We start from the raw sequence: 277,699 nt of genomic DNA, 5'->3' as shown, positions 1-277,699 counted from the left end.
ATTTACATGCGGGGTATCTGGGTCTTCTGATGCTTACCTGCAGTTTACAGGAAAAGGTGAGCTGTAGTTAACAATTATTAGTCAAGTTTTCCAAAATTAGGCCTTTTTTTTTTAACTTGATGATGAGAGATTATTCTCTAGTTTAATGGTTCTTAGTTTATAATATCTTTAAGTTAAAAGGAATAATCATGGGCTGGAGAGATGGCTCAGAGGTTAAGAGCACTGGCTGCTTTTCCGAAGGTTCTGAGTTCAATTCTCAGCAACCATATGGTGCCTCACAACCCTCTGTAATGAGATCTGGTGCCCTCTTCTGGAATGCAGGCATATATCCAGCCAGAACACTGTATACATTTTAAAAAAAAAGGAATAATCATATCATACATATCTAGAAAAATGTTTCTCTGTTAGTGACCAAAGTCAAGTAATTTTCCATAGGTTTACTGAAGTAAATGGACTCTGAATTTTAAAAAAGTGTTGCTACCACTACACCTTAAGAAGGTGTTCAGGGCTGGAGAGCACTCAGTGGAGCACTCAGTGTTAAGAGCACTTGGTACTCTTGCAGAGGTTTAGTGAAATCTAGTTCCAGAGTATCCAGTGCCCTCTTCTGGTCACCAAGGGCATTGCATGCACATTGTGCACAGGTATACATGCAGGTAAGACATTTGTATGCATAAAATAAGTCTCTAAAGGGTACATATTAAGATGCATGCACATTAAAATAAATATTAAATAGTTTTAAAAAGATAAAAAACAAATAATCTTAGTCATGTGTGGTGGTACATACCTGCAACCCAGCATTCAGGGTGAGGCAAGAGAATCTCACATTGTGAGTTTGAGGACAGCCTGCTCTATAAAGCAAGTTGTGGACCAGCCTCTGCCACCTTGTGTTATCTTGTATCTGAACAATCAAAGAAGTAGTCAGATGGCCACTGTGACATTTAAAAGATGAAGATAATTTGAGATAGCCTAAATATCTTGATGTTGGTGTGGTGGTGTATACCTTTAATCCCAGCACTCCCCGGGCAGGCAGAAGCAGGTGACTCTCTCTGAGTTCAAGGCTAGCAGGGTCTGCATAGCAAGTTTGAGGCCAGTCAGCTACATAGTGAGACCCTGTCTCAAAATGAACAAATTACCTAAAATCTGTCATAACTAAAACAGCTATCAATTTGGGAGAAAACATGTAATGACAGGGAAATGTTTATCAGTGAGTGTCCTTTAAAACACAGGGTAGGGCTGGAGATCCATCACAGTGTCTGCATGGTGTATCCACTGCCCTACTGTCTGTCCTCACTGTCACAAAGCAAACAGCAAACTAGCCATGGTGTTAGGACAGGATAGATACTAAGAGTTATAGAAACAATCTGATCCAGTTTAGCAATTCAGCAGGGCAGAGGAGAAGGAATTCATGAAATTGCACTGCCAGAAGTAATCATTAGCAGTTGAAGGCACACATCATATGCTACAGAGACTTCTGGGACTCGATGGCATTATAATGCAGATACTCTGTGGGCTGGCAGGCTAGCTCCCTGGGGAAAGGCACTTGCTATGCAAGCCTAATGAACTGAGTTTAATCCCCAGGACCTCTGTATAGGTGGAAGTAGAGAACCAACTCCACAAACCTGTCCTCTGGCACCCTGCCACACTAATCATAAGAAGTAAGGCTTAAAAAGGGAGAGAAATCAAAACTGAAATTAATAGGGCCAGTGAAATGGGCCAGCAGGAAAAGATGCTTGCTGTCACCAACCTGACGATTGGAGTTCCATCAAAGAGCCCACGAGGTAGATGGAAAGAAATGACTCCTGCAGGCTGGCCTCTGACCTCCACACACACAACATGTTACATGTGTGCACACACACAGCCAGAAATAAATATTTTTTGTCCTAGTAATTATCCAGGCATGGTGGCACATACCTTTAATCTCAGCACTTGGGAGGCAGAGGCTGCCAGATCAAGGCCAGGTCGGTCAGCATAGCAAGTCCTAGAAAAACTAGGGTTCCATTGGTAGACCCTGTATCTAAATGAATGAATGAAGAATACAATCAAATCCTAGTAATTACACATGTAAATACACTTGAGTACCAGGCCTTTACTTACAAGCTGTTAGAACTTAGAATCTAATTGTTTGTGCATAGTTTCAAAGCAAAAATGATATATGAGCCAAATGATGAAGGTCTGAGAATACATAATGAAATTCATCTTATGAAGCTAGTAGAATAAATTCATGAGGCAAGGTGAGTATATTTCATATAAGCAGACCTTGTTTGGGACTATGCCCTGAAGGCAGAGCAGTGGGGGGTCCTGGGGTACATTGAGGCCTTCACTGTTTTTAGGTGCACGTTTTAATCTCTTTGTGTATAGGATATGCATGTGTTTATTGTGTGAGTGGCACACGTCCATGCCATGTGTGCATGTGGAAATGAGGACAGCTTTGGGTATCGGTCCTCGCCTTTCATTTGAGATGGGGTCTCTTAACTGTCACTCTGCACACATCAGGCTCGCCGGCCTGCAGTCTTCCCAGGATTCTCTTACCCCACCTCTCGGCTCACTGCAGGAGCGCCGGGTTTACAGATGTGCACCACCATGCCAGCCTTCCCTGGCTTCTGTGACTCTAACTCAGGTCCTCACACTTGTGCAGCAAGTGTTTTACACACTGAGCCCCCTCCAGAGCCCCTAATTGCATAGACAGTTGGTCATTTCATGATCTAGATCTGACCTTTACCTTTTCTTGACATACAGGCAAGCAGTCCTTATAGCACTGTTGGTAAAGGTTGGCGTTAAATTTCTGAAAAGGATACGTGGGAATGGCAGAGCGCGGAAGCTGTGGCCATGGGCCTGCAGGTAAGTAGTGCGGTCACACTGCCCCTGCGCCCCATTGGGGGAACCATTGAGGATGGGGCTGGGGGAGACATGCCTGCCCTCCAATATTGGCCGTTTTCCTCCTCAGATTTATATAATTGGAAAAATAATAACCCACCCTTTTCTGAAGATCCCACCCGACTAACCGGGCTCCTCGAGTCCATCATGTATTCCCACCAGCCTACATGGGACGATTGCCAGCAACTTCTGGGGGTCCTTTTCACCACAGAAGAAAGGGAATGCATCCTCCTGGAGGCTGGGAAGTTAGTCCCTGGACCAGACGGACGGCCAACCCAGCTCCCCAATCTCATTGATGAGCGTTTCCCCTTGAGACGTCCGACCTGGGACCCGAGCACTCCAGAAGGTAGGGAGCATCTGTCCCTCTATCGCCAGACTCTAATGGCGGGTCTCCGTGCAGCGGCCAGAAGACCCACTAATTTGGCTAAGGAGGTGAGGTTCTTCAAGGGCCTGAAGAAACCCCCTCTGCCTTCCTTGAGAGACTCATGGAGGCATATAGAAGGTATACCCCCTGTGACCCACAGTCAGAGGAATTGAGGGGAGCAGTAAGCATGGCCTTTATAGGACAGTCCGCCACAGATATACGGCGGAAGTTGCAGAGATTAGATGGATTGCAAGGGCTGAGCCTGAGAGATCTGGTTAAAGAGGCAGAGAAGGTCTACTATAAGCGAGAGACTGCGGAAGAAAAAGAGATTCGACTGGAAAAAGAAAAAGAGGAAAAAGTGAAACAACGACAAAAACGCCAGAATCGGGATTTGACACGGATTCTTGCAGCCGCGGTAAGAGACGGGCCAGGGCCACGGGGGCGAGGAGGAGGAGGAGGAGGCCGGGGAGGCCGCTCTCCTCTGGGACCAAACCAATGTGCCTACTGTAAAGAGGAAGGTCACTGGGCCAGAGAATGCCCAAAGAAGTTAAAAGGGCGAGGTCGACAGGTCCTTGCCCTCGAAGACTGAGGGAGTCAGGGTTCGGATTCCCTCCCCGAGATCCGGGTAACATTTGAAGTGGAGGGGACCCCAGTGGACTTTGAGGTGGACACAGGGGCAGTCTACTCAGCCATCCAGCATCCGCTGGGGCCTCTATCTACCCAAAAGTCACTGGTTCAAGGAGCGAATGGAAGCAGAGAGAGACCCTGGACCACCCAGAGAACAGTCAACTTGGGAAAAGGTACTGTACAGCATTCCTTCCTAGTCCTGCCTGACTGTCCGGCGCCGCTTTTGGGCAGAGATCTCCTGACAAAATTGGGAGCACAAATCTCCTATACCGCTCGGGGCCCAGAATTAAAATTTGCACACCCGAAAGTGGGGGACCTCCATCTCCTCACATTAGAACTCCCAGCCGCTGAGGAGTATCGGTTGTATGGAGCAGCAGTTAAAGCCTCTGTAGCTGCTGTCTCCCCGAACAACGAGGAATGGATTCACAGGTTTCCTAATGCGTGGGCAGAGACAGGGGGCCTTGGGCTGGCTAAAGAACAACCTCCGGTGGTAGTCACCCTTAAGCCCACCGCTGTGCCGGTGCGTGTAAGACAATACCGGCTCAGTCGAGAACCCCGGAAGGCACAAAACCCCACATCAGGAGGTTTCTGGAACTGGGCATTCTGAAACCATGCCAGTCAGAGTGGAACACTCCGGTCCTACCGGTAAAGAAGCCAGGAACAAATGACTACAGACCAGTATAGGATCTGAGGGAAGTAAACTCCCGGGTAATAGACATTCACCCTACAGTGCCCAACCCCTACAATCTCCTGAGTACCTTGCCTCCAGAGCGCAATTGGTAGGTACACTGTTCTGGATTTGAAAGATGCCTTCTTCTGCCTACCCCTCCACCCAGATTCCCAAAAGCTCTTTGCTTTTGAATGGTCAGACCCTGAGGAAGGGAGGACAGGGCAGCTAACATGGACTAGACTTCCGCAAGGATTTAAGAACTCCCCAACACCGAGACCTTCGGGGGTATCGAGAGACCACCCCTGATGTCACTCTCCTCCAGTATGTAGATGATTTACTCCTGGCAGCTGAAACTCAGGACGCCTGCAAACTTGGGACTGTAAAACTTCTAGATACCCTGGCTAGGCTGGGGTACAGGGCATCTGCCAAAAAGGCGCAGATCTGTAAAAACAAAGTCACCTTCCTCGGTTACTCCTTGGAAGGAGGGAAGAGGTGGCTCACGGATGCCCGGAAGCAAACCGTGGCCAGCATACCAACTCCAACAGATCACCGGCAGTTACGCAAATTCCTGGGCCCAGCTGGGTTCAGCAGACTCTGGATTCCAGGGTTCGCTGCCATAACAGAGCCTTTCTCTCCCTTATTAAAAGAAAAGACCCCTTTTGTCTGGCAGAAGGAGCACCATCTGGCATTTGAGAAACTGAAAAGGACACTCCTGTCAGCCCCGGCGCTTGCTCTCCAGGATGTAAGTAAACCCTTCACCCTGCACTTACATGAGAAGGGTGGGGTGGCGGTCGGCGTCCTAGTACAAGCCCTTGGTCCATGGAAAAGACCGACTGCCTATCTATCAAAGCGGCTTGATCCTGTAGCCAGGGGATGGCCGACCTGCCTCCGGGCGGTGGCAGCAGCCGCCATGCTGGTGAGGGACGCAGATAAATTAACTCTGGGACAGCATCTGACTATTATAGCTCCCCATGCATTGGAGAGCACTGTCCGCCGGACTGATGGCTCAGCAATGCTCGGGCCACATACTATCAGACAACTCTCCTGGACCGGGACCGCATCACTTTCGGGCCCCCATCCGTCCTTAACCCAGCCACCCTCCTCCCAGTTGCCCAACAAGAAGAGGAGGGAGAGCCAGTGCATGACTGTGGTGCCATCCTGGCGGAGGAAACTGGGGTCCGGACAGATTTAACGGACCAACCACTGGCCAACCCGGACCTGATATGGTATACGGATGGCTGCAGTTTCCTAATGAGGGGCAGCGGAAGGCGGGAGCGGCAGTGGTGGACAAGAATAAGGTCATCTGGTCTAGCAGCCTCCCAGAGGGAACCTCGGCTCAAAAAGCCGAATTGATTGCGCTCACCCAAGCCCTCACCATGGCAGCGGGTAAGCGAGCCACCATCTACACAGATAGCCGGTACGCATTTGCAACCGCGCATGTGCATGGAGCCATATACAGGGAGAGGGGACTATTAACATCGGCAGGAAAGGAAGTTAAAAATAAAAAATCGAGGCGCTACTAGATGCCGTCATGCTGCCTCGTGAGCTGGCCATCGTACATTGCCCAGGACACCAGAAGGGCGACTCCCCAGTTGCGGTTGGGAACCGGAGGGCTGACCAGGAAGCAAGGGAGGCAGCTCTCCGAGGCATCAGGCACCTGACAGTCCACCTGTCACCCTCTAAAAGCCCAGTCTCTGAAGAGCCTCTGGCCCCTGAGACTCTGAAGGACACTCTGGAACGAATCCACAAGCTGACCCATCTGGGTAGCCAGAAGTTAGTCCAACTCACAGCAGAGAATAAAACCCACTCCCCGTCTGAAAGGAGGCGGATGGCAGAGGAAGTGCTGGCAGGCTGCCAAGCCTGCCAGCAGGTTAATGCATACCCTGGTCGGGTGGCTCCTGGAAAGAGACTACGAGGGAGTCGACCGGGCCAACACTGGGAAGTGGACTTTACTGAAATACGGCCAGCTAAATATGGCCTAAGGCATTTACTACGAGATATACTCAAGATTTCCCAGAAACTGCTGTTACCCACCCAAAACCACCCAGACCCTGAGTAACCCCTCTACCCCACCCGTGTGAAACTGCCCTATAAAAAGCCTATAGGAGCTGGAGCTTCGGGGTCTTCAGTCCTCAGCTTGACTGTTGACCCGTGTGCACACCTACAATAAACTGCTTCTGAGTGACTCAATATCGGAGTGCAGCTTCTCTTGTCAGCGCCGACTCTAACACAAATAAGCTATTTTTAAGAATGATTCTTATACTGGGTTCAGAAATTATGCTGAGAAATCCCTCCTTAGGGCTCTAAACTGTAGCAACTGACTGAAATCTAAGTGAAGGTTTCCTATTTTGTGTTTTTCCAGCCAGTTTCTAATTCCATCCTTAAAGACAACCAGGGAGCCTTTTCAGAAAAAAAGCCTGTCTCAAGTTCTGCTCTGGCCCTCACTAAGGCTTTCCTTTAGATGGAACAAAGTCTCAAGAATGCAGCACGTGTTTCTGAACCGTCCCCAGTCCCTACAACTTCCGGAACCCTTCTGAGGATCCACTAAGACCTGCCAAGTTAGCGAAGCCAACAATCCTCCACTACCCTCCTCTGCATCCCTCCCACCACGCCCTCAGTAACCTTGGTTACAGTCACGCCCTCCTCCGTAGCTGCCCAATCATAAAGGTCTGACGTCTGACTTCACAGAAAACAGCTCAAGAAGAGAAAGTGTCAAAATCTTGATTTGGTTCATTTTCTTGGCTGTTCAATGATTTTTCACTGAAGAAAATGGCCTGTGTGTGCTATGGGAAAAACTGGAGGCAATGGATCCAACCCCTGGTCATACTCATTTATATAATTAGCATCCTGATCTTGGTTACCTTGTGTATTTTGAAATATCACAATGTGAAGGTAAGAGGGTCCAGCACCTTTACACTTTCTTAGTCTGTTTGGCAGGATCCCTTTGTCAGCCTTTAATGCTTGGGGGGTCAGAAAAACATTTCATCTCTGAACATTAAACAGACCTGTTTGATTTCACTTTGCCGCTACAAGTGGAGGTGGAACCTGGTGGAGAAAAACAGTAAACGTTGCTGCTTAGAATGCTTCGCCAGTACCCATCAGTTCCCAGAAAACTATTCTTGAAATCACATCTGCTGTGCAGATACTGGGCTTGACCAGATCAGATAAACTACCTTGAAAGCTCCGTTCTGGATTTTATAAGCTTTTAGCCTGCTTCCTGGAACGAAAGGATTCCCGTTAGTTGGACTTTGCTAATTGTTTTTCTGTTTGAAGTTCCATCTTTTGTTTCTTTCTTTAATGAGATAAAGTCTCATGTAGACCAGGCTGTTTTGGAGCTTACTTTGTAGCCTAGGATGGTTCTCCAACCTCCACATTCTCAGGGCTTCTGTTTATTCAACACTGAGGATGGAACCCAGGGCTTTGAGCACTTGAGGCAAGCAAGCATTCTACCAACTGAGCTAAGTTCACAGATGTCATAATTGATTTCTCAGAAGAGCAGAAGGAGCCCCCTGGCAAATAAATTTATATTATCTTAAAGGGAGAACAGTAAGAGACTACCTGAAAAAAAAATATTTTCCTGAAAACCTGGAGCATTCTGAACACACAGGTCTGCTTTCCTCATCCTCACAAGATGCAGTTTCTGCAGGTTCAAAGCCATCCTCCCCGATGGGCTGATATCAGGCTTTTGAACACATTACTTCACAGAATGCAGCTGCTGCATCCAAGTTATGTGAAGACATTGTCACTGATGTCCCAAAAGAGCAGGAACCTCCTGATACAAGCCAACATCAAGACTTGGAAGACACAGTTGCTTCACAGGATACACTTTCTGAGGCCAAGCTATGTGAAGATGTCATGACTGATATCCCAGAAAAGCAGAAGGAGCCCCCAACCTATCAATGGATTCTTAAAGGTTCCACAATCCTCTTTGTGTGTAGGCTCAAGATCTGGACAGTTCAAAATAATTTAGAAATATTTTACCGAGAAAATGCAAAAGAGATGTAAATCTTGGCTTGTGATATTTTGAAGTGGAAAAATTTTTTAAAAATGAATATAATCTGGAGTATATTTTAAAAAATAGACACCCTGAGTAACTTTGATAATGTTAGTTTGAAAACTAGATTTGAGACCAAAGATGTTGGATATTTTTGTGGCTGTTGTAGGATTTCATTGTCTGCACTGAAATGTTGCTTGCGGCCACTGCCCATCATTATTCGTTCTCCTATAATCCCTACATGCGAGAGGCAGAGGAAGGCTCGTTCTTTGACTCTTTCCTGGCCTTGTGGGATGTGTCAGATATCAGAGATGATATTTCTGAACAAATAAGACACATGGGTAAGTAACAGCTATCTAACTTCTGTTGGTGTGAGTGTATATATAGGGGGTTGTCTGCGTGTGCAGGTACGGTCAGAGGTGAACCTCAGGTGTGGTCCCTCAGGAGCTGTTCAGCTTGGGGTTTGGAACAGGGCCTCTCACTGTCCTGGGGCTCACAGATTGATCTGGGATCGTTGTCCAGAGGCCCCAGGATCCAGCTCTGTCGCTAGCACAGGACTGCAAGCTGTCCAGCTTGGGACCTGTGCTGAGGACTGAACTCAGGTCCTCATTCTTGTGTGGCAAGCACTTTGCAGACTGAGGTATCACCTCAACCCAAATACATAAGATTTACTCTAGTAATTTAAGAAATAAGAACATACTTAAAGCAGTACCATGATACAGGCTCTTCAAATCTGGGGAGAAAAAAAGAGGGGAACTATTTTTAGAATGGTAAAAATAACTTTTGGCTAATAAATTTATATTATCTTAAAGGGAGAACAATGCGAGGGTATCAGAAAAAAAAGTTTCCCTGAAGACCCAGAACATAGTGAACACACAAGTCTGCTTTCCTCATTGTCACAAGATGCAGTTTCTGCAGGTTCAAAGCCATGCTCAGCCGTGGGCCAATATCAGGCCTTTGCACGCACGATTACTTCACAGAATGCAGTTCTGTATTCTTACAATTTTTGCTTGGAACTAATATTCAACAAACTCTTAGACGATTTTCCTCTTTTTTTCTCTGTGTAGCTTTGTGCCTTTCCTGGAACTTACTCTATAGAACAGACTGGCCTCGAACTCACAGAGATCCGCCTGCCTCTGCCTCCCGAGTGCTGGGATTAAAGGCGTGGGCCACCACCGTCCCCCAATTTTTTTTTTTTTTCAAAGCTGTATTTTAAGTTTACGATTAGCGACTTTTCAAGGTGAAAATGAAAATTTTTTTCTGGGCAACATTGTCATCTTTAGCTGAAAAACTACCTTTCCCAGAATGCATTTCTCTCATCAGCCCACTGTTGGGAGTCAGAAAAGTAGCTCACATTTCCCATAGTTCTTTTTGGGTCTGGGAAACTTCCTGTTTCCTTTTACTAGGCTTGCTTTCACATTAAAAAGAGTAAACGAGCTTATTCTCACTATGGGAGTTTTCTTGAGTCAAAGGTTTCCTGTTCTCCCTGACGTGGCCCTAATAGGTGTTTCTATTTCATTGGATCTGGTCCCAGATCAGCATTGTTTGCGTGCATCAAGGCATGCACTCCTGATTCTAAAATTTTCTCGGGGCATTGTGCATTTTCCCTAGTCAGTGAAAAGAAACAAAAGCATTTAATAAAACAGAGCTTTCCCGCAGCTCCTTCAGATACTTTCTCCCAGACAGATATCTCCTTCTGCTTGTCACTAAGGGAGGTTTCTGTTCTCCCTAAGCTTGGATTAGGACAGGTGTACTTCCCTACATTTCACCTGACCCAGTTACCCAGCGGGTTCCGTGCACTCTCAGACAGCGGCTTATTCCTGGAGTCAACAACCTCTAGGGCGTCACCCTCTCCTCACCGGGAATCAGAAACCACAAGTTCTCAGTTCTGTCCTGGCTCTGCAGCTGGGCTTCACTGCTTTCCCCAGCAGCCCCTCCCATCAGAGAAGAATGTCCCTCCAGCTCCATGCTGGACAATTGCAGGAACCCTCGCATCCCGCATCCTGGAATGCACCCAAACTCCGAGGTGCTGCCTCGCGGCTTCTCAGTGCAACACTAACAGAGGGTTGCCGCGGAGAGGCTCCGTTTTTACTGCTGCATGCGTCAGAGTCAGCAGTTTCCTGCCCCGCTGACTGACGCTCTGTGGCTAAGGCTCGTACTCCCAAACATTTCCTCTGGGGATTCTGTCTGCTGCTCGCCTGGCTAGAAAAGCCAGAGCTCAGAAGAGAGGTTTTACCCTGCTCTAAAGATTTGTTTTTCCTTAGAGTGAATCACAAGTGGATTCCTGTATACGTCATTAACAGGTGAATCTTATTTTTGTACTTACCGAAAGAGAAACTCAGAGAGTTCTGAAAGGCCTTTTTAGTCTTTTAGCGAGATTTTACCAAGTTTCCCCCCCCAAAAAAAAAAAAAATGCTTTCAGCTTGAGAGAAAGATTAAGTTTTTCCCAAGAGAGGGAAACACCATCGAGTTCATTCCCAAACTTCTAAATTTTGACTTATTACACCTACATTTTGCTTCAGGGAGAATAACTTTCTCCTGCTGCTTGGACTTAGCATTTTAGCTGTCCCCATGGCAAAAGCTTCCATAAGAATCTTTTTCCTACCCGATAAACTCAAAGACGATAGATTTTTCCCAGTTGGTGTTCATAGCCCCAAAGTGAAGACTTAGTTTTTCTGTCTAGTTGCCTAACTTGAGTTTTCTTTGTGCTATTTTCCTATATTTTCCCTACTTCACTACTCTCAACCTTCCTAATTTTTCATAGATAGAAAATGAGAGACAGGCTGGGAGGTGGTGGCGCACGCCTTTAATCCCAGCAGGGCCAGGCGGATCTCTGTGAGTTCGAGGCCAGCCCGGTCTACAAAGCAAGTTCCAGGAAAGCTACACAGAGAAACCCTGTCTCGAAAAACACACACACACACAAAAAAAAAAAAAAAAAGAAAAAAAAAAAAAGAAAAGAAAAGAAAATGCAAGATAGAAATATCGAGAAGATTTTATGCTGTAGCACCTGATATCCTTCCAGAAATTTTTATCAGGAATTTTTCCTTTCCTCTTGAGGATAAAACACCCTGCCCTATTAACTTTTTCTTTTCACTCAAAACAGGAATGAGCCCCGGTCCCACTCTGCCTTTTGCCAAGCACTCTGAATATTATAAAAATATGTTATTATTACCTTTTCTTTTTCTTTGTCCCTGTTCAGGCGCCATCTGTGGAGGGGCTACCCACGACACCCACATTAGAGTGCTCTCGAGTAGGAGCAGCAGGAAATGTTAGAAGGGTAGAGGGGGGAGAAACAGATAATACAGGATAGCCTCCAGAGGGCCTGGGTCCTAATCCATCAGTCTCCACTGTCTCTGCCCTAGGGTACATAAATGAATGCCAAGGAGTGAAGCAAAAGACCTCCCCACAGCACAGCCGAGTGCAGACCATCCCAGACACCTGCACTCAGGCCCGTGGTCCAATCATCCTCTATGCGGACCTGCTGGGTAACACCACGAGGAACCCAAGAACGGGCTCCCACACTGGTCTTTCTGCAGGACAGAGCAATCCTGTCCCTTTCTGGGAGAGCCGCTACAGTGGAGCTTTGCTCAGCCCCCACTGAAGGGGGCTTCCTAGCAGAGGTCTGCTTCTTCTCTAGCCTAAGATGCTGCTTCTTTTGCTTCTCTTTGCAAAAGGGGAAACCCCCGCAGAAATGTAGCAATCTCCTGGCTCTGGAGAAAAGTGTTACTTTTTCAGCTTTCCCCCTTGGTTAGTCCACTGTGAGATGTCTCCGCAAGGTTCTTACTGTGCCAGTGAATGAAGATCTTCACACCCAAACCTCTTTTGAGAAAGAGATTTGGGAAGGAGTCCAGGAAAGTGACTGCCTCTACCAGGGTGGAGATAACGGCCACCAACTGACCAGGCAGGGCGGTTTATATAGGATCTTGGGGGGGGCGTGTCATCCAGGGATTGGTTAGTTTTTTTCTGCCCAGGGATTGGTCAATTTTGTGGGCGTGGATCAGACATGGCCCAGAGCCAAACTGTGTTTCTTTCACTGGCCTTTTTTTTTTTTTTTTTTTCCCCCTCCAAACACTAATTCTAAGGCCAGGGCACTTTTCTTTTCACTGACTCTGATTCTAGGGACCAAGAGTGTTTCTTTGGTACTGGTTTCAGAGTCAGGGCATGTTTCCTTGGTTCTGGGTTTGGGGATAAAGTGTTCATTTCTCTGGCTCAAGTCCCAGACCCAGGCTGTGTTTCTTTCCCTAGTTCTGGGCTCCAGGGCCAGAGTGCTACTTTCCTGCTCTGTGATTGGTTGGTTTCACAGGTAAGTTGGCTAGGGGCAGAGATGGCTCTGATCTGAGCCAAACTGTTTCTTCCACTGGCCTTTCTTAGCCTTTTGACTCTAATTCTAAGGCCAGGGCATATTTCTTTCACTGACTGATTCTAGTGACCAAGAGTGTTTCTTTGGTACTGGTTTCAGAGTCAGGGCATGTTTCCTTGGTTCTGGGTTTGGGGATAAAGTGTTCATTTCTCTGGCTCAGGTCCCAGACCCAGGCTGTGTTTCTTTCCCTGGTTCTGGGCTCCAGGGTCAGGGTGGGTTTCTTTAGCCAGCCCCTTTTCCCTACAGGATTGCCACGAGATTCACATCCTTTTGAGAGCAGACTGTACAACATAGCAGAAAAACAAAAACTCCTTCAGTTTAGTTAACCCCAGATTTATTTTCTACCTTGTTAAGAGTTTATTAGGAACACTGTCTTTAACTGGTGCCACCTTTAATCCCAGCACTGAGGAGGCAGAGGGAAGCAGATCTCTGTGAGTTTGAGGCTAGCCTGGTCTACAGTGCTGTGGATATTGTTCTATATAAATAAAACACTGGTGGCCAGTGACGAGGCAGGAAGTAGGTGGGACAAGGAGAGAGGAGAATTCTGGGAAGCGGAAGGCTGGGGGGAGAGACACTGCAGCTACCGCCAGGAGAAGCAGCATGTAGAGACTCTGGTAAGCCACCAGCCACGTGGCAAGGTATAGATTTATAGAAATGGGTTAATTTAAGATAAAAGAACAGTTAGCAAGAAGCCTGCCATGGCCATACAGTTTATAAGTGATATAAGCGTCTGAGTGATTATTTTATAAGTGGATTGTGGGACTGCGGGGCTTGGGGAACCTGGAGAGAAGACTTCCAGCTACAAATGGCGCCCAACGGCTCGAGCTTCCACCTTAAACCTGAGAATATTTAATAACCAATTCTAAACAGAGCCAAAACCAGGTTCCTGCTTCTTGTCTCATATGAGCAGCTAGACGGCGCAAAACGCGGGTTTGAACACTGGCGGGTTCCTGGCGTGTGCGTCTGACCGGCAGTATGGCGGGAATGAGGCATCTGCCAGCGGCACATTAAGCTGTGTGGTAGATTTAGTCTTTACTATTATTAAAAAAAAAAAAAAAAGAGGTTTCTGGGCTACACGCTGCTTTGATGAAAGCTTAGACCCACTATTTCTGAGACTTGATGACTCCCAGAGCTGGCTGAAAATGTACCACTGCCATGTTGGGCAGCTAAAGTGGGTGGAGCCAGCAGCCACAATGCTATTTCAGTCTTAGAATGGTACAGTTTAAAGCAATAGGCTCAAGGCTCAAGGTAATATAAAAAATAAGCCACGTAACGATGGCTACCACACAGAGAATCTGGATTATGTTGTCTTTGATATTTGTAACTGAAGAAAAACATTTGATTACAAAAGCTGTTGAGTTATGCCAAAATGTATATTTTAAAGGTACCTTGACTTCAAAATTTGGATTTAAGGATATGTTGCTTTGGAAAAGAGGTTCTGCTTTTGTTTCCACAGAAAGCCAGAGGCTATGGATTTGTTCCAGATTAAGATACATCAGGTTTCAACAGCCAAGACCCCCTGAAAAGTCTCCGATGACACCATGGCCCAGATGATCCAGCATCCAGAGCGGTTTCAAGGCAACTGGTTCAAACAATACAGCCTCACGGACTACCCCATAGGTCTAAAATTTTCTTTGCATCCCCATAAGATACAGCGCCCCCCTCCAGCAGGAAGTAGTAAGAGATGCTACGCCCAAATTCCCAAATATACCAAGCTGGCTTTAGAGGTGGAATTGGCTCACTCCCCCTCTAAACCCAGACATATTGCTTTAAAAAAAAAAATGGTTAGGCAATTCTTGTGTCCCAAATCAGAAGAGCCCTCTGGTGTGGGACAGAGAAAACCAATATTTTTATTTAAAACAGATTGATTATAAATGTGATCTCTTTCTAAAAAAGAAAAGGGGATATGATATGGATATATAGGATATGGAGATGATAAGATAAAAGGGTAGATTAATGAACCTACTTTTAAAGAACAACTTGTTTAAAATGTTTTACATTGGTATAGATTTTAGTTTATGTTTAAAATGTTTTACATTGGTATGGATTTTAGTTTATTGATACAAACTTGAAGTTAATATTGTTATACTGTGTATATATATATTTCTATTCTTGTTTGAGGTATTATGTTTATGTAACTCATTTAAAATTGTAATGGATAATTAAAAAATAGATTAATAATTAGTCATCTATGATAATCATATCTGTAGCCATGTTAGTTAAGTTTTCTAGGTATACATAGATATATTTCAGATAGATAGGTAATCTTCAAACACTTCATAGACCTAGAGAATATGGCATTTAAATAACTTAAAATTCTGTTGATGTGAGACACAATTGCTCCTGGCTGCACCAATTGATCCCGAGAGAATGTTGGGCTTCTAAGACATTTCCATTTGGAAGTTTGTCTTTTTGGCACAAAATGGCCTACTGGGCAAAGAACTGCCCTTGCCTTGATGGCTGACAGTACAAATGCAATGCTGTCCTTTCTGGACAAGCGGGACACAAGGAAAGTGACCACTGTACTCTGCCAAGACAGGGTAAGATGGTCTCTCAAAATTCCTGCTTCTGAAAATGGTCTGTCAGATATTCTAGGCCTGTAGCCAATCTGAATGCACCAACAATGCTGAGAAACATTAGGTGACTGTCCAGGCTGCCAGCTGTCTTGGTCTATTTTTGCAAGATTCCCGAAAGTTGCTTGCATCCATCTACCATTTCTCAGGTACCATTATGTTCCTTCTCAGGTCTTTGATGTGGTTGAAAACTAGATAGTTGTAATTTCCTCAGTTATGATAAAAGATAAGTTAGATATAAAACCTTAAACTCACAAATATAAGATAGATAGGACATCTTCTTTAATATTGTAACTATAATTCTTGCTCGATAATTGTTTTGTTATATGTAATTTTACCATGTTAAAGTTAAAACCTTCCTTTTTAAAAAAAAGAAGAAAGGGGAAGTGCTGTGGATATTGTTCTATATAAATAAAACACTGGTGGCCAGTGACGAGGCAGGAAGTAGGTGGGACAAGGAGAGAGGAGAATTCTGGGAAGCGGAAGGCTGGGGGGAGAGACACTGCAGCCACCGCCAGGAGAAGCAGCATGTAGAGACTCTGGTAAGCCACCAGCCACGTGGCAAGGTATAGATTTATAGAAATGGGTTAATTTAAGATAAAAGAACAGTTAGCAAGAAGCCTGCCACGGCCATACAGTTTATAAGTGATATAAGCGTCTGAGTGATTATTTTATAAGTGGATTGTGGGACTGCGGGGCTTGGGGAACCTGGAGAGAAGACTTCCAGCTACATACAGAGAGAGACCAAGACTCAAAATAAACACACACAAAAAAAAACCAAAAAAAACACACAAAAATATTTGATGTCAAAATATGAAACATAAACTACCTGGGAAACTGCTCCCTAAAAAAATCCAAAATATCAATTTATGATTTATCTATTAGATCTTAATGTTATGTAACTCACAAAATAAAAGAAAGCCATGTTTTTTTTTTAAGTTTAACTTTGTATTAGCCTTTGAGCTAGAATTATTTATGAAATTATGCTTTATTTTCTTGCTGCTTAGAAACTGGGTTAGCATATACCTTAATACTTATGGTAAAATTTACATGCGGGGTATCTGGGTCTTCTGATGCTTACCTGCAGTTTACAGGAAAAGGTGAGCTGTAGTTAACAATTATTAGTCAAGTTTTCCAAAATTAGGCCTTTTTTTTTTTAACTTGATGATGAGAGATTATTCTCTAGTTTAATGGTTCTTAGTTTATAATATCTTTAAGTTAAAAGGAATAATCATGGGCTGGAGAGATGGCTCAGAGGTTAAGAGCACTGGCTGCTTTTCCGAAGGTTCTGAGTTCAATTCTCAGCAACCATATGGTGCCTCACAACCCTCTGTAATGAGATCTGGTGCCCTCTTCTGGAATGCAGGCATATATCCAGCCAGAACACTGTATACATTTAAAAAAAAAAAGGAATAATCATATCATACATATCTAGAAAAATGTTTCTCTGTTAGTGACCAAAGTCAAGTAATTTTCCATAGGTTTACTGAAGTAAATGGACTCTGAATTTTAAAAAAGTGTTGCTACCACTACACCTTAAGAACGTGTTCAGGACTGGAGAGCACTCAGTGGAGCACTCAGTGTTAACAGCTCTTGGTACTCTTGCAGAGGTTTAGTGAAATCTAGTTCCAGAGTATCCAGTGCCCTCTTCTGGTCACCAAGGGCATTGCATGCACATTGTGCACAGGTATACATGCAGGTAAGACATTCGTATGCATAAAATAAGTCTCTAAAGGGTACATATTAAGATACTGGTTTACTTGGTCAGTCATAAAGTTGATTTTTGCCATTTTTAAGGATATGTGAGATGGTTGGTGTCTATGATGAAGGGAAATTTGGTTTCTCCAATGCAAGGACTTACTTGGTTATAATAAATAATTTGTCAGAACTGGTAAGTAAATCATCATTCTTCTTAATTGTACTAAATTTGTTTCTGTTGCTAAATATTATCAGACTATTTCTTGAGAAAAAATTATTTTTTAATTTGTACATGGAACTTGAAACAGCTTTAATATATACCTTTACACAATGTAGAAGTACAGTAATATGTTCATGAATGGTTTGGTGACTTACATGCAGAGCTGTTTGCTCTTGTGACCACACAGCCCTGTGGAGATAAGCACGGTGTGCCTTCTAAATAAACAAAACAATGCAATAGACCTATTCATTAAGAGGGAAAAGTCTAATTGGCACGAGAGGAGAGAGTTTAAATAAAAATAGAAGAGTTCACCAGGTGGTGGTGGTGGTGGTGGTGGTGGTGGTGGTGGTGGTGGTGGTGGTGGTGGTGGTGGTGGTGGTGGTGCACTCCTTTAATCCCGGCAGAGGCAGGCAGATCTCTTGAGTTTGAGGCCAGCCTTGTTTAGAGAGCGAGTTCCAAGACAGCCAGGGCTACACAGAAAAACCCTGTCTCAAAAAACCAACCAAACAACAACAACAACAACAAAAAAAAAAAAAAAAAAAAAAAAGCAAGAATTCAAATCTCTGATCTATATTTAGAATTAAAGGAAAATAAAAACTGAATTTTTTTTTTTTAAATGAGTGCTGTTCTAGGAACTGAAAGGCTCTCTTAAGCTGATGTGTATTTCATCTAAAGTCTTTGGATAGTGCTTTTTACAGTATAGTAAACACTTCTAATACATAAATTATTAGAAGTTTATGATGGTGCCGAGCATGGCATTGCATGCCTTTAATACCAGAATTTGGGAAGCAGAGGCAGGCAGATCTCTGACTTTGAGGCCAGCTTGGTCTACAAAGTGCAGTTCCAGGACAGCCAGGGCTACACAAAGAGAACCTGTCTCAATACAGAGGGAGGGAGGGAGGGAGGGAGGGAGAGAGAGAGAGAGAGAGAGAGAGAGAGAGAGAGAGAGAGAGAGAGAGAGAGAGAGGAAAGAGAAAGAGGGAGAGAGGGAAGAAAGTAGAGAAGGAAGGAAGGGAGGAAGGAAGGAAGGAAGTTTATAATGGAAATAAATGGGGTCTGTCTCCAGAGCTTTCTCTCATGTTCATCTCTATGACCAGCAGTCTTTTTCTGGGAATGTAGTCTAAAGAAATGGTAGAAGTGTTTTAGCCTTCTGGGATGTAATGCCCATTATAAGAAAGGACTGGAAACACTCTAAACCCGGTGGGCACAGTTTGGTCCTCCCATTGGCATTTAGACAGATACTAAAAGTAAACCTTATGAAACATACACAAAAGCTAGCTACTTTCAGTTGAAAAAGATATTGGGGGACAAAATTTCATTTTAGTTCATGACAGATGTTAGAAAATTGGGTTATGACTGTGGAATATGCCTGGAGTGTTTGCCTATTACACAGCCCTGGGTCAGATCCCAGCATGAGGGTCACAGTTCCTATGTACAGAGAAACGGCTCAGTGCTAAGAGTCTGTTTGTTTTTAGTGGTACTAGAGCTAGAACCCAGGGCCCGGGAGTGTGTGACGAGCACCCTGGGTGGCCCTGCTCCAGTGCAAGGTCTGAACTCGGTTCTTCCTTTACTGCTCTCATATCCTGAAGTATTTTAAATGAGCATAAAGTATCTCCTGGTTTTAATGGGGAAAGTAAGCTTCCAGAAATACTTCTTGCTGTTGAAATGCTGGTTGGTTATTGTAACTGACTCTAAAGACGTGGGCATTTATTTTAAGAAGTAAGGCCAGCTGGACTTACACACTGCTCTCAAGGAAATGGTTTGTGTGATGCAGATTTCATGATCACAGTTATATTGAAACTGTACTTATTTAATGTGTTGCCTTATAAACTGTGTGTGTGTGTGTGTGTGTGTGTGTGTGTGTGTGTGTGTGTGTGAATGTTACACAAGAGACTAGCTAATAATAAGAATCTGTTTTTATAAAAGTGGCGGTAATTTGTGTTGCCTTTTTCTTTGACTGAAGGAAACCTTCCGTTCATGTCATTTGTTTATCGCTTTGAGTTCCAGTACGTGAACACTTAGAAACATATTCAGGAAAAATGTTACGTACCTCTCTTGAGAAATCTCACATATATGCATCTTCAGCAACATATTAAAAGCACTAAAACGTCAGTAGACTCTGGTTTCAGCTTTAAGGAAAGGTTCTGTCACTGTCTTCCTGCTGCAGAATGTTGAATGTTGCTTTTGTTTCTAGTTCGCCATGTACTGCCTCCTGCTGTTTTACACAGTGCTAAAGGAAGAGCTCAGCCCTATAAAACCTGTTGGCAAATTTCTTTGTGTCAAACTTGTAGCTTTCGTATTGTTCTGGTAAGTATTGCTTGCTCTTAAATATCCTCATTTTATAAATGCCAATAAAACTGTTGGTTAAGGAGTTTTTTAAATAATGTGACTACAATGCCAGGCTCAGTGGTGCCTGTCTGTAATCCCAGCTCTTGGGAGACTGAGGCAGGACTACCACTTAAGGCCAGCCTGAACTAGGAAGATGCCTTTGGGGCTGGAGAGAGGCTCAGCAGTTAAGAGTGTGCTGCATATCCAGAGGACCACAGTTTGGTCCCCAGCACCCATGCCTGGCGGCCCACAACCTCATGGAACTCTAGCTCCAAGGGGTCTGAAGTCCTCCTCTGGCCTCTGTGAGCACATGCACAGACTTGCAGTCAGACACACATAAGAACATCTTTTTAAAAAGCCATCCCTTCAGGTCTTGTAAGATTTACAGAAACAGGGCTGGAGAGATGGCTCAGTGGACAAGAGCACTTGCTACTCTTGCTGAGGACCTGGGTTTAGTTCCCAACACCAACAAGGTTAGTGGCTCCCAACCTTCTGTAACTTCAGATCCAGGTTATGCCCTCTTCTAGTATCTGCAGATACTGCACATGCATCATATACACACATGCAGGCAAAATGCATGCACATTAAAATAAATATTAAATAGTTTTAAAAAGATAAAAAACAAATAATCTTAGTCATGTGTGGTGGTACATACCTGCAACCCAGCATTCAGGGTGAGGCAAGAGAATCTCACATTGTGAGTTTGAGGACAGCCTGCTCTATAAAGCAAGTTGTAGACCAGCCTCTGCCACCTTGTGTTATCTTGTATCTGAACAATCAAAGAAATAGTCACATGACCACTGTGACATTTAAAAGATGAAGATAATTTGAGATAGCCTAAATATCTTGATGTTGGTGTGGTGGTGTATACCTTTAATCCCAGCACTCCCCGGGAGGAGAAGCAAGTGACTCTCTCTGAGTTCAAGGCTAGCAGGGTCTACATAGCAAGTTTGAGGCCAGTCAGCTACATAGTGAGACCCTGTCTCAAAATGAACAAATTACCTAAAATCTGTCATAACTAAAACAGCTATTTGGGAGAAAACATGTAATGACAGGGAAATGTTTATCAGTGAGTGTCCTTTAAAACACAGGGTAGGGCTGGAGATCCATCACAGTGTCTGCCTGGTGTATCCACTGCCCTACTGTCTGTCCTCAATGTCACAAAGCAAACAGCAAACTAGCCATGGTGTTAGGACAGGATAGGTACTAAGAGTTATAGAAACAATCCGATCCACTTTAGCAATTCAGTAGGCAGAGGAGAAGGAATTCATGAAATTGCACTGCCAGAAGTAATCATTAGCAGTTGAAGGCACACATCATATGCTACAGAGACTTCTGGGACTCAATGGCATTATAATGCAGATACTCTGTGGGCTGGCAGGCTAGCTCCCTGGGGAAAGGCACTTGCTATGCACACCTAATGAACTGAGTTTAATCCCCAGGACCTCTGTATAGGTGGAAGTAGAGAACCAACTCCACAAACCTGTCCTCTGGCACCCTGCCACACCAATCATAAGAAGTAAGGCTTAAAAAGGGAGAGAAATCAAAACTGAAATTAGTAGGGCCAGTGAAATGGACCAGCAGGAAAAGATGCTTGCTGTCACCAACCTGACGATTGGAGTTCCATCAAAGAGCCCACGAGGTAGATGGAAAGAAATGACTCCTGCAGGCTGTCCTCTGACCTCCACACACACAACATGTTACATGTGTGCACACACACAGCCAGAAATAAATATTTTTTTTGTCCTAGTAATTATCCAGGCATGGTGGCACGTACCTTTAATCTCAGCACTTGGGAGGCAGAGGCGGCCAGATCTCTTGAGTTCAAGGCCAGGTTGGTCAGCAAAGCAAATCGTAGAACATCCAGGGTTCCATTGGTAGACCCTGTATCTAAATGAATGAATGATAAAATAAAATCCTAGTAGTGAATACACATGTAAACACACTTGAGTATCAGGCCTTTCCTTACAAGCTGTTAGATTCTAATTATTTCTACATGGTTTCAAAACAAAAAAGATATACGAACCAAATGATGAAGGTCTGAGAATACATAATGAAATTCATCTTATGAAACTAATAGAATAAATTTGTAATGCAGGGTGAGTATATTTCATATAAGCAGACCTTGTTTGGGAATATGCCCTGAAGGCAGAACAGTGGGGCATCCTGGGGTACACTGAGGCCTTCACTGTTTTTAGACAGCCTGGTATACAGAGCGAGATCCAAGACAGGCACCAAAACTATATAGAGAAATCCTGTCTCGAAAAACCGAAAGAAAAAAAAAAAGTTTTCCTGAAAACCCGGAGCATACTGAACACACCGGTCTGCTTTCCTCATCCTCACAAGATGCAGATTCTTAAAGGTTCCACAATCCTCTTTGTGTATAGGCTCAAGATCTGAACAGTTCAAAATGTTGGAAAAATTCAAAGATAGGCCAAAACCAGATATAACTACTATATATAATATACACATAATACTAATACACACGTTAGTATATATATTTGTGTATGTTTTATTTATCACAAATAACATTTACATTTCCTAGACTTTGGCTTTCTGTTAGGGTATCATATATTCAAACAGGAGTTAACAACTTCAGCTCAACACTTGCATTTCTCAGGAGGATGGATATTTGAAAAAAATCAGTGCTTCTTACCACTGCATGAATGTAATGCTCTGGACTGAAACTGTAAATATAAAATTAAGATTGATTTAATTTAATCATAATCATGTGCCATTTAAGTTTACATAATTATACTTTAATTACCTGTATTTGAATAAATGCAATACCATTTTCTGAAACTCTACATAGCTTCCTCTTTTCCTCTTTTCTTTCTTTCTTTCTTTCTTTTCTTTTTTCTTTTTTTTTTTTTTTTTTTTTTTGAGACAGGGTTTCTTTGTATATCCCTGGCTGTCCTGGAACTCCCTCTGTAGATCAAGCTGGCCTTGACTCACAGAGACCAGCCTGCCTGCGCTACCTGGGACTAAAAGCATGCACTACCACCAACCTGGCTGTGTCTTACTCTTTGAACATAAATTATTTATTTATTTTATTTTGTTTTATTTTATTTATTTTCAATAGAGGGTTTCTCTGTGTAGTTTTGGTCCCTCTCCTGGATCTCACTCTGTAGACCAGGCTGGCCCTGAACTCACAGAGATCTGCCTGGCTCTGCCTCCTGAATGCTGAGATTAAAGGTGCACCCACCACTGCCTCCCAGCCAAGCCTATTCTTAAATTGACTGGTCTTGACTGTTCTAGCAAGACAGCTGGTCATATGACTAACTGCTATTTCTGCTTTTGTAATCAAACTTGCTTACTCTGCTAACAAAGATGACTAGGGCAACTATAAGATATATATGTTAAAATTAGAGCCTGACCACATGTAGACAGAATATATGTCATCTTGTGGGTTTTGCCTTTATAAGCCTTGGGCTGATGTGGCTAGGGGCTGCATCTTGAGGAGTACTCTTGGGCACCAGTAACTAAATAAAAAGCCTCTGTTTATTAAAGTTTGTTTAGGGTCATGGTGAACCTCTGAGCAACCCTAGAAGCATAACAGAGGCCCTGTGTCAAAGGGGCCTGCTTAAGACTGTTCAGCAGTAAGGCGCTTGTCACAAACCTAAGCACCTCGGATCCCAGGACAAACAGTAGGAGAGAAACAACTCTTGAAAGTTGCCCTTCACCTCCTCCACATGGGGAGCTGTGGCACGCACTAGGCACTTGTGTAAGTGTGTGTTTGCTCTCTCTCTCTCTCTCTCACACACACACACACACACACACACACACACTGGGCAATTGTGTGTTTTCTCTCTCTCTCACTGGCTCTCCTGTAAGTGTTCTCTCACACACACACACACAATAAATAGATACGTGTAATTCAAACTTGCACTCAAGTGAGGGCACACACATACACTGGGGGGGGGGAAACAAAACAGAACATGATACACTTGTAAAGATAACTACCACAGGAGCTCACCCACACACAGCTCTAAAAGGGGACATAGCCAATTATGTCACAAGACAGAAATATGACCCCACAAACATGTTACAGGAAAGACCACACGACAAAGTTGCTCAGACACTAAAGACTGAGGAGGATCAGAAGAATTTATTACTTGTGGACTCTGAGGAGAAAAAACACCCTGGGTTTGAGCAATTGCACGTGGGTTTCTACAACATTTATAGTTGTCACATTATTGCTAAACCATCTTCATTGGTGGCTTAAACTACTAAGAGCCAATAAGGGGCCGATATAAGTTTACAAAGGGAAATCCCTCTCTATGGTCAGTCAAGCACCTTTCAGAAGCAAATACTGGATCAATAGTTAAACCATTCTCCTCTCGAAGGACACTAGTAAGGCGGCTGTTTTGACGGGATAACCAGTTACCATTTCTCAGGAGAGGTTTACAGTTACATTTTCCCTTTTTTCTATTCTTGTCTTACTCTGTTCAAAACAGAGCATATTCCAATAGAAATAATAATATCCAAGACACCAGTTACAACATATTCTAGATTATTCTACACAAACATCTAGCAAGCAGGAGAACCGCACACATACAAGCAACATTCACAGAAATGCAGTTACTCTGGCACACGAGATCACGCCCACTCACAGAGTACACACAAACTAACAAGCTGGATAGACCGGCGGACGGCATTGGCTGAGATCACCCACTAGCGACCCACCTTTCTCTCCTCGCGCACACCATTTGCGGATTTCTCAAGGTCTGGCCCCCAGACTTCCTTAATGAACTTTGGGATCCCGCCCCTCAGGCCCTTGGCAACTGGCAAAGATGGGGTGGGCGGAGCAGAAATACAGTTGGCCAATTGGGCTTGTGCCCTCGTTTTCCGCCCCTTCCTTGTTTGGATTCTTAAAGGGACTACCTGCCTACGCAAGGAAGAGCCCGCTTCCAAAGGCAGGCTGCTACCTTGGCCCTTTTAAAAGGAGGAGGGGGGTGTTCTGGGCGGAACCAAGGAGGAACCAATGAGCAACCCCTATCAGGCCGAGGTCAAGTGTGCAGGTCCCGAGCACAGTCTGCAGGCACCAGGTAAGCAGGGGACTGGGAGGGAGAAAGCTGGACTCTGCTGACGCCCGGCTTTTCCAGGTGGCGGTCGCTGCGACAGTCGCCGACTATATATATGGCTTTGAGAGGAGTCTCCGCGCGGCTACTGAGCCACAGGCCCGGCCTGCACTTCCCATGTGTCCCGCGTACGTGGAGCTCGGCGGCAGCACACACCGGTCAGTGCGGGGGGCCCGGGATGGGGTCGGCAGGGAGACACAAGGACACTTTCTCAGTGTGTCTTTCTCATCCTGTGTTTGCAGAGAAGACACAGAGTCGATCGGCCAAATGTAAGATCCACCTTCCCACCTACCCCCGGTCCAGCTGTTGTCTTACCCTTGGTGGTCTCTGTCTGTGATTGCAAGGACTGCTGGGAAGGGAGGCTGGGTTGTGCCCAGGGTCAGAAGCGCTAAGGTCTTTGTTTCTATTGGGCTAGAGAAGGGTTGTGTTTGCCGGACTGTTTTGAAGCCAGCATTCACCTGGAGCGATATGGGGAGAAAGGGTGCAGCTTAGAAATCTGGAAGAGGAGGCGGGGTCTGGCTGATTCGAATCCCATGCCCCACCCAGCCTCTCGTCCTGGGTTTGACTGGAGGGACCCACTGGTGCTGGAGGAGCAGCTGACCGCCGATGAGAAACTCATCAGGGACACCTTCCGCAACTACTGCCAGGAGAGGCTTATGCCGCGAATTCTGCTGGCCAATCGAAATGAAGGTGCCCTGGTGTCGGGTGGGCACCCCGGGCTCCTCAACCACACAGGATTTGCACCTGCTGCCATGCACACACCCCAGCTGTCCCTAGAGTCAGGGACGATGTCAGGCTGAGACAGGACATGACTCTGGCACCCATCTCTGCAGTTTTCCACCGGGACATCGTGCATGAGATGGGGGAGCTGGGCGTGCTGGGACCCACCATCAAAGGTAAGGACATTCCTGTGTATGCTCTGCAGTCCTTACTCCCAACATCCTGAAAAGCCACCCCTTCTCTCTGTAAAATGGGCAGTGGAAAGTCCCAGCCAGGGCAGCCCCAGGCCCACTTCCAGAAGGGCCCCATTATAGCCCTGCTCAGTCCCTGGTCCCAGCCAGGCTGAACTTTGGTCGTCTTTGATCTACCTGATCCTCCTCTACACCAGGGTATGGCTGTGCTGGAGTGTCATCAGTGGCCTATGGTCTCCTGACCCGAGAGCTGGAGAGGGTGGACAGCGGCTACAGGTCAATGATGAGTGTTCAGTCCTCCCTCGTCATGCACCCCATCTACACCTATGGGAGCGAGGAGCAGCGACAGAAGTATCTGCCCCGGCTGGGTAAGCAGCCGCTACCTGGTAGAGGGAAGTCAAACTGTGGCCTGGAACGCAGACCCCAGTGTCCCCATAGCCTGCCTACCTTATTTCCTACAGACCACTTGCCAGGCCCTAGGGCTCCGTTGTCAGCCTTGATCCCATGCCGTTTGTCAGCCTTCTCCTCCCCTCCCCTTTGACTTCACCCCTGGCCACCATCATCTCCTCTTGGATTTGTTTTCTGGGCTCCTCATCCCAGTCCAAAGTTGAAAGTCTTAACTGCTAACCAGGTCCATGAGGCCCATAAGCAGGCTCTGAGCCCTTTCCTCTACCTCTCTGGCCACTCACGTTTTATCTGTAGATAGGGTCTCACTATATAGCCGTTTGGCTTGCAGCTTTGTAGACCAGTCTGGCCTCAAACTCAGAGGTCTACCTTTGGCCCCGAGGGAGGGGGAGCTAGGATTAAAGGCCATGCACAACCATGCTCATCCCTCTGACCACTCTTCCTCTGATTACTCATCTACTAGGGATTCTCCAAATAACCACCTTGGTGATTACTCTTCCTCATACCCTCCTTCAGGCTGGGTGTGGTGGCACAGGCCTCTAATCCCAGCACTCCAGAGGCAGAGGCAGGTAGATCTGTTAATTCTGGGCCAGCTAGGGCTACAGACTGAGACCTTCTCAAAAACAAACAAGAAAAAAAAACCCAAACTTCATGCCCTCCTTCAGCTAAACCTCTTAGTGCCCTTCAAGACACTTTTGCCAACCCCTTCCTTCCTGGCCTCCCTCACATTATGCCATTGTGATTATGGCCTAGACCATTTCCTCAGCTCTCAGAGCGCAATGATGGCAGGTTTATCTGCCTTGGTCACAGGCCTGGCTCACTGGTGAAGATAATTTATCAGATGGATGAGACTGGTAGCCTTATGACCCTGTCTTGTGCTTGCAGCCAAGGGTGAACTTCTGGGCTGCTTTGGGCTTACAGAGCCCAACCATGGGAGTGACCCAGGTAGCATGGAGACCAGAGCTCGCCACAATCCATCAAACCAGAGCTACACTCTCAATGGGACCAAGACCTGGTGAGGGGCCCAAGAGGTGGTGGATGAGAAGGTGTATGAGGGATGTCAGCCAGATCCCTCCATAACTTTCTGGCCCCCAGGATCACCAACTCGCCCGTGGCTGACCTGTTCGTAGTGTGGGCTCGGTGTGAGGATAACTGTATACGGGGCTTTCTGCTGGAGAAGGGAATGCGGGGCCTCTCAGCCCCTAGGATTGAGGGAAAGTTCTCTTTGCGTGCCTCATCTACTGGTATGATCATCATGGACAATGTGGAGGTGCCCGAGGAGAACGTGCTCCCTAATGTGTCCAGCCTGGCGGTATGTGGTAGACACCTTGGGAACTGGTGGGGGGTCACCTCCTAGCTCATCTTTCTCACTCTTTCAAGGGGAGAGCTAACATACATGGTCCTTGTGCTTGTGGGGCATTGTGGAGTCTGTGATACTCCCTGTTCATGGATGGGCTAATTGTTCCTTTTGGGGTTACCCCCTTGCTCATTGGCTCTGCCCAAGATGCATATGGTCCTGGACCACTTCCTACTCTGCTTGTATGAGCAGCTTACTGTCTCCTGCCAGCTTCTTGCATCTGAGCACTGAGGTCACGCCCCATGCTGTACAGGACTGCATGCACATACAGTGGAGAGGCACTGAACAAGGCTTGCTGCACCCAAGTTTTGGTGTGCACACCCTATGTGATTTAAATGCAGATTCCCTTGTCTGGGGCATTTGGGAGATAGATTTTCCTGCTTCACAGTTGGTTCTTCCCAGGCCTTCAGCTGACTGAGACCTCTTGTCAATCCTATAGGGTCCTTTTGGCTGCCTTAACACTGCCCGATATGGCATCACGTGGGGTGTGTTGGGAGCTGCTGAGTTCTGTTTGCACACAGCCCGGCAATACGCCCTGGACAGGTGTGTGGGGCTGCTGTAACACATGAGGGGTGTGGAGGGTCCTGGAGTTCACCTTGTACTCCAACAGTGTCTTCCCCAGCACCCACCAAGTTTAAGTTCTATGAGATGGCTCGGGACATCCTGAGCAGTTAAATGTTGAGCTTCCCATGAACTGGGAAGCCTCTTGAACTCTAGTCTTGCCTGTTCTAGGATTCAGTTTGGTGTCCCCTTGGCCAGGAACCAGCTGGTTCAGAAGAAGCTGGCGGACATGCTCACCGAGATCACACTGGGCCTCCATGCATGTTTGCAGCTTGGCCGTTTAAAGGATCAGGACAAGTAGGGATTACATATACACTGTGATTGAGTCCTGGGCCCTTTCTGAGGTCCTTCCCAGATGGGGCCCCAGGGACACAAGCTTCTTTCCCTCTGTTTTGATGGGCGGATCGGGGACAGCCTTACCGGTTGGACATGTGCTCCATCTGCTGTGTGTGGTCAGGGCACGAGACCCAGTGTTTATAACATATGTACCACTCCCAGGGCTACCCCAGAAATGGTCTCCCTGCTGAAGAGAAACAACTGTGGGAAAGCCCTGGACATTGCACGCCAGGCCCGAGACATCCTAGGAGGAAATGGGATTTCTGATGAATACCATGTGATCCGGCATGCTATGAATCTGGAGGCAGTGAACACTTACGAAGGTCAGTGCTGGACCCTGGGCTTGGGGAGGAGGGTGTCACAGTGGTCTGGGTAGGGAGATAGCAGTAAGGAGCTGGGATAGCACAGCTAAGTCTTCCAGCTGTCACCAGGTGACTATCAAGCCCTACCCCTCCGTCCCTCACCTGGTGTTAGTTGTTCAGAGGTTGTGAACTGAACAGAGGTTATAAATAAATATATAAGGGAGTGCACTGTATGACTTCAGAGGTTCTGATGAGCAGACCATGTGAGATACTCCTGGCCCTTGTTCTCATTGTGGGATGAACATGGAGGGAGACACAGTTCCAAGACCAAAGTGCCAAGAGAGAGGCATGGTTCTTGGTGGGTAGGTGGGTATGAAGAAGAGAACAGGGCACAGTAATTATATCACTACTTCATGTTCAGAGGGGAAAAAGCTGTTAGTGGACTGTAAGAGTCACAGGGCATGTACCCATGGCTTCGGACAAACTTGGAAAAAGACATGAAAAGAGCTGGAGAGACGGCTCAGCAGTTAAGAGCACTGGCTGTTCTTCCAGAGGTCCTGAGTTTAATTCCCACCATCTGTAACGATATCTGGTGCCCTCTTCTGGCCTGCAAGCATACATGCAGGCAGAACACTATATACATAATAAATAAATCTTAAAAAAAAAAAAAAGACATGAAAAATGATACTGAAAGAAACAAAACAAGGGCTGTAGGAATGGTTAAGCGGGCACAACAGTTGCCATAAAAGCATGAGAACCCGAGTTTAAGTCTAGAGCCTTATAAACCAGCACAGTAGCATGTGTCTGTAACCCATGTGAAACTGAGGACCAGCCAGCCTGGGTACACACTAGTGAACAATGAAAATCCCATCTCAAATAAGGCCCAAGACCTGAGTTGTCTGCTGGCCTCCAAATGTGTCATGGCATGTGCACCTACACTTGCACATTTTTCACCAGTATTTGAAAGGGGGCAGCACAATCCAGTGTGGCCCATGCATGAGGGCACTAGCTTCACGGGCAGAGAGGCTTCTAGCAGAAAAAGCAGAATGTATGGGATATCTTCCTTGCCTGTCTCAATGACTGAGGATTTGAACCAAGGGAAAGTCACACAGTCTTCAATGTTTATCTCAGGCCACAGGAAGAAACATTCCAGAAACAGGGAGAGGGAGAGGTGGGTGAGATCCTACAATGTGAGCATGATTTGAGATGGGTCAGCTGTGGGCTTTTGGCAATAAATGGAATCATTTAACTGTAAAAAGGAAACTACTGTCCCTAAAGGTGGGGTGGAACAAAGGACCATCCATGTTTTTGCATAGATGATCAGTCTTCCCAGTTCTGGAAGAAAGCAGGCCAGGGTAGAAATCAAACATTTAATCAACTGTAGGTATGGGTTGGGTGAATTTGCTAAAGCTGGGCCTATGGCAGGGCTAACCTTGTCACACTTTGGTAGTTTGCACAAAGATCATTGGTGGCGTTTGTGTTGAATTACAGGACTATTTAAAAAAAATCTCAGCATGGCTCCGTGCCTTCTCTTGGTGACTGTCATTAAGACGGGAGCTTCTTAGCAGCAGTCAGCAGTCACCGTCTTTGTAACTCTGTTCTTCTGACGTGGGGACCTAGGGCAGCAGGAGGCATGAAGACTTCAAACCAGTTCTAACATTCATCTCACACAGGTACACATGACATTCACGCTCTGATCCTCGGGAAAGCAATTACTGGGATCCAGGCATTCACAGTTGGCAAATGAACAACCCACTTCAGCAGAGGGCCCTTCAACAGAGAAATTGCTTGGCTAGATCCTGGCAGCACCATTCATTGCTCGAGTCTGCTCAAGAAGTGGTGGACGGACCCAGCTTTTATGGTGGAAAGTGAGACACTGATGTGAGACTATGGAAATTTCTTTCTGGAAGATGTTCAGATATGCTCTATAGAAAGAAGATGCAATTCTCTGTAGGCCCTCGGCCCTTTTAAAATGGATCAGACTCCCATCTACCTTGTTTTAAGCTTCTTCTAACTGAGGAGGAGCGAGATAAACAGGAAGAGACACAGAAGCCAGGGAGTGAAGTGGAGCAGACCTTGTGAGAAGGTGCTCTGGAGTTTATAGTGTGCCTTCCTGCCCACCTCCATCCCGGGGCCGTACCTTCTGTGTGCAACACTGAGCAGATAAAAGAGGAAAACAAAGAGCCTGTGCCTCACTCCTTGGGTTCATCTGGGTTTACTGGTAACCAGAGAGGTAGTTTGGGGAGTTTCTCACAGGAGGGATGAACATGCCTGGGGTTGTGCCTTTCTGGAATAGTCAGACTTGGAGCTAGACAGTCTCTAACTGGCAGGGGGCACTCTGCCCTTTCCTTCATGATGTAGCTAACTACAATATTTAAGGACACCAGTTTGGCTTCTCAGTCCAAACCATGTGACTTGGGACCCCCAGCAAGGTAGCAGAACATCAAGAGCTTTTGCAAGGACTGTAACCCTGTGGCCTAGGACTGTCAGTGTAGGGCTTAGTAACAGCCCTGTTTCCTAAAATTGGGGTGGCTATCAGTGGCAGAGCACTTGTCTGGCATGTGCCCTGGATTTCATTCCCAGCAATGTAGGGGAAAAGGAGAAGCCTGGTTCCTGTTCATATTAACTCTCAGCTGAGTCATTCCCGGTCTCTTTCCTCACAGGATACACCCCCAAACTCTTACCTCAGACTGGACACACAGGTCCTTATATACAGTTTCCACAGTATGGCAGACTTGTTTCAGCTCCATTTCCAGAAGGCTGATCTTTGCCATCTTCTGAGTGAATTCTTGGAGCCTTTCCTGAATGATCTTGCTGTGATGGCTGTACACCTGGTACATCCTCTCCTCCAGTTTTTCTGTCAGATCCGTGACCTTTCAGGGAGTGACAAAGAATTGTACTGAGTGCAGATAAAATTTGGGGGTTTTTTTGTGGGTTTTTTTTTTTTTTTGTTGTTGTTGTTGTTGTTATTTTTGAGACATGGTCCTGCCTAGTACCTGGGCTGGTCTTGAACTCATCAATCTTCCTGTCTTAGCCTCCTTAGTGTTGGGACTATATGCACACAGGTACACACCACTATTCCCAGTTCTTTTGTTTCAGATGGTCAGTCTCATGTAGTCAGGACTGGCCTTGAACTTGGAGTTGAGGTTTTAAACTCCTGACCCCAGTGCTTCTACCTTCGAAGTGCTGGGAATTATAAGTATGTGCCATAATGCCTAGCTTCTTTTGTTTTCTTTAAACAAGATACAAATGTATGTTCAGTTGTTCTTCATCTTAAATCTTGGAATGATTAAAAATCAACAGGAAAAGTAAAATCTGTAGGAAATCAAGTGTAGTGGTACACAACTGTTATCCCAGCCCTTGGGTTTCAAAGCAGGAAGATCTCCTGGGGCTATACATTGAGTTCCAGGTCATCTAGAGTTACATAGCAAGATCCTACCTCCAAACCCCCAAATAAATAAAATGTACAGAAAGACATGCATTGGTTCTATGCAAACACTACCTCATTTGAATGAGAGATCTGAGTACCACCTGTGAAGACTAGCATCCATGGGGTTCTGGAACCAATCCTCTTTATGTGATACTAAGGAAAGACTAACTAGGAATAGAAAAGGTCTGACTGAGGGCCCAGGACCAGTGCAGTTCATGGCTCTGCTGGCTGCATATTCTCAAGCAGCGCCAGGCACAGCCATTGATACTGCATTCCAGCAAGCATACCATCAGGGTTTGTGAGGCATGAGCTCCCCGTGTGCTGTAGGACCAACTATCTCACCCCAGATCACAGTTACCTTCTAAGGACACATGGGTAAAACCAGGCCTGTTGGAGCAGGCCTGTGTAGCTGAAGTTTTCCTGGTCCTGCCTGGCCCATGGTCAGGACAAATCTCTCTCACTAGAGTCCCCCAAGGAAACACACAGAGACTTATATTACTTATAAACTGTATGGCCATGGCAGGCTTCTTGCTATCTGTTCTTATATCTTAAATTAACTCATTTCTGTTAATCTATACCTTGCCTTGTGGCTTAACAGTAGCTTACATCTTGTTTCTCATCGCAGCAGCTGGCAGCATCTCCCTCACTCTGCCTTCCTGTTCCCCCAATTCTCCTCTCTGCTAGTCCCGCCTATACTTCCTGGCTGGCTACTGGCCAATCAGCATTTTATTTGTCAATCAATCATAGCAGTACATTCACAGCATAGAGAACATCCCACAGCAGGCCTGTAATCCTAGCTACTTAGAAAGCTGAGACAGGAGCATTATATGTTCAAGGCCTGGACTACAGAGTAAGTTCAAGACCAACAGGGCAAGTGAGACCCTGCCTCAAAATAAAAAGTAAGGCTCAGTATTAGAAGACTTATCTAGCATGGATAGATCTGGGTTCCTGAGCCTGGCTCCCTTACATCATTTACCACTTTTTTATTTTTAAAGATATGGGTGTTTTGCCTGCTTGTCTGTATGTGTAATATGCATGCCTAGTAACTGTGGCTGTCAGAAGAGGGCATCTGATCTACTGGAGCTGGAATTATAGGCAATTGTAAATAACCTGACAGGTGCTAGGAGTCAAACTCAGTCCTCTGGAAGAGCAGTAAGTGCTTTTAACTGCAGAGCCATCTCAAGCCCCACTTTTTTAAATTTTTTGAGACAGACTCTCACTATGTAGCATGGCTGGCTTGAAACTCACTATGTATGCCAGGCAGTAGATGACATACACCTTTAATTCCAGCACTTGGGAGGCAGAGGCAGGTGCACCTCTGTGAGTTCAAGGCCAGCCTAGTCTACAAAGTGAGTTCCAGGACAGCTAGGGCTACACAGAGAAACCCTGTCTCAAAAAACTTAAAAAAGAAAAGAAAAAAAAAATTAACTACCTATATACTACCAGGCTGGCCTTGAATGCAGAGATTTGCCTGCCTCTGCTTCCTAAGTACTGGGATTAAAGGTGGAGCTACCACATCTGGTTTACCACTTAAAAAATTGTGTGTGTGTGTGTAAATGGGTATCAAACCAATAGCTGTTTTCAGGTTAGGCAAATGCTCTACCATTAAGCAACACACTCATCCAAACTCCTTCATTTCTGAGCCTTAGTTTTCTCTAACCTATAGAGAATGGCCCAATCTAAGTGTTCTAGAGTAAAATGAGAACCATGTACAAAGAGCCTTGTGGAGTCTCTGGAACTTAACAGATGTCAGACCATAGGGTCTTCCCTCCCTCTGAGGGATTCTGTCACCTTCATCTTGAGGCTGTCCCTGAAGTTGGTCATAAGTGCATGGTCCTTCTGCCTGCTCTCATTGATATTTTCAATCAGCTCCTGGGCTTTCTTCTTCAGGATTTCAATGCTGGAGTCCAGAGAGGAGAAGGGTCCTGGCAGCTGGTAGTTGGCACTAAAGTGAAGATACAAGGGTTAAACTCTGACTTCTGAAAGTACTGAAATTAGCATGATGTTCTCCAAAAAGTGGCTGACCTGAGCTGGAGCTCAGTGGTAGAATATGTGCTTTCCACAATCAAGTAGCATACACACACACACTCATGAGGCCAGGGAGAACGTGATCTATTTAAGCCGTATGGTATGAGTGAGGAAGGTGTGGACTGCTGCCTTTGTGGGTGACACTTGAAAAATTTTCTATTTCATTCATACCTTGAGATATGAGGCAGCCCCCAGCCCTTGTATAACCTAGTTGAACCAAGTATAAGCCTAACATGCTTGTGGTTCCAGAACACACTCTGCAGTGCAAAGCCACTATTCATATCTTTGTATACCCACAGGCCTCTCTGAAGCAAGCACTATGATAGTTTGAATAAGAACCAACCCCCCCACCCCTGGGTGTGCTTACATGTTGAATACTTGGTCCCCAGTTGGTGGAACTGTCTGGGAAGGTTTAGGAAGTGTAGCCTTGGAGAAGTGTGCCACTGGGGTTTGAGGTTTCAAAACACTGGCACCATTCCCAGTATGCCCTCTCTGCTTCCTGTTTGTGGATCAAGACAGGAGCTCGGAGCTGCTGCTCCAGCAACATGCCTGCCTGCCACCATCTATAACCTCAAAAGATCTACTGCTGTGGGATGGTCTGTATGTCAAATTGCTCTGATTGGTCAATAAATAAAACACTGATTGGCCAGTGGCCAGGCAGGAAGTAGGTGGGACAAGGAGAGAGGAGAATTCTGGGAAGTGGAAGGCGGAGAGAGACACTGCCAGCCGCTGCCATGACAAGTAGCATGTGAAGATGCCGGTAAGCCACGAGCCACATGGCAAGGTATAGATTTATGGAAATGGATTAATTTAAGCTATAAGAGCAGTTAGCAAGAAGCCTGCCACGGCCATACAGTTTGTAAATAATATAAGGGTCTGTGTGTTTATATTATAAGTGGGCTATCGGACTGCTGGGGCTTGGTGGGAGCTGGAGAGAAATTCTCCAGCCAGATCTACACTACTGTGTGCTTGTCATGTATGATCAGAAGCCTCAGAGAAATGTCTTGGTTGCCTCTGAATTCTAGCATGCAGTTGTCCATAGCCCATTTCGTTGTTGGTTTTGAGACACTATCTCATTCTTTAGGCCAGGCTGGTTTCAAACTCAAGGCAACATTCCTGTCTCAACCTTTCAAGTGCTGAGATTATAGACGTGAGTTTTATAGACATAATTTCTGTTGGGGAGTATTATTTTAAGGTGTGTTACTTTTGTTTATGTTGCATTTGCTTAACTTGGTGAAGCTGTGATACTTTGCCTGCCTAAAACACCTTGATGGGCTAATAAAAAACTTAATGGCCAATGACAAGGAAGGAGAAAGGATAGGCAGGGCTGGCAGGCAGAGAGAAGAAATAGAAGGAGAAATCTTGGAGAAAATAAGTAGCCAGAGAAGGAGGAGGACCTAAGGGGCCCACCACCCAGCTACACAGCAAGCCACTGAATAAGAGTAAGATTTACAGAAGTAAGAGAACAGGAAAAGCCCAGAGGCAAAAGATAGATGGGGCTAATTTAAATTTAAGGAAAGCTGGCAAGAAACAAACCAAGCTAAGGCTGGGCATTTATAATTAAGAATAAGCCTCCATGAGCCATTTATTTGGGAGCTGGGTGTGGGCCCCCCAAAAGAGTAAAAACAACGTTGTGACATGCCAACGTGGGGTTAGAGTAAAAGAGAAACCAACAACAAATTTCCAAGTCTGTTCTCTAATTCCCCCACCATGTGAATCCTAGGGATCAAAACCAGGTCATCAGGCTCAGAGGCAAGCACCTTTCTACCATGAGCCATATCACTCACTGACTCTGCTGTCTTCTAACTCCTGATGTTCCCATCTATACCTTCAGGCCTTCCCAGCTGTCTTCCACAGTTCAGGCTACCTTTCTTCAAGGGCATCTTTGTAGTGTGAGGTGCCTTTCTTACCTAAGTCCTGGATCCTCTAGAACAGTGGTTCTCAACCTGTGGGTTGCAACCCCTTTGCAGACTGAATGACCCTTTCACAGTGGTTGCCCAAGACCATCAGAAAACATCGATATTTATATTATGATTCACAACATAACAAAATTACAATTATGAAGTAGCAACAAAAATAATTTTATGGTTAGGGGTTACCATAACATGAGGAACTGTATTAAAGGGTCACAGCATTAGGAACACTAGAGTTCTCTAGAAAGAACTCCTTGCTGGCCTTAGTACACACATCACTTACAGTGTTCCTGTCTTAGTCTATGACTCAGCTAATTCTAGACTCCAGGAGGACTGGGGCCTTGTAGAAGTCATCTTCTCTATCTTCATGTGCAGCCAATAAATGATTTTTGTTTGTTTGTTTGCTTGCTTGCTTTTCGACACAGGGTTTCACTGTTCCCTAACTATCCTGGGACTCACTTGGTAGACCAGGCTGTCCTCGACCTCACAGAGATCCACCTGCCTCTGCCTCCAGAGTGCTGGGATTAAAGGCATGTGCCACCACTGCCCAGCCAAAATTAATGATTTTTAAACTGGCTGTGGTGGAACATTTAATCCCAGTACTTGGGAGAAAAAGGCAGGTGGATTTCTCCAAAATCAAGGGCAGGCTGATCTATATAGAGAATCTGTCTCAAAACAAAAAAAAATTAATGATCCCTGAGGGCTTTCATTACCACCCATACTTTGGTTACCCCAAAATTTATTCCCAGCCCAGGACCCTCTTCTGTTCTCCACGAAAGTGTCTTTTTCCAGACCTCCCAGCAGCAAAGCTATCCCAGACATTCAAGCTCCATCTTTGCCCACCAGTTAGCATCTCCCTTCTTTCCCTACACAAGAAGATCCCACCCTCCCTCCTCTTAAATGATACATAAAGCCACCTGGCCCCCACACTAGAAACTTAGCAGTCAGTCTGGAGCTGGGTTTCTCTGGCCCTCCATGTCCTATCTAGAAGTCTTCAAATTTCTACCTTTCAACCCTCCCCCCCATCTATTATCCTTTGTAGCCTTATCGTTTTCATTTCTCACTAGGACCATTGTGACCTTCCAAACCAAAATCTGATCTCCTAACCCTGTGTGAACAGTTTAAGAAAGGCCTTCGGGGCCATACAGTCAAATATCAATTCCTTGTGTGGCAGACAAGGCTTTCCAGGGCTTGGGCCTGCTGCACCCTTTTCAGGCATACTGTTTTGTTTTCTACGTGGGGGTGGGCCCCAGGCTCTGTACATGCTAGGTAATGCTCTATCACTGAGCCATAGCCTCTGCCCTAGCAACCTGACCCTTTAACAAAAAATCTCTCCAAACCCACTAGCCTTTACCCCAAACCACTTTCTCTTCTCTCTCTCTCTCTCTCTCTCTCTCTCTCTCTCTCTCTCTCTCTCTCTCTCTCTCTCTTTCTTCTTGGTTTTTCGAGACAGGGTTTCTCTGTGTAGTTTTGTTGCCTGTCCTGGAACTCACTCTGTAGACCAGGCTGGCCTCGAACTCAGAGATCCGCCTGGCTCTGCCTCCTGAGTGCTGGGATTAAAGGCGTGCGCCACCTCTGCCCAGCTCCACTTTGCCTTTCTGCCTCTGCCAAAGCAAGACCTAAGCTTCCCTTCCTGTTCTTGGTCATGACTCTGCTTTAGATTATGCTTTTTGTGCTCATGTGCTCAGGGTGGGAACGACAGTTCTCTTCTGTGCTTTTCAGCACTTCAAAGGCTTCAGTATGTGCTCAATTCCTGAGTGTTCTGCTGACAGAGCTACTCTAAGATCTCCCATGCCTTCTGACACCCGGCTTGCCTTGTCTCACCTTCTCCTGGACCAGCTCAAGTTTCAGGATTTCAAAATTAGACTCAGTCTTGCCAGGTCTTTCTTTTTGTGTAATTCTCGAAACCTGACTGAACTTCTAATGGCTCCAAGATGCTCTACTCCAATACTCAAGAGGTGAGGTGAACAAAAATCACTTGAATTCAACTAATTCAAATTTTGTGGTGGGACAAAAGTCTGCACTGGATGTCTACTGAGAGCACCTTTTTATTTTTCCAAACCCAAACCCTTCTATTATGGATTTCAGCTTTTCCATTTCATTTTCTTATACTCAGCAGCTGCATATTAATCAAGATGCTAATGAATCATTGGTTTCCCTGGGTCTGCACTCACCAATTAGCTTTAATAAACAAAATGTGTGGTGTCCTCTCTGCAGGCTTCCTCAGTTCCTGGGCTGACTTCTGTGGCAGAACCCTGGCCCGAGGCCAGGGATGGAAAAGAGCCCATTACAGTTGCGGGGTGTGCTTGGCCTGCATAGGGCTTGGGATGGGGGGCCTGTAAGCATATCGATGCACCCATCTATTATATCTGTCCTTCTAAGAAGCCCCTAATCAGTTCCAAGAATTAGAAGAGTTCCCAAGCAGGGCCCAAGCTGGCAGGGGGCCCAGGAAATGGGTCTAAGCAAAGAGACCATCTGTTCGCTCCAGGTAAAGCTATGACTGGCAGGCGTATGAGCCAGAGCTACCCACTGATGGGCTCTTCTTTCCACGGCCTCTCACAGATAACACAAGTAAATAAGCTACCAGCCACTTATAACCATCTTAGGGGGCAGTCCCAGGAGAGGGACCCACAGAATCTGGCACTCAGGCAAAATGATGTTTTGCTGAAGTACTGCCAGGAAGGGAAAGGTTTGAGTGGAAGCTGATGAGCCAGTTCCCCCCACCTCCCCTCCAGGAATGTGTTAATATTTCAGTCATGCTGCTGAATGCTGGCTGCTGAGTCCATTAACTGGTCCTTGTGATGACTTTCATCATCTGGTTCTGGCTCCTGTAGAAGTCCTTCAGGTCTGTAAATGCCTTCTTTGCCTGTGCCTCTTCACCAGAGAGTCTGGTCTAAGTGTGCTATTCCCAGTACATTTATCAACCGAATGATTCACTCATATCTGCCTGTTTTCTAGTTCCTGACCAATAGCACAGGTCTAGGAAGCATTCTACACTGTGGTCTGCTTTCCAGTTGAGAAATGAGGGAGAAAAGGGAAAGCTGGTTTTGTCTGGATCCTCTGGCTCTGGCCTCAAGTGAGCTCATTCGGTCCACAACTGTCATGACAACAGCCACTCCCACAGCATCCTAGCAGTCCCTTGTATCATACCACTCTGAGTTCTAGCTCAGAAATCCCAGCTGTGATTTCTCACTTTGGCTGTACATAATCATGAAAATGTCCTCTGCTCTCTCAAACATCTTTAAAAGGGGGGGGGGGGATGTAAAATGGAACTTAAGCTCTTGCCTGTTCTAGAAGTCAGCACCTGTGGGAAACCATGCCAAGCAGATAGCAGGGATGTCCTGGTAAGCACTGAGCTACTACTGGCTCTCTAGGGGATGGGGAAAACCCTGATTTGTAGTTTGCCAAATGCCACTGTGCAAATATTCCCACTATAGCAAATATAAAGCTTTCAACATAAACTTGCCAATATATATATATATTCTATATAGGAATATATAGAATCAGCTCTTGAAAGCCAGTAGGAGCCAGCTCCAGTATACCATGCATGGGGACAATCACCTTCCTCCTGCCTGTTCCCTAAGGGCTTTTTCCCAACCTCTCCTGCTAAATGGCACCCCAGACAGAATCCCTAACCTGATCCACGTCCACTCACACTTCCTTCAAACCATTCTCTATTTAGTAGCCAAGGCCTTTCTTGAGACAGTCTCACTTTGTAGCCTCAGCTGTCCTGAAACTCACCACGTAGACCAGGCTGGCATTGAACTCAGAGATCCGCCTGCCTCTGCCTCCCAAGTGCTGGTGTGCACCACACCCAACCAGCATCTTTTTATAACAGGAACCTGAGTATGTCACTTCTCTGGCCTAGCAGTTCACACTAAATATATTCACCTTTCTTCTAGTACCTATTAAGATACCTAAATCTGTGGATACACACCTTCTGTAAAATGGTGCACCATTTGCACAGAACCTACACATATCCTTCTGTTGCAAACCAGGAGTGGTGGTGCACAGGAAGTAGCAGCTGCAGCATCAGTCCAGGACAATTTCAGCTATGTATCAAGCTCAAGGCTAACCTGGACTACATGAGAGACTTTCAGAAGAACAAACAAAGCCTAACACTGGGCCAATGAGACAACCCCATAGGTAAAGGCCACTACTAATCAAGCCTGGAGACCTGAGTTCAATCCCAGGAAGCCAGACAAAGATGGAAGGAGAGAAATGTGCTAAATCTGTTGGGTGGCCTGGCAATTTGGAATCTGAATATACAGAAGACTATATATACTACATCCCCACAAAAACTTGTATTTGGATGTTCATAGTACTATTACATATAATAGTCAAACTACTTGTCTTTTGAGAACAGACAAAATATGACAGGCTCCTAATATGTAATTTTATTCAGTCAGACTGAAGTTCTGATAAAGGCTATGGTATAAATGACATGCCAAGTGAAGAATGCTAGACACAAAGGAGCACACGGCATGATTCCATGTACATGAAATGTCCAGAATAGACAAATGTATGGAGACAGAAAGCAGACTAGTATAGGGGATAGGAAAGAGGCAGGGAGGCATGAGGTTTCTTTTTCGGAATGATAAAAATGTTCTGAAGTTGACTAGTGATGGTTGTATGACTCTATGAATATACTAAAAACTATTAAATCACACACTTCCACAGGTGAGTTGCATGGCATGTCACAGAATGAGCATCCTTAATTCTAAATTCCAAAATTCAGGCCAGGCATGGTAGTGAATAACTTTAATCCCAGCACTGAGGAGGAAGAGGCAGGCTGATCTGAGTTCAAAACCAGTCTGGTCTACACAGTGAGTTCTAGGTTGCCAGGTTACATATTGTGACTTTGCCTTAACAAAATAAATAACCCCCAAAACTAAAGGTTCATGGTGCTCAGAAAGTTTCAGATAAACAGGATGGCACATGCCTATAATCCTAGCACTTGGGAGGTTGACTCAGAAGAACCTTGAGTTCTAGGACAATTCTAAGACAGAGCTGAGTTGTACAGTAAGACCCTGCATGAAAAACCAAGGGCTGGGTGTGGAAAGTGGATAAAGTCCTGAATGAATGTGCACTGTTGACGTGAATACAAAGTGTCCATAACTTCAAGTCCTCAGAATCCTAGAGATGGCAAAACCTTCCCCTGGTCTATGTTCAGATGTTGACAGTAACTGTACAAAGTGTGGACTACAGTTGTTGGTTTTTTCCCTCCTGAATGTTTATAGCTGGAGACCTCCCCTACAGAGACCCACTACTGAAATTAGCTAAACTTGCCTCCTCATTCAACTGTATACAATAAATCTGCCCCAACTGGTTAAAATATATACATATAAATGCACTGCGTTTCAGGGCTGCTGCTGGTATACCTCCATCAGAGCACATGGCCCACCCAACCCTAGCTTTTCTGTACATGCGCCTGTCCTTACTTCATTTCTTTGGCACACCAGTCAGGGTCAAGTTCAAAGTGCTGCAGTTTCAGTAACTGGAAATGTACACTCAGTGACAGGGTGCTCACTTACCATGCATAAGACACTGGGTTCCTTCCCTAGTACAGCAAAAGGCAAGAAAGTAAACAAATGTAAGATCCCAAATCCAGACTATAGGAGAAAATCTAAGCGACTTTGGTTTTGGGTTTTTTTTGATAGTCTCACTATATAGGCTATGCTGGCTTTGAACTCAGGGAGATTCACCAGCCTCTGCCTTCAGCTGAAATTAAAGACAAGTGCCACCACACCTGGCTGTTGGTGTATTATTTTTTTGGTTTTGTTCGTTTGTTTCAAGACAGGGTTTCTCTGTATAGCCCTGGCTGTCCTAGAACTCACTTTGTAGACCAGGCTGGCCTCGAACTCAAGAGATCAGACTGCCTCTGTCTCCTGAGTGTTGGAATCAAAAGCATGTACCATTATGCCCAGTTTTTTTGGGAAGGCTGTTAATGTCTTAAACAAAACACACACACACACACACACACACACACACACACACACGAGAGAGAGAGAGAGAGAGAGAGAGAGAGAGAGAGAGAGAGAGAAAGAAAAAGAGAGAGAGAGAGAGAGAGAACTGAGAAATTGGACCTCATTAAAATTAAAAACTTAAAACCAGGTATAATATATAGCTGTTTTATTCATAACTGCTAAAACTTAGAAGCAATCAAGATATCCTTAAAAAATGAAATGGGGGGCTGGAGAGATGGCTCAGAGGTTAAGAGCACTGCTTGTTCTTCCAAAAGTCCTGAGTTCAATTCCCAGCAACCACATGGTGGCTCACAACCATCTGTAGTAAGATCTGGTGCCCTCTTCTGGCCTGCAGGGGTGTGTGCAGACAGAACACTATACATAATAAATAAATAAATCTTTATTTAAAAAAAATGAAATGGACATATATTAGGGCATAACCACACAAAGGACATTATGAAGCACTAAAAACAAATGAGTTGTGATGCCACCAAAAGACAATGAGCTATCACAACTTCATACTGCTAAGTCCCAAGAAAACAGAAGTACTGGCTTGGTCACTGTTGCATGTCCATCATCTAGACCCTCAATAAATATTTGATGGATAAAAGTGCAAGGGAAAAACATTTTTTAATTTATCCTCGACACCTGCTTTCTGTCACTCCCGGATCTAACCCATTATCAATTTCTCAGATCTGTCTCTAACTATCTTCAGCACCTGACATCTCCCTACTTCCTAACACCACAGAACAAGCTGTACTCATCTTGCACTTGGATTATTCCTCACTCCTGTCCTCCTGCATGTCACAACAGCTGGGGGGGGGGGGGCTTTGACTACTTTCTTTCCAGACAGTCTCATGACGTAGCCCTGACTAGCCAGGAACTCAACGAGACCATCAGCCTTTGCCTCCCCAAAACTTTTTAATATAAAGTAGTCAAATGGTGTCAGTCCTCTCATTCTTAAACCTCTGAGAGGCATCTAAAGTATGACTGCAAAGCCAGGGATGGCGCTCAGCTGGCAGAGTGCTTGCTTAGCATGCTCAAAGCCCAGAGTTCAGGCCCAAGCACTGTATAAACCAGGTGTGACAGAGCAAGCTATAATCCTAGTAGTTGGGAGATGGTGGGCAGGAGGATCAGAAATTCAATTCAAGGTCATCCCAGCTACATGGCCAGTTTGAGGCCAGACCCCACAGAAGGAAAGCAAAAAGGGAGAGGAGAGGTCTAATTGTGTCTCTTACTGTCTCCCTCTTAACCTTTACTGTTCAATAATCTCGACAGCCTGTACACCAGCAGTTCCTCTGCCTGGAGCAGGGTCTTCCTTCTGATGATTTATTCTTCATCTCCAGGAACTCTGCTATGACCCTGAAGGTAAATCAGTCACCATTACTGTGTCCTCATATTTTTTTCCTTATACCATGTAGCATCTGGACTGCTACCTAGTGGGCTCTCCATACCCATAGGCTCTCATCCATGGATTCAAATCACAAGTCAAATTTAGAACAGGTGCTGGAGATGTGGCACTTGCATTTTGAAAACATTTATTTAAATTGTTATTGAGAATAGTGTGCATAACCAGTGTGTGTGTGTGTGTGTGTGTGTGTGTGTGTGTGTGTGTGTGTGTGTGTGTTTGTTGGCACACGCCTTTAATCCCAGCATTTGGGAGGTAGAGGCAGGTGGATCTCTTTGAGTCCTAGGACAACCTGGTCTATATACTGAGTTCCAGGCCAGGCCAGCCTACATGAGACTCTGCCTTGAGAGAGGGAGCTGGAGAGCTGGCTCAGTGGTTAAGAGCACTTGTTGCTCCTGCAGAGGACCTTCATTGACAGCACTCACATGGTGGTTTACAACCATCCACAGTTTCAGTTCCAGAGGACCTGATAGCCTCTCCTGACCTGCATAAGCACTAGGCTGGCACACAGTGTACACACACACATTCAGGTAAAACACTCACACACATAAAGTAAATCATAAAAAAATTAAAGTCTACACACGCAGGCCCACCCATGACACGGTTCAGGAAACAGACATTTTGCTGCTAAGCCCGAAGACCAGAGTTCTATCCCAGAACCACACGGTCCCACAGGTTCTGACTCCCACATGTTCACCCGTTCACACACACATGCAGAATGTTAAAACCCCCAAGCGGTACAAGGGAAGAGGAGTCTGAGCACGAGGATGCTACGCAGTGTCAAACGGGGACCTGAGCATCTGCAGACCTGGCTTCGGAGAGAGGGAATCCTGACACTAAGCCCCGTGGCCATCGAAAGGACGACAGCGCTGCCAGCTCCCAGGACCGTTCCGGGCACGCAGACCGTGGAGGGCACCGCGTGGCCGGGAACGGGCCCCGGAGTCCGGAGAGCCGCGGCCCCGTGCCCTCACCTGGCCGCCGCGGCGCCGGCCTCTCCCTCGGGGTTCTCATTCTGATGGCGCTCCCCGCTCTCCACAGTCGCCTGGGGTCCCGGGTCCTTTAACTCCACGGGAGGCACGTCCACCTGCGAGCACAGCCAGCTCAGAGTGGGGCGTGAGGACACCTCGGGGCGCCGCCTCCGTCCCCGGCCGGCGGGAGGCTGAGGCGGGCGGCCGCCTGAGTTCGAGGCCGGCCTGGTCTACGCGCTGAGTGGCCGCCGCCGGCCCTGGGGCGCACCGCACCCCTCACAGCCCTGTCCGTCAGCCCGTCTCGCCCCGCCGGGCAGGGGGCGGCCCCACAGGGGACGGACAGCCCCGGGGCAGGCCTGTGGGGTGAGTCCCGGAGCCCGCCCGCCCGCCGCCCGCCCGCCCGCCGCCCGCCGCCCGCCGCCCGCCGCCCGCGGAAGGGAAACGAGCGCCTCACGTACTCCCTGGCGCTCCATTTCGTCTTTTCCCGCCTCGGCGCTCCCGCCCTCTGCGCGCGCCCCGCCCCCTGCGCACGCCCCGCCCCGCGCACGTGCTGGAGCGCGCCTCAGCCCCGCCCCCAAGCTTCGCGCTAGGACCAGCGGGCGGTTAGGCCGGCAACCGCTCGGGTGTCCGTCTAGGGCGTGGGGCGCATGTGCGGGACTGGAGTCACCTGGGCACTCAGGTTCCAGGGGCTTTGACCGGTTCTTACAGAGATTCGGCCCTGTGCTCTACAATTTTTTTTTTTTTCAAATTGTTTTGAAACAGGCTCCCACTATGTCCTGGCCCAGGACTCTGTAGACCAGGCTGGCCCTGAACTCACAGATATCAGCGTGCCTCTGCCTCCAGAGTGCTGGAATTAAAGGCAGACACCCTCATGGTAGTGATAGCCTGAAATATTTACTCATTTATTTATTTTGTGTTTTCGAGACAGGGTTTCTCTGTGTAACAACCCTATCTGTCCTGGATCTAGCTCTGTAGACCAGGCTGGCCTCAAACTCAAGATCCGCCTGCCTCTGTCTCCTGAGTGCTGGAATTAAGGTGTGCGCCATCACTGCCTGGCTCGCTACATTTCAAATAAACTCACGCTGGTTTGGAACTCAATATGCATCTGCATGCCTGTAACCCCAGTGTTTGGGGGTTGAGGTAGGAGGATCTCCAGTTTCAGGCCAACTTGAACAAAATGGGCAGACCCAGATCCAAGAAAAAATCCAATCTAAAATACTGAGGCTAGGAACAGTTAGCATGCCTGTGGTCCATTCTATTTGGATAACTGAAGCAAAATTGCTCAGGCCTAGGAGATGGGGCCAGTCTGGGCAACACAAAAGCCCCGTCTCAAAACAGGGCCAAACCTGAGGACATGGTTCAGTTAGAGCATCTGTCTAGCATACACACCCTGGGATTGATCACCAGCACAACCCACACAAATGGGTAATATATTGGAATGGATGTGTGCAAAGGCCCGAGACCAGCTCAGGATCAGCAGCCCCAAAGAGGCTCTCTGGCACGAGAGCCTGGACCTAAGAGAGGCCATGGACAGGATACCACAACAGGAGCAAAGGCCCTAGGGCTACCTGTCACATTGTCCACATAAGGGAGGCATGCAGGAAGGTCCCAATCACAGAGTATAACTTCTGAGCCCAGCTGTCATCACTACACACTAAACTAGGACATACCTTGACACCTACATTCTGTGGAAAATGACTATGAATCTGGATTTTCACCAGCTAGACAATGGAAGAACTGGCTGGCACTCTTACTTATTTTTGGGAGACTCAGTTTCTCTGGATAGCCCTGGCTGTCCTGGAACTGGCTCTGTTTATCAGTCTGGCCTCAGAGATCCACCTGCCTGTGTCTCCCAAGTACTACCACACTGTTTGAAAAACTGGTAGTCTCAAAACACATTCCCATTTATGACTGCTGTGATAGAAATCTAAAACAACATTGTTGTAAAAGTTGCAAGGATAAACATCTGGCAGATTCTAAAATTTATTCATAGGAGGCAATGAACTTCAGTGTTGCCAGGCAGTGGTGGTGGACACCTTCAATCTAGAGCTTGGGAGGCTGAGGCAGGAGGATCTCTGTGAGTCCAAGGCCAGCCTGGTTTACTAGACTAGTTTCAGGACAGCCAAGGCTACACAAAGAAACCCTATGTTGAAGAAAGAAATAAAAAAATTCTAAGCGTGGTGACATTCATCTATAATCTCAGTACTTGGGAGGCTGAGGCTGAAGAATCTCAAATTTGAGGCTAGCCTGGGCTATAGTGATAACCTATGTAGACCAGGCTGGCTTCAAACTCACAGACATCTACTTGCTTCTGCCTCCTGAGTGCTAGGATTAAAGTTGTGTGCCACCACCACATAGCCTAAGAAATTATTTAGCAAATAAAGACACATATGCAGACAAAACAACCATCAACATAAAAAAATCAGCCCTAGAAAAGCAAATTCAAGTGCAGGTGCCCGAAGCTTTATGCAACTTCTTCCTCAAAGTTCATGAGTCTTCTCTTTTTTTGAGACAGACTAAGTATGTGGCCCTAGCTGGCCTCGAACTCATGATGCTCCACTTCAGCTGCTCCAATGCCGAGAGATTTCATCATAGGAGAATTAAGAGCAGCTTCTCACCCCACACCCTTGCTCCTACCAAGCATGGGAATGCTGGCTTTTAGGACCATCACCTACTAAATGTTCCTTTCCCCAAGAGGAGTTTCAGTTCCTCTCACTTAGAGGAGGAATGGACACCAGTTGATGATTAGTGTATGCTAGGGGCGAGGGGCTGGCTCAGCTGAGTGCCTGCTGTGTGAGTTCAATCAACAGAGTCTACACTCACAACAAGGGTGTGCACTTATAATCCTAGAGTAGGACAGGTGGAGGCAGAAAGGTCCCTGGAGCCTACTTGTCAGGCAGCCTGGCCAAACTGGTGAGTCCCATCTCAAAGGACATGGACAGTGTTCCTAAGGATGACACCCAGGATTGTCTTCCACACGTACTTGAACAGACACACACCCATTAAAAATAAATGTTGAGTGGAGCCATGGACCTGCATGGACTGCCTGGGACCTTCTAGGATCCCAGACCACAGAGGATCTGAAGCCGTGACCCCCCAAACCAGCACACTCAGGAACCACTGCTCAGTTTCTCCCCACTGGAAGGGGAGCACTGCATGGAACTGGGAGTGAGGGAAGGCCCACAAATCACCTATGACATGAACAACAAGGAAGGACCCTAAGGAAAGGCACCACATGGGGAAAGTGCCCACTTTATTAGACAAGAGCCGACCCGCAGGGCCCAGACCCACCCTTAGAGGCACACTACATGCACCACTAGAGACCAGCACAAAAAACCTGCTTCCTGCACTCAGGACCCTGCCCCTGGGTGGGTGAGGCAGAGGGGGTGAGCTGGCCTCACAGAGGCCTCACAAATATTAGAGGTCACCGCTGAGGGATGCACAGGGACAGGACAGGGCTCTCTGGGGCAACCTGTATCATGCAGCCTCCTGTGTCTGTAGAGACCTGGGCTCAGTGTCCAGGCGGCACACAGGGCTGTCATATACCATCTGCAGGTTCACCCTGTGGCCCACCAGCTCTCGGATGTTATTGATGCCATATTTGATCATTGTTGGCCTAAGAGAGGGAACAGAATTTAACACTAAGTCAGATTAGGCTATCTTTTGCTTCTCAGAGGCACCCATCTTTCTCAGAATGGATGCTCAAGCCTCCCCGTGGTGAACAAGACATTGTACCATCGGCCCAGTCACTTCCAAGCCCGTCTTACCTCCCATTCTCACCTCTGTTCACATACCCCGTGCTCAGTCTAGCCCCAGAGACTTTGCACTGGCCGGGCCTTGTGCCTGCTACACCTGCTAGAAGCCTTCGCTGCCTCCTTCCTGATCACCGAGTCTCCTGCTCTACCCTCTCTACAGCACTTCCTGCCCATCAACATTCCCGCCTTCGGAATTTCCTCAGTGTCCTCCCTTCTCTGCTAGGGTCAGGTTGCACGGTACTGGGGAAATCGGCTTCCTGTTCACAGCTCAGGGCCAGGCACAAGACTGGGCATTCCTACTAAAGAATTGTCAAGAGGCATGAACAAATGAATGAATGATAGTTATCCCAAGTTCTGGCCTGGGCACTCACCGCTCCAGGGAGAGACCCCAAGCAATAACAGACACATTCTCAGGGAGTCCCATGGGCAGGAGCATCTCAGGGCGGAAGACCCCAGAGTTGCCGACTTCTACCCACTTCTTTAGACCTGTGGGGACAAAGGGGAGGCTAGGGCATGCATGTGGGTGATACTGCCCACAGAGAACTGGAAGATGGGGCAGGAGCTTATCAAAGAGGGTTACCCAGGCCAAATGTGAGGCCCCTCAGAACTCCCTCTGTATCCAGTTTCCCATCCCTGACCTTGGTGGTAGCTGAACACTTCCATGCTGGGCTCTGTGTAGGGGTTGTAGGCTGGTTTGAAGCGCAACTGGGTGATTCCTGTAGGGGTTAGGCAAGGCAGGCTGTTGACCTGAAGCCCCCTCTCAGGGACCCCAAATACTTCCTGCCTGGAGTGGCTTGCCTGCTCACCCAGCTTAGAGAAGAACTCCCTCAGCACACCCATGAGGTGGCCCAGGGTCAGCCCATGGTCAGCGATCACACCCTCAATCTGGTGGAACTCAGCCAGGTGTGTGGCGTCCAGTGTCTCATTCCGGAACACACGATCAATGGAGAAGTACTTGGCTGGTGTGAACGGCTTCTGGGGAGGATAGGTGACCAGCAGGTCAGGCCCGGCCCTGGCACAGGTCAGAAGATCTACAGGACAATACCAACCACCCACCCTGCCCAGGCCAAGTTGTACCTTCTGGGCTAAGCTGTAGAGGATGCGGGCGCTGGCTGATGTGGTGTGTGTGCGAAGCAGGTTTTTCCGGGCCTCTTCTAGCTTCCAGGTATACTTGTAACTTCGAAAAAAAAAGCAAGACGTCTGCCCTGTGGTCCTTGAACCCCAATCTCCTGCCCCTCCCCAGCCTGAATCCTGCTTCTGCCTCACCCCTGTGAGCCATAGCCGCCCTGGGAGTGGGTCCGTTTCACCCGCTGGACGTAATCCATTGGTAGCTGCAGGGCCTCAGCGGGATCTAGGCAGGACAGTCATGTGTTCAGTCAGCCCCTGTGCCCCAGCACTCGGAGGTGCCTGGCACTCCTCAGTTGATGGCACCCCCTCTTCACCCAGAGCCCACTTACCCATGCTTTCCTCTTCACTGTGTGAAAGCCCAAGTTTCCCTCTGCCCTGACCCGTGGCCTCCTGCTCTGGTCTCCTCAGTCCTACTTGACCCTGCCCTGCAGGCACAGGGTCACCAACTGACATTTCAGCCTCAGAACCTTTGCACTGGCCACAGCTCCAGCTCCAGCTGTCACAGACTTCTCTCCCTTACTTCCTTGTCTTTGCTGAAGACTTTTTTTGGGGAGGGAGGGTGGTGGTTCTGAAACAGAGTTTCTCTGTGTAGCCCTGGCTGTATTGGAACTCACTCTGTAGACCAGGCTGGCCTCGAACTCAGAGACCTGCCTGTCTCTGCCTCCCCGGGTGCTGGGACTAAAGGTGTGCACCACCACCGCCCAGCTAAGACTTTAAAAAAACAAAAAACAAAAAACTGGGACAGACTATAGCTCTGGTGGGCCTGGAACTCTCTTTGTAGACCAGGCTGGCCTGGAACTCAGAGATCCACTTGCCTCTGCCTCCAGAGTGCTGGGACTAAAGGAGTGTGCCACCACAGCCAGCCTTGTTTAAGACTGAAATGACACACGTCCTCCCTAGCCCCACAGGCACACACTAACATCTCCAATAGTTTTTAACCCACTACACAGATTCCTAGTCCAGAAGTGGATCTCCCTGGGGGCAGGGACTTTTGTCCTTCTCAGGGCTGACTCAGTTGGTTAGCAACTATCTTGCCATTCAGGAGTCTTCAGATAAACCTTGCTCAAGAAATACGTGACTTGCTCCCAATGCTTCCTGGAACCCAGGGCCTCCCTCAGGTTTGACAAGCGCTCTAACACTAAGATGTACCCCCAGAAGCAAATAAGCAAAACAATGTTCTCTCCTTTTTTTGGGGGAATGAACTTAGAATACATACCCCCACCCCCACCCCAGCGTCCTGAGTCCTGGTGACAGGTAAGAGCTATCACACCCAGCTCAAGCATGTGAATTCTTCAGGAATGTTGACAACATAGTTTTGGTGCTTGAGTTCGTCTTTAGCAGGTACCAGCTGTGTTGCCCTAAGCAAGTGATATTCTTTCTGTGCCTCAGTTTCCTCAACTGCAAAAGAGGGGCTAACAGTACCACTTCCTGTAGTTGGAAGGTTTACAACAATGGAATAGAAGATGAGTTTTGGGTACCATGACAACAGCAACATCATTGCTACTGAACTGGCAATGGGCACCTAGGGAGCTCACCTGCTCACCCGTTCACCTCATACAGGAGAAGACCACCACTGTGAGAAGTCACTCACTTCTGAGGGATTAAGGACAGTGAAACAGAACACTAAAGGGGCTGGCCTATGACCAGTGACAGAGAACGTGCCAGCATTCAGGAGACCCTGGGTTCCATCCCTAGCAGCAGCACCAGCACACACACACACACACACACACACACACACACACACACACACACAGGAGACAAGTAACGAGTCTTGGTGGCTCACACTTGTGTTCCATCATGCTGGAGGCCGATGTCAGTCATGGCTACTGTGGGACCCTGTCTCAAACAAAACAATCCAAACTAGTAAGGCAAGATGGTCTTAGCACTTGAGAAGCTGAGGCAGGAGGACCGACATGAATTCAGAGCGAGCCTGGGTCACAGCGGAAGACTATCTGAGAAAAACAACAATAACAACTGAGAGAGAGAGAGAGAGAGAGAGAGAGAGAGAGAGAGAGAGAGAGAGAGAAACATTTCTAAAACTAAGGACAACATGCTTCTATTTAAAGATGTATTTTTATTTTTCAATTATGTATATGCCTGTGTGTCTGTGTGTAAGGTGTATGCACATGAGTTTGGGTGCCCGAGGAGCCCAGAAGGCATTGGATTCCTTGGAGCTGGAGTTGGAGGCTGTTGTGAACATTCAACACGGATGCTGGGAACTAAACTTGGGTCCTCTGCAAGTGCTCTTAACTGCTAGGCTTTTTCTCCAGCTCACATACACGCCTCAGTTTAGTGAAAAAGATTCTGACCCCAAATAAACCCTTGGGAATTTACATGATGGTGAGAGGGGAAGTGACAGATTCAAGGTGGCTGTGGGGTATTTATTTATTTATTTATTTATGCCAGGGACAAACAGAACCCAGGTTCCCATATGTACTAAGTAAGCGCTAAACTGATGAGCCACACCCAGCCTGAAAGTGGCATTAAAAATCCAGGACCTATGCTAGGCGTGGTGGCCCATGTCATCAGTCCAGACACTGGGGAGACAGAAGCAGGTGGATCTTTGTGAGTCTGAGGCCAGCCTGATTTACATAGTGAGTTCCAGACAGTCAGTGAAGTTCTGAATAAAGTAAAAGTAAAAGATCTCCATGCATTGCGGCCTTAGCAAGGCGGGGGGGGGGGGGGGGGGGGGGGGGGAACCCCTGTGAGTTCCACGTCAGCCTCACCTACATGAGCTCCAGGCCATCGAAGGCTACATAGTGAAACTCTCTCTCTTAAAAAAAAAAAAAACAACCCTGAAATTAAACAACTCTAGGTGGCTAGCACAGGCACAACACAGACCAAGATGCCACAGCAGGCCGCAGCCTGGCATGCTCAAAAAGCACGGACTGGCACAATGGAGAGAAATCACTGGGGGATGGGACAGGCCTTGCTGACCACAATGAGGCCAGACCCCATTTTATGAAATCGGATACCCCTTCCCTAAAGCTTCCCCAGACCTGGGACCTTTGCTACCTACCACCTTGGCCAGGCTCCCAGGCTCCCCACCTTTCAGGAAGAATGTGTCATGTTGGTCACGTGCTGGGTGCTGCTGAGGTTGGAAAAGTGCATCAAAATTCCAGAAGGAGCTCTCAATGAAGTTGTCCGTGGGCATCTCAGTGAACCTGCAGGAGACATGGACTGGCTGCCCTGCCTGTACCGGCAGCTGGCACACCCCATCCCAGGCCCTCTGCTCACCCCATCTCCAGGAAGATCTGCCGGAACTGGGAGCGGACCTTGAGCAATGGGTGCAGGTGGCCACTGTCTGGGAGCACCCCTCGGGCAGAGAAGTTATAGGGCTTAAAGGGCCGGTCCCTCCAGGAGCCGCTGTGGGAATTCAGGGTACAAAGACATGAGGAGGGCTGCCCCACCCTCCCCCACAGCCTCTACCCTCTCCTTACCCTACCTGGAAATCATCTCTGGGCTCAGCTCTGCCTCCTGCTTGGACACACTTGTGCTGAAGGCCTTGCCCTTGCTTACCCAGTATGTTTTTAGGATCCTGTGAATAGAGGAAGAGAAGGGACTTAGCTGTCAGCTCAAGAGGCCCCCCCTGATTGTCCATTGGGTGCTAATCCCAGAACCAGCCATCAAGTCCCCCTGGTTTTAGGTGGTTTGTTGTTGTTTTAAGGGACTTCATGTACCCCAGACTGACCTGGAATTCGCTGTACAGTCAGGAACGACCTTAAGCTCTGCCTCCACCTCCTATCCGCTGGAATTACAGGCCTGTGTTGCACCAGGGTTACATAGTGCTAAGGGTCAAACTTAGGACTTAGTGCATACTAATACTAATCAACCAAGCTACACCCCCAGAACCTGCTCACGTGACAGAATAAAGCCCGAAAGGAAAGGCTTTAGACATTGTATTACAGGGTGTGTCCTTATTTGCTTTGCTTTTTTTCTTCTTCCTTAAATACAGTGTCATTATGGAGCTCTGGCTGGCTTGGAACTCCTATGTAGACCAGGCTGGCCTTAAACTCACAGAGATCCACTTGTCTCTGCTCCCTGGGCTGGGGTTAAAGGCGTGTATCACCATGTCCAGTTGCTTTCTTTGTGGTGGTAGACATTAACCCCGGTGCCTTGGATGTCAGGTAAGTATCCTACAACTGAGCTACATCCTCAGTTTCGTTTTATTTATGTGTATTGTATATGTCTGTATGTTTGTGTGAATGTATATCATGTGTGGGTGCCTGTGGAGGCCAGAAGGTATCATATCCCTGGAGCTGTTCCCAACATGGGTCCCGGAGCTCGAGTGACAGGTAGTTGTGAGCTGCCCAACATGGGAACGAGAAACCTAACACAGGTCCTCTTACCGAGCCAGCCCTCCAGTGCCTCCAGCTTTAAAAATCATCATCACATCACTCATCTCTGCGTGTGCTTGTGTGTGCGCAGGTGTGCACGTGATGCAGCTCATGTGTGGTCAGAAAACAACTCCAAGAAGTCAGTTCTGTCCTACCACGTGGGTCCCAGGGACGGAACTCAGTTACCAGATGTGGTAGTGTGAATATAACTGCCGCCCACCCCCCCGCCCCCGCCCCCTAATCTCATAGGCAGTGGCACTGTTAGGAGGTGCGGCTTCGCTGGAGTGGGTGTGGCCTTGTTGGAGGAAGTGCATCACTGTGGGGTCAGCTTTGAGGTTTCCTATGCTCAGGACACCGTCCAGGTTCTCAGCTGACAACCTGCTGCCTGCAAGATGTACAACTCTCCTGCCCGGCGGTGGTGGCGCACGCCTTTAATCCCAGCACTCAGGAGGCAGAGGCAGGCGGATCTCTGTGAGCTCCAGGAGAGGCGCAAAGCTACACAGAGAAACCGTCTCAAAAAACCAAAAAAAAAAAAAAAAAAGATGTACAACTCTCAGCTACTCCTCCAGCACCACATCTGCCTGCACACCACCGTGCTCTCCATATGATGACAGTGGACTGAACCTCTGAAACTGTAAGGGAGCCACCACAATTAATGTTTCCTTCATAGGAGTTACTGAGGTCATGATGTCTCTCACAGCCATAGAAACCTAAGACCCCAGGCTAGGTGACAGCATCTTTGGCCACTGAGCTATTCTGCTGACCTTCTTTTGTCTCCTGTCTTTGACTGGGTGTGTTATGTTGCCCAGGCTGGCCTTAAATGCCTCATCTTCCTTCGTTCCTTCTGCTTTGTCTGTTGTCTCGAAACTGTCATGGAAATGTTCTTATGGGGCCACTACCCATCTACCTGTCCATGCATTTATTCACTGTTTAACACTAGGAATCTAATTTGTACCAGGGTCCATTCAAGTAGTGATGCATACAGATGGGCATGCTGATGTTAGGAAAGCATTGTGAGATTATTTTAGGTCAGGACCGGTTACTTCACAACTCTCTGAGAAGGTATTTTCTAGTAAGGAAGCTGAGCTGAGGAAAGCCAAAGAGTTGGCCAAGTTGTCAACTTCAGCTAACAAAGTGCGGGGCCTAGACTTCCATCGGGCAGTCCTACAATTCCAGGCTTTAAAAGTTCTGTGAGGCAGGTTTCACTGTATAGGCCAGGCTGGCCTGGAACTCTCCTGTCTCAGCTGCACAAGTATGCATCACCAAATCTAACTCAGTGTGACCTGTCGTGAGTGACACATGAGCAGGAATTTAATGTGCCGGCTGCCCGGAAGGGATACAGGAAGCCATTTCTCAGCAGCAGGTGCAGCAAGAGCAAAGGCCTGAGGGCTGCCTGAGCCAGCACACGTACTCAAGACCCTGCACAGGGCTAGGTCCATGCCTCCAGTCCCAGCACTAGGGAAGCAGAGACCAGCCGATCTCGGCAAATTCCAGGTTAGCCTGAACTACAGTGAACATCAGGCTAGCCAGGACTACACAGAATGACCCTGTCTCAAAACCAAGGAACCAAAGAACAACAGTAGCAAAACCCTGTATAAATGGGGTCTGGTGAAATAGCGGCAACTGGATATGGGCTAGGCAGCTCCCTTCCTTCGTCCTCACAGGCAAGGGGCGTGGCTATGGCAGTCACTCACACTTCAGTCAACAGCTTCCTCTTCCGGAGCTCATTCCTTTCCTTCTCAGCCAGTTTCTCAGCCTGGCCTGCCTGGACCAGCTGCAACCGCCTCTGTACTTCATCCTCTATACTGTCCACCTGGCAGAGGACAGAGGGAATGAGGGCTGGTGTCTGTCCCACTCGCCCTTCTATCGGCCTCCAGCCAGCCTGGCCATTTGCCTACAGGACTCACCACTTGGAACACCCGGGGCCCGTCGGCCGCACTCTTGTCCACTCGGATCCACTTGTTGGACATGGCCTTGCTGAAGCCCACCTTGCCACTGGGCAGCCGCTAGGGAAGTGGGATTGTGATGAGTGCTCTCTCTATACCAGGGCCACCTGCATCCCCTCCCCTCCCTGGACCCGAGCCCTGGACCCTACCATGAGCTCACTCTGCACCAGGCCCTCGAGAGGGATGCTTCTAAACACACGGGCCTCATGGCTGCCCTCCCGGGCAATCTCCTCTCCCTCAGCAGTCAGCTCCCAGCACTTGGTGGAACGAAGCTCAGCCTCAATGACCTGCAAGGAAATGAGCAGCATATGTGGGGTTCAAAGCCATCACCACCTGACAGCATCGGGCCCGAGAGTCAGGGACAGCCTCAGGGTTGGGGAGATGCCTCAGCAGTCAAGAGCATGCTAACTGCTCTTAAGCCACACAGGGTGGCTCACAGCCACCTCGAACTCTAGTGCCAGGGGATCCGACTCCTCCAGCTTCCTGGAGCATTGGCACTCATCTGTACATATGCATATGTACGTACACACACACACACACACACACACACACACACACACACACAAATAATCAAGGCCATTCGTGATGGAGTATACCTTTAATCAAAGTACTAGGGAGACAGAGGTAGGTGGATCTCTATGAGTTCAAAAACAGCCCGTTCCACAGATCATGTTCTAGGCCAGTCAGAGACCTAGACAGAGACTAGTGAAAGACAAAATGAGACTCTACTTAAAAAATAAACAAATTACGCTGGGTGGTGGCGCACGCCTTTAATCCCAGATCGGGAGCCAGAGGCAGGTGATCTCTGAGTTCAAGGCCAGCCTGGTCTACAGAGTGAGTTCCAGGATAGCCAGGGTTACACAGAGAAACCCTGTCTTGAAAAAACAAAATAATAATAATAAATTAACTTAAGCTCAAAGGGCAGCTTCAAAGCTATGTTACATGTCGGCTCAACTTTACTGTTTTCCATAGGGTGGGGGAAGAGAGAGGAGAGGTTAGAGGACAGAGGGACAGAAGGAGAGAGGGAGAGGGGGAGAGGGGGAGAGAGAGAGAGACAGAGAGAGAGAGAGAGAGACAGAGAGAGAGACAGAGAGAGAGAGAGAGAGAGAGAGAGAGAGAGAGAGAGAGAGAGAGAGAGAGAGAGCATGCTAGTTCTGTTTTCATTCAGGATCTTGCTTTGCCATATATCCCAGGAAGGACTCAAGCCCCTGAGCCCATGCAGTCTACCTGCCTCACCTCCCCAGTGTCAGGACTGTAGGCACACACTAATGTCCCGAGCTGAAACAATTCTTTTCTTTTTCACATTTATTCACTGTTTTTTTTTTTTTTTTTTTTTTTTTTTTTTGGTTTTTCGAGACAAGGTTTCTCTGCGTAGCTTTGCGCCTTTCCTGGAGCTCACTTGGTAGCCCAGGCTGGCCTCGAACTCACAGAGATCCGCCTGGCTCTGCCTCCAGAGTGCTGGGATTAAAGGCGTGCGCCACCACCGCCCGGCCACTGTTTATTTTTTATTCATTTGTTTTTTCAAGACAGGGTTTCTCTACATAGCTCTGGCTGTCCTGGAACTCAGAGATCCGCCTGCCTCTGCCTCCCAAGTGCTGGGATTAAAGTGTGCGCTGCCGCCGCCACCACTACCCAGCCATTCATTTTCCTCTCCATAATTTATTTAATTTTATTTTATGTGCATTGGTGTGAAGGTGTCAGATCTTCTGGAACAGGAGCTAAAGACAGTTGTGAGCTGCCCTGTGGGCACTGGGACTTGAGCCCAGGTCCTCTGGAAGAGCCTCCAGTGCTCCCAACCCCTGAGCCATCTCTCCAGCCTCCAGCCGTTCATTTTGTAAATTGTGTGTGTGTGTGTGTGTGTGTGTGTGTGTGTGTGTGTGTGTGTGTGTGTATTCCTTCACGAGTTCATGTACTGCTGTGGGCTACCCCTCTGTATGCTGTGAATATGTTTTATTACCATTCATTAATAAAGAAGCTGGCCGGGCGGTAGTGGCGCACGCCTTTAATCTCAGCACTTGGGAGGCAGAGCCAGGCGGATCTCTGTGAGTTCAAGGACAGCCTGGGCTACACAGTGAGGTCCAGGACAAGCTACACAGAGAAACCCTGTCTCAAATAAATGAATAAAATAATTTAAAGATGCTACTTTGGCCCTACAGCAAGGTACAATAGAGCCAGGCAGGAAATCCAAGCAGAGATACAGGGAGAAGAAGGGAGAATTGGAGACAAACACCAGCCAGCCACCAGAGGAGCAAGATGTATTAGAACACAGGTAAAGCCACAAGACACGTTGCAACACATAGATGAATAGAAATGGGTTCATTTAAGTTGTAAGAGCTAGTTAGTAATAGGCCTGAGTAACAGGCCAAACAGTTTGTAATTAATATTAAGCCTCTGAGTGATTATTTTAAAAGCAGCTGTGGGACCAGACAGGACAGAAAGCCTCCGTTTTATAATGTACACCACCTGTAAATAGGTGCCTGCAGACGCCAGAGGGCTTCAGATCCCTTGGAGCTAGAATTAAGGAGGTTTTTAGTTACTTATAGGTACTAGGACTGTGGGAGCCCGTTCTGGGGTTCCTCGTGGCTTTACCCAGCAGGTCCGAATAGAGGATGATCAGGACCACGGGCCTGAGTGCAGGTGTCTGAGATGGCCTGCACTTGGCTGTGCTGGGGGAGGAGGTCTTTTGCTCCACCCCCTTGGCGTCTCTATAAAAACCCTGGACCAGAGACAGTCGGGGCCCGTTGGAATAGGTTCCAGGCCCTCTCGAGGCTATCTTTTATTTTCTATCTGTTTATCTCTGCAAGATTCTCCGCTATAAATCCTTCTATCTAATATTTCCTGCTGCTCGCACTCAAGAAAACTCTGGGAAGCTGTGGGGGTGGTGTGTAAACGCCCCACATAGGACCCAAACCTAGATAGATGTTATGGAAGAGCAGTCAGTGCTCTTAACCACTGAGTCATCTTTCCAGCCCTGCAGACCCGTAGACAAATTCCATTTATTTATTTATTTATTTATTTATTTATTTATTTATTTATTTATTTATTTATTTTCTTTTTTGTTTTGGAAACCAAGTTTGTCTGTGTAGCCCTGGCTGTCCTGGAACTCACTATGTAGACCAGGCATGCCTCAAACTCAGAGACCCACGTTCCTCTGCCTCCTGAGAGCCGGGATTAGAGATGTGCACCCCACCACCTGGTGAAGGAGGGTCTCTTATTCTTTGCTGTGCTGCTAGGCCAAGAGCTTCCTGGCAATTCTCCTGTCTCTGCCTTGCTTCTTAACAAGGTGATGGGATTGCAGGTGTGCAAGGACTGAACTCAGGCTGTCAGGCTAATATGGCAAGAGCCTTTACCCAATGAGCCGTATTCCTGGCCCCTACACTGTGATCTTGATCTGGACTCAATACTGAGAACACTGGAACAACTAGTGACACTGATAAGTCACTTACCTACACTAAACATCATTTGTCCTATGTCAAAACCTAAAAATGATGTCATTATCCTAAGATTATGGCAAGGATTACAAAACAAAGCTGAGACCAGAGTACAGAACTTGTGCTCAACAAATAAACAGCCCAGAACCTGGCCTCATGGATCTCTCATTTCATCACAGTCCATTTGCCAATGCTGGAAGGATGGGCTTCCTCTCTGTTCCTGCCTTGCCCTGATACCAGACACCATGCCCTCCAGCCTGGCGATATGCCAGGCTCAGTTCTCAGCACCCCACCCCAGCTCTCAGTTTGCCTGGCAGGCAGTCCTTCACAAAGATAATACATAGAACACAATCTGGCTGGCTACAGCTCCTAGCATGGTCCTCCACAACTCTTGTGAGGTAAAGACATACAAAGCAGTCTGTGCACGGTGGTAAAACCTGTGATCTCGGCTGTCTGAGAACCTAAGGTAAGAAAATGAAAAGCTCAGGGCCAGAATGTTCTATATACATGGTGAGTTCAAGGCCTGTTTCAAAATAAAAATAAAAACTATCCCAGCACTGAGAGGCAGAGGCAGGTAGAACTTTGTGAGTTTAAGGCTAGCCTGATCTACATAGCGGGTTAAGGATAGCCAGGGCTATGTAAAGAGACCCTTTCTGAAAAACAAACAAAAATAAAAACCCACAAAAAATAAATAATAGAGAAAGGAAAAAGCAGGCTGGAGAGGTGCTTCAGTGGTTAAGAGCAATAGCTCTTGCAGAGGAACCAGGTTCAATTCCCAGCACCTACATGAAGGCTCATAACCATTTGTAACTTAATTGCCAGGGGAATCCAACATCCTCTTCTGGCCTCTTCCTCCTCTAGAAGGAACACATATAAACACAAATAATTTTGTTTTGTTTTGTTTTTTTAAAGGGGGAGAGCTAAATGTTAAAGGCATAGCCTTTAATCTCAGCCCTCTGGAAGCAAGTAGATCTCTGTAAGTAGGAGGCCAGCCTGGTCCACCGAGCAATTTCCATCAGACTGCAGCTATATTTCAGTGGTACGGCTCTTGCCTAGTGTGCAAGGAGGCCCTCATATGGAGATGAATGGGAATGAGGAAACCTAAAGTCCATGCAATTCTGCCCTGACGGTCACTCCGGCCTGTAATCCCGATACCAAGGCCTGCCATTGATGTCTTGAGTGCCATCGTTTTCCTCAACCGGACCTGACCCAGTTATCAACTCCACCAGATCCCGGCTCTCTCTCCCCTAGCACGAGGTCAACTGTCACAGCTGGAACTGGAGTTATGGATGGTTGTGAACCACCGTGTGGATTCTGGGAACTGAACCGTGGCCCTCTGCAAGAGGACGTAACAGCTGGGCTATCCTCCCAATCCCCAACTCTGCTGATGTTAACTATCCCTTTAAAATGTCAAAGGAAGCACAACTCTCACATCGTTCAGGTCATTTGCGCCTCCCCATTAGATTGCACCCCCTTTCGGGGCAGCGATCTCCTCTCGTCACACCCCTACGCGCGCCATGCTTTCGCCTTAATGGGCATTGGTCGCCTGAGGTACAGGAGTCGTTCAGACTTCCCACCTGCTCACCCCACAGTGCGCTTACATGCCACTTCCCCTAAGCAGCCATAACGGGCCACAGGGGTAAAAGCGACGCGGGCCAGCGGCACCGCCGAGCTCACCTCACCCAGAGCCTGCAGGCTCTTCACCGCGCCCACCACCACCTGGTGCTCCACGCCCAGCTGAGCAGCCAACTCCGCGCTGTCCAGGCCGCCATCAACCGCCTCCAGCCGCCGCAGCAACAGCTCCAACACAGGGCTGTCGGCCATGGCGGCTGCCGGTAGGGTAGGAGCGTGCAGGCCGCCGGACGGACTGGGGGACCGGAACCGGAACCGCGACGGCGCGAGTCGCCATGTTTAATGTGGCACAGTGCAATTTGGGGGGGTGTCCGTCGCCATCTTAAGTGTGGCAGTTAAGCCCCAAATGAGCCTAAGAGATTCAGGATGCTTTATGTAGTTTCGTCCCAGAGGCCTTTAGTTAACTAGTGAGGTAAATTTGATGACTTGAAGGTCAAAAGTGGTTTTCATGTTTGTTTTTTATCTTGAGACAGGTATTATCTAGTGGAGGCTAACCTTGAACTCATCTCCTTGCTACATCTCCCAAGTGCTAGTATTACAGAGAAACACTATAAGGCCGGAATGAAAGTGATTCTATGGATTCCCCCTCGACCCCTGTAATTCCCATGTAGCCACCACCAGCAGGCTCAGATCACTGCCAGCTTTCTAGGGTTCTCTCTTGCCCGAAGCTATGGGTGGTGGGCTTCAGTCATGGCTATTCTGTTGATGTTTTGTGTTGTTTTTAGATTCCTTCACTTTATTGTGTTTCACCTGTACGTGTGTCTGTGCACCACGTGTGTTCATGGTGCCCTCAGAGGTCAGAAGAGGTCATCAGATCCCCTGGAACTGGAGTTATGGATGGTTGTGAACCACCGTGTGGATTCTGGGAACTGAACCGTGGCCCTCTGCAAGAGGACGTAACAGCTGGGCTATCCTCCCAATCCCCAACTCTGCTGATGTTAACTATCCCTTTAAAATGTCAAAGGAAGTCTGGGTAGAGACCATACCCATTTAGGGAAGAGAGATTCACCTAGAAACAGTTACAGAGTGTGCTGGCCTGCATGGAATACTTCAGGTTTTTTAAAGATCTTCCCAAAATTCATAATGTAGTTACTATATAAATCTACTTCACAGGAGAAAAAAATGAGGCTCTGAGGCAAAAATGACAACCACCAGAGAGCTGATGGACACAGCCAGGAAATTATAGCCTCCAGCTGCCACACTTCCCTGTGCTCCCAGGAGTTCAAGGCAGTCATATCTAATGGATGCTTTTTTAAAAGTGTGGGTCTCATTCATATGGGGTCCTGTGACTCAATGTGGGGGTTACCAAAAAGCTGGCAATAGTAATAATAGGTTTCTGAATACTCAGTGACCAAAATTAATTCAAAATCAAAGGCAGTGACCCAAGGTGTCTCAGGCCACACTTGGCCATGTTGAGCTAAGCTACCATTGTAGCGTTGGTTCTTTGCTTGCTTTTGATTTTTTGGCAGGGTCTCAATTTGTGTGTGTGCATGTGTGAATGCAGGCACTTGCATACCATGCCATACATGTGGAGGACAGTGGACAACTTTTAGGACTCAATTAACTCCTTCCACCCTGAGGTATAATTTAGTTCCTCAGGCATTTGCAACAATACTTGTGCCCACCATGCCATTTTACCAGCCCTAGCCTTGGTTCTGAACACAAAACATGGACACTGCTAAGTAAGTTCTGCCTAAGCTGGGCGGTGATGGCGCCTTTAGTCCCAGAACTTGGAAAGCAGAGGCAGGTGGATCTCTGTGAGTTTGAGGCCAACCTGGTCTACAGAGTGAGATCCAGGAAAGACAGGGCTACACTGAGAGACCTTGTCTTGAAAAACCAAAACCAAAATTAATTAATTAAAAAAAATACTTGCCAGGCAGTAGTGGTGTATGCCTTTGATCCCAGCACTTGAGAGGCAGAGGCAGGTGGATCTCTGTGAGTTTGAGGCCAGCCTGGTCTACAGAGTGAGTTCCAGGACAGGCTCTGAAGCTACACAGAGAAACCCTGTCTTGAAAAACCAAAAAAAAAAAAAAAAAAAAGAAGGAAAGAAATAAAAAACTTTCTCAAGTTTGAGACTATACTGTATGTTGTGTTTTCATTATGTGTACAAAGTTTTCTGGTTTGGTAGAAACACCAATGTCTTGGCATGTTAAACAGAGGCCAGAGGCCTTTAAAAGTTTTAAAATTTTGCCGGGCGGTGGTGGCACACACCTTTAATCCCAGCACTGGGGAGGCAGGGGCAGGCAAATCTCTGTGAGTTCGAGGCTAGCCTGGTCTACAAAACGAGTTCCAGGAAAGACACAAAGCAAAGCTACACAGAGAAACCCTGCTTGAAAAACAAACAAACAGCCGGGCGTTGGTGGCGCACGCCTTTAATCCCAGCACTCGGGAGGCAGAGCCAGGCGGATCTCCGTGAGTTCGAGGCCAGCCTGGGCTACCAAGTGAGCTCCAGGAAAGGCGCAAAGCTACACAGAGAAACCCTGTCTCGAAAGAAAAAAAAAAAAAAAAAAAAAAACACATGAAAAACAAACAAACAAAAAAAATTAAAAATTAAAAATTTTTATTATTTCAAATTAATTGTAGGTATGTGTGTCTGCATGTGCATGAGAGTGCAGGTGCCCAAGGAGGCCAGAGGCCTGGGATTCCTGGATCTCCAGTTACAGTTGGTTATGGGTCCCTTTTCTACACTATGAATATGTATTACACTCATTGGTTAATAATAAAGCTGGTTGGCCTATAGCAAGGCAGCATAAAGTTAGGCGGGACAATCCAATTGAGGACTCAGATAAAGAAAGGCAGAGTCAGAGAGATGTGAGCCAGCCACCCAAGAAACAAGATGCTAGAGGACAGGTAAAGCCATGAGCCACGTGGCAATAAATATATAGAACAATAGAAATGGGTTAATTTAAATGTAAAAGCTAGTTAATGATAAGTTTGAGCTATTGGCTGAGACAATTGACAACTTTGAACCTTTTTCTATCATTCTCCAGTGGATAGCAAATTAGTGTACCTTTGGTTATAATTGTGTTAGAAGTCTTGATTTTAAAAATTGCTTTTTGGGGGATGGATATATGGGTGAGAGAGTAAGATCACTGAATGCTCTTCTAAAGGGCCCAGGTTCAGTTCCCAGCACCCACATGGTGGCTTACAACCATCTGTAACTCCAGTTCCTGGGGATCTGGTGCTCTCAGAGGTCAGGAAAGTACTGAATCCTATAAATCCAGGGATATATAATTAGACCCTGTGCTCAGAGATGGAGAACATACTGACTGCTTTACAAGAGCTCTGAGAAACCTCTTCATTCACAATTACTTAGCATATAGCATCCACAAAGCTGTCAAAACTTCTTCATTCACAATTACCTAACATATGGTATCCACAAAACTATCAAAACCTCTTCATTTATGATTCCCTAACATATAGCATCCACAAAGCTGTCAAAGCCTTAGACAATCACCATGCCCATTTTTGTGTACTTACATCCAACCACGATGGAGGCCCTTTGTGCTGAGCACAAAATGAAACTAAATTAAAGTTGATGACAACAAGAAAGTAGGTAAAAGGGTAAGCCTCTGTGTAGCAGGCTTTCTTGGACCACCAGCCCCCAAATCATGATGCAGAGACTTATTATTAATTATGAAAGCTTGGCCTTAGCTAAGGCTTGTTTCTAATTATCTCATAACTTAAATCAACCCATTTCTCTTAATCTACCTGCTGCCATGTGGCTCGTGGCTTTTCCCTCTCCTCCTGTATGTCCTGCTTCCTCTCGTCTCCTCGGGCATCTCCCTGTGCCTAGATTTAGCTCTTCTTTTCTCTCTGCCTGAAGTCCTGCCTAATCTCTTCCCGCCTACCTAGTGGCTATTCAGTTCTTTATTAAAACAATTAGAAGGCGCCTTTGCAAGAAGACACCTCTTCACAGTGAACCAAAAGTTTATTACACTACACCTCTGGAGCAGCCTTTCTTGAAACACCAGCCCCCAAATCATGAAATGGAGACATTAATTATGAATGCTCAGCCTTATCTTAGGCTTGCCCATTAGCTCTTATAACTTAATTTAACCTGTTTCTCTTCATCTACATTTTGCCTCAGGTCTTTTTACCTATCTTCCCTTCTGTATGTCCTACTTCCCTGCTTCCTCTGTGTCTGTCTGTCTGGCGGCTGCCTGGCTAGCTGGCCCCAGGTGTCTTCCTCTTTTTCTCCCTTGTCCCGCAAACCTATATTCCTCTTCCTACTTATTCTCTCTGCCCACCAGCCCTGCCTATCCCTACTCTGCCTAGCTACTGGCTATTACTAGGTGATATAATATTAGCTATTCAGCGGGGTTTTTTTTTTTTTTTTGTTTTTTTTTTGTTTGTTTGTTTGGTTGGTTGGTTTTTTTTTTGGTTTTTCAAGACAGGGTTTCTCTGTGTAGCTTTGGAGCCTGTCCTGGAACTCACTCTGTAGCCCAGGCTGGCCTCAAACTCACAGAAATGCGCCTGCCTCTGCCTCCCGAGTCCTGGGATTAAATGTGTGCACCATCACCGCCCGGCACTATTCAGCTTTTATTAGATCAATCAGGTGCTTTTGGCAGGCAAGGTAAAACAGCAACATATCTTTACCTAGTTAAATAAATACAGCATAAACTAACACATCTTTACATAGTTAAACATTCTATTCCACAATATTTCCCCCTTTTTCTCTAAATAAAAAGGAAAGGTTTTAACTTTAGCATAGTAAAACTATATACAATGAGAACAATTATCAAGTAAGAATTGTATTCACAATATCCAGTCCATTTGCATTTGACAAATTCAGAGAAAATACTCCCTTATCTAGCCTATCTTGGTGAGTCCAAAGTTTTGTACCTAATTTACCTTCTATCATTACTAAGGAAAATTATAACTGTAACTACCTACTCTTCAACTCCATCAAAGACCTCAGAAGGGTATAATCTTACCTTAGTAAACAGGAGTTTTGTACCTAATTTACCTTCTATCATTGCTAAGGAAAATTATAACTATCTATCTTCAACTCTATCAAAGCCCTCAGAAGGGTTTAATATTACCTGAGTAAACAGGAAGTGCAGTACAAGCCACTTCCCAAACTGTAGAAACGACAGAGACATCTGGCTGCCTGGATAGTCACCCAAGATTTCTCTGCAATGTTGGGGCATCCATTTTCAGCCTACAGGCCTAGAATATCTGGTAGACTTTTCTGTGAAGCAGGAATTTTGAAGGGCTGTCCCACCTTGCCTTGACAAAGTCCAGAAGTCACTTTCCTTTGTGTCCTGCATGTCCGGTTTAGACAGTAGCTGTCAATAGTTGAGGCAAGGACAGTTTCTTTTCTTTTTCTTTTTTCTTTTTTCTTTTTTTTTTTTTTTTTGGTTTTTCGAGACAGGGTTTCGAAACCTGTTGTGTAGCTTTGCACCTTTCCTGGAACTCACTCTGTAGACCAGGCTGGCCTCGAACTCACAGAGATCCACCTGCCTCTGCCTCCCAAGTGCTGGGATTAAAGGCATGCGCCACCACCGCCCAGCTGGTTTTTGGTTTTTTGAGACAGGGTTTCTCCATGTAGTTTTTGGTGTTTGTCCTGGATCTCTCTCTGTAGACCAGGCTGGCCTCGAACTCACAGAGATCTGCTTGGCTCTGCCTCCTGAGTGCTGGGATTAAAGGTGTGCTCCACCACTGCCCGGCAAGGACAGTTTCTTACCCATATAGCTAGCTTTGCCACGTTGAAAGCAAACTCCATGTGGAGGTTCTTCAATCCTCATCATCCTTTTGTGAAGTAGATTGATGTTTCCAGGAGTAGACATGTCTCACTGTCATGACAAGCCTTAGGTTATTAAACATCTTAAATGCCATATTCTGCAGATCTCTGAAGTGTTTGAAGATCACCTATCTATCTAAAATATATCTTTTTTAAAATTTTTTTTTTTAATTTATTGTATTTCATGTGCATTGGTGTTTTGCCTGCACTGGAGTTACAGACAGTTGTTAGCTGCCATGTGGGTGCTGGGAATTGAACTCGGGTCCTCTGCAAAAACAATCAGTGCTCTTAACCACTGAGCCATCTCTCCAGCCCCTCTAAAATATATCTATTTGATCTTGAAAACATAACTACAAGTTTGATTATTATATATGGCTAACTACTAACCTGTATTTTGTTTGTTGGTTTGTTTTGTTTTGTTTTTCAAGACAGGGTTTCTCATGTTGTTTTGGTGCCTGTCCTGGAATTCGTTCTATAGACTAGGCTGGCCTTAAACTCACAGAGATCCATCTGGCTCTGCCTCCTGAGTGCGCCACCACCGCCTGGTCTGTATTTCTTTCTTTCTTTCTTTTTTTTTTTTTAAGATTTATTTATTTATTATGTATACAGTGTTCTGTCTGCACATATCCCTGCAAACCAGAAGAGGGCATCAGATCTCATTACAGATGGTTGTGAGCCACCATGTGGTTGCTGGGAATTGAACTCAGGACCTTTGGAAGAGCAAGCAAGTGCTCTTAACCTCTGAGCCATCTCTCCAGCCCCCTGTATTTCTTAATTATACATTTTTAAATTAGCTGCATAAGCACAATACCCCAAACAAGAGTAGAAACACATACAGTATAACAGAAATAACTTTAAATTTATATCAATGTAGGCAGATTATATGCCACAATTCATACCAATGCAAAATATTTGAGGTTAAAAGTTGTCTTTTTATCCTATATTCCTATATCCCCTCTAAATGATGACAAACATCCATAACCCACTGAATGACCAAAAAACCACCCCACTTCTTGGGAATGTCGGCGTTGTATTCTCTAGACTGCTTCCTGTTGTTTGTTGGTGACATTTATTGTACAGTTTCAGAACTGTTCCCATGTAGAGGGATCAGCATGTACATCACCATCTTGTAGGTTTTCCTTGGTTTATTTCTTTATGTCTGTAGTCAAGATATTCAGGGGGTCTCCCCGGTTCAAACCTGATCTCTGTTAACCTTGAAGGAATCCATGGCCTTTTGTTTCCTATGAAAACAAAAGCATAACTTCTCCCAAGTGTTGGGAATAAAGGCATATGCCACCACCACCCAGCTGGTAACAATAATTTAGGTGTGGATCATGCCTTGCACTTTTTTCCTAGTGTAGGAATAGAACCTCATGCTTTTTAGGCAAGAACTCTGCCACTGTAGGACATCCCCAGTTCTAAGACACTCTCATAAGTAACGTTCATCAACATTGTCTGAGCCTGTTACACATCATTTTTAGTCCTCCCCAGTTCCAACCCTATAGACAAGTCCCGTATTCAGGATTCATTAGTTTAGGCCACCTCTCTCCTCAATTCAAAATAACTTCTTTCCCCATAAGGCTTATGTTAGTTTTTTTCTTCTGTGACAGGGTCTCACTATGTAACCCTGACTGACCTAGATCACTCTATGTGGACCACCAGACTGGATTGGAATCCACAGAGATCCACTAGAGCCCCAGTCATCCCAGGGCTGGGATCAAAGGTCTGCTACCATACCTGGTTTTTCTTTAAAAAGTGTTGGTATAGTTTCCGTGTACTAGAGCACATGTGTGGAGGTCAGAGGACAACTTTAAGGACTTGGTTCTTGCCTTCCACCTTACCTGAGGCAGGCTCTCATTCTTTTTTGCTGCTGGGTTGCATGTTAGCTGGTCTAGAGCTTTTGGGTAATCCTCCTGTCTCTGCCTCCCATCCTGCTGTAGTAGTGCTGGGTTTAGATGTACATTACCACATTCAACTTTTTAAAGACTCTTCATTTCATTTTATTTGTGTAGGTGTTTTTCCTGTATGTGTGCCTCTGTACCAGTTGCATGCTTCGTGACCACAGAATAGGGCTTCAGATCCCCTGGAACTGGATTTACAGACGGTTGTGAGGCTTCATATGGGTGCTGGGAATGTGGGTGGGGTCATTTAGAAGAGTTTAACCACTAAGCCATCTCTCGAGCCCCCCAGATCCAGTGTCTTTTGTGATTTATAGGATTGAATGTGGCCTTAAGCTTAAGCTTAGCACTCTTTTTTTTTTTTTTTTTTTTTTGAGACAGGGTTTTTCTGTGTAGTTTTGGTGCCTGTCCTGGATCTCACTCTGTAGATCAGGCCTGCCTCTGTCTCCAGAGTGCTGGGATTAAAGGCTTGTGCCACCACTGCCCGGCCACTGGTTAGCACTCTTATTTACTGCACCATATCCCTGGTTCCTATTTTACTTCTTTTTAAATATTTTGTTTGTTTCACTGTATAGCCCTGGCTGGCCTGGAACTCACTGTGTAGATTAGGCAGGCCTCAAACTCATAAGATCTATCTGCCTCTGTCTCTGTCTCTGTCTCTGTCTCTCTTTTTTTCCCCCAGAGCTGAGGACCGAACCCAGGGCCTTGCGCTTGCTAGGCAAGTGCTCTACCACTGAGCTAAATCCCAACCCCTGCCTCTGTCTCCTGAAATGCTTTTTTCCCCCGGGTGTGCATGAGTGTGCAAGTCTACAGAGACCAGAGGAGGCCCACTGGAGCTGAGTTTGTGCACCATCTGAAATGGTTGCTGAGAACTGGACTTGGGAATCTCTGGAAAGCAGCAAGTGCTCCTCAGCTACCTTTCTATCCCTTATTTTACTGTGTTGAGGCCCAGTCTCCTGTATCCAAAGCTGACCTCAAGCTCAGTAAGTAGCTGAGAATGGCCTTGAACTTTTGGTCCCCTTTTGGTCCCTGCTTCAACCTCTTGAGTGCTAGGACAACAGGCATACCCATTATATTTTGTTTATGCAGTGCTGAGGAGGAACCCCAGGGCTTCACATATGTGAGCAAGCACGCTACCGATTGAGATACATCCCCAGCCCTACTTAATTTTTATTTTTTCTATGTGTGCATGCATGCAGAAGCCAGAGGTTGACCTCAGGTGTTGTTCCTCAGATGCTGTCTACCTTTTGTTTTTGAGACAGAGTCTCACTTTGTAGCTCTGGCTGGTCTGGAACTCAAGATTCTCCTTGGTCAGCCTCCTAAATGCTGGAATTACAAATGTGCATAAAAGCTAGGTGGCTTTTAATCCCAGCACTAAGGAGGGAGAGGTGGGTGGAACTCTATGAGTTCGAGACTAGCCTGGTCTACAGAGCTAGTTCTAGGACAGCCAGGGCTACACAGAGAAACCCTGTTTCAAAAGGAAAAATGTGCATTTGAGGGTAGACAGTGAGACTCTGTCAAAACTTCCAGAATAAGGATGTATCTCAACCCCTAGAGGGCAATGCACAAATCCCTGGGTTCCATTCCAAGCAACAAGTGTGTTAACCATAAAGCAGGAGGCATCAAGCTTATGAGCCAGTGGCACAGGACAGGAGGGAGAGTCGATCACAGATCTGTCAAGATCACTCTGAACTTCGGTGTCCTCTAGAGGGACCTACACCAGCAATACTTAGTTTTGTACACCGACTGGGGGATGGGGTGGAGCCCCAACTTTTTGACCTCAAGTGTCCTTCACTTTTGAATTTCTCTCCCTGAGAAGGAAGCACTCCATTTGTGTAAGGATTCCCTGGGCCCAGTCATAAACCGCCCCAGCGTTCCCATTTCCTCAGTTTAGAAACACCTCCCATCCCCCACTCCCCACAGGTGCGGTCCTTCCTCCTAACAGCAGGCAGGGATCTGGCCACAGCCACATGACCTGAGCCAGAGGACTCAAGATCCAAGGGTCCTGCTTATCGGCCTAGGACTCTTATCACCATAGCCATCTGTGTCCTTTTTTTCTCCTCAAACGGCACCCCTTGCCCTCTGCCCGTAGCCGTTTAATTGCAAAAGCCAAGTCGTTTGTGGGAGACCACAAAGAAGTGATCCCTCTCATTTCCCAGCTCAGAGTGAGAAAAGATAACCCCGTACCTCTCACCCGAGGAAAGACGCTTACGGCCACACCTCTGAGACCTCTGTGTTTCCTGCCCTTAAACCGTGGATAGCCCTAAAAGGTTTAAAAGCATTTCCGCAGATAGCTCAGGGTCACCCTTCTTGGCCTGTTATTTCAGAGAGGCAAAGCGACTTGCATCATGTCACACAGTAGGAGCCAGACAGGCTGCTGCGGGACCGAGGGAGGGGAGGAAAGCTGGCCTGGACAGCTGGGACACTAGAACGCAGTGACACCCCGGCTACTGAACAGGAAAAGCGCTCCACCGGGTGGGCGTTCCCTAAGCGCAGGACAGACAGAAGGTGGCGAGGAGACCAGAGAGGATGGAAAACGGGCGACGCTGAGCCCGGGGCTCCGTCCCTCACGGCTAACACCTGGGCTGGCTCGCGCGGGTTCTTTAAACGACGCGCAGGAAAGCCTGGGACTCACACCAGCCAGGGCGGGGTGGGGTGGGGGGGAGGCCCGGTCACGTGACCGCGCCCGAGTGGGCCGGCGGCCCCCACCCCTCCAGGGGGCGTCCCCCACAACGCGTGGTCGCCCCTCATTGGCCGGTGGCGGGACCAATAGAAATCGGCCATCTGGGATCCCAGCGTTCCGAGCCACAGCCTAACCTGCTGAGCCGCCCGGGATGCAATGAGAAGGGGCCGCCGCGGGCCTAAGCCAGTCAAAAGGGCCGGGGGGCGGGCTCAGCGGGCGTGTCAGGTTGGGGTGAGAGGCGACTGCATATAAATCGCAGCCGCGGCGGCCGCGGCCGTCAGTACCGCAGAGCCGCTGCCTGACGATCGTTTTAAAGGGCCCGTGCGCCGCCGCCCCCTCGGCCCGCCATGCTCCTTTCGGTGCCGCTCCTGCTCGGCCTCCTCGGCCTGGCCGCCGCAGAGCCTGCCGTCTATTTCAAAGAGCAGTTCTTGGACGGAGGTAAGGTCTGGGCCCGCCTCGAGGCCGCCTCAGCGACGGCCGGGCCCCGAGCCCGGGGCTGCCTCGTCGCGTGTAAATGCAATTACGGTTCAGAGGGCCAACACTGCGGCCCCGGGGGACTGGAGCCGCGGGCGGTTCCTGCTGTGCGTCCCTGGGGGACGTGGAAGGCGCAGCGGTTTCCCGCGCCCGGAGTTAGGGTTCGTCCAAGGACCTGAAGCCGCTCGAGGTGTCAAGTTCGAGGTTGGGATGGGAATCCCCCTCCCCGCCCCCACCTGCTTGAGATTCCTGACAGACGTTGGGTATGGGGGCGGGGGTCAGCCGGCCAGCTGATCTGACTGTGCCGCCCCCCCCACCAGATGACTGGACCAACCGCTGGGTCGAATCCAAACACAAGTCCGATTTTGGCAAATTTGTCCTCAGTTCTGGCAAATTCTACGGGGACCAGGAGAAGGATAAAGGTAAGAGGAGGCAGGGAGTGGGTGTTGAGATCAGGACGATTTCCTGGAGGAAGCTGCAGTCAGCAATCAGAGCTTGGGCTTTTCCCAGGAACCCGGGAGCCAAGGATAGGTGGGGGAAGGAAGGGGAGGTCATCTGTGCCCTTCGAGGGCTAGGGCACTCGGGTCCCCCTGACGGCACACTGCCATCCCATCACAGGGCTGCAGACAAGTCAAGATGCCCGGTTTTACGCGCTGTCCGCTAGATTCGAACCCTTCAGCAACAAGGGCCAGACACTGGTGGTACAGTTCACGGTGAAGCATGAGCAGAACATCGACTGTGGGGGCGGTTATGTGAAGCTGTTTCCGGGTAGTTTGGACCAGAAGGACATGCACGGAGACTCGGAATACAACATCATGTTTGGTGAGGGGGGGCCCCAGCCAGTGCTGACCTCTGCCCATTGGATAGTGGGCACAGACTGAACTCTATACGCAGAAAGCTGATCTTCACAACCATAGAAAGCACTTGAATGATGGAGATTTTAAAACCTTAAGGGTTTTACTATATTGCTTTACTGTGTTGTCGGTTTATATTGTTCATTTGTATGATCATTTCTAGATGTTCCCTAATTTTAGAAATGAAGCCAATGACCAAATCTAAGTCACTGGAAAACCTTTTGAGTGCGTGCATATGTATGTATGTATGTATGTGAGCTTGCTAGTGTGAAGGTCAGAGGACAGCGTCAGAAATCTTTTGTCATCTGGATTCTGAGATTGAATTTGGGTTGTCAGGCTTGGTGGAAAGCACCTGATTTACCTCTGAGCCACTTGCTGGCCCCAGAATGGTAATCTTTTCAGATTTGTCCTGAGTTTAAAATCAGGTCTTTGAGCTGACATGGTAGCACATGCCTTTAATCCTAGTACTGGGTACAGCGGAGGCAGGTGCATCTTTGTGGGTTCCAGGACAGTCAGCTATGTAAAGAGAACCTGTCTCAAAAACAAACAAACAACAACCAAAAAAAAAAAACCAGGTTTTTATTCCTGGCTAGGTATAGTGGTGCACACATGTAATTCCAGCATTTAGACCACTGAAGACTGACGTAGATTATAGTTTAAGGCCAGCCTGGGTTTTATATATATAAAACAGTGTCCTTCCTCTGCCAGAAACAAAGTAGGGGCTGGAGAGATGATTCAGTGGTTGCAGAGAACACAGGTTCAGCTCCCAGCATGCAGATGGTAGCATCAGGATCCTTTATCTTGTTGGGTGGCAGAGGATCCAGTGCCCACTTCTGACCTCTGCAGGCTCCTTCCTGCACACGCATGCGTGGTACAGATACACATGAAAGTTGAAGTTAGGTCTTTCATGAAGAGGGATAGAGCCTGCCTTAGTAGACAGCCTGCATATGCTTCTTACATAGGTCCGGACATCTGCGGTCCTGGCACCAAGAAGGTCCATGTCATCTTTAACTACAAGGGCAAGAATGTGCTGATCAACAAGGATATCCGGTGTAAGGTGTGTCTGGGGTAGTCATTTAAATGGCTGTCATGGGAGGCCCAGGCAGTAGCCTGGTGGGAGGGCTGCTCACCACCTTCCCTCTTCAGGATGATGAATTCACACACCTGTACACGCTGATTGTGCGGCCAGACAACACCTATGAGGTGAAAATTGACAACAGCCAGGTGGAGTCAGGCTCCTTGGAGGATGATTGGGACTTTCTGCCACCCAAGAAGATAAAGGATCCTAATGCTGCCAAGCCGGAAGACTGGGACGAACGAGCCAAGATTGATGACCCCACCGATTCTAAACCTGAGGTTGGTGCTTGGACAGTGGCTCCACCGCCATCATAGAGCGGAGGACGCCTGGGTTCACTCTGATCTCCGTGTGTACTCCTAGGACTGGGACAAGCCTGAGCACATCCCTGACCCTGACGCTAAGAAGCCTGAGGACTGGGATGAAGAGATGGATGGGGAGTGGGAACCACCAGTAATTCAGAATCCTGAGTACAAGGCAAGCCTGAGTGGTGGGGTGTGGCTCACTGGAGGGATGCTTGCCTGTGGCTGTCTTTAAAATTGCATTGCAGACACAAAAACGAGATGGGCTTTGGGGGTCTAGGCAGGGTTGTTGTTTGTACTGAGGAATATGTCCACCTCTGCTCATCTGGTTCTCTTCTGCAGGGCGAGTGGAAGCCACGTCAGATTGACAACCCAGATTACAAGGGTACCTGGATACACCCAGAAATTGACAACCCTGAATACTCCCCAGATGCCAACATCTATGCCTATGATAATTTTGCTGTACTAGGCCTGGATCTCTGGCAGGTGAGGCACAGGGAAGACAAGGATTCCTGGGAAAGGTCAAGTTGGAGGATCATACTGGTAGATCTGGAGGGAAGAACAGGTGCAGGCACCAACCTCAAGGGGTCCAGACTCCAGAACAGTACATTTTAGGAGGCACTTCCTGTTTTATTTCCTTTTTCTTCACAGCATAAGAGAAAGTTAGGGGTTTTGGAGGTGGGGGTTGATAGGGTTTCTCTGTGTAGCCCTGGCTGTCCTGGAACTCACTCTGTAGACCAAGGCTGACTTCATACTCGGATCTGCCTGCCCCTGCCTCCCAAATGCTGGCATTGAAGGCGTGTGCCACCACCACCTGGTGAGAAAGTTGGTTTTATTCTTAATACATTTTTACATGTTTTGTATGTATGTGACTGCACATACGGAGGTCATGAAAACTAAGAGAAGTTGCTTCTCTTCATCATGTGTGTCCTAGGAGTCAGCTCTGGCAGCACGTGCCTTTATTTGGCCCCACTGAGCACCTTTCTACAGGACTACTTTGTTGAAGTACATGTGCAAAATCTGCTCAAATCGCCCCAATTAGAACTCTGACCACCCTGGCCACATAAAACAAACAAGACTTTAAAAAAAAAACAAAACCAAAAAAACATTGGTACTGAATTTTTGTCATTGGTATGTTTTCTCTGCCCAGGACTATTCTTGGTATGTGTTAAGTTGGTACCTGAAAAAGTAAGTCCCCAGTGTGCCAGTGTGCCTGTTTTTACAGAGGAAGGAGTTGTGTGAAAAGTGAAGTCAGTAGCACAGGTCACTAGGACAGAGGTTTCAGTCCTGAAAGCATAGCTTTTGAACTGCGGTATCCCCAGTGTCATACCTTTTTTTTTTTTTAAAAAGATTTATTTATTACGTATACAGTGTTCTATCTGCACGTGTCCCTGCAGACCAGAAGAGGGCATCATTACAGGTAGTTGTGAGCCACCATGTAGTTGCTGGGAATTGGACTCAGGACCTCTGGAAGAACAAGGAGTGCTCCTAATTGCTGAACCATCCCTCCAGCCCCGTCATACCTTTTTTAAAGATTTTTGAGGCAGGCTGGTCTTCATATATATCCTCAGCTGTCTTGGAATTCACCTTGTGGCCCAACCTGGCCCGGAATTCTTTCTTCCTTGCCTTCCCACTGCACCAACACACACACGCACCCCTTTTGGGGGTGGGGGGGACGACAAGGTTTCACTATGTAAACCAGCTGGCTTGGAACTCCATGAGTAGTCGGGCCTCTGCCTCCTTAGTGCTAGGATTAAAGGCATGTCCTGCTACATACACCTGCTGCCCCACAGGGTGGAAATAGAGCCCTGTTCAGAGCCAGGGCTGTCAGAAGTCACTGCTGACCATCTGTTTTTCCATTCTTCCTCAGGTCAAGTCCGGCACAATCTTTGACAACTTTCTCATCACCAACGATGAGGCCTATGCAGAGGAGTTTGGCAATGAGACATGGGGTGTCACCAAGGTGGGCCGGGGTTCTTACTAGGGTCAGCTGGAGGGACTGACAGGCAGGTGAGAGCCAGGTACTAAACCGGTGTGGTCCGTCTCCACAGGCTTCTGAAAAGCAGATGAAGGACAAGCAGGATGAAGAGCAGAGGCTGAAGGAAGAAGAAGAGGACAAGAAGCGTAAAGAGGAGGAAGATGCTGAGGACAAAGAGGATGAAGATGACCGAGATGAAGATGAGGAAGATGAGGATGAGAAGGAGGAAGATGAGGAGGAGGCCCCTGGCCAGGCCAAGGATGAGCTGTAGAGGCCACGCCACCTGCCTCCAGGGCTGGACTGAGCCTGGACACCCCGCTGCAGAGCTGGCTGCTCCCAATAATGTCTCTATGAGACTCAGGAACTTTTCATTTTTTTCCAGGCAGGTTCAGATCTGGGGTGGATTCTGATTCTGTGCCCCCCCACCCATTTTTTTTTTTACTGGTGTTTGTCTTAATTCTCCTTCAGCCCTCACCTCCTGGCTTCTCATTTGAATCAACATCTTTTCCTTGTGTCCCTTTATCTCTCAACCCGTGGTCACTGCCCTCCAACTCCAGGAACAAGGGTGTGGAGGAAAAGTCCTAGGCTTGATATTTCAATCTGCTCTCCTTCCTGGATCTCAGAGGAGGGCAGGAGAAAGGGTGGTGTCCCCCCACCCCCAGCACTGAGGAAGAATGGGGGTCTTCTCATCCCCTTTCTCCCTTGCCCCCAGGACTGGGCCACTTGTGGGGCAGCCAGTTCTGCACAGCTCACACTGAGAGTGTAAGAACTACAAACAAAATTTCTATTAAATTAAGTTTTGTGTCTTCCCTACCGTGTCTCCTTCTCTGGGAGGATGTACGTCAGGGAATCAAAAGTGGCCTTTCGGGGTGCTGGTGGCTCACGTTTGAGCTATTAGAGTTGGCAGAGTCCCACAAAATGACATGGGTGTATATATGTATATCCTGTAATTTCAAGCGGGAGAGCAGCTGTCAGGTTTTGATGCCCGAACTCCCTATAGTAAGTAATTCCCTTGTCCTGGTAACAGACGTGAGTGACAGGCTGACTGCTGGCTAGAGCTTAGTGACTGCTGGGGCCAATATGTGAAATGAGCCTTAATCCTAACAGTCTTGTTACAGTGGGGTGGATCTCTTGGTCTGCTTTCTGAGACTACTACATAGGATAGTTGTGAAATTTCAAGCCTCACATCAGTGGGGTGAATGCTGGTAGCTCATTTTATAGTCAAGGAACTAAATTCAGAGTGACTGGCTTAACCCAAGGGCCCATGCTTCTAGGACTGAGCTGATAGAAAAGGGATTGGTCCAAGGACTGGGTTATGTTCAGTTGGAGATGGCTTACCTAGCATGCCCTGGCTTCCAGCCATACCACAAGAGGAAAGAAATGGCATTCAGGGGACTGGGCTTCACAAGGTTGTCATTTAAACTCCAGTTGGAAAGTAGGCAGAAGGCCTGTGTTCTTAGAAGGAAATTGATCTAGCCCTTTGCCAGAACCTTGCCAATTCTGAAGGAGTCTAGGCTGCTCAGGTGACCGGAGGGAGGCAGGTCTTTGGTAACTGACTAGTCACTGGTGTGGCTAGAAACATTCAGCAAAGCAAGCTGTAAAGTAGTGAGTAGTTAGGTCGTCGGTTTGGCATAAGGGGATGTTGATGCTTTTCACATTCTCTTTACTGAGAGCTTAAGCATAGCTTCACTTTAGCCCCTTAAAATCACCCTGGATGAAGTGCCCCAGCCTCCCATGTCTGACGTTTTCATTACCTTTTAGTGTGTGATGGTGGCCTAAGGCTTCTTAAAATAGTCCTTATCTTCTGGAAAAATGTGGGTGCAAGCAAGGGAAATCTATGGAGGGAAGAATTGATGTATTGTAAAGGAGCCTTGAAAATGTTTAGATATTTTTGAGGTGTTTAATGAACGGTCAGTCATTGGAGATTACGAAGAGGTAGGGGACCCATGAACTCGAAGTGAGTTTATCCCAAAAGTTAATAAGGTAGTCCTTGAAAATGGAGTCTCATAAGTGACCCTGTTTTCTACCTTTGAGATTTATGGTAACTTCCCTTGTTTTAGGTTTGAGGGGGTCATTTAGCAGTGCTCTGCGGGGTTCCTTTGGCCAGATCCGAATTAGGTCACTATATGTATAACCAATACCATAAAAACTTGGAGTCAGGGGAGGGCTTAGAGGCCATGCTGCGGGCATATGACATCACTATTGACAGGCATGACGTCATCCAGACGACGCGATGTCTGTCCACAGCAAAGCTCAAAGCTGAATTGTTTGCGCATGTCTAAGGTAAGGAAGTGCTACCGCGCATGCTCCAGAGGTCAGGGAGTGGTTACAAGCGGGTCACACAAGCTGACGATATACGCGCGCTTCCCACTTGCCCCGGAAGTGCTTGAAGCACGGCGCAGCTGGGCGCTAAGATGGCCGCGGCGTGAGTTGCATGTTGTACGAGGATCCCGGGCTGCCGCATTGCTCCGGCCCCGCCATGGCCGTCACCATCACACTTAAAACGTTGCAGCAGCAGACCTTCAAGATACGCATGGAGCCTGAGGAGACGGTGCGGGCCGGAGCCCAGGGGCGGGAGCAACCGGGGGCCAGGGTGGGTGGGGGCAGGGAGGCCCGGATCCAACGGGAGGGGCGGGGAGGACGTGCGGCCGGACCCTGCTCCCCTTCCCCAGCTGCCCGACCTCCTCGGATCCCCCCACCGACTCTGCCCTGCCCCGGCGACTCGGGCGCCATTCCCGGGCTGGTCCCAGGGCGAGTCCCCAGGCCCGCTCTGGTGTCAGCCGCCGGCTCCGTGTCCCCAGCCTGCAAGCTGCTCGGGTGGCCCAGGGTGGCATCAGTGGCTAAGAGGTGCCAACCGGTGACGACAATGTTGATGACAATAAATGGTCTTGGTCTTAATAGTTTTGGTCGTCCGTGTTTGTTGGCCGGTTATTCTTTACCAGTGTCATCTTGCTGAGTCTGCGAAAGAGTGTTGTCCTTTGGGGACTCCTGACGCCCTCCTTTGACAGCCTCAGAGTTAAGGAACTTTACCATGGTCACAGCAAGTATTGGCAGAGATAGGGTTAAAATTCTTTCTGTTTCATGACAGCAGCCTCAACATGCTGCGTGAACTTATGTTTGCTTTTGCTTTTTGAGCGTGAGGTCTTGTTTTCCAATGTGGCTCAAGTGATCTGTATTGCCTTAGCCTCCCAAGTAGGTGGTAGTACTGACCTGGGCCATCTCCCCTGAACCTTCTGTACTATGAAGCCACTTGTATACCCCCAGTGAAGTCTAGACATGATGGTCATGTATATAATCCCTGAACACTGAGGCTAAGACAGGGGGATTGTTTTTAGTTCCAGGCCAGCCTGAGCTACAGAATAAGACCCTGTTACAAAAAAACGAGGGGAAAAGGAAGTCCTCAATAAGTACAGAACAGCTGGAGGCCAGCGGTGGGTAGACCCTTTCATTTCCTTACTGCGCTTTCCCTTCTCAACCACATGGCATCTGAAATACAAGTTTGATTTTCTTCTCCAGAACAGTGACTGACGAGTTCTGTTCTGCTCCAGAAGCCGTTGTAAAACAGGGTTTGGGGATGGAGCTCTTGTGGAACACTTAGTATGTGCAGGCCCTGGGTCCATCCCTAAACCACCACCACCACCACCACCACGCAATAGAGTGCTGTCAGCTGGCCAGAATGAACAGGAATCTCATGATGAAAGCAAAGCTTTTTCCCTAAAGTAAAAGGGTCGGGAAAGGAGTCCTTATTTTATTTGAGACAGTTTCACTGTATATCCCTGGCTAGCCTGGAACTCACAAGTGATCCACTTGTCTCTCCCAAGTGCTGGGATTAAGTGTGTGCACAACCTTGCCTGGACTTCACTGAGGGTATCTTAGAGTGTTAGCGCTATTTGTGAACACACACCACACTACTAAAGTCTTGTTTTTAATGCCTGTATTCCTTATTCCAGGTGAAGGTCCTGAAAGAGAAGATAGAAGCTGAGAAGGGCAGAGATGCTTTCCCTGTGGCTGGACAGAAACTCATCTATGCTGGCAAGATCTTGAGTGATGATGTCCCCATCAAGGAATACCATATAGATGAGAAGAACTTTGTGGTTGTCATGGTGACCAAGGTGGGTAGATTAGCTGGGATGCTGGCAAAGACCTTGTGTGCCCAGGAGAGATTAGCCGTAGGCAGGGTGGGGCTGTGGCGGGGCAGGGTGTTGAGGCTTGATAGGGGTGCTGCTGCCTGACCCCCTTCTTGCTGTCACAGGCCAAGGCTGGCCAAGGTACTCCAGCACCCCCGGAGGCCTCGCCCGCCGCTGCTGCCCCGGAGGCCTCTGCACCCTTCCCTCCAGCTCCGGCATCAGGCATGTCCCATCCTCCACCTACCAGCAGAGAGGACAAGAGCCCATCAGAGGATTCAGCCACCCCAACATCTCCAGAATCCATTTCTGGGTAAGGAAGAACAGTAGCCTTACCTGTGCCCTTCTTCTGTTCCTTCCAGTGTGGTCCGATCACTTGCGGGGAGGGCAAGCCACCAGAAGCCAGGGTCCGATTTCTCTCTCTTGAATTTGCAGCTCTGTTCCCTCTTCAGGTAGCAGCGGGCGAGAGGAAGACGCAGCTTCCACATTAGGTGGGTGGGTGGTCCTCAGGGCAGAGGCGACTGGGAGACCCAGCTATCAGCCTTTGACAGCCTTGTCTGGGTCTGGGAGGGTCTGGGAGCTGCCCTCCTGTGCTCCTGGTGACCCAGGCCCTGCTGCTCCCTCCACAGTGACTGGCTCTGAGTATGAGACGATGCTGACTGAGATCATGTCCATGGGCTACGAGCGGGAGCGGGTTGTGGCCGCATTGAGGGCCAGCTACAACAACCCCCACAGAGCTGTGGAGTACTTGCTCACGGTGAGGGAGTCTCCAGGTTGTGGTGCCTCAACAGGCAGTGGAGGTAGATCCTACCCCATAGGATCTTGGGTATCGTGTGTTGCCACCGAAGGCTTCCAAAAGAGCCCGGACAGAGAGCATGGAAGGCAGGGATGAGGCCTTCCAGTCTCCTGTCAGGCTGATCACTTGGGAGGGGGAAGTGGGTCTGTTGGAGAGAATTAAAAAGCAGGATCCTTGACAGGGAATTCCCGGAAGCCCCGAACCAGAACATGGTTCTGTCCAGGAGAGCCAGGTACCCGAACAGCCGGCCACAGAAGCAGGTGAGTAGGATGGATGATTATGTGTGGGCACCTACAGTCTAGACTCAGGAGCCCCTGCGGGGGTCTCACCACACCTCTTCCTGCCACTAGCAGGGGAGAACCCCCTGGAGTTCCTGCGCGACCAGCCCCAGTTCCAGAACATGCGGCAAGTGATCCAGCAGAACCCAGCGCTGCTCCCAGCACTGCTGCAGCAGCTGGGCCAGGAGAACCCTCAGCTCTTGCAGGTGCGGCCCAGGGCGAGGGAACTGAGGCAGGTGCCTTCTCCAGTTCCTTAGGGGACCACCCAGGGACTAAGCTTTGCTCGAAGAAAGCAGAACTAGCACAGGCCTAGTCCCTGGCTCCCTGAAGACCTCAGGGTTATGTGTAATCAGACTCCCACGAGGTGTGGGTGCTGCTGACATCCCCTTGCTGAAGAGGTCAAGCCCAGAGCAGGCTGCCATATGTCTGGGTCCTGGACTCTGACCACAGCGCTCTCCTGGGTTCTTGCTGTACCTGTAGACCCTCTTCCTGCTTCTCATTCCTGGCCTTTTTCCTGATCTGACCCTCACCCTGACCCTGTGTGCTGTCTTGAACCCGTGTCATCCACCAGAAGCCTTGGAACACTCATCTGAGCTATGAGAGGACTTCCTGGACCTCTTGAGTTTTCAGGTCCACTTGTTTCTGCCCTGGGCCTCTGGCAGCCTCCTGGGAACTGTCTCTGCTTCTACCCCACTGGCAGCACGTCTCCCACCCAGTGTCTTGGCATCTTCCTCTCATGTCTCCTGATTCTACACAGTGCCCCTGTGAACTGTCCAAGAAGCCAGATTGCTGAAAAGGTCATTTTTAATGTGGAAATAGTCAGATGTCTGCAGAAGCCAAGGGCTGCATCAGAACCTCTGGTTTCTTCTAAGTCGAGTGTATTTAATAGGTTTCAGGGCTGAGTGTGGTAGTGCAAACCTGTAAGCCCAGCACTAGGAGGCTGAGGTAGGAGGGTCACTGACCTTGAAGCCAGCTCCTTCTATTAGTGAGATCATCTCAAAGAAGACAGAAAGGAGAGAAAGGCTGCACAGGGTAGGAGTGCCTCCGTAGTGGAGTGCTGGTGCTTAGGTTGAGGCCTGGGCTCACTTGCAAACCACAAGGAGAAGTAGGAACTGCCTGTCTGCCACTGTGGCTTCCACTGCCCCAGGAGAAAGAGAGGTCTCCCCAGGCTTTCTGTGCTGTTGGCGCTCCAGAGCTCTTCTGAGCCTTGCCCAGGAGATCCACCCCAGGGCACTTCCACTTGGCGCCTGTTTTAGCCAGAGGCAAGCTCCCCTCTTCTGCAAGACAGTTGGTCCCTCCCACAAAGCCTCAGTGACTTAACTAGCGTATCTGCAGTTACTTGAACTTTTTTCTTTAGTCTCACTATATAGGTTAGACTGGCTTCAAACTCATGGTGGTCCTCCTGCTTCAGCTTCTTCCCAAGTGCTGAGATTACTGGTATGAACCACCATGTCTAGCTTTGGTACATTTATTTACTTTTTGTTTGTCTTATTGAGACATGTAATTGAGACAAAACATAGCCCTGGCTAGCTTGAAACTCCTCTGTAGACCAGGCTGGCCTCAAACTCCGCCTCCCCAGTGCTGGGATTAAAGGCGTGTGCCATCATGCCCATCTCCCCAGCATAGCCATGGCTACGTGGCTGTTTGGCCGGAGCAGGTACCTTCAGAGCGTTAGTGTTTAAGCAAGGGCTGTAATGGGATCCAGCATACATGTCAGTGACTGTGGGCTGTCCTCGTTCTCCTTTTTCTCACAGCAAATCAGCCGTCACCAGGAGCAGTTCATCCAGATGTTGAATGAGCCCCCTGGAGAGCTGGCGGACATCTCTGATGTAGAGGGAGAGGTCGGTGCCGTAGGCGAGGAGGCCCCGCAGATGAACTACATCCAGGTGACACCGCAGGAGAAGGAAGCTATAGAAAGGGTAAGAGGCCTGGCTGAAGGGCCACTCATGGTGGGCAGCCCCCTGCCTCCCTCCTTCTTACCCCTGCCCATCTTCCCACAGCTGAAGGCACTGGGCTTTCCAGAGAGCCTGGTGATCCAGGCCTACTTCGCGTGTGAAAAAAATGAGAACTTGGCTGCCAACTTCCTCCTGAGTCAGAACTTTGATGATGAGTGATGCTGGGAGGCCAGAATGCCCCCACCCCACTCCACAAAAGTTTTATAAAAGAAAAAAGTGTGTGTGTGTATGTATATATATAAAATATATACATACACACACATACATATATATATATATATATTCATGTTTATTTAAGAGGAAGAAAAAAATCAAAAACAATTTAAAAAACAGAAGAAAAAACACCTAGCCCAGATTCCTACCTTCCTGAAGTGGCCCCTATTCCCATCTCAGTCCGACAAGACCTGGGCCAGACAGCTGTCCCCATCCTCTTAACAGAGCCCAGCCTGCTCAAAGTTGCTGGCAAGACCAGGAGGCGACAGATGGGCCCCTTTTGGCCTCTGTCCCAGCTCCCTGCAGCCAGATGGAGAGGCGCCTGCCTGCTTCCCCATCCCCTGAAGCATCCCTAAGGACAACCCACCTCCCTCCTCCATGATGAGGGGAAGCTGGAGCCCTAAACTTTATCCTCCATTGGAGTGGCCCAAATCTTTCCATCTGGAGTGGGTTCATTAGAAGCCCAAGGCCTTCTCCCAGCCTGGCCTTGGCCTCCAGCCTGGAGAGGAGGTAACATCAGTTCTGAAGGCCAAGGCCAACCCTACCCCAGGACAGAACCACATCTCTGATAAAGGTTTTGAAGTGAATAAAGTTTTAAAAATGAGCCCTAATAATGGTGCGTGCCTACTGCAGCTTCTCACACCAGCTTCCCATCTGTGAGCTAGCTGGGGCACGGGTGACATGGCCATGCTGAGAAGTGGACGCGGCCTCTGAGCCTCACCTGAGGGCCCCAGCATCTCTGCCCTGCCTGGCCCAGCCCTAGAAGGGCTGCCGCTCCCTCTATCGTGCAGACTTTGGCTGTGCTCCCCTGGTAACTGGCTAATTACTGGAGATTAATGTTGGTAAACAGAAGCCTTCTCCACTGCCATCTGCTCCTTCATTATTTGCCATCCAGTCCCTCTTCTCTGTCCCTGAAGCCCCAGTTCATGGCATGGTCTAGTGTCCAGGTGTGTACACAGCCCAGGTGTTGGGGAACGAGCCAGGGGACCCAGGAAAGTCACAACCTGAGGGAGAACGTGTAGAATAGGGGCTGTCAGCAGCAGGCTTTATTAGGAGAGGGGCTTTCAGGAGCTGGGTTCCCCAGACACTGCCGGGTCCTGGGCTTCAGTCAAAGCCATAGCAGCAGCCTGCGCCTCCTTCTTCTGCCGCTGTCTCTCCTCCTTGAGGCGCTTGCGCTGCTGCTTGTCTAGGTCCTGTACCAGTTCCTGGAAGCGGGCACTCCTTGGGTCCACGTGGTAACCCAGGCGCTCCTGGGCCTCAGCCTGTAGCCGGGCCCTGCGCTCCTTGTCAGCCTGAGCTTTCTCCCAGCGTTCCCGCTTCTGCTGTCGCCAGGTCTCAATCATCTGTGGCATCTTGGCCATGCACTCTGCAATGTGCTGCTCCCTGCAGAGGAAAGCAGACAGTGAGGGGCAGACCAGGCAACCCTGTTCACCCAGCTGTCTACTAAACCATGCTCATGCCTGGGTCATGGCTGCCCTCCTTGACTGCACACGCTGTTACCTGCCAGGTCCACATTCAGGCACAGAAACAACTGGATGTTTCCTTCTGGTCCTGAGAATTAGTAGGTCCACTCATATCTTACTCAGTCTTGAAACAGGAAAACTGAAGGAATCAAGCCTTATGGCAGGACAGGCCCATCCAGCTGGGTGGGACAGATGGGGGACCAGCTCCATCCTTCACTGCCAGCATGACTCTGGACAGCCGACATGGCTTCTCCAGGCCTCAGTTTAATCTGTGAAAAGGGTGATCTTGTCTTTTCAGAATTGTTGAGAGGACAAGGTTAAATACCAGGAGCACATTTCACCTGCCCTGCACCGTCAGGGCATCGTCCAAACGTCTGTGTGGCTTGCCTTCACTTTCTTCCTTTCCGATCTGGTCGTTCACAGGTTCCTCCTTCACAGGTGTCTGCCTGGACTTCAGAACCCAGCACCCTCACCAGCCACACTGGCCTAGTGCTTCAGGGCACACCGTAGATAGTTTAAAATCAACTTTCTTTTTGTGCGTGTGTGGTTTTGTTAAGACAGGTTTTCTCTGTAGTCCTGGCTGCCCTGGAACTTTGTAGTGTAAAGGCTGGCCTTGATCTCACTCACAAAGAACTGCCACCAGGGTGCTGGTGGCACCCATCACCAATTGCCTGACATTTTTTTAAAGACAGAGTCTTACTCAGCGATCCACCTGCCTCTGGCTCCAGATGGCTAGGAGTAAAGGTGTGCTCCCATCATGACTAGTTTACTTACGATAAAAAGGTCTCACTGAATAGCTGTGAGGGCTGTCCTCAAACTCAGAATTCCCCCTTTGCCTCTGAACCATGTCTTCTCCAAAGTTACAGGCATGTGCCACTAGGCTTGGCTCAACCTCAGTAACTGCACCACCTGTCCCCTTTACTGGGAACTCTCCTTGAGATTTTTCCAGTAAATATAACGGGTTATATGAGGCTTTGCTTAAACATCATAAGGAGGGGCAAACTGATGTGTTCTCCTGCATGCGCCCCCCCCCCCCCACACACACTTTTTTTTTGTTTGAGACAGGGTCTCTCTGTATCCAGAAACTGCCTCTGCAGACCAGGCTGGCCTCGAACTCACTGAGATCTGCCTTCCTCTGCCTCCTGAGTGCTGGGATTCAAGGCGTGTGCCACCACTGCCTGGCCCCAGTATGCACAAGAACCATGTTTTGTCTTCCCAAGGGTCCCTTGTAATCTTGAAATTCCTGCACAGAATATTCAGTAAAGATAAAACAGTTGAGACTGGGCCTGGTACAGGCCTGTAATCTCAGATATTTGGAAAGTAAAGACAGATGGATTCTAGATTCAAGGCCAGCCTGGGCAACATGAGTTATGGTTAATAGTGAGACCTTGTTAATACAGCTCAGTGGTAACGGAAGAGGAAAAGTAAAGAACACAAAAACTGCAGTTGAGTGACTACAAGAATTTACCTAGAAGTTTGTTTTTCAGCCAAGTGAACCTGTACGTTACCCTACGCCACCAGGACTCCGCACGCCTCTCACGGAGGATCCGTGGTTTCGGGGCCGTGGGTCCCCTGCCCCCACACACGCACCTGGCACGACGCCTTGCCTCCTCGGCCTCCTGCTTCGCGCGCAGCGACTCTTGCATGGTCGCTAGGCTCGGGTACCATTCCCGCTCCTCCGCCTCCAGCTCGCGCAGCTGCTCCGGGGACGGCCACAGGGAGGCGGGGGCCACCCCCGAGGCGGCGCCGTGCCGCGCGAACTGCTTGGCCGCATAGCGCGGCCCTAGCTGCCATCGCGGGCTCAGCAGGTTCTCCGGGTCTGGCCACTGGGGTCCGGGGCGGCGGCGCGGGGGCGGCGGCGCATGGTAGTTGCAGGACCTGGGGCCCAGAGCCGCCGGGAGCCGCAGGAGGCCGCGCGCCGGCGTCGCGGCTGCCGCCATCTTGGCTGTGGGTCCTCGCGGCGGCGGGCTGGCTAGGGCGCTGCCTGCGCGGCGGCAACCTCGGGGTGGGGGCTGGGGAGCTCGGGTCCGGGAGCCCAGGAGCTCGACTACAGTCGATGCAGTGGGTGAACATTTAATGCAGGGAGCAGTAGTTTGTTAAAATAATATATGGCCAGGCGTGGTGGCGCCGTCTGTAGTCTGTAATCTCGGGAGGCAGAGGCAGAGGCAGGCAGATCTCGGTGAGTTCAAGGCCAGCCTGGGCTACAGAGTGAGTTCCAGAACAGCCAGGGCTGTTGTACAGAGAGACCTTGTCTCGAAAAATAGATGATAGATAGATAGATAGGTAGATAGGTAGAGAGAGAGATAGAGATAGATACATACATACATACATACATACATACATACATACATACATGAATTGGAGGAGGGGCGTGTGGGTGATTAAGTGGAGGTCAGAGGACGACTTGGGGAAGTCGTCCTTTCCTTCCACCATGCGGGTTATGGAGATAGAACTGCCCTCGTCCCCCATGGTGGCACATGCACGAGTCTCCTCACGGGTCCTCATTTGGGGATTTCTGGAATATGGTACCACTCTGTAGTCGGGTCAGCCTGGAACTTCTTGCAGGACTCAGGATGGCACCGAGGTTGTGGCAGCCCTCATAGGGCAGGCAGCCTGGCCAGTGCTGGAATGACCGGGAAGGAGCCTGTTTAAAATAAAACTTAAAACTGGCGTGCTAGTAATATTTAAATTCACATATGTAACATTTTAATTTTTGGTTTTGAAATCTTATGTTTTAAATATTTCCATTTTTGTATTTTATTTTCCCCACATATTAATGCTTTTTATCTCTCTAATATATTAAATATTTCCATTTTAGTATCTAGGTTCATGTTGTGTTGCCTTTTAAATCTTTTTTTTTGTTTGTTTGTTTGTTTGTTTTTTTGTTTTTCGAGACAGAGTTTCTCTGTATAGCTCTGGCTGTGCTGAAACTCGGTCTACATGTAGACCAGGTTGGCTTCGAACTCGGAGATCCACCAGCCTCTGCCTCCTGAGTGCTGGGACTAAAGGCGTGCGCCACCACTGCCCAAACGCCTTGTAAATCTTTTTCTAAAAGACTTTTTCCGTTTTCCATTTGTGAGTGTGTGTGTGTGTGTGTGTGTGTGTGTGTGTGTGTGTGTGCATGCCACGTGTGTGGGCACCAGTGGAGGCCAAATTAATTCTCTGGAGCTGGGCTCACCGGCTGTTGTCAAAGGGCTTGGGTACGGAACCGAACTCAGGTCCTCTGGAAGAGCAGGACCGCTGAGCCATCTCTCTCTCCAGCTCCTTGCGTTCCATCTGCTTTGTTTTTTGTGTTTTTTAAGTCTTACTATGTGGTGCTGGCTGGCCTGGAACTCACTGTGGACTAGGCTGGCCTCCAACCCACCGAATTCTGTCGGCCTCTGCCTCTGCAGTTCTGAAATTAAAGAGACCCCCATGTCCATTTTGCCTTGTATCTTTTAAACATTTCAGACCTACTTTATGGGATTTGGTATATATGACTCAGTTCATGGTGTGCTTGCCTGACAAGCACACAGCCCTGAGTTATCCTTGTGCTGGGTAAGCTAAGCATGGTGGTGCATACCTGTTAATCCTGACCCTGGAGAGATGGAGTCCAGAGGATCCGAAATTTAACGTCGGGGCTGGAGGGATGGCTCAGAGGTTAAGCTCTGGCTGCTCTTCCAGAGTCCTGAGTTCAATTCCCAGCAACTACATGATGGCTCACAACCATCTACAGTGAGCTCTGGTGCCCTCTTCTGGCCTGCAGCCATACATGCAGGCAGAACTGTATACATAAATACATTTTTTTTTTTAAGATTTATTTATTATGTATACAATGTTCTGCCTGCGTGTATGTCTGCAGGCCAGAAGAGGGTACCAGATCTCATTCTAGGTGGTTGTGAGCCACCATGTGGTTGCTGGGAATTGAACTCAGGTCCTCTGGAAGAGCAGTCAGTGTTCTTAACCTCCAATCCATCTCTCCAGCCCTACATAAATACATCTTTAAAAAAAAAAAAAAATTAAGCCAGGCAGTGTTGGTGCTCACTTTTAATCCCAGCATTCGGGAGGCAGAGGCAGGTGGATCTCTGTGAGTTCGAAGCCAGCTTAGTCTACAGAGCGAGATTCAGGATAGGCTCCAAAGCTACACAGAGAAACCCTGTCTCGAAAAAAAACAAACAAAAAACAATTATATTTTTTTCTTTTTTTAAAATTTTATTTTATAATTTAATTTAATTTTAGATATCAGCCACGGATTCCCTTGTTCTCCTCTGTCCTGCCATATATATATATATATATATATATATATATATATATATATATTATATATAAATTTTTTAAGGTCATCCAGAGCTACATAGGTTTGTATTTTCCATTCTTCCCCTTACATTTTACTAAGCTAGCTCAGCCTAGGCTTGAATTCCTAGCTTCCTGCCTCTGTCTTTCAAGTGCTAGGATTACAGGCATGCTTCACTACATCTAGCAAGATGTACTTTAGGACTAGGATTCTTTGTTCTGTTGCTTTTGGGAATTCTGAGACAGAGTCTCGTGTATCCCAGGTTGGCGTCAGGTTTGCTGTCTATCTGAGGCTGGTCTGAAACTCTGGTCCTCTCGCTTTTCCCTTTCAAGTTCTGAGAGTAGAAACAGGTAACACCATGCCCACTTTAATCTTATTTTAAACACTTTGAATGGGCCTACTCTTTTAAATTTGGTTTTAAAAATAAATATTTTTAAATATATTAAAAAATAAAAATATATATTAAACATAATATGTTAAATATATAACAAATATATTTATGATATATCTATAATATATTAAATATATAAATATATTAAATATGTGTGTGTTTGTGTGAATGTATGCCATGTGTGTTCAGATGTGTGATGAGGTCAGGAGAGTGTTCAGTCCCCTGGAACTGGAGTTATAGGAAGCTGTGAGCTGCCTGCTGTTGCTGGGAACTGAACTCAGGTCTTCTGGAAGAGCAGTAAGCACTCTTAACCTCTGTCTTAACCTCTGTCTACACATGGGATTGAGTTAACTATCACAAGGAAATGCCTAAATAATCTGTTTCATGTCAGACTCTTGAAGTGTGAACCACCACACGCCGCTGAGTCCCGTTGGACTGGAATTACTCCGTGCTTCGCTGGGATTGTTACTCTGTTGGTCCTAATGTGTGCAGAGACCCCCACATGTGTGCACGAGCCTGTCCGTTTGAATGTGTGTGGCTTCCCTCAGAGGCCAGAAGAGGGCATCAGGTCCCTGGAGCTGGAGTTTCAGAATCACCAGCACCACAGACACTGGACACGATGACTGGGACCTGTAATCCCAGTGTTCAGGAGGTGGGTGGGGAATAGGAAGTAAAGGTCATCCTGAGCTACATAGTCTTTAAAGCCAGCCTGGGGTATGTGAGATTCTATCTAAAAAAAAAAAAAGAAAAAAGAAAAAAGTTTCAAGGGGGGTGTATTGGTGCACACCTTTAATCCAAGCAGTAGGGAGGCAGAGGCAGGTGGATCTCTTAAATTCAAAGGTAGCCAAGGCTATTAGTGAAAACCTGTCTTGTCAAAACCAACAAAAATAGGGTTTCAAGTAGCCCATGCTAAGTAGCCAAAATTGACCTTGAATGTCTGGTCTTTCTCCCTCCCCCTCCCAGCTGCTTGGCTTTGTGCCACCAAACCCAGCTCTTCTTTTTCTTTACTTCTGTGTTGGGACAGAATGGGGGACACGTGCTAGGCAAACCTTCTACCATTGTTCTAGATCGTCAGACCTACAACGTGTGTGTATGTGTGTATGTGTGCTGTGGACTTGTCTGCATGCATATATGTTCACACCTGAGCCTGTGGAGATAGAGATGAACTTTGGAAGTCATACCTCAGGCACCATCCCCTCAGTTTTGAAGATGGGGGTCTCTAATTGATCTGGGACTCACTAAGTGAGTTAGGCTGGCTGGCTAGTGGGCCCCAGGATCTGCCTTGTCTCAGCCTCCCCAGTGAAGGGATTACAAGTGTGAACTATCGCACCCACCTTTTTGTTGTTGTTTTTTTAAGTAATTTTAAGGATTTAAAAAAAATTTGTGTGTATGTGTGTTTACTTGCATGAGTGTTTGTATTCTAAGTTCATTCAGGAGCCCACAGAGGCTAGAAAAGGACATCAGATCCCCTGGAACTGGAATTCCAGGTGTTTGTGAACAGCCATATGGGGGACTGAACTTAGGTTCTCTGCAATAGATATAACTGTTCTTGACCTCTGGGCAATCTCCCATGTATATCCATATCTATAGATAGATAGTCTTAACCTCTGGGCAACTTCCATATATATATCTATAGATAGATAGATAGATAGATGATAGATAGACAGACAGACAGATAGATGATATTTTTCTGTCAGCTTAGCAGCTGCACATGAATCTATGAATCTACTGATACCTTAATTTTTGTCTGCGGCCCCACGGCCCTGTAAGTCAATACCCCACCAGTCACTCAGGCTTTGGCCTGGAGGGCCTTCAAGTCCTGCAGCCCCAGCATGTAGGTTTAAACTAAGTCTCTATCATTCTATTTACCAACAAAGACTTGGAAGTCAGATGTGGGAGTGCAAACCTGCTAGATCAGAGAAGCTGAGAAGCAACCATCTGATCTTCCTTTTTGGCAGCAAGAGACATGTCTCTTCACTCATCCCAAAACCAAAAAGGAGTGCCAAACTCAAGTCCCCGTCCTTTCCTCCCCGTGCGTCTTCTCTATTCAAATCGCTGGCTTCTCTATGGCCAATTCTGGCCAGCTAGTCGCTAGATCTGTCCTCTGATTCAAGGTAAACTTTATAACAGTCTAGGGAGTGTCACAGTGTGATCAAAATTCCCACAACAGGTAGAGGTTAGCCCTGACTGGCCTCAAACTCACTCTGAAACAGGCTGGCCTTGAATTCCTGACCATCCTGCCTCCACCCATTGGGATGATGGATATTTGCCACCCACTTGGCAGAAATTTTAAATTATTAAAATTAATTTTAAATTATTAAATTATCCCTCCATCCATCCATCCACAGACAGGACTCACTGTGTAACCCTGGCTGTCAGGGAGCTTGCTGTCAGACTGGCTTCAAACACAGAGATCCTCCTGCCTCTGCCTCCCAAGTGATGGGATTAAAGGCCTACGCCCCCATGCCTGATTTACAGAATGTTTATTTAGGGTACTGGAAAGATGACTCAGCTGTTAGGAGATGATATTGTGCTTTGAGAACATTTGAATTAAATTTCCACCACCCATGCTGGGCAGCTGAGCTGTCCATAACTACAGCTCCAGGGGATCAGCCTGACGTTTCTGGATCTCATGGGCACCCACACATGGCACACATGCACAGAGACACACAAATAGACATGAATAAAATGAAATTTAAAAAAGAAATTCTGGCAAAAAAAAAAAAAACAAGTGGTGGAGGTGGCGGTGGCAGCGGCGGCAGCGCACGCCTTTAATCCCAGCGCTTGGGAGGCAGAGGCAGGCGGATCTCTGAGTTCGAGGCCAGCCTGGTCTACAGAGTGAGTTCCAGGACAGCCAGGCTACACAGAGAAACCCTGTCTCAAACAAATGAATTCTGGGCCGGGGAGATGGCTCATCAATTGAGAGAGAGCACTGACTGCTCTTCCGGGGGACCCTGATTGGTTCCCGGCACCCACAGGGCAGCTCACAACTGTTTGTTACTCCAGTCTCTTCCGGTCTCTGCTGGCACTGCACACACTCGGTGTACAGACAATACATGTAGACAAACTACCCATATACATAAATAACAAATACATTTAAAACACTTTGGGGAAGATGAGATGGTCGTATTAAGTCACTTTCTGCCAAGCCTGAGTTCAGTCTCTAGGGCACATGTTGGGAGGAGAGAAAAAGTCCTGCATGTTGACATCTGACCTCCACACATGCACCTCAGAACAACATGCCCATACACACACACACAATAAACAATAAATAAACAAATTTAATTCCTTTGAGTGAAACCCCTGACTATTTCTATTTATTTGTTTTTATTTATATTTTACTTTAATAATTTTTTATGTGGGGCAGGAGAGATGGCTTAACAATTAAGAGCAAGGGCTGATCTTTTTTTTTTTTTTTTTTTTTTTTTTTGACTTTTTGAGACAGGGTTTCTCTGTGTAGCTTTGTGCCTTTCCTGGGACTCACTTGGTAGTCCAGGCTGGCCTCGAACTCACAGAGATCCGCCTGACTCTGCCTCCCGAGTGCTGGGATTAAAGGCATGCGCCACCACCTCCCGGCCAAGGGCTGCTCTTCTAGAGGTCCTGAGTTCAATTCCCAGCAACCACATGGTGGCTCACAACTATCCGAAATGAGATCTGGTGTCCTCTTCTGGCATGCAGGCATACATGCAGACAGAACATTATGCATAATAAATCTTTAAAATGTTCTTTTTTATACATTATAAATAAATCCTTTTTTTTAATTCTTAAGAAAAAAAAGATTTATTTATTTTGTGTGCAGTGTTCTGCCTGCATGTATGCCTGCAGGCCAGAAGAGGGCACCAGATCTCATCACAGGTGGTTGTGAGCTACTTGTGGTTGCTGGGAATTGAACTTAGGACCTCTGGAAGAGCAGCCAGTGCTCTTAACCTCTGAGCCCTCTCTCCAGCCCTCCCCCTCCCCTCAAAAAGAATTTTTTATGTGTCTGTGTGTGTAGCATATTGCACCTGGTGCCTGCAGGTGACATCGTACACCTGAAAGTGGGGTTATAGACAGTTGTGATCCCCATGGGAATATGGGAAGTGAACCTAGGACATCTAGAAGATTAGTGAGTGCCCTTAACCACTGAGTCATCTCTCGAGCCGTGTGTGTGTGTGTGTGTGTGTGTGTGTGTGTGTGTGTGTGTGTGCAGTTTTTTTATGAGGTTGTGTAGTATGTGCAGGTGAATGTAAAGGCCAAGTTTTTTTTTTTTTGTTTTGTTTTGTTTCTCTTTTCGAGACAGGGTTTCTCTGTGTGTAGCCTGGCTGTCTTAGAACTCTGTAGATCATGCTGGCCTTGAACTCACCTGCCTCTGCCTCTGAGTGTTGGCATTAAAAGTGTGCACCACTACTCAGCTTACATTATTATTTTTTAGACTTACTTATGTATATGAGTGCTTTGCCTGCATGTATGTATGTATATGTATGTGCACAGTGTGTGTGCCTGGTGCCTGAAAAGGCCAGAAGAGGGCGTAGGATTCCCTGCACTGGAGTTAGGGATGGTTTGGAGCCACCATGTGGATGCAGGGAACTGAACCCTGGTTCTCTGCAAGACCAACAAATGCTCTTAACTTTTGAGTCATCCGTCTAGCCCCCTCTGCATTATTATTACTATTATCATAATTATTTTTTTATTATTTTGAAATAGGATCTCTCTATGTAGCTCTGGCTGTCCTGGAACTTGATACGTAGACCAGGCAGCCTGCCTCTGCCTCCTGAGTGCACCACCACCCCTGACTTCCTCCGACTTATTTTTGAGGTTGGGTCTCTCACTGAACCTAGAGCTCCCAAGTCATCTAAATTGACTGACATGCAGCTCCAGACTTGTGACTGAAACACTTCATCTACTGAGCCATCTCCCCAGTGTGTGTGTGTGTGTGTGTGTGTGTGTGTGTGTGTGTGTGTGTGTGTGTCTGGTGTGTGTTAAGACACAGTCTGGAGAACTGGAGCCCATGCTAGACTCACACTTGAGACCTTCCTGCCTCAGCCTCAGCCACTAGAGAGTTTCCATTACAGTCCTGCACCACAGCCTCTAGCAAAAATACTTGAGACTTTCCTTCTCTCTCTCTCTCTCTCTCTCTCTCTCTCTCTCTCTCTCTCTCTCTCTCTCTCTCTCTCCCCTCCCCTCCCTTCCTCCTTTTCTTCCTTCCTTTCTTTCGACAGAATCTCACTATATAGCTCTAGCTGGCCTGGAACTTGATATATAGACCAGGCTGGCTTCAAACTCAAAGAGATGGACCAGGCTTTGCCTCCTGAGTGCCAGAACTAAAGGTGTCTGCAACCATGCCCAGCAAATATTTTTTTTTTTTTTTTTTTTTTGGTTTTCGGAGACAGGGTTTCTCTGTGTAGTTTTGGTGCCTGTCCTGGATCTCACTCTGTAGACCAGGCTGGCCTCGAACTCACAGAGATCCGCCTGGTTCTGTCTCCCAAGTGCTGGGATTAAAGGCGTGGGCCACCACTGCCCGGCCCAAAATACATAATTTTTAAATGAAAAAACAAAACAAAAACTCCTGTGAACCCTCCTTTCCATAGTAGTATAGCAGAAAATAAACTTAGACTAGATGAAACAGCTCATTGGTTTCTTGAATAGTAATCCTTCCAGTGATTCCCAGTGAGGGAGACACACAGGACAGAAATAAACAAAGATGGACTACAGAGATAGCTCATTGGTTAAGAATGTGGTGTGTTTCCAGAGTTCAGTCTCCAGCAACCATGTAGAAAGTCTTTTGACACATAACTCTAGCTCCAGGGGTCCAGTGACCTTTTCTGGCCTCCTGGCCTTTGAGGGTGCCTGCATACATGTGGCAGGCATGTGCCAATAAATAAAAATAATTCTCCAAAGGTTGTTTTAACCTTGATCTTTTGTTGTTGGAGGTCTGTGCTTGGGCAGTGGGCATATTTAAGGCTACAACTGTTTTGTTTATGTGAATGAATGTCTCATACCGCAGAACACTGAAAGCTTCAGATTCATGTCTAGAAACATGCTTTTTTTAAAAAACTCAAATATAGGAACTATGTCTATGATTCAAAAGTGATAGTATGTTGGTTAATTACAGCATTTTGGTTTAACACGCTGTAAAACATATGAGTGTACACTTTCTAAGAACTGTGACCATTTCGAAATATAAGAGCAATCAATGCTTTGAGAGCTTGATCTTTGACCCCAGCCAATGCGGAAAAGACACAGTTACCACCTGAGCGAGAATGAAAACTAAGCGCACTTCCAATCTCTCTGTGTTTGCTCTTTTGAAAGCACCCTCTTGGAAAAGAGTAAGTTTTGCCTTATCCAGACACTTCCAAAAAAGAAAAGAAAAGAAAAAAAAAGGAGTTTGATCTTGGACCCACTCTGGTGGTACATACCTTAAATCTCAGCCCTAAGGGAGTCAGAAGTCTTGAGGTAAACCTGGTCTACATATCAAGTTCCATGCCAGCCAGGGATTCAAAGTCAGACTATCTCAAAATGAATAAATCCATTAAAATCAAAATGGGGAAAATATGTACAATATGAAAGCCCTTCCCCTCTTTAGACAGGGTTTCCCTGTGTAGCCCTGGCTGTCCTGGAGCTCACTTTGTAGACTAAGCTCACCTCGAACTCACAGAGACCCATCTGCCTCTGCCTCCCAAGTGCTAGAATTAAAGGGAACACTGCCACCATCTTAAAAACTATCACATTTATTTCCTATGTGTCCACAACCCTCAGTGCACATGTGGCAATCAGAAGAGAATTTGGGGGACTCCGTTATCTCTTCTCACCATGTGTGTATTGGGTATTGGACTCAGGTTGTCAGGCTTAGTGGCAAGTGTGTTGCCACTCGGGGCCATCTCAGGGGCCTTCCCTAGGATGATGAGGTGTCTGGGATGGCTTTGCAATTTGTCTTCACTTAGCTGCATGCTCATAATAGTTCATGTAAAAATCAAGGGGTAGGGCCAGCAACATGGCTCAGCAGCGCCTGACAGCTGGAGTTTGATCCCCAGAATCCACACGGTGGAGGGAGAGAACGGGCTCCTGCCAGTTGTCCTCGGATGCTCTGTAGCTCTGGTTCCAGGGAAGATCGTGACTCCGCCCCTTAGGGCACCAGGCATGTACACAGTGCACAAACCTAAACAAAGGCAGGACATTCACACACATTAAAGTGACTTTTTAAAAATCAAAAACTTCACTAGTTATGTGTCTGTGTGCATGTGGGTATGCATGCCACACACATCTGTAAGAGGACAACTTTCAGGGGTGTAACTCGGGTTGCCAGGCTCGAATGGCAAGCACACTGAGACATCTCCTTGACCTGGGATTTGTTCTTAAAAGCAAGGATTCTTGAGGGTTTGAGTGTAGGTGAGTGGTAGAACTACATCTAGAATGTGTGCATCTATGTGTGGGTATGTGCATGAGTGCAGTGCCCCTGGAGGCTCAAGGGTGTGGGATCCCTTGCAGCTGTTGTTACTTGGTGCTGGGAACTGAATTCAAGTCCTCCCCAAGAGTTCTTAACTGCTCAGGCTTCTTTCTAGGACTCCCAGTCTTATTCTAGTCCTCTACCTGTGCGGCGTGGCTCCTGGTGCCTTGTGGATTCCAAAGTGCTAGGTCAGTGGTTCTCAACCTTCCTAATGCTTCCACCCTTTAATACAGTTCCTCACGGTGTGCTGACCCCCATAGAGTTATTTTGTTGCTACTTCATAACCAACCGTAAATTGTGCCACTCTTTGGATCATAATGTAAATATCTGAAATGCAGGATATCTGATATGTGACGGCCCTGATCTTGATCAGGGGTCCTTGATCCACAGTTTGAGAATCGCTGCCCTATGTGCTCAAGCCTCTTATAAAGTGGCGTAGTCAAGTCCAGAGTGAAAATGCAAGCTATTAATCCCAGCACGCAGAAGGCAGACGTAACAAGTGGGGCGGAGATGGCAGAGAGAGGGTCAAGGCCGCCCCGACATTTGGCGCTTCAGTCTCTGGCAGGATGGAACTGGCCTTGGCTGGAGGACAGCAGAAAGGATGGGTTGGGGTAAGAGTCCGCTTGGAGGCGGGTGTCGGGGCACGGCGACCACGCAGTCCCGGGAGCTGCCGCCAGATGGCGAGCGGGCCGCGGGAAAGACCCAGGCCGCAGCTTCTCACGCTCCTGCGGCCTGGCCTTGCCCCTCCTCACCTGGGTGTGAGATACATGCCTCTGAGGTGCTAGGGCTGGACCCCCCAGGCGCCTCGAGGCCCCCAAAGCCTGGGGCGCAATCTCACATCCTTTGTGTACTTCCCACCACTCTGTTCCCATGTCTGCATCAGCATCTCAGCTCTCTGCAAAAGTATCACCTTCTCCGGGGGTCTTCCCTGACTGCCCTGGGATCAGAAACCCATACTTTGACCCCTGTGAAGCTCGTTCCATTTATTTTTTTTTTCTTTGAAACAAAATCACTCTTTAGCCCAGGCTGCCCTTAAACTTCTGATCCCCCTGCCTCAGCCTCTCATGTGCTGGGATGACAGATACGAAAGTTGTGGCCCATACCTCTAATCTGTGCACTCAAGAGAATGAGGTGGAAGAAGCCCAAGGTTATAGCCAGTCTGGGCTGGGAAATCCTGTCTCAACCCTCTCACCCAAAAAGACAATAATAGCAGTCGTGTTAACTCCTTACTGTTTGGGCACAGGGGTGTTGCAGAGAGCTCCAGCTTATCATAACTAAGGGTTCCCTCCTCAGAACAGGAAGAAAAAAACATAATGGGCTTCTGCCACCAGTGTGTATCAACACCTGTTTTCAGGTCTTTCTGAGTCCTCTCTCCAGTCTCCGAGGGAGAGATGTTCCCAGCATCCTACTCCAGAAGAGGGGGCTGAAGCCCCGAGTGGTTAATGGCCGTGCACAGCCACAGAACTGCAGGACAGAGCATGGAACCTCAAAGTCACTGAAGGGTGGATAAATGGGGGTCTCAGGATTCAAAAGACTCCTAAGCCTCTGTCCCCTAGACCTGCCTCCCTGGATTCTCATGGTCCCCATGGAGCAGGCTCAGCCCCCACTGGGACTCACAGCAGGCTGGGAGGAGCTGTGGGATTGGACAGGTCAGCTTGCCTTCCTTCCCTGCTGGGAGCTCCCAGAACCACCTCTGGGCTGCTGGGAGGGGAGAGGGGTGAAAAGCAGACCTCTGAGGACCCAGACTCACACTCTAGACAGCAGGGTCCATTGCCTGGGACCCTGAGCCCACTCCAAGACTGACTGACGACCGCACAGCTAAGTGATGCTGCGTGGCCAGTTAACCACGCTGCTGGGTCTGCTCAGTGGGGCGTGGCTACCCACAGGCTCAGGGAGGCCTAGGGTTCCATCTATCTCCACTCAGGCCTGGGCTGCTGTCAATCAGAGCTGGACTCTGGATCCTCTGGTGCCAGCCTCTGCCCTGGGTAGCTGGAAGGCCTTCTTGAGCCTACAAGACAAACAGCAAGGAGCAGGCGGGCTGCATGGAGGGCAGAGAGAGGCTGCTGGTGTGTCTTTGCCCTTGGTCCCCCAGGAAGTGCTCCAGGAGACATGTAAAGCTGTGGCCTTCATTCAGGTGAGGCGGCGGCAGCAGCGGCGGCGGTGGCGGCGGTGGCGGTGGTGGTGGAGGTGGCGGCAGCGGTGGTGGACACCCTCTGGCTTCAGGCAGATTTGCAATCAAGTCTCAAGTCCTAAATCTTCCATTTAAATGCCTATGAAATTCAGGTTACTCCATCTTCATCAAATCTATTTCCTTTTCCCCCTCCATTTTTTTTTTTTTAAGACATTGGCTCCTGTAGCCCAGGCTGACCTCTGTGTAGCTAAAATGAGCTTGAGGCTGGGTTTATGTAGCCCAGGCTGACTTCTGTAGCCAAATGATCTTAAGATCCAGATTTCACCTCATGTGTGCTGGTTTGCAGGAACCTAGGGCCTCATGCATGTGAGGCCAGCTGCACCACTGAGCCACGTCTGCAGCTGCTGACTCCACTTTCCTGCTCAGCAGCCAGGAGGAGGCTGTTGACAAATACATGTCCCTTGCTCCCTCCAAACCCTCATGGCTCTCTCCTCTGAACAAAAGCCCAGGTTCTCAGAGCCCACAAGGTTCTACATTCTTTGACCTCTCTGACTTTGGCTACCCCATTCTCCTCACTCCGCTCCTGACACGACACTGTGTGTGTGTGTGTGTGTGTGTGTGTGTCTGTGTGTGTGTGTGTGTAAGGAGGGTTTTGCTAAGTATTGCAGACTGCTCTGTAGCTCAGTGATCCTTCTTCTGGGATCATAGGTGTGAGTGACCACATCCATCTTGGAGTGGAGGCTTTGTTGTTTTAGGCCAAGTCTTATGTAGCTTGGGGCTGGCTGTAAATGTCTATCCTCCTGCCTCTGCCTCCTGAATGCTGGGATTACAGGTGTGCACCACAGCCCAGTTTGTGTGGTGCTGGAGGTGGAACCCAGGACCTCAAAAATGCTAGGTAGGTACTCTACCTATTTCTGTTTGTTTGTTCTTTGGTTTTTCGAGACAGGGTTTCTCTGTGTAGCTTTGGAGCCTGTCCTGGAACTTGCTCTGTAGACCAGGCTGGCCTCGAACTCACAGAGATCCGCCTGCCTCTGCCTCCTGAGTGCTGGGATTAAAGGCGTGCGCCACCGATCCCGGCAGTACTCTACCTATTGCGCTACATCCTCCATCCCAGGGCAGAGGTTATTTGATTTTGTTCTTTTCAATATACCTGTCCCCATGCCTTACGACAGGGCCAGGCACACAGTGGACTCTTGGTGTTTGTTTGAATGAATGACTAGTAGCACATGCCTTTCTGGGCTGTGGAGCGGCTGAACAGGAAACGATCTCATATCTGCATTCAGTTGGTGTTCCAGAAGGGCTTTGGGATTTCTCATTCTATGCCGAGTTCAAATCCTGCTTCACTGTTGGTGTCTGTACCTTGCTTTCTCCCTTTCCTCACTCCCATGTAACAGAGGCAATGATCTCAGGGGTAGAGTTCCCCTGGCTATGCTCAGTAGGGAACCGCTTCCCCAAACCCTCTGGCTTGGTATTTGCCCATCAAACCTTGGAACTCAGAAGACCCCGATTAATATGTTTTGCCCCAAATCTATTTTTCCCTTTCAAGATAGGTCTCACCAAATAGTCCAGGCTGGCCTGGAACTTGTGACCCCATGTTTCTGAGTCCTGGGGTTACACACATCACCGTGCCCACTCCACATTCTGCGTCTGCTGCTGCCTACCAGCCAATGGCTGCACCTAGCAAAACAAAACCCAACTGTGAGTCTAGCTCACTGCTGAGCCCAGAGGGGCACCTGCCCCCGATGGCACAGGACACTTCGGTTGGCAGCCTTCCCTGTGGCTGTGTGGTCTTAGACAGCTCCAAGCCTGAGTTTCCTCCTTTGTAAATAGGGACGTATCGTTGGTCTCAGCGTCGTCTGGGTTTAGTGGGGCCCAGCATGGGGGTGGGCCAGGGATTATCTCTACTTTTTCTTCCAGTGCTGGGAGTGGAACCCAGGGCCTTGGGCATGTATTAGTGGAACACTTGGGAGGCTGAGGCAAAAGGCTATGGAGTTCAAGGCCAACCTCCGCTAAATAGTGAGTTTGAAGCCAGCCTGGGGTACATGAGACCTATCTCAAAAACAAACAATAAATTTTTTAAAAGGTTTCAAGTAGTTTCTTCTTTTCCTTTTTAAAATTTTCTGAGCATAGTGTTGCACGCCTTTAATCCCAACCTTTGGGAAGCAGAAGCAGGTGGTTCTCTGGGAATTCCAGGCCAGCCTGGTCTACACAGCAAGTTCCAGCTAGCTAGGGTAATGTAGTGAGCCCCTGTCTCAAAAAATGTAATTATACTTATTTTGTGTGTGTGTGTGTGTTCCATGACCCAAGTGTGGAGGTCAGAGGACAACTTGTGGGAACTGGTTCCCTTCATTGTGTGGGTCACAGGAATTGAATTCAGGTTATCAGATTTGCAGTGGCCTTGACCACTGAGCCGTCCTGCGGACCACTACGGTGTGTGTGTGTGTGTGTGTGTGTGTGTGTGTGTGTGTGTGTGTGTGTGTAGATAGTACTTCAGAGGGTAGAGAAGTGGTCCAGCAGGTAAGGGCGCTGTCAGCAAGCCTGACTATCTGAATTTGATTCCTGGGACCCATACGGCGGAGGAAAGGAACTGACCCCCACAATCTGTCCTTGACTTCCACATGGGCACCATGGCACGTGAACCCTACCACCCGTCACCCCGACAAAATAAATTTAATTTTAAGCAATAAAAAAGACAGGGTTTCACACTATAGCCTAGGCTGGCATAGAACTCACTGAGCAGCTAAGGTTGGTCTCAAACTCATGGCGACCCTTCCTTCAGCCTCCCAAGTTCTTGGATTACAGGTATGAGTCACCATACCCAGCTTGATTAAAAAAAGATTTAATGTGTATGTTTTACCTCCCATTAGTATTACACCAGGTGTGTGCCTCACGCCTGACAGTGATGTCAGACCCCCCCCAAACTGGAGTTAGGGGTGACTGAGAGCCGAGTCATCTCTAGCCGCCCCCACCTTGACTTTCCTTTTTCTGTGGCACTGGGGATGGGACCCAAGCCTTGCGCATGTCAATTTAGGTGCTCTACTGAGCTACGCCCCAGCTCTGGTTTTCTATTTATTTTGACACAGGGTCTCGGTAAGTTTCCCAAATGGGCCTTGATCTTGATCCCCAGTCTTGGCCCCCAGAAAGTCTGTGATGTGTGTGTCTGCACCACCAGGCCCAGCTTTCCAGTTTAATTTGGATGGTTTTTTATATGGGAATGTGTGTGAGGGCACACACGTGTGCAAAGGACAGGGGTTGATGTCAGGGTCCTTAACTGCTTTGTTCTTTTAAAAAAAAATTTAATTTTATGAGTGTTTTGCCTGCACGTATATCTGTGTGCTATCAGCATGCTTGGTGCCCAGAAGAGGGTGTTAGACCCCTGGAGAAGTTGTGAGTTGCCAGATGGGTGCTGGGAATTGAACCTAGGTCTTGTAGAAGAGTAGTTAGTGCTCTTAACTACTGAGCCGCCTCTCCAGCTCCCTCATGCCTGATCTGACGAGCACTCTCACTGACCCAGGAGCTCACCAATTCGGCTAGGCTGGGCTGGCCAGCAAGCCCAGGGCTGTCTTCCCTTCCCAGTGCTGAGATTACAGGCCCGAGTCCTAGTTCATGTGAGTGCTGGGGATCTGAACTCGGGCCCTCGGGCCTGCACCACATCACTTTACTGACTCTCCCCAGCCCTTGATTCGAATATTTTATCCAAGAAAGAGGCTTGGAAAGGTTGAATACCTTCCTGCAGGCCACGCAGCCAGAAGGAAGATTCAGAACTTAAATCCAGGCCACCTCCCTTCAGCACCTCCACCTTTCTGTCGGGGTAGAAGTGGATGGTAATTATTTTCATCCCTCTGGCCCCAGACTGCACAGAGCTGACTGTCCCTGTCTCTGCTTGCAGGTGCTCTCCAGGCCTGGCTGCACAGTGGCCAGGGTCCTCAATCATCTGTGTTTCGGACATTGTTCCTCCTTCTACATTCCCAGCTCGGATCCCACCCCGGTTGTCCTCTGCAACAGCTGTGTGCCAGCTCAAAAGCGCTGGACGTCGGTGGTGCTGTGGTGTGGGGCTGGCCACGCAGCCTCCCCTCGGCGAGTGAGGATGACTGTCACTCTAGTGCAGAAGTGCCAGTGTGGTCCGAAGCCGTGAGCCGAGTGTCGTGGAGGATCGCGCAGCATCTGAACCTCGGAAAGAAACAGGAGCTGCCGTAGAAAGACGTGACCTGAACTATGTACATCAGGTCAAGAGAGCAGGGTTAGAAGGACAGACGGACAGGTCCACAAGGTCCTCATCTTGCTCCTGGAACATGAGACATGGTTCCCCAGTCATGGGTTTAAACCACTAATAGTCATAGCATGTGGGGTGGGGTGTAACTCAGTGGGAAAGGGCTTGCCTGCCATGCATGAAGCCCTGGGTTCCATTCTTAGCACGGGGATATGTGGAGGGGAAAAGTGAAAATTAGCTGTAGTGTGTGATTCACAGGGCCCTGTGAGGGAGGGACTATTCCTTCCACAAGCACTAACTCACACGTCCTCAAGAGTCAATCCCCAGCCGTCCCGCAGGGTGGGACTTCACCACAGGTCATTTTGCAGATGAGGAAACCGAAGCAGCCTTTGAGGCACTCTCACTGTTTTGGAGGGTGGGGTCGAGACACAGGCCTTGCACAAGGCAACACAGCTCCCCGCTGAGCCCCTCCCCCAGCCTGGGGTTCCGCTGCCGACCACGAGGTGGCACTGCGTCTCTCTGTCCGAGCCAGACACTCCTAACTCCCAGGATGACAGCATCACCCAAACACGGACACTCAGCAAAGATGACCCCGTTCTAGGGACACCAGAAAAACAGCAGCAGCAGCAGCAGCAACAACAACAACAAAAAAAAAACCATGGCAGGCAAGCGGGAAGCAGCTGCTTGGAAAACCTGGCCCCAGCCAGAGGCGACCCCGAGTGTGCGCAGCTGCCTCTCTCACTGACAGAGGCTGGGGTTTCCCTTATTGCCCCACCCGAGTCCCCGCAGCAGCCCACCCCCAGCTTGGCATTCCACGGGAATCATAAAGGTTGGCCAAGTCCAGCTGTGCGTGCGCCTCTCTGACTGGGTTTCCTGGGTAGGGGGCTCCCTCCTCAGCTAGGGGGCAGGGTGTGCGGCAGCCAGGCGGCCTAGCTTTGGGCGGCTGGAACCAGGGCTCTGGCAGATGGGGCCGTTTGGCAGAGACTCAGAGACATGTGGCAGCGTCGCCTCCAAATGCCCCCACCCCCAGTGCAGGGTGGAGGGAGCTGGTCAAGCGCCCCCCTCCCGCCCTTCTTCCTGCCTCAGGAAGGAAGGCTCCAGGTGAGGGGAACAGGAGGGCCCCCCACAAGGAAACAGATGGGACAGCGCGGCTGGGAGCTGCGACCCTTGACCTCACAGGCCTGAACAGAGGGGTGGGAACCCGCCTGACTGCCAGCTCCCAAGAGCGTCCTAGAGGGAGGGTCATGGAGCCCTGGGGGTGGGGGGCGCCCTCCTGCCTGTCCCTAGAGCTTGGTGGCCAGCCTCATGCAGTGTCTGAGCTGGCAGCTCAGCCCTGGCACCCCTTTTCTGGCAGGCACAAGATGCCTGCATCCCTCCACCTCAGCTGTGCCCACCTCCTGCCAGCCTGGAGAGCCAGCTGGGAACCTTGGTGCCAGGGGGGCCCAGAGTCACTGCGCCCTCCCAGGCAGTGCCAGTCGGCCCCCGCTGCTGCCCCCCAGGCCCAGTAATGGGTGGGTAATGAGAGCTGGGGGAGTGGGGGGAGGGGCGGGGAGGCAGGTGCCACAGGCTCTGGCACCGAGGGCCGCTAATCAGGTTTGCCAACGCCATCTGTCATCGTGCGAGCATCTGGGGCTCAAGGTGACCCTGTCACCCTCAGTTACAATTATGAGTTTGGCATCTGTATTAAAGCCCGCCAGCCGGCCAGGCAGGGGAGGGCTGGGGTGGGTAAGGGGGTGCACGGTGAACCCCATCCCTGGGGTCTGGTTCCCAGGGGTTGTCTAGCTGCCAAGGCGTGAAGCTTCTCTGCACTCTGTGTATGTGCTCACACAATATGAGTACACACACACCCATCCCAGCCTCCTTAGCTATTCTCCCCTAGTGTGTCTGGGCACAGGCCTGGGGGTCTCGGGGTTTGTTCTGAGTGGGGCCGTGTGTCCTAGGGTTTGTAGGGTGGGAGGAGGGGAATGGCTGGGACACTGGGCCGGTGCCTGGGTAAGCAGGAGTGTGCGTGTGCTAAATGAGAAGTGCTGGAGACTTGATCTGCCTTCGGAGGACGGCGTGTATTAGGGTGTGAGTGCTTGGAGTGTGTGTGATTGTGGGTGCGCATCAGAGGACATGCAGTGCTGTGGCTCTTACAGTTACAGACTGTGTGTGGTGGGGGTATGGATTTGTGTGTGAGATCCTTTCAGAGTGGTGTGTGCGTGTGCGTGCGTGCGTGCGTGCGTGCGTGCGTGTGTGTGTGAAGCAGCAGCAGCTGGCAGAGGCTGTGGACATTCACCCCAGATTCTCTTCTGCCCCTTCAGTCTGTTCCTGCCCTCAACAGTTGGGCTCTGGTCCAGAGAGTTCTGACAAAGACCCAGGGCTCTGGATAGTGTAGGCCTGGTTTTGGTTTCTCTGTTCTTGGAACTGTGTTCTCAGTTCAAGATTCCAGTTCTAAACAATGGGGATCTAGACTTTCCCCCCTCAAGACAGGGTTTCTCTGTGTAACAGCCGTGGCTGTCCTGGAACTCGCTCTGTAGACCAGGCTGGCCTAGAACTCACAGAGATCCACCTGCCTCTGCCTCCCGAGTGCTGGGATTAAAGGTTTGCATCACCACTGCCTGGCAGATCTAGAGTTTTGGATTTTGGATTCTAGAACGTGAATCTGGTTTTAGATTGTTGGTCCTGCATTTTGGATCTGCTTTCCTACATCTCAATTATTGGGGTCTAGAGTCTCTTCTTCTTTCGGATTCTGAAGATACCTGCACATACCTGTCCCCAGAATCTCATTGGAGGATTCTAAGCAGGTGCTTTACTGCTCAGCCACACCCCTGACCCCCATAACCTAGACCGTGATTATGAATTCTAGGACGTGGATCACCTAGGCTGAGTTCTGGGTCTGGACTCTGTGAGCTCATCCTGGACTTGTCTCTTGTCTCTCTGCCTGGGGTTCTAGAATTAAGCCTTCTATCACAGCCCCTAAAGATCAGTGTAGAGACAACATTTGACCACCAGGGGCCGCCCTTGGTCTAGATTTGGGCTAGACTGACCTAGCTGTGGGGCCACAAGGACCGGCATGACCCAACTTTTTGAGGGAGACTGGGAATGACTTCCTTATTCTCCCCTTCCATCTCAGATCTCATGTGAGGACTCATGCCTTTCAGCTCCCACCACTCAAATCTGAATAGTTTGCCCAGTGCCCCCTCAGTCCTACAAAAGTGTCTCTCTTGGACAGGTTGTAGGATGTTGAACATCTAAGAAGGAGATGGTGGCCTCTTGTGACAGCAGTACCATTAACTTGTAAAGGGGTGGGATTTTTTTTTTTTTTTCTTGAGACAGAGTCTCCTCTATCCTCAATGTAGCCCTAGCTGTCTTTGAACTCACTCTGTAGACCAGGCTGGCCTTGGACTCACGGAGATCTACCTGCTTCTGCCTCCAGAGTCCTGGGATTAAAGATGTGTGTCACCACGCCTTGGCCACAAGGTGTGTGATGTTAGCTGATCACAGGATGATTGCAATGAAGCCCGGTGTGTTCTGTGTCTCTAAGGTGTGGTAGGAGTCCCTGTCACATGTCACATGTGTCTATGGTTATGTCAAGTGGTTGCTATGGGTGCGCCTGTAAGCACTGTAAGGACTACAGTGTGTCCCTGGGGGAAGGTATTCCGGAATGTCAGGAGCAGCATCCGGAAGGCTGTGCCTCTGTGTGAATGATGCCTTATTAGCAGGATGAGGTGGGCATTCTGGGAGTGTCCAGTTGAGCCAGTGGAGTGGGGGCAGGGCATCAGAGATGAATCTCTAGGCCTCCTTGGGACATTCGCTGTGTCTGGACACATCTGGTCCTTCCTCTGTCAACCCATGAGCAGACCCACCAGTCTCTCTGAACCCAGACTCCTCTCACTTGGGGTTCCATCCCTGCCTGGTCCTATTGCTGGCCACACCAAGAGGTGCAGTGAAGCCCGGGTCTCGTGGCCTCCTGCTCAAATCTGTTTTCTTCCGTCTTCCGCGCTGGCTCGGCTTTTGCTTGTCCTTCTTCTCTGTTCTTCCCCGTTTCCCCTCTCCAGAAATCACTCTCATCTGCCCAGCTCTTCCTCTTGGACTTTAAGCGTTACTTTCTCCTTGTCTGCCCCTTTCTCTAGCATACACATGTGCTGTGTGTGTGTGTGTGTGTGTGTGTGTGTGTGTGTGTGTGCACCGCGTACACACACATGCCTATGGAGGCCAGAGGATAACCTTAATAGTGTTCCTCAGGTTTCCTCACTCTTTTCTTTCTCGGACCGGGTGTCACTATGTGGCCCTGCCTGGCCTGAAACTCACCATATTGACCGGGCTGGCCTGGAATTCACAGAACTCTGCCTGCCTGTGCTGGGACTAAAAAGGTACTCACCACCACACCCAGCTTTCCACCTCGTTTTTTCGACACAGGGTCTTTTGCGGAATCTGGAAGGCTAGATGGCCAGCGTCCCCTGGAGTCCACCTGCCTCTGCCTTCCCAGGCTTACAGGCCTGTGCTCCCATCCTGCCTGGTTGTTTACATGAGTGATAGGTTCTGGGGATCGCTCTTTACCAACCCAGCCGTCTCCTCAGCTTCTCCTCGCTGCCTCACCACCCACCCCCTCCCAGCACAAGAGACATTGGCCTGGAGCTCATGAGCCTCGGCTGCCCGCCCCCGTAGGATTTACACTTGTGTGGCACTGTGTTGGTCTGTCCCCTTCCTCTTCCTCATAAGACCTATTTCTCTCACCCCGCCCTCTCTTTCCGAGTCTCCTCGCCCTGAATCTTGTTACGCTCTGCCCACCTCTTCCTTCCTACCTTCGTCCCCGCATTTCTCCCTATCACTGTCTCTCCATATTCGTTGCACTCCATCTCTGCCAGCCCGGGTGGGTCCGGGTGGGTCCGGGACAGCCCAACCGGGGCGCCGCGGTGAACAATGCGGCATTCAGGAGGCCTGCCGGCGCCATGGCAACGCGCCCGCCCCGCCCTCCCCGCGCGCGGGCCGCGCGTGCCAAGAGGGTGCCATGGTTACATCGGGCGCGTGCCCACCCCGCGCGCCGCCGCGGCCCCGCACGCTCTTGCAGGGCTGGGCCAGAAGGGGGCGCCCGGTCTTAGCCTCTGCCTGGGGTCCGGAGGCGCTTCCATCTTCAAAGTCCCTTCAGCCCTCAATGCCCTGGTTTCCCCATGGGGGGGGAGGAGGGGAGAGAGGCGTGGGGGAGGAAGGAGAGTGGGGCAGAGGGAGGGCAGGAGTGTAGGGCACTGGGGACAGTGCTGTATTTGTGCTTTTGCATCTGATGGTCGGTGGAACTGTGTGTGTACTTGTGCAAATTGGTGCCCCAATGTTTGGACGCCTGTGTGTTTTACAAGAAGTCGTTGGGAGGACACTAGGTGGGAGGAGAACCCACTTCCACGAGTTGTCCTCTGATCTCCACAGGCTTGTGACCACAAGCAAATGCCTACACACCTGCATACACAGAAATAACAAATAAGTGCAACAAAATATAAAAAGAAGTTGTGTGGGGGTGGTCAACGTACAGCGCGCGCTTGCTTCGTGTGCTTGAGGTCTCGGTTTGTCTCGGCACCACACTGTTGGTGGTAACTTTCGGGTCACTGCTTTATAAGTCTGGAAATGTGTATGTGTGTTGCATTTCTGCCTGTGATGGCGAGTGTTGGAGATGTAATGGTGTGTCTGTGTGTCTATGGTCATGTGACTGGGTGCCCACGTGGCATGGCTGTCTATGTGGTAGGTGTCTGTAGCTGGGTGCTGTTGTGACTTCACATTGCCTATTGCTCGGCTTGGTGTGTACTGATGGATAGCTGTGTGTTAGATCGGGTGTGATTTGGAGTTTGCATGTCTGGGGTCTGTGCTCTCAAACCCTTAGCTCATATATGCTTAGGCGTGGAAATGGGTGTGGGTTCCAAGGACTACAGAGTTCTGGCAGAGCCCCCTCACCTGAGGGCCTCCTGGCACAGAAGGGGGTACCCAGCTGCCTGGGACCTTGGACTCCCTACAGGTTCAGGAGAGCCCCAGCTGATGAATATTCATGAGGGGGGCTGGCACCTACTGACAACAGCTGCGCTTCCATTAGTCGCTCCCTACTCTGCTTGCTCCCAGTAGAAGGGAGAGGATTTCAGCCTGTCTGTCCCCGGCTCCAAGACTCAGGTCTGGGGAGTCCTGAGGACAATCACGGCCGGCCATGTCAGCGTGTTAACAAACATCTCAACAGCTTGTTGGGATGGCTAAGAGGCTGTCTAAATGTTGTGACAGGCTGTGGGAAGGCTGATTGTTGTACGACAGGATGTCCTTGTAGCTGTGGTGTGACATTACCCTGTTTCATTGTAGCTCTGTCCAGACTCTGGGCATGGTGTGACACCACTTGCAACAGGACTGAACAGTGTGGCCTGGAACTCACTGGCTGCCAGCGCCAGGACGCTGTGACTGCAAGGCCACCTTGTGTCATCAGGGCCACCTTGATCTGAGGACAGCTGTGTGCCTCGCCCTGGGAGTGCAGGGACTGGACCCGCTCCTCTTGACTAGGACTGATCGGGGCAATGACTCTGTGCGGCCACATGGTTAGGACAGCTGCAGGGACATCCAGACTGAGCGTGTGAGAGTGACATTGATTCAGTGTGGGGTCAGATTGTCAGGGCAACCGAGAGGAAGAGCGAGATTGAGGGGCTGATCACACACCCCTGGAGTTGCTGGGTGCAGTGGCATTTCTGTGTGTGGTCGTGTGGCTGAGGGTATGGCAGGCAGTGTGGCTGTGCAGGTACACTGTGGTGGTGACTACAGCTATGTGGAGTTGGAAGTATGACCGTGACTGTACATGAAAACGTGAACCGGAAAGCTACAGCTGCCCAGATCCTGCCTTCCGCCTGCACAAGGAACTGAGGAGACTCCTTTCATGGGGCGAACTAGGAATTCACACTGACATTTCCTGAGATGTGGACATAGGCTGGGGCATAGGATTCCTTTGTCTCCTCTTCCCCGGCTGGTTTGGGGGGAAGCTTCTAGAAGTAACAGAGATGAAGTAGGATTCCAGCTGTAGTTAGTTGGCCCCAGAGGCCTCAGATCCAACATATGTGACTCAGTCAGTGGGGCCTTACCTCCTCTGACTTCTCACACTCGGCCCAATCCAGAGCTGCTGCTGGCTGCCCCGAGGCAGCACAGAGGCTCTATTCAGGACCAGGGACCAGGTTACCAGGGTGGGCGGGTCTCCGACCAGCTGCAAATGAAACATTTCCCTAACCCTACATGAGCAGTGGTTCCAGGAGGTGCTGGCCAGGCTGCACCATAGACGAGTCTGTGTGTGTCTGCTGCATCCTGGGAAGCTCTGGTGGTAGGGTGGGGTCTCCTCCTGTGATTCAGGCATGTCTGTGTCTGTGTATGTGACCAGAAGTGATGTTCCTGCAGGTTTTCTTTGTATGTGTGGGTATGTGCCCATGTGGTGTACTGTGTGCCCCCCTTATGGGGGTCAGAGGTCAACTTTGTCCCTCAGGTCTTGTTCACTTGTTTTTTTTTGTTTGTTTGTTTTTTTTTACAGTTATGTATTGTGTGTGCGTGTGTGTATATGCAGCTGGGCACATGTGTCATAGCATGTATGGGGGAGTCAGAAGACAACTTGGAAAGAGGTGGCTTTCTCTTTCCGTAATGTGGTTCCAAGGATTGGATTCAGGTTGTCAAGTACCTTTACCCCCTGAGCCATCCTGCTGGCCCTCTCTTTTAAATAATCATACCTACTTATTTTGTGTGGGGAGGACACATGTACGACATAGCACACATGTGGAGGTGGTGCCTAGTGCCCTTAACTAATGAGCCATCCTGCTGCCCCTCTTCTTTCTTTTTTCCTTCCCTCTCTCCCTTCCTTCCTTCCTTCCTTCCTTCCTTCCTTCCTTCCTTCCTTCCTCCCTCCCTCCCTCCCTCCCTCCCTCCCTCCCTCCCTTCCTTCAAGGATTTACTTTTTCTATGTGTATGAGTATTTTGCTTGCATGTATCTATGTACACTATGTACATGCCTGGTGCCTTCAGAGGTCGGAAGAGGCACCAGATCCCCTGGAGCTGGAGTTATGGATGGCTGGGAGCTGCCATGTGGGTGCTGGGAAACCAGCCCAGGTCCTCTGCAGAGCAGCCAGTGCTCCGGACATTGGGCCATCGCCCTCATCCCCTTTTGTCTTCTGAGACCTGGAGTTGGCCAAGTAGACCAGGCTGGCCTGGCAGTGAGCCTCGGGACCTGTCCGTCTTGTCTCCCTGGTGCTGGGATGACAAGTGTGCACCTCCATGTCCAGCTTTTCTTTCTTTCTTTTTATGTGGATTCTGGGGATTCAACTCAGTTCCTTATACTTGAAGAGAGGGTTTTACCCAATGACGTTTCTGCAGAGATCCCTTCCTCCACTTTTTGTTTGTTTGGTTTTCCGAGACAGGGTTTCTCTGTGTGGCCCTGCCTGTCTTGGAACTCACTCTGTAGACCAGGCTGGCCTCGAACTCACAGAGATCCGCCTGGCTCTGCCTCCCGAGTGCTGGGATTAAAGGCGTGTGCCACCACCGCCCGGCTAGTGTGTAATTTTTTTAAAACTTTTTTTTGAGATAGTGTCTTGTTATGCTGCCTAGTCTATATTTAACTTAAAGATCCTCAGGCCAGGTGTGGTAATGCACACCTTTAGTTCCATCACTTGGGAGGCGGAGGCAGGCAGATCTTGGTGAGATCAAGACCAGGGTGATCTACATAGCAAATTCCAGGACAGCTAAAGCTACACAGTGAGACCTCATCTCAAACAGAACAACACAGACTAGAACTCTTGATCCTCCTGGTGTGTGCTAGGATTACAGATGTGTGTCACTGTGCCTGATTCTTGTGTGGTTCTAGTCTATCCTGCTTCATGAGAGACAGTTTCCTGCAGCCAAGCCTGGCTTCACATCTGCAATGTAGCCAAGAGTGATCTTGAATTTCTGCTCCTCCTGCATTAGACAAGGGCCTCCACATCCAATGTATGAAGTGTTTGGGGTGAACCTAGGGCTTCCACCTGTCTTACATGCCCTGTCTTGTCCCTTGCCCCTCACTTCTGACATTCAAAATGTTTTTGTTTTGTTTTTATGTGTGTGTGTGTGTGTGTGTGTGTGTGTGTATTATGTAGTTTTGTGTGTGCAGTACTCACAGAGGCCAGAAGAGGGCATGGGATCCATTGGAACTGGTGGTAAGGGTGGTTGTAAACTACATGATGTGGGGGCTAGGAACTCAGGTCCTCCGGAAGAGCAGGACTCTCTTAACCGCTGAGCCATCTCCAAGCCCTGTTTTGTTTTGGTTTTCAATTTTATTTATTCATGTGTATACATGTGTGCTTGCATGTGTGGAGGTAAGATGAGAACTTGCTAGAGTCAGTTCTCTCTTCCCAACATGTGAGTCTCAGGGATGTAACTCAGGTCATCGGGTTTGATGGCAAACAATTTTACCCACTGGACCATCCTGCTGGCCTCTGATACAGGGTCTCAAGTAGCCCAAGGAGGACTCAAGTTCATTATGTAGTGGAGGATGACCTTGAATTCCTAATCCTCCAACCTCCACTTCCATAGTGCTGAGGTGATAAAATAAGCTCCATGCCTGTTTCACGTGGTGCTGAGAATGGAACCCAGGGCTTCACGTATGTGATCCAAGCCCTTTATCCCCTGAGCTATGTCCCATGTCCGTCTGTATTTTTACGTCTGGCTATGCCTGTGTGTTTCTATGGTCCTATGTGAGTGTGATGGTGAGATTTCAGACAGGTCAACGTGTGTTTCTATGGTCCTATGTGAGTGTGATGGTGAGATTCCAGACAGGTCAACGTGTGTTTCTATGGTCCTATGTGAGTGTGATGGTGAGATTCCAGACAGGTCACCGTGTGTTTCTATGGTCCTATGTGAGTGTGATGGTGAGATTCCAGACAGGAATCTGGTGACACATCTTCAGCTATGATCCAAAAGTGGGGAATCCATGACTCCTCACACTCAGCCACAACTCAGGGACCAGAGGTGGCCCTGCCTGCCAGGCTGGGCATAGGATTAGATTGGGGAGAGGGGACCCCCATCTTTCCAGAAGGAACTAGAGCACCCCTTTCTCTTTGCCTGGCAGCACCCACAGTTGAGATCCTTGCTTATCTTCTGTGCTGGGTGTGTGCCTACTTTCCCAAGAGGCCCACCCAGCTGCTCTGGAGCCCAGGGTTGCCCAGCCCAACCTTCCGTGGCCCAGGATGTGGCTGATGAAGCCCAGATGTTTAAGCCTGCCCTCCCCCACTGCTGCCGGCATCCTGGCAGGCAGTGCCATGAGCTTGCTTCTCGCTCTCCAACACCTGCATGGGAAGAACACACCTGCTGCCAGCTGTAGTCAGGTAGGCAGCTGGGAAGGAGGAATGTGGGGGATTCCAGCTGTGACACCCCAGCTGTGCCCAGCCCCCCTGGTAGTGCTCCCTCCTTCTCAATTTCTTCAGGGCCAGGTGTGCCCTCAGATCTGGGCTCTGGGAGACAGGAAGGCTGGGTTACTCTGCTGCCCTGTGAGAAACACCCTCCTCCCGCTGCCAGCTGTGAAGGCTCAGAACATGGCAACTCTGTATCTGTGTGTGTGTGGGGGTGCACTCGGTATCAAAGATGGGGTCTGAGTGTGGGGTAGGATGAGTGCAAATATGTGTGAATGTAAGGGCAAGAGCTTGGGTCCTGTGGGAGTAGATGGACATAGTGAATGTGTGAACCTAAGGGAAAGTATGTATGTGTGAACACAGGGAGGTGTTACAGCGTGAGTTTCAGTGTACGGATGGATAGGGATGTTGTGTATGTGTAAATGTAAGGATGGACCGTGTGTGCGTGAAGATGGAAGAGAGGGAGGGAGGGAGAGAGAGAGAGAGAGAGAGAGAGAGAGAGAGAGAGAGAGAGAGAGCGCAATGAAGGTCATGTGTCTAGACGAAAAGGTGTATGTTACAGGTGTGTGTGTGTAAGGTTTTCTGTGTATAATGGAATGGTCTGTGTGTATATGTGACAGAGGCAGAGTAGATAGATGGATGCTGTGGGTGTGTGTGTATGAGACTGCAGAATGGCTTTGTGTGTGAACACAGCATTGGTGTGTGAGTGGAAGGTGGGAGCTACTGAGAGTACAAAATGGGTGTTGTGTGCAAATGAGGACTAGTGTGTGTGTGCAAATGAACAAAAAGGCTGTTGTGTGCAAATGGGAACTAGTGTGTGTGTGTGCAAATGAAAGGATGTATGAATGAAGGGTTAATGTGTGGTGTCTACATATGGGGGTTGTTGTTGTATGGGGTGTATGTGTAAAAGAATATTGTGGATTGTGTGTGAAGAGTTCATGTTATATACAGTGTGTGTGTGTGTGTATAGGGTTGATATTATCTGGTGTATATGCAGGCTTGATGGTGTGTCATATGTGTCTGAATGGTTGATGTGCATGTGTGTTTGTGTGACAGGTTCATGTTGTCCAGTGTATGTGTTTGCAGAGTTGATATTGTTTAGTACGTGTGTGTAAAGGGCTGATGTTGTCTGCTGTGTGTGTGTATGTGTGAGGGGTTGATGTTGTCATGTGTATTTGTGTGCAGGGTTGATATTGTGCAGCATATGTGTAAAGAGTTGATATTGTCTGGTGTGTGTGTGTGTAAGGAGTTGATATTGTCTTGTGTGTTGTGTATGTGTGTGTGAAGGGTTGATATTGTCTTGTGTGTATGAAGGGTTGGTGCTGTCAATGTATATAGCATGTATGTTTTCAGGGTTGATGTCTGGGATGTGTGTGTGTGTGTGTGTGTGTGTGTGTGTGTGTGTGTGTGTGTGTAAGGAGTTGATATTGTCTTGTGTGTTGTATGTGTGAAGGGTTGATGTTGTTTAGTAAGTTAGGAAAGTGTTAATGTTGTGTGGCGTGTGTATAGGGCTCAAGTTATTTATTGTGTGCCTGTGAAAGGTTGATATTGTGTAATGTGTGTGTGAACAGTTGACATTGTGTTGTATTGTGTGCAGGATTGGTGTCTGCTGTGTGTGAAGGAGGAGTTGACCCCCCACACACCAAAAAAAGCCTTACATCTCTGTCTCTTCTCCCAGTCATCCAGGTCCTGGATCTCCTCATCCTGGCCCAGCCTGGGTCCATCTGTCTGTCTGTCAGCACAGCCTCTCTGGGTTCCCCTTTCTGGAGCTATCCTTCTCTCCCAGTCTCTCTAGTCCCCAGGCCCCCCTCCCCCCAGCAGTCCCTCCCAGCCCCCAGCTCTCACTGCACCCCCAGCCCCACACAGCCCCCTCACTTTCAGCCCCCTCTTGCCTTGGAGTCCCTCCCCTCCCCTGTGGCAGCCCTGAAACTTTAACCGGGTGTTAAAAGTTTCTGTTTACGAGAAGCCCTTGAATTTTTAAGGACATATCAATTCCCTCCCTCTGCCAGGGCCTTGCATCCTCGCCTCACAGGCAGCCACTGGAGTACAGGGGCAGGCCTGGATCAACAGATAGGATCCCAGGGCCATGGCCCCAGGCAGGAATGACAGGCGCACTACCTCCCCAGACAGCTTCAGGCACAGAGACCCTGCTTCCTGACACACAGGCGCACATGTCCACCGAGTAACACAGATGACCATGGCTGATGTCTTTAGGGAAGCATATCCACCACACACAGATAGCCCTTCCCTTGTGAGTGCATGTGCAGATGTATATATGCACACTATTGGCTTTTGAGATAGGGTCTTATGTAGCCCAGGCTGGCCTCCAACTGGCTGTGTGGACAAGAATGACCTTGAACTTCTGACCCTGCTGCCTTTGTCTCCAGAGTGTTGGGATGGTAAGTGTGTGCCATCATGACGGGCTTATGTAGACCTGGGGATTGAGGCCAAGGCTCCATGCTAGGAAGGCACTTTATCAACCCCGCCTTTCACATGCATGCACACAAGCACAAGAATGTCCTCCTTGGTACACCCCCACCCACCACAGCGCTACACACTGACACACAGTGACCATGCACATCGCTATGGGCTGTGTAGACAGGACGACCTTGAGCTCGAACCCATGGATATATTCACACTGACATGGGCTAACACATACACACATGCCTGACAAAGACATCCAGTGCCTGGTGCACACATAGATACACTCAGATCCAGTCCGGCATGTTAGCATGAAACACACACAGAGTGGGCTGACCCACTCTGGTCCATCAGGTCTTTTCCACTGTCTGGGACCCACAGGAGGGAAACATGCACAGAACGTCTGCTCACTCACAAGCAGTCCCTCTGGGACGCTTGGACACTCACACTCTGGGACATACACGGAGACAATGTGACAGATATCCAAGGTGGCCACAGTGACATGTTTGGTCAGTGCTGACACACTCACCCAGGTGTCCTGTGGCCTCACCTCCTGCTACACTAAGATTTCCATCAAGGACCGGTGCTCCCTGTCCCGCTATGTCCCAGTGCTTGGCACAGGGAGTGGAAGGCACCTTTGCTGACTCACAGACACCTCTGTGAGTACAGCCACACCCATCTCACTACTCAGAACACACTGAGCACAAACACTGGCCTTGCTCAGACCCACACCAGCCATCCCAGGCACCTCTCCTCCGGGCTATCTCAGAGGTTTTGGGACAAAGGGCACAGCGTTCAGGGACATTTATATGTACACATCCCCATGCCTGCTAGCCCCTACACACCCACCCACGCACACCTGGGCACCTATACCACCCCCAGCAGACAATGCATTGCTGAGAATTGCCACAGCTTCTTGGCCCAGGAGGCTGACAAAGTGCTGCTCACACCTGGCGGTAGGAAGGAGTTCTGCCGTGACAGGAGCTGCCTGGGGACTGCAGGCTGAGCTTCCCCACCCACCCGGGGGTCACCCAAGGGTTCTCTGTGCCCTGCTCCAGGGTTTCCTGTACCTACCTACCCCTCTTCCCTCCTTCTCCCTTCCCTCTCTCCCTGGGAAGGGTTCTTTCTCCCTCTGGGGTTTGCTTTTTGGTTTTTGAAACAGGGTCTCACTAGACAGGCCAAGCCAGCCTCGAACTCTGTAGCCCAGGGGTTGGTCTACGGCTCACCCATGATCTTTCTGTTGTGGCTTCTGAGTGCAGGGATTACAGAGATGTGCCAACCCATCCACCCCATTCCCATCTGCAGTGGAAGTGGGGAGTCCGGGGCCTGCAACAGGGGCAGCTTCCCCATAATATAGCTAATGCCCCTCAGTCCCAAGACATGTGCAAAGGTATGGGAGACGTGTGTGTGTGTGTGTGTGTGTGTGTGTGTGTGTGTGTGTGAGAGAGAGAGAGAGAGAGAGAGAGAGAGAGAGAGAGAGACTTGGAAGAATCTCTAAGGTTTGGCTATCAGGATTGTAGATCAGCATGCCCTAGGCCTGGAGTATATCTGGGCAACACAATGTGTGATGTGTGTGTCCCTGTACAGTGACACTTAGTGTCCTTTGTATGGGGTTCCAATGTGTCAGTGCATCCTTTCCTTCAGTGTCACCCTGTGTCTGGGTGGATTGCCACAGCTGCCTGCCAAGATATTTTGGCTTGGTTGTGTGTTGGTGTGTCATTGTGTGTCGAATGTGACAAGGTATGGTTGTGTGATCGTACATGTATCACTCTGCAGGAACATGTGTGGCACGTGTATGTATGTTAGTGTGGCTCTCAGCGTTGTTCTGCATTGGGACGACATGTGACAGTAGGTGGTGTGTGGATCTTGGTTGTGTCTGTGCCCGGTGTGCACCGCCGTCTGGTGTGACTCCATGAGGAATAGGCCCTACGTTCCTCCGTGACATTCGTGCCGGTCCAAGCCCTGCTGCGTGTCAGCGTGTGTCGGCGCCCGAACGCCGGCCAGCACGTGTCGGGGCGGCCGCGTCGGTGTGCGTCCCCGCGTGTGTGTGTGTGTGTGTGTGTGTGTGTGTGTGTGTGTGTGGTGTGTGCGCGCGTGTGTGCATCTGTGTGCGCGCCGGCCGAGCTCACCCGCCCCGCCCGCCCCTCCCCGCGCCCCTCCTCCCGCCCGCGCCGCCCGCCCGCTCCCTCTCCCCGGAGTGCGCCGCTTCCAAACTTTGTCTAAACTTTCACTTTCACAGCGCGGCGGCAGCGGCGGCGGCGGCGGTGGCGGGCGAGGGCGACCGGCCGAGCGGCGGCGGCATGGAGTAGACGCGCGGCGGCGGCGGCGGCGGACGCGAGAGGCAGCGGCGAGCGCGGCGGCGGCCCGGAGCCCGCGGGGCCGAGCCTGTGAGCGCGGAGCGGCGGTGGGCCGAGCGGGGCCGCGGGCCGGGCGGGCGCCGCGCGGCGGAGGCCGGAGCAGCGGAGCCGGAGCCCGAGTGCCAGCCAGCGCGACGCCGCCTGCCGGGCCTGCCCTCGCCGCGGCCGGCCTCCGCGCTCGCGCCCGGGCGCCCAGCGATGTACTCCCCGTACTGCCTCACCCAGGTACCGGCCGCCGCCCCCGCGCCCCGGCAGGGCCGGGCCGGGGTCCCGCAGGCGCGCGGGCTGCGGGCGGGGCGCGGGGCGCTGCCCTGGGGCGCGCGGCGGGAGTGCGTGGAGAGTGGGCGAGGGGGGCGAGTGCGCGCGGCGGGGCGCGGCGGACAGCGGACCCCTGCTGCTGCGCGGCGGTGCGGCGTGGTGGCAGGCGCGGGCGGGCAGGGTGACACGGCGGCAGGAGGCAGAGTGGCCCCGGGGCGCCGGGGAGCGCGGGCGGGCGGGCGGCGTTCCCTGAGCGCGGCGCGGCGGCTCCCGGGGTGGCAGTGGCGGGCGTGCGGGCGGCTGCTCTGCGCGCAGCTGGGGTGCCCCGAGCGGCCCGGGCGTCTCCCCAAAGTCTTTGTTCAGGCCTCGCATGGGAGCGGGGCTGAGAAAATGGCGGGGCTCCCAAATTTCGGAGGGGCAGGGGAGGGGAGGGAGGGACGGGCGTGCTGCCAGCCCGGGCCGCGCCTCTCTGCGGATCCTGGACGTTTGCAGACGCGGCTCCCCGGCCCCAAACTTTCCTCCGTGCAAACTTTCTGGTCTCGGAGACCTGGACCGCCGCGGTGTGGACCTGGAAGCGCCCCAGGGAATCCCGGCCCGCCACCCGCAGGCGGGAAGGGCGGGAGCAGCGGTGGACACCGCCGGCCGACCCCGTTGGGATCAGCCGTCGGGTCAGCCTCTGGCACGGCAGCGCCGACCTTGGCGTGCTGCGGGAGCGCGAGCGCGAGAACGCGTCCCGCCTCCAGCGAAGTTCCCTGCGCAGTGTGTAGCGGACGCCGAGGCCTGGAGCATGCCTAGTCTGCCACCCCACTCTTTTCCAGCCCTGACTCCAAGCCCTGAGAGGGCACATGCTAGCCCAGCCCAGACCTAGAGGGATCCTCAGCGCTACCTGCAGGACCAGGCCAGGGCAGGTGACGGATTCGGCAAGCAGAGGGGATTTGTGGAGGTTGATTAGCTTTGCCTGCCGGCAAGGCCTGTCTTTGGAAGCTCTCTAGGCCAGCCCTGAATCTCTAACGGCCCGCTCTGCTAAGCCAGAGCCCTATCAGACAAGTGCTAAATGTGCCCTACCTCAGGGTGGGAGCACATGCCCATGGTGCGTATATATGGCCAGGTATGTGGGGAGCATGCCAGGATGTTTGGAAGGGCAAAAAAGTAAATGCAGGTCCGTTGCAGTTCCGCCGACAGTGTTCCCAGGCACTAGTGTGTGTTTGTGAGTCTAGAATCTATATGTGTGGCCCCTGTGGGTCAGTGGTGGCCAGGCTGCGTGGCACAAACACAGATGACCCGGAGAGATGGCCTGTCTTCCAGTACAAGTCACATGCAAGCATGTGTCAGCCGAGAGCCTGTGCATGCCTGCCCCACACATGCAGGTGTCAACAGGCAGTTTGACGGACACTCTGTGGGTCTGTACCTCCACGTTGTCAACAACCTTATGTTTGGGTCCCCCACAGGAGAACCTTGTCAGGTATCTAGAGCTGAGCCGTGGCTGCCTTCAGACGTGCTGGTCTTTGTGGCTGGTGTTTGAGGCCTAGTGGGACACTGAACTCCAGCCGCCACCCTGTCTACCAGGCTGCTAGCCGGCCTCCAAGACAGGCTTGCCAGACATCTGGGCTTGCCCCCTCTCCACCCCGTGGGTCAAGCGAAGAACCCACCCCTGGAGAGGAAATGCCAGCTGACATGGTGGCAAGGCTACGAAGGGATGGCCCCCAGAATTGGGGTGATGGCCTCGGCTTGGCTCTGTGGCACTCCAGAAGGGAATATGGGCTCCAATCTGTGCGAGTTACATCTTGCACGCGCCAGGCTGCCTGGGAGGGGAGTGGGCACAGTCTCATCAGTCTGCCAGCCCTGCGTGGTGGGCAGGGAAACCCCTTTGCTTAGGGTCCTTGGCAGCCTTCGGTCAGCAGGGTCTGGCTGTCCCTGCCTTTCAGCCACATCCCTTTCACAGACCTGTCTGCTGCGGCAGTGTGTCCTGTCCTCGTTCTTCCAGCGGCCTCTTCCGCTGGCTGCCTTTTTTTTTTTTTTTTATGTTTCTCTATCTCTGCTCTTTGTCTGTTCCTTGCCATCTCTGTCCTGATCATCTAGCTGTCCCTCTGGCTGTGGCTCTGGTCTGGCTCTGGCTTCCACCTCTGCCTTCCCCACTTCATTCTCAGCCTCTCTCTCCCTCCCACCCCTCACCACCCCCCCTTTTTTCAAATCAGAATTGGCTTCAATTTTAAAGTCAATAAATGATTGAGTAGTTGGAGCAGCAGGGCCCTTGGGAGGCAAGGGGAAGTGGGGGGGGGAGTCTCCTTCTACAAAAGAGAAACGCTGATCCATCAGTTGGTGAGGCAGTTGCTGGAGCTGCTGAAGGCCTTATAGCCGCTGGACTGAGTCTCAGGTGGATAACGGGAAAGGGGTGGACTCAGTGGGCCCCTCAACAAACGGAGACACATAAAAGCACTATCATCACCAAGGGAGGTCATAAACATTGTATTCACATTGACATCAGACACACAACTCTTAACATATACCTCAACACACAAGTGCTCCTAGAGATGGGATATGTGCATTCATGTACATTCAGACATGGAAACTTCCCCTGTCACATAGCCATCAAGGCCAAACCATGTGCCTGTATTCATAACCATCAACACACACACACACACCACCCCCAAGACAGGCTGTGTGTGGACATGTCACAGAAACAGTGGTAGCTCCCAGAGTCATGGATCCCTCAGTGCAAACTGGGCCACAGCAGATATAAATGTGCACACAAAGCCAACGACAGGTGAGCCGTGGACATCCATCTTTCCACAGAGACATAATGTTCTTGGTTTTCAAGTTGTGAGCAGAGGCTCTTTAATATCTGTATAGATACACACCCATGTCTTCCCACTCCTGGCTACAAGAACACATATGCTAACATGCAGATAATTGTGAACACACACAAAGGCACACATGGATGTACACAGATAGGCTCACCCTCAGACAGGCACACTGTTGTGGTCACAGAACCTTGGATCTTGCACAGACATGCACACACTTGGAGAGCCAGAGCCGCCTCATGCCTTCCACCTCTGTGGCTTTTCCTGGCTCCCTACGGCCACTTTTCTGTCCCTATAAACTGTGGACTGCTCTTTGTTCTTGAATGAACTGGGACTCACATTCTGTTTTTTCATTTGTTTCTTGAGATGGACGCCTTGCCATGTAGCCCAGGCTGGCCTTGAACTTGCAGCAGTCATCTTGCTTCCGCAGAGTGCTGGGACGACAGGGTTGAACTACTATGTCCTATCTTGGTGGTCTCGCTTTTTTTTTTTTTTTTTTTTAATTTGATTGTTTGAGACAGGATGTCATGTAGCCCAGGCTGGCCTTGAAGTAGCTTTGTAGCAGAGGATAACCTTAAACTCCTGATCCTCCTGTCTCCACCTCCCAAGAGCCGGGACCACAGTCATGAACCGCCCGCCATGCTGGGAAGTGCTGGCTTGTCTCTCCTGGCTCTGGCTCCGCACACCTTCTGCCCCTAAGAGAACAATGAAACAAGCACAAAGTCAGGTGATTTGGGGGCCCCACTGGGGTCCTGGGAGATGCTCCAGTGGTGGATCTGGCTGGGCTCAGAGCCACAGCTCCGCTGGGTTCATGCATCCCCAGAAGGAGCCTGGGTTCTTGACCTAGACATGAATGTCTCCTGTAGTTTCCGTGGCTCCCAGATGGAGGCTGTGAGGACAGAGGTCGGCAGTGGGTTTGAGCTCTCTCTGCATCTCTGGGTCCTGGAACTCACAGTCCTGGGCTTTTCTGGTCTGCGAAGTGCATGTCTGTCTTTTGGCTCTCTGGTGTAACCCACTGCCGTGCTGGGCCAATGACACGTGCTTGAGGGGTGCCCCGTTATTATATTGTCACCATCCGGGCCCTCACAGTGTAGAGGAGGAGGATGTGAAGGCAGGAACACAGGGTGGAGACCCTTGCCGCCATGGCAATCTCAGTTGACTGCCTGGAGGAGGAAGTAAGAATTTGGAAGGACGAGGCTCAGCTCTTTTCCTATTATTGGGGTCCTGTAGGCTGATCAGAGAGTGGCAGACTTCACAGTAGCGTGAGGAGACTGCGTGAGATGAGGAAATGACCTTCCCTGTCCAGTGGGAGCCAGTGTCTCTTAGTAGAGTCTGTGGGCGCACGTGGGTCTGTGGGAGTGGGACAAAGCATAGAGACGTGGCTCATCCTGGTAGTGACTTAGAGATGTCCCCACTGCTCCGGAGCCACGTTTCAGTCTGCACATGGGCATTGGTTTAGATGGGGACTCACTGTAGAGCAGGACCCTCTGTGAGGACTTGACTGAAACAAGCAGGCTTTGTGGGTGGATGCGAGGATGTGGGAAAATCCTGAGGTGAGCCTGGTCGGACTGCAGACCTCCGCTGTTTTGAACTGCTTGGATTCTCTGTCCCCCAGGAATGGGGCTGGGATTTGGGTCCTGCGGTAGTCTCCCTCCAGTTGCATCAAGGCAGGCGGAGGAGACCCCCCATCTGCTTCCTCTTACTTGGTACTGGCGATGCCGCTTCTGTCCCTGGAAGCTGGTCCCATAGGAGGGGTGTCTCCACTGTCCTGTTTCCAAAGCCCTGGGTGTGGAATCCGGAGGTTGAAGGGATGGATGTCTATGTTAGGCTACTGGGTTCTCAAGATTCCAGTATCTTGATCGGCATGCCGGGTGGTTTTACAGCCGCCATGTCCTCATGGACATGGATGACCATGTGTGTGCTCCTCTCCACTTGTTTCTGAGGGTCTATTGATGGGTAAGGACTGTCACTCATTCTCTCTCTCAGGTATTTAGTGACAGTGTCGCCGGGGTGTGCATTACCATGCATGCCCATGTCTCTGTGGCATGGCCTTGTCCAGCTCTTGGACAGCACTGTGCCTGCTACTGTCGCTGCTCTTTGGACTGTGTTTCGGAGTGGAGTGACGTGTCACCGTGACATGTAGATCCCACCTGTGACAGTGAATTGGCCTGTGTTTTTCTGGAAGGACAGCGGTCACAGCTAAGTGTGTATTCATAGCTCACACACGTGTTAGCATATGTGTGTCAACCCGCACTCACATATACGCCAGCATGTGTCTGTGTGTGCCAGCCTCCAACCCCATGTCATTGTGCATCCCGGGCTTGTCCCTGTGACTGTGTGTCACCACATGGCCCTTCTCTCAGGCATTCCTTGGCTTCCAGGCATCATGCGTGATGTCCATGATGTCCCCTGGCTGAGCAGCTGGGAGCAGGCTGGCCTCTTGTCCCTTCCCATGAGGTTGTGTGGCCGTGGTGGCCCTGCTGAGCCTCTGCCTGCTGTGGACAGGAGCTCATTGTGCGGGCAAGGTACGGTGTGCCGGAGCAGCCAGCCCATAGACCTCCCTCTGTCCGCTCAGTGCACATTGATTTTGGCTTCTGCCTGTGGCTGCCCTGGCCTGGCCAGCTGGGTGTGCGACTGTGTCTGTGGGCCTGAGCCCGCTGTCCCCATAGTCCTCAGCATCCCCATTGCCAGGCCTGCCCTGAGGTCCATACCCCAGAGCCAATCGATATCCCTGGGAGGCCTCCGAGGGTTCGGATTTGGAAACTGAGGTCCCCTTTCCTCCCCCCTTTCTCTAGCTCTTTCCTCTCTCCCTCCTCCTCCTCCCCCTCCCGCTCCCTCTCTCCCTCTCTCTCCTGCCAAACGCGTCTTGGCTCTCTCTGAATATCTCTCCTCCTCGATTTTTGGCTCCAGCTCTGGGCTCACTCACTAAAGGAAGAAGGGCTAGCTCCCCACCCCCACCCCTTCCTCAACACCTCCCCCTCCTCAGGAGCCCCTCTGAGGGCGGGAGCAGCCTCTAGCAGGGGCCTGGGCCCCAGAGTAGGCTTGGCCAAGGGGGGCCCAGGCCCAGAGGGTGAAGGGATGAGGGGGATTGGGCCTGGCAGCCTTAGGGGACAGTGGGCAGGGTGACTATGCTGCCAGGCTGAGCAGGCGGGCAGGGAGGGGTCGGGGGCACAGAGCTGGGGTGTCTGGCTTCTGGTGGGGCTGGCAGGCCTCTGTGAGGCGCAGCTGTGCCCAGAACTCAGAGTTGCGTTTGCCACCACTACCGATGTGGCTGCGCCAGCCAGAGAGGGGAGGTGGGTACCGGGCACTGCGGCTCTACACAGCCAATCAGAAGCTGGGCTGCACTGGGGAGCTTTCTACCCACTGAACCCCACCCTGAGGGAAGCTGGGGGTAGTGGCCAGCAGTCGCCGGGGTCAGTGCCCACCGCCGTTGCCGGGACCCAGCTCGGTCTGCTGAGGTGGATGCCAGCATTCCTAGCTTGGGTCGGACCGGGGGTGGGTGGGTGGGGGGTGGTCCTGTTAGTCCCCACCTGAATCTGTAAGCCAAGCTGGAGGAAGGGACAGTTCTGAGGTGCATTCGGCGACATGCCTCGAGAGGTGACTTTCAGACTGAAGAGCAGGAAAGAGGGGCACAGATCATCCAGGTGGGTCCAGGGAACTATCAGCCTCGATGCAGTCATCCGGTGGGGGAGTTTATTCTGGGTCCCTCTCACACAAAGTCATACACTCGCTGGCACAGGCGGGCACAGAGAATCACATTGGCAATCCAAACCTCCCTCCATCAGGCATAAACATGTGTGCACACGCACACACAAGACGTGTACATACAAAGAGACTCCCCCCTTCAGACACCTACAGATACCCAGCCGCACCCCAGCATATCAATGCGCATGACAGGCAGGGAGCCACGTGTGGGTGGAGATGCACAGGGACTTACAGTCACACAACCACATGCCATGAAGCACAGTCCAGACCACCACCACCCAACACACAGGAACACATGGAACTCACAAACATGTGTGAGTCGTGTGTCCGTCATCACCCCCCCCCCCCCCACCAAACGCAGGAACATGCAATAGCATAGCCTTGGACACATGGGCACGGATATATCTCTCCGCCCAGTATATCCAGAGTGATTTTTACCCACCAGGAAATGTCTGGAAACATACTTGATTGGCACACACGAAGGGGCGTCACAGGCAATGAGTGGGTGGAAGCCAGGGATACTGCACAGGTCACCCCACTACAAAGAACAACCCAGCCCCAAATATCAGCAGTGCTAAGGTCTGAAACACCACCTTGCGAGTATAGCCATGTGCTAACGCCTGACATCCATCGTACACCTGTACATATGCATGTAAGACAAAAGGCTGGCTGGCACAGGGTCACACACAGATCTGGACATTGTTCCATGTGCTGCCAACACACGTGAACCCGGGCAGAGTGACATCGTATATTAGTTTGTACTCGGCCACAGCTGGACCAGGTTAGAAATAAGAATACCCTTACTGGAGCCATGTCACTGACTGAGCCACTTGGGTGACCCTGACCTGTCCTGGCAGAATTTGGAGCCCTGGTTCTCCGGCCTGGCTTGTGGGATATGTCCATCTGTGCCCAGGACGCTGCTGGTTTTCTGGACCCAGCAGCTGAGGTCCCTCCCCTCACCGCCCAGCAGCTGTAGAGAACAGGAAAGGAGACAAAGCTAAATTCTGAGACCTTGTCTTTGTGGGGCTCTAACCTTTGGCCTTTATTACCTTGCAGTTCGGGACTAGAACCCGGGCCTCACGAATGTGCCTGCTGAGCTGTGCTCGCACTCAGGCACTTTGGCTCTGCGTTCTTCATCTTTGACCCTGGGAAAACAGACGAGTCATAGGTGGCTGAATAGTAGTGAGAGGAAGCCTTTTGAAGCGCAACATCGAAATGAGCATTTGTCCTAAAAAATCATAGTTGACAGTTGATGTGTAGAGGGCTCACTATGCTGGGTCCTGAGCTGGCGCCCCTGGCGCATCTCCTGGTGTTCTTCTGTGTGAGGCAGGGCTTGTGATTAGCAGAGAGCTGTATGTAGAGCCTGCTCTCTAGGTTTGAATCCCGGCTCCGCTAGGCTAGGCTCTCACTAGCTAAGTGACCTCAGACTTTCTGGGCTTTATTCAGAAAACAGGATTGTGGCCAGCATGGGTGAACCCTGCCTTGTAAAAAATATTTATTTTAGGCCGGGCGTTGGTGGCGCACGCCTTTAATCCCAGTACTCGGGAGGCAGAGCCAGGCGGATCTCTGTGAGTTCGAGGCCAGCCTGGGCTACCAAGTGAGCTCCAGGAAAGGCACAAAGCTACACAGAGAAACCCTGTCTTGAAAAACCAAATAAAATAAAATAAAATAAAATATTTATTTTATTTTATGTATATGAGTGTTTCGCCTGCATATGCGCTTGTGTACCACATGTGTACCTGATGCCTGAAGAGGTCGTAGGTTAGAAGGTGTTGGTTCCCCTGGCACTGGAATTGGGCATGGATGTAAGCCACCATGTGGGTGCTGGGAGCTGAACCTGGGTTTTCTGCCAGAGCAGTCATTAAGCCAACTCTCCAGCCCATGGAGGTGAACCCCTTTAATCCTAGTTCTTGGGAGGCTGAGGCAGAAGGATCAAGAGTTCCAGACCAGCTTGATTTAAATAGCCCAGCCCTGTCTCAAGAATAATATATATTTTTTTAACTGAGCATGGTGGCTTGCCTTTAATCCCAGCACTTCAGAGGCAGAGGCAGGAAGGTCTCAGCCCGACCATCTCAGGATAGTGTGTACATGGGGATTTCCAGGCTAGGCAAGGTTACATAATGAGCTCTTGTCTCAAAAACCTGTTGTAATAATAATAAAACAGAAAAAAAAAAAGATTGAAAAAGAAAAGAAAAAGCGGAGCTGTTGCTTGTAGAAAATGCTCTAAAATTGTACGGGAATGTGGACATGTGCACTTGATTTTATATACAACAAAACAAGATCCAGAGAAGCCTTATGTAGTGCCAGGGTCAAGGGCAGGAGGCCATGTGGTCTCGGCTGGGTTCCTGATCACTGCTCCCTTGAGTCCCGGGGATGAGGCAGCCTGGTAACCATTTCCTTGGCCGTTCCCTAATTTCCGCAGTCACGGTGTGATTTAAAGTGTGCCTCAGTCTTCGGACGTTTAAAATCTTCTGTTTAGTGCTCATAATAAGGGTGGTCTTCCAAGCTTGCACCCCACTCGTCAGGCCCCTCAGCATTGCAGGCCCACTGCCCTCTCCCACACCTTGCTGGGCACCCAGCCGGAGCCTGCGTGTTGGGGTGCAGCCGGGGGGGCCTTTGCATTCCTTGACAAATATTTACCAGGCACCTCCTGGGTGCCAGGCCCTGTTCTAAGCCCTGGGGGCTCGGCATGGTGCAAAGCCCGCAAAGGTGCCAGCCCCAGTGGGAAGGCAGACAGTGAGTCCGATAAACAAGGGTGTGTCCTGTCCTTGGGACTGTGCTGGGTGCTGTGGGAAAGATCTCAGCAGGGCCCTCCGAGTGTAGGCAGCTGCAGGATTAGCAGGAGGGGCCTGGGTACCCATTTCCACTACCCTCGGTCACCCCTGCTTTCTCAAACTGGAAGCCTGGAGGTAAAGGGTGTGGGGCTCAGTGTGGGGCCCCACATCTGTCCAGAACCCAAGCCCAATTGTCTCTCCATCTGTAATCCTTCTCTCTGCATCTGTGTGGTACAGCATATGGTGTCCACCTAAGACCTGGGAATATAATGACTGGGTCCTCTCTGTACAGAATCTGAGCCTGGACAGGCATTGAAATTCTTGACTGTGGCACTCTGAGCCAGGGGGCAGGGTGGGGCAACTGGTAGCCCAGAGACGCACTTCCACCTGGAGCCCTAGATTTAGCTCCTGGGGGTGGGCCTGGTTTATTTTTACCTCAGCCTGTCACCCTGGCAGCACCAGGCTACACCATCTTTGCAGAGTCTTGGGGTCCTGCCATACTTTTTGGGGGGACCTGGCTTTGCATGCTTGGCCTCCAACTCTCACTGGGCCACCAGACCCCCTGTATCCATAAAGTTCCTGAATCAAGGACTCTAGGCTGGGGGCCTAGGACAGGATCAGTGCTACAGGCTGGCAACTACCAGCCTGGTGGCATTTGGTTTGGCCCCCTGCCTGCCCCCACCCCCACCCTGTGCCTGGGCAGAGCCGAGCGGCTGCTAGTGCCAGTCTCCATTTCGGAGTTTGCAGTGGGGGGGGGCACCTCCAGTCCCTGGCCTGTCCCGTGCAGCCTGAGGCTGGCCCCCCCATGCCTACCCTCCCATGCCTACCCCCCCATGCCTACTCCTTGGAAGGGCTTGGGGCTGCTTTGCCGCTGCCCCTTTGCAGCCTGGAGCTTGGCGAGGGTGTCTGCCTGGCTTCCATCTTTCCCTAGTGCTCCTTCTCGCTCTCCATCCTTCTCTGCCTGCCGTGGCTCTCCATTCCTGGCACCACGTCCCTTCCCCTCCCGTAGGCGCCAACCTCACTTCCAACCCTGCCATTGTTGGCTCTCCTAGCCTTCTCTGCCGCCTAGGGCTGGGACCAAAAATGGGGGTTTGGGAGGTGTGGGCCTGTGGCCATCAGGGGCTTGCTGGTTGCTTATCTGCATGTCTGGAATGGGCATGTTCTCTAAGCCAGTCGGCTGACCTGCCTCTTCATTTAGCCTCAAGGTGGGCAGAGCTAGGCTTCAGCAGAAGCAGGGATTCTTCCATTTCTGAAAGCCCCCTAGGCCTTGTGCTGGCCTCTGGACATCCGGGAGACCAGAGTGGCTGTTATCTGCATGCCAGGTGTCGGCAGGCGAAAGCGAGTCTTCATGGATGGGGTGTCCACACACTTCCCCTCAAATTCCTCCCGGAAGTACTGGGTTCCTGCTGCCCTTCTTCAGAGCTGGGATGGGACTGACCAAACCCAGTACTCGGTGCTTGTGCCCCCAGAGGGACAGGGGACTTTGGAGGAACCGGTTTACTGCCCCCCCTCCCCCAAGCCCGCTGCCCGAGTGAGTCTCTCTGCACTAAACAAAGTTTGCTAAGTAACTTCAAATGTTATTTGAGGACGCCTGGCCTCAGCCCAAGGCGGCCCTGTGGAAACTTGTTTTTCGCTGCCGCCGAGGCTGCAAGTATCAAAGACACACTTTCGGATGAGGGGGGTGTGCTTCCATGCCTCTCCCCCTCTGTAGCAGGGGCTGGCCCCGAGCGGACACTCAGAACAGCCACACTTGGGACACACACATCTTCCTGGGTCATGCACACCAGAGCCAGCTACAAGCCAGCCATAACATGCAACACACACACTGATGGAGGCCTGAAACACGTGTGTCTTGTATGTGACACAGGGTAGCGACACTAGCCCATGTCCCCAGAATCCTTCCAGCGGGTGAGGTTTTGTCCCTTTGTGCTTGTCACACACTTCAGATGCTCAGAGTCATTTTTTGTTTGGGGTTCCTGGGCATACTGGGACAAGCCCCCAGCCTCAGTTTCCCTACCCATAGAGGGAAGCTGGATAGTGGGAGACGCCGAGTCCCACCCTGATTAGAATCCCGGGGTTGTAGCTAGAGTTCCTGGGCCTGGCTGCTTTCAGGCTGTGGTTGGGTGCCTGGTCTCTCCTGAAGGGTTGAACTCCGAGCTCAGCTCCGAGCATGGGGCCCGCGCTTATAGAAAGTGTTGGCATTAATATCGTCCTGAAGGTGTGACCAGCTGACTGTGTGACATGGTGAACACCTGGAGGCCCGAAGGCCACGCAGACCCATGTCTTCCATGTCCCCCTGGAGTGACCTGCGTCCACCCTGCTGACTTGATCCCTCTGGCCTTCCCTTCTCTTTGGCTTTCTTTTTTTTTTCTTTTTCTTTCTCCCCATTTTTTTCCCCCAGTGCTGGAGGATTTAATCCAGGGCCTTGAGCACCAGCTCGTCTTCATTCTGTCCCAGTCTGTCTCCTTTCCTCAAATCCCCTTTCTTTCTTCTCCAGGTCTCCATGCCTTCTGCTAGGAGGTCAGAGAGAAACACTTATCCCTCGCTGAAGCCAGCCAGGCCTCAGGCCTCCATTCCCTGAGCTCTCCAGTCTCTGTCCTGGGGCTACGCTCACCCAAATCCCAGCAAGGACTGAGCTCTTGAGCTGACACAGTGGGGAGGCTTGTCACATGATCCCTGTTGTCTCTCCGAGGGTTGCAAACCGGTGGACCCCTGGAACATAACAGAAAGCCACGATTTGACGGGACAATGGGATGGCACCCCCCACCGCGAGCGCGTCCCACCCCCACTGTCAAGTGTATCCTCACTGAGGTGGGTTTGTAGGGTATCCCAGCCCAGCCTCACACACTGCTCATCTCCACTCACAGGCAATGCCCGCAACACCCGCCACCCGCAGTCTGTCGCGCAGTGACAGCCTGTCACAGGCACTGCCGCACACCGGCACAATCTGTCGTCCACGCACAGTCTCACACACAACCTGTCACACACACACACACACACACACACACACACACACACACACAGCGGCACAGTCACACAGCCAGCCTCATGCGATCACACCAAGCGTCACAGCTTGTCACAGACATAGATTCCTCACAATCAAAATAACAGCTACAGACCCATCTCCAGAGCAGTTACACAGGGTGGGTGGGCAGAGGTACCGGTGACCTGCCCCCTTCCCGACAGCTATGAATAACCTGTTTACAGAAGAGAAAATAGAGGCCAGGTACCCCATGGGGTGAGCTGGGTCACCTCACCTCTCTGGCCCCGCATCTGTCCCCCAGATTTGACTCCTAGGAATTTCAAGTGGGGAGAAAATGAGCTTCCCAAAGCCCAGCTATGAAGCCTGGCCGGTGGCTCTTGCTTAAGGTCATCAAACCATCCATAGCTGGGGCAAATTAAAGTGTACCTTCTACCCCAGATGCTCTCTGGTTCCAAATGGTGCTCTGGTAGGCACTGGACCCCTATGGGGTCTTGCACAGGTGGTGTGTGCCTGTGATCCCAACACTCAGGAGGCAGAGGCTGAGGCAGAAGGATTGCCACAAGTTTGAGGCCAGCCTGGTATTCATAGTTCCAGACCAGGCTGAACTAGAGTGAGACCCTGTCTGAAAAAACCAAAACCAAAATCCAAACCAAGAAACCCAACCAATCACCCCCAACTGAGAAAAAAAGAAAAAAACCATAGCAACACAAAAAGCCACTGGGCAATATGGGGCTGTTGGAGGCTACTGTGTAGACTATGGGCACTGAGTTGAGGGTCTGATGTGTGTATGCATAATGGTAAGGCTAGGGTGGCCATGAGGTCTGCAGTGGTGGTAGTCTGTGGTCTTGTGGGGATCCGCTGGTAGACTCAGGTCTGGCAGCAAGAAGTCTCTGCCTGCCCTGTACATGTGGCTGGAGTACTCTGTAGCTTCTAGGTCTTACCACCGTGCCAGGCCAGGCCCCAGCATCTCCGGGCATCTGCACCTCCACCCCTGGGGCCCTCTGCATTCCGGGGCGCTCCATCTCCTTTCAGCCGCCTCTTTAGGTTCCCCTTCTTTGTTCCACCCCCGCCGGCTCTCGGGGCTTCCCCGTTGGAGTTGCCTGGGCCAAAACCAACACTGCTCCAACGACAGCCTCCGAAGCCTGCAGGGCGAGGGCCCGGCCCCTTGGCCCACTCGGAGCCCAGATCCCAGCTCCTCTGGGTCGCAACAGCAACCAGGGTACACGTGGCCGCAGCTAAGGAGTAGGCCTTACAGGGGGAACCGCCTGCAAAGTAGGCTCGGGAATACCTCGGTACGGCTTTGGGGAAGTGCACACACCTAAACCGGCTCCAGCTGTGAGCTCCAAGCGGAGTCCCCAGTCACCTTGCATCCGGAGCCCAATCTTCTGCGCACGTCTAGGCCTTCCACCCCAGAAAGGCTGCCGGGGCATACATACTCCTAAGATAGGCCTTTGGGCCTGGAGCCCCGACACTCTCAATCCCTCCCCTGCGCGTGCAGAGATGAGGGAATCCGAGCACGTGTACAACAATGCGCCGTTCATGGAGGTTCCTGACTCAGGTGGTCTGTGTGCTTGCAAGATCCTCTAGTGCCCACGCTTGTGGCTCCAAGCGCACTGGCACGCATATCCTCAGCCTGCACACGCGTGTGTTTCACGTGAACCACACACCTGCCAGACCGCCCAGGGCACCTGGCTCCAAATCCTTCTTCAGGCTGTTGGGGGTGGGGGCCAGTAGGGGAGGCCTAATTCCAACCTCTCCTTTCTTTTAGAACATCCGCTCAGTCACACGCCCCTGGGGGCACAGGTGAGACGCCTCAACGGCTGCTGCCCAGTGGCGCTTCTGCCTGTGCAGTCTTTATATTCCAATTTTATATATTAAATGTATATTTATATATATTTCTGTAAGAACTCCCCTCGCCCCTCTCGCTCCCTTTGTGCTAGGACTTTCCACTCCCACTAGGCTGCGAACCAAACCTGCAAAACCTTTTTTTTTTTTTTTGCCTGGCAGGGACGTTAAAGCGGGATGAACTCCCCTCTCTATTAAGGACGCCCCACGTTTTTAAAGGCTGATGACCTTTTTAAAAGACCGAGGTCGGATTGGGCTGCACGGTTGGATCCCTTAGCCCTCTCCAAACATAATCCCTGTAGTGGGTGCTGGAGGCCAGGGACGAGTGTTCTCTCTCTCTCTCTCTCTCTCTCTCTCTCTCTCTCTCTCTCTCTCTCTCTCTCTCTCTCTCTCTCTCTCTCTCTCTCTCGGCCTCAATTCACAAAGAGGCCATTTAATGTCCCCAACATCCACCCTAGGCTAAATTGCCACTAGCCAGCAGAGTCCAGTGTGGCCGCTGGGGCTGCATGCTTCCAAAAGCTGCGGTTGAGTCAGGCCGGCCGGGAGTGCTCAGCCTGCAGCCCTACTGCTGAGACCCTGCGGGAGTGGCTCCGACAACGGAGCGCAGTGAGGACTCCCCAGAGAGCCCCGACGCCGGGCCACTGCTGCCCTTTGTGATCCTAAGTCCGCTCTCCAGTCCGACGACATCATCACGTGCCTGCACGCAGCCCCAGCTCTGTGCTCCCCATGGGTGCCCGCCACCCGCCCCCGGGTGCCTTCCGTAGTAGCCCCCCGGGTGTTCTCAGAGTGTGGCATTCCCTCGGACCCGCTGCTGCTACTGGCTCAAGACCCAGCAGGGGACAAGTGTGGGTGGGGATGGTGAGGAGGTCTCCCGAGGGCCCAGGCAGGAGGTGGAACAGCAGCGCTGACTGACTGTCGCCCCTTGCACCTGGCACCGTCCTAATCGCACCGCGGATCTGCTGGAGGGACGGCGGGGTCGCGCGGGCCGCAGCGAGCGTTGCGCAGAGGCAAAAAGGCGGGAGTGGGCGTCGAGGCCCCGTAGAGCAGCGCGCCTGTGGCACTGAGGCCGCGGGGGACTGGAGTGGGTCTTGCCGACACCCATCTCGCGGGCGGCGAAGGGGACTAGTGTGGAAGAGACCACGGGCACCCCGACCGGACCGTTTACACCGGCTAAGCCCTCGCTGGGGTTGGCGCAGCCAGCCTTCCGTGGAGCCTCGGGTGCGCAGGCGTGTTCCGGCTCCCGACTCAGGAACTACCCACGCGACCCCATGTCGGGTGCTTCGAGGGTCCCTTCCAGGGTGCGGGGTGCTGTCCAGGGCTGCTTTGCCTCAGTTTCTCCGCTCGCGTTTAGCCTAGGGAGCCGGGTTGCGGCTGAGGCGCCCTGGACCAGCGCGGCGCCTGCCGCTGCGGTGTTTTTCCTAAGAGGTTCAAAAGCCCAGGTCCTGGGGCCGCCGCGACATCAGTCCCGCCCACAGTCCTGCGGGCCCAGGCGCCGGGCGACCCTCCCGAAGCCGCCGCTTTGTAGGGAGCCTCGGAGGGGAATTATCTGGGGAGATTTTTGTTCCAAGGCTTGGCTGGGGTTCGGGGCGTTTGGCCTTCGAGGAGCGAGGGGAAGAAATGTGACCAAGTGGCAGAAAATGCGCTTCCACCTCTCCTTGGCTTTCGGGCTGCGGGGATCGAGTTCCCTTGTCCAGCCTGGCTTCTGTTGTTCTTTGTTTTGTTTAAAGAAAAAAGAAAGAAAGAAAGAAAGCAAGAAAGCAAAAACCATCCTAATTTTACATTTTTATTTTGTCCCCATGATCAACAAGGTTTTGTCTCTTGGGGTTGACTTCTTAAATTTGGGGCGCCAAAGCCTACCCTACCTATTGCTACCAGTTCTGTCGGAAGGACGGACTTCCATGTCAGGACGGGAAGAGGGAAAAGTGGGGGAAAGGTGGGAAAAAGAACCTGTACGCTGAACCTGTTGGAGAAGGTAGCTGGTGTGGGCTGAGAGACCCCCCAGGTGTTCCACCAAAGTCGCCTGCGGAACTCCTGGTCGCCTCTGGAGCAGTCCTCCGAAATGCTTAAGTGCGCCTTAATGGTGGGTCCTTTTCGGTCCCCAATTGAATGGGACTCAACTCGCTTCCAGTTGCTCACTGTGGGGAGGTGACCCTGGGCAGTGACTTGCGCTGCCATGGACTCGGGGACCCCAGGACGACTCACCTGAGCTGGGAGGAACTCTCCTCCCACTCGCTTGAAGCACCCCAGCCACACTTAGTGCCTTATTATTGCTCGGGTTCCCTCCCACCGCACTTAAATTTTTTCCATTTAAAATTTTATTACTACTTTTTTAAGTGTGCAAGACTGAGGCTGAATGGTAGAAACAGATAGAAAGAAAGGAAGGAAGCAAAGGAAAATACATGAAAAATGTGGTGACACTCAACGTTGGGGCTGGAGACTATCAACCACCCTACGGGGACACTTTCGGTGGCTGGTTTCCCTGGTAGAACCGAGCATGAGGCACCTGGGATGCCCTCCGCTGAAAAGGCGCTATAGAAATGCAAGGCATTATTTTGATTTTAATAAAAAACTGTCTCATTCAGGAGTACACTTTTGTGCTGCCCCTGTAGACAGCCCGGGTTTGCCACGGCAGAGTCTGTAATCAGAGAAAAATACCAGCTTTGTTGGGGGTTAGAATATATCATTGGCTAATGTAGTGGTTTAAAAAAAATAATGCTAAGCATTGGAATAATTAAAGAGCGAGGAATAACTCATGTCTTCTCTCTCCTCTCCATTCGGCATTGTCTTATTTAAAGACTGAAAGAGCGCTTTTCGGCGACCTGGTTAGTTTTAATTCCCGCTTTTCCCCTCCTTCCCCTTAACTCTATCTATTCTGATTTGAAAACTCCCGGACTGGGAAAGTTACTGCTGGAGGCAGTTCTCCCAGAGTTGGAGACGACTTTCCCCGCCCCTGGGCCCTGACCTGCTGCCTGGTTTGCAGTAAGTGGAGCAATTTTAAAAAGAAAGGAAGAAAGGAGCAGGGCTCTGGTACCCCATGCCAGGGAGGGCACCTTTCCCAGGCTGCTGGCCCGCTTAGGGAGAGCCAACCCGGGTATAGGGAAGTAGCTTCGCTGTGTTCTGTTTTGTTTTGATTGAGACGGGGTCTCACTATGTAGCTCTGGCTGGCCTGGAACTCACTATATAGACCAGGCTGACCTCAAACACTCAGAGATCTGCCCACCTCTGCCTACACTGTTTATCCAGCAGCCCTCACCCCCAAAAGGATGTTTTAAATTACCCCAAGGGAAGGCTTATTTCAAGTTAAGCTACATAGTTCTTCTTCACCAGCCCATGTGCAATAAGGAAAGTGTGGTTATGGAGAGCTGCCTCAGCTGTCCTGTGCCCTTGGAGGTCCGGTGACCCGGGTAGGGGAAGTATCTGTCTGCTTGGGCTGGACCTGGCATCTTGTCTTTGGGCAGCACAAATGCTGTTACCCACAGGCCTGGATTCCAGAGGAAGAATGCGCAGGGCTAGGCACTGCCTGAGAGATGAGAGATGTGGGCATTGGGGATGGGTAGTAAAGGGAGCCATGGAGGTTTGCCTTGGGCCTTAGGCCTTCCCCCAGGGGTGCGAGGGCCACTGAGAAGGAAAGAGCCCTCAGTGTACTGGGGAGGACATGGTTCCCTATGAGAAAGGAAGGAAAGTGGGCAGGAAGAGATGATGGCGACCCATCCCACAGAGTGCCTGCAAGCTGCAGTGGAGTTATTTATTATTTACTTATTTGCTTCAGGTGTCGCTAATTAAATGTGTTTCTCTCATTTTCCTGGTTATTTGCTGCTCAGACTTTTCAGCCATCCCTTGCATCCATCTTTTTACATAAGCAGAAACTTTTTTTTTCCTCCTTGGAGAGATATCGTGGGAGGTATTTTGCCTTCAGTTCTTTCTCTTTCCTGGTTTTTTTTTTTAAATTTAATTTTAAAATTATAAAGTAAATTTAGTGCTAGTGAAAGTAGAGGGGAGCCAGCTGGGTCTAGTGAAGGGTAGGCAGACACCCAGAGTTCAGCCTTCCTCATCGGGGCAGCCTAGTCCCAGAGCCCCAAGTTAGCCTGCAGCTGCCTGCTCCTCCCGCGGCCTCTTCTCTTGCCCTGGCCCCCTTCATCTCCTGGCAGGGATCTGGTGGGCAGCGATGGGCACTGGTTGCCCGGAGAGTGTTCATCCACACCTAGGAGCTTCCTGACCTACATACAGAAGCTCCCCAGCCCCTGCGTGTGCTGGTGGGCAGGGTGAGGGGGGGGGGGCTTGCTCCCAAGGCACTAAGGCTGTTGGCTTTTGGCTCTGTGGGTCCTGTCCTGTCCCCGTCCCCTCCCGCCCCTGTCCTGCTAGTTTCCTGAACTGCTGCACAGTTGGATGCCCTGTTGATGGGACCAGTGTTGGACAGGCACAGAGAAAGACTCTCTCCCCTGCTCCATTGAGGAGGAGAGGGCTTCTATTGACCATACATTTCTGTCGTCACAAGAGTACACACACTTGTCTCTGGTCTCCAAGGTGTGTGCACACACAAATGTTCACAATTGAGGCCTTTGGTTTTTGCAGAACTATTCTTAAGGATTCCTAAATTATGGAAACTCTATAAGCTTAAATTTTTAGGGCTTGTTGAGTAATACTGAAAATGTTTCCTTCTTAATCTGGGTGGAGTTGCTTGGGTGTGTTCTCTTTGTGGAAATGTATGGAGTACTGTATTCACAATGTGAGCATTTTGTATATACAACTGCTTCTACTAAAAAGTTTGTTTTTAAAAAAAGAAAGAAAGAAAAGAAAAAAAAAAGGAAAGAAATCCTGGGCCCCAAAGGTAAAGGAAAGGCTGCCCATCACAAATTTAAATTTAAATAAAAATGTATTCCAGCTTGCTTTGCTCAGTTTTTCCTGCTAGGAATGGTGGGAAGGCTTGTAAAAATTAGTGGGATGATAAAACAGAAAACAAAAAACACCCAAAACAAAACTCAGAGCGTGTGGTCAGAACAGCTCCTGACCCATCCACACCGAGGAGGGCCTGCTGGCTGCCTGAAGACTTAGGTACAGAAGTGGGATTCAGTCTCAGAACCAGAGGGTGAAAAGTAGTACAGAGAACCTTCCTTGCCAATTACATTTTGCTGTCAACATCTGGAAAGCAAAATTACAGCTGTTCTCCCTGCCCCTCCATTACCACCTCTTCCCCCTGCATTGAATTCTTGCATGCCTGCCATGAATCTAGACTTCAGTGTTCTGTGGTGTAAAAACATTTTCACGGCTGTGTTCAAGTTGAATTTTTAGATGTGGACTTTTTAAAAACGTGCATCTTTTAGTCTGACAGTATAATTTTTGGAGCAATGTTTGAACAGGCCAATGGCAGTCACCGCCACCATCCTTTGCCTCCCCTCTCTACTGTCAGCTCTGGCCAGAAGCGCCAGGGAGGACGCCTAGCAGCCCTGGGCCAGCTCCCTCTTTTCGCCTCTGCTTCTTGGGCAGGTAGCACCGCATCACCCTCCACCACCCCCCCCAGCCCTTCTGCGGTGTTTTTGTTTTCTCTTTGCCCCCCAAAAATATTTGAACCAAAAAGCCTCTCTTTTTTTTCCTCCACCCACAGCAAACTGAAAGGACTAGTGAACCGTGATTCAACAGAGCGAGAGCGCCTCTTTTCTTCCTTAGCATTAATTAACTCAAGTTCGTTAGGACGTTGGGTCTGTCGCCCACAGTTTTCTCTTGTGTGTGCTGAATCGGGTCATAGAGGGAGACTTCCCGTGCAAACAGTTTGTGTTGGAGCTGGAGGACGCAGAGGGGGAGAGAGGGTGAGAAAGAAAGGGAGCCCGGGAGGGAATGAGCGGCGGCAGAGGGTGGGCACCGTCCGTCCGAAGTCCTCCAGGCCCTGGTGCCAGCCTTTCTCTGCAGGGGCTAGGCACCAGGGAAATGAGGGATCTAGGGTTTCCTTGGCAGTGATCCTGGTCATAAAATAATTGGGGAGCAGTATATTTTGAGGGATTGGAAAATATCTGAAACTGAACATTTGGGGTAAGCTGTTTGCCCAGGCAGGGCCGGCCCAGCTTTCCCAGAACCCTTGAGCAGTGAAAACCCCAGAGCTCGGGCTCTGCCTGTTGCTGCAGCAACAGGAGAAAGTCTCCCTTAGGCCCAGGGTGCCACGCTGCAGGCTGGCTGGGCACGGGGATCTGGGGAAGCCTGGCCTCTCTGCAGAGAAGAGACACGGGGTGGGGGTGGATCCTGACAGAGCTCTTGGGGGCCAGGGGGTCAGACTGTGTCCTTGAACTTAGGAGGGGCCTTGCTGTGCAGCACCTCCAGGCAGTTCCAGCAGCTGCCCTTGCCCCAGCCTCCCTTACGCTGCTGCAGACATTTTCTTGTTCTGGACCAGGGACCTCACCTAGGGCAGCCCCTTTTTCCTTCCCTCGCCTCCGTTCGCCAGTCTTTCTATTCTTTAGGGAAAGTTGTGAAGCTGGTCTGTGTGGTTCCTCCTCTTCCTGGGCCACTGTGGAGTGAGGCTTTCAAAGCCAACCAGGTGGGTAAGGCACCACTGCCTTGCCCCCTGAAGCCTTTGGCCGCCACCTGCCCTGCGGTTCTTTGAAGGGCCCCGTCCCCACTCAGCCCATTGACTAGAGGAGAGCATTTTGGCCTTCCCAGCATTGACTTGTATTTGGTGACATGGAAGTTTCAAGCTAAATAATGAATTAAAGACTAGGGTTTTGTCTCCTGTTTCCCACAGTAGACAAGATGAAAGTAACCAATTTCCAGAGGCGCTGCGGAGAATAGATCATCTCCTCTAACACCCCCATCCCTACCCTAGCGTGCTCTGTGCCAAGAGGGTGAGGGGAGATGTGCCTGGAGCAGGGGAGCGTTCCAGCCAGGAGCGAGGCTGCTTGTTGGCCCGGTCCCAGGCCACAGCTCCCAGATTTGTAGAAAGGAGCAGAAAAGGCAGTGCGTGGGGGGTGCCCAGGGGCATTTTACAGGAGTGTTATGTGGCCTGGTTCTGAGACAGACCCCAAGAGAAACCCGGCTCTGGTGTGGACAAATCCATCTCTAGCCCAAGGACGTTTTTCACACAAGCCCAGCGGCTGCTGTTCCTGAACAGAGGCCCAAATCAGCCAAAACCCGCTTTGTCCAAATTACCGGGAGCCTCCTCGGAAAGTGCATTTTCCGGCTTCCGTCCCTAGCATTTCCAGACTCTGGGACAGTTTCACCGAGCTGCAGAGCCTCTTCTTGCCTCCCCGAGAGAGGGAGGCCCCACCCACCCCTAGGACAAGCAGCTAGGTCTCTTCCTTTGCTGCGGCCAGAGTCCTGTTCACAGTGTCTGCCCATGGCTTCTCCTAGCCTTCTGAGGGAGGAGTACAGATCTGACAAGATGGGAGGTGTGTGTGTGTGTGTGTGTGTGTGTGTGTGTGTGTGGTGGTGGTGGTGGTGGTGGTGGTGGTGGTTGTTATGTGTAAAGCTGTCTTCTTTCAGTCCAGACCCAGGCAGAATTATAATGCCAGGAATTAGGCAAACTCACCGGGGCTCTATTTGTGGCCTAATTTCCTATGTCTTTCCTTATGTACTCTACAGATCTGGAATATTTGGTGCTTTCTGCTTAGAGCACAGCCATGTGCTTAAACTGTGGGTGCTTATCCCAATCAGTATGGGCCATGGTGCCCAGGATCTGAAAGAATATATCTAGGCCCAGAAGCCAGCGGCTTGGGGACAAATACGATTTTGTTTTTAAAGATAAAGAGACCTACCCTTGGCTGGTGTTTAAAACAAGGCCTCCTGTGCTCCTTAGCTGTCTCACTATCAGGAGGCAAAGGCCAGTTACAAAATCTATATCAATTTTGGGAAATTATTTTGTTTCCTGGAAGAATTTTTAATATTGTACATGCAAGTGAAGGACTGGATGTGTTCTCTATTTTTCCTCAAATAACCCACAAGGCCTCCGTTCACGGGACTGCTCTGAAAGCCACGTGATTTTCACCATTGGAAGCCGCCATCTTTCTTAGCTCCTTTTCCTTTTCTCCTTCTTGCCTTGGAGCCCTTTTTCCTTGTTATTTATCCTCTCCTGCTTTCTTTCTCTTCATCGCTGTCTTTTTTGCAGCTTGTGTTCCGGGCTTGCCCTCTGCCTTGCCTCTCTTTCTTCCCCCCTCTGCATTTCTGTTTCTGTGGCCTGCTTAATCTTTGGGGGTAAGGGACACATCCCTCTGTGATGGCTGACCCGTATCAGAGTCTATCCAAGCAGCATTTCAGTAGAAACACTTGCTGTTTTCATTAAAATCTATCTTCTCAAAAATAAGAGAGGCCTTTCTTTCATGAAGTTAAAAATTCCTCTTCCAAAAACCAAAAATCCATGTCAATTTCAAAAGCATTATTTCTGGCTTCTTGACTTTTCTTGCAAATGGAGAAAGTACTTTTCAAACTTTGTCTTCTCTCCGCCCTCCCCCTGTTGCCCTAAGGAATACCCATACCCGGCTTCCTTTCCCTTTGGTTGATTTTTTTTTCCTTTCATTTTCTTTCTCTCTTCCTTTATTCTCTTCCTCAGCAATCTGTAGGTGCCCACATTTGCTCTTTCCAACCCCCCCCCTCATCATTTCTGTTTGAACTCAGACCTGGAAGCATCTTGAATCATCAGCAATTTTCCAGTCTTGGTTTGGGTCTGGGTGCATCAGGGTGCAGGAGTATGACCTCCAGAAGGTGGATGGGACAGGAAAGGAAGGAGCTGGGACAGGGACACAGGGAGCTTCCAAAGGGTGCCCAGATTGTCATCTCAAAAAAAAGGGGGGGGGATAGTTCTCTTTTGTTTGGGGGGGTCTACACACACACACACTCACTCACTCACTCACTCACTCACTCACTCACTCACTCACGAAAAGAGCTGTTTTCTCTACTGAGGAGGCCTGCTTATATGAAGTCATCAGGTTCTGCTGGCTAAGGCACACCAAGGCACAGGAGACACCGCCCAACGACCTTCTGCTTACCTTCAAGGCTATAGCCCCCAGCTAAGAGGACAGTTGACAATTGTTCTCCCTTCAGATTCATGAGGAAGGGCCTGTTGCTGTCCTGCCAGTCTCCGAGGCTTCCTGCGTACACTCCACGGTCCTCCACTTCTCTGATCAGCTGACTGCCCCGGGGAACCTTTGACTCTTACCTTCCTCAGTTCCCGGGGACTGCCTCTAACGCTGTCCCTAACTTCTGTGGACTTCCTCCTAGTCATGGAACTGTAGCTCCCCAAGCCAGACCTTCACCTGGGCTGTTCCACCACACTGTATTCATGAAAAAGCAACAAGCCAGGGTTTGCCATGGAGCAATATTGGCCATTTTCTCTTTAATGTTTAAAGCATAATCAGAATAGCAACAACATCCCCACCACCCTCTGGACCGCCAAATACAAACCCACTTGCAGCTTTTATGACCTCATCTTGACTTCAGAAAGTGAAATTGCTTCCTCAAGGTGGAGAAGGCCTTGTTCATTCGGTACCTTATGTCACTAAGCATCCTTGGCTGGTTGGACCAAAGCCCGCTATTCACAGGACGTGAATTATTGAACACCACCCTAAGAGGCCTGTCTGTGATGGCACCTCCCTCCCGCACGGTTCTCTCTAACTGTGTCTCTCGGTCAGCTGTGAGCTCACTCCACTGGAGTTGGCCATTTAGGGTATGGGGTCCCAGGTGCTGGGTGGCACCTCCCATTGTCAGGGGGTGGATCATGGGGTGGATCTTTTGTTTTGGCATACTCCAGGAGCCTCTTTGCCATTGAACAGAAAGGCCACAGAGCACAGGGTTTCAGCTGGTGAGGACAGGGGCAGGAGTGAGCAGTGACCTTTTTCCCTTTGCCAGCTTAGGGTTGAGCCTGCAGAGAGGGTGGCTGTGGGGACTGAGCCCTGGCCACTCAGCACAGTCCGTTGATGTCCTACCCTCTGCTCTTCCTCTTACTTCCTGCCTTCCTGGAGGCCTAAGGCAGCTGCTCTGAGCCCTTGCTGGAGAGTCCTCCTGGAGGTGAGGCTCCCCTGAGGAAGTGCCTAGCTAGGGACCTGGAGAAGGGACTTCTGAGCGGCACCTCTCCTGGCTGGGGCTCCTGAAGGCCCTTTGCTTTCTTTTTAGCCCTGTCTTTTCTCAAGTCTCCTCTCCGTCCATGTCCATGCATCTCGCTTTTATGCTTTTGCCCTTTGCATTTTAGTCTGATTTGAGGGACAGGTAAAGCTGACCCAGGGTGGGTAGCCAGGGCAGATCTGGAGGGGAGGAGGGATCACAGAGTGGGAGGTGGTGTTGGTGAGGGGAAGCAGTGTGGGGCTCAGTCTCTGTCACTTCTCCCAGGGGCTGGCTGTTGTTTGTAGCTGTGTGTAGTGCTTGCCAGAGGAGCCTGTGACAGGAGGCTATTTTAATAAACTTGCAGTTTCACGGGCTGAGCTGCATTGCGTTGGCATCTCTCGTCACTGCTAGCGGAGTGTGCGTGGCTGGGTGTGGGCCGAGGAGAAGGCAAGGGGGTGCAGGGGTCGGTCCCTTGTTTGGGGGTGCTCCGGAGTCCTGCAGTCAGCAGGGGCCGAAGGGCCAAGAGGTGGCTACCCACGGAGTCAGCAGTCTCCGCCCTGACAGTGCTGTGCTGCTGGCGTGGACACTTTCTCCTATTCATAGTTCCGTAGGCTGGTGCGCAGAGTGGAGCAGAAAATGTCCACTCGCCCCACTGTGCTCCATTTAAAAAAAAAATCTAGAACCAGAGAGTGTGCAGGCCTGAGAGAAAGACTGAAAAGCAGAACACAGAGAGAAGGCGCAGCTGCTTCCCCAAGGCCTTCTGGGGCTCCCGCCCAGCCGCCAGCCCGCCAGGAGTCAGGCCTTTATTTATTTATTTTCTGGCTTAAAAGAAAAGTCCACGTCTTCCTCAATGCTAGTCTTCCCACCCCCCAAGTTTGCTGGGTGACTGCTGCCTAGCAGACCCGAGTGGGCGCCTGGGATGAAAAATTCATAACTGCTGGACTTTGCTTTTGCTCGTTCATTAGACGTGAACTTGTCGATTGGGCAAATTGTTTTGGTCTCCAACTGCCGGGGGGCTCTCCCCACCCTCCCAGCTAGCCCAGCTCCCTCCTCCCCTTGGACTCAGCCATTGGCTGCGTGAGGATGCCTCTCTGCCAAATAGGTGGATCCCCCCCCACACTCTCTTGGTCGGTCTCTCTCTCTCTCTCTCTCTCTCTCTCTCTCTCTCTCTCTCTCTCTCTCTCTCTCACTTGCTCGTGCCCCCCTTTCTCTCTTGCTCATGCCCTCGCCCTCCCTCCCTCTCTCCCTCTCTCCCTCCCTCTCTCTCTTCCTCTCTCTCTCTCTCTCTCTCTCTCTCTCTCTCTCTCTCTCTCCCCCCCTCTCTCTCCCTCTCCCTCTTTCTCGCTCCTTTCCTCTGGCTCTCCCCCTCCCCTCCCTCTTTTACTGACTTGGCACACACAAATGGATGGGGATTGAGCATGAACGGGGAGGGGAGTTGGAGAGAAAAAAGAAGCCACTACCGCCCCCCCCCCCAGCGGTGCTGGTGCACACACACCCTCTCCCGCGCGCGCACACATTCACATGCGCACCATCGCACACCCCATCCCATCCCCGTCTTCCTGAGATCCTCGCTCTCTCCCTCCCCCTCTTCCTTCCCTCCCTCCCTGGCTCCCTCTCTCCCTTTTGCTGCGTCTGCCAGCAACGGTCTGCAGCCGGTCAGAACTCGTCCTCTTCCCCGAGAATCTGCGAGCTCCCCCTCTTCCTCTGGTCGGGTGGAGGGAGCTGCTCGAAGTTTACACCCTTGTGCCGCTGCCAAAGCCGAAAGCCTTTTCTTCAGCTGCTGCTTTTCCCCTCCTGGTTTTTGTTTTTGTTTTTCGAGGGTGGGGGGTGGGGTAGGGTACGTTGTCGTGGGTGAACGTGGGGTGGTGGTAGGAGGCTGGTTTTGATCTTTAATTTTGCATATTTTTTTGCTCTTTTATTTTAAACGGCAAGAGGATGCACAGGGGAGAAAATTGAAACAATTTGTTGGCTTTTGTTTACCTGGTGTGTGTAAGAAGCCACCTCGCTCCCTCTGCTCGCCATCTCTGACCTTTCTTTTTACTCCTTAAAAAAATTAATTTCCCCCTCTGTGCAATGGAGCGTGGGGGGTGGAGGGGGAAGGGTTTGAGAATCCACCCAAGCCCGGCCCCTATTCCCCAGAACACCAATAATAACCCCCTTTAAAACATCTACCTTCCTCCCCGCTCCTCCTCCTCCCCTCTCCCCACCGCCCCTAACTCATAACTCTGTTGAGTCCAGAATCTCAGAATCAGGCGTTGGCTTTGCCGGGTGCTTCAGATCAATGGTAATTATTTGATTTTTTCCAGCTTTATTTTTGTAAAAAGAAATCAATTATTATTTAAACTTCAAACAAGCAAACAAGCAAAAAACCAAAAACCAAAACAAAACAAAAGGAAAAAAACCTGAGAGAGCCCAGCCCTCTGTCACCTGATTGAGGGTGAAGGGGTTGTGGGAGATTGGGGAAGGGGCCGCAGGTCGACCCATGTAGCTTTTAACCCTAATGTGGCTGAGAAAACCACCTTATTTGGGCTAACAAGAAGTGTTTTGTTCATTATTACTGTGATTAACATTAGTATCGGTGCTGATAACAAAGCTGAAACCACATATTTAGGATTTAGATCTGATTTAAAAAAATGCTGGGGTGGATGTTCCAACTGGATCTGGAGAAAAGAAAATGAAAACAGCCTGGTGAGAGGGGACCCAGAGCCGCTTCCTCCATCTCAGATGGCATTCTCTGTCTTCTCAGGAGGGGCAGCCAAACATTGGCCAGTCCGGACAGGACAGAAGGCGGCAAGGCAGCTCTTGCTTGCCCTTCCGTCTGCACCCTCAGGCAGCGGGACACTGCTGGGACCAGCTGACCCTAGTTCACAGCTGCCGTAGAACATGGAGATGTCATGGGTGCGACAGAACCTGGGGGGGGGGGTGTACCAGCAAGCCCGTAGTGTGTGTAGCAACATTGTCTGTGTGCGTGCACGTGTGTGTGTGTGTGTGTGTGTGTGTGAGAGAGAGAGAGAGAGAGAGAGAGAGAGAGAGAGAGAGAGAGAGAGAGAGAGAGAGAGAGAGAATAGGTGTATGGACAGGCTCCCGTGCCTCTGTTTGGTTGCTGAGGCTGAGATGGGAGCAAGTGGCTGGCGAAGCTGTTGGTGGCTTCAGACCACACTTCAGTAGAACAATCTCAAGAGAAAATTGCTGGGGGGAGGGAGAAGGAGGAGAAGGCGGTTTTCCTAGTGCCCCCTTCTAACGCTGCGTTTCTCCTTCTCTCTTTCCCCCTCCTCCCGTCCTCCCTCGCCCCGCATGCTCCCGGCTTGCCGCCTGCAGGATGAGTTCCACCCGTTCATCGAGGCGCTGCTGCCTCACGTCCGAGCCTTCTCCTACACCTGGTTCAACCTGCAGGCGCGGAAGCGCAAGTACTTCAAGAAGCACGAGAAGCGGATGTCGAAGGACGAGGAGCGCGCGGTGAAGGACGAGCTACTGGGCGAGAAGCCTGAGATCAAGCAGAAGTGGGCATCCCGGCTGCTGGCCAAGCTGCGCAAAGACATCCGGCCCGAGTTCCGAGAGGACTTTGTGCTGACCATCACGGGCAAGAAGCCCCCCTGCTGCGTGCTGTCCAACCCCGACCAGAAGGGCAAGATCCGGCGGATTGACTGCCTGCGCCAGGCCGACAAGGTGTGGCGGCTGGACCTGGTCATGGTGATTTTGTTTAAGGGGATCCCCTTGGAAAGTACTGATGGGGAGCGGCTCTACAAGTCGCCCCAGTGCTCGAACCCCGGCCTGTGCGTCCAGCCACATCACATTGGAGTCACAATCAAAGAACTGGACCTTTATCTGGCTTACTTTGTCCACACTCCGGGTAGGTTGTTTTCAACACTCCCTCCCCAGTTTTATTTCACTTGCTGGTGTTGTCTTTATTGTTCTTCCTGTTTCTGAGCGGTGCTGCTTTGGGGCCTCACTGGTCGATTGTCCCGCTGGCCTCCCGGTGCGGCTGCACGTGTGCAGTCCTCTCTCTGGTCCATCTTCTTCCTGTCTGCCCCACCCCTTTGCCCTCTCTCCTCTCCCCTCTCGCTGTGACAGTTTGGGCATCTCTGTCTCCCCTGTAGTGAAGATGCTGCCAGTTTTAGGACAGGGCCAAGATGTCTCATAATCACCCACGATGGTAAGAGTTTGAGAGGGGCGATCATCATCGACACTCACGCTGCTGATGTAGAAGATGAGACCGGAGAGCTAGGACGAGGGAGGGAGAAGGTGCAGGCTTCATCCCAGGAGAAGCTGAGTTTGGTGTGTGTGTGTGGGGGGGGCTGCCAGCGAGTCCAGGAGAGAGGGCCATGTGCACCTGGGGATGGGACCGAATGGCTGGGATTTGTTTTTTAGAGAGAGTACACAGTGAGATTCCTTGAGCTCCCTGCTCCAGGATGCACCCACACTGTGGTGCCCGTGGCCCTGGGTCCCTCTGGAGCAGAGGGCCTTTGTGGGGATCAGGCCTTCCAGGAAACAGCTTGCTTAGAGGAAGTCTTAGAGAAAACCTGTGAAAACCCTTCCCCCTTTGTGCCCTGAGTGTTCCCTAGTCTCCTCTGCTCTTCCAGCGCTGCCCTGTGTGGGCCTGGGCTAGTTTAGCGCTGTGGCCTTGTCTCCCCCCACACCCCCATTTCTCTTTTTCTTTTCATAATTTCTTTCCACTTTTGTTTTCTTACAAATTGAAACAGAGATGGCTGGTTAATTTTTAGCCTCCACTCAGCTACGCCCAATTTACCGCCGCCTTTGAAACCTAAACGGGCCGGTACTCTGTGATTAAGCAAGGCAGAAGTGTGTTTACATTGTACCCAACCAACTTGTAATGAGAGGCTACCAAACCTTTGTGTGTGTGTGTGTGTGTGTGTGTGTGTGTGTGTGTGTGTGTGTGTGTGTGTGTGTTTTCCTCTCCACTATTTCAGCATTTTCCCATTTCCCTTCCTCTTCTTTGTGCGAATGTGAGAGAATGTGGCTTTACTTAAGCTGTGGAAAATTGAAAACCTGTCCTTCCCGAGACAGTGCCTCTGTGTCTTCCTTTGTATTCATTCATAAAAAAGAAAGGCAGCTCATGCCACTGTGGTCACCCCCTTGCCTGTTGGGAAAGTTGGGAGGAAGAGGTGTGAGTGGATCCAGGCTCACGGCTGGGAGATGCTTCCAGGAGGCGTCCTTCTCACGGAGAACAAGTGTTGAGTGCATGTTGGAGTGAGCCGAAGTGAACTCAAGGCTCCTCTTCTTGCCCATTCCCTCGCCATCTGTTTGGAGGCAGTGGGCACTGCCGTGAACCCTCCTACTCCATAGACCTTTCCAGGCCTGCACGTGGCCTTAAGTGACCCTCATTTAGAAAGGTCAGTTTCCTGTTCCTCCCTCTCTTCCTGCACCTTGAATTTTCTCTTATCTTCTTTTTATTTTTTTTTTTTTATTTTTGGGAAAGAAGCTAAAAGAGAAAAGGTTATCCCTCATCCTCTGTCTATACTGGAAACCAGGTTACGGGGGGTGAGAGCCTGTCAGTGTTGGGGTGCTGGGGACTGCATGGGCAGGAGCCTGTTAACACAGCTATTCCATGGCTCCTTCACTCAGAGTCTGCGTCTTCCACTCCTAGAGCTTGGAACCCAGGTTATCTGTGAGGAAAATGAACATCCGTCTCCCTCCTAGACTTCCTCCTTCTTCTCTTCCCCTCTTCTGCTGCGAGGACTCGCGTAGTTGCATGGTTTCCCTGGCCTTTTATTATTTTATATTTGACAAGGTATTACTCTAACTGGCCTTGAACTTGGTATGTAGACCAGGCTGGCCTTGAACTCACTAGAGATCCACTTGCCTTTACATTTGAGTGCTGGAATTAAAGACAAGACCAACCAGCCCTAGGCCACATTCTTGACTACTACCAGTGTGGGGCTGAGATGGGATGGTGTGTGTGTATAAGGAAGGAAGCCATTTCCCAGCCAGCCTCCTGGCTTCTGCACTGATCTGGCAGGTGGAAGGGGTAAGGGGAAGGAACAGGGCTTCCTATCCCCAGCTAATGAGATCATTTGCCCAGGAATATGAGTGAATTCATAGTACATTGCATGTTGCCAAGGCCATTTCTGGCCAGGCTGAGGCTGAGTCTCCTTAGCGGATACCTGATACATGACTGAGAACATATTCTTTGCAATTCAGGCACAGACTTTAGACAGTAACTATGAATGTTCAGGATTTCTTGCTGGAATGGCTAGAATTTCAGGGCACCTTTCTGGAGGAAATTTGGGTGTTGGTAAGGCCAGGGCCACTCAGGGCCTCAGTTCTTGTTCCTTCCTGAGCCATTCTGTGTGATTGAAAATGTCCTGTGATGGGTGTTGATTCTGTGACATTACCTTCTCCATGTTCTTCCCTCCCAACATACCCAATGAGCCACAGTATAAGAAACCAGGCCAGGGGTTGGGGGCTGGAGAGATGGTCCCGTGGTTAAGAATACTTGCTCTTCCAGAGGACCTGCATTCTGTTTCTAGCACCCACAACACATCACAACCATCTGAAACTCCAGTTCCAGAGAATCTGACCACCCCTCTGACCGCTGCAGGCACAGACATGTAGGCAAGACACTCATACACATAAAAATAGATAAATCTCTAAGAATAAAAGCTGTGTTGAAGAGCTGGGTAGGGATGAGCTGGTAGTGCCAGTTTTTGTGGCCAAACTCGAGCTGGCAGGAGGTTTTACATCTAGGTGCCGCTGCCACCCCGGCCCACACAGGTCCTTGTGCCCCAGAAGATTCAAGAGCTGACACAGTGATAAGGAATAGAGGATATGTATGGTGGCTCTAGAATTTGGGTCTGAAAGGCTGCCACAAGCCACCTAGCTGCCTTGAAGGAATGTCACCACGTGTCTGTCAGCATTCAGCCGAGGAAACTGAGGCAGGTCTGAAGCAGAAAGCCCTGTAATGGAGAGGAGGATGTCCAGAAAGGGTGTTCCAGAGCGGGTGATGTGGCAGGGACAGCAGGGATCGGGGTTGGGAGAGTCTGCCCTGTAGAGTGCTGGAGCCCAGCAGGGCCTAGCAGCCTTGCTGACTACCTGCAAAGCCCAGGAATGCTCTGACATGAGGCTACCATGGGTGAGCCCTCAAACCTTGGTTTCAGTCCTAGCAAAGACAACAGAATTCAAAACTATAAAGAATTCTTTACCTGTTGATAGGCACCCACCTCCTGCACCCATCACAGGACCCGCAGTCCTTGACTCGGGCTAGGCTTGAATCATATATTGTCCCCGTTGTCCACCAGTATTGAATATCACAGCCTGTCCTCGTGAACATTCTGTGTCCATCTCTTGAAAAGCTGAGCCAAATGCTATTGTTATTACCCCTGAGATTTCAAAAAGTCAGCGATCTTTTTTTTTTTTTTTTTTTTTTTTTTTTTTTTTTTTTGAGACAGGGTCTCACTATGTATCTCTGACTATCCTGGAACTTGCTCTGTAGACCAGGCTAGCCTTGAACTCACAGAGATCCACCTGCCTCTGCCTACCTAGTGCTGGGATTAAATGCATACTCTATGGCATGTGGCTCAGCTGTCCTTTGTACTGTGAGATACCTAGCTGATATCCCCATTTCCCTAATTATCGACTTGCTTTTGTTTATCGTTCATCTAAATCAGAACCCAAATGAGACTGTTCATATACCACCATGACTGATCCATCTCTGTTTAGTAGTGGTGGTCCCTGCCATGACATCCCTGTCCTTCTCCTGGTCTTCACGACTTTTCTCTCAGTTTTTATTGAGGGAAGTGGGCCGTTCCTCCAGTGTGATTTGCCATGGGACCTCTCCAGGCCTCACACTGTGGTTCAGTGTGCCCATCAGGCCCTGGGGTAGACAGGCTCAGCCTTATTTGTCATAGGAGATTAGCTAGTAACCCAGGCTTCACCTAAAGAACCTTTTCAAGCCTGAGACGTTCTGGTTGACTCTGCTCTTCACAGGAATTGGAGTTAGCAGTTCGAGCTGGCTTTGAGGTCTGAGCAAGGACTTACTGTGTTCTTCACTGGTGTGACTATTTATTGCCTGTTCCTGTCTGCCTAGTGCCAGAGAAGACCCCTAAACCTTTTCTGGGCTCCCAACCCTTCTGGCGAGTCTGGTATACGTGGGAAAGCCTGCCAGAGCACAGCTCCCTTCGAGATCCACCCTGAACATGGGCCGTGTGTCACCCACTTGTCTGTGTCTTTGAGGCAGCACCATCTGGTATCAGGGTTGGCAGAGACCACAGGGTCTAGGAACACAATTAGTGACATTAGCAAGATCTGTGGGTTGTTTTGTGATGCAATGTCTTCTAAGCAGGGCCACCATTGCTTTCGTGATTATGTCTCATTTCCTCTGGCTCACAGGCTAGAACCAACTTAGGCACAGGTGTACACATCCATGATGGCCGCCACCACAGTGACCGCTGTTAGGGTGTGCTGAGCCCAGCGTGGCTCCCTGCCTCCTTCACCTGTTGTCCTGGGATTGTCCAGGTGGAAGCAGGTTGTTCTGTTCATGGCAGTTCCCACCTGAATAAAGCCTCCAAACATCCTTTCCTCCCTCTTTCCAAAGTGACCTTGGAAAGTCTCCAGCCCCGCCAGAGCCCCAGTGCGTTTGCGTTTGCGGTCTTCAGGGCGGTCCAGCTACGGAATAGGAAGGTCCTGGAGCAAAATGGCAGGCGGCTCCTGTCCAGTTATTAGGAACTGTAACATTGTAACAGCAGCAGAGGCAGTGAACCAGGAGCCAGGCCAGCAGCACCATGCACTTGTGAAGCCAGCCCGTGTGCTCCAGATCTTCTACTGTTGAGCCTTGGGGGCCCTGGCTGTGGACAGATTAGTCTGACCCCTCCTCAGGCACGGGGGCCCCTTGACCACCTGCTCCTGTCCTTTTTGTCCACAGGGCTGCCTGCCCAGCCAGGCAGGAAGCCCACACCTTGTGGTTCACAGGGGTCTTGGTAGTGTTGGCCATGCTGACCAAACTGGAGCTGTGAGAGGAAGGAGAAACTGAAACATCCTTGTCTGAGCTGATGCTACAGAGGTCGGGCCTAGTCGGCTGGATGGTCCAGTCCGTAGTTATGGGCAAAGTGACCAGCTGTACTCCATCATCGGGCCAGAGGGGACCGGCCTTCTGCAGCAGGATTGCTGGGGGCTAGCCACCAGAAGGCCTTCCCGAGGAACTGTTTTACTTTCCGGCACTGCCAACAAGGGTGGAAGAATGTCCTTCATGAAGTGCACACTTAGCCTATGGCAAGCAAGGCCCTGATTTTGGGACTCCCAAGTCTCTGAGAAGGGCATCCTTTATGTGCCTAGCAGGCAAAGGCCTGGTGATGGCTTCTAGAAAGCTCCATCCAGAATGCCCAGTAGGCATGAACCTGAAGTAATTCTTGCTGGAGAGAGGCAAGGCCCTCAGGGCTTCCTTGGGGCCAGCTCAGTTCATGGTGGCCTCGAAGAGGAGTCAGGGTCCTTCTTGCAGAGATGGGGTACAGACAGGCAGTGAGACCCGTGTTCCACTTTTTCCTGGAGAAGGTGGCCGCCTCCCCAGCCCTTTCTGTTCCCCTCCCCAAGGAGCTGCCACGCTTAGGTTATTTTATCCTTCACTGTCCGATCAGACGTCTTTTCAAATGCCCGGGGCGGGCCGTGTCAGCTCAGGGCTCGCTAGCACAAAAGGCCTCTTTGATTTCGTGTTTGTTTTCATTTGCCCGCGGAGGGGGAGGGGGCAGGAGAGAAAGAGCTTCTGGGTTTTGAAATTTTTATTTGGGTTGTTTCATTCTTGGAGCTGGCTCTCTGGAACTCTTGTCTGAGTTGGGGGCTTGGTGGCTGGGCAGAGGGCGCCCAAAGCCGTGGGAGAAGGTGTAGGGCCCAGGATGTTCATCACTCGGGACAAGGCTGATGGGCTGTTCTTGGGGGTGAGGCCCAAGGGTGGGAAGGCTCACCGCAAAGCGGGGAAGGGCCCCAAGTGCCCGACAGCAAATGACTTGCCCTGTCCATTGTGCCCCCAGGACCTGAGTGGCTGTGAAATCTTGACTTTATCATTTTCTCTTTTCGACTCCCAGACTCCTCCGCTTGCTTCTTGGTTCCTTGGACCGAGAGTGGGAGCCTAGTCTAAGATATGAGCTTCTCGCTTAGGGATTTTGATGTCTCCAGATTCAGCCAGAGTCTTTCTGCCCCACGCCGGAGAATGGAGTGAGGGATGTCTGTCCTAGGAATAGTACCTAGAGGCCAGGCATGCCGCTTGTCTAAGGCTGGGGGCAGAATGGCACTGACAAGGCCCATGTTCTTGGAGCTGAGGCCAAAAGGAAATGGAAGGGTCATCTTGGTCCACGGATGCCGACAAGGGACCCTCAGGCCAGCCCCTGCCAAGTGCGTGTCTGAACCTCGTGTGAGAGTACCCCTATCGCGGCGGGAGGAACGGTGTTACGTACTGTGAGGGCCCTGAGAGGGAGCGGTGGAGACTTAGGCTTGGGCAGGTGGTCACAGTCATCAGCAACAGGGACATGTGCCCACTGGGTGAGGGGGGCGCTGCGCAGGGCCTGCTTGGCAGACGGGAGGAGGAGGCTGGGGGACTGAGATAGATAAATATAGCTGATGGCATTTCTGATGATAGGTTTTTCTTGGCACTGAGGGCACCGTGGAAAACAGCACGACAAACGCCCGGCCCTGCAGGCCGCCGTCGCCATTTTAAGCGTGTTTGCTCCGAAGGACTGTTGGCATTAGAGCAGGGTCCCAGAAGGTGGAGGGCTGGAGTGCAGTGATTTGGCTGGATCAGGCTTTCCTCTCCCCTCTGCAAGGGTGCCCGAGTCCCTTATTTTATCTCTGTAGATACTAACACCTGGCTCCTCTGGCGATTTGAAAAATACGTATGTTTGGAGGTCGCTCTTTGCATACCCGTTTCCCAGGTGATTGATTGCCAACCCTCACCAGGTGCCATTGCCAGGCAGTAGGAGATATCCGGCCCTCTTCTCATTTTTGATATCTTATTGGTGACACAGCATGCCACTGCCACTTAGGCCTCTATCTGTTGGTATTTGGGGATACCCAGTCACTTAAGGGTACTTATCCACCCAGTCTCTCGGAAACTTTTTGTCCTCTATTGATAGAGGAAGGGGATTGTTCCCTCTTTTAATTCCAGTTTTCCACTGAAGATCCAGAGTGGCGTCAACACAGGGCTGAGCACTCCACATGATTTCTCCCAGATTCTCCCAGCAACCTGCTTTAAATCCGTGCTCCTGGCTGGGTGTGTGTTTGCTGCTCTGGTAACGGAGAGAGGAATCTTAAGGAGAGAGGCCAGGCCTAGACTGGGGACCAGGGAGGGATGACCTCCCGGCTCCACACACTTGAAAGACAGGGAGGGGTTAGTTCTCTGTCAGCTGACTGAGTGAGCCTTCTCAACCTGCTTCTGGAGGCTGACTTCCTCCTTTCCAAGGTAGATAGAGGCAGGTGGGTGTCATTCAATTCACTCTGTAGAGGAGGAAACTGGAAGAGATGGCAAAGGACTCAGGTCACACTATGAATTTCTGGCAGAAGAGGTTCCGGGTCACCTTGGCCTGAGGGCCTCTAAGCTCCTTGAACTTCACCAAGATTATTGGCCTTGGTGGAATCTCAGAGGAGAAAGTCTCATGAGTCCCCATGGGAGTCAGTCCCACCCTAGCGCCCCTGCTGCAGCCTGGAAGGGGCCAGAGCCCTGCTTGCGGCTCAGCTCAAGGGCCCCCCCAGCTGCTAAGCCTGTGTGGAGGAGGCAGTGACCCCTCATCCTGTTCTCTGCCTTCCTTGCCCACCTTCTCTCTCTCCATCCTTTCTGGAATAGCTTTCTGCTCCCTGCTTCTGATGTACACAGACAGGAGCTAGCCTGGGCTACCTGGACTCTCCCTTCTGCTGCAGCCAGAGACAGCTCTTATCACACCTCCTTGGGACTCAGGAGAACTTGCTTGCTGGACCTGGGCTGGGGAGTGTGCAGGAGATCCAGGTACAGGGCCAGGCAGGATCTGGGATTCACAGTCCTTGCCCCACCACACCCTTTCCCTGGGAGTCTGCTTGGGGTCATAGTTTGAAAAAAAAAATGTAATTATCTTAATTAACCAGATGATTACTGGAAGTTTTATAATAGTCAACAATTCCTTACCTTTTATGATCCTTTTCAGTGTTTCTCAACTTGTGGGTTGTGACCCATTTGGAGCTGAGTATCAGATATGTACATTACGATTCATAACAATAGCACAATTAGTTATGAAGTAGCAATGAAAATAACTTTATGGTTGGGGTCACACAACATGAGGAGCTGTATTACAGGGTCACAGCGTTAGGAAAATTGGGAGCCACTGAATTACACGAATGCGCCTTTTGTTTATTTATTTTTTCTTATCTGTTTGTGTGGTGCTGGGGCTGGAACCTAGGGCTCGGGCCATGTTAGGCACATGCTTCACCACGGGCCCATTCCTCACCCCTTCCCGCTTTCTTAACCTTTGAAAAGTCTGGGGCTGTGTATGTAAAATCTCCCCTAATATGCCAAGGGCTAGGCTATGGGAGGCTGGCATGTGGCTCAAAATTCCCCTCTGCTTTTGAGGCTAAAACCCCTCACCACTTGTATCCTTCCCCTACCACCAGACTTCCCAGACACACCAGGTAACATTCTAGCTAGACCATTCTGTACCGCAGGAACTGTGCTGGTCACCATCAGGGACCTAGCAGCATCCCTGGCCTCCGACCCCCCCCCCCCCCAGTTGCTTGTTAGGACAGGCTCCCTCATCCAGGTGTGACAACCAACGTGTGTCCAGATATTGTCTCGTGTTTTCTGAGGACAGGCTCACCCCTAGCCGAGAACCTCTGTCCTGGAAGAAACGGGGTTCAGCCAGAACACCACTTTACTTCTTGCCTCTCGAGTTGGGGGCCCCTTTACCTTTGTTCCATGGAAACTGAAACTCTGAACCCCGACTCTTCCCCGTGCTCTCCCCAGATGTCTGAGCAGCAGGACCCTAGGGATGAAGAGCGGCACAAGCTCTACCTGTGTCCGTTCCCATGGGGATCACAGGCCGACCTCTGGTTCTTGCCTTAGGGTGCCATCTTGATTTCTTGTGTTTAGTCTCTCTGTGTGCTGTGGCTGCTGATCTGGTGAGTCCCAGGCCTGTGCTGAGAGCCAGTGACCATTCCATGGCCATCCGTGATCCTGCAGTGTGGAGTTCAGACCAGAATGGTCATGGCATGGTCTCGTTAAATTGAGTATTTGATTTTCTTTATTACAGAGTAAAATACTCTTCTGAAAATTTAGATAATGGAGAAGCTTAGAAGATGCTTTCTCAGTTCACCATCTCATGCCTGAAGGAGGCTCACAGATCCATGGTTCTCTGTGTGTGCGTGCGTGCGTGCGTGCGTGCGTGCGCGCGCGCGCGCGCGCGCGCGTGCGTGTGTGTGTGTGTGTGTGTGTGTGTGTGTGTGTGTGTGTGTGTGTTTTAAATCAATTCATATATCAAGTAACCTTTAACTGTAGAGATGACTGTCTTGAGAACAGATGGTGTATTTGAGTGATTGAGTTGGCTCTATCGGTGCCACTGTGAGGGGAACTCTTCCCACCCCTCACCTCTCTGCTCCTGTGCCCCTTGACGCCAGTGTTCTTGACCCTCCCCCTTCCCCAGGCGACAGTTTCATCTCGTCTTTCCTGGGAGAAAGGTGACCAACAGAGCATGTATCGGTGTCTAAGTGGTCCACATCCTCTGAGTGTTTGTGGGGAGGGTGTTCCTAAGCCAGTGTAGCTGCGGTTACCATACAAGGCCGGAAGGCATCCTCATATTTGGGTTCTTCCACCTACCTGAAGGGACCGAGGAAGCAGAAAAGACCTGACTGGACCCTGACAGCCACGTCTGGCTTCACAAGCCTTTCTTAGAGGATGAGGATACGCCAGTGTGGAGTAGAACTCCACCAGCTGGCCTGGCTTCTGAGGCTTCCTAACTTAAAGGGGTGAAAGCCAGGAGATGTCAGTCTGTCCCTCTAGGGTTTATTCCATTGTATTGTTTTTTCAAGCTTAGAGGAAGGGAGAGAGAGAGAGAGAGAGAGAGAGAGAGAGAGAGAGAGAGAGAGAGAGAGAGACTCTCAAGGCAGGAGTGGGGATGGGAGCATCAATCAGACACCAAAAGACTTCGGAAGGAATCCAGAGAGGGTTTTGTAGCAGGCTCTGCCCATCGAGGGAGGAAGGCCCCTGTTGAGAGACTGAGAGACAGCCAGTATGGTGACACCTGATGACTCTCCTGGACTGGGTGGAGCCTCAGGAAGAGATCAGGAGATTCCCCAGAGGCAACTTGCAGGAGGCGGGCTGGCCCAGTGCGGCCCTTGGGGAGTATGTCCTTATTATGCTTGCAGATTATATCCCCATTAGTGCATAATTATTATATAATGGGCATTATTGCATAATGGCGGTTATATAACAGGTGGCCCAGAATACAGACATGGGGTATAATAAGTGTGTATCCTTTGGCTATAAATAGCCACCAGCCCCACACTGAATATGTGGTCACACCAGAGCCATATTATAAATACCCGCTCTGGGCTATAAATTTCTGAGCAGTGACGTCAGCGGCCATGGTACCTAGTTAGGGGGTAGTAGGAGGGACCTGATCCCCACTAGCCACATGACATCATTGTTTCCTTAGTAACAAGACCGCTCCCCAGGGGACCAAGTGAGGAGAGGCAGCAGATGGGTAGAATGCTTAGGTGGGGGTGAGGGCTGTGACTGACCAGGGTAGGGTTCCCTGGGTGGATGTTCCACCCATCTGCTGACAGGGCAGCCGGCAGGTCGGCCTTCGGGGCTCCTTCTGTGCGGATAGCATGCAGGTCAGCTTTAGTCTCATTTCAGAGAGGAAAGAGGAGCCGCGTGGTTTCTTCTTCTTCTTATCTCTGTGCCTCTCCATGGTTTGGGGGACACTTGCTGAAGGGGACTTGATTATGGACATACCCGAGCTCGGTGCCATTTCCCTAGATGAGGCTTTAGGTTAGCAGCAGCCTGCGTGACAGAAGAAACATGTGGGCCACTTGACAGGCCCGAGAGCGTTGCCGCGGTGGTGGGAAGAGGCAGACAATGTCCTGACCCCAGGAGAAGCTGGGAGACGGGGTATTGGAGACATAGTTCCTTATAGAATGACGATGGGCCAGTTCTGTGTCCAGCAGGTGTGTACATGGAAACTTGTGCCCTTTGCCAGGAGTCCCCCGGTTTCAGTACTGCCCTGGGAAACTCCTCAGTCCCTGGGAACCAGTGGCTGAGCACCGAGTTTTAACTAGTAGTTATTTTACTCTTTAGAGATATCGGTAATCGTTGTAGATCCCCACCCCCCCTTTTTTTGAGACAATGTCTCACTATGTAGCCCTGGATGTCCTAGAACTTGCTATGTAGATCAGGCTGGCCTTGAATTTACAGATATTTGTCTGACTCTGCCTCCCAAGTGCTGGGATTAAAGATGTATACCACCACTCCCAGCTGGTAGATACTTTAAAAATAGTATTATTTTGTGTGAAGGTGATGTGCAGTTTGTGTGTGTATACAACCGTGAGTGTGCAGGTGAGCGTGTATGCCACCGTGAGTGTGCAGGTCAATGTGTATGCCACAGCAAGTGGAGGTGAGCGTGTATGCCACAGCGAGTGTGGAGGTGAGCGTGTATGCCACAGCGAGTGTGGAGGTGAGCATGTATGCCACAGCGAGTGTGGAGGTCAGTGTGTATGCCACAGCGAGTGTGGAGGTGAGCGTGTATGCCACAGCGAGTGTGGAGGTGAGCGTGTATGCCACAGCGAGTGTGGAGGTGAGCGTGTATGCCACAGCGAGTGTGGAGGTCAGTGTGTATGCCACAGCGAGTGTGGAGGTGAGCGTGTATGCCACAGCGAGTGTGGAGGTCAGTGTGTATGCCACAGCGAGTGTGGAGGTCAGTGTGTATGCCACAGCGAGTGTGGAGGTGAGCGTGTATGCCACAGCAAGTGGAGGTGAGCGTGTATGCCACAGCGAGTATGGAGGTCAGTGTGTATGCCACAGCAAGTGGAGGTGAGTGTGTATGCCACAGCAAGTGGAGGTGAGCGTGTATGCCACAGCGAGTGTGGAGGTCAGTGTGTATGCCACAGCAAGTGGAGGTGAGTGTGTATGCCACAGCGAGTGTGGAGGTTAGGTTCTGGGGATCAACACAGACCGTCAGACTTCTGCAACAACTACTCACTCATCCCGCCAGCCGTCTGCATATTTTTGTTTGTCCCATAGTGGGTAAAGTCTAGTGCACAGGACAGTCCTCAAGAACAAAGAATCAGCGGCCACATGCATCGCCAGTTCAGGACTGAGCCACGCTGCCTCGGCGATGGAGGAGGGGCTTTTCCAGGCCTTGCCTTGCTGTGCTGTCTTCAGGACGTCCCTTGTCTCTGCTGGTGACAGAGCTACTCAAGTTGCTTGTGAATTTCTTAAAGTTGTTCCCAGAGCTTTGATTACTTGTAGGGGGGCCCACGAGCCCCACCCCCAGCATGCAAATCCCAGGGTAAGGAGGATTCATTTCTATGAAAGCCAGTTTTGCAGACCCCTTGACTAGGACTGGTCAGTGCCCCCAAAGAGGCTTCAGCTGATGTAACAGATGAACGGACAGCATGGGGAGCCTGGTCCCGCTGTGGTGTGTGAGTTTACAGAAACCTGTGCATCCACAAGGGCCCTGCAGACACTTTCTCCTTTACCTGTGTCTAGTGTCTGTCACTCACTACCTGGCTGCAGTCGACTTGGCGCCCTCTGCCTCTGACCACATGCATAGCATAGCCAATTGGATCATGGTTTCCACAGGCCTTAGTTGGAATCCACAGGTAATGGCCAGGATGGTGGTGGGACATTGGTCTAAGTCCTCAGAGTGGGAGACCTGCTGGGTGACAAGCTGAACCCTGTGTGTGGAAGCTGACCTTTGAGTTTGGATCTGGGGTGGAGACAGCTGATGAGCATTCCTGGGGAGGCGGGGTACAGGGTCTGTGTGATGGGCCCTGCCTGCAGGGAACTCTGTGGGGAGCCGTGCGGGCTTCAGACACAAAAGCTCATGCTCCTCAGGGCAGCAATCCTCAGTATATGGCCAGCCAGAGAGATGAGGCCTAGGGAGCTGCCCCTGCCCTGAGGATGGGCTGGATTCCTTTCACTTATTTATGGTAGCGTGGCGTATAAAGTAGGCCTCGCACAGATCTCTGGGCATAGTTTCAAATGCATGAATTTCTTTTAAATTAAACACCACACACACATTTGCTGCTCCCCCTGCTTGCATGTGTTCACGCACACTCGGTCTGTTCAAGCCATGCGCTGCCCAGAAGTGTTTGTAGCCATGTGGGACAGTAACCGAGAGTGACGGTACCAAAGCCACCAGCTAATATTAGATTTTATAACTCAGAGATTCATTAATATAATTACTCACATGCCAGCCGGACTTGGCAAGGACTCTTGAATTGTGTTCCTCTCCAGCAAAGTGCTCTGGCTGCAGGGATGCCCTGGTGAGTCTGAGCCTGCTTGTGTGTCGGCAGAAGACATGCCTCCTTAGCACACTTTTCCTGGGAGAGGCCAGGTACTTCCATGGTGGCCAGGCCTGACTTTTTGTGTCCCGCCAGGAGACAGGCCCCTGTGGACCATCTGCGGCAGGTCCACTGGGAAAGACCCAACTCCGCAAGTTGGACTGGGGCTTGAGTGGGTGATTTGCCTCTCAAGTGACCCTTTACACATAGTAGCACAGGCTTCTCTTCCTAGTTTTCCATCTTGGAGCTGGGACTATGTTTTTTTATATTTTCTGCCTTTGTGTATAGTTTTTAACAGCTGACAAACCCATTTTGGATTTTTAATTTATTTTTATTTTATGTGCATTGGTGTTTTGCCTGCCTGTATGTCTGCATGAGGGTGTTGGAACCAACCCCTGGAACTGGAGTTACAGACAGTCTTGAGCCACCATGTGGGTGCTGGGACTTGAACCTGGGTCCTCTAGAAGAACAGCCAGCGCTCTCAACCCCTGAGCCATTTCTCCAGCCCCCACGAGCCCATTTTGAATACTGACTCACCTTCCAATGGGGACAGCTGACAACCTGACCTTGAGGCAACACAAAGACCTTCAAGTGGCACACAAGTCAGGAGGAAGGCCGAGGGGACCGGGGAAGCAGAGTAGGAAGAAGAGCAGGCTTTGAAAGTGGGTACCACAGGGAGAATCCATCCTCACTTCTGCAACACTAAGAGCAGCCTGCTGTGGACTGAGAAGCTATGGTTTTTGGGTTGAAAGGGAGCTGGTCTCTCAAAGTACGTCTCTTCTGTTTGTATGAGTGAGATGTCAGGGAAACGGAGGGAAGTGGCCCTCCTCTTGGCCCCTTCTACTTGGTCATCTTGTTGCAGGTGCTGTTGCTCAGTGTGCGCTGGCCCTGGATCAGCTGGCTCCACCCTCACCCAGGCCATCCCATCACCGCAAGACATTTGTTTTTGCAGGTAGAGCCCTTCTAGGCGTAGAACAGACATGGTCTCCCGTCTCCATCTTCTCCAGTCAGCCCTGGGGACCTCCCCTGGCAGCCTCACTCCCTTACCAGGCCTGCTCGCCATTCTCGCCTGGCGCCACACTGGCCTGGCACCCCGTGGCTCGGGTTAGCAAGGAGTAGCCCTGGGCCCAGTAAAATGCTTGCCTTCTGTTAGGTGGCTCCTCCTGGCCTCCTGAGAAGCACTGTCCTTCGGGCTCCTCCTGCAGCAGGCTGGGGACCTGCCTTCCCGTCCTTTCTCCTAGGAACCAGGGCCTCCCGGCCAAAGACGACTGCCATCCTCTAGCTGGGACATGTGCTCCAGATCTGGAGGCTGGGTTTGGTTATTAACGATGAATTATGGAAGGAATGTGAGCAGGGAGGGAGGTCTGCTCCTCAGCTTGGTACACGCATGCACAGTCACTTCTCCAGCCAGTCCTACGGTCGACCATGCTGCCGCTACGGCCCCTCGCTTGCCCAGACCTTAAGACTCCCCGTTTTGGCTCTAAGAGTCTCCAGGGGTACTTCTTCCTTTTTTGCCTAGTCCTCAACTGCCTTCCTCAGCCCCACGTGCCCATCCTCGACTTTAGAGACCGGTTTTTCTTTGCAAAGTACCCCTTGTTGGGTGGAAGGGCAGAGGCTAGACCTTGGGCTGCTGCAGTGTGGCTGTAATTTCAGGGTGCTTCTCTCCAGCCGCTTTGTTTGTTTGTTTGTTTGTTTTTTGAGACAGGGTTTCTCTGTGTATCCCTGACTGCCCTGGAACTCCCTCTGTAGACCAGGCTGGCTTTTAATTCACAGAGATCTACATCTGCCTCCTGAGTGCTGGGATTAAAGGTGTGCGCCACCCTCTAACCTACCCCCCTCCCAGGCTTCTCCAGTTGCTTTTTGTCATTTGGGATGGAGTTTCTTAGAGAACAGAAAAAAGTTCCATGGACTAAACCTGCTTAAGGCAAACTTGGCTAGCTGCAGGGTCGAGGGTTTGCCCCTGTTCTGTGATTCCTGGGGAGTGCCACATGCTTGCAGCGTCTCATTTGCTTACTCACTCCATCCACCCACCCACCCGTCCGTCCGTCCATCCATCCATCCATCCACCCACCCGTCCGTCCGTCCGTCCATCCATCCATCCACCCGTCCGTCCGTCCGTCCATCCATCCATCCATCCATCCATCCATCCATCCATCCATCCACCCATCCATCCACCCACCCGTCCATCCGTCCGTCCGTCCATCCATCCACCCACCCACCCACCCGTCCGTCCGTCCGTCCACCCGCCCGCCCGCCCGTCCGTCCGTCCGTCCACCCACCCACCCACCCACCCACCCACCCACCCACCCACCCACCCATCCATCCATCCATCCATCCATCCATCCACCCACCCACCCACCCACCCATCTACCCATCCATCCATCCATCCATCCATTCATCCACCCATCCATCCATCCATCCACCCATCCATCCATCCTCTTTCTTTTTATTTCTTAAAACTTAAAAGCAGCTTTGACGTTTATCTATTTTATTTTATATGTACTAGTGTTCTACCTGCCTGCGTGCTGTGCACCATGTGTGTTGTGCACAGAGGATAGATGAAGGTGTCAGCTCTCCCTGGAACTGGAGTTACAGACTATTATGAGCTGTCATGTGGGTGCTGGGAACTGAACCTGGATCCTATGCAATTACCAGTGCTCTGAACCCTGAGCCCTCCAGCACCCTCTTTCTTAAAACTTTTTTGAGGGGGGAGGGAGCTAGAGATGGGATCTTACTTGATAGCCAAGACTGACTTTGAACTTGTGGCAATTCCCTTGCCTCAGTCTCTGGAGTGCTGGGACTGAAGACATATGTCTGTTTTAAAAGGTATTTTTTTTTAATGACGGGGTACATGCCTTTAATCCCAGCCCTAGGAAGGCAGAGGCTGAAGTATCTCTGAGTTCAAGGCCAGCCTGGTCTACAGAGAGAGTTCCAGGACAGCCAGCTACAGAGTGAGACTCTTTCTCAAGTAAACAAACAAAAAATGAAAGAAAAAAATATTTACATGCATACATTTACAAGATATGTCAAATAAGCATGAAGTTTAGAAGAGAAAAAGAGAATTGTTACAAGTATCCATTTAATATCTAATCTTTTCTAGAGTTATTCATATATATGTTTAAATTTTATTTAAAATTAGAGTTTGGCATGATGCTTTCATTTGGAGTGTTTTGTTTGTCTGGAGTCAGGGTCTCATTATGTTGCCTCATCCTTACAAGGCTCCAGGGATCCACCTAACTAGGGAAGTGAGGAATGAAGAACACACACACACACACACACACACACACACACACACACACACACACACAAAACAACACTCAGACACAGAGACACGGGCATGTGAATACACAGACAGAAAAACTGGGATCAGGTGGGCTGTGCTCTCTGATGGAAAAACCACAGCTCCACTCTAAGCTCAGTGCATAATATTTATTTGTTTATTTATTTAGTAGTTTTTTGAGACAGGGTTTCTTTGTGTAACAGCCCTGACTGTCTTGGAACTCGCTCCGTAGACCAGGCTGGGCTGGAACTCACAGAGAGCCACGTCTGCCTTCTCGGGTACTGGGATTAAAGGCATGTGCCACCATGCTGGACTGTCAGTGTATTTATTATGTTCAGTTGAACTGAGAGGCAGATTTGTTGCATACAGTTGGACAGGGAGGCAGGTTTAGCTGATCTCTGTCAGAGCGGACTCTGTAGGGAAGAAGTCTTCAGGCTGCCAATATTTGGGGGAGAAAGCTATGGTGGGCATTTTCTGCACACACTGTCCACATTCTCACTCAGACCCAAGGGTGGCTTTGCCGTCTCTTTTATTCTCACTTGGGGAAGACTTTGCCGTTCCCATGGGGCTGAATTGTTGGAGTCCTTGACATGGTCATGGTCCTGGCAACAGCGCACCTTCCCTAGAGACTTCATTCACTCAGCTTCCTCTGCTCTCCACCCCGGAGCCGCGGCTGGCCTGGAACTCGCTCTGTAGACCAGGCTGTCCTCGAACTCACAGAGATGCATGCCTCTGCCTCCAAGTGCTGGGATTAAAGGCGTGAGCTGTTGTGGCCAGGTCTGATACTGCTTTTGGACTTTAGTGTTTTTGTGTCCCTCACACCACTGCTTGGACGATCTGGCACCTTTTCTTAGTGGTGCTGCCCTTGATTCTGAACATTTCTTTTTATATTTTTTTTTTATTTTTTAAAGATTTATTTACTTATTATGTATACAGAAGAGGGTGCCAGATCTCATTACAGATGGTTGGGAGCCACCATGTGATTGCTGGGAATTGAACTCAGGGCCTCTGGAAGAATAGTCAGTGCTCTTAACCTCTGAGCCATCTCTCCAGCCCGATTCTGAACATTTCTAATGACATCTGTTCTCTTATTCCTCCTTGGGATGAGAAATTTCCTTTTCATGTAAGTGTTATAGGTACTCATTAAAAATAACAAAAAAAAAAAAAAATGAGGTGCTGAAAAGCCGGCTTACCAGTTAAGAGCACTGGTTGCCTTTCCAGAGCACCCTGGTTCAATTCCCAGCACCCACATGACTGCCCACAGTGCTCTGTAACTCCAGTCTGAGGGGACCTGGCATCCTTTTGAGGCACTCATGTGGTGCACAGACATATATGTAGGTAAAACATCCATATGCATTAATAAAATTAGATATATTTTACTGTAAAGCTAAATTAAATAATACTCACTGTAAAGTTAAGGATGACCCCTGATCCTCTGGCCCCCACCTCCCAAGTGTTGGGATTATGAATATGTGCTACCATGTTTGGCTTGCTTATTTTATATTTTTATTTTATAAAGAATTAATATAATAACAAAATTTTTAAAAATGCAGCTTGTGTGGGAGGGAGAGCACATCTATAATCCCAGCACTTGGAAGGCTGTAGCATGAAAATTTTAAGTTCAAGGCCAGCCTGGTGTGTGTGTGTGTGTGTGTGTGTGTGTGTGTGTGTGTGTGTGTGTATCCCAAGACCCTTGTTTACTAAAAATAAAAGGTAAAGGTAAAATGTACTTTGTAGGGCTGGTGATATGGTTCAGTTGGTAGATTATTTGTCTAGCATGCACGAGTCCCTGGGTTCTATCCCCAGCCCCACATAGTTCATAGTGCACTGTCAAGGAGGAGGCAGGACCAAGGTCATGAGTATGTGACAAGCTCTAGGCCAGCTTGAACCACGTAAGGCCCTGTCTCAAGTACACGCAAGCAAACAAACAGATGAGGGCCGTGAGAGCGCAGTGGGTAGGAGGCCTGCTCTGCAAACCCAATGGCCTGACTTCAGCCCAGATCCCATGGGGAAAGGGAGGAATTTCTCAAAGTTGTCTCATCTCCACACGCTCCTCTATCATAAATAAAAATTTTAAAATTGTAAATGTCAGATATATTTTTAAAAAGTCAGCTTTTTAAACGGTAGCATGAAATTTCATGGTGTACAAATGGATGCAACCTCATCCCAATTGTAAATTTGACCAGGATCACCTCGTGGTCACAGCTATTTACCAATGCTTCCTAGGGGCTGAGTTTCTAGTTGAGTTGTTTGGACCCTTCTGAAGATTTTCTCCTCCTTCAGGACTTCTGCTGCTGCCTGTAATCAGACACTAAGAACCAGCAGACCCAGGTCAACCCCCTTTGTTCTGGCTGTCCCCTGCTTACATTGCTTTGAGCCCTAGAAGGATGCTGCTACCATCCCCTGTCCTGTGGGTCAGGACGCTCTCCTCAGCTCCCACTCCTGCTAATGGACATGCTCCATCAGCCCACCCTCTCACATTCTCCAGTTGGACTTTTACGGGAGTCTGCAGCACCTTCTCAGAGGCCTCTGGAGCAACAGCAGTCTTTGGTCAGTCCTGCAAGGGGATGACTCTGGACAGTCCCGGCTTCTGGACAGAGACTTCAAAGTGGCTCTTACCACTGCCTGGTGGTGAGCAGCGGCTGGCCATGGAGTCTCAGTGGCAGCACACCTCTAGTGCTACTGCTGAGGTAAATACAGCATGTGCTTTAGCCCTCCGAGGAAACAGGGCCATCTCTGGCCTACTGGTACAGCCCATGTGGCCCAGGGGTAGAGTGAGGAGGAGGGAAGCCTAGTTCTGGACTTCAGATCTCGATCTCTCTCTCTCTCTCTCTCTCTCTCTCTCTCTCTCTCTCTCTCTCTCTCTCTCTCTCTCTCTCTCTCTCCAGGAGTTTGCTTTGTATTCATGGTTGGACTAGAACTCAGTATGTGGACCAGGCTGGCCTAAAACTTGTGATCATCCTCGTGCTCCTGCCTGCTGCTAGGGTCACAGACATATGGTTCTTGCTATGATATCCCAGCTGGCCCCGAATCTGCTTGAGTGGCTGGATTCTAAGCCTGTGACATCACATCACACTCAACTGGGACCCAGGACTTAGACAGACCCACAGACAGCCTCATTCCCATTCCACACCCAGACAGCACTCCCTGGGTGTCACTGCCTACCTCTTGTTTGGCCAGTGGGAGCTGAAATGTCTTGAGGGTACCTGTTGCCCCCCCACCTACACACACACACACACACACACACACACACACACACACACACACACTTGTGTGATGTTCCATCTTGTCTCAGGCCCTGCAGGGTAGGAGCCCCAGGGCCTGGCAGGAAGCTTGTGCAGTGTGGCACTGGGCAGGGCCAGTGGGTGGGACAGAGGGGGTCAGATGCCCTCATCCCTTCTCTCAGCCTGGCTGTGAAGCACCATTCCCCGCCCCCTCGAGCCTGTACCGTGGTGGTCAGATGAGTGTGTTTCTGAAGCTTTCTACCGGTGTTCAGTACTAACTTGTGGGTGTCTGCTTACACGTGTGTCAGGAGGTAGGTGTCTGTGTCAGTGCGGATCAGAGAATGGTGTGAGTGTGTGTGCGTGCGTGCGTGCGTGTGTCCGTGTGTCTGTGTGTGCCCGTGTGTGTCCCTGTGTGTGTCCATGTGTGAGTGTGCATGCATGCGTGTGTCCGTGTGTGTGTATGTGTGTGTGTCCGTGTGTGAGTGCGTGCGTGTGTCTGTGTGTGTGTCTGTGTGTGTGTCTGTGTGTGTGTGTATGTCTGTGTCCATGTGTGTGTCCGTGTCCGTGTATGAGTGTGCATGTGTGCGTGTGTCTGTCTGTGTGTGTGTCTGTGTGTCCATGTCCGTGTCCGTGTCCGTGTGTGTGTGTCTGTGTGTCTGTGTCCGTGTCCGTGTCCGTGTCCGTGTGTGTGTGTGTGTGTGTGTGTGTGTGTGTGAATGTCAGTGAAATCATACTCTGACACATTTCTCAGGTTAGGGAGTTTAAATGGTTGTGAATCTGTGGTGTCTTGGAAACCCAAAGAGAGTGTAGTGATTTTTGTCATTCCCAGCGATCACAGACACAGCTGGTGTGTGCCCCCACCCCCACGCCCTTCAGCTGCCTGTCTGATACCCTATGGCCTCAGCTTCAGAGTCGGGATGTGTGTTTGCTGAGAAGTGTCAGGCTCTTCCCACCGCTCAGCAGCTGAGCAGTTCCCTTTTGGGGCTCTTTGTGAACCTGCCTCGCTATTAATCTACCTGTTAGTAAAAGAGATTACAATTGCTGTAATTACAGGGCGCTATATCTCCAAGTCAGGGGCAGGGCTGAGTGAGTGGAGCAGGGTGGGGGTGGCAGAGCCAGCCCCACAGGAAGCTGCTGTGAAGAGATTGTGTTTGGAGTGTAACAGTGACGGCAGCCCTTCTCTTGGGCTGAGGCCTCAGGCCCACACACACACACACACACACACACACACACACACACACACACATACACACACACACACATACACACACACACATACACACACACATACACACACACACATACACACACATACACACACACATACACACACACATACACACATACACACACATACACACACACATACACACACACACACATACACACACACATACACACACACACATACACACACACATACACACACACATACACACACACATACACACACACACATACACACACACATACACACACACACACACACACACACACACACACACACACACACACGTCAGGCCTCAACCGGGAGCCGTGGGGCCTGTGCACCTCATGCCTACCTCATGACTGAGGGCATAGGCAGCAGGCGAGGCTCTCAGATGGCAGACACCTCTGAGCAGCAGAGGCTCCATGCTGCAGGCTGCCTGTTACTGGAGGGGCCCCTCAGGTGTAGACACCACCACTCTGAGGTATTCCTCGTGTCTGGGGTGTGGGTGGGGGACTCTGATGGGGTTCCTTCGCAACCACTACTGCTTATTTGAATGAGCACGCCGAAGGGGCTGTTCTGTGCTCAGCCTGGGTCTCAGAGCCGTGGGACCGAGGAGCTTCTGAGGGGAAGGCTGTAGGAGCCATCTCTGTAGTGTAGGCCTTTTTGGTGGCAGCTTTTCTGCCCCCAGGGGCACGTGGCTGTGTCTAGAAACACTGTTCTGTGGGGGATGCTGCTGGTGCCCAACAGATGGAGGGCACACTCTTCAGGACAACCTCCACAGCAGATGGCCCTGGTGTCTGAAGTGTCAAAGTTGAGGAATCCTGAGCAGAGCAGAAGAGTGAGAGCAGGTCAAGCTGAGGAGCCCGGGGGGCTTCCCTAGTGGAGGCTGGGGTGCTCCTCTACTTCCAAGTGCAGGGCCAGGGAGCTGGGAGGGCAGTGGTGGCCACTCCAAGGTGACCACTCCCTTGTGTCGGGGCCATGGCTGTGTCGTGGGGCCCCAGGCCAAGGACTGACTCTTCTTGTGCAGACTCTTTTCCTCCTGCAGTGGCAAAGGCTGGGCCTGAGGTTGGGAGTCTGTCTATCTCGCCGTCTGGTTTGGTAATGTCTGTTTTTGTGACAGGGCCATGCTGTGTAGCATAGGCCAGGCTAGAGCTGGCAGCCCTTCCTCAGCCTGCCTTCACTCCCCTAAGTGCTGGGGCTGCGGGCTGGGAGCAACACACCTGGCCAGTGTGTCCTTCCTGCTCACCGAGGCCCTTGGATTGGGGGTTTAGGGCCTTACAGATCCTTCTGCGTGGGAAGGCCTGACACCTTCCGCTGCCCATCCTGAGTGGACCCTGACCACACTTGGCCTCTCCCTTCTGCGTCTTCTGTAACTGGATGGGCCTCGGTGGAGCCCAGTGCAGTGGGTGCAGTGGAGGCTGGCCACTGCCAGTGTGCTGCCTCCCGAGTGGCCCAGAGGCTCCCCTCACTGCCCTGTCTTGATTACACAGCCGCTCCAATGGGCATTATTCCTCCCGCCACCGTTTGTTTCCACCATGGCCGCTGGGAGAGGACCCAGGACGTGGGTTAGGATGGTGGTCCGGTATGTGTGTGTCGGGGCGGGGAGGCAGCCTGCGGTGAAGTAGGGGTCAGCATCTGGCCCTGTGCTCTAGGGTGTGTGCATTGCCTGCTTGCCACGTGTGGGGGCTCCCGTGCCCGTCCTGCCTTTGGGCCGTGATGTCTTCTCCTGCTTCCTGCAGACAAAGCGCTGGGTTTTCGGCTGTTGTGAGTGCTGTGTTCCACAGCCAGTCCCTAATAGTGGAGTTGCCTTGCATTCCCCACCTCGTTTTCCCCTTGACAGCTCCAACCTTATAATTTTACCTTTTCTTACCACACACGTGCTCCTTTTCTTCCCCTTCCCCTTCCTGGGGTTTTTGCTGCTCATCACTGGGAACCCCCTTTAGGAGGGATTACTGCTGACAAGAGAGGAGGGCCCACTGTCAAACTCGGGGAGTTAATATTTTGTTGGGTGAAGTGTCTGTAAATAGGCTGTGAGGTGGTGGTTCCAACCGGGCCCTGTGCGCACAGGATCTGTGCACGGCTCCACACACGCGTCAGGAGCAGAGAGACAGGGTGTGTAGGGACGGGAGGAAAGCAGAGGGTGTGTGTTCTGGGGGCAGGAGTGTAATCTGGGATGCAACCTGGATGTGAGTTGCAGCCCCTGGTCAGGAAAAGGGTTTGGCAGGCTGTTCTGGAGCGCTGAGACGGGACAGTGGGTCTGTAAGAACAGCTGGCACCTGCATCAACATCCTGACCCCCATTCCCGACCCTCTAAGTCTTGAAGGTCAGTGTTGAAAACAGCTCCGCTTGCCCAGCCCCGAGTGACTGGGCCTAAGACTGTGGGAGGCATTTCTCCCTGGGGCTGGCCTCTGCACAGCTCTGTCCTGCCCTTGTTTTAAAAGTAGGATGTCTGTTGCCTTCTATGGGCCCCTTCTGAGCTTCAGGCAGCTTACCTTTCCTGGGGTTGGCTTTCAGCGTTCTCTATGGAACTCCCAGCCGATTTGATTTTATAAGCTCGGCCACATCCGTTTTCCCCACCATTAGCCTTCCAGACCGCGGAATGCTGTGCCTGGGAGCTGTTCCACAGCAGACAGCCTCCCCGAATCCATTTTGAATCGCTCCTCTCCGGCCCCATTAGAAAATGTCGGCTCCAACTACACTGCGCTCACGAACAAAGGTGCAGAACGGTTTTGGCTGCTTTGTCCAGGAAATAAATTCCTCTCTGGTGCCAGGGACCATTGAGTGGTGCCATGTGCTGAGACACAGGGCCCAGCGCGCTGTGCAGGGTCACTCACTGCACAGGACGGGGAGCGTGGAAGCTGGGAGGAGCCCATGGGAAGAGACCTTTGTATGTCCGGTGTCAGCGCCTGTGGCAGGATGGTTCCCCAGGCTGGGGGACGACTGAGCCCCATCCCAGTTAAGCCTGTGGCAAACTGTGTTTTGCCTGGAAGCTGAGTGTCTGAGGCCTGTATACAAGAGGACCTGCTGGCCAGCAACAACCTCAGAGACTGTCCCCACGCGGCCAGCCCCTGACCACTGAGCATTCCCAATATCTGATTACTCCTCACTCTACTTTCCGCTTACAGACATCGATATGTCCACCCCCACCAGTGATCTCTCTGGCCACCTGGCTTCCCTTTCTCTCTGGTCCCATGTCTTGTGAGGGCACCACCACCTAGCCTGGCGTGTGAGGCTCTCTCCCTCCCGACCCTCACTATTGCCTTCTGGTTTTACCTCTCACTTCCAGGTTGTACTGTAACTCACGTTACAGAATCCACTACCGGCGATCTCAGGCTTACAGTGATTTGCTTGACTTAGGCATTTTTGACTTTGTGATGGTTGGAAAGCATGCTCATGTAGCCGTTCTTTATTATTGATACATTTATTTATTTGGGGTGAGTGGCACTCACCGGGGAGGTTGAAGGACAGCCTTCCAGAGACGGTTCTCTCTCCGCTGTGTGGATGGATCCCAGGGATCAAACTTAGGTGGCCAAGCTTGGCAGCGGGCGGGCACCGTACCTGTTCAGCTGCCTTATGCCGTCATGCAGTTACTCTGTTTTTTATTTCAGTGCCATATTCAAGAATTTACACAAAGTAGCCAGTGCTTTGTTATAAAATCAGTTCTGTCAGAGATTCACCCTGCTGCAGGTAGAATGTGATCACCCTGAGCACTTTTTTTTATTTAATTAGATAGGATTTCACAGAGCCTAGGCTGACCTTGAACTCCTGATCCTCTTGCTTCACTTCCCAAGCTCATCCCCATTCCTGGCACGTGTACATTTAAAGCAGGTTAGGCTAAGTACTGATGTTTGGTACATTGAATACATTCTCAACCAATAATATTTTCAATTTATGATGTGTTTTTCAGCAGACCAACCCATTGTAAGCTGAGAAGCAATTGTAGTTTATCTTAAAAACCTTTTATTATTATTATTGTCTGTGAGAGTGCATGGTGTGTGTGTGTGTGTGTGTGTGTGTGTGTGTGTGTGTATGTGGTGTGTGGTGTCTGTGGTGTGTGTGTGTGTGTGTGTGTGTGTGTGTGTGTGTGTGTCTTTAGGTCTGAGGACAACTTTGTGGAGTTGGTCCTGTCCTTTCATCTTTATGTGGGTTCCAGGGAGTCACCTCAACTCTTTAAGTATAAGCAGCAAGCACCTGGCTCACTGAGCCATCTCTCTGGCCTGCAACTATATTTTAATGTTAAAATTCTATGACAATTAGTAGATTCCCAATGCTGCTCAGTCATTGCCACTATCTAATTCCAGAACAATTCCATCTTCCAAGAGGAAACCCCACATCTGTGAGCAGTTAGTCTCTTTCTCCCTCCCTCCCAGCCCCTGGTAATCTGTTCTCTTCTCTATGGATCTGCCCATTCTGGACATGTCATATAAATGGAAACATACAATATGTAGTCTTGGTGAGTGGGGCGTAATTATTTTCAAGTTTCGTCCATGTTGCATGATGTGGCATATATTAATAATTTATTCTTCTGAAGGGTGAATGATATTTCATGTATGTACATGCCATGCTTTGGTGAACCATTCATCTGTTGATAGACACTTCGGGTCTTCCCTGCCCCCGTTTTTTGAGATAGGCTCTCACTGTGTCACCCTGGCTAGCCTGGAACTTGCTGTATAGCCTTGATTTCACAGGGAGCCATCCTGTGAGTGCTGGAATCAAAGGTGTGTGCTGCCATGCTTGGCATGTTTCCCCTTTTTGGTAGTTGTAGACAGTTCTGTAGTAGCATTATGTGCACATGTCCACGTGGACATAAATTTCCATTCTCTAGATACCTGAAAAGGGTACGACCACCTCCTGGAGATGTACGACTGCAGCTCACCGGCAGCTGGTCCCACATTCTTCCCTATCTATGTTCTTGGACCAGAATGGTTGCTACCTGCTTAGGCAGGGGTGTTCATGGCTGGATCCCCGCTGCCCCCGCCCCTGCCCATGACATATGTGCTAGCATTAGCAGCCCTCTGCAAGCCACAGGCTCTAAGTGCCGGCCTGCCGGCTCTGCCTCTGGACTTGACTCACATTTCCCTCTGCCTGGCCTTCCTTTTTCTCTTGTGTTTGAGTATCTCTACCTCTTGTGCCCTAGCCCAACCGTCACCCCACCACACTTCCCATCCTCCATCTCCATGGTGTACCCAGCTTCCAGGGGCCTTTGTCTAGGCCAGTCTACAAGCACACATCAATTTGTAGGATGGTACACATGATTTTCTGAGTGTGTGTGCCACTGGGCAGCTGTAACCCATGGCTGTGACCCACGGACTTGCAAATGAATACAGGATTTCGGTGTGCCTTGGGATACACCTGGACCGCCGGGTGTCAGCTCCTCTGTGGCCCATGGGGCAGTTAAAGGTGATGACTGTGACAGACCCTTCGGAGCTCCAGAGTGATGCTGAGTTCCAAATAGGCGATCTGTCCTTATAGGCTCTAGCTCTCTCTGTTCCCTCCTCCCGTAAGGGAGGGGCTGACAGCCTGAGGACAGATGGGGCTGGGAGGTGGCCCTGGGCAGAGAGCAAGCAAGCCCTGGGGCCAGCGCCCGCCTTGGGGCTCCCTGGTGATGACTGGGGAGAGGTGGGGGGTTCCCTTCTTCCCACACCTTGAGGGCACAGAAGCAGCCACCCCGCTGTTTGAGTGTTGTGTTGTGGTCCTGGAGCCTGTGGTGGCTGAAGCTATCCTGTGGGGTTGGGGACACTGTCCTGCCCTGCACTAGCTCCCTTTAGAGGCAGCTGGTCACAAATGAATCACTTAGCTCAGCCTCTGCCAGATGGCCTGAGGTGGGTGAGGGCTGAGGTGGGCACAATGCCACCCACTGCAGACCCAGGGAGGGACAGCAGTGTGTCCAGGGGCTCAAGAGATGGGCACAGAAGAGGGAGTGCTGTCTGGCCCAGAAGAGTATGTTTAATCAGGGTGGGAGTCTTTCCTCCTTTTCCCAGGGATCTTCTTCCTCCTCTTCCTCCCCCTCCTCCTCCCCCTCCTCCTCCCCCTCCTCCTCCCCCCCCTCCTCTTCCCCCTCCTCTTCCCCCTCCTCCTCCTCCCCCTCCTCCTCCCCTTCCTCCTCCTCCCCTCCTCCCCCCTTCCTCCTCCTCCCCCTCCTCCTCCCCCTCCTCCTCCTCCTCCCTCTCCCCCTCCTTCTCCCCCTCCTCCTCCTCCCTCTCCCCCTCCTTCTCCCCCTCCTCCTCCCCCTCCTCCTCCTCCCTCTCCCCCTCCTTCTCCCCCTCCTCCTCCCCCTCCTCCTCCCCTCTCCTCCTCCCCTTCCTCCTCCCCCTCCTCCTCCTCCCTCTCCCCCTCCTCCTCTGCCCTCCTCTGCCCCCCTCTGCCCTCCTTGCTCAGTTCTGCCTGGGCCTCTTCCCCACGTGGCTCATTACAACTCCAGTTGTTCAGGTCTTGACCTCAAGAGCCTTCCCTATTGACCCCTGACCAGCGATACTAATCTGTGTCAACAGGCCCCAGGGGTTAAAGAAACACAACCCGGTTGCTGCAGCCTTAGCAGGTGCCTGGAGGGGGCAGGGCGGCTCTGGGAGCCGCTGGACACAGAGGGACAAGCTTCGCGCCCTCCCCACGCAGCATCGCAGCATCGCGGTGTCTACCCTCCCAGCTCCTTCCTCTCCAGGACAGTCCCCTCCCCAGACCTCATCTCTGGCTCTCCATCAGCAGGCCACCACTTCCTTTCTGTCTCTCTGTCCTTCGGTCTCCACTCTGCTGGCAGGGTTTGAGACAAAGTGCCTGTTGGCATCCAGGTCGTGTCCAGGTTGGTACAAAGTTGAGTGCTAGTTACCCTTGCACTGCCGATGATTGGCACAGATTTTCCTCTCCACACCCCTCCCTTCTACTTAAATTGTGGTTGGGAGCTTCTACCCGAATCCTGGCAAGGGCTGAAACACAGACCCCACCCCACCCCAGTAGTTGTGTGGGGTCCTTCGGGCCAGCCTAGGCTGCTCCTGCTCTGAGGCTAAGCTGGCAGCCTTCTGTCCACACTCACCAGAGGAAGACGATGCGGGCCATCCATCCCCTGTGCCTCTCCTGCAGCGAGGGCATCGCCTTCCCTCACAGGGAGTGGAGAGCCACTGTGTTACCCTGCCTCGTCCTGACCTTAGCCTCTAATCCTTAAGATGGCCTTTCCTTCCAGGACAAAGAGCACAGGTGCCGTTGTGTGGCGGGGCAGGTATGGAGCAGGGTGACGTGGGAGCTGGGTGGCCCAGTATACTGGGTGAGCTTGTGTTGGGGTCTTTCTGGTTCTCCCAAGACACTCAGATGAGAGCCAGGCTAGCTGTGGGGCACCGTGGGGTGTCCCCACTCCTTTCCCAGGTCTGTCTCTCTTCTCATCTTGTTTTCTGTCCCCACCCCCTGCCTCCACCCCACCCCACTTCCCTCTTCCTTCTTCCTGGCTTTGGCTCCCTGGCAGGCCAGAAAGCAATAGATAAACTCTCCAAACATTTTTAAATTTCCCAAACTTTTCAGGATGCCAAGAAGGGGCCCGCGAAGCCCTGCAATTGCAGAGCAGGAGAGGAGGGAAAGTGTCCTCCCTCCTGCCCCCCCCTACAGGGAGCAGCATGACCGTCCACCTTGGAGGTCAGACAGCTACCAGCCCAGGGAAATGGGGAGCCTGGCCCCAAGGGCGCCCTAAATTGGACAAGAACCTGCCACCGCTGGGCCTGATGTGTGTGTGTCTGGGAACCAGAAGAGGAAGTGTGGGCACAGTGTAGGGATGGATCCCTCTGTGCCCCCCCAAAAGGGTGCTGCCCCCACTCTGCTGTTCTGTCCATCCACTCCCTGGACACCTCCTAAACAAAAGCCTCTTTGTGGTCCTGGCCCACTGGCCGGCTGCCAACCGCATTCTTTGCGTGTTTCCTGAGCAAGGATCCTGGCTCAGTGGTCGGCTCCTCCCCCACCCAGCCTGAGCGCCCCCTCTTGACTCTTGGTGGTTTCTCTTAGTCTCCCTTCTCCTCCCACAGTTACCATCTTCGCCATGGGTGGACCCACCCGCCCTGGGAAGGGAGACCCCCTAGGAAGGAACCAGCCAAAGGGTTCAGTAAGTCCCACGGAGCTGGGACGGATGCTCGGTAGAAACTAAGCACTCCCATCTGTACAGCTAGGGACAGCAAGGCCCCCGCTGGCCAGGCAGCGTCAGCATGTGCAGTTTGGGGAGCGCCTCACTCTGGCTGCCCTTTGGTTGGGCTGTGGACCGAGAAGCTGGGCCTTGGGTGGTGTGTTTCCCTGCAGTTCTGAGGCCTGTTTCTGTTGCTGAGGCTGGCACCCCCGGGAGTTCTTTCCCTCAGGGTTAGGGCTGCATCCTTAGCCTGCCCCACCTCAGATCTGTTTCTACACATGTGCTCCCCACTGGCACCTACCCTGCTCTTAACAGCAGGGGCAGCCTCGTTGGGTAGGCACTGGGGTGGGGGTGGGGACAGCCTGACTTTGGAAGTAGAACACATTGGAGCATAGACAGATCTAGTCCTCAGTCACTGTGGCACGTGGTTGCAGATGCTTACTGTCCTAATGAAGTCCTAGAGATCTCTGCTCTGGGTCCCCTCCTCCCTTGTTAAAAAATGTTCGTAATTTGGAAAGAAAAGGAACTTTTTACAAGCTGGCGGATCTAGAGAACTTTCCATCAGTTTTTTTCTGGCCTCGTGATGGGTGGGGCCCATTTTTCCTTCCCTGCTCTTATAATCTCCCCTTCGCTGCTCCAACACACACACACACACACACACCCCTACCTTACTTAAGGAGACCTCTAACACCCACAATTCCAGAAAAGCTAGAGGGGGTTGAGGACCTGTCTCTGCCTTCCTGGGCTGGGTCCAGGCTTCCACCCCTTCCCTAGCCGCCAGCCCCACTTCAGGCCTAGAGTCTCCAGCATGCCACAGGAGGCTGTGTCAAGCCAGACCCAGGCCCAAAGCCTGCTCACCCTCCCCTGAGAGCCGCCGCACACTCCTGCTGGGCGGGGGTCCCCTGGGTCCAACCCTGCCGGGGAGGGGGGAGCCGGTGCTGAGCTCACTGCCTCGGCATCCGTTCCTCCCCCCCCCCCCCAGTGTGAGGGCCAGCCCTACTCCCGCCAGCCAGCGCCTCGCTCCCTAATAGCTTTTTAAGTCCAACCACATGTGTCTGAGGAGCCGCGCAGGGCCGCCCCTGCTGCCTCGGCTCTCCCCCTGCCTCGGTGAGACCACCCTACACTTACAGCACCTAGGGCTGGGAAAAGGCTCTGCCTCCCGATCTGCTTGCCCCAGGCCCATCTGAGTGAGACAGGAACTCAGGAGGGTCATGTGAGGGCAGTACTCCGTTCTGGTCCTGGGGTCCCATTCTCCCTGAGCTGCGTGAGCCAAGTTCGACTCCTTGTTTATGCGTGAGCCTCAGTGCCAACGCTGCTGTCCTTGAACCCAGCGCCCGCTGGTGTGACCCCACAGTCGCCTCTCTGACTCAGTACACGTGCGGTTCCCTGTGCGTGTGAGTGGTCTGTCGGGAGGCCTGTGGGGTGCGGTTTCGCAGGAGGGGAGTAAGGGCTGGGACCAGACCAGCAAGCAGGCCTGGGGTCCTAATGAGAAAATTGCTTCCAGCCAGCGAGCCCTGCTCTGCGGCTGAAATTGCATCCAGCCCCAGCCAGCTTGAGCTAAAGAAGACCCCGCCCTTTGGCAAGAGTTTGGAGCAGGCTGTGTGCGAATCTTTCCCCTGCCCCTGCGCCTGGCCTGCCCCTGCCCCGTGCACCTAAGTTGAGGCAACTTAGCCCTCAGCCCCTGGGCCGTGGCTGGATTCTGGATCCAGCCACCCCATCGTCAGGAGGTAGAGGAGGAGGAAGAGCTGAAGGGATCCCCTCTGTTCCCTGCCGCACAGGTCTGCTGCAGTTACCCACTGTGTGCACAGGCTCAGAGAGGTGGCCTGGGGTAAGCAAGACCACCTGCCCAGTGGCCGTTACAGGGAGAGGGATCTCCAGCAGCCCAGGTACACATCTGCCCGGGTGGAGTCCCATCTTCCAGGCTGCCCCATTTGGAATTCACTCCTCGGATGCTCGAAGCTGGGCTCCTCTGTCCCTCCAGAGCTCAGAACCCGACCCCCAGGCAGGACAACCCGGAGGGTGAAAGGCAGACCCAGCTTGCCTTTCCTCTCTTCCTCACTCATTTTTGGTCTCTGAACAGAATTAGCTACGGAATTTGTGGGGCCCAACGTGAAATGGAAACGCTGGGCCCCTTGTTGGAAAGTTAAAAGTTTCAAGACAGTGACATCAGGAACCAAGGCCGCAAAGGCAGCTGGGGGCAGCGCAGTCTCTGAGGAGAGTCCCTACTGCATGTGTACTGTTGGCTTGGGACGCTGGCTCTTCCTGATTGGACCAGAAGGCCCCTTACTGGTGACGATGAGCTGTGAGGGAGACCTGTGGACGCTGGGGTGTTGTGGGTGGGAATCCTGACTTCAGGCTTTGTTCTCTGCTGATGCAACACACCCCACCCCAACTTTTGGTCACCCTGTTTGGGTGATTTTAGAGATAGTGGTTAGAGATGGGGGTGGATAGAGAACCGGTTACATCTTCAGTGTGGCCAGAGAAAGACTACCCTGGTCACCCCTGGAGCCACAGAGGTAACAGAATCACAGCCCCGGGCCTAGGTAGCCCTGAGTGGAACCTGCAGCTTGCTGGGCCCAGGAGGTAGCAGGTTGTTCAGGACCTTCCTGTCCCCCTGGGTGGAACCCTCCTGCAGTCACAAATTCCAAAGACTGTGGAGAAGCAGGAGCTAGCAGGGTGCTCAGGGAAGAAGGCTGGAGGAAGGAAACAACCCCATTGTCATCCCTAAATTACTGGCTGGGATGGCAGGGGAGGAGGCGGAAGCCGACATTGTTTACTTAATTAAAAGTAAACAACAATTTGCCGCTGCCAGCCTCCCATTAGCTGTGTGTGGAGCCCTAGAGCAAAATGGAGACTGACTTTAGGCTTCCCTCTCCCGCCAAGCTGACTGCTGATGCCACACCCCCAGCCTTGGCTCTCCTGAGGAAGTCCTTCCCACCCTAGGTCCCTTCCACTCAGGCCCAGGAGGGAGGGGAGCCCAACAACTCCAGGAGCACCTTGCGCCCTTTGGGTGGGAATATGTGTACTGAAATGCTGTTTCAGGACATGGTGGGGACCCTAGTCGGTTCCCATGGAGACCCTGCTGTGTGACACAGCCAGCCCAGGTTGTGGCAGCCAGGGTAGAGCAGAGGCTGTTCTCTGAGGAAAGACCAGGCCTCAATGACCTAGAGGCCCAGTCCACACTACCTGGAGGCCAGGCCCCTCTGCCCACCCCCACTTTTCCCTTGTTCATCGTTCATGAACATCCTTCTCCCATCCTTTCCGCTCTGCTCCCAGGAGGGTGCTTCAGGGCTCCTGGAGGGCTGAGGAGAAAGTCAGGCTCTGTGGGGTGGTGGGAGAGGGCTGCTGGAAGGTAGCTTTCCTTCAGGCCAGGACAGCTAACCTGCAGGTAACCATGGACTGGGGGACTCCCCTAAATAGGGATAGTGAGTGTGAAAGGTTGTGGGGAGCGTCCGCTGGCCTCGGGGGGCCTAGGAGAACATCTTTCCAAGGCCTGTCCCCACCTTTCCTGTGGGGCCTGTCACGGTGATGTAGAATGCAGGTTCAGCCTGGATCTTGCTCAGGCATGACCTCAGAGGCAGGTCACCTGCTGAAAGGCACCCAGGGCCTTGTCCTTTGTAGACCGCTCTCAAACCTTGTGGGATCAAGTGGCCAGGTGGGGGGGTGTGGCTCAGAAAAAGGCTGGCCAAAAACCCACAAGCCAAGACTGCAGCCCAAGGGGCAGACATGAGAAAGGCCTTTTAGTGCATACAAGGAGCCGTGGGATTCAAGTGCTGCCCTGAGCTGCTAGTCTCACAAGCAGCCCTGGGCCCTAGGAACCTTTGTAATTGTGGAGACATTTTGGTTGGGGCTTGCAGGAGGCTTAACACCAGTGAGTGAAGGCCTGGTGTGCCGCCTGACCTACAGAGCAGGGGCAGCCCCCCAGGCTGCACCTCAGACAGTGTGCTTTTCTCCGTGTCCAGGGTGTGAGGGGTAAGAAGTCTAGTTCGAGATTTGTCCTTCCAAGAAGATTCGTTTCCGCTCTCCCACAGCCTCGCCATTCTACCTTTCTTTCCCTGTTTCTTTTGCCTCTCCTCATCTTCTCCCATGGTCAGGAAATGTGTTCTCTCTCTCTCTCTCTCTCTCTCTCTCTCTCTCTCTCTCTCTCTCTCTCTCTCTCTCTCTCTCATAGATCCCAGGATTCACACACATCAGGACATTCACAGGCACTGGCACGCAGAACAATCTGGGAAGTCGGTCCTGTGCACTTAATTGAATTAAGGGGCTGGGTTTGGCAGGACATTGTGTATCTGAGCTACAGTTTCTTACACGAGGCAGGAGGCTCCCTGTGCAAGCTCTTCCTCCGGCCTTTTCCCTCCAGGCCCCCCACCCCATGTCAGAGATCACGCATAGGGACACAGGGGCACAGGGACATCCCCTCTCGGTCACTTGCTTGCTTTCTCCTAATGTTCATCTGGTGCTTGTTGAAGGTGAGGACCTCCTGAAAAGGTGCTCCCAGCTTGAGGCTGGGGCACTGTCATGGATTATAGGGCCCAGGTCAGTGTCTCCTCCTGGTTTGAATCCTGTACTTGCATGGAAGCTGCAAGGTGCTGCTGATTAGAAGGGAACAGTCTTTGCCCAATTTAAACCCCATCATCTAACTAAGAGGTAGGAATGGTTTGCTCTTAATACTCCAAGCACCCATAAGCATGGTCAGTAGTTGTGAGGATGGATGAAGAGCATGCCTGTGGAGGCTCAGGGTGCTGGGGACTAAAGCCCTTTCCCACCTTAACCCAGGGGGTAGGGTGTTGTAGAGCTTTGAATTCTTAAGCCTTCTCTCTCGGGCTGGAGAGATGGCTCAGGGGTTAAGAGTGCTGACTCTTCTTCCAGAAGACCTGAGTTCCATTCCCAGCACCCACATGGCAGCTCACACCTGTCTGAAACTCCAGTTTCGGGGGACCCTGACACCCATGGCAAAAACACAAATGCACATAAAAATAAAATAAAATACATTTTCTTAAAAACAACAACAGTTCTCTCTCCTCTGGCCTCCATGCACCTCCGCTTCAGCCTCTGCTCAGGCTGGTCTAGACTGTCTTAACTCAGCCCCTCTTTATGGAGACAGATCACCACAGCGAGGGTGATCTCCTCAGGAGAGCCTAGCTTTGGTCCCTGGGAAAGGCTCATCGGGAATGAGGAATGAGACTAGAAGACCATCAGGCCGGCCTCTCCCGAGCCGTTTCCCAGCATAGCACGCGCTGGGTTCCTGTCCCTGCTCTCCCCAAATCCACAGCTTAGGAGAAGCCCGAGCAAGCCATTAACAGCTGGCAGTGAAGGCACCCAGAGAGCCACCGGAGGAATCCCAGCCCTGCCGGGGCCCGGTGGGTAGGGGCTGCCTCCCTTGACTCCTGTGTGCTGGGGTGGAGGACTGGCCCGGGTTGGAGGAGGCAGCCAGTCCTAGTTGGACCCTTCGAAGCAATCTGCATTGCCCAGGGTCAGGGGGGCTGCAGGGCGGCCTCACCTCGGCTAACCTCGGGGCAGAACAAAGGGGCCTTTCTCCGCCTGCAGCCTGGGAGGGTGTGCCTGCCGGCTTCTGCCGCCATTCGCCATTGCAGCCATTGCAGACGTTGGTGTGCGGAGGTTTTGTTTTTGTTTGTTTGTTTGGGTTCTTTTTTCCCACTCTCTCTGACTTATCCATTTCTCTCCCTGTCTGAGGTTCCTGATCTGACTTTCAGTCTCCTTTTTTTTTTTACTCCCGCAAGGTGGGTGGTAGAGGGATTTTCCTTCCCAAGAGTTATCAAGTGTTATCAAGTGCAGAGGCAAGTTAGCGTCACCAAGAGGTGAGGGTGGCCAGGGCATGTTGGGAGCACTCTTGGGGGTCAACAGCTGAAAACTCTCAAATGGAGGGCAGCTTACTGGGACTGGGTGGGCCCACGGGACACACCCCTGTGGGCCAAATACCTGGTAGCCTCAGCTTTCCCTTCTTCTCCTCCCTTATTGGAGGCCTCCTTCCCACAGTCCCCTACTGCAAGCGGTTCCTAGTCAGTGTGCATGGGGCACTCGGCCCCGATCCTGTCTGGGGATGCGCTTGGCAGGGGCAGCCACAGGAGCTGCTGCCTCAGGCAGCTCTGTTCTTAGGACAGACGAAGGGTTTGGTGGCCGTGCTGGATTCTTGCCCTTCCTGCTGGGCCCTGTGAGTGTTCAAAGTGAACCCTGTCCATCGGCGGAACTTCTAGGCCAACAGCCCATGGGCTCGCCCTGCGGTGGCCGGCAGAGGGCAGCTAGCGTTAACTTGCTGCGCCACCTAGCTACCTTGTTAGGGAGCGCAACTCGAAGCTCCTGGAGCCCCCGCAGGGACCTTGAGGACCTTTGGCACCTGCTAGCCAAAGTGGATAGGTGGCTAGGACATTGTGTTCCCTTGTATGTGTTAGTACTTTCTATAAAATCGCCCTTAGTGAAAGTCAGGCCCCCTGACATCTCGTCTGCTGAGTAGGGTCAGGCTGTGTCGCACAGAGAGGTCTAATAGCAAGGCTAAGACTTGGACCCCAGACTTCTAAGTCTTTCCAGCCCCCAGTGCCACATCTGCCTTGCCCAGGCTCTCCAGGCTCTGATTAAAAAGTTGGAGTTGGCTGGGTATGGTAGCACTCTAAATCCCAGCACTCTAAAGGCAGAGACAGGTGGATCTCTGAGTATACAGAGTGAGTTCCAGGACAGCCAGGGCTACATACACAGGGAAACCCTGTTTCAAAAAACCAAAACCAAAACAAAACCAATCATCCAACCGAACAACAGTTGGAGTTGGGGTTGGAGAGATGGCTCAGTGGTTAAGAGCACTGGCTGTTCTTCCAGAGGTCCTGAGTTCAATTCCCAGCAACCACATGACAGCTCACAACTGTCTGTGAATCCAGCTCCAGATCTGACACCCTCACACAGACATAGATGCAAGCAAAACACATAAAATAATAAAAAAAGAAAGCAGACAAGCTCACACACACACACACACACACACACACACACACACACACACACACACACACACAGAGGAATCAAGACCCCAGGTCCCTCATATCTTGTCTGAATGGCTCTGGATGGTAGCAGGCCAGGGCCAGTATTCTCTGCTATTTTCTAGGAGCCCTGGGCTTTGATATGAGGCTCAGCTGGGTTCACAGGAGGATTAAAGGTGGGAAGACGGTCTGTCGTCAGCAAGGGAGCACAGTGCCAGCGCCAGCTGGGGGTGCTTCTGTCCCCGGGTGGGGGTGGGGGTCAGAATAGTAGCCACAGTTGCAAGAAAGATCTAGAAGGGGCTCTTCGGAGTCTTCTCAAGGCCAGTTGTCCTCGAGCAGTGGTGGAGCAGTAGGCAAAGCCAAGAGGCCTCATCCTCAGTGAGCTGAAGGCTCAGGGGCTCCTGGCCCAGGCAGCCTGTCGGGTCAGCCGGGTCCCTGGGAGCCTCCCTCCATTCCCTCCATTCCGGTTCTCTCCGTGCTGACCCCCTGGAGGCTGTGCGTAGCTGGGTTTGAAGATAGGGCTGCTAGGCCTCTCGGTAGGAACAGAGTCCTGCTGAAACATCTGGTGATGGGGTGCCTTTGTCTTTGCCTCCCTTCCACCGTCCAGAGTTACCTACCCACAGCCAGGGCACTGTCCTGGAGAGGCCCAGGCAGGTGCTTCAGCCCAGCTTGCCCTCTAAGTCGAGTTGAGGTTCGTGGGTTCTGCTTGGTTCTCTCCCACTAAGCCCTCAGCATTCTTGGATGAGTTCTCTACAGGAGGCAGGGCAGGGGCGCGGGGTAGAGAGATGCAGGGTAGTGGGGGGGGGCTCGTGCCTCTCCCCTCCATCTCTGTCCCCCAGGCTCCACTTCCTATGGTGAAGAAGCTGTGGGTTAGGGACCCTCTCTGCCATAGGCTGAGAGGACTCTCTTCTGCTTTCTGTCCATTCTCTTCCTCCCCGCTTCCACAGAAATCTTGGGGGTGGGCATGGGGGCTCCTGATCCTGTGGTTTCCCAGCTCACCCTCCGCCACATGCTCTCTAGATAGATGCTGGTGGTGAGAAGCAGCTCACTCTGCCCGGCCACCTCCTTTCTCTGCCTCTCCAGCTGTCTCCACCGCCACCTCTGGCTCTTTGCACAGGCCTCTCTCTCTCCAGGCTGCTTGGCCTGGCCCTAACCCCCTCCTCCCTACCTCTTCCCTCTCTGTCAGCCCCACTACTGTTACGTTCCTGGACCAGGGCTGACCGCCTCCCCGTCCCTTGAAGCTCTCCCTGGTCTGAGTGACCTATATGACCTTCAGAGCCTCTGTTGCCCCTCTCCTCCGAGGGCTGGCATTAGGAACTGAGTACTTCTTAATGAATAGTTAGACCAAGGGCAAATGTGTTTGGCTGGGTTAGGGGTGGGGGGTGTTGCCCAGCCTGGGAAGGGGAAACACTATTAATAGCCCCGGGAGCAGCTGGGGATGGGGTGGATATCTGGCTAGCTTGGCCTGGCCTGGGCAACTCAAAGGTCCAGAAAGGGCAAAGCTAGAAATAGAGAGAAGGAGTGGGTGGGGCTCAGCTTTTCAGGCCCTGGGCTGAGGTGGGCACGCGCCCCGCCACCACTGGCTTTTCCTGCCCATGGTGTATTGAAGGCATGTCAGTTTCTATCCATCACCTTGAGGAGGGGCGGGTTCTTAGGCTAGGGGCCACTTGTCTGGACCCCACTGTCATATGATCCCTGGATCCAGGCCCTTGGAAATGCTAGATGCAGCTGCTGGCAAACTGTGGCACCAGCCGACATCGGCGGGAGTGGATTGTCTGTGAAGAAGGCAGAGTCATAGGCAGCAGGAGGTGGTACCTGCCATCCTGGGACCAGGCTTGTGCTTGTGGTGACTTCGGGGCTCTGAACTCCAGGATTAAGCAGGGAAGGGCAGAGCAGGTTGTTGGGGCTGGGACCCCAGAACCCAGGGGCAGGCACTGTCACCCTGCTGCCCTGTTGGCCTAGCTCATGGCTGTTCTCTTCCCCTGTCTCTCCCCACATGGTGAGCAGCCTCAGGCCATTTGCTAATGACCACTGTTGGAAGGACAAACCCGTATCAGGGGTCCATCTGGGTCTGCCTTTAGTGGCTGAGAAGCCCTCTGCTGCTGTCTGTAGAAGGTAATGACCCAGGCCCTGCTGGTGGCGCTGCTGGGGCCTCTGGGGCCAGAAACGACAATCTCAGATGCACTTAGTATGTCGTCACCAGGGAGCCGAAGTGGTATCTGAGTAGGGCCTGGCAGGGGCGGGGGCGGGAGTGGGGTGGGGTAAGCATTTCAGCCGGTAGAGACAAGAGAAACCAGACCTAAGGCTGGGCAGTGTTCAGGGAGCTGCTCCTCGGAGCCAGGCTTGGGGCCCGGGTCTGTTGTCCGTGTTTCCCACCTGCTCCTCATCCAGGAACCCAGTGGGCAGGTGTCACCTTTGCTCACAGCCAAGGAGCCAGTGTGAACTCTGCTGAGGCCCCTGGGCTGGGAGGTTCTGGAGCATGGATCTTCCTGGGGTTGCTCGTGCCGTTGCCTCCTGCCGCCTTCTGTCTCCCTTCGCCTCGATGGCCCCTCTGTCTCCCCTGTGCTAGGGCAAAGCCAGGCTCTCCAGATTCGTAGAGCACGGCACAGTTCTCCTGAAGTCAAGACCAGCGGTTCCTTCCTGGGTAGCTTTGGGCTCAGGGGAGGGGGAGGCAAGCCTGGGCCAGGTGTCCCCCTCTCCCCAACTACCTAAGAGTCTCAGCTGCTCCTTCAGCAGCGTCTGCACTGCCGCCCGCCCACACCCCTGATGGGAATTCGTTCTGGTGGAGTCCCCTGCCTGTGGGGCCTCTGAGACATCCCGCTGGGACGGTATAGCTGCCTAGCAAGCCCCGAGTCCGCGTTCACTCCTGTCTCTGAGCTGCTGGGTCCACACGTGGGCCTCCCCATGTTTCCAGGGTTGCTAAGGCCCGGGGCCTTGCCGCCACTGGGTTGGGTGCCTTTGCCCGAGTCCTTCACTGGGTGCTTCTGTTTGTGTCCTCATCTTCCTCTCTGCTGGCCTCAGCCTGCCATCCCCGAGCACCCAGCTCCCCGGCCAGCTGGTCCCGCTGCTCAGCGCCCGTCTCTATCGCCAGTTCTCGCTCGATCTCCTGGCAGTTGGCAGACACCTGGCAGAGCACATCTGGCAGCTCATGCCGGGAGAAGACCTCCCGGGAAGACCAGACTGTTAGGGAGGTCGAGGGAGAGAGGAGCCCCATTCTTGTCTCCTAGGGGAAAAGCGTGAGTTTGGGAACACCATTCTCCTAACGTGAAGGCGGGGCGTACGGTGGCTCTAGGGTTTCCGATTAGGGCTCCATTTCCACAAGGTGGGGGTGGTAATCAAGAGCTGCAGGAGACAGCGTTCTCCTCTGACAGGACGTGAGGCTCTTAGACATGGCCTGACCATGGCTTCGGAAAGCAGGTATACCGGTGGTTCCTGCTGCCGTCTGCGCTCCAGTATGCTGCCTGTGAGGCAGGGAGAGAAGAAAGCGTGGAAGGTAAAATGTCACTTTCCCAGGCTAGCCGTGGTTCACCAGGTCCCTGTCGTCCGTCCAGCCTTTCTGGGTATCCACATCTCTCCCTGTGCCTCAGCCCACAGGTGGACGTATGTCCCTGTGGTTATGTGTTAGTTCCCTCTGGTGCGCCCCCTACTCTCTTGACAGGTGACTCGAGCCAAAGCTAGAGCCCTTTTAGGTCTGTGGGTTGAGGTAATGAGGAGAGGCTGGCGAGGTCGGTAGGGACATAGCATGTCCTTCTTACCCAGCCACAGCTCCAGGTGTGGTTCCCGGTCAGGCTCCTGTGTCTACACTGTGACAGTCTGGAGGTGACTGGACAGCGGTGGGCCGTGTGCTCATGCTAGCGTGGGGACAGGTAGGGAGTATCAGGAAGGAGAGGGGGACCTGAGAAGCCCCTTCTCTGCCCAGCCCCGCCTCCCTCTGCCCTCTGGCTGCCCTGCACGCTCAAGGACTTCCTCAGTCCAGGTCCCCAGTGTCCTGTTTGCTGAGACAGGGAGAACCCCTATGTGACCCTTTCCCCAGCCCCCATCCATTGCGGCCCCCTCCTCAGGGTGTCTCAGATTCTCTGACTTGGGTTTCAGGAGGCACAATAGTCACATTCTGCAGCTCTGATTGCTGCAGGCTGGGCCTCTGGCTCTCCTTGAGATTGGGTTTCCTGTGCCCTGGACACTCCGGAATCACAGAGACGGGGGAGGCAGATGAGACGCAGCACTGGAATCACACCCTGCCTGCTTCTGGACCGACACTCTGCAGCGTTGAGGTGTTCCTCTCTGTGGCTCTGGGTGTTCCATCTTAATCCACCTTTTCTTGACACTAAGAAGGGGCTGCTGGCATCTGCAGGTGACATGTGTGGCTGAGAGTGTAACAAGTGTGCTCATCTGAGTGTGTCCACATGCCTAAGTACGCTCTTGGCGTATAGCTGAGGCCGGTCTGTACCCCTCCTGGCCCCTAAAGAATATGTTGGGTGAAGTCCATGGAGGCAGCTGGCCAGCGAGCTACACGCAGCTGCCCCCTTGCAGAATGAGCTTGTTTCGCGTGGGAGCCATGGAGTGTTGGCTATAGTGAGCAGGAATTCCTCCCTCACTTGCTAGGAGCCATAAATACATCCTTGTCTGTGGTTGGGGATATATATACACACACATATACATCAGGGTTTGGGGCAATGCTGGGTCCTAGCTATGAGAGCCTGCCCTCCAGAGCTCTGCCTAAGAGGCAGTCTTCTCAAACACACGCACGTGTGTGCAAGCAGGCAGAAGTGAGGAAGAAAGGGACCTGCAAGGAAGTATAGGGACCGAGAGGATGACAGAGGGTGGGAGCCAAACAAAGCTCAGAGATGGAGTTCAGAAAGAAAAGCCAGAAACACAGTTAAGGCTCAGGGCCTGAGAGGGCGGAGCCAACGTGAGGTTAGAAGGGCAGCTTTACGGGGGCGCTTTTTGTCTAACCCAGAGACATTAAGGAGCATGTGGGAACGGAGGGGCCCATGCTGCCCACTGCCGGTTACATGTTGTCCGACACCTATAGTCTAACAGCTCTAAGCTGTTATGGTGTAGGACTGGAGAGCAGGTAAGAATTTGCCGTCGAGGCCCGTCTGTGGAACCCACTTGGGCCCATGCCCAGTCAACCCAAATGTATCACCTCACCTGCCCCTTCACAGCCCTGCCTTCCAGAAACCCACTATCGGGAGCGGTCTCCGCCTCAGAGACATGCCTTGTATGAGCAGCCTCAGAAAAGGGTGAGGGCTGTGCACTCTTGAGTCACCGGTGGCCTGACCCAAACCACCCATCAGTGCTGAGAATGAACCGTGGGCTCTGAGATGCTCTCTCCAAACCTGGCCCGGGCGGGCAGGGCCCGAGCTACCTGCCCATCCAGGGCATCCATCAAACATGGGCAGGGCTTGGTTTTCAGGTATTTGCATTCAAAGGGCAGAGTGGGAGACACGTTAGAGCCTGGAGGAAAGTTTTGTTCTTCAGCCCCAAGACTTAGAAGACTATTGAATTGTCTTGGGTCGGGTCCAGGGAAGGTGGTGGCAAACCCTTTGTCCTGGTTCCTTTTCTGAAGGAAGTGGTAGGAGCCCCAGGCTCTGTAAAGTGGGTGCAGGGAGGAGCTTTTTTTCCCTTTTCCCAGCCTGGGCCAGACTGCCCTGACACTGAGGCCGGAGCTGCCATCCTCGCTTCCATGCCAGCCAGGATGAGGGGCTGAAGCAAGAAAAGCCCCCAGGGGATGTGGCCATAGCAAACTGGGGAACCGGTGACAGTGTCCAGTATGGGCTGAGCAGGACGGGATAAGAGATGAAGTGGCACCTGCCTGCCTTGTGTGAGCCAGTACCATCCCTGTCCCTCTGCTGTTCCACAGGCCACCAGCTGGCCCATTGTCCCCAGCGAGAAAGCAGACACTGGAGGGTTCTGTGTGGGCAGGAGCTCACTAATGTCTACCCACTGGTGATGGGCCAGGGACAAGGAGGGAAGAAGGGAGGTGGCTGAGGCCGGAGTCGGAGAGGCCACCCTCCACCTCCAGAGCAGAGAACTCAGCCCCCGCTGCCCCGCCTCAGGTCCCCTCCTGTGCTTTTGGCAGTGGGCAGTGTGCAAGGCCTGTGAACAGGAGATAAAGAGTTCAGGCTGAGTATTTTTTCTCACTAACCGTGGATTTGTGTGTTTGTTCAGCTGGTGGCTCTGATAAGCCCCATTCTGCCAGATAAAAGCCAAGCAGCTATGAGGCGGGGCCAGGGGAGGGCTTGTTGTAAAGGGGCCTTCCTCGTCTCGTCCTGAATCCTGGGTTATAACCTCCCCCAGGGGTCCCAAGCAGAGGAGGGTCAAGGTGCCTGGACACTGGGGCATGCTGCCCTGGGCCCAGCTGCTGGTCCCTAGGGGTGTCCAGAACAGGCACAGACCCTGTTTCAAGGCATCCCAGAGAGCCCACCACATGGGAAGGCTGGCCTCTGGCTCCCATCTCTGGATGGCAGGATGTCCTTTGGCTGGCCCCAGAGTCTGACCACTGAGGACCCAGTGACCTGTCTGATTCCCTGCCAACCCCCATCTCGTTTCTACTCAGGATGTGTTCTGAGCTGACAGGGTATTAACATCCCTTACTTTCGAAATACTCTTAGCCCTGTTGGGCAGGGGTCCGTTCTCGCTGAACCGATAGGTGCCTGGGCCTAGACATGGTAGTTCAGGGCGTCCGCTGCCTTTCAGCAAAGCTACAGTGTTGCCAGGGTACCAGTCTCATCCTCCCTGCCCTTTGGGGGTCCAGGCGGGCATCCTGGAAGCTGAGGTTGGTGCAGATCTACGGGACCCTCGCCATAGGGCTCCCTCCTCTGCCTGTGAGCCTGGGTCCAGACTCCAGTGTTTCTGCCTTTTGTCCTGGCGCTGGGCTGAGCTTGCCGGGGGCTGGTGGTGGCGGCATTGTGGCAATGCTGGCTGGGGCCGCCAGCCATAAGATGGCTGCCAAGGTCTAAGATGGCTGCCAGCAGCGCCCAGAGCCACGCCTGGTGGCGCGTGGCAGCCGGCCTCCTCCCCCAGCCTCTCCTGCTTGCTCCTTTAATATGAACTAATAGTAATAGCAGCAGCACCCTTTGGGGAAGTGTCCTGGTTTAAAAGGATTTCCTGTCTGTCGCGCTCTCCTGGATCCCCATTCGTCTCTGCCGGAGACACTGGCGTACCTCCATCTCTTTGTCACGTTCTCTGCTCTTTCTGTCCCTTGGCTGGGTCTGTGCACACCCACACGCGTGCGCACGCGCGAACATACAAACACACACACACACACACACACACACACACACACACACACACACACACACGAGGCACGCAGCTCTCCCTCTCTACTTGGCCTTTTGCAGTGGGCCAGTTGCACTCCTGTGAGGTGGACGCTGAGCCTCTCACACTGACCCAGGGCTGGAGGTCTTCGGGGCTGTGTTGGTCCCAGGATGGGTGGGCTCCGTGGCAGGCGACAGGGCAGCAGAGCATGTGCCGTGTGTCCTGTGATGGACTCTGCATGCCAGTCTTGAGGCTGTGCCTTCTTCAGCTGCATATTGAGGCAGCCTCACCGTGGGGCTTCAGGAAGGCCCTCGCATGGGTCACCTGCCACTGAGGACCCCTTGGCTTCTGCTTGGACTGGATTGAACTTGAATCAAACCCAGGGATCCAGAGAGTGAGAGGAAACGCTGTATTGTGTGATACCAGGGTGACGTCTCAAGATACAGTCAGTGATTGGAGGAGCAGCCCCTAGGCCCCTCCATAGCAGGGAATGCCGAGAATAGAGGTGACCCACCATGACATGGAGGAGGATACACCTCAAATCGGAGAGGGAGGTTTGTGAGCATGACCTCCACTCTTAATTCATAGCAAGATTTACTATTACTCTCTTTTTTTTTTTTTTTTTTTTTTTTTTTTTTTTTTTTTTTTTTTTTTGGTTTTTCGAGACAGGGTTTCTCTGTGTAGCTTTGCACCTTTCCTGGAGCTCACTTGGTAGACCAGGCTGGCCTCGAACTCATAGAGATCCGCCTGGCTCTGCCTCCCAAGTGCTGGGATTAAAGGCGTGCGCCACCACCGCCCGGCTTACTATTACTCTTTGGAATTAAAAAATATTGAAGGACTGGGTCTGTAACTCAGTGGCAGAGCTCTGGCCTTGCGTAAGTTCGATCCACAGTACTGCCGGCGGGGGGGGGGGGGGGGGGAGGGCTGAACATGATGAAAAAAGGATAGCAGCCCCCAAATGTCATAGCCTTCTACCCTTCATACTGTGAAGGAGCCCAGGAGTCTGGCCTGTGCTCCCAGCCACAGATGTACAGGGCCTTGGCTCTTAGAGCAGGGCCCATCAAATCCTCCTGGGAGACAGCAGGAGACACATTGAGCTGTGGGTGGATTTGGGGTGGCTGGGTCACTGTGAAGAGCCCAGCAAAGCCTTGGCCAGAACCAGGGCACAGTGTCAGATGCCACCTCTGTGGTCCTTATGAATAGCCGAGTCCTCACCAAGCACCCTGCGACCTACCCCAGCACCCCACCCTCTCACCAGCTGTCATGCCCAGGCAGGCATTCTGGAGGTCCCCATCTTGCCCCTGGCACACACAAAGCTTTGGAGGACCTGGGGGGTGAGACTGGGGGCTTTCTCAAGCTCTGCAAAATATTCACACACACACTCCACCCTGCCCCCCGCCCTCTGCGAGCTTCCACCACACAATAGGCCCTTGTCTCAGGGCTCCCTCTGAGCAGCTGTGGCAATGGGGCATGAGAGAACCCAGACAGGCTGGCACAGAATGGGTGGCAGCAGGACACACCTCCCCCTCCGGGGTTGCCAGGCATTGCTTGTAAGCATAAAGGTGAGATGGCGGGGGCATGAGCCCACGGGAGCAGCATTCATTAATGAACTTAGGGATGGGAATGCCCCTCTGGGAGAGGGAGGGCCCTGGGCCTGCCTTGCTATGGACAATGACCATCACTGGCTCCTCCCCTTGCTGCCCCCCTGACTTGTGATTACTGACCAGGGATACCTACCCATGGCAGCTCTGTCCCTCAGGGCTCATTGAACAGTTTCTGGAGGTAGTTTGGGTTGTCACAACTAAGATGCCATTGGCATCTGGTGGGTAGAGGCCAGAGATGCCACCCTACACCCTGACCGGGATGCCCCTCCCCCTGCCTCAGTGACCAGTCCAGCCCAAATGTTGGGGGTAAAGTACACACTGCCTCCCCTCTCTTCTGTTTCCCGGGGCTAGCCCTGGAGCCTGGGTGAAGGGGTCTATTGCCTGGGATGGGTGCCCAAGGCTGGAGGGTGGGTACTTGGCTAGCGGTTGTATGAAACTTGGTTCCTGATTCTGTCTCCTTTTGTTTCTCCTGCAGAATCCGGACAATCAGATAGTTCAAACCAGCAAGGAGATGCGGACATCAAACCACTGCCCAACGGTCAGTGCCCCGCCCGCCCTCCTCCCCTTCACTCAGCTGTCCAGTGGCGGGCTGTCATCCAAGGAGGGAGGTTCCCCTGGTGTATGCCCCTTTGGGGGCTAATGGAAAACCCTTAAGGGGTGGAGCCAAGCAGGGAAGAACTTTGGGGAAATGGACAGGCACCCCATCCTGATCGGGCTCCACTCACCAGCCATTTTCTTTCTTTAGGGCACTTAAGTTTCCAGGACTGCTTTGTGACTTCTGGGGTCTGGAACGTGACAGAGCTGGTGAGAGTGTCACAGAGTAAGTTGTGTCCTGGGGGCCAGGGGCCAGGACCAGGGTGCAAAGGTGGTTTTCAGACTTCACAGGGCTATATTGATGATATCGTAGGGACTCTTTGCCCATTTGGCCCTGAGCTGGGAAGAGCAGTTGTCCAGAGAATCCTGTCTCTAACCCCTGCTGTGGGGGCGGGAACCCACAACCAGTGGCTCTTCCCTTACAGCCCACTCAGGAAATCCCACCCAGGAAGGGGGTCTTCCCAGCAGCCTAGACATCACAGTGAGCTCTTCCTGGGCTTCTGGGAAGTGTTCATGGCAGCAGAGCTGGCCCTGGGGTCCACAACAGCATCTTCCAACCTCACCAACCTCTCTCTTCCCAGCTCCTGTTGCAACCGCATCAGGACCCAACTTCTCCCTGGCAGACCTGGAGAGCCCCAGTTATTACAACATAAACCAAGTGACCCTGGGACGGCGGTCCATCACCTCCCCTCCTTCCACCAGGTAAGCCAGGGCAGTGGCCTCCTCGCCTTCCTAACCACCTCCCACGGCTTCAAGCAGCTCTGCTTTCTGGGCTACGGTCCTTCAGGGTATCGCCATGCTCAGCCACCCATGGAGCTTCCTGTTTTATGCTGTCGTGAAGCCCTTGATCGTGGGACATAACCCACAAGGCATGGCTGTGCCTGGGAGTGAGACTAAGAGAAGTCCTGTCTTGTGGAGATGGCATTTGAGCCCAGACAGAGCTGGTTGTGTGTGTGTGTCGGGGGGTCCACCTGGAAACTCTGGGCAGCTTCCCTCTCAGTGAGACTTGGACAGGTTGTCAGGATTATCCCCATCGAGGACTTGGGCTCTTTCAGAGGGTGGGGACCATTGGAGGGCATATGGGGCAGAGTGGACAGCTGTGAGACCACTGGACCAGGATGGAACACAGGAAGGCCTGGACAGATAGGGAGGTTTGCAGAAAGAGAGATCTGCCTGGGAAAAAGAAACCCCAAGGTCTGAGCCAGAGTTCAGCAAGGGAAGGTTGAGTTGTTTCCTTTTTAACTGGAAATTTTTTGTTTACCATGTAGCTTTCTCTTTTGAATTTTTTAAGTTGTTTGTTTGGTTAGGTTTTTTTGGTTTTTTGTTTTTTTTTTTTTTTTTTTTTTTGAGACAGGGTTTCTCTGTGTAGCCCTGGCTGTCCTGGAACTCACTCTGTAGACCAGGCAGGCCCACCTGCCTCTGCCTCCTGAGCGCTGGGACTAAAGGTGTAGGCGACCATGCCTGGTATGAGTATGCGGCCAGAGGCTCTGGAGCGGAGTTACAGCTCCCTGGCATGAATGCCGGCACTCAAACTCGCTTCTCTGTAAGAGCAGTAAATGCCTGCTCGTGACCACTGGGCCATCACTCCAGCCTGTGGTGTCTGTTTGTTTTTAATCTTGCATTAGAATATTTTTTATTATTTATTTATGAGACAAGTTCAACCAGCTGACCTGGAGTTCACTGAAATCCCCCTGTGTCAGCCTTCCGAGCACTAGGATGGCAGACGTGAGAGTCACCACTGCTGGCTCACAACACTGTTTAATGATTAAGTTTCACGGCACAATTGAGAGCTGATGGGAAGTCGTGGCTGGGACACAGCAGGCAGATGAAGGTTTTGTCTGTTCTTAGATGGGCTCTCAGTGATCGGGTAACCCGAGGGAGAGGGGGTCTGGAGATGCTGTCCTCCAGGAACTGGAGTGCTTCCGTAGGCTGGCACGCTCCAGCAAACAATACCCGGGCCTCAGCCCCTGGCGGCTGCTTGGAACTGTGGCCCACTGGACTCCCTTCTTCCTCAGCACCACCAAGCGCCCCAAGTCCATCGATGACAGCGAGATGGAGAGCCCAGTTGATGATGTGTTCTACCCCGGGACAGGCCGCTCCCCAGCAGCTGGTAGCAGCCAGTCCAGTGGATGGCCCAATGACGTGGATGCAGGTATGGAGATGGCAGTCACACCATGGCAGCCTGTGCTTCCCTGTGGCCTCTTCTGTCAGGTGGCAGACCATGCTGAAGGAGGAGAGTGGGGTGAGGAGCTGAGCCTCCCGAGTTGGTAGCTAGCTTGTGGGCATGGTAGGTAGAGCAGATGGCTACCAAGCCTATAATGCCATGTATTAAAGGCATGACCTCGTTTTCATAGACCCCTTGCCTCTAGAGACCCGCCTAGCCTTGAGGTTCCCAGCTGGGCCCAAGGTTGTCTTTGAGGCCCCGTGGCTTTCTGAGGCCTGGGTTGCCCTTGTGTTAGAAGGTGTTCAGCAGTATTCCTGGGTCCACCACTAGATGCCAGTAGCAAACATCTACCCCTTTAGGCGGTTGTTTTTGTTTTGAGACAGGGCCTAGCTATATAACAGCCCGGCTGGCCTCAAGCTCTGAGCGCCCTTACCCACCTCCTGCGTGTTGGGGCTGCATGCTGCGTCGCTGCATCCGGCCACCCTATTTGGACGACTATAAATGTCCCCAGACATTGCCAGATGCCCTCAGGAAGACAGATTCGAGGTGGCAAACCCTTGCCTTGGGGCTCAGCTTTACAAAGAAGCTCAGAACTGAGGGTGGAAGGCCAGAACTGTCTTGGGAAGCTAGCAAAGAGCAGAGATTCTGAAGGGCCCAGGAAGCCGCCCAGACCTTCCCAGTCCTGGCTGAGCTGGCTTCCTGTGGAGTCCAGCCATGGGCTGCTCCAATGCAAGCTGGTGGTGTGGAAGCCTAGAAGCCCAGAAGGGAGGCTGTGCACACCAGAGGCTGTGGTGCTCTTGAGGCCTTGGGACCTGCAAGCGCAGACCTGCTTTTGTACAGTGTGCATAGAACTTGCCTGCTCGAGACTGAGCTGGGGACACTGGATGGGGCTGGGCCTGGGATTCATTGTTTGAGCCACAGTCTGATCTGATGGCAACTTGTCTGGTAGAGACCCTGCTGCGGGACCCTGGCTTTGACTCTGGTTCCTGTGCAAAGACAGCAGAGCTTGGGCTTGGGCTGGAGGAATGGACTTGGCACTCTCTAGAGCACCAGAGGAGACTGTGCTTTGTGGAAAGGCACCCAGCATGACTTGGAGGTCCTGCTCTGGGCTTCCCTGTGGCAGACAGGGCCTGGGCCAGTGTGACCTACACACTCTCCTAGGGGACTCTCGGAAGGTGGATAGAGAGGGAGTTGCGAGGCTGGACATTGCTATATCCCAGATCCTGGCCTCGGGCAGGTGACATCTTCTGCAGGGACTGCTGCTAGGGTGCCTTGATGACCTGCTGACGGCCAGTGAGGGTCCGTGTCCCCAGAGCCTCCTCGCCAGGCTGCTGCAGTCTTTCCTCTCTGTCCCGCCCCACTGCCTGCCGTCTCGGTTGCTTCTGGCGGTCCTGCCGTGCACAGCCCCCCCAGGACCCCTCACCCCCAACTCGTCGTTCGTTCCCTGGGCTGCGACAAATCGCCAATTAAGCAGCCCAGCTGCAGGATGGGAACAGCTGGGTAGGCGCTGTGCAGCAGCAGGGACAGCTGTGCACAGCTGGTGGAGCACTCCCCCCTCCTCACCATGCCAGCTATCAGGTGGCACACAGCTGCTGCCAGATAACACCTCTGCTGGTCGCTGGGAGCTCGCCCTTCCCCCGCCACTTCTCTCTGTGGCTGAAACTCTGGTTTTCTGTTCTGCGGCTCCCCATGCCCATCAAAACCAACGAGATTTATCCCTCAGAGACGGCAGCTCGGCACTTGCCTCACGAGCTCCACCTTGCCTGGTCAGCCTGGGCATGGCCTCGAAACTCAGCCCAGGACAAGAGATACCAAAAGAATGTGTCCCTGGGAACCCTGCTTGCCAGCCTGTTACTTGGATGCTGTGCACACTGGGCAGGGATGGCATTGGCTTGCAATCTCTGACTCTTAGACGCAAAGCCCAAACAGGGTCTTTTTTGTGCCCCTGTGTCTGGCTGGATGCCACCCTTGCTTTGGCACGGGCCAGAGAAGAACCCCACTGTCTGAGCCCTGTGGCCTGGGCAGTCCTTGCCCTCTGGCTGGTCCCCGGGGTCCTCCCAGCCCTCGGGCTCCTGTCTTTGTTCTCTTGTTGGATGTTGCATCCTCTGGAGGGCCCCTAACTGTGTTTTCCCTTTCCCTTCTCAGAAAGGCAGAGCTGACTTCTGCAGGCTAGAGTATCCTAGGGCTCACGGCACCTTGTCCCAGGTCCCAGCCTGTGCCTCCCACCCTTGTCCCTCTGGCCCCTCTCACTGTCTGCCACCCCTGGCTCATCACCCGGCTCCTGGGGGCTCCTCACGCATCCCTTCCCAGATGCTAGCCCTGCACCCCATTTTATTCCTTCATCGACCGTCGGGGAGCAGGGTGCCCTCCTTGCCGCTCCTGCCCAGCATACTCTCCCGTGTTACCAGAGCCTCATTCTCCTCTTTCGGAAGCAACCGTAGCCAGATTGCACCCCTGAGGTCAGATTGCACCCCTGAGGTCAGGCCGCAGAAGAGCAGAGCAGGGCCAAGGTGCAGGAAGGGCTGCGGGGCCCTGGGAGGAGAGGAGGAGCGGGCTGCTTTGCTGGCCTCCCACCCCAGCCAGCTAACCCAGCGTGTCGCTGCTTCCTCCCCCCAGGCCCTGCTTCTCTAAAGAAGTCAGGAAAACTGGACTTCTGCAGTGCCCTCTCCTCTCAGGGCAGTTCCCCACGCATGGCTTTCACCCACCACCCGCTGCCTGTGCTTGCTGGAGTCAGACCAGGTGAGATGGAGGAGGCGGGGCTTAAGGGGACACTGCGGGAGGCAGCCGCAGCGAGGGGCAGCTGGCCAGGTGCAGCGGGGACCAGGGCTCACTCTAAGTGACAGATCTGGGCTCCCTGAGTGAGGTCATGGCACAGCAGTGGGGTGGCAGGGGACGGGCAGCGGGCCTCTGAGAACCAGGCTTGCGCACTGGGTTCCTAGATTCCCTCGCACACGCTAACTCTGGCCGCATAAGTCTGTGTCGGGTGCATGTTTTGCACATGCTCACTGGGAGCTGCATGCAGCCTCCACCTCCCCCCACCAGCAAGTAGTTGAGCCAAATTGCTCTCCTGTGGATTGGAAAGAGCACGTCTCAGCAGTCCAAGTTCCTGGTGTCTGTCCTAGAGCAAACTGTCACCTACTCTGGGCTTCCCTGCCTTTCCCAGAAGTAAAGGGGTGGGCCAAAGGAACAAGGGCTTGCCATGGGAAGGACTGCCCTGCTGTTTCGGGGGTAGTCTCTTCAGGCCCCGAGAAGATGCTGATCTTCCCAAGGGTGGGGCCAGGTGGGAATCCGCGGGAACCTGGCCCTCCCTGGCTTGCTGGGTCCTCCCTCGGCACCCATCTGGCAGCAAAGGCTTTTGTTTGCACACGGCCCTGGGTCTGCCATTCCTCTCTTCTCTTCTGGAGGACACAGCGGGGAGGTTTACCTCCCCGCTTCCTCCTTGGGGCCTCCTGGCTTAGAGCCCAGAGACAGCCCAGCGCTGGGGTAGGGTGTGGTGGCCACGCGGTGGGGGCGGTGGGGGCAGGGAGCCCGGGCCTTGTGCCGGCTGCAGGAGGGAGGCCGGCTCCACTCTGCTGCACTCCATTTTTATGAACTCCAGCGAGAAGCCAAGTTTCCTCAGCCCCCTAATGAAACTGAGAGCAAGAGAGCTGATTGGAAACAGACGGGAGGGGAATGTGGGGAGAGGAGCAGAGGCCTGGGCAGGGTGACTGAGCGTGAGGGGTTGGGGCCAGCTCACGAAGGAGGCCTGCGGATCCCACTTACACTTGTGGAGTTGTGTGTGTGCTAGATGCCTTCCTGCACAGGCAGGCCCGTCCATGCAGAGTCCCTGGAGTCATGCCCTCCTGTTGTCTGCCCCTCAGGCAGGCTCACATCTAGGGCAGGGCAAGTGAGCTGTTTGCCAAGGGTGCAAGAAGAAAAATGTCAAGGATGCCAAAAACTCAGTCCTCAAGATAAGTAATATATCAATGTATTGTTCCTAAAAAATGAAAACAGTTGCAAAACATAGGGTGAGGCCAACACCTGAAATCCCAGCAAAGGGGAGGCTGAGGCAGGAGGATCAAGAATTTGAGGCTGTGTGACTCTCTCTCAAAAAACAAATAAGAGCAAAGCTTATGACAAGCAGATATGGCAGAAAGCTTGACTGACGTGTGGACCCCTAGTTCAGTCCTCAGCACTGACAGAAACCAAAGGAAATCAACCAACTAAAACAAACAACACAGCCAGACAGCCAGACACACACCTGCAGTCCAAACGTTAGGAGAGAGACAAGACGATCGGGAAGGGGCTCAAGGTCATACAGTCCAGCCTGGGCTACAAGAAACCCCATCTCCACAGACAAACAAACCAGACAAATGACTTCCTAGGATTCTGAGCAGATAACATCCAACCCTACACTTGTAGCAGGCTGCTCACCTGCCTCAACTACGTCCGCCCCCAGCTCCAGTCACATGTTATTTATAGAAGCAAGCAGCTGGCCTTCAGGTAGTAGTCTGCCAGTTTATGGTTTTTTATTGCGATGACTGAGGGGTTTTGTTCCTGACACGGTGCTTCTGCCCCATTCTGCCTCGTCCTCGGGATCCTCAGCCCGTCCGCTGCCACATCGTCTTTCCCACGTGGCTCCCCTGACAACCTTTTCTCTCTCCTGCCTCTGTGCACACAGGGAGCCCCCGGGCCACAGCATCGGCCCTGCACTTCCCCTCCACGTCCATCATCCAGCAGTCGAGCCCGTATTTCACACACCCGACCATCCGCTACCACCACCACCACGGGCAGGACTCGTTGAAGGAGTTTGTGCAGTTTGTGTGCTCTGATGGCTCGGGCCAGGCCACTGGACAGGTGAGTCCAGAGGGCACAGGAGGCCTCCTAGCCTCATAGACTTGTCTGTCCGTCTGTCCGTCTGATTGTCTTTCTGTCTGTCCAAGGGCTCGGGAAGAAAGGGCCAAAAGTCAGGAGCATACATGGAGTTGAAGTAGCGGGGAGCCCAGAGACTCTACCTTGTGGACAGTTTCAGCGGGCTTGGGGCCAGGGTCGGAGTATTAGGGACTGGAGAGGTGGGGCGGCTGCCCAAGCCTTCCTTCAGGGGCTCCTTCCCTTCCTGCTGACCCTTGGTTCCCAGCAGGAATGAGCCTGTCATTTGTCCAATCAGGCCTTGGACCTCCACCTTTTTAAAATCTAGGGGGTCAAGGATTTGACAGATTGTGGGCCTGAGTTTGTGTGGCTCATTACTGTTGACATTTGGGCTGTTTATTATCTGTGGTGTGAGGCTGCCCTGGACTCTGCCGGAGGCATCCTCGGCCCTCACCTAACAGATGCCAGGGGGTACCTTCTCCCTCTTAGTCATGGGCGTCAAATCTATCTCCCGCTCTCAGGGGGCCCCACGTGATGCTTGTGTGAAGATTCCTATGCCAGGATTCGTACCAAAGGCTCCTGCACTGTTACGGTTCTAGAACAAAGCCCTGTGGATCAGAAGGGTTCCCTGTGGATTCCTTTTCCATGAGCCAGCCCCAGGGCCTGGTGCAAACTCAAGGTGCTCAGCAAAGGAAGATGCTAGCAGCGCATGCTCAGTCTCTAGGGGTCACTTGAGATGGGATGTGGTTGTCCAGACCTCCGGAGAGTTCTGCAGCCCAGCAGAGTGAAGATGCCCCAGCTCCTCTCTTGGCCAGTGCAGGTAGCCTGGCTGTGAGAAGTCAATGGGAGGGTGTTCAAAGAGCTTAGAAAGCAAGTTGGGAGAGGTGTTCTGGAAGTCCACACCAGAGGCAGTTCAGGGGGAGCAGCGGCGGCCCTCTGTTGTTCGGCCGGTAGGGTGCCTTGATGTGCTCTGGGAAGAATGGGCATGTACTGGTTCTGGAGTACACCCGGGCTGGGCTCTCTCTCCATCCTGGGTCTGGTCCTCTTTGCTCTGGCTTGCTCCCACCCCGCCCATCTACTGTCCTCATCCTCCTACTTTATCCCACAAGGGTTTCTCTTGCCGATTCTCCAGTTCCTTAGCACATTGGTGACCTTCCCGCCTCCGAATAAACGCTGCCTGTCTTAGGGGAATGGAAGGGTAGAAGTGACCCGTGATTACCACTTCAGAGATAGAGCAGACTCCAGAGGGACGCTGCCTAGCCTGCCTTTTCACCTCAGGCAGCCAGGCTGGGAGACATCTCTCACCACAGGACCCTGAAGAAAGAATCAGTTGGCCCCTGTCTCCTGAGGGCTGGGTTCTGAGCCTCACCTGTGACCTAACATGTGTACTTGGAACATTCACTTGGCCTAGAGTGAGTTTCTCAAGACAGGTGCTTATTCCATGAGGCTGCAGACAAATGTAAGTAGACACTTCGCTGAGTGTCACTGGCCCCGGGGAGTAGGGAATCCTCTTAAGGTTTCCTCTGTGACCTGCAACTGAGAGGAGGCTGCTGCAGGGCCCATGGGGCTTCTGAAGAGAGGCCGGCCACTCATGCTGGAGAAGAGGCTGTGCTGGTCTCCCCCGGCCACCATAGAGCGGCAGGCCCCAGACTTAGTATATACAAAGAGTCACTCAGAGGCCTCAGCCTTCGGCTTGTTTCAGCAAAGGTGGAGCCTAAGAACCCAAGTGTCTGCCAAGATCCTGCTCCTGGACTGCGGCCAGAGCACCCGCTTTAAGAACCACCGACCTGGAGCCTGAAGGAGCACCCCACTAAGCACCTCAAGAATCCCAGATTACAGACCAGCCTTTCAGCCATAGAGGAGAAATTACAGATATTACAGAGGGCCCCCAGGCACCCTCATATTTCATCCTCCTACCCCAGCCTAGGGCACTTGTTTTGAAGGTCACAGGGAGAGAGCACTTAAGGTGACCCAAAGGGCAGGAGGAAGGTTCTGACCAGCAGTGTTCCAGAGGTAGAGCAGGGGCAGCCTAATGTGCGTGGTGAGGTTGCGGGCCCACGGGGTAATGACTCAGGGAGGCAGGAATGCCACCATCTGTACGAGGCAGGTGATATGCTGGGCCGGCTCATAGGCTCTTTTTGGTCCCCGCCTCAGCTCCTAAGGTAATGCAGAGCCACAGACTTAGATATTTTAATACCTTGACTTGTATCCCAGCCAAAGCTCTGATGCCCCAGGCCTGGTGAAAGCTGTGACTGGCCCCTCAGGCGGGGTTCCTTTAGACACTCTTGCAGCAGACAGGCCGTGGAGGAGGCAGAGGTCTCCAAGCTGTGTTGTAGCTGCTCAGAACGCAGAGAGAAGCCATGAGGCTGTGATCTGTGGGACTGCTCCATTGCCTGTCTGAGGGGAAAATGGGATGGGAGCCAGACGGGCCATTGACATGAGGAGAGAGGCTCTCACTGACACCCCTGCAGAGCTGGAAAACTTGCTCTTTGGTCCTAATGCTGCCTAGAACCAAAGAGTCACTCTCTAAAAGGGCACCTAGCACAGAAGGCTCCAGGCCGGGTCACAGATCGGGATGCTGGGCAGCCGCGGGTCTGTTTAGCCGGATGCTTCTGAACTATCGTCCTGAGGGTGTGCAGGATGGCAGAAGAAGCCGTGTATGGAATAGTGTGTCAGATCTGATAGGTCATTAGGGATAAAGGCTGGTGAGCTCTGGGTCAGGTGTGGCCCGAGTAGAGCTGGGCATGGCAGTGCACACCTGTAATCCCATCATTTAGGAGGTGGAGGCAGGAGGATCAGATGTTGTAAAGTACTTGCCACACAAGTTTGATGACCTAAGTTTGACCCCTGGAACCCACATGACGACGACGGAGACGATCTGAAGAAGGACAGTGTGGTCCTGCTTGGGCTGGAGGACTTGAGTGCTACACGAGTCTGCTGACATTTGGAGCTGGGGGAGAGCTGCTTCCGTGACTCTGATGAAGGGCCAAGGGTGTCCAAGAAGTATAGGACAGCGAGAGACTCTATGATTCAGAGTCTGGCTGGTACCTGTGTGTGTGTGTAATGCCTTCAGAGCAGGCCTCGAGGGGTGCAGGAAGGAGCTGCAGGCAGGGCACTCTGTGGTGAGCAAGTCTACACTCTGACCTTGCCCTCAGCCTCAGTTCGAACGTCCAAGGAGCTCAGAATGGGAAATACCCAGCAGAAAAGAAGGGATGTGGGGGGACAAGGGCCTTGAGTGCCCCTGGGGAGAGTGCATCTTCTAAAACAGTGGGACATTTGCCAGAGATCTGAGCTAACTTGCACTTGGGGAAGAAGGCCCATGAGCCTGCCAAAGGTTCTTGGGTCAGACAGGTAGAGATCTGCCTCCAGGCATGGCCAGTGTAGCAGGTAACTGTGGATAAACCGCTTCCCTGCACGGCACCACGGGATTCAGCTGTTGGATGGGTAGAATAAAGCTTCCTTTACATCAGTTTCCCAGAGACAGTAAGTAAGTACTGTTAACTCTGAGTGCAGGGCGAGAGCTTTCTTCCTGTGAGCTGTAGGATATGGATTTGTCTACCCACTTAATGCCAATGGCATCTTCTAGGCCTCAAAAATGTCTCTAGATGTTGCGGTGTCTTCTAGGATGGGAAGCAGAACTGTCTCCTTGTGAGCAGTCGGAAGGTCAGACGCAGCATGAATACAATGTCTAGGCTGTCGCTGGACACCCAGAGCACTGAGCTGAGCCACTCACTGTCAGAGCAGAGAGGCGACCCCACCCCCCACCCCTGTAGTGAGATGAGTAAGGACGGATGGATGGCTGGAGACATCAGGTGGGTGGGCTTCCGGGGTTTGTCCTCTCATAGAAGGGGGAGCACTGGCCAGGTGTAGTGGAGCATGCTTATAATTCCAGGACTCAGGATGTCGAGTTTGAGGGCAGCCTGAGAGAGAAAGACTTCCCTAGGATTTGTGCCTAGTTGGCCAGAAGGGCTGAAGTTTGCTCCGTAGGAAAAGAAGAGCTGGGGCCAGGCCTCCCTGCGCCTGAGCTGCAGGTGGGCACGGAGGGCTTCCTCCCAAGCAGCAGGAGGCATGTTCCAGGTCTCTCCGGGGATACTGCGCCTTCCTGTGGCCGGGGAGCCTGTGGTGCGTACTTTCTCTGAATCCTTGAAGCTGACCCAGGCATGATCAGGCATGAGGCCTGGAGGAGAAATGCAAGTTTGAGGCACAAAGGACAAGGAATGAACCTTGTGGCAGAATGTCCTTGGCTCCTGAGGGCGTGCGTTATCCAGGGAATCACTCTCGAAGAACCGCACAGAAGCTGGAGCCACCAATGGCGTGTTTTCCTCGCTGGCTGATCTTTATAGAAAAGGCCAGCGCCCCACTGTTCGCAGGCTGAGAACAGGATCTGCTGGAGGTAGAATGGAGGGTGAGCATCTCGGTGCTGATGGCCTCCTGGGCCAGGCTGCCCATGGGGTAGATGTTGGCAGGCCTGTGGGTCCTGGCTAGTCAGCCAGCCCAGCCAGGCCCGTGGAGGGAATGTACCGCTGGGACCTTGGAGGTGAGCTGGCTTCTCTTTCTGGCCATGAGGACAGGTCTTCCAGGAGCATGACTGTTCTAGGTGCAGTGGTGTGCATTGCTAGGTGGTTCATTTTTGTACCTAGAACATCTTGCCTAAGAATTGACGAATTAGCCGGGTATGGTGGCTCACACCTTTAAACCTAGCCCTTGGGAGGCAGAGGCAGGTGGCTCTCTGTGCTTTTGAGGCTAGTCTGGTCTACATGGTGAGTTTGAAGCCAGCCAGAGCTACACATTAAGACCCCGTCTCAAAAAAAAAAAAAGAAAGAAAGAAAGAAATGATGAACCACCCGTCGGACATCCCCCTTCTTCCCTCCCACTACTTCATAAGAGAGAGGAAAAAAGAAAGAGACAGAAACGCCCAAGAGACCAAATAGAGGCCTTACACCTCCTCCATCCTGTGCCCAGAGGAAAGGACCCTCCCTGCCACTCCTGCATCTTCCACCGGGAGCGCCCGCTCTCAGGAGCAAGTGGCCGGCCGCGCAGGGGAGCGTGTGTCTGTGTGTGATGTGCCTTCATGCGTCACTCTATTTATGTTGTTCGCAGCCCAACGGTAGCGGCCAGGGCAAAGTCCCGGGGTCATTTTTGCTACCGCCGCCGCCTCCAGTGGCCAGACCTGTGCCCCTTCCTATGCCTGATTCCAAAACCACCAGCACGGCCCCAGACGGCGCGGCCTTGACTCCTCCATCACCTTGTAAGTGGACGATGAAACCGAAACCACAGCGCCCAGCATCCCTGGCCCATCTACACCAGTCTCCACTGCAAAAAGAGGAGCGCCCCCTCCCAACACAGCCCCTTCCCAGAGCGCCTCAGAGCCTCCCACCGGATGAGCAGGGTTGAGCCCTGGCCATGGCCTCCTGGGCCTCAGTTACGCCAGCCAGCACCCCATGAGCCCTGCCCACTGCTCCCAGCCAGGCCCCGGCCCAGGCCCCCCTGGGGGGACGGGAGGGAGAGTGCAGTGGGGCGCTGGGCCGGGGGTGCTGGCGCGGGTGGGGGGGCGGGAGGCACAGCCATGCCATCTTCATGCCTGATTGCTGCTTTTGTTTTTGTTTTTTGTTGTTGTTGGTTTTTGGTTTTGGTTTTGTTTTTTTTTTGATTTTTTGGTTTTGTTTTTCAATTTTTTGTTGTTGTTTCGTTGTTCCCTTACACACACCGAAAAAAATTAAATGTGACCACAAGGTGATGCCACCACCATCTTCTTTTTGCCTTGTGCCCCCACCTCCACCTGGCCCTTGGGCCTCTGAAGATGCAGGAGGCTGCTTTTCCAACCCTTCTTCCTCAGTTTCCCATTTGGTTTCTCGTTCTTCCTCCCCCCCCCCCACCCTCTTCCCATCCTCCCATCCCTTCCCTTCTCTCCCCTCAATTCCTTTCCCAGGTTGTAAGTTCCAAGGAGAAGGGAGGGCACTGGGCCCAGGCTTACTTCATCTCTCTTTCTCTCCTCCCTCTCTCTCTTCCTGTCTTTCCCCCTTAAATCCAATGACAAATGTTGCCAAAGGGAAGACAAGAAAAATCTAAGTGGAGAGGCCCCAGCTAGACCCGACGTGAAGGACAGGAGAGGCGGAAGGCGGGCGGCGCGCTGTCTTGGGCTGGCACAGGGTGGGCAGGAGTCTGAGCTGGAACTGGGCAGCAGTGGAGGGGGGGGGTGGCCCATGTCAACGCTCCTGTCCGTTCGAGCTCTCTGTCTCTCCTCTCCCCTCCCTGCCCTCTCCATGTCATCTCCTCATTTGCATACGCCATTAGACATGATCACAGTCACTGGAGGTGGGCAGCGTGGGGGAGGGAGCCAGGCTGGAGCTCACTCTGAAGAGGGGGCAGAATCTGGTGAGCATGGCCTGGATGTGTCTGGTGTAAAGGAGTGAGCTGCCCAGGTGAGCTGGGACACTCCATTTTCCTCTGGGGACTGCTTCCCAGCTGTTAGGTTCAGCTGAGTGCCCCAGAAGAGCTCAGGGGTATTGGGTTCATTTGTCCCCTGGGCACTGGGCAGCTGCCCCTCCCCCAGGTGGCTGAGCTTTGGGGCTCTGTCTATGGCCTCCTTCTCGGTCACCTGGCCTGACGCACTGACGGGCAGAGAGCAGCGTGGCCCTCAGCCGTTCTGCCACAGCACACAGCAGGCCTCCTCGGGTTCTTTTGTGATCCCTGCTGACTTAGTCCTCCACTGGACCCCTGTGAGTTCCTGAACCACTTGCCAACCAGTGGGACTGCCCAAGGTGGTAAGTGGTGCAGCCCCCAGCGAGGCCGCGGGGCTGGAGAGGTGACCTGGATGAGTGGGGCCATGCCCAGACAGGCTGGTCCAGACTGCCTAGCGCCCACCTTTGCCCTCTGCAAGTAGAAGAGCCAGGGTCTCTACTGGTGAACTCAGTGCTAACTGCTAACCATCGTCTCAGTAGGGGACAGAAGTAGGCCCAAGAGACTTCAGCTGCAGCCTCGAGGGCCCTTCCTCACCCCAGCCTTGAACCAGGCTGAAGCAGGAGGGTATGAGTGTGCTCCTGGTCAGTGAGCGGAAAGGCTTGCAGCCTGGCCTCCCAACTGTAGCCTACCCTGCGGCATGTCTCACCTAGTCTTTCTCAGCCCCCCAGAGGGGCAGTGCCCAGGAGGGCCTCATAGCCTGACCTGGTCTTTCCTCTCTCCTCACCCCCTGCTCCCCACAGCATTCGCAGCGACAGGCGCCTCCTCTGCCAACCGGTTTGTCAGCATCGGACCCCGGGACGGCAACTTTCTGAACATCCCACAGCAGTCTCAGGTAGGAGATGCCCCGATGCAGGCAGAGCACATCTTGGGATGAGGAGAGAAGCCAGGGTCCTGGGGAGGGCTGTTCCTTGTGAGTTGCATGCCCAGGCTTCTGCCCAGCTGAGCAGGCTCCCTAGGCAGCCTCAGGCTCCCTTGCTAATCAGCTAATTGGATAATTAGCTCTGACAGCCCCGGACCTGGGAAAGGCAACCCAAGGCTAGAGACCTCTGGGCCATCCTGGTAGAGCCAAGAGGGAAGTTTGAGGCACTGACTAGGAAGGCAGTCCTGTCTCCTGGATCTCCTCCTACCCTTCCAACCCTGGAAGGAAGCTCAAGGAAGCCTTTGCCTTCCCTGTCTCCCTGGCACTGGGTGGGCTGGACGAAGGTGGGGGAGGGGCAAAGTAGCTCTGGTGGGCTGCATCCCCAGAGACTGGCATCAAGGGCAGGGCTGGCTGCCGTCCTGGAGGCCCCTCCCCTGAGTCTCCACAAGCCCCATTAGGAGGAAAGTCAGGCTGCTGGACACCACCCCCACTTCCCAGAAGGAGACAAGCTAAACTTGCCCTCCAGCCTGAGGCCCCAGGCTGCCTTCAGAAGGCATGCACATATAGATGTCTCTCTCTCTCACGTGCACGCGCCTTCATCTAGCAGGTAGAACCCAGGGCCCTTGGAACACAGGGAGGGCGCGCACCTCAGGAACAGGCCAGGGGCGGCTTTAGGGGGCCAGGGCTTTCAGAAAAAGCACACAAATATTCTTCTTTTTGTACATTTTATAAAAACACTTCCTTGCCGGCTTCCTCAGCCCTGGGAAATCCACCCCTGCTCAGAGCCTCAGGGCCACCTCTGTGGGCTCCTGCCCCGCCTCTGCTGAGGCCCCAGTCCAGAGAAAGTTGGTGGATGGAAGTTGTGTGTGTGTGTGTGTGTGTTTAAGGGTCTTTTCTTTCTTTTCCTTACACACACACACACACACACACACACATACACACACACACACATACACACACACACACACACACACACAACTTAGTCAAACTTCAAACTTCAGAGCTCCCTAGTGGTGAGGAGGGGAGGAGAAGGGAACTTCAACCCCCTCCAGCCTCCCACCCCCTTCCCCCAGAGTCACGTCTGACCCGTCTGGTTTCCAGGAGCAACCAGACATGATGTAACACCCAGATGAACTTGAACTTGGGGGTGTTGAGAAGAAAAACAATGGTTCTGAGCAGGGTCTGGAGCCAGCCCCTCTGCTCTGTGCCAGGGAGGCCGAGAAAGCCCTGCTGGCAGAAGGTGGGAGGGGGTGCCAGGGGAAGGGACAGCAGGCGGGCCTCCCCTCCCAGCTCTGGGCTGGCACGGAGCAGGGCTCCAGTGCTCCCTCCCTCCCCCGCCCCCTACTCGGCGGCGGTGGCGCAGTGGCTTGCTCCGCTGCAGCCGCCGCCGCCGCCGCCGCCGCCGCCGCCGCCGCCCAGCGCCCTCCCCTCTCCCTTGGCCTTCTTCACTTTCTCTGCTCACTTTACTTGGATGTTTTGAGGCCAAGTCAGAGTTTGAGGCAAGTTTGGGAAACCATTTGTCTCTCTCTCCCTCACTGCCTTATGATGCAGGTGGGGAAATGAATCCCAGCCTGATCCAGGGCCCTTGACCAGGCAGGTGTGTCTGGGGATCATGGGGAAAGGGAAGTTAGACACCCCAGAGCAGAAGCCCTTGGGCCTGGGGGCAGGCAGGCGGCTGTGGGGGACAAGCAGGAGTGGTTTCCACAGTAACCAGTGACTTTAGCTGATCCTTGGAGCACCAGATGGAGACAGAACAATAGAATGAGGAAAGAAAAGAAAATTTTAGCAATTTTATCATTCCCTAAACAGTGCTTTTTACTTAGTTTTAATCAGTTTTGGGCCTGGCTCGGGAAGCAGGGAGGGGGTAAGCAGAAAAGGCAGCCTGGGCTTGACGGCACAGCCCTGCTCCTGCGGCCTGTGGAGGTCTGCTAAGTCCTCCACGGGGCTGAAACCAACCGGAGGCCTCCTCCCTGGAGGAGCCCCACTCTTGAGACGGTAAAGCTATGTAGTACAGGAAACTTCAAGGGGCCAGTTTGGGCCTTGGCGTGGGGGCCCCATGTCCCATGTGCCCTCCACCCCCCACACCGTGTCTGTCAGGGAAGCAGAGGAGGGTGGCTTCCCAGGCCTGGAGCAGTGGTGTAGGAGCTCATGTCAGCCATCCCTTGGGTCCCAGAGAACACCAGAGCTAGAAGGCCAGAGCTCTACTGACTGACTTCACTCTGGGAGGACGGCCCACCTGGTTTCCACCTCAGCTTCCCAGGCCCTTGCCTGGCCATTAGTCACTGGCCCAGTGAGACTTGGGGCAGCGGCTTGAGGACCCAGAGGGAGGCAGCTCTCCTGTGCACACCCTGCCTGGCACCCCACAAGCAGTCCGCATCACTGGTAGGCAGCACCATTTGCCGTGGCACTCTGAGTACCCCCATTTCCAGATGTCTGTCCTTGGTGCCCTCTGTTGTCCCGACCACTGGCCACATGCAGTGTTGTACATTGAAATTAACTAGAGAAAATCTTAGGGCTGGAGAGAGAGCTCTGTGGAAGAGCACTCACCTAACATTCATGATGGCCTCGGTTCAGTCTCCACACCGTACTCCACGGTGACATTTCAAGTGTCCATGCCCATAAACCAAGCTACCCGTGACTTCATTGGACAGCACATCTAGGACTCCATTGCCAAAGAAAATTCTAGAGGATCTTTGAAGCTCGAGCTTCATTTTTATTTGTGTGTGTGTACACTCGAGTGTGTGTAATATGCATATATGGGCTTCAGTCAGTTCTCTCCTTCCACTTTTTATGTAGGTTAGGGGTTGAATTCTGGTCACATGACTTGCATGCTGTGACTAAAGGAGCAAGACACTGTGCTTCTCTGACTCTGTTGCTAAGTCTTGTATTTAGTGCCCCTATTTCACAGGGGTACTTACTGCAGTTCCAAACCAGAGCCCGAGGGACAGGGTCTGGCACAAGCTGATCAATATTGAAATATTAATGGTTTTGTTTTTTAAAAGAGAGTTGGAACCCAGAGCCTCAGACATGCTAGGCATGGCCACACCCCCACCCAGTAATGGTGGGCTTTCTATTTTTGTTTTGTTTTTGAACCAGGATCTTTCTATGTAATAGGCTGGCCTCAAACTTGATCCCCTTGCTACAGCCTCCTGACTGTTGGAATCACCAGCAAGTTTTATCATACCTGGATCCAACAGCATTTTTTGTGTGTCTGAGTTTTGAGACAGGGTCTTGTTCTATAGCCCAGGCTGGCCTGGAACTCACTATGAAGGCCTGAATGTCCTCAAATTCCCAACAATTCTCCTGCCTCAGTCTCCCAAGGGCTGAGATCACAAGAATAAGCCACCAATCTGGCTTCCAATAGTCTGTTTGTTCTTGAGGTGTGTGTCTTTAATGTAACTGTAGTTGTCCTGGAACTCACTATGTAGACCAGGCTGGCCTCCAGCTGACAGACATCCACCTCCTGGGATTAAAGTCATGCACCACCATGCCTGGCTCTAGTAGTATTTTAAATATTGGAAATTTTCACATGAAATTCTGCCTGGATTTCTGGCTTCTTTTGAGAAGTTAGCCACTCCAGCTACCTGGTGCCTTCACCCCAACTTAGCAGGCTGGACTCTGCCTAGGCAGAGCACAGGCATTCCCATTCAGCCCTGTCTCCTTACGGGACTGCTGCGCATGCCGGAGAGAGGAACTGGGCTCTTAACCACTTCCCGCATTAGAGTCCCTTTAAGTCATCCGAGGGCTCTGACCTCAAGCAGGTCAAGGTTACCCATCCCAAGTGTACCTGGCATCAGTGTGGGCTTGGGGCAAGGATGGAATGAGGCAGTATCTGGCATGTATATTCTGTAGTTGGCACTGCCTGGTCCTGTAGACACAAGTCTGTGTTGTGACATCGGGGACCCTCACTTTGTTGTGAAGGTACTGCCAGGTATACCCAAGCACGGGAGTAGGTCTGGAGAAAAGTCCTCCACTCTCCCTTGGGCAGGAAACCAGAGTGGAGCCTTTGATGGAGGGCGTTGCCAAGCAGCCAGCCCCAGGGGTCCACCCTGTGTGGACTGAGTGTTCACTGCCAGGAGGGCCCTATACACGGGAAGGCAGCGCCCCCTGCTGGCGGCGTAGGGAAGCAATGCCCACCGCAGGGCGCTTCAGGCTCTTTCTCCAGTTTGGTGTCCTGAAGGCCCCAAATCGTGCTGGGTGGGTGGGCCCTGGTCCCCTCCCCCAGGTCTGGCCCCTGTAGGAACTGAAGCCATGTGGTTCCCTGCCCCCAGCCTTTTAGACTGAGGGACAGAACGTTGGCTGGGATGTACAGACGTGAATTTCTGCTTTTAATCCAAAGAGACAGAAAACTCAGCAAGAACTCAAGCTGGGCCACCCCCACCCTACTCCCCCAACCCCTGTGGGTACAAAAGCCCCAGCCTGGCATCCTCTCCACCTTCCAGGTCCCACACAAAACCTAAACAATTGCAAACATGGCCAGATCCCAGGTCTTTGCCAGTGCCAGCCATGGGGGTCCCACCCGCTGGGCACAGTGCCCACGGGAAGGCCAGCTGGACTCTTGCACTGGGGATTGGGTCCGGGGGGGATTCCCTCAGAGGGTGGGGAGAATGGGCTGGCTTCCTCCATTGGGGTCAGCTGCCCAGCACCCTGGCTCCTCCACTTGAGCTCGCTGTCGAGGTTGGGGATCATAGGGCCAGGTGGGGTGAGATAGGAACTGGGACCCGCCCAAGCTGTTCTCATTGTCGCTTTTTTTTTTTTTTTTCCTGGTCCCGTTTCAGTCCTGGTTCCTCTGATTAAGGTCAACAAAGAAACAACAAAATTAAAAAAAAAAAAAAAAAAAAAAAAAGAGGTTCCTCAAAAGGGGGGAGAAGAAATTTTGAAACATGGAAATATCCCCCAGCCCAGCCCCACCGAAAAGCAAAACTTAGACGTCGTCAGCCACTCAGCCCTTCCTCCTCCAGCCCGGGTACCCCTGCGGTCCAAAGCAGCCCAGTCCTGGGAGCCCTCGGAAGGGGTCTCAGCGGACCTTACACCAGCAGCCAAGCAGAAAGAAGCATGCTAAACGGACTCTGCTAAACAGAGGACAAACAGAAAGGATGCAACAAGGCTGCCTTCCTCCTACCCAGCCCGGCCTTCCGGGGAAGGAGCAGCCAGCTCGCTGTTCTTGGGGACCCCACCCTCCGCTGGACCTGAGCTTCCCTAGGAGCCCAGAGGAACAGCTCGTAAGGATGATGGGAGTAGACATTCGAGCTCACCTCCGGACTTCGCCCCTCCCTCCTCTCCCTCTCACCCTTCCTGGGAGCCTCTGCTCAGGCTTCTGTCCCCAGCTGCTCTGGACCAGGCGAGGATGGCCCCGGGGTGGGCAGGGGGATGTTCCTTGGAGCTAGCTGAATTCAGCGTTGAGTCCAGAATGGAGGGTGTTCTGCCACCCCACTCTAAACCGCACGGGCAGTTCTCGGGCCGGACCCCCTCTGTACAGCACACAGGAAAAAGTCAGAATGCTCTGGACTGGACGCTCAGCCCGGCACAGGCACCCTCTTCCATCCCGGTAGGCGGCGAGGGCTGCCCTCTGCCACGCCCCTAGGGAAGGGAGTCGGCCCCAGGTCGCCCCGCACCCCAGCCCTGCATGCAGGTGCCCTCGCTCCGCCCCTCTGCCCTGTCCCTGCCCCTGCCGCACACCGCCCTCCAGGGGCCGGCCGAGAGTGGAGCCGAAAGGGCCCCGGAGCCGAGCGAGGAGGACCAGGCAGCCTCCACCTGCGCTAGGTAGGCGTCCAGCTCTCGAGACTTTCAGTTCCTGTGGAGGGTGGGGGGTGTCATCCTTTTAAAAGAGTGTTCTGGAGCTTTCTGGTCCCCTTCCCTTCCCACCACACCCCGTGGCCACTTCTCCCTAGATTTTAGCTGTCATGTCTTTCCTCTTTATTTAGGGGTGGGGCCGTCATTGTTTGGGTCTTTCACTGTTGCAGTTGGGAACTCCTCCTCTGTTTGAGCAACTTGGGAACAATTTCGTAACACACCACAGGAAGCAGCTCTCCTCCCAGCCCCCTCCTCCTGCAAGGGATGGTGGAGGCTTGTCCAGAGGGTCTTGAGAAGCCCCCTGGGAGGGAGGGGAACGCGAGCACGCCAGCCCCCACTCCAGGGTGACTGGGCCCCTCTGGCTTGTCTTTCTGTGCCTTAGTCCTCCCTCCTTCCCTGCATCTCCCCTCCCAGGCCCGTTCTCAAGGCCTTGCGCCTCTCCGGTATGAAAACACAAAGCACAGGTCAGGATCCTCCGCAAGTCGGTCCAACATTGCACCACGTGGGGGTGGGTTGTGGGCTTTATTTATTGAGAATCGAGTTGGTGAGGCCGCGGCCCTGAGCAGGCGAATGGCCGCGTGCAGGGAGCTCGGGGCTGGGAGGCGGCTGTGCGGGGCGCTGTGTGGAAGTTGAGCGAAGCCCTCCCCTGTGGCGTCGAGGGCCCGGGTGGAGATCCCGCGGGGGGCCTCCCTGTGCGAGGGGAGGGAGCCCCAGGGTGGGGGGCCGGGCGGGCCGGGCGTGACGCGCGGTCAAAGTGCAATGATTTTTCAGTTCGGTTGGCTAAACAGGGTCAGAGCTAAGAGCTAGCGAAAGAGGGTCCCTGCCCGTCCGGCCGCGTGCGCCTCTTCGGTCGGTCGAAGACAGTCGGGCTGCGGGCGCTGTGGGTTTGCGGGGCGCAGCCCCGGGCGAGGTCAGAAGCTGCAGGCCAGCTGGGCCGGGGCCCAAGGTGCCCGGCGAGGTACTCCTGGGAGGACCGGGGTGGGGTGGGGGTGGCGCTCCTTTCCCAAGTGGTGTTGTGAGGGGCAGGCGAGGGACGATGAGGGCGACAGATGTGGGGACGTATTAGGAGAGGAAACAACCCACAAAAAAAAAATATAGGGGAAATTAACCTTTTTTTTTTTTCATTGAACCAAGTGCAATGCATCAGAGAGTTTTCCTATCTTTGTATGTTAAGAGATTAAGAAAAAAATTCTATTTTTGTTGTACTGTCCTCGCGGCTCTGGGGACGCTAAAAGAACTGGGCCTGCCCTGCCCTTAGCGGGGATGAAAGCTGAGTGTTTTTCCTTTTTTTTTTTTTTTTCCTTTTCTTTTCCTTTTTTTGATAGTTCTCTGGGTTTTTTCTTTTTTGTTTGTTTGTTTGGTTGATTGGTTGGTTTTTTGCCGTTTTCCTGCGTTGACGAGGATAATCTGGGGTTTTAATTTGTTTCGTCGTTCGGTCGGTGGGAGGGCTGAAGAAAACGTTCACATTTTATATTTTAAAAAACACCTCGACATGAAAAAAAAAACCAACACAAGATCAAAAGGAAAAGGACGAGAGAAAATTATTTTTAAGATAATTAAACATAAAAAACCCTGGTGCTTATTACATTATAAAGTACGTTTTTAAAAACCCACAAACTATTATACATACGTTTATGAATCAATTAAATATTCTGCACTTGTTAGGAACACGCATATCCCTTCTTTGTTGAGTTTAACGGAACGGGACAGCGGCGTGCGCCCCGCGGCTGGGCTGCTCTGGCCGCGGGTCTCCCTGGGCGCCCCCTCCCCCTTCCTCGCCCCCTCCCCCTCCGGGCACTGGGGCGCGGCGGGGGTCCCCGGCCCCCTCCCCCGCAGAGGTCAATGCCAACGAACAAACGTCCCTTTTCCCTTCCTCCCCACTCCGAGCGCCCTTCTTTGAGCCAGACGCCAACTTGACCCTCACCAGCATTAATCAGGAGCGCGCTCAGCAAGTTGGTAGTTTCCTCCCCGACCCCTTCCCACGGAACACTACTCTTCCCCTCCCTCCGGGAGGTCCGATGCTCCAGGACAGGTCCAGCCACGCTGACAGGTCGATTTGCCCAGGCCCGCGCACGCACGCACGCACGCACACAGCCCGGCACACATCCCCACCCCACCCCGCAACCAGCCCTGTCGACTGCCTTACACACCCGCCCCCGCGCTGGCCGGCCGACCTAGTGCCTTGTTCTCACCCCCGTGCTGGCGGAGCGGACGCCGCGCTCTGGGTCCCAGAGGGGCCGGGTGGCTCAGACGACCCACCGTTTCCCCCACCCCGACCGTGCTGAACGGACCCCCCCACGAGAGAAAAATAAAGGAGCAATAAAGTTATGAGAACTTTTGTCCCCCAATCGAGAGCCCTAGGGGCACCCCAGCCCCACCTCTGCTCCCCCCACCCCATCCACCCAAGGGGCGCCCCCCACCGCAAGCCAGCCGGGGCCAGCCCCCGCTTTGGCCCCTCTTGGGAGATCCGTGCGCCCCACCAGCACCAGCATCGCGGACCGCAAAGGCCGCCCGTCCCGTCAAACAAGTTTCTTCTTAGGCTAAGAAACGCAGTATATACGAGTATCTCTATATATAGTACTAATGGATTTGGTGTGCTTCCCCCTTAGCGTCCCCTTCCCTCTGCTCCTCTTTCAGCCTGGTCTCCCCTCTCTGCCCTCCACCCCCCCGTCTCTGCACTGAGATACATAAGAAACAAGGGTAGTTTACTGTCTGTTTTGTTTTCTGGGTTTTCAGTGTCCTAGCGGAATGCAAGTAGGCAGCCAGCCCGTCTGTCCCCTCTCCGCCCGCCCCGCCCCACCCCCGTCACTGCGCTTCTGTTATACCATCTTTGCCTGACTCTCTCCGGCTTCTCCATTGAATGGCTAATGTGTATGTGAAATAAAGAAATAAAGAAAAACAAATGCAAGAGTGTCTGAGTCTTCGTTAACGCGCTTAACAGGATCATGGACCAAGCGCAACCCGTTGGGCTCGCTGGGGTGGGTCCTCCTCCCACACGCTGTCCTGGGCTTCCCGCCTCCAGCAGGGGGCGCCGCTGCGAAGGCCTCCAGACCCTTCCCCACCTCTCCAAGCACCCCTAAGGATCCCATAGTCACTTTGCTTTGTTGAGTCTCTGGCCTTGGCCCAGGGAAGAGGACACTGGCCAGGCCACCTCAAGTAGCCTGTGGGAAATTTTCCTTAAAAGTCTGCGGGGCCCCTGAGTCGCCGGTCACCCTTCCAGAGCTACAGGGCGTTTCCTCATCTGGGCGACCTCAGTCCCCTTTACAGGGAGTTCACTGCGCAGCAGGTGAGGGGCCACTGCCTTGGGTCACCGCACCTCAGGACTCAGGGCCGTCTGCTCCATCTTGATGGTGCGCACCGACCCCTTGGGGTCGCCGTCGCAGTCCCCAGGAAGCACGGGCTGCGAGCGCGCAGCCTCCACCCTGTGGCGGGCCCCGCAGCGCGCACCGCCCTCCACGCCCCGGTGCGCCGGCGGCTTGCGGGGCCCGGCAGCGCTGGGGCCAGAGGCCAGCACGGCCGCCTGGTCTCGCAGCAGCCGCACCAGGAAGCCAATGTACTTCATGGCCAGGCGCAGCACCTCGTTCTTGCTCAGCTTCCGGTCGGGCGGGTGGGTGGGCAGCAGCTTCCTGAGCTCCGCGAAGGCGCCGTTAACGTGCTGCTGCCTCCAGCGCTCTCGGCTGTTGGTGAACACGCGACGAGCCACCTTCTGGGGTTGGTGCCCTGAGGACCCGAGGCATGGCGTCAGCCTAGGGGCCGGAGGGCACCCACGGCTGTCCTCAGTGAACACCACCAGCTTGGGCTTGAACCCAGACTGTGGGCTGTGTAGACACCAGAGCTGCTGAGCCTGATCATGCCTTGATGACAAGGATGTGTTCCTGGGTTCGCAGCGGTTCTCTTGCCTGCCGTGGGCCTGTGGGTGACTGGTGGCCTATCTGATGGCTGTGGTTGTGTGAGATCATGCCATGTGGTTGTGGGTGCTGTGTGTGTGGCTGGGGTTCTGAGGATGACTGTGGTCTCGTCGCTCTGTGTGATCCTAGTCCAGGGTGTCTCTTTCACCACTACCTTTTCGGCTTGGGGAGCGTCATCTGGTGGCTGCAGTGTCTTATTGTGGCCATGACTAGCTATAAGGCTTGGTTTGTTGGGACTCATTATGTAGCCCAGGCTGGCCTCTGAACTGACTCTCTTGCCTCAGTCTGGATGACAGGGACAAACCGCCCCCGCCACGCCGAGCTAGCCTCAGCACTGCGGTGTTGCATCGGCTATCACTTGTGTGAGTTGTCCCGGGTTGGTGGTGTGTGTGCATTCCACAAAACACCTCTCCCTGTGGCAGAGGACAGGCCAGTCAGACCTGGGCTGCAAGCACCCCCAAGTACACACACATGGATACACACACACTCACCCTCAGCCAAGTTGAGCTCACCGTGGCTCGGTCTTCGCTTCAGCCGGCTGTTAGGGAAGATGCTGAAGGGTCCCGCTGGCCCAATGTAGACGCTGTAAGGGGTTGTGCGTCATGAACGCCTTGTAGGCAAAGACCCTGACCACCAACCCTCAGCACTGCCCACAGTCCCGGCTCCTCACTGACCTGCTGAGGAAAGGGTGGGGATGGTAATGCAGGGCCAGGGTGGGCGGAGCTGTTCCCAAGGCAGCCAGCTGCAGCAGGGAGGGTCGGAGAGCACTCAGCTCTGTGGTGGGCATGGCTGCCGCCGTGGGCCTGCTATGGCCCAGGTTTATCACTGGTACACCTGGAGGCAACCAGGGGGTGCATGTGTTTCGGTGGTCCGGCTCCGCAGGAAGGGGCCCAGGTGAGGCCAGAGTAGGGAGAGGAGCAGGCGCTGGGCTGGAGGCACGCACCAGCTCAGCTTTCTCAGCCATGGCGGAAGCCACCTCTGCCTGGGCCTGGGGTGGGCACATGGACCCAAGGATGGAATGCTAACCTGTGGGAGGGAGCAGAGTTACGGGGAAGGCCGGAGACCATCTTTCTCCCACGTGTTTGACCTAACTGAGCTCTTCAGTGAGAGCACCTTGAGGAGAGGGAGGTGCTCACTCCTCAGTGGTCAAGGATGAGTAGACCCAGACTCACAAGGACATGAAGGGAGGCTTCCTCCACAAGAGGGGGTGTCTCCAGGGGCTAGGCAGCATTGGTCCTCTGAGTGCCTGCCCAGGGCTCTTTGTCAAGGGCTTCTTGCCTCTGAGCCAATTCCCCACCTTTCAGAATGTCTCCTACCTGCAGCTGGGGTACGGCAAGGGTCCCCTCACTAACTCTGAGACCCCCTGAAACTCCAAGATTCACCCTGTGCCACCTCTCCCTGCCCTTGCTGAAAGTTCTTCTCAGTAACCCTAACCCCATCAGCATCCAGATTTTTGCACCCTACATAACACGTTTGCTGGACTCCAGGATCTGGTGTGTCCTGACAGGGTGTGACCCCTTATCTCTCTGCCCTGTCCTCCCCAGCTGGAGAAGATCCCCTGACTCCTCAGTTAGGGGGCCCCAGCTGATGAATGAATAAATGAACTAAGGAACACAGAATGCAGGAGCAGACTCTCCCTCCTAACTTTCAAAGCGTCCTTCTTACCCTGTAGCAGTCAGTTCTCACAGCCTGGAGTGCTGTATAGTCAGGGCTGTCAATCCAGGTTAGGAGGCGGTTTCCATTTTCCAGTCCGTCAGTGTGCCCCAGGTGGTCCCGTTGGGCCTCAGAGCTGGGCTGCGCCACCTCCCGGGCTCCGGAGGGCCTGAGCAGTCTCAGAGTGGCGGCGGCGTGGTGGGTAACCCCAAGAGAAAGTGAGCGGCTCCTGGACCGACCCGCCTTTTCCCCGCCCCCGACAGCCTGGCTTCCTCCCTCTTACCCCCTGGCGCAGAGGCCAGAGGATGCTGGGCCTGTACAGATAAGGGTCTGGCTGCCTGGCCGCGCCTGATAAGGAGCTGTGCCGACCCCGGAGGAAACCAGCAGGCAGGGATCACGGAGTGCGCACCTCCTGGCCCACCTTGGCCAGAGCGGGCCGTCACCCTTCAGGGCTTGCTGCTCCCCTTGGCACTGGGAGACCCTAGCCCTCAGGAGACCCTGGAACCAAACTCACACAAAGAGGAAACAAGGCAAGGCTGCCTCTGGTGTCCTCTGCGGTTATTCTGCCTTTGAACCCCACCCCTTGCCCAGTGTCTGTGCTGATGGGGGTGGAAGGGGCCCCTTTCCGGTCCTCTGACGCCCCATGACCCAAGGGCCCCAGCCTCCAGCCTAGTTCCTCTTTTTTACAGATCCCCTGTGGGCTTCCCCCCATCCCCCACGCACCCAGGAACAGGGCTCCAGGAGACAGTTTGGCAATTTTGCCTTGCTGTGTCCTGGCAGGGCTTGTGCAGGTGTCCTGAGCCCTGTGGCACTTCCAAGGTATTTCCAAGCCCAGGGGAGTAGGATCCAGAGTGTCAGAGCTGTGTGTTTCCCAGAAGCTGCTCCAAGGCTCCCCAAGATACCGGGCCACTAGGCCACGCCACAGCTGGGTGGTGTCCCTTGCTGGCAGGTATTCTGGAGTGACATTCTGAATTCTAGAAATGGGGGGGGTGGGGCTGGAGAGATGTTTCAGTGGTTAGAGCACTTGTTGCTCTTGCAGAAGACTCAGGTTCTGTTACCAGGATCCACATGTTGCTCACAATCACCCCTAGCTCCAATTCTAGGGGATCTGACACCCTCTTCTTAACTCTGAGGGTCCCAGAGAAGCATATGGTGCACATATTCATACATGCAGGAAAAAGTCACATACATAACGATAAATAAACCTTTTACAAATCCTGGAAACCCTGCTGAAAGCTCCAAAGAGGAGCTCATGCCTTTAATCCCAACACTTGGGAGGCAGTCAGGCAGATCTCAGAGTTCAAGGCCAACCTGGTCAGTCTACAGACCAAGTTCCAGGACAGCCAGGGATACGAGGAGAAACCGTCTCTGGGGAAAAAAAAAAAAAAAAAAAGGCTTCCAAGAGGAGCTGAACTGTAGGAAGTACAATACGCCTGTCCCATGTCCCGTATCTGGTTAATTGTAGGCACACTCAGGGAGGTGCTCAGTGGCCATCCAGCCTCATTAGTGCTGAAGTCACTGCCCCCACTGACTTCCTCTAAAGGAACTGTTGTAGCGGGCTCACTTTAGAGCTGGTGAAGGGTGCATATACCCCCAGAACTCCCTTGGCATTACTAACCCCTGCTCTAGGGGAGGGGGAGCCTCTGCATTGGATGTCTGGGCAGCCGCCTGCTCTGCCTTGTGTTCTCAGCGATTGTACCCCACGGAGGAGCAGGCAGGGCAGGAAGCACCTGGTCTGGGGCGGATGCACAGAGTGCCTGCTTCCGGTTTGGCTTCCGCCACCACACCAACTGGAGAGAGCTGGGCCCAAGAAACCAGGCAATAAGAGACTGCAGGGGGACTTGTGGGTGCTGGGGAGGTGGGGGGGGGGGTGCCTGGATAGTCAGAGGGGAGGCAGCAGGGTGACAGGCGAGCATGCTTGAGGCTGCCGCCCCGTGGCCACCTGATGAACTACTCTCCTGAACTGCCAGATGAGTTTCCGTGGCAGACAGACATCACACTGCAGTCAGGCAGGAACAACAGCCCCTGCCCGCCCCGCCCCCAAACACAGGCAGAGTCCCCCAGGCAGACAACCTCCCCACTCAAAATGACACCAGCAGAAAATGGTTTCTCTTTATTGTCTCAGTCCACACCTGGCCCAGCAGTGCCCCCACCAGCAGCCTCTGGTCCGGGGAGGATCTTGGGGGTGGTCTCTGGACAGTCTGTGAGGGGAGCATCAGCAGAGGCCACAGGTGCTGTAGGGCTGTGTGAGTAACAGCACTGGTCCCCTCGCTGACAGGTACCCTGGCAGGAAAATGGAGGCTGTGAGCAGGGGGGGGGGGCCGCGGGCGGGCGGCTGGGGGGGGGCGGCTGGGGGGCTGGGCTTCTTTCCTTAGTCCCTGGCCCCTGCTGGGCCAGTCAGCCTGTCCCTTGGCTCTGTGGCAGGGAGGGTGGAAAAGAGAATCACCTCCTTGAATCGTTTGCAAGGAAATGTCTTGAGGCGAGCTGCCCTCTGGGCCGGGTCCTCAGCAGGCTCCTTCCGCTTATTCTGTAGCAGCCTCCGCCTCTCCTCCAGATCTTTCCTTGCCGCCTTGCCCCTGAGCAGAGACGGGGGCTGGTACCCTATGTCGCCTCTGCCAACCCAGCCCTACAAGCCCCACCTCTGCAACATTACCCTGGCCGGGCACGGGGCCGGGGACCCCAGTTGGCTTCTGGATTGGCCTGGAAGCGCTTGAGTCCTTGCTGGCGGGAGCTGGGGTTGGCATCTTCCCGGATGTTGAAGTTGGCCTTCAGCCTGGACAAAGGGTGGGGACTGGAGGCAGCAGCCATGCAGGGTGAACACGGACAGCCCCAGAAGCTGCCCACCCTGAGGCAGCACCATTGGTCTACCAGGCTCAGAGTTCTTCCATTTGTTGAGTGACACCCGGATTTCCTAGTGAATTTCTGACAAAGTGGCCTGGATCTGTCTCAATGGAGCTGGGTTTGCAGCATCAGAGACGGACAAGCAACAAGACAAATCAGAAGTAACCAGGGCTAGGGGTATGGTCCAGGTAGAGCGCTTGCCCAGCATGCACAAGGCTCTGGTTCCATCCCCAGCACCCCAAAGAAATAAAAAATAACGTCATACTGTGTCAGGACATGCCACTCAATAACTATTTTGGTAAAAGACCTAAGTCAGGCTGCAATGCTTGGCAGGGTGGTGCAGTCCAGAAGGATTCTCTGAAGTGAGAGAGAAGCAATGGCCCGACTGCCTGGGTTCAGGCTGCTAGGAGCAAAGAGGCAGCCAGCCATGGAAGGTCTGTGCTTTGTCCTGACCCAGACACTCCCGGTCTGTAGGGCCGAAGGAGAGACAGTGCAGGAGAGTGGGAAGGGTATGGGGCAAGGACAGAGGGGACAGCGGGTCTGGATTTCCCTCCAACAGCGTCGGTCTGGCCTGCTATGCCTGTGAGGTAGCTCGCCCCTTCCTGTATGTCTGTCCATACCTGGGCTCCACGGCCAGAATTCGGAAGGCCGGGCTGGTTTCCGACAGCCGCTCCCGTTTCACGGGACACTCCTTCTCCTGCGGAGAGAGGTCAAGGAGATGCTAGGCCTGAGGTCACCCAAGTCACCATCCCTTCCTTGCCCTCCTGCCTCGAGTCATGGAGTCATCTGCCCTCACCCAGCAACGCATGATGTCCCAGAGAGCTAGCGGGGGAGCGTCTGTCTTCACTGCATTCTTACAAGCATGGGAGAGAGAGACTCGGAAGCCAGCGTGGAGGAGAGCTGACCTGGGAGCAGAGACCACAAGGGAAGGCTAGACCCCAGAGCAGGTCCCGTGGAACGGCATGTCTGTTTCTTTCACAGGAAAGACATGTCACTGAGTGTGACACCAAACCACCTGCTGGGGGCTAGGGAGATGACTCAGTGGTTAAGAAAGAGCACTTGCTGCTCTTGCAGAGGACCCTGGGCTTGGAACCCAGTATCCACATCAAGGCGCACAATCCTCCGTAACTCCAGTCCTGGGGAATCTGACACCTTCTTCTGGCCTCCTTGGCACTGCATGCACATGGTGTGCATATACATGTGTAGGCAACACATACACTCATAAAAATTAAAAAACAGCACCTGCTGGAGGGCTCAAGGCCTCAGCTCTGCCCCGGGCACACACTAGACTCTGATGGTCCAAGCTGCCCCCGAAGGCCCTCACCGAAGCTGCAGAAGGCTGGGTGTGTTGCAGTGGATGGTGCTGCTCAGATGGTCCAGTGTGTAGTAGAGAGGGACGTCGGGAAGTTCCTGAGAGGCAAGGATGGAGTAGCATCGAGTGCTGGCAGGAAGACAGGCCCCTCCCTGTGTCGGAGTCCCCTCCTCCTGTATGTCCATTCATACCTCAGTAACAACACTCAGGACACCTTGGATCCGCTTGGAGGTGTGGAAGCGGCCAGGATTAGTGGTCACTGCCTCAAGGACTCGGCCCACAAAGTCCAGGTCATGGATGGGGTCTGCCCACATGGGGCCTCCAAGCTGCAGACACACAAGGTACAGATGAGCAAGGGGCATGAATACATGCGTGCTGGGACCCTGGACCCACTGCCTCTCTGACCTGGGCCCACCTGGTGTCGCTGTCCACAGTGTTCACACTCAGGGGTCACTGGAGGACCACAGGCAGCAGAGAACTTGACCCTGTAAGGAGAGGCCGTTGGAGGAGAGGCAGCTGGAGGGGTGGGGACCTGGGACGTCCTTCCAATCCAAACCACCGTGCTCACCTGCCAGCAGGGTCTCCGGACGCTCTGCCCAGGCGTTGCAGGTAGAAAGCCCCACAGCCCACACACTGGTACACCAGGGCCTGCTTGCTGTAGAAGCCCAGGAGAGGCCGTGAGTCCCCGATGTGCTCACGACACCTCAACTCCTCTCTCAGACCAACTCAGTCCCTTTTCAGACACCAAGGTTCCCCCATCAATTCATCAGCTTCCTGCCGCTGGGCTTACCTGGCTGAGGACTTAACCTTGGCCTGGCCTGTGAAAACGCGCACAAAAACCCGGACATAGAAGTCGGCACTGATGCTGAGCAGCGGCACCACGAAGCGCTGGTAGCAGTTGGCGTGCAGGTCCAGGCTATGCAGCACAATTCTCAGGGCCTGGCGGCAGGGTGAGCATTAGTGCTGGAAGAACAAGCTTGGGAACGCAACTTGGCTTACAGCCCATATTTCCTGGCTGTGTGACACTGGCAAACAGTGTTTGCTGTTCCTCAGTTTACCCATCTGCAAAGCCATGCCATTCCGTCTCTGTGGCTGGTGGCAGGCGCTACCTGACTGCAGCCTCAGCCTGAACAGGTGATCTGAACCCACCCGAGCTGAGAGTATGCCTTCACACAGACAACGGGGGTGGCGACCCCCCCACCCCGAGCTGAGAGTGTGCCTTCACACAGACAATGGGGGTGGCGGACCCCCCCCCCCCAGCTGAGAGTGCCTTCACACAGACAACGGGGGTGGCGTCAGGAGCACGTCCAGCCTGATGGGAAGAGATGGTGGCACTGTCCAGGCTACAACAGACAGCAAGGGATCTTATGGAACAGGACAGGATGCCACGTTTGCCTCCCCCACTGCTTTACCTTCCCATCGTGACCACACAGGGTAGGCGCCATGCCCACACCTGTCCTGTAGATGCAACACTAAGGCCCAGAAAGGCGAGGTCAGCAGAGCCGGCAACTAAGCCAAGATAGAACTCAGACCTTGGAAAGTCACTCCAAGATTTTTTCTTTTCCCAGCATTTGGGAGGTGGAGGTGGGAGGATGTGGAGTTTGAGTTATCTTCAGGTACAAAGCAAGTTCAAGGCCAGCTTAGGCTACACGAGAGCCTATCTCAAACCCTCAACACCACAACTTCTGTGGTGGGGATGTGGCTCAGTGGTAGACACCGTGCATGCACAAGGTCCATTCCCAGGCACAACACGAAAACCTAGTTTCATTCTGAGAGCTGTGCCCGTAATCCAGCACCTGAGAGGAAGCTGCAGGAGACCCCTGCTTGGGGTACTCAGCACCCTCAATTCGGGATGGCAAGATGGCTCAGTAAGTAAAGGCACCTGCCAAGACTGATACAGGACCCAAAGACAAGAATGGACTCTAGACGGCCGGGCGGTGGTGGCTCATGCCTTTAATCCCAGCACTCGGGAAGCAGAGGCAGGCAGATCTCTGTGAGTTCGAGGCCAGCCTCGGCTACCAAGTGAGTTCCAGGAAAGGCACAAAGCTACACAGAGAAACCCTGTCTCGAAAAATTAAAAAAAAAAAAAAAAAAAAAGAATGGACTCTAGGAAGCTGTCCTGACTTCCATATGTTCACCATGGGCACACAACACACAAAAAATACACACCCGACTGGTCTCATAAGAGATCCATCTGCCTCTGCCTCCCAAGTGCTGGAATACACCAACACACCTAACAAAAATATTTATTTTTAAGGTTATACTATCAAATGCTAGGGGGAAAAAAAAAGATTGCCTAACCACTCCTGCCCATTGACGAAGGAAGTCAAGGATCTGCTTGCCAGTCACGTCACAGCTTGGGATGGACCAGTCCTGGCCATCCGAGGACACCGAGCAAGTCATCAGTATAGGAAGGAGTGCTCACAGCCTGTCCCGCCCCCAGGACAGCTCGGGGGACTCTCACCATCTCATGGCAGGCCCGGCTCTTGAGGGCCATGGCCCCATACTTGCTGTAGCACGTCTCTCCGCTGTTGCCGGCCAATACTGCCATGTCCGTGCAGGTGACACACAGCAGTCCTGTGGGGAAGGGCGGCAGTGATGACCCTCGAAGCACCCTGGCCCTGCACCTGCTTGGGCATTCTGGAGGCTCTGGCCCAGCCTCACCTCCGTCACTCACAGCCTGCACTGCTGCATCCAGGAAGGGGGCAGGGCTGCCGTAAGGGTCCAGGTCAATGACATCAAAACGCTCAGATGCCTTCTGGTGTTGGTACATCAGCATCCTAGATGTGAGCAGTCCAAGTTCTCAGCCTCTTAAACCAAGTCCCTGCCCTGTCCCCTATGGCACAGTGATTTTGGCCTTGAATTTGAGGCCAGCTTAGCCATTGGGGTTTTCTTTATATTTTTTAGCCATGGGGATGGAACCCAGTCTCGTGCATGCCAGGCAAGTGTTCTAATGCTGAGCTGCACTCCAGCCTCTTGATCATTTTTTTTGTTTATTTGGATTTGTTTTATTTGAGACAGGGTCTCACTATGTAGCTCTGGCTGTCCTAGACTCACTATGTAGACCAGGCTGGCCTCAAAGTCACAGATCCGCCTGCCTCTGCCTCCCATGTGCTGGGATTAAAGGCGTGTGCCACCACACCTGGCTTCCTTTGATATTTGTTAGCCAAACGATTTTTCTGTTTTACACAGGTCTCAGTCCCCCACCTATAACCCTGACAAATTAAAGCCAATAGGAAGGACAGTTCCTTGACTCCTATAGCCATAAAGAAACCACCCTGCAGGGGCTGGTGATGTGGCTCAGTGACTGAGAGAGAGAGCTGCTGTACACAAGACCCAGGTTTGTTCTCAGCACCCATGCTGAGACGACTCAGCATGACCACCATGGACACCCTGTTCTGACCTCTTCAGGTACCTGTGCTCACAGGTCTACACACACACACACACACACACACACACACACACACACACACACACACAGACACACACACACACACAAACAAGCAAACAAAGAAATGGGGAGCAAGAAACTGGGTCTCTGCCAGGCCTGGTAGTGCAGACCTAGCTAACTGTGAGGCTGAGGCAGGAAGACTGCGAGCTCGGGCCGGCCTGGAAAACTGAGGTCATGCCTAATGCAAACCGACAACAGCAAGAACTCCACTGAGTGGAGCCGGATTCAGCGACAGCTGCACCTGGACACTCCAGGGAGCCGGACAACCCGAGTGAAGGCCAGATCAACCAACAGCATCAGCGTCGCTTACCTGGTGACATTAAAAAGAAGATTCACAGCTGGGCGGTGGTGGCGCACGCCTTTAATCCCAGCACTCGGGAGGCAGAGGCAGGCGGATCTCTGTGAGTTCAAGGCCAGCCTGGGCTACTGAGTGAGTTCCCGGAAAGGCGCAAAGCTACACAGAGAAACCCTGTTTCGAAAAACCAAAAAATAAATAAATAAAAAGAAGATTCATTTGTTTAATATTTTATCTGCAGGAATGCCTGCCTGTGCAACATGCGTGTGTTTGGTGCCCTCAGAGGACAGAGAAGGGAGTTAGATCTCTGGGGCCGCCTTGATATTGCTGGGAACAGAACACAGGTCCTCTGGATGAGCAGGCAGTGTTTTTAACTGCTGAGTTCTCTCTCCAGTCCTACCCGTCGACACAGCAATCTTCTCTTGTGTGGGTACACTCTACAATGTTCTCATAACAGAACCATTACCAGCCCAGCAGGGCAGTGCACACCTGTACTGTTAAGAGTCTACAGCTGTCAGTTCCCGTCTGAACCCAAGGCTAACACACGCTATGCAAGCATCATACCACAGGGCTGTAAGCCATGCAGCTGAGGTAAGGGATTGTCATGGGTTTTAGACTTCCTCTGCTGTAGAGTAAGGCCCTGCCTAAAGAAAAAAAAATAAATAAATAAAGGAGGTGGGGGGGGTAGCAGAGACAGGGATGGGAAGTTGGTTCAGAAGAGCACTTCCTGCTCTTCCAGAGAATCCAAGCATATAATCCACAGCATATAAGTTGGGTGGCTTATAACTGCCTTTAACTTATTCCAAGGGATCTGGCTTCTGTGGGTATCTGCACAAAGGTGCACACATTCACACAGATACACGTCCATAAATAAAAAAAACTAAAAAATAAACTGAGGGAGTGTAGAGAGCCAACTCAGCAGGTAAAGCCAAAACTGACAACCTGAATCCCTGGGGCATGCATGGTGGAAGAGAACCAACTCTCTCACATTATCCTCTGACCTCTACAGATGAGCTGTGGCAAGTGTACCCTTTATAAATAAATAAGTGCAAAAAACTGATTTTTAAAACAAGACATCCAAATCTCAAATTATATCACTGTTCAAACCAATAGCATTATAGTCACAAGTTTTTAAAAAGCCAGGTGTATATCTTTAATCTCAGCCCTTGAGAGGTAGAGGCAGGCAAATCTCTGTCAGTTCTAGGCTATCCTGGTCTACATAGTGACTTTCAGGCTAGTCAGGGCTTTAGAGTAACAACCTATTCAAAATCAAAACAAAACAAAAAAAAACAAAACTAATACAGCTGGAGAGATGGCTTAGCGATTAAGGACATTTGTTGTTCATGCATAGGACCCATATTCAGTTCCCAGCACCCATGAGGTGGCTCACAGTGACCCATGACTCCAGTTCCAGAGATCCAATGCCCTCTTCTGACCTCCTCAGACATTCATCTGCTGTACATGCATACACACAGGCAAAATAATCATACACATAAAATACTTAAAACTGAAAAGCAAGATGAAGTGCAGCACTTGGCAGAGGAGGTGTGGCAGCAGAGTGGGAGCAGGTCCCGGAAAGACAGCCCGAGGCAAGGGGTTGGCAGTGTTACTACAAGGTGTTAGAAAAGAAAGTGAGTTCTGGAGCCTGCTGGTATACATTTATAATCTTAGCTACTTGGAAGACTGAAGAAAAGCACGAGTTCAAATTGGTCAGACTATGTGTCAAAACTAAGTTCCTATAGACAGATACAGTTCTCATCATTAAACACCCTTGTATAGAGTTTGGGCAATACACTTCCATTATTTAAGAATTCTGCTATTGGCCTGTGTGGTAACTCACACTTTTAATCCCAGCACTGGGAAGGCAGAAGCAACTGGATCTCTATGACTTTCAGGCCATCAAGGGCTACAAAGTGAGACCGTTTCAAAAATAAGTAAGTAAATAAATAAACAAACAAACAAGACTCTTGCAATCAAGCCTGTAATCCTAGCACCAAGGTGGGGGCAGGAGACAGTAGTTCAAGGTCACACCTACAGTTCACGAGACATTTCACCAAAGGGACTTTTCATGCTGGGGATGTAGTTCCGTTGGCAGAGTGCTTACCTGGCTCTAGGCTCCATCTGATCCCCATCACTGAATAAACCAGGTGTGGTAACTTGCGCCTGTAATCCTAGCACTCAGGTAAAGACTCAAGTATCAGAAATTCATAGTCAGAGCCAGGTGTGATAGTAATCCCAGCACTTGGGAGGTAGATCTCAGAGTTTCGGGCCAGCCAGGGCTACATAAGGTCAGAGCCACCTAGTTTTATCCCCAGACCCACAAGTGGAAGGAGAAATGATCCCTGTAAATTGTACATATATGTAGGTACATGTGTATACGTGTACACGTACACACACACACACACACACACTGAATGAATGAATGAATGAATGAATGAATGAATGTAATTTAAAGTTTTAAAAAGGGCCAGAGAGTTTGCTCACTGGTTAAGAGTGCTTATTGATCTTGCAGAGGGTCTGAGTTCATTTCCCAGAACCCATATGGCTCACAACTAACTGTAATTCCCTTTCCAGGTTATCTGACACCTTCTTCTGACCTTGAAGGGCCCCAGGCACACATTCGTAGGCTAAACATTCATACACATAAAATGAAGTACATCTTTTTTTGAATTATAAAAAAATCCAAAAAAAATCCAAGGTCATCTTCAGTTACAAAGCTAGTTCTGAGCTAGGTATTTCAGCACCATGACAGGCTCTGAAGAGACTACCCAGATGGCTGGGTGGGTACCAGCACTTCCTACACAAGCCTGAGGACCTACTAGTGCTTTCTCAAACACAGACAAATAAAAACAAAAGTTAGTAAAATATAATTGTATACCCCTGTGAAATTATTATTATTTTAGAAACAAGGGAATTAGAGTCCAAGAGGCTAACCCACCCAAGGTCATACTTGGAGGCTAAACAGGACTCGGGTTGTCATCAGGTAGCCTTATTCCAGGGGTAAGTTGCAGGCTCTGGGCAGGCCTGACTAGAGCCTACAGGGAGCTATTGCTTAGCATGCACGAAGCCCTGGGTTCCATCTCCAGCACCACCCCACCAATGACAACAACGGCCAATCAACCTACCTGGCATCCGCCTGGTTGGGCTGTACAAGATGTGCCACCCCATTGAGGTGCACGTTTCGGTCTATAAGCTCTACAGCTCGGGCAGAGGCATCATTGGCAACCACAGACTGGAGGCCAGGAATCTCTAGGGCGAATCGGATGGAGCGTAGACCAGATGCTGCCAGGCCTTCCAGTACCCGTAGACCTTCCTGTTAGAAGTAAGCAAAGATGTGTCTGTCTTCTTTTTTAATAATATCACTTACTATTGACTCAGTTCTCTCCTTCCACCACAGATTCAAACTCAGGTCTTAAGGCTTTCTTGGTATGCGCTTTACCAGGGAGCCATTTTGCTGGCTGATGCTTAGGTCTCCATCTTTCTTCTGGGCCCTCGTGATCTCCCACAACCACCCTCTGTAGTTCCTCAGCTCCTTCCTATCACCCAGACCCCCAAGATGCACCGCTTACTCAGGCCCTACCTCACAGATCTCACCAACTGCAGCTGTCCGAGGCTGGTCTCCCGGGGTCAAGTTTTCATCCTCTTTCTGTTCAGCCTTTTCCTCTTCTTGCTCAGACAAGTTCACGCACACTTTCTGCAAGTCCTTCTCTCCTGGTACCTTGACTGCAGACACCCAGGCAAAAACCAGAGGCTATCAATGATCCTTTTAAGAAATTCCACCATAATTTTCAAATCGTCAAACTCCTGATGATACATGCCAGAAAAGTCTTCCCCCAAATCCCAGGAGAAAGGCAGAAGGAACAGAGAGCCTAGAGGCTTCAGGAGCCAAAGAGAGCCATGGATAAAGTGGGAAATGCCGGGTGGTGGTGACAGCAGCACACACCTTTAATCCCAGCAGTCAGGAGGCAGAGCCAGGCGGATCTCTGTGAGTTCGAGGCCAGCCTGGGCTACAGAGCGAGTGCCAGGACAGGCACCAAAACTACAGAGAGAAACCCTGTCTTGAAAAACCAAAATAAAATAAAGTAGGAAATGTGACCCTCTACTCCCAGGCCTGAACCTCCACTTACTCTGGATTCCCTTGGCCCCAAGATGAGTCCGAGCAAACTCAGTGATCACAGCACATCTGGAAGGGGGATGGCGGGGTGGTCAGCTGTGACCTGGGTCCGAAGTCCTCCCTTTAACATTCTTGAAAGGTTATTGTCCCTCCCTAATCCATAAATTCGTCTCTCTGTTGCACCAAATTCTAAATAAAGAGAACTCCCACCTCAATGGCTAAGATGTTAACTGTTGCATCTTTAGATCTTTAGACCCAGAAAACCTGATAGTGACCTTTCAAAGGTCGGCCCTCAGTCCTCAATTCAAAGCATGCAAATTGATATGAAATTTGACTTGCAGAAAAGTAACAAGCCTGTGTGAATACAACTACATGAACCAGCTCTGGGAAGTCCAAGCCCACCACCAAGTTGAAAGAAAAGGAAAAGGGGGAGACACGCCTTGAATGCCCAAGAACACTAAATGGCATGTATAACCTTGTCCCTTACAATAAAAACCCCTGGTGCGCGCCTTCATCTTTCAAGATGCCGGCCTTCGATTAAAGCTGACTCCTCCCTACCAACTCATCTCTCCCCACTAGTGGCCTTCGAGTTGTGCGCGCCCCGAACTGATATTCCCGGAATATCTTCTACCTCACTGCCCCATTCCCTTGGCCAAGCTGATCCCCGACCCTTGCTCACGTCAGGTCCCGGTTGAACTCCTGCACCGGGTTGTAGAAAACCTCGTTGGCGTTAGGGAAGACGATCTTGGCAGCGCCCTCGGTGATAGTCGCCTCCGGGGCCGCGGGTGGGCGCTCTTCACAGGGCCGGGTGCCGTTCTCCATCGCTGGTGGAGAGGGCGGCCCCTGGGCCTTCTGTTCCATGAACTGAGCTCTACAGAGGATGCGGGCCGGACGGAGAGGGCGGCTTAGCCACAGGACCGTCCTCGCGTGGGACATCCACGGGCGCCTCAACCCTCCTGCCGTTTTCGAGGGAAGGGGAAGGGCAGAGGGAGGTCAGAGTGCTGCATTCTGGGTCGTCGGGGGTGGCTTACACATCTATAAAGTAGGAACTAAACCCCCCTGGCCTCGATAAGGCCTGCGTTTCCAAAGGCACTGGACTCAGTAGAGCCTGAGGCCAACAGCGCAGATCCACCCCCAGCCGGCCAGCAAGCCCACCTCCAGCCCCACCCCACACACATCCACACCCGGGCACGCTTCACCTCTCTGCTCACAGGACACCAGCCCCGGTGCACGCTTCGCGCATTAGGACCTGGGAGCGGCCATGTTGGCAAAGAGGGCGGGCCGATCACATGACAGTAGCTGACCAATTAACGACACGACTCACGGTGGGCGACCAGGATCAATATTCTTCCAGGAGGGGAAGTGCGGAGCTCGCTACATGCGTGGTTTTTAATAGTGCGATTCTTCTACAAAGGAGTTTCATTGCAGTTTAGTTCAGGACAAAAGCCGGAGAAACTTGGCACCTTTAGATGCCCCCGTGTGCACTTTACAGGTTAACTCAGGCTCTGGAATAGGAGTCACTGCCTTTGAGTCTCAGTCCCACCACATACTCTTTTGAACAAGTTACTTAAAATGTAAGACTCTCATTTCCTACCTGTAAATAAGAACCTTAGCTTCCAAGAAAGAGCAAAGATCAAACAACCGAGTGCCTGGGAAGTGTGCAGAGGAGCCACTGAAGACCGTAAGCCCTGAGTTTGGGCCTAATGTATGAAGGCAGGGAGTGTGGCCACCCGTGATGTGAGCTGTGCAGCTGGCCTCACAAGCTCTCCCTCTCTCAATGGGGTGTAAAAGGTACTCGTGGTCCAGGCTGTTCTGGAACTCACTATCTAGCCCAGGGCGGCTTGGAACTCCTCAGGAGATTTTCCTGCTTCAGTCTCCCAGATGCTGAGATTGCAGACATTAACGACCAGGCCCGGCAGTACCTGCTTTGCTTTAGATTGATCTTATTCTTAACGTCTGTGTATGTAGGTAGGTATGTGCGCTAGTGTGCAAATCCCCGAAGAGCAAAGAGGTGGTGGATCTTCTAGCACTGTAAACAATTGTGAGCCACCTGACGTGGGTGCTGGGAACTGAATTCTATGCTGCAAGGGCAGTGTACGCTCTTACTGGCCGAGTATGCTCTCCAGTCCGAACTATTTGTACTTGACCCTGCTTCCCCATCTGAAAAGTAGCCAGACCGCTTTAACGTTATGAAACATAATTACCCGAGTTAGTGCAAAATGCTAACAGAACTTGACATCGCGTAAGCACCTTAAGTCTTAGCTTCACCGACCTCTTGAGCCTATGCTTAAAAATCTTGGCATTCACCGTCACTTCCCTCTGTGTGATCTTGAGCGAGTTCCCTCAGTTCCATGAAACCTCGTTCCCATAAAGAGCTTAAAACTGTACCTGGAACAACAACCTGCCCCACAGTCACGCAACTAACTAGACAAGTCTACAGAACAGAGACCCTGGAGGAAGAAGCCGGTGGGAACTAAAGCGCTCGGAGCGCAGCTAAGTTTGCCTAAGGGGCGGGGCCGACGCCGTTTCCTCCCTGCCGGCTGCGCCGTGCGCTTCCTCGGCGCTCGGCTGGGGCGGCCTGGCCCACAATGAATGGCCGCCGCGGCTACCACTGCTGTTGAGGCGGAGGCCGCGGAGGCCGCAGAGGCGGAGGCCGAGGCCGAGGCGCAGGGGGGCGCGCCCCGGGCCCAGGCCCGGCCCCAGCTGCCGCTGCGGAGCCCGCCGGGAGGCCCCGGAGCGCGGCCACAGCGCAGGTGAGATGGCCCGCCCCAGGCCCAATCCCGGCCTCCTCCCGCCGGGGCGGCCCGAGGACATCCGAGGTTCCGGCCGAGGGCCGGGAGGGGAGGCCCCGGGGCGCCCGGCTGGGAGCGGGAAGCCGAGTCCGCGATGCTGACAGCGGCGGGAGGGCGAGGCTGAGGTGGCCTGGTCCCAGCCGGCGGCCTACAGCGTCCGGCCCCGGGCCAGGCCCGTGGGGCTCGAGGGCGGCCCGAGGGAGGCGGCGGTCGCCGGCTCCTGAAGTCGCAGGGCCGGAGGGAGTCATTGTAAGGAGGCGGCGGGCGAGGCCGGAGGGGGAGGGGAGGCCTCGGGCTGGCCGGGCGGGGGGAGGGGGAGAGGCTTCGCCGCCCAGGGGAGAGGGCCTGCAGGGGAGCCGCCGGGCCGGAGCCCGCAGGTAGGGAGCCCAGGGGAGGGGTGGGCGGGTCAGGTTACAGGCCTGGGGGGACAGCGAGGAAAAGCCCGGGAAGTGGGGCTCGGTGGGTGGGGGCGGAGCCTGCTCGCGTGGGGGCGGACTGGAGATCCCAGGGAGGTTTGCAGGGGGTCACGCGAGGTCAGGGCTCAGAGATGTGCGGAGGGTGAGGCACATCGCGGGGGTGGGGGGCGCCAGGTAAGGCCGGGGGCTCCGACAGAGTGTTGGGAGTTTGGAGAGGCGCAGGGCCTGAGGACTGGGCTGGTGGGGATGTGGGGGTGGCAGGTGAGGAGAGCCAGTGTGACCTAAGCAGTCTGCCTCCCCGACCCCCATCCCCCAAGTGTTTGCCCAGGGTCAGAACCGGGGGTTTCCTCGGTCCCACGCCTCTTCTCTGCAGCCTCGGCCAGCTGCTAAGCAGGGACCGGCCAGCGGGTGGGTGGGAGTTGGCGTGGGCTGCACCGGATACCTAGCTCAAACCTCGTGTTTTCCGTATGGATGGCCCCGTTCATCCCCCACCCCCACCTCACCCACCCTGCAGAGAGACAGCCCGGCCGACTTTACCTGAGTGTTTTAGAGTCCTGTATTCGTTCTCAGCCTTCTGGCGCCGGAACCTGGGGTCTCAAGTCTAGGAGACAAGACCTCACAGCCTGTTTGTGCTCCCTAGCTTTCCAAGCCCAGCCTGCTGCTTGGGCCTTAATTCTATGTCCCCTCGCAGGTAAAATATTGGGATGGTGAGTGCCTGAAGCTCTGTTCTCTCTTTGAGACCAAACAGGCACCTACACATCCTGACTCTTGCCTTGGGGGCTCCTGATTCCGGGACCCATCCTCCCTCCTTGGTTCTCCTTCTAGGTCAGGTAGTATGCTAAGCCGATCGGCGAGTAAGCCCATTGATAGCTCACCACCGATGGGTCTTAGGCTTTCTCTTCAGAGAAAGAAGCTGAGGTTCGGGGCGGGGCTTGTCCCTGGTCATATGACTAGACTGTGGCCTATGCCTAGTAAATCGAGTTGGCCCTCCTGGGCACCAGCAGAGAAATTCCTGCTGGTCTGATTCCCTGTTGATGGACTCTTCTTGGACCTGGCCTTTTCTAGGCTGCCTGGAGTGGCTCAATCAATCCCCTTGCAGATGGATCAAGTTTCCCTGGAGTTCAAGGAAAAGTGTGTGGGGCCTGTCAGCTGAGGCCTGCTCATACTTTCTCTTCCATTCCGCATCTGGGAGCCAGGGGCACAGGCTATAGGAGGTGGTTATAAAAGTGGGTCTTGGTGGTTTGGGAGTGGATTTTGTTTTGCTTGCCTAGGCTTTGTTTTCTCCGCTTCGATTTCTTATCAAACTGCTCCAGCTCTGGACTAATTGCAAGGTTAACAGTGTATTCCTGGGCAGGGGTGTGTGTGTGTGTGTCTGTGTGTGTCTGTGTGTGTGTGTGTTGGGGGGTTAGGTTTTGTTTTAGTATTTTTTTTGTTGGTTTTTGGTTGCTCTTGGGTTGTGGGGGGCAGTGACAGTGTTACTCCAGCTCAGGCTGACCTTGAACTTACTGTGTGGCCTATGCTAGCCTTGAACTATGGCCCTCTTGTCTCGGTATCCCAATGCTACAATTATATAGGCATGAGCTACCACATACAGGCTGTCCTGGTGGCTTTGATTGAACATCCTCAGCACCAGAGGCAGGAACCACAAACTTCTGGGTGACTGGTACCAGCCAATCCTGGGTTTGATGATGACTTTTCTCCCTTTCCCCTCATCTCCTTGGAGTTTCCAGACCACGACTACCACCAGTTGCCTCTGCCCTGGTATCTTGCTTGGTTCTGTTGGGGCTGGGGACTGGACCAGCAACCTGTGTAAAGAACTTAGTGCTTGCTTGCATTGTTCTCTGCACTCTGCTGCTGCAGCTCTCCTTACAGTCCTGCCGCTGTTAGTGGACTAGTGTCGCCTCAGAACCTTTATACTTGCCTTTGTTCCTGCCACTGGTTGCTGCTGCAGCCTTGTGCTTTGGCTGTTGAGGGACCAAGGGAAGCTGCTAGGGCATATATGGGCTGCTCCCAGGCCTCAGCTGGGTGGGTTATTGAGGACAGATGGTGTCAACTAGTCACAGCTGGAATGCAGAACTAACTGGTAGGAGTTAGTTGGCCCTGAAGTATGGAGGCAGAAATGGTTAGCCGGCACCTCCACCTGAAACTAGAACAGAAGGTGCACTGGTCATATCTGCCTTTCAGTGTGAACTCAGGCAAGCCCAACAAGCAGACAGGCTGAAGTGGACAGTTTGATTTCAGTGTTCTGTGCCCGTTCCCTTGCTGGGAACTGAAGAAGCCGCTCTGAGTAACACATTCATCAGGAGTTGGTTCTGGCAATTCCTGTTCAGATGGTGACCAAACTTAGACAAGGAAATGGTCCCCGGAGGAACAGAGAAACTAGGCTGCTCTGTTAAAGACGATGGTATACCAAGGCGAGGAGATGGTCAGTGGTGTGGGGCCAGAGAGATTTCCATTGGGTAGTCAAAGAGCCATGATCTGAATAAGAAGGAAGTTAGGTTGGGGGTGGTGGTGTTCTGGATGAGGACAACACATTCAAAGCTTTTATTGAGTGTGTGCCAGGCTCCTGCTGAGTTACCAAACATTCTGTCTTTGTGGGAGTAGAGTGAGGGATGACCCTGGTGTGGGGCAGAGATCCTTCATGCTGTCCACAAGAAAGAAGAACCCAGTCAGAGGATCCCATGGGTCTCCCAAACACCCCAGGCAAAGTTCAGATCCCTTGACTTATATCCAGAGGCCCCCCTCCCCCTTTTTTTTTCTCAAGACAGGGTTTCTCTGTGCAGCTCTGGCTGTCCTGGAATTCACTCTGTAGACCAGGCTCAAACTCACAGAGATCCGCCTCTGCCTCCCAAATGCTGGGATTAAAGGCGTGTACCACCACAGCCCAGCCATTCAGTCTCTTAAAAATCTGTCCACCACCACCCACCTCAGGTTCATGAACTAGGCTTTCTGGAAATCTGTGTTTATGCTGTACAGACCCATTAGAAGACTGGCCAATGAGCTCTGACCCAGGGGTTTATTGCCAGAGCCAGCGGAAACAGCACCTGCCTGGCCCAGCTGCACACCTGAGCAGAGCTTGAGGCAGTGCTGGGTGAGTGTGTCCCCTTCTTGTGAATTCCTTTCCCTTCCGTACTAGGATTCTACGCCTGGATTATACTGAGCACTCCTCTGTGTTGGAGCTCATTCAAGCCCATGACTAGATAGCCCTACGTGTTTTCATCACTATCTGGCTCATGATAAAACTGAAGCAGTCCTTTCTTCATGTAACCTTCTTCTCTGAAACCTGCAATAGTGGCCTGTTGCTAATGGCGTCCTCCCTGAAGTGCATTGACCCTGTCTGTGGGTGGGTGGGATTAGGAGAGAGTCAGGCAGGTCAGAACTAACATGTCATCGTTTGTGCCCCAAGGATGCTTGTCGTCCTGTCTGCTCTCAGCAGAGTTGCAAAAGTTAGAACTTGTGGGACTTCTGTGCCTGGTGTCTTCTAAGTAGAGCAGAGAAGATGAGGATGAGTGGATATTATGATGGAGCAGAGTCAGATGTCACTGCTGGGCCACTCTACTTAGCCCTGAGACCCTGGCTAGAGGTCTTAGGCCAGGGTTACTTACTAGCCTAAGGCAGTTGTGTAGGATAGCGCTCCACCACCAAGAATTGAGCTGGTGGCCAGACATGGTAATACACACCTTTAATCCCAGGACTAGGTGGCAGAGGCAGGTGAATCCAGGCCAGCCAGGGCAACATAGTGAGACTCTGTCAACAACAAAAGAATGACCTGGTGTAAATGACATTAATTTGGTGCTCCAGTAATACCTGGTGTCTGGTTTTGGGGGAGGGGGAGGATTATGGGAGATTCCTGTTGTCTGTGTGCTGAACTGGGCTGTGAAAGTACTGAGGAACCCTTCAGGATGACTGCCTGATGGGTAATCCCTGCAACAGTACAGGTTCCAGGAGACAGTGAAAGGCCTAGGATGACAGTTTACAGACAGGAAGGTGCACAAGAGACAATACCAATAATAGCTGGTGGTGTTGATGTCAGCTAAGAACAACTGAGGTGGTTCTGGTGTTAGTCCTAAAACGTGTTTGTGGGGCAGTAATTTGTGGGAGTTGGTTCTTTCCACCTTGTGGGTGTTGGAGATTAAACTCAGGTTGCCAGGCTTAGCAGCAGATATCTTTACCCACTGAACCATGTCACCAGCCTGTGTTAATTCTTTTCATAGACTGATATCAAGCCAGTAGTACTATACATCACCAGTGGCAAACATTGTCAAAGATTTAAGCCTGGTAGAATACAGAAATACCTCTGTTTGCAGGTTCTGCATCTGCATACTTGACCATAAATTGAAAACTATTCAAAAACAGTGTTGTGCCTACCTTGAACATGTACACACTTCACTTGCTGCTTTTTGTGGTTTTTTGGTTTTGGTTTTGGTTTTTCGAGACAGGGTTTCTCTATGTAGCTTTGCACCTTCCTTGAACTCACTCTGTAGCCCAGGCTGGCCTCAAACTCACAGAGATCCTCCTGGCTCTGCCTCCCGAGTGCTGGGATTAAAGGCTTGCGCCACCACTGCCAGGCTCTTTTTGTGATTTTAAGAATGGAATCCAGAGCCTATGCCTGCTGGGCAAGCACTCTACCATTGAGCTGCACCCCCTGCCCTGAACAGACTTGTTTTTTCTCCTTATCCCCTAAACAATACCATTTTGAGACAGGATCTAGCTACACATACATAGTCCAGACCAATCTTGAACTAATGATTCTCCTGCCTCAGCCTCCCAAATGCTGGGGTTAGTAGGGCATATAACTAGCTTCTTTGATTTATGTATTTACTTTTTTAAAAATTAAATTTTAATTTATTTATTTGGCAGGGTGTGGAGATCAGAGGACAACTTGGGGAAGTCAGTTCTCTCCTACCATGTGGGTCCTGGGGATCACTATTCTGGAGGCAAGCTTTACCTAGTGAGCCATCTCGTTGGCCTTGCAACTAGCTGGCTTCTGACATCTCTTCTGTAGCATTTTCATTAGATTTGGTACTGGAAGCCATCTAGAGGTAATTTAAGGTGTAGAAGCACTGGAGGTGTCACTCAGCAGAAGAGCACTAGCCTGCTATGCAGAGGTCCTAGGTTCTATTCCCAGCACCAAAAACAACAAGCTACCAGAGGAAGTGTTTACATTCTATGTACCACTATGCCAATCATACAAAGGACTGGGGCGTCTGTGTTTGAAGAGATGTGAGTTCTCCAGGCAGGTCTTTGTTCTGTTGTTTACTTTGTTTTACCATAGTCTTGCTATATGGAACCTTAAACTCCTAGCTCAAGTGGTCCTCCTGCTTTAGCCTTCCAGGTAGGTGAGACTAAAGCCTCAGTTTTCTTATTTGATGAATGGGGGAAAACAGTCATCATACCTGACCTGTAGGTGCTCTCAGCCAGGGTCCAGAGCTAGACTGGACTACCTACATGTACCAAGACTTGATCTCAAAACAAGTAAGAGTTGATGCGTTGTCTTGTTTAACATGTGTCCCTTTGCTGGTACCATGGTCCTGCATGGTCTCCAGTGCATCTCAACAAGGCCCATCTGCAGTGGAACCATCCTCCCTCAGCTCCACTGCTAATACTAGTTATGCCTGTCACCTCAGAGACTTTGCACTTGATCTTTGTTCCCCTGCTCGGTCTTTTGGGTCTGAAGGTGCTCAGAGTGGACTGTGACTCGGAAGAGTAGGCTTAAAATCAGACCTGATGGCATTACCCAGGTCAGGGCTCCATGAAGACAGGCAGAACAGCTGCTGTGCTCTGTAAGGATCTGAAGTGGCTACAGGCAGAAGGTAAAGTGCAGGGACTACTTAGAGCAAGGAGGACGAGGGAGCAGACAGAGATGCCCATTCCTGGAGATGCTAGTGGAGGAAGAAGACGGAGGGGCATGGGCAGGAGGAGAACCAGACCAGATTGGCCTTTGGAGACCCTGTGGTAAGGGCCCCAGGTAGCCAGCGACTCCTTTTCTGGATGGTGAAGCTTGGCCCATCTAGGGCTCTCGACTGCCTCAGTATTGTCTGTTTCATGGATAGGATTCAGGAACAAAGTTGGCCCCTGTTCTTTGTGTGATCCAGGTCTCTGTTTTTGCTTCTCTGGCCTGTTCTCCTCAATCAGATGTTAGGAGAGCTCATTTCATCTCGGGAAATATCATGAGAAATGAGATGGTCTTGTCTGAGCTGTTATCAGGCACTGTGAAAGGGAACTGCTGTTCATCCTGTTCCTGCCATAGGTTTAATGACAGACTTTCAGGGAGGGAAAATGAATTCTGCGTGCATGCGTGCGTGCGTGCGTGCGTGCACCCTAGGACTTGGAAGGCAGACGCAAGCAGATCTTGGTGAGTTCAAGGGCAGCCTGGTCTACATAGTGAGGCCCTGTCTCAAAAACAAAAGACCACAGAAATGGATGCCAGCTGATTGTGGTGATGCACATACTTGGGAGGCTAGTGTGGGAATTCAGTGTCTTCCTCTGCTACCTACTCAAGGTAGAGTCCAGCCTGGGCAACTTGAGACCCTGTCTCAAAAATAACAGCACAAAGCCAAACTATAGGATCCATACAAGTAGACCACTTTTCTCTTTACTATCAGGATGTTTACTTTTCCTTCCTACTGTCTGAATGGGAATGTATGTATCCCATTGGTGCTGCTGAGGTTGGAACCAGAGACTTTGCCACTGAACTGCCCCAGCAGAAATTTATTGCTCACACTCTGGAGGCTGGAAGTTCAAGATGAAGGTACTGCAGGCTTAGTCTTCATTGTTTGCTGAGGGCTGGAGAGGGTGGGAGGGGGAGGGGTGGGCAGGCTTCCTTGGTATCTCATGAAGGTGGAACCATCATGAACTAATTACCTCCCAAAGGCCTGCCCCCTCCCCATTTTTTTGAAACAGGACCTCTTTCGGCCTGCATATATGTCTGCAGCATGTGCATGCAGTGCCTGCAGAATCCAGAAGAGGGCATCAGACTCCCTAGAACTAGAGTTACAGTTATGAGTTGCCATGTGAGTGCTGGGAATTGAACCAGGGATGACAGTGCTCTTAACTGCTGAGCCATCTTGCCAGCCCCAGCTTCAAACTTATCTTTTGACTCCACTTGTCCAGAGAATAGTTGTGTGCCTCTGTGCCTGCCAAAGTCCTGCTTAACTATTGCATTAGAAACAGATTTTGACATACAAACTAGTTTTTCTTTTTCTTTCTTTTTTTTTTTCCTTTTTCTTTATGTTGATTTGATTTATTGTTTTGAGACTGGGTCTCTAAAGCTCACACCAGCACTGTTGCTTACTTCCTCTACCCTCTGCTGGGACTACTGCTATGCACCATCATAACGAGCTGGTTTGTTTATTTGCTTGTTTGTTTTTGTGGTGCAGGAGTGGGACCCACTGCCATGCCTGTGTGACCTTGGTGGGGCTCAAGTCTATTGTCCAAGGCCCTTTTCCCCAAGAGCCCGTGGTCTCTTCCCAGGAAACACCCTGTCAGCCCTCTTCCCACAGACAACGAGTCAGCAGCAGTATAAAGGTCTGAAACTCAGTGACATCAGTTCCCAAGTTTGATCCTAACTTCTGGCTGTCCTTAGGTCAGCTGTCAGAGGAGGCCAAGATAATGCTTCAGAGCCCCCGACTCTTGTTTTAGACATGGAATTAGATTTGAAGCAATAGGGCTGATGATTGAATCTTTTTAAAAATACTGTTGGTGGGTATTTATATTTTATGTGTATGGGAGTTTTCCCTCCATATATGTGTACCATGCATGCCATGCCCAAGGAGGGCATCTGATTCCCAGGAACTGGGGTTAGAAACAGTTGAGAGATCTGGTTTATATGGCCCAAGCTGATCTTGAACTCCTGTGTTGAGACTGTCCTCTACCTCAGCCTCCTGAGTAGCTGGAACTACATGCAAATACTACCATGCCTGGTCCAGTCCTAGAGTCAAGGAACACAGGTATGCTGCTTGGGTGAATTGCCTGCCCCAGTAGGTTCTTCATGAAGCAAAGACAAGGCCCAATTTGCTAGATTTTCAGATTTGTTTTGCTGGTGAGATGGCTCAGCAGATAAAAGCACTTTCTGTACGAGCCTGGCAGCCTGAGTTCAATCCCTGGAGCTCACATAAAGGTGGAAGGAGAACTGACTTCATAAAGTTGTCTTTGACTGCCATGCATGTGCTGTGGTATGTGTGTGTACATATGCATTGAGTGTGTGTGTGTGTGTGTGTGTGTGTGTGTGTGTGTGTGTGTGTGTGAAAGAGAGCTCAGCAATTAAGAGTTACTTGTTGCTTTTGCAGAGGACTCGGATTGGACTCCCAGTATCCCCATGGTTTACAACTATCCATAACTCCATTTCCTTCTTCTGACCTCTAAGGGCACCAAGCACATAGGCAGTGCACAGATACACTTGGGGGCAAAACACAAAGTGAATAAATGTAACTTTAAGTTAAAAAAAGCCCAGAGTAGCCGGGCGGTGGTGGCACATGCCTTTAATCCCAACACTCGGGAGGCAGAGCCAGGCGAATCTCTGTGAGTTCGAGGCCAGCCTGGGCTACCAAGTGAGTTCCAGGAAAGGCGCAAAGCTATGCAGAGAAAACCCTGTCTCGAAAAAAACCAAAAAAAAAAAAAAAAAAAAAAAGCCCAGAGTGATGGCACATGCCTTTAATCCCAGAATAAGAGGCAAGTATATTTCTGAGTTTAAGTCCAGTCTGGTCTGCATAGTGAGCTCCAGGCCAGCCAGAGCGACATAGTGAGACCTTGCTTTAGCCTACCCTCTGAGTGCTGGGACAACATGGGTGTTCTACTCCAACTGAGTCATTTTCTTAAAAACCATTTAAGTAAGCCCAGTAAACTTAACCCCAGCACTTGGGAAGTAGAGGCAGGTGGATATCTGTGTGTGTGAATTCAAGGCTAGCCTGGGGCTGTATAATAAGATCTTGTCTCCAAAGAAAGAATTGGAAAGAAAGAAAGACAGAATGGGAGCTGGGTGTGGAGGCTCCCCAGCACAGCTAAAGCTAAAGAATCAGTGCAAGCTCAGAGCAAGCCTGGGCTACATAGCAGAAACCTGACCATACACAAAAGCAGTAAGAGATCTTTTTTAATCTTGCAAATGAACAGTATGCCCACAAAGTACAAAATTTAAGATCAGAAAAATGTACTTTGCACAGCTTTCTAGTTCTGTGCAGAGGGAAACAGTTGTGGTCTCCTTTTCTGTTTGTTTGGGGGTGGGGATTTGGCAGGGCAGAACCCTAGCACCATGTAGGCAAGTGCTATATCCCAGCCCTATTTGCTGGTTTTTGTTCAACAGTTTTGTTGAGATAAACCATGCACTCCACCCCTTTAAACTGTAATAGTTACTTATTTTTGAGATGGGGATCTATATTGCCCAGTCTAACCTCTATATTTAGGCTCAGTGGATCCTCCCCTTCTCTGCCCTTCAGAGTTGCTAGGAGTACCAAACCTGGCTGCATAGTGGTCTTTCATGTATTCAGAGTTGGGAAACAGTCTATCATTGATCAATTGTTAATTTTTTTTTAAAAAAAATTATTTTTATGTTCATTGGTGTTTTGTCTGCATCTATGTCTGTGTGAGGATGTCAGATCTTGGAGTTACAGACAGTTGTGAGTTGCTGTGTGGGTGTTGGGAATTAAATGGTGGTTCTCTGGAAGAGCAGCCAGTGCTCTCAACTGCTGAGCCATCCAGCCCTGATCATTGTTAACTTTAAGTGATAGTTCATTACGCCAAGAATAAGTACACATCCCTTTGCTCTAAGCAAATTTATTTCTTCTTTCCCAGCTCCTTGCAACTATGTTTCACGTGTTAATGGATTTGCCTGTTCTGGACATTTCGTATAAATGGAATCATATGTCCTGTGGTCCTTCTGTCTGGCTTTTTCCTATCATATGAAGAACGTTGAGACTTTTTCCAAGTACTTTCCCATATTATATTCTCTCCAGAGTGTGTAAGAGTTCAGAGTTCTTACCTGTGGTACTACCTGCCGTATTTTACAGTGGGGATGGAGGTGGCTGAACTTAGAGCCTTGTTCACACACCCCAGCCTTTTGCCTGCTTTGTTCCTGCTTTCAAGCCAACAGTATGAGGTGATGCCTGTTTTGCATTATGGTTTGAATGTACACCTCCATGGTGACTAGCAGCATGAACAGTGAGTGCCAACAGTCATATTCTGGGCTGCAGACAGTGGTATTGACATGCCAATGGCCATTCTTACATAGAATGTAAGAATGTTGGTGCAGTATACCTGTGTCTTCTTGCGTGCTCTAAAAGACTGATCTTGGCCATCTGCTCTCAGAGTCTGCAGGTCCCGCATCCTCACATTCAGCCAACCATAGATCCACAAAGAGTTCTTCTGATGGTGAAACTCAGTGGTAGAGCATGTGCCTAGCTATGTAAAACACTGGGTACCTTCCCCAGCACTGCCCAGAACATTTTGGAAGTTTTTTTAGATTCATTTAATTTTTTCTTTATTTTATGTTTGTGGATGTTTGCCTACATGCATTTATGTACACCATATGTGTGCCTGTTGGATCCCCTGGAACTAGGGTTATGGATAGTTGTGAGCCACCATATGGATGCTTGGAATCAAACCCTGGTCCTCTGAAGGAACACAAGTGCTCTTAAGTGCTGAGCCCCTGCCCAGAATATTTTTAAATCCAGGTATTCACACCTATTATCCTGGCATTCTGAAGGCTGAGGCAGGAGGAATGCCCTGAGTTCCAGGCCAGCTATAACAGGAAACCTGTCTTCAACAGACAAGAATTTTGAGTATGGAAAGTATTTATATAGCACTTATATGGAACCAGGTATTACAAGTCCTCTAGAGATCATTAAAAATGTATGGAGCCACATCAGTAACCCCAGCACTCTAGAGGTGGAGGCAGGAAGACCAAGACTCTAAGGCCACCCTGAGTAACATGAAGCCCAGAAGCTTAGTGGTGGAGCACTTGCCTAACACACTGAAGGCCCCGGGTTCAATCCCTAGCAACACAAGAAAGCAAGGGGACTTGAGTGGCTGCGGATTCCAATATCTGTAGTGCCCCTGAACCAGTCCCCTGCAGATAACCACGGGATGACTGTTTAAAGGCAGGGCTGTGTGGGGACAGGAAGTGGAGGTGGTACTGCCACTTAGATGTGTCACAGATTTCACCATGTGGATGTTGTGGCTCCCACGTGCTCTTCTGCAGGAGGTGAGGTTGCTGAGGCAAGGCAGGGCCTATGTTGGTTTCTGCCACCTGACCTGTCCAGTATCTATCTCCTGTCCTCACGCAGCTGCTGCCATGGCGCAGACCCTGCAGATGGAGATTCCAAACTTTGGCAACAGCATCCTTGAGTGCCTCAATGAGCAGCGGCTGCAGGGACTATACTGTGACGTGTCAGTGGTGGTTAAGGGCCACGCCTTCAAGGCCCACCGTGCTGTGCTGGCCGCCAGCAGCTCCTACTTCCGGGACCTATTCAACAGTAGCCGCAGTGCTGTGGTAGAACTGCCAGCCGCTGTGCAACCACAGTCATTCCAGCAGATCCTCACATTTTGCTATACAGGCCGGCTGAGCATGAACATGGGGGACCAGTTCCTGCTCATCTACACAGCCGGCTTCCTGCAGATTCAGGAGATCATGGAGAAGGGCACCGAGTTCTTCCTCAAAGTTAGCTCTCCAAGTTGCGACTCCCAGGGCCTGCACCCGGAAGAGGCCCCATCTTCAGAGCCTCAGAGTCCTGTAGCGCAGACACTGGGCTGGCCAGCCTGTAGCACGCCACTGCCCCTTGTGTCACGAGTCAAGACAGAACAGGAGTTGGACTCCGTGCAGTGCACACCCATGGCCAAGAGGCTGTGGGATAGCAGCCAGAAGGAGGCTGGAAGCAGTGGTGGCAACAATGGCAGCCGCAAGATGGCCAAGTTCTCCACACCAGACCTAGCCCCTAACCGGATGCCCCAGCCAGTCTCAGTGGCCACAGCTACAGCAGCAGTGGCTGTGGTTGCAGTGGGAGGATGTGTGAGTGGACCCAGCATGTCAGAGCGGACCAGCCCAGGTACCTCCAGTGCCTACACCAGTGACAGCCCTGGCTCCTACCACAATGAGGAGGATGAAGAAGAAGATGCAGGTGAAGAGGGTACAGATGAGCAGTACCGTCAGATCTGCAATATGTACACCATGTACAGTATGTTGAACGTTGGTCAGACAGGTGAGTGCCACCCCTCCCGTGGGCTTGCATGTGTGTGTGCGTGCGTGCGTGTGTGCATGTGTGTGTGTAACATGAATACACTTGCCACTGTTCCCACAGCTGAGAAGGTAGAGGCCCTCCCTGAGCAGGTGGTCCTCGAGTCTCGAAGTCGAATCCGGGTGCGACAAGACCTGGCATCTCTTCCAGCTGAACTTATCAACCAGATTGGCAACCGCTGCCACCCAAAGCTCTATGATGAAGGTGACCCCTCCGAGAAGCTGGAGCTCGTGACAGGTTTGCTGGCCGGGCTTTAGTCCCCCCAATCCCTTTGCTCTGCAACCTCTGGTCTCCTGTCACAGTTATTACAAACTAGCGCCCTTATCTGTATGTCCTAGGGCAGCTGACATCCTCAGTTCTCATTTGGACAGCTTTGGTAGCAGCTGTCCTAACAATAGAGGTGTTGAATTAGATGATTTTGGGCTGGGGGCTCCTTACTTAGCATACATAAAGCCCTAGATTCCATACCAAGCACTGCATGATCTAGGCATGGTGGTACACATCTATAATTTCAGCACTGGAGGTAGAGACAGAAGGGTCAAATGATCATGGTCCACCCTAGTTAGACAGCAAATTTGAGGCTAGTCTGGGATACATAAGACCTTGTCTCAAAAAGAAAAAAAAATTAGCTGAACTTAAGGCTGGGGTATCACTCAGTGTAGCATACCAGCATGCTAGAGAGATCCCAAGTTTGTTTTTGGTTTTGTTTGTTTTGTTTCTTGGGTTTTTTTTTTTTTGGTTTGGTTTTTTGAGACAGTTTCTCTGTGTAGCCTTGGCTGTCACTCTAGCCCAGGCTGGCCTTGAACTCACAGTGATCCACCTGCCTCTGCCTCCCGAGTGCTGGGATTAAAGGCGTGCACCAGCACTGCTCAGCTAGAAGCACCACAAAGGGGAGGTGGTGGGGAGAATGGTACCAGGCTGTCTTCAGGGTGGGATGGAACACATCTAGGATCCTAGATTCAGAGTTTGAAGCAAGCCTGGCTATATAGTGAGACCCTTTCTCAACCAAAAAGAAAGGAACAGGGTTTCTGGGTCATAGGAGCTAGTGGGGAGGGAGTGTGGCTGGGCCAGAAGACTGGAGTTCACTACCGCAGGGGTCTGGGGGTGCTAGTCTTATTGGCCTCTGACATCTTGTTATACCTACCTAGGTGTATTCAGAGTGCCTCTGGCACACTTGGGTGTTCAGACTAGGTGAGTTGAGATTTGGGTCCAGAGCATGTGACTTCTCTTACTAGGCACCAATGTGTACATCACAAGGGCACAGCTCATGAACTGCCACGTCAGTGCAGGCACGAGGCACAAGGTCTTGTTGCGGCGGCTCCTGGCTTCTTTCTTTGACAGGTGAGGTACACCCCAGAACCCCAGGGTTGGGGAACAGGTTGTCCCCTCACACCTCTACCAGGAACTCTGATGCCCTCCATTCCTCTACCCCACCTCCAGGAACACGCTGGCCAATAGCTGTGGCACTGGCATCCGCTCTTCCACCAATGACCCTAGACGCAAGCCGCTGGACAGTCGCGTCCTCCATGCTGTCAAGTGTGAGTGTTCTGCTGCGCTCTGGGGTGGGCTGGTGCGTTTTTGGTTTGGTTTGGTTTGGTTTTGGCCTTGGTGTTTTGTTTTGTCCGTTTATTTGTTTTTTGTTTGGGGTGTGGGTGTGGGTGGGTGGTTTTTCGAGAAAGGGTTTCTCTGTGTAGCCCTGACTGTCCTGGAACTCACTCTGTAGACCAGGCTGGCCTGGAATTCACAGATCTGCCTGTCACTGCCTCCCATGTGCTGGGATTCAAGGCCACCACTGCTCAGAGGACTTTTGTTTTTTCCTTCAATGTTTAATATGACAGATGGTTGAAGTTGGGTTTGGTTGATTTGTTGGTTTTGGTTTTTTTGAGACAGGGTCTTTCTACATAGTCCTTGTTCCCTGGCTGGCCTGGAACTAACTAGATCAGACAGGCCTTGAACCCCCAAGTGCTGGGATTTAAAAGCCTGTGCCAGCATACAGGCTAGGAGTTGAGTTTTGAGATGGCTTGGTGGATAAAGTGCTTGCCTCATAAGCATGAGGACCTGGGTTCAGCTCACTAGTATTCACAACAAAAGCTGGGTATCTAAAATCCTGGACCTGGGGAAACAAGACAGGAAGATCCCTAGAGCTCACTGGCTGTCCACCCTAACCAATTTAAAAGGCTTCTGTGTCCAGGCATGTTGGCATGCACACAGGAGACAGAGGAAGGTGACTCTCTGTGAATCTGAGAACAGCCAGGGTTATGTAGAGAGACCCTGTCTCAAAAAAAGGGAATGGGGTGTCTGGGGCCAGCGAGGTGGTTCAGCAGACCCCTGCATCCCTTCTACAAGTTGTTCTCTGACTGCCATATATCCAAATAATGATACATTTTAAAACTTGAAAAGGGTTCTGGCTGGGCAGAGGTGGTGGTGGTGCACACCTTTAATCCTAGCACTCGCAGAGGCAGGTGGATCTCTGAGTTTGAGGCCAGCCTGGTCTACAGAGCGAGTTCCAGGATAGCCAGAGCTACACAAAGAAACCCTGTCTCTAAAAAATAAAATTAAAAAAAAGAAAAAGCACTCAAGAGTTCAGGGTCAGCCACAGCTACATTAGAAAAGGGGTGGGGGTAGTTCTGAGGTTCTCTTGTGGCTCATTGGGAAAGAGGCTGCGATTAGGGTTTCTTCACATTGGGCACATAGTATGGAAGGGACCTGAGTGCCTTTGTCAAGGGTAGTCAAGAGAAGATTGAAGTGGCCAGACCTGTCAACGGGCAAGTCTGTGGCAGTGGCAGCCACTTGTCAGGGAATGCCTAGGTTTGCATTGGCAACCTTCCAGGCTCTGAATCCTACAGCACTACATGTCCCTAAATGAGCGGGAGCCCAGGTGGGCAGCAGTTTTGTATGGATAGTGGGATCCACTTGACATAGAAGCTGGGAGACTTAATGGGAGGAGTCGAGGCCCGAGCTGCCTGCTCTACCCCCACAGACTACTGCCAGAACTTCGCCCCCAACTTCAAGGAGAGCGAGATGAATGCCATTGCAGCTGACATGTGCACCAATGCCCGCCGAGTGGTACGTAAAAGCTGGCTGCCCAAGACCAAGCCGCTGCACCTGGTGGAGGGTGATAGCTACAGCAGCTTCATCAGCGACACTGGCAAGATAGAGCCGGACATGATGAGCATGGAACACAGCTTCGAGACAGCCAGCCACGATGGCGAGGCCGGCCCTTCAGCTGAGGTTCTCCAGTAACATACGTGTGACACCCCCCTTCAGGATGTCACACTCCCCTTCCTATCACACCCCCCCACCTACCACCCGGTCACAATCTACTGTCTGTCCCTCTCCAGGACCTGTGAGGGGTACTCCATGCCCTCTGTCAGGGTGCAAGAGCTGGCAGACCGAAGCCAGGCACTGCACCCAGCAGAGGGTAGCACCTCCAGCAGCTTTCTCAGAAACCTGAGGAAGAGCTGAACCCGATGGGCATAGAATACAGCTTCAGACAGACAGCCCCTCCTGTCACACACATCCCTACCACCTTAGTCACGAGCTACTGTCTGTCCCTCCCCAGAACCTGCAGGGGGTGCTGCATGCTCCCAGCCTCTCTGCCTCCCTGTCATCCCACACCTTTTCCCCAAAGCAAGCTGGGCTGGGTCAGGAGAGGACAGGCATCAGGTGGGATCTGTGACCTTCCTCAACACTCATGGGGAGCCCTGGTTCCCCTTCCTCTTAGGCATTTCCCAGCACCAGGCCCGGCTAGGGGATGGGCAGAGCTCCAGAAGAGCCTGCCCCTCACTGTGGCTGCTTGGGACTCCATGGGCCCAGGGGTTCTCAGGACCCCTCCCACCACCAACCCCAGTGCTTCCATGTCTCCAAAAGCGCCTTCCTGTCCCTCTCGTCTGTCCCTGCACCTTGGGGCTGGGGTAGGTGAGGCCAAGAGGGACTGTCCACTTTACAGCTGAGGAAACAAGCCCGAAAGGCTTAAAGAAATTCTAAAACTGACCCTCTGTGGCAGCCTCCATCATACCCCTCTTAATCCCTCCCTGCTCTGCCTCTGTGGGCCCCCTCAGCCCACGAGGCTGGTTCTAAGAGAGCAGTGCTCCTGTGGGCAGGCGAGAGTCTCAGGACAGGTTTCCAGTCTGGCAGAATTTGTGGGTGTGAGTGCGTGCGTGCGTGTGTGCGTGCGTGCCTGTGTAGAGTGTTTGCTTTTAAAAACACGAAGATCAAGAGGCAGCAAGACCGGGGTCGGAACCAGGGAGCAGGCTGGGTGGCTGCTGCCCTTCTCCCATCCGACCCTGGGCAGGGCTCCCAGCCCCCACCCCCTGTACATAACTTTTTGAAACATTTTTTTAGCGAATGAAATATTGAAGTATAAGATTTCCTTTTATTTTTCAAATCAATGGGAATGTGTCTTGAGGTCCCCTGGGTCCCTGGGCTGTGGAAGGCAGGATGCAGGGAAAACTGAATGTGTGTGTGTGTGTGGAATGTGGGTGCATGTTTCCACAGGGGCCCTGTCCCAGTGCCCCAGGGCTCCTGTGGATCCAACCAGCTTCCTCTCCCCCAGGACTACAGTTAAAGGGTGTTCACAGGTCCCAGTTGGCTGAGCCCACTCCTGGGGGATGAGGCAGGGCAGGGTCCACATCCATTGTTGGTGGTTTGTGGAGCTTTCTCTGGCCGTTCCTTTCCACTCTAACTCTCCAGGAGCAAGCTCTTGGGTTTCTGAGTTTAATATGTGAGCACAGGGTTTTTGTTACCCCCTCCATTAATGTCATTTCACCATCTCACTGGTTCTGTTCTAGCCCTGACCTCCCTCCCTCTTCCCACTCTGCATTCTAGCTGCTTCTGTTCAGAGGCAGGGGGTTGCAGGATTGGAGAAGGTGGGATGGAGCCTTTTGAGTCAGATCTGGAGACCTGCCTCCAGGCCAGCAGCACCCTCTAATCTGCCAGGGTCCCTCTTAACATCTGATGGTGAGGGTGGGGTGTTGGGTCTGACTTGGCCCCCAGTACCTTAGCCCTGGGTGGCCAAGTGGAGGGGAGTTGACACCCCTAGCTAAAGCACAAGCACCTTAGTCATACCCCCTCCCTCCACCCTTGCCCTGGCCTGTTGTCCCGCCTCACCCAGCAAAGATCCCAAAGCACAATCTCCTGGAACTTGGCAAGCAGCTGAGCCTGGCCATGGTGAGGGCAGGCTGTGCTCCCTGCCCAGAATTAGTAAGGGGGCAGCTCCATGGGACTGAGAGGTCTTGTAGTAGAGTGGGCAGCAGAGCCCATTGGTTCCAAGCACCTCAGGAGGTGGCCCTGACTCCCGGGGCTTGGGGTGGGGGAGGTATAAAGCCAGGGGTGCAGGGGAGAAAACTACTCACTAGGAGAGCCAAAGACAGGGTTGTGCCTTACCTCAGGAGCCACCCCTGCGCCCCTCCTCTGGCGGTCAGCTGCTTGCCCTGCCCTCCTGAGAGCTGCATGCTCCCCACCCCAAGTACCCAGGAGAGTGACAAAGTAACCCACCTAGCAGGAAAGACAACTAGGGGCAAACCCAGTGGCCACCCTCCCACCCATCCATGCCTCTCATGGGGACAGGCCATCACCCACTGGCCCATGTGAAGTGCCAATGCCCTCCCCACCCAGAGCCAAGCCCCCACCCCTCCCAGGCCCACAAGTGAGATTGCACATTAACTACTGTACGGAGAGGAGCGGTGTTGGGAAATGTGAACCCTGAGAGTCAGTGATGCTGATAAGAATAAAGAAGACGCCTTTGTAACAGCCCTGCTGTGCTGTGCTCACTGGAGAGGGATGTGCTGGCCACCCACCAGGGGCACACCTGCCTGCTTGCAGTGCACCTGGAAAACAGCCAGGAGCTCTGTGGCAGAGGAGCATGCAGAAGGCACTGAGTCCCAGGATCCCGAGAGAGGCCAGAAGAACAAAGAAGCATGGGGAACCATAGTGGCTCACACCCAGAGGGCTGGAAGCAGGAGCATCGGGGGTCAGTTACATCGGGGGTCTGAGGGTAGCCTGGGCTCCTTCAAGTCTGTCAAGAGGAAGCGGGGTTGGTGCTCAGGTCTCCTCAAGTCACTGGCCTTCACTGTGCCTTCAGACTAGCCCAAGCCTACCCCACTCCAGGAGCAGTTTGTCTGTAGAGGTACATTCTTGTGAAGATAATGAAGATTACCAGGAGCACCTGGGATTAGGGGGTTGGTTTGGTTGGTGATTTAAGGTTGGCTATGACTGATGACCCTTTGGCCCCTGCCTTCCAATCCCATGTTTCGCTGAGACCAGGAGCTTATATTGTGGTATAGGAAAAGAAAGCCCATACTCAGCCCTTGGGAAACAGAGCTTGAGGCAAGTGGGATGGCTCATCAGAAAAAGGCACTTGCTACACAAGCCTAGTGACCCGTCTTGGATCCCCAGAGCCATGTAAAGGTAGGAAAGAACTCACCTCACAAAGTTATGTGACCTCCACATGTTGCATGGAACATGTGCCTACACACTAACTAGACTTTTTTTAAAAAGAGAACAAAATCTTTTCTGTATCAAATGTTGGCACTTGAATTCCCAACATACACATACACAGATACTTGAGTCCCTGAGAGGGAGCAGGAAGCTTAGAAAAGCCATCTAAAAGAGATCATCCAAAGCTTGAATCAACGCTATACGGTAATATATATATATATATATATATATATTTTAATTTAATGCTGGATTTCTATTGGAACAATTAGAAGGCACGGAGGAGGGTAGATTTGGGGCAGTTTGTGCAAGGTCTTCCCAAATCATCACCCTATAAATGCACTTGAATTGGGATCAGTGTCAGAAGCTCAGGGTCCAACCCAGGGCCTAAAGATCCTACTAGTTCTGAAAGAGGTCCTTGGGCTGGCCCTCCAGGTTCACTCCCTCTTTCCAGTAGACAGGGACGTCCCAAGTCAGAGAAAGGGGAGTAGAATCAGGACGGGAAAACCACACAAGCACCACAATGGCACACCATTGTTGTATGAAGACAAAAGGGTCAGAAATCAAGAGGACAAGGCACCACCAGCTACTCCCTCCTACTCACATCCCAGGCTTTAAACCCTACCAAAGAGAACTCGCCACTCATTGTGTGGGTCACTAGCCATCTTTCTGAGGACCCAATCCGAGACTCTGTGGTCTAGTTCATGAGTAAAAGCATCCAGTATGCCACCAATACCATGGTGGAATCCGAGCCACTATGCACCAGGAAAGCCAGAGGCATGCCCCCCAAAACTGGCCTTACATGCCCTCCTCCCCAACATGACCCGACATGTGTTTCAGAACCTGGATGCTCCCAGACACCATTTCCAGCTGTTGATCCTAGTGGTCCAGGGTCAGCTGCTGACTGGAGAGCAGCAGCTAGAAAACCTGAGGGTTCCACAGCCTCACCCTGCCACACCTCCCCAGCCCCCACAAACCTGCTGGGTAGCTTGCTGCCCTAGACATCAAGAGGACTCTGAGACTTCTGGGCAGCTGGCAGTCAGAGCAGGGTGCAGACCCAGGGTAGGTTTGTAGCAGATTGTGTGGGCTGCCTCCCAGACCTGCCATTTACTAACCAAGGGGGGCCCTAAAGTCATGCCACTTGACATGACATGCCTTAGTGTCCTTACTGCTGGTTTGTCCTGAGACAGGGTCTCACTGTGTGGCTCTGGCTGGCCTGGAACTCAGAGATCTCTGCCTCTGCTTCCCAAAAGCAAGTGCCACCCAACTTAAGAGAGCGCTCAAAATTGAAATAGGATTATTAAATTAATGTATAAACAATAGCTAAACCCTGGCAGTGGTGGCACAGGCTTCTGATCACTGCGGAGTGAGGCAGAGGCTGGTGGATCTCAGAACTACAGAGAAACCCTGTCCTGGGGAGAAAAAAAATGCCTAGAATAGGACTCGACAACAGGAAATGCTGATACACCTTGGCTACTCTGTGACATTTACTTCCTGTGTGTCTACGTATATGTACACTCATGCCAGGCACTTCACTCGGCACTGAGGCACCTGCCACCCTTTGTGAGTTGTTTTCACTGTAGTCTAAGGCAGGCCTTCAACTTAAATCTTTCTGCTTTACCTTAGTCTCCAAGTACCTGGGATTACAGGTGTCTGCCACCTAGCCTACGTTTTAGTTTTTAATTTTCTGTGTGTGTCCCTGTGTACACACCCACACTTTATTTAGGTTTTGAGATTTTTTTAAGGCAGTATCTCATGTGTCCCCAAACTCTTAAGTAGCTGAAGATGACCTTGAACTTCTGATCCTCCTGCCTCTTCCCTGTGAGTGCTAGGATTGCAAGAGTGGGCCACCACACCCTATTTATGAAGTGCTAGAGGTATAGCCTATAGCTTAAAACACACTAAGCACTCTACCAGCTGAACCAGGCATGGTGAGGCCAAGAGGATTGCTGTGAGTTCAAGGCCAGTCGGGGTTACATAGTGATTCACAGCCTGGATCAAGACTTAATTCCTGGAGCCTTGGACCCAGATTTGCTGCAGGAGGTCTTTTTAGACTTTCCTGGCCCCCTGATAGGCTGGAACTACCCCACCCCCACCCCAATATTCCAGGGCCCCTTTGCTTCTCAGGTTAGGAGGTCAGATGGCTAAGCTGTCTTTAGGCTAGGTTGTTACCATCTCTACAGACCTTACTGAGTTGTTTTGTTCATTTAGTCAGCAGGGCTGCTGGAGGGTGGGGTGGAGGGTATTTGATGGAACAACTTCACAGGACAGTGAGTTGGGAGGGCAAGATATGGAAGGTTTTTTGGGTTTATTTTTCTCCTTTCTGCCTTCAAGACAGGGTTTCTCTGTGTAGCCCTGGCTGTCCTGGAACTCTCTATAGACCAGGCTGGTCTTGAACTCAAGAGATCTGCCTGCCTCTGCCTCTTGAGTACTGTGATTAAAGGTGTGTTCCACCACCACCCAGCTTGTTTTTTTTGAGACAGGGTTTCTCTGTATGGCCCTCTCTGTCTTCGAACCTGATCTATAGACCCGGCTGGCCCTGAACTTAGAGAAAGGCCTGTGCCACCGGCCTGGCTCTTGCCCCAACCCAGACATGTTTAAAAGGACTAAGGAGAAAAATGTAGCACGGTGCTGGTAGACGCACGCACACAGTGAAAAGGGGGCTTTCTGGTTGGATGTCTTTAATCCCAGTGGTCAGGAATGTCTAAGCAAGCAGATCTCTTGAGTTTGAGGCCAGCCAGGACTACACAGTTTGACCTACAGAGTAAAACAATTAAAAGAAAAAAAAAGAGTAAATGAAAAAAAAATGAAACCTCAGGGGCTTGATTAAGAGGACTGCTTTTACAGAGGACCTGAGTTCTGTTCCCAGCTCCCATGTCAGGCAGTTTACAAGCTCAGATAACTCCAACTCCAGGGGATCAGATGCCTTATAACCTCCATGGAAACCCACATGTATGTATACATACACAAGAGAGAGACACATATACACATAAGTTAATTTTTTAAAAAAACAATTTCAAAAAACAAAAGATTAGGTCTGGGGCTGTGAAGCTGGCTCTGAGAGTAAGAACACTTGACGCCAAGCCTGAAGACCGAGGTGGAAAGAGAAAATCAACTCTGTCTTCCACACATGCATACTCACAAAAAATATGTAAATAAGTAAATGTAAAAAATTGAGATCTCTTATCCAGGCCTAGAACTGCTGAGTTTCCTACATCAGCCTCCTGAGCGTCTGGATTATAGGCATAAGCCAACTTTCCAAGCTTACAATGAATTTATTTTGTTTGAGATGGGGTTTCTCTATGTAGCCCTGGCTGGCCTGGAACTTGATATGTAGAACACAATAGCCTTGAACTCAATGCAATCCTCCTGCCTCAGCCTCCTAGATACTGGAATTCGAGGCATAAACCACCATACCCAGCTCACCATATACTCTCCTTATCTCTAGACAACCCTCGTGTGTTTGAAGAGCACTGAAGACAGCAGGTTGTGCCTGCTAAGTACAGACACATCATTTACTTCCAAACATTTTTATTACTGAGAGCTTAGGTGTAGACATTTATAAAGAGGCAGGTAGATAGCTGGGCAGTGATGGTGCACACCTTTGATCAAGAGGCAGAGCCAGGCAGATCTCTGTGAGTTTGAGGCCAGCGTGGTCTACAGGGTAAGATCCAGGACAGGCACCAAAACAACACAGAGAAACCCCGTCTCAAAAAAAAAAAACAAACAAAAAAGGCAGGTAGATAAGGAAAGAATGCACAGACTGGACACTGATGCAGAAGGACAGGTTCCTACATACAGAAGACAGAACACATGGTGGGGCTGACAGAAAGTAACACCTGGTGGTTCTTGAACTGGATGAATCCATTACCTCTTTATGACTCTTCTCTATGAAGGCCAGGGCTGTTGGGCTAAGTGGTCCTTCATTTCCTGAGGATGAAGATAACATTAGTCTAGACACCCTAACACAAGCTAAATGTGGTGTTGCACGATTTAATACCAGCATTCATGAAGCAGAGGCAGATGGATCTCTTGTTCCATCCTGCCAAGTTACAGTGAAACCCTGCCTTGAACAAACAACACACACACTAATCTCCCAACACAACCCACTAGGACTTCACCTAACCTGAACTGCTTCCTGATCTGCTCTGTGAACGAACACCTTTCCTGCAGGTCAAGGGTCAAGTCTAGAGACATAAACTCCCTCCGGCATACTCCCATACCTCCAGGCTTTAACGCTTACTAGCTGTTCAACTTCCTTAAAGGGCTGGCTCCCACCGCCCCCTACTGTGGCCAGAAGCTCCGCCATACCCTGTCTCTAAAGTCCCAGCATATGGACCATTTCTTCCAGGTTCCCCGAGGTCCCACCCAATGCTTTGCAGGCATTCCGTCGCTCACTGGCGGTCCTATCGACTCTTCCCGCCCAACTACAGCCCTTCCCTGCAGGAGCTCACGCCAGCGCCGGTACAGCCAGGGGCCGGTACAGCCAGGGGCCGGTACAGCCAGGGGCCGGTACAGCCAGGGGCCGGTACAGCCAGGGGCCGGTACAGCCAGGGGCCGGTACAGCCAGGGGCCGGTACAGCCAGGGGCCGGTACAGCCAGGGGCCGGTACAGCCAGGGGCCGGTACAGCCAGGGGCCGGTACAGCCAGGGGCCGTATTCACCGCTTTCTGCACCTCGCTGCAGTACATTGAGCACGACTTGGGATAGGGTCCTTACACTCGCTCCCAAACCAACCGAGGCCCAGACACCCCAACAGCCCTCCAAATTTTCTTCCACTCCACCACAGGTAGACACGTGCACCGGGACGGCTATACCCGAACTGCCTGGCACACAGTGGCCTGCACCACGGCACTGGCTAGCCAGGTGACTGCTCCCTTCCACCCCTTTCCAGCCACTGTCACTCACCCTCGGACTACAAAGAGAGGGTCCTGGAAAAACATATCAAGCCCCCCCTCCCACTAGGCGGGTGCAGGAACTCCTTCACTGCTAGTGAGCGAAAGACGCTGCCACCCAGCCTGGGAGGCCACCATCGAGAGCCCAGCCGCCAAGAGAGAAAGAGCGGCCCTAGAGGGCCAAAACGTGTGGACTTCCGCCTGCACCTCGGCCATCTTGGTTGTGGGCGTGCAGTGCACCAGCCTCATCCTACACGGCCAATGTCCTACACAATTGGGTCGAACCTCAGACTGCTGCTGTGGAACCTCAGTTTCCTTTTTAGCCAATATCAATAATCCTAGTTTTCCATAAATCTTAGGAGATCACGGCGGGGTAAGGAGCTCATTCTATCGATGCATTAAATTTAGCTCAGCAGTTAAGAGCACTTACTGTAGCCGGGCGTGGTGGCGCACGACTTTAATCGCAGCACTTGGGAGGCAGAGGCGGGTGGATCTCTGTGAGTTGGAGGCCAGGTCTATGTATTGAGTTCCAGGACAGCTAGAGCTACATAGTGACCCTGTCTCAAACTTCCCTGGCAAAAAGGGAAAGAAAGAGCACAAGTTCGGTTCCCAGCACCTACAGGACGGCTCCAGTGTCCAGAGATCTGACGCCCTCTTCCGGCCTCCGCTGCCACTACAAACTCGTGGTGCCCAGGCATGCAAGCATATATTTAAAAAAACAAAACAAAACGCTCGGGAGACAGAAGCGGTCGGATCTCTAGGAGTCCAGGACAGCTGGAGCTATACAAGTAAGACCCTATTTCAAAATACCAAAAATTAATAAAAGGCCATTGAGATGGTTCCGCGGGTGAATTACACGTGCCACCAACCCTAAGGATTCGGGTAGCCTCCCCTGGGAGGTGGAACAGACCCAGACATTTGCCTTCTACACCTCTGAGTGCAGGAGGGTTTCGAAGCCGTTTTTCCGTAAACCCACAAGTTCACTCCACCCGGACTCATTCCTCGTGACGGTGCCGCAGCGTGGACCAGCATCAGAGAAGGCAGCCGTAACCACTGGTCCAGTGGAGGGACGCCGGGACTCAGCAGGCCGCCCGGACCGCGGCCGGAACCACCCGGCACAGCGCGGGGGCTGGAAGCGCCAGAAATGGGGGTGTGGCCTACGGTGGAGGCTCCGCCCCGGAAGCCCATAGCTCCGGCTAAGACACTGGGTCCTTGTCCTTATATGGGCTTCCGGAAGTGCTCGCGGCGCCACGCTACGTCATCACATCCAAATTTAGACAGGGAAGTCGGCCCGCTGCAGTGGCGGGAAGCCTACGCGCTGGTTGGGGGGGGTGTTCCTTAAAGGGCCAGCACCGTAAATGAAGGCGGTGTTAGAACTTTATCCTTTTGCAACTAGAATCAGGTGTTTGTTTGTTTGTTTGTTTGCGAAAAGAGCAGGGTGGAACCGACATCTTTTTTTGTGAATCTCTCTATGTGGTGTGTGTGTGTGTGTGTGTATGTGTGTGTGTGTTCGCGCGAGTGGCGCGCGTGGGAATCGAACTCAGGTCTTCAGGCTTGGCAGCCAGTGGCTCTACCCATTGAGCCCTCTCATTGGCTGGGGATAACTCAGCTTCCCGGGGTGCGAAGGCAGAACTCTGTGCTGTCGGCGGGAGAGGGCGGCAGGCCCTGTGTTCGTTGGGACTTCTCTGGTACTGGGTGGGTGGCAGCAAACCGGGAGATGCTGAATGCCGAGCGTGGGGACGGCAGTCGCGCCGTGGATATAGGCGGCTGTGGCGTAGCCCCCTCCAGGGTCAGCCCGCGTCGTCCGTTCCCACTTCCCACCCGTGTTCGGGAGGACAGAGAAGGAAGGCTGGAGGCTTCGTTTGTTTAGTAAATATCGATCAGGTGATTGCCTCAGGCTTCTCACCTGGAAGAAACAGACCTGACCGTACTTTCTGCGGAGTGGAGTGAGGAGTCAGACACTGAATCAAGAGAAAGCTCGACAGCCCCGGCGTGAAGGAACTGCTTAATAAGCAGCAGCGTTTTTACTGGGCAGAGAAATTAACTAGCTGGCTGGTAGGCGCGGGGAACAGTGCCCTCGGGGAATGCGCCCCGCTCCGGGTCTTCCTCTCTGCAAAGGGAAGGTCACCACCCCACCACCCGTTGGCTAGTGGGTGGGCCTCATCGGCTAGCCCGCCAGTGGGTCTGAGAACCCAGACCAAGCTGAGGCCTCGGGGCGCAGTGGGGGAGACTCTTCCTTGCCGGGGCTCACGTCCCTTCTCCTTCGAGGCGTAAATTGACCTCTATTGCTTTAAGGAGTCTCTGGCCAGAGTGGAAAGCCCGGATGAGGCCCTCTGATTGGGCGTGGCGTCCCCGTGACGTCATGCTGACTATATTAGAAGGGCTCCGGCACGCTTCCCCCGCCGGAACTCCTAGCCGCGTACCTGCCGGGGTGAGTTAGCTGTCTGGGCAGCACCGCCCGCGTCAATCCGTTCCCGGCTCTCCTCTACGCTCTCGTCGAGCAAGCATGGACGTGCAGAAAGAAGCGCAGCGCATCATGACCCTGTCGGTGTGGAAGATGTACCACTCTCGCATGCAGCGGGGTGGCTTGCGGCTCCACCGGAGCCTACAGCTCTCCCTCGTCATGCGCAGCGCTCGGGAGCTCTACCTCTCAGCCAAGGTAGAGGCCCACCAGCCCGAGTTCCCGCCATCCGGCCGGACGCTTGACCCTCGCCTGCACCCGCCGCGGGAAGCCGAAGCTGCCGTGAGAGCGGCGGCCCCCGACGCGGAGCAGTCCCCGGAGCCCATGGACACGCAGGAGGAAGCGCGGCGCGTCCAGGAGACCCCTGCGCCCTGTGACCCGCCCCCCGCCAGAGTCAGCCGCAAGCGCCGGAGCAGCAGCAACCTGAGCGACGGCGGTGAGGTCGGACTAGCACCCAGCAAGAAGGCCCGTCTAGAGGAGGCGGAGAGGGAGGACACGTCGGAGGTCGCCGATCGCCTGCAGCTTCCCCCCGCACAAGCCGAAGGCGCCTTCCCTAATCTCGCCCGCGTCCTCCAAAAGCGCTTCTCCAGTCTCCTGAACTGTGGGCCCGCCGTGCCCCCGCCGGCGCCCCCCGCGTGCGAGGCCAAGCCAGCCTGCCGCCCGGCCGACAACATGCTCAGCGTGCTGGTGCGAGCCGTGGTGGCCTTCTGAGCATTCTGAGCGGCGTCGCCGGAGCCGAAAACGCACAGCCGAGGCCAGGGCCGGCTGCGGAAAGCCTGCGGGGCCCGTGATGAAGAGCCGCGGCCTGAGCTGCCGGAGGCCCGGGGGAGGACTGAGGAGCTGGGGGCGCGGGCGCCTTTTCCCAGACGTGCGTCCACAGGTGCTGTTAAAGGACTGTCCCCTCCCCGGCCGGGAGAAGGGACACCTGGATCTTGAATCTCAGGGTCGGACTCTTGGCCTGGCGGCCCTTTCAAGGCCGTTTCACTGGCATACGCGTTTTGGCCCCTACAAGTGGCACGCTTGTGCAAGCGGTCATAGTTGCGTCATGGGGCAGACGCGGGTGCTTCCTGTTGCCCTGCGTGGGTGTGGGGCCTGGGAGGAGGCCAGGGTGTGGACCCGCCCTGGGGACGGGGAAGTGACTTGAGTCACCTCGCCCCCACCGGCTGCTATGGGTGAGCCGGCCTTCGGCGGCCGAGAGCCTGGACTGGACCGATCAAATCTTCTTGTAAGCAGCGGAGGTCTGGAGACGCTCCGACTGTCAGCCTAGACCGCCCGCTCGCCTGGCGTGGACCACCGCGGCAAGGCTGGTCGCGGTTGCTGTCGTGGACCCGGCCTCTTCGGGCAGGAAAGGAACTTTTTGCCAGCACGTTAAGAAGTCTGTTTACCTTTGCCAGGGTGGGCTGTATTGAGCACCCGTCTACTTGGCGTTTTACAATGTCAGCTAGGAAAATAAAGACGTCGGAGTAAAGAGCGCTGCTGTCTTGGCTTGCTTCCCTGGAGGGGGAGGGCGAGGTTAAAGGGTCAGGACTGTCGGCCGCTCCCCGAGCCTCTGGAACTGGTTTGACCGGGTGCCGAGAGGGAGGGAGGCCGGGTCCCCATCTCTTTGCTTTAAATTTACAGGCTGTTGCTTAAGCTAATAACCCTGTGATTTGGGGATTCCCTAGAAATTAATTACGCTCTGGGGGCCAGCGAGTGTGGAAAGCTTACATTTCAGGGACATCGGGTGCAGTCTTCCGAGAGGAGCTGGGGGGTTTTAAAGGATGGCGTTTTTCTCGTGTCCTCCCCTGGAGTAGAACTGCTGTCTAGGGCCCCCACGCGTGGAGTGGCGGTGAACTTTGAACACGTCCTTATCTGACTGCTTTAGTGCAGCTTTGTTGCTCAGGTGCTAACTTAGAAGTTAACTATGAAACGGGCCTAGGCCGGGCATTGTGGCACATGAGAAGCCAAGGCAGACGGATCTCTTAAGTTCGAGGCCAGTCTGGTCTACAAACCGAGTTCCAGGACAGCCAAAGGCTGTTACAGGGAAACCCTGTCTCGTTAAAAAAAAAAAAAAAAAGGGAAGAAAGAAAAGAAATGGGCCCATAAACTGCTTCCCCGGCACGTTTAGGCTTTAACAATACTCACGTTTAATCCAACCGGAAGTTAGTGTGTAGACCAGTCCCTAAAATTTTGTGTTTGTTTTAAAGCCAGACAGGGTGATGCGCACCTTTAATCCAAGCAAAAGGAAGGCAGAGGCAGACGGATCCCTGAGTTAAAGCCAGCCTAGTTTCCGTAGTTAGTCCCGAGTCCATCCCATCCAGCTGCGGGTTACCCAACCACCGTAGTAAACGGATTCCTCTCGCTTTGGTTTCCGACCGGCCTTAGGCGTAGCCTAGGGGGGTGGGGGCCTCGGCTCTAAGGACAAAGAGACCGCAGGTGCGGGAGGCTCGAGGAAACGCGGGCCCTGCCTGCCCCACCCCCTCGGGCCCCTCTTGACCCCGGGGCGGAGGGCGGGAGGAGGGGGGTTGCTGTGGGGTGGCGAGCTGACTGCGGAGTCCCCCAGCCCCCCAGCTTCTCCTCCGTCCTGGAAGCTAGGGTAAAAGCGCTCCCTGGAGACCCAGACCAGCCCCTCTCCCAGTAAAATCCTGAAGGATCCCTAGCCCTGCCCACTGAGCCTGGACCCTTGAGGTCTCGGTGAGGGAGGGGGCAGATCTTGGGCACACAGGAACATGGCCGGGCCTGAGAAGTCCCTGGTGGCTAGGGAGGGGGCCTCGGTGCACATCCTGTCCCAGGAACCGCAGGGCCCTTCCTTCCCCGGGAAGTGGCTTGCCCGACCCCCACTCGGACCCGGCTTCCGGTGCTGCAGCCTCTGTGGGGTGGGGACTGAAACCCAGTTCCCCACACGTGCAAACATTCTCTTTAGTGGGACGAACGACGTGAAGAATTGTCACAATCTCAGCCTGTACTCCCAACACTTAAGAACATGAAGCAGGAGGATTAGTGAGTTCAAGTCTAGCCTGGGCTACACAGAGAGACTGCCTCATAATAACTGTGTTAAACAGGGTGTGTGTGGTGGCCACAGAAGTTCAAGGTCCTTCTTACCTTCAGTTTGGAGCCAACCTAGATTCCATGAGACCTTTTCTAAGACACTCAAATCCGGGTGATAAACTGAGGAAATGCTAGATGGGTATCCTTAGTTTGAGAAAAACAGCCAGCTTACAAAGGGTTCTGAGAAAGTCACTCTGATCATAAACACCCCTGAATCTGAAGCCAGCCTTGCTGCTGAGGGAGGTGCTAAAGGTTCCATCCCCAGCCCCCCCCCCAAAAAAAAAACCACCAAGTATATGAGACTACACAAGGTCTGGGATAAGCCCTTCTGCTCAGTACCCAGGGCCTTGGTAGTTACTGTAGAGGTGTATGCGCATATTGTGTTAATTTAAGAGACACTGTCTCAGGCTGGAGAGGTGGCTTAGAGGTTAAGAGCACTGGCTGCTCTTCCAGAGGACCGGGTTCAATTCCCAGTATCATCTGCCTCCCTCACACGGACATACCTACAGGCAATAACGCCAATGCACATAAAATAATAATAAATGAATTTAAAAGGAGAGGGACACTGTCTCTTGTGCCCCAGGCTGTCTTGGAACTCCTGCTTCCACTTTCTGGGTGTTGTGATTAGAGTACTCCATCCGGGAATAGAACTCAGGTCCTCTGGTGGTCACATCATGTCTCCTGGGTTCATCAGTGCTGCAGCACAGAAAAGAACCACTTTCCTCCTCTGTGGCTTCATAGCATTCCTGTGTGTAAGGTCCCATCCTTCACCACCCACCTGCGGTGGGGATTTAGGTCATCTGCACCTGTGACTCCTGTGCAAAAATGTCCGTAGGAATGTCTGCTTCTAACTCTCTTTTAAAGGTTTACATTTATGAACTCTGAAAGAATTTTTAAGATTTATTTTCTGTGTATGGGTTTATTGCCTGCACACCTGTACATACACCATCACATGGGTACCTGGTGTCCTCAGAGGCCAGCAGAGGGCATCAGATCCCCTGAAACTGAAGTTATAGATGGTTGTTAGTTCTGGGAATCCAACTCTGGGCCTCTGTAAGAGCAGCCAGTGGTCCTAACTGTTGAGCCATCTCTCTCTCCAGCTCCTACTTTTAAGGGTTTTTTTCGGGGTGGGGGGGAGGCAGGGGTCCACACAAGGATTCTCTGTGTAGCCTGGCTGTCCTGGAACTTGCTCATACTGACCAAGCTGGACTTGAACTCAAGAGATCTGCCTGCCTCTGCCTCCCAAGCGCTGGGATTAAAGGCCTGCGCCTGGTCCCGGTTTTTAATTTTTAGTTTTTGTTTGTTTGTTTTATAGGACTAGGAGGCGGCTCATGAGGTAAATGGACTGCCAGCAAGCCTGAGTACGTTAGTCCCACCCCAGGACCCAGAGTGGAGGAGAGAATCAACTCCTCCAAGATGTCCTCTCATCTCCACATGCCCTCCCACATAAATATACATATGAATTAATTATGTGGGGTGTGGCAGTGCAAGGACAGCTTATGGGATGTTCTCTCCTTCCACTGCATGGGGATGGAAGGCCTATTTTGGGGGTTTTGTTTTGTTTTTCTGGGACAGGTTTGTCTGTGTCGCCCTGGCTGTCCTGGAACTTGATCTGTAGACCAGGTTGGCCTTGAACTCACAGAAATCACCTGCCACTGTCTCCTAAGTGCTGGAATTAAAGGCTGTGCCACAACTGCCGGCAATGAACTGCTGTCTTTCTAAGCAAGAAAGCCTCTTTAGAGACAGCCACATACCTAGCTAGACCCTTTTCCTTTTTTAAAACAGAATTTTACAGAGCACGGGCCTGAAACTGTACACAGTTTCAGTGCCAAGAATGAATGACCTTGAACTTCTGGTCTTGCAGCCTCACAGGGCCCCTTCCCTGGGAATGATTCTAGGTAGACACTCTACCAACAGAGCGACACCCCAGCCCCTGTGCCGTGCTGTGCTGTGATCCGTTTCACCTGGTTACATAAATTGCAAATACTCAGGAAGTGATTAAGAACAAATTAAACACAATCATTACTAATGATCATTACTAGAGAGGTGGTTCAGCAGTTAAGAGCTTATGCTGCTCTTCCAGAGGACCCAGCACCCTGTAAGTTCCTAGCACCCACCTCCCTGTAAGGCAGCTCACAACCATCTTTTAACTCCTGTTACAGAGGACTTGATGCCTCTGGCCTCTGCACTCAGGAACACACACACACACACACACACACACACACACACACACACACACTTACAGATAATTAAAAAAATATTTTTTAAAAATGATCTAGCTGTTCATCTCAGAGTGCAAAGTTGCTTTTGGTGAATTAACTATCCATACGTAACTTCCTCTGAGATTTGTCCTTTTAATGTTTTTCTTGGGTTGTTTTTGTGTTCATTTTTGTGTTTTGTTTTTTCAAACAGGGTCTCAAGCTATGATGTCACAGAGATCAGTATGAACTGCCTTCTGACTACTGAGGTTAAAGGCTTGGGCCACCATACTTGGTTTGGTATTTTTGTTATGGTGGGGTTTGTTTGTTTGTTTGGAGACCGAGTTTCTCTTTGTAACAGCCCTGGCTGTCCTGGAACTCGCTCTGTAGACTGGCCTCACACTCACAGAGATCCACCTGCCTCTCCGCCTCCCGAGTGCTGGGGTTAAAGGCGTGCGCCACCGCCGCTTGCTCCTATCTCTCCCAGGACATTGATGTCCTTTTTCCTTTTTCTTTTTCCCCCTTCAGATGAGGAAACTTAGAGAAAGCAAGGGAGTAGCCATAGTCCCCGTTCCCCGTTCAATGAACAGATGGCATCGAGGTCAGCCTCAGCAGTTCGGGATCACAGGTCGTTGCTAGTCTGAAGGAGGAAGTGTCCAGACCGGTTTCCAGAGCTCTTGGACTCTGGCGAGACCCACTGGCCTGAGGCGGGGAGACTGCAGACCTGGCCTAGCAGTCCGCAGGGTGGAGCCCGGACTTGACTGCGAGGAAACCAGTCAGGGGCGGAGTTCCGGAGCCCGGCAGCCAGCCGACAGTTCTAGGGGGCCGCTGACGTCAACCAGAGACAGGGTGGGACGTGCAGGCTGCGCCCTTGCGTGCAGAGACCTGCGCCTTCTGGGAACTCCTGGCCCCTCTGGCCGAGCCGCTCCGTCGGTGGTCCGGGGACCCCCCACTCCCGAGCGCGCCACAAGGTCGCCAGCGTGGGCTCTTGCAGCGCGGGAAGAAGGGTCTGGAGGCCCAGGGCGGCCAAAGGGGGAACCGACAGGCTTGCAAGAGCATGAGGCGCAGATGCCCCATGTTGCCTTGAGGGCTGCTAACGCTCCTGCCTGTGCCTGGAGGAACCCAGAATATCACATCTGTGTTCTGGGAAGGCTGCGCCCACACTCCCCTACGAGAGTCGCCTGTTAAGCTGAGCTTGGGACTCCTCAAAATCGTGTCCAGGGAAGCTAAGGCTATACGTCCTGCTTTCTGTCTGACCGGTTCAGGAGCCTACCTCTCTCAGTTCACGGCCCCTCCCTGCGCCTCTTTTTTTCCGACAGCCTTCAGTTTCCTGGCCTGTGGGCCCCAAGGCCACCCCTCCTCCCAGCGAAGAATCTGGGCACTCAGCGACCCCTCCCCCAGGGCCCTGCCTCTCCAGCCCGCCGCCGCCGCTCAACTGGCACCAATTAATTTCCTCCCCAGCCGGTCCACTCACATCTGGCCTCCAGCTGCTCGCCCTAGCCCTGCAGGTCTCTGGGGGTTCCCAGAGACGCTCGCAATTTTTTGCCTGAGCCCACCCACGAGCCCAGGCCACCCCACCGGGCCAGCGGGTCCAAAAAGGCTTCCAGATCTCTGAAGTAGAGATCTGAAGTCGGACCGAAGAGGAGGTGCAAAGCTTTCGGACCCACAGATGCATGGTGGGGGAAGGGAGAAGGAAGGCAGGTTCTCCCGGGTACCTGAAAGCCACAGACCAAAGCCTTCTGGCTTCCAGATGGAAACTGGGGGAGGGCTCCTCCAACTCATCAGCTCCCCGGGACCAAGCAGTGACAGCCGTGCCCCCACCTCCCCAGCCCGCTGAGTTTCCTTTTCCTGTTTGCCCTCCCCTAGGGCTGGCCTGGAGAGCGCGCGGGGCCCCTTTGAAGGGGCGCCTGGGAGGGTCTTCCAGGAAGAGGGGGAGGGGACAGACTGGAGAACAATAAGGTCTCTGTGGCCGGCCGGGGGAGCCAGTCGCATCCTGTTAACCCTTGCCTCTGAAGGCGGCGTTGCGGAGCCCCTCCAAGGCCTGGCCTCTTTGGGGAGGGGGCTCTTCCACATCTCGTTTGTGAAAGGGATCAGGACAAAGGTGCCTGCGGTGAGCGGGATTCCCCTCTGTAGCTTCGGGCGGGAATGCAAGTCACACGAGTGTCTGCCCTTGGCTGGGGTTTTAGCCCAAAGGCCGGACCTTGCAACCCCAAGTGGCCAGGCTCAGGCACCTGTCTCAGCATGCCAATTAAAGTAATACAGGGGCTGTGGAAAGGGCCCAGTGGTCTTAGTGTGCAAGCGTACGGACCTGAGTTCAAATCCCAGCACAATGTAAAAACAAACAAAAACAAAAACAAAAAAACAGCAGTATGGCTGGGCAATAAAAAGCTGGAAATCAAGCCGGATGGTGGTGGCACACGCCTTTAATCCCAGCACTCAGGAGGCAGAAGCAGGAGGATCTCTGTGAGTTCGAGGCCAGCCTGGTCTGCAGAGCGAGTTCCAGGACAAGGCTCCAAAAGCTACACAGAGAAACCCTGTCTCTGTAGTAAAGAACTGCTTGTCTGTGACTGAATGAAGCCATGTGGACAGTGTTCATGCATTTTGGTAATGCATTTATTTATGGCCCCCAAATCACTTCACCTTTTCTCCGCCTTTATGATTTATCTCTAAAGGCAAATAAAAAGGCATTTTTACCCTAAAAAAGAGAGAGAGAACCCCTGTCTCAAAATGACCCCCCCCCCCCAAAATAAGTAAATAAATAAAAGCTGGAAATCTGCAGCACTGTGAGGAGGGAATAGAGGGGAGATCCCTGGGGCTGACTGGTCGCCAGCCTGGCTGCAGGTTCTTGAGAAACTGTTTCAAGAAAATAAGCAGAGTGTAGATCCTCTGGTCTATGCATTGTTTGCATATAGACCACACATGGAGAAGGGATTTAATTACCTCACTGAACAGAGCAAACGAAGGGTCCAGGAACCCTAAATTCTTCTGAGATTAAAGACATGTGGCACCAGGCCCAGCAAATTTCAGGTTTAAATACAAGAAAAATTGGGGCAGGGAGCAAGAGGTCTGCACGATGAAGTGGTTCTGGTCAAGGCATGGCCTCCCTGTTCTTGTCTCGGTTCTGGTCCTCATCACTTCAGCAAGGAGTGGCGCTAAGTCCATCCCGTGTGGCAGGGGGGGCATCTAGGTTCTTGGGTCCCAGGACCAAGTCCACAGATTAGAAAGGGAAGACAGACAGACAGTTAACAGACAGCTCAGCAAGGGACCTGAGATAGGTTGACAGTACTCACATGGCCGCTGTCTGTAACGGGGATCTGTCTGCTGCCCTCTTGTGGGCCTGAAGGGCAACTACACACACTGCAGAAACCTTCACACAGACACACATATACACAGAAATTGAAAATCCACCCCCTTCTAAAAAAAAAAAGAAAATCCCAGCACAGCAGATCTCTATGAATTTGAGGCCAGCCAGGTCAACACATCGTGTTCCAGGATAGCCAGATTTACATACTAGAGAGACCTTGTTTCAAACAAAGAAAAGAAGGAAGGAAGGAAGGAAGGAAGGAAGGAAGGAAGGAAGGAAGGAAGGAAGGAAGGAAGATCCTCTGACCATTGGGCTAGGCATGGTGGTGTCACCTTTAATTCCAGCATTCAGGAGACGGAGGCAGGTGGGTCTCTGAGTTTTAGGTCAGCCTGGTCTATATAGCCAGTTCCAAGCCAACCAAGGCTATATCGTGAGACTCTGTCTTAAAAACCTTTAAAAACAGTTTGGTCTCCAGATTTCTGTCCATTTCTCCTATGTCCACCTCACACAGCCCCTGTAATTGTCTGACTCAAGAGGGTCGTAGTGCGCCTGCTTTTCCGTAACTCCAAAGAACTCTAACCATGCCTCACAGTGAAAAAGGACTGTATTTCTTACAGCTACAGGATGAGATCCTGTCAACAACAACTTATCTCTCAGAAAAGCCTGTTTTTTTTCTTCTCTTCGCCCAGTGCTGGGGTTGAGTCTTTCTCTACCACTCTACACGTGATGCGGAGTACTCATTAATGCCAGTCCTCGGGAGGCAGAGGCAAGCAGGCAAGGCCAACCTGGTCTACAAAGCAAGTTCCAGGCTAGCCAGGGCTACAGAGTGAAGCCTGTTAGAAACAAACGCCCAGGGCCTGGGGAGATGGCTCAGTGGTTTAGAGTATTGGTTGTTCTTGCAGGGGAGAGTCCAAATCCCAGCACCTGCTTGGTGGCTCACAATCATTCATAACTCCAGTTCCAGGACGCTGAGGACACTAGTCATGCCTGTGGCACACATACATGCATGCAGGCAAAGCATTTATACACATGCAATAAAATGAATCCAAAAAAGTAAAAACAAAAACAAAACAAAAGACCACTATACCCCCCCAAACAAACAAAAACAACCATAACACGGCTCTATCACTAACTATAGAAACATTTCCTTCTGTTTTTTGAGACAGGGTCTCACACTGTAGCCCAGGCCTAGAATTCCAGCAATGCATTAACCTTAGCCTCCCAAGGGCTATGATTACAGTCTGGAGCCCCCATCACACTTGACCCCATTTTACAGGCACCACACGTGAGGAGTAAACACCAGTTCAGCAAAACCAATTCTTCATCCTCTTAGATTCAGGGCTGAAGTAGGGTGCTTAGTTCCGACCAGGGCGCCGGCTTCTGCAGTCTCCTGGTTCCGACCAGGGCGCCGGCTTCTGCAGTCTCCTGGTTCTGACCAGTGCACTGGCTTCTGCTGTCTCCTGGTTCCGACCAGGGCGCCGGCTTCTGCAGTCCCCTTTGCAAGCTGGTGTGGCTCTCACCAGGGCCCTTCAGCCTCACTTCGGTTTTCAGGTCAGGAAACAGCCCTTGCAGTGCAGGATGCCTCCACTTGCTCTCACTCTCCAGTTTCTTGCTTAGATCCTTCCCCTGGGTGCCTTAGTTTCCACAGAGTAAAAACCTCCCACGAGGCCAATTTGTGCACACAGCCCACAGGCCCAAAGAGGACAAAAATATTTGTTTGTGGTGTGTTTACGATCTGAGTAAAACCAAACTGACATTGCTGAGCACAAAGAGACAAAATGAATTAAAGAAAAGAAGGTTGCAACCCGTATTCCCAGCACTGCAGAGATGCACACAGGAATTTCTCCACTTCAAGGCCAGCCTGGGCTACATAGACCTGAAGGGTCCAGGGATATAAAACTATAAAATAATAAGCTTAAGAGATGGAAACTGACCATCATCAGGTTAACTGCTAACAAGGCTCTCAACTTTACAGCAGCTCCTCCATCAACAGCCAGGGGTGAACTTTAACCCCCTTGCCCCTTATAGCCAACAACTGCCTGGACCAAAGTTAACTTTGAGTGGTTGTTACTACATGACTCCTAGCATGCACCCCGAGCCTGATGTTTCTACGTGACTCCTAGCATGCACCCAGTGCCTCATGCTTTCTCCCTTACTATAAAAAGGGGGCCAGAACCTGCCGCCGAACTCTCAGAAATCCCAAACACGGGCTGTGGTCTCAGCTAGCCGATAAGCTTCTGTGCCCCGTGGTGATTTTTTTTTTTTTTCTGGAATAAAGTCTGTTTCTGGTTTAATAGACTTTGGTGGTCTGTCCCCCATTATTGTGTAATCCTAGACCCAACAGACTCTTTTTCAAAAGAAGCAATCAGGGATGGGAATATAGCTTTGCTAGCATCTGTGAGGTCTTAAGGTCAATTCCCAGCACTGCACACCTTTTTTTTTTTTTTTTTTTTTTTTTAAACAGGGTTTCTCTGTGTAGCTTTGCGCCTTTCCTGGGACTCACTTGGTAGCCCAGGTTGGCCTAGAACTCACAGAGATCCGCCTGGCTCTGCCTCCCAAGTGCTGGGATTAAAGGCGTGCGCCACCACCGCCCAGCTGCACACCTTTAAGAAGCAAAACAAACATGGTGTGTATGTGTCAGGTATTGCTGTGGGAGGAAGTATAGGTGGGACAAGGAGAAGAATTCTGGGAAGTGGAAGGCTGAGTCAGAGAAACTGCCAGCCGCCACCATGACAAGCCACATGTGAAGACACTGGTAAGCCACCAGCCATGTGGCAAGGTATAGATTTATGGAAATGGATTAATTTAAACTATAAGAACAGTTAGCAAGAAGCCTGCCACGGCCATACAGTTTGTAAGCAATATAAGTCTCTGTGTTTACTTGGTTGGGTCTGAGCAGCTGTGGGACTGGCGGGTGACAGAGATTTGTCCTGACTGTGGGCAAAGCAGGAAAACTCTAGCTACAAGGTATGGTGCATATGGTAGCTCAGAGATGCCGTACTCAGGAAGCTGAGGCAGAGTTGCTTGAAGTTCCAGAACAGTCTGGGCTAAATATTGAGATACTGTCTCAAAAAAAAAAAAAAAAAGAAAAGAAAAGAAAGAAAGAAAGAAAAAAAAAAGAAAAAGAGAAGGGGAAATGAAAGAGCTAGAGAGATGGCTTAGTAGTGAAGGTGAAGAGCACTGACTCTGAGTGGCGCTTGCCTTAAATTCCAGCACTAGGGAGGCAGAGGCAGGTGGATCTCTGCCAGTTCAAGGCCAGCCTTGTTTACAAAGTGAGTTCCAGGACAGTCAGGGTTGTTACACAGAGAAACCCTGTCCTAAAAACCAAAAAGAAAAACAGAGAGAGAGAGAGAGAGAGAGAGAGAGAGAGAGAGAGAGAGAGAGAGAAAGAGAAAGAGAGAGAGAGAGAAGCCAGGACACTGGTGTGGCTAGGAAAACCTGTACCCTCAGTCCTTGGGCAGCGTAGGCAGGAGGTTCAAGTCTTCAAGATCGTTCTCTGCTACATAGAGAATCCTAGGTCAGCCGGGGCCACTGAGATCCAGCCTCAAAAAACAAACAAAAGACTAGAGAGAGAGCTACCCTACCGCATCTCTCATTCCTGGTTGGTGCCTAGGGAGCAGCCTGACCCTGGCCTGCCACACAGGAATCCCGAATTCCTTTGTTGGGCCCCATTATACCTGAGAGACTAGACTGCCACGGAAACATCAGGGCTTGGTGAGGTCTGCTCCCTCCTGACCTCACCTCACCTGAGGGCTCTTGGCCACTGTTCCCTCATGAACCTTGCCTCTTGGTACCCAGAAACTGCTGTGAGCTTGCAACTGCAGTGAATCCCTGGGGAGCACAGCTCTCTAGGGTGGGGCGAGGTGGAGGTCCAGGGACGCTTACCTCCAGGGCCATGTGCTGGGAGGGGCATCAGAGTCCCCAGGTACTGAGGACTTTCCTGAAGACTGGCTTTACAGACAGCTTCTGGAATTTTCTTCTCTCTCTCTCTTTCTCTCTCTCTCCTCTTTCTTTCTCTCTCTCTCCTCTTTCTTTCTCTCTCTCTCCTCTTTCTTTCTTTCTTTCTTTCTTTCTTTCTTTCTTTCTTTCTTTCTTTCTCTCTCTCTCTCTCTCTCTCTCTCTCTCTCTCTCTCTCTCTCTCTTTCTTTCTTTCTTTCTTTTTTTGTGACAGAGTTTCCTTGTGTAGTTTTAGTGCCTGTCCTGGATCTTACTCTGTATACTAGGCTGGCCTCGAACTCACAAAGATCTGCCTGGTTTTGCCTCCCGAGTGCTGGGATTAAAGGCGTGTGCCACCACCGCCCAGCTCTCTCTTCTTTATTGTACTTAATTTTTTCTTCCCAAGAGAAGTCACAGTTTACATAGTACACTGCATGGGACAGTGACTAACAAGAACAGGAGTACGATGATACTACCAGAAGAATCCCGATCTCCTTTCTTGAAGTTTTTAGATTTTATTTTTATTTTATTTTAGAGATAGGGTAGCCCTGGCTCATCTGGAACTCCCTGTGTAGTGCTTAGTTGTTTTTGTTTGTTTGTTTTTGTTTTATGGAAACAGGTTTCTCTGTGTAGTCCTGGCTGTTCTGGAACTCTTTCTTAGATGAGGCTGGCTTCAAACTCACAGAGATTCACCTGCTTGCTCCTCAAGTGCTGGGATTAAAGGCATGTGCCACTACCGCCTGGCTTGTTTGTTTTTAATTGTAATTTCATTCTGTGTGTAAGGATGTTTTGTTGAATGTATGTCTGTGCATTACTTGCATGCCTAGTGTCCTCAGAGGCAAGAGAAGGGGGTCAGATTCCCTGGAACTGGAGTTACAGATGCAGATGGCTGTGAACTGCTGTGTAGGTGTTGGGAACCAAATCCTGTCCTTTAGGAGGGCAACCAGCATCCTTAACACTGAGCCATCTCTCCAGCCCCATTTGTTTGATTTTTGAGCTAGGATCTCATTTAGCCCTGGAAGTCTCTATGTCAAGAATGACCTTGAGGGGCTGGAGAGATGGCTCAGAGGTTAAGAGCACTAACTGCTCTTCCAGAGGTCTTGAGTTCAATTCCCAGCAACCACATGGTGGCTCACAACCATCTGTAATGAGATCTGGTGCCCTCTTCTGGTGAGTAGGCATACATGTAGGCAGAACACTATATAAATAAATCTTTTTTAAAAAACATTTAAAATATATAATTCATTTATTATTATTTTATATGCTTTGTTGTTTTGCCTATAAGCATGTCCTTGTGAGGGTGTCAGATCTTAGAGTTACAGACAGTTGCTAACTGCCATGTGGGTGCTGGGAATTGAACCCAGGTCCTCTGGAAGAGCAGCCATCTCTCCAGCCCCAAAGGAAATAAATCTCAAAAAAAAAAAAAAAAATGACATGGAGCATTCTCCACAACCTAATTGCAGAGATTACAGGAGTAGACCAGCATGCCTCTCTCCTTGCACTATGTAATACAGTCTGGCTTTAACTCATGGTGATCCTCCTGCCTCAGGTCCACAAATTCTGAGATTACAGGTAGGCACCACCAGTTTCAGCCATCTACTGGAACTTTTCAAGTGTTGTCACGTGGCATCAGACATGAGATGGATGGGAAACCAGGTCCTGAAGACACGCAGAGGGAGGAAGGGACACTGAGGCGCCCCCAGAACCTGGCGCCTGGCCCATGCTACCGCTGAGCAAGCACGTCTCTCGGTTTTGCTTTCGATGGCTGTTAGCTGTTGGAGTGAAACACTTTGTGGAAGTGCCTAAGGGGAGGCATGCGGAACAAGGCCTTTGTTTCCACACTTCCTCCATTTTCAAAGGTAGCATAAGACTTCATTAAAACAAATTATTGCCAGGTGTGGTGGCACCTTTAATCCCAGCACACAGGAGGCAGAAGTGGAGCACTATGAGTTCAAGGCCAGCCTGGTCTACACAGAGTTCTAGGATAGCCAGAAATACATAGTGAGATTCTTTCTAAAAAGAAAGGGGAGAGAGAGAGAGAGAGAGAGAGAGAGAGAGAGAGAGAGAGAGAGAGAAGAAAGAAAGAAAGAAAGAAAGAAAGAAAGAAAGAAAGAAAGAAAGAAAGAAAGAAAGAAAGAAAGAAAGAAAGAGAGAGAGAAGGGGCTGGAGAGAAGGCTCAGAGGTTAAGAGCACTGGCTGCTCTTCCAGAGGTCCTGAGTTCAATTCCCAGCAACCACATGGTGGCTCACAACCATCTGTAATGAGATCTGGTGCCCTCTTCTGGAATGCAGGGACACATGAATACTATATACATAATAAATATTTTTTAAAAAGTTATTGGGAGTAGGGGCCTGAGGAAGGTGTGCACATGCTGTGGTGTGTACCTGTGGAGGTCAGAAGACAACTTTGTGGAGTCAGTTCTCTCCTTTGTACACACACACACACAACTCTTGTGGGGTCTCCATGCCTTTAATCCTAGTACTCCAGGGGAATCTCTGGGTTCCAGGCCAGCCTGGTCTACAGATCCAGTTTCAGGACAGCCAAGGCTACACATAGAAACCCTGTCTCAAAAAATGAAAATAAATAAACCAAATCAAACTAAACCAACCAAATAAACAAACCCCCCACAGCTCTCACCTCAAAGGGCTAAGGGAGTGTATTCTGGAGCCAAGTTTAAGTGACCATGGACCAGGAACATATATTTATGCTTCCCTAAATATAATGCTCCAGCATGGAAGTAACTTCATGAGTTTTTATAGTAACAGAACAAAGAAAGTTATAAATCAAGGGACTTTCAAAATACGCTGGTGGTGGGGCTGGAGGGGTGGCTCAGCAGTTAAGAGCACTGGCTGCTCTTTCAGAGGACCTGGGTTCAATTCCCAGTACCTACACAGTAGCTCACACCTGTCTGTAACACCAGTTCCAGGACTTATGACACCCTCACACAGACATATATGAAGGCAAAACACCAATGAACATAAAATACAAAAAAAATTATATATTTAAAAAAATACATTGATGAGGTGGGCTATTAATCCCAGCACTTGGGAGGCAGAGGCAGGTAGATCTCTGAGTTTGAGATCAGCCTGGTCTGCAGAGCGAGTTCCAGGACAGCCAGGGCTACACAGAGGAAGTCTGTCTCAGAAAACCAGGAAAAACAACAACAAAACATGGAGGAACATTGATGGGCAGACACCGCAGGTGGAGCAATCTCAGCTAGGGGCCTGAGATGCTGCCCGGCGCTGCAGTCCCTTGATTGATGGAGAACAGGCTTTTGTTAGTTCTACATCCTAAAGTTTTTTATGGTTTGTCAGGTGTCATGTCTGACTCAGAGGTGGGTAAGGAATAGTGTTTGGTAGGCTAAAGACCACCCAAGGAAACTGTAATTAGGCTCCCTCAGTGTTCCAGACCGAAGAGATGAAGACGTTGCTATCATTTGAGTACCTATCAGACACTTCTTTACAGGAACTCTCTCATACCTTCCACCTTTAATGTGAGTTCTAGAGACTGAACTTCGGTCTTTGGGCTTTTGTGGGAAGTGCTTCTATTCACTGGCTCTTGGTGGCCCTGACACCTTCTTTTTCTGCTTGTATGGGGGACTTAATATGTCCCACCCAGAGTGTTAGTGTTTTGAATCACCCCTTGGGGACCTGTCCAGCGTCCTGACATCATCCTATGCAAAGTCCCTTTTAAGAAAAAACTCCGCCTTTAATCCCAGCACTTGGGAGGCAGAGCCAGGTGCATCTCTGTGAGTTCGAGGCCAGCCTGGGCTACCAAGTGAGTTCCAGGAAAGGCGCAAAGCTACACAGAGAAACCTTGTCTTGAAAAACCAAAAAAGAAAAAGAAAAAAAGAAAAAAAAAAAGAAAAGAAAAGAAAAAAGAAAAAACTCCCAGGCTGGAGAGATGGCTCAGAGGTTAAGAGCACCGACTGCTCTTCCAGAGGTCCTTAGTTCAATTCCCAGCACCCACATGGTGGCTCACACCATCTGAAATGAGATCTGGCACCCTATTCTGTGTATAAAATAAATAAATACATAAATCTTAAAAAGAAAAGAAAAAGAAAAAACTCCCCCCTTGGTGCTCTCTCCCCCACTCTCACTAGAGGTAGCCCGCACCCTCCCCCTCCCCTCCCTTTAATAGTAGACTTTCCACGTGGACATGCGTCAACGTGTGTCAGCACAGTCTGAGTGACTGTCCACGGCTCCACGCCGCAGCCCACCACTGCTTCTGCAGGGCTCGGCTCCCTCACCCAACCCGCCAAGGCCTCCCGCGTGCTGTATCATAACACCAAGTATAACACCCTTGGCACTTAGAGCTCTTTGTACTGAAGGGCATTGAGAGGGCTTAAAACTAAGCTTTATCTGATTTTAATAGGCCAATCAATTTCACCCAAGCTAGTCAAAGAAACCTGAATTATTCTTCCTCAAGTAGGACCTATAAAAAACATTAAATGTAAGTCTTTCCTTTTTTGTCAAATGCTATAAAACTACCTGCCCACCACCAGCAGCAGCATAGGGCTTTTCTGTGTAGCCCTGACTGTCCTAGAACACTCTTTGTAGATCAGGCTGGCCTGGAATTTAGAGATCCTCCTGCCTCCGCCTTCCAGAATGCAGCGATTAAAGACATGAGCCACCACCTCCAGCAAAACTTTTTTTTTTCCACACAGGGTTTCTCTGTGTAGTTTTGGTGCCTTTACCGGATCTTGCTCTGTAGACCAGGCTGACCTCGAACTCACAGAGATCCGCCTGTCTCTGCCTCCAGAGTGCTGGGATTAAAGGCGTGCGCCACCACCGCCTGGCTAAAACTTTTTTTTTTTTTTTTTTTTGGTTTTTTCGAGACAGGGTTTCTCTGTGTAGCTTTGCGCCTTTCCTGGAACTCACTTGGTAGACCAGGCTGGCCTCGAACTCACAGAGATCCGCCTGCCTCTGCCTCCCGAGTGCTGGGATTAAAGGCGTGCGCCACCAACGCCCGGCTCTTTTTTTTTTTTTTTTTTTTTTTTTAAAGATTTATTTATTTATTATGTATACAGAAGAGGCTACCAGATCTCATTACAGATGGTTGTGAGCCACCATGTGGGTGCTGGGAATTGAACTCAGGACCTCTGGAAAACAGTCGGTGCTCTTAACCTCTGAGCCATCTCTCCAGCCCGCTAAAACTTTTAAAATAAAGAATTCAAATGTAGTCACTTGTAAAACATTCATACAAATATTTTAATCTCGCCACTAGTAAAGCTTTTGTTTACCAAAGGTCTGGTCCTCAGCGCTTAAGTGATTGACATGCCTACTCCTAGATTTCCTTTGGCTTATCTTTTAAAGCTGGCCAATCATGAGAGACTGTGAGTTTGGACTTCAGCCAATGGGAAAACGACAGTCACTGTAAGTAAGGGTGCCAAGTGAACCGTCAACATGGCTGCTCCTTGACTAGGGAAGGTTTTTACTGGGGATGGGAGACTGCCCCTGCTCGAAGCCCCATTCCTGTCTCTCTCTCTAAACCCCACCTGCTCAGAGAGTCTCCCAGCAAAGAAGAGGTGCCCCAAAGCCCGGTTCCACATTGTCGGTGTTCACTGCGGATTCCCCCTCTGAAGTTGCCAACCGCTCAAGTCCCTCCTAAGCGCTCAGCTTTTCATCAGACTTGGGCACAAAACCTGCTTGTGTTATTATCCCTTGCTTACAACCTATAAACTCTCCCTGCTTTAGTTTGGGGGTGACTTCTCTGGCCTTGATCTCTGGGTCTGGAGAACCCACTGGGAGTGGATTTGCTCCATGTAGCTGTCCTGCAGTTTGGATTGATCTGGCTCACTGCGTGGGTGGAGAAACTTATTAGAGAGAACATCCAGAGCGGAGAGAAAATGAGCAGACTGGACTTGGCCGGTGCTAGGGAAGCAGGGCATGGAAAAGTCATGTGGGTGTAGGGAGGATGAGTAGCCTGTGAACTAGAGCAGCCTGGGGGTTTAGGGTAGAGGAGGAGGTGAGAAGGGCCAGGATTCGAACAGGAACTGGAGGAGTCGAGGCTGGCACTAGCTTTGGCATGCACCATAGGCACATGTTAACAGGGAGTCGGATGCCTCATTTGCCAGAGGAAGGAAACAGAGGGAAGTGGCTCTGGCTGGCAGATAGAAACTTCACAGGTCCCCGGGGAATGCTGAGAATACCCAACAGCAACCCTACAGTTCAGCGTGAACTGAGCCAAGGCTGTCAGTTTGGACCAAGTCAATGA

General features: G+C 51.6%; 12 protein-coding genes and 2 long non-coding RNA genes across 36 annotated transcripts in view; 7 read left to right on the top strand and 7 right to left on the bottom strand.

Moving 5' to 3' along the window:
• The window catches only part of LOC143273283 (uncharacterized), a 29,062-nt gene extending 11,373 nt beyond the window's left edge, over positions 1-17,689 (bottom strand). For all 3 annotated transcript variants that reach the window (XR_013051217.1, XR_013051218.1, XR_013051219.1), the window contains exon 1: positions 1-17,689. This exon is cut by the window's left edge. This is a non-coding gene — a long non-coding RNA (uncharacterized LOC143273283).
• Positions 17,690-24,612: 6,923 nt separating this feature from the next.
• Gcdh (glutaryl-CoA dehydrogenase) lies at positions 24,613-30,844 on the top strand. Of its 2 annotated transcripts, XM_006996215.4 has the most exons (12): positions 24,613-24,756; positions 24,814-24,947; positions 25,032-25,058; positions 25,336-25,479; positions 25,623-25,685; positions 25,898-26,068; positions 26,991-27,120; positions 27,201-27,417; positions 27,902-28,005; positions 28,195-28,320; positions 28,522-28,682; positions 30,335-30,844. In XM_006996215.4, exons 2-12 carry the CDS (start codon positions 24,848-24,850, stop codon positions 30,406-30,408), a joined length of 1,317 nt encoding a protein of 438 aa, XP_006996277.1. In that variant the 5' UTR covers positions 24,613-24,756; positions 24,814-24,847; the 3' UTR covers positions 30,409-30,844. The 2 variants fall into 2 exon arrangements, with proteins under 2 accessions (XP_006996277.1, XP_076428024.1); XM_076571909.1 differs by lacking the exon at positions 28,195-28,320 and having other exon boundaries at positions 24,718-24,947.
• Syce2 (synaptonemal complex central element protein 2) lies at positions 30,018-45,095 on the bottom strand. 2 transcript variants are annotated; one of them, XM_076571910.1, is made up of 5 exons: positions 44,833-45,095; positions 44,378-44,490; positions 33,883-34,036; positions 31,346-31,534; positions 30,018-30,277 (listed from the first exon to the last, which is right to left on the bottom strand). In XM_076571910.1, exons 1-5 carry the CDS (start codon positions 44,845-44,847, stop codon positions 30,233-30,235), a joined length of 516 nt encoding a protein of 171 aa, XP_076428025.1. In that variant the 5' UTR covers positions 44,848-45,095; the 3' UTR covers positions 30,018-30,232. The 2 variants fall into 2 exon arrangements, with proteins under 2 accessions (XP_076428025.1, XP_006996290.2); XM_006996228.3 differs by lacking the exons at positions 44,378-44,490; positions 44,833-45,095 and adding an exon at positions 41,567-41,584.
• Positions 45,096-47,610: 2,515 nt separating this feature from the next.
• Positions 47,611-60,841, bottom strand: Farsa (phenylalanyl-tRNA synthetase subunit alpha). The gene is made up of 13 exons (XM_006996216.4): positions 60,649-60,841; positions 55,690-55,827; positions 55,502-55,600; positions 55,289-55,407; positions 52,703-52,795; positions 52,495-52,623; positions 52,306-52,421; positions 49,396-49,480; positions 49,207-49,306; positions 48,936-49,104; positions 48,768-48,845; positions 48,501-48,615; positions 47,611-47,990 (listed from the first exon to the last, which is right to left on the bottom strand). Exons 1-13 carry the CDS (start codon positions 60,793-60,795, stop codon positions 47,852-47,854), a joined length of 1,527 nt encoding a protein of 508 aa, XP_006996278.1. The 5' UTR covers positions 60,796-60,841; the 3' UTR covers positions 47,611-47,851.
• A 9,843-nt stretch (positions 60,842-70,684) lies between these two features.
• Positions 70,685-76,422, top strand: Calr (calreticulin). The gene is made up of 9 exons (XM_006996218.4): positions 70,685-71,368; positions 71,725-71,826; positions 72,023-72,226; positions 73,221-73,315; positions 73,405-73,614; positions 73,697-73,810; positions 73,978-74,121; positions 75,506-75,598; positions 75,687-76,422. Exons 1-9 carry the CDS (start codon positions 71,278-71,280, stop codon positions 75,882-75,884), a joined length of 1,251 nt encoding a protein of 416 aa, XP_006996280.1. The 5' UTR covers positions 70,685-71,277; the 3' UTR covers positions 75,885-76,422.
• A 1,508-nt stretch (positions 76,423-77,930) lies between these two features.
• Positions 77,931-83,583, top strand: Rad23a (RAD23 nucleotide excision repair protein A). Of its 3 annotated transcripts, none has more exons than XM_006996219.4 (9): positions 77,931-78,164; positions 79,564-79,725; positions 79,866-80,050; positions 80,173-80,228; positions 80,367-80,494; positions 80,715-80,793; positions 80,884-81,017; positions 82,566-82,730; positions 82,812-83,583. In XM_006996219.4, exons 1-9 carry the CDS (start codon positions 78,048-78,050, stop codon positions 82,923-82,925), a joined length of 1,140 nt encoding a protein of 379 aa, XP_006996281.3. In that variant the 5' UTR covers positions 77,931-78,047; the 3' UTR covers positions 82,926-83,583. The 3 variants fall into 3 exon arrangements, with proteins under 3 accessions (XP_006996281.3, XP_006996282.3, XP_015845062.3); XM_006996220.4 differs by having other exon boundaries at positions 77,942-78,164; positions 80,887-81,017; XM_015989576.3 differs by having other exon boundaries at positions 77,950-78,164; positions 82,566-82,665; positions 82,812-83,018.
• Positions 83,584-83,996: 413 nt separating this feature from the next.
• Gadd45gip1 (GADD45G interacting protein 1) lies at positions 83,997-86,413 on the bottom strand. Its single transcript, XM_006996221.4, has 2 exons — positions 86,033-86,413; positions 83,997-84,362 (listed from the first exon to the last, which is right to left on the bottom strand). The coding sequence occupies exons 1-2, from the start codon at positions 86,380-86,382 to the stop codon at positions 84,044-84,046; spliced, it is 669 nt and encodes a 222-aa protein (XP_006996283.1). The 5' UTR covers positions 86,383-86,413; the 3' UTR covers positions 83,997-84,043.
• An 11,346-nt stretch (positions 86,414-97,759) lies between these two features.
• LOC121829359 (uncharacterized) lies at positions 97,760-107,800 on the bottom strand. The gene is made up of 2 exons (XR_006072133.2): positions 107,658-107,800; positions 97,760-102,945 (listed from the first exon to the last, which is right to left on the bottom strand). It is a non-coding gene; the product is annotated as an uncharacterized LOC121829359 (long non-coding RNA).
• On the top strand, positions 98,246-102,795 carry Dand5 (DAN domain BMP antagonist family member 5). The gene is made up of 2 exons (XM_006996229.4): positions 98,246-98,663; positions 102,550-102,795. Exons 1-2 carry the CDS (start codon positions 98,355-98,357, stop codon positions 102,793-102,795), a joined length of 555 nt encoding a protein of 184 aa, XP_006996291.2. The 5' UTR covers positions 98,246-98,354.
• A 10,246-nt stretch (positions 107,801-118,046) lies between the features above and the next one.
• Nfix (nuclear factor I X) lies at positions 118,047-215,130 on the top strand. 8 transcript variants are annotated; one of them, XM_076571870.1, is made up of 11 exons: positions 118,047-118,225; positions 145,699-146,230; positions 191,978-192,040; positions 192,248-192,322; positions 192,678-192,798; positions 194,112-194,248; positions 196,877-196,999; positions 198,921-199,096; positions 204,209-204,356; positions 206,311-206,402; positions 211,208-215,130. In XM_076571870.1, exons 1-11 carry the CDS (start codon positions 118,199-118,201, stop codon positions 211,220-211,222), a joined length of 1,509 nt encoding a protein of 502 aa, XP_076427985.1. In that variant the 5' UTR covers positions 118,047-118,198; the 3' UTR covers positions 211,223-215,130. The 8 variants fall into 8 exon arrangements, with proteins under 8 accessions (XP_076427985.1, XP_076427987.1, XP_015845057.3 ...); XM_015989571.3 differs by lacking the exon at positions 118,047-118,225 and adding an exon at positions 144,251-144,664; XM_042277416.2 differs by lacking the exon at positions 118,047-118,225 and adding an exon at positions 145,249-145,278.
• On the bottom strand, positions 215,126-218,773 carry Lyl1 (LYL1 basic helix-loop-helix family member). Of its 2 annotated transcripts, none has more exons than XM_006996222.4 (4): positions 217,796-218,773; positions 216,805-217,156; positions 216,622-216,713; positions 215,126-215,942 (listed from the first exon to the last, which is right to left on the bottom strand). In XM_006996222.4, exons 2-4 carry the CDS (start codon positions 217,131-217,133, stop codon positions 215,530-215,532), a joined length of 834 nt encoding a protein of 277 aa, XP_006996284.1. In that variant the 5' UTR covers positions 217,134-217,156; positions 217,796-218,773; the 3' UTR covers positions 215,126-215,529. The 2 variants fall into 2 exon arrangements, with proteins under 2 accessions (XP_006996284.1, XP_015845061.1); XM_015989575.3 differs by having other exon boundaries at positions 216,643-216,713.
• Positions 218,774-219,881: 1,108 nt separating this feature from the next.
• On the bottom strand, positions 219,882-233,921 carry Trmt1 (tRNA methyltransferase 1). Of its 7 annotated transcripts, none has more exons than XM_042277426.2 (18): positions 233,542-233,921; positions 230,996-231,202; positions 230,476-230,667; positions 229,810-229,865; positions 229,263-229,405; positions 228,808-228,995; positions 224,601-224,716; positions 224,401-224,513; positions 222,727-222,875; positions 222,505-222,591; positions 222,352-222,421; positions 222,128-222,262; positions 221,949-222,034; positions 221,421-221,529; positions 221,245-221,321; positions 220,437-220,556; positions 220,230-220,359; positions 219,882-220,066 (listed from the first exon to the last, which is right to left on the bottom strand). In XM_042277426.2, the coding sequence occupies exons 3-18, from the start codon at positions 230,655-230,657 to the stop codon at positions 219,905-219,907; spliced, it is 1,923 nt and encodes a 640-aa protein (XP_042133360.2). In that variant the 5' UTR covers positions 230,658-230,667; positions 230,996-231,202; positions 233,542-233,921; the 3' UTR covers positions 219,882-219,904. The 7 variants fall into 7 exon arrangements, with proteins under 7 accessions (XP_042133360.2, XP_015845051.2, XP_076427980.1 ...); XM_015989565.3 differs by having other exon boundaries at positions 230,476-230,752; positions 233,542-233,885; XM_076571865.1 differs by lacking the exon at positions 233,542-233,921 and adding an exon at positions 232,047-232,231 and having other exon boundaries at positions 230,476-230,752.
• Nacc1 (nucleus accumbens associated 1) lies at positions 232,416-250,979 on the top strand. 3 transcript variants are annotated; one of them, XM_006996226.4, is made up of 6 exons: positions 232,416-232,549; positions 244,281-245,192; positions 245,292-245,465; positions 246,464-246,569; positions 246,669-246,766; positions 248,209-250,979. In XM_006996226.4, the coding sequence occupies exons 2-6, from the start codon at positions 244,289-244,291 to the stop codon at positions 248,469-248,471; spliced, it is 1,545 nt and encodes a 514-aa protein (XP_006996288.1). In that variant the 5' UTR covers positions 232,416-232,549; positions 244,281-244,288; the 3' UTR covers positions 248,472-250,979. The 3 variants fall into 3 exon arrangements, with proteins under 3 accessions (XP_006996288.1, XP_076427983.1, XP_076427984.1); XM_076571868.1 differs by lacking the exon at positions 232,416-232,549 and adding an exon at positions 232,702-232,837; XM_076571869.1 differs by lacking the exon at positions 232,416-232,549 and adding an exon at positions 234,016-234,218.
• Positions 250,980-258,190: 7,211 nt separating this feature from the next.
• On the top strand, positions 258,191-260,489 carry Ier2 (immediate early response 2). Its single transcript, XM_006996227.4, has one exon. The coding sequence runs from the start codon at positions 259,064-259,066 to the stop codon at positions 259,727-259,729; it is 666 nt and encodes a 221-aa protein (XP_006996289.1). The 5' UTR covers positions 258,191-259,063; the 3' UTR covers positions 259,730-260,489.
• Positions 260,490-277,699: the final 17,210 nt, after the last annotated feature.

Source organism: Peromyscus maniculatus, chromosome 5 (genome assembly GCF_049852395.1).
Source record: "Peromyscus maniculatus bairdii isolate BWxNUB_F1_BW_parent chromosome 5, HU_Pman_BW_mat_3.1, whole genome shotgun sequence".
NCBI lineage: Eukaryota > Metazoa > Chordata > Mammalia > Rodentia > Cricetidae > Peromyscus > Peromyscus maniculatus.
The sequence above is the reverse complement of the archived record's forward strand: the minus strand, read 5'-3'. Positions and strand labels throughout refer to the sequence as shown.

Bases quoted from the DNA above. Each gene is read 5' to 3' on its own strand.
- Farsa (XM_006996216.4), bottom strand. From the start codon at position 60,795: ATGGCCGACAGCCCTGTGTTGGAGCTGTTGCTGCGGCGGCTGGAGGCG. The intron at 49,105-49,206 runs GTACAACTTGGC...TATCCTCCCCAG, and splicing joins TCTACAGCTTAGCCCAGAAG to AAGCCGTTCACACCAGCCAA. The intron at 48,616-48,767 runs GTCAGGGATGGG...TTGTCCCCACAG, and splicing joins AGTGTTCAGCTACCACCAAG to GTCTAAAGAAGTGGGTAGAA.
- Lyl1 (XM_006996222.4), bottom strand. From the start codon at position 217,133: ATGTGCCCACCCCAGGCCCAGGCAGAGGTGGCTTCCGCCATGGCTGAG. The intron at 216,714-216,804 runs GTCAGTGAGGAG...AACCCCTTACAG, and splicing joins CCCCACCCTTTCCTCAGCAG to CGTCTACATTGGGCCAGCGG. The intron at 215,943-216,621 runs GTGAGTGTGTGT...TCGGGTCCTCAG, and splicing joins TGAGCTCAACTTGGCTGAGG to GGCACCAACCCCAGAAGGTG.
- Ier2 (XM_006996227.4), top strand. From the start codon at position 259,064: ATGGACGTGCAGAAAGAAGCGCAGCGCATCATGACCCTGTCGGTGTGG.
- Gadd45gip1 (XM_006996221.4), bottom strand. From the start codon at position 86,382: ATGGCGGCAGCCGCGACGCCGGCGCGCGGCCTCCTGCGGCTCCCGGCG. The intron at 84,363-86,032 runs GTGCGTGTGTGG...TTTCCTCTGCAG, and splicing joins GAGGCAAGGCGTCGTGCCAG to GGAGCAGCACATTGCAGAGT.
- Calr (XM_006996218.4), top strand. From the start codon at position 71,278: ATGCTCCTTTCGGTGCCGCTCCTGCTCGGCCTCCTCGGCCTGGCCGCC. The intron at 72,227-73,220 runs GTGAGGGGGGGC...CTTCTTACATAG, and splicing joins GGAATACAACATCATGTTTG to GTCCGGACATCTGCGGTCCT. The intron at 75,599-75,686 runs GTGGGCCGGGGT...CCGTCTCCACAG, and splicing joins AGACATGGGGTGTCACCAAG to GCTTCTGAAAAGCAGATGAA.
- Syce2 (XM_076571910.1), bottom strand. The intron at 34,037-44,377 runs GTGAGGGCACGG...TCTTCACTTTAG, and splicing joins GCCGGCGCCGCGGCGGCCAG to TGCCAACTACCAGCTGCCAG. The intron at 30,278-31,345 runs GTAAGAGTTTGG...CTGCTGCCCTAG, and splicing joins ACCTGTGTGTCCAGTCTGAG to GTCCCCACGTCAGAAGAACA.
- Dand5 (XM_006996229.4), top strand. From the start codon at position 98,355: ATGCTGCGTGGCCAGTTAACCACGCTGCTGGGTCTGCTCAGTGGGGCG. The intron at 98,664-102,549 runs GTGAGGCGGCGG...CTCTGCTTGCAG, and splicing joins AAGCTGTGGCCTTCATTCAG to GTGCTCTCCAGGCCTGGCTG.
- Nacc1 (XM_006996226.4), top strand. From the start codon at position 244,289: ATGGCGCAGACCCTGCAGATGGAGATTCCAAACTTTGGCAACAGCATC. The intron at 245,466-246,463 runs GTTTGCTGGCCG...TTCTCTTACTAG, and splicing joins GAAGCTGGAGCTCGTGACAG to GCACCAATGTGTACATCACA. The intron at 246,570-246,668 runs GTGAGGTACACC...CCCCACCTCCAG, and splicing joins CTGGCTTCTTTCTTTGACAG to GAACACGCTGGCCAATAGCT.
- Trmt1 (XM_015989565.3), bottom strand. From the start codon at position 230,732: ATGTCCCACGCGAGGACGGTCCTGTGGCTAAGCCGCCCTCTCCGTCCG. The intron at 229,866-230,475 runs GTGAGCAAGGGT...TCCCCCTTCCAG, and splicing joins GAGTTCAACCGGGACCTGAC to ATGTGCTGTGATCACTGAGT. The intron at 224,717-228,807 runs GTAGGTTGATTG...GCTCACATCTAG, and splicing joins CCCAACCAGGCGGATGCCAG to GATGCTGATGTACCAACACC.
- Rad23a (XM_006996219.4), top strand. From the start codon at position 78,048: ATGTTGTACGAGGATCCCGGGCTGCCGCATTGCTCCGGCCCCGCCATG. The intron at 80,229-80,366 runs GTGGGTGGGTGG...CTCCCTCCACAG, and splicing joins AGACGCAGCTTCCACATTAG to TGACTGGCTCTGAGTATGAG. The intron at 80,495-80,714 runs GTGAGGGAGTCT...GATCCTTGACAG, and splicing joins CTGTGGAGTACTTGCTCACG to GGAATTCCCGGAAGCCCCGA.
- Nfix (XM_076571870.1), top strand. From the start codon at position 118,199: ATGTACTCCCCGTACTGCCTCACCCAG. The intron at 118,226-145,698 runs GTACCGGCCGCC...TGCCGCCTGCAG, and splicing joins CCCCGTACTGCCTCACCCAG to GATGAGTTCCACCCGTTCAT. The intron at 194,249-196,876 runs GTATGGAGATGG...TCCTCCCCCCAG, and splicing joins GCCCAATGACGTGGATGCAG to GCCCTGCTTCTCTAAAGAAG.
- Gcdh (XM_006996215.4), top strand. From the start codon at position 24,848: ATGGCTTTGAGAGGAGTCTCCGCGCGGCTACTGAGCCACAGGCCCGGC. The intron at 28,006-28,194 runs GTGTGTGGGGCT...TGCCTGTTCTAG, and splicing joins CGGCAATACGCCCTGGACAG to GATTCAGTTTGGTGTCCCCT. The intron at 28,321-28,521 runs GTAGGGATTACA...TACCACTCCCAG, and splicing joins CGTTTAAAGGATCAGGACAA to GGCTACCCCAGAAATGGTCT.